The sequence below is a fragment of the Salmo salar genome, chromosome 20 (genome assembly GCF_965601325.2).
Source record: "Salmo salar chromosome 20, fSalSal1, whole genome shotgun sequence".
NCBI lineage: Eukaryota > Metazoa > Chordata > Actinopteri > Salmoniformes > Salmonidae > Salmo > Salmo salar.
The window spans coordinates 66,036,331-66,275,906 of record NC_138310.1 but is presented as its reverse complement, the minus strand read 5'-3'; the positions used below and the strand labels follow the sequence as shown (position 1 = coordinate 66,275,906).

Below are 239,576 nucleotides of genomic sequence, written 5' to 3'. Positions count from 1 at the left end.
GTATTTGACCCCCTCTCAATCAGAAAGATTTCTGGCTACCAGGTGTCTTTTATGCAGGTAACGAGCTGAGATTAGGAGCACACTCTTAAAGGGAGTGCTCCTAACCGCAGCTTCTTACCTGTAAAAAAGACACCTGTCCACAGAAGCAATCAATCAATCAATCAATCAGATTCCAAACTTTCCACCATGGCCAAGACCAAAGAGCTCTCCAAGGATGCAAGGGACAAGATTGTAGACCTACACAAGGCTGGAATGGGCTACAAGACCATCGCCAAGCAGCTTGGTGAGAAGGTGACAACATTTGGTGCGATTATTCGCAAATGGAAGAAACACAAAAGAACTGTCAATATCCCTCGGCCTGGGGCTTCATGCAAGATCTCACCTCGTGGAGTTGCAATGATCATGAGAACAGTGAGGAATCAGCCCAGAACTACACGGGAGGATCTTGTCAATGATCTCAAGGCAGCTGGGACCATAGTCACCAAGAAAACAATTGGTAACACACTACGCCGTGAAGGACTGAAATCCTGCAGCGCCCGCAAGGTCCCCCTGCTCAAGAATACATATACATGCCCGTCTGAAGTTTGCCAATGAACATCTGAATGACTCAGAGGACAACTGGTGAAAGTGTTGTGGTCAGATGAGACCAAAATGGAGCTCTTTGACATCAACTCAACTCGCCGTGTTTGGAGGAGGAGGAATGCTGCCTATGACCCAAGGAACACCATCTCCACCGTCAAACATGGAGGTGGAAACATTATGCTTTGGGGGTGTTTTTCTGCTAAGGGGACAGGACAACTTCACCGCATCAAAGGGACGATGGACGGGGCCATGTACCGTCAAATCTTGGGTGAGAACCTCCTTCCCTCAGCCAGGGCATTGAAAATGGGTCGTGGATGGGTATTCCAGCATAACAATGACCCAAAACACACGGCCAAGGCAACAAAGGAGTGGCTCAAGAAGAAGCACATTAAGGTCCTGGAGTGGCCTAGCCAGTCTCCAGACCTTAATCCCATAGAAAATCTGTGGAGGGAGCTGAAGGTTCGAGTTGCCAAACATCAGCCTCGAAACCTTAATGACTTGGAGAAGATCTGCAAAGATGAGTGGGACAAAATCCCTCCTGAGATGTTTGCAAACCTGGTGGCCAACTACAAGAAACGTCTGACCTCTGTGATTGCCAACAAGGGTTTTGCCACCAAGTACTAAGTCATGTTTTGCAGAGGGGTCAAATACTTATTTCCCTCATTAAAATGCAAATCATTTTATAACATTTTTGACATGCGTTTTTCTGGATTTTTTTGTTGTTATTCTGTCTCTCACTGTTCAAATAAACCTACTATTAAAATTATAGACTGATCATTTCTTTGTAAGTGGGCAAATGTACAAAATCAGCAGGGGATCAAATACTCCCCCCCCCCCCCCCCACTGTACTTAAATATATAAAACAATTATATTAATATACTGTACTTCAAATACGAAATGTACTTTATATCTTAAGTATACTATAAATATACTATCATTACACTTCATCACACTTATTAAAAGTGTCCTTTATATTCATTGTTATTTCAGTCTTTTAGTACACTAAATATGCTATCATCACACTTCAATAGACTTATTAAAAGTGTACTTTAAATGAATTGTTTTTCAGTCTTTAAGTATACTATATGTTCACTATTATTAAACTTAAAGAGTAATTAGAGTAATTATCGAGGTTAGCTATCTTCGTCCTCCTAACGTAGTCAACACTGCTAGCTAGCTAGTCAACACTGCTAGCTAGCCAACCAGCCAACTTCTACCGACTAGCAGCACTGTAGAAACTATTACATTACAACGGAACGACTTGATTAGTGTAGTGTTAGTGTTAGTTAGCCAGCTACATAGTTGTCTTTGCTGTCTTTGTATCTAAGATAATTGTGTAGTTTAGAGTAATTATAGTTTAGATAGTTTAGAGTAATTATCGAGGTTAGCTAGCCAGCCGCGACGCGACGCCAGACTTAGTCAACACACCTAGTCATCATTAACCCACTGCTAGCTAGCCAACCGTTACCGACTAGCAGCGCTGTAGATACTAATACTTTACAACGGAACGATTTGACTAGTGCAGTGTTAGCTAGCTAGCTACATAGTTGTCTTTGTCATAGCTTGATAATTGTGTAGTTTAGTAATTATCGAGGTTATCTAGCCAGCTATTTCCGTCCCCCGCGACGCCAGTTTTCCAAACCCAGCCAACTATTACCGACGAGCAGCATTGTAGAAACTAAATACATTCAAAGGAACGTCTTGATTAGTGTTATGTTAGCTAGCTACAAAGTTGCTTTTGTATCATGACAAGGTGTAGTACTGAAACTATCGAGGTTACCTAGCCAGCTACACATTCAAAGTCAACAACGCAGCCACTGCTAGCTAGCCTACTCCACCAGCCAGCAGTACTGAATAATTTTCGTCATTTTAGTCAATAAGATTTTTGCAACGTAAGCTTAACTTTCTGAACATTCGAGACGTGTAGTCCACTTGTCATTCCAATCTCCTTTGCATTAGCGTAGCCTCTTCTGTAGCTTGTCAACTATGTGTCTGTCTATCCCTGTTCTCTCCCCTCTGCACAGGCCATACAAACGCTCCACACCGCGTGGCCGCTGCCACTCTAACCTGGTGGTCCCAGCGCGCACGACCCACGTGGAGTTCCAGGTCTCCGGCAGACTCTGGAACTGCCGGTCTGCGGCCAACAAGGCTGAGTTCATCTCAGCCTATGCTACCCTCCAGTCCCTAGACTTCCTGGCGCTGACGGAAACATGGATTACCACAGATAACACTGCTACTCCTACTGCTCTCTCCTCATCTGCCCACGTGTTCTCGCATACCCCTAGAGCATCGAGCCAGCGGGGTGGTGGCACTGGAATCCTCATCTCTCCCAAGTGGACATTCTCTCTTTCTCCCCTGACCCATCTGTCTATCTCCTCATTTGAATTCCATGCCGTCACAGTTACCAGCCCTTTCAAGCTTAACATCCTTATCATTTATCGCCCTCCAGGTTCCCTTGGAGAGTTCATCAATGAGCTTGACGCCTTGATAAGTTCCTTTCCTGAGGATGGCTCACCTCTCACAGTTCTGGGTGACTTTAACCTCCCCACGTCTACCTTTGACTCATTCCTCTCTGCCTCCTTCTTTCCACTCCTCTCCTCTTTTGACCTCACCCTCTCACCTTCCCCCCCTACTCACAAGGCAGGCAATACGCTTGACCTCATCTTTACTAGATGCTGTTCTTCCACTAATCTCATTGCAACTCCCTTCCAAGTCTCCGACCACTACCTTGTATCCTTTTCCCTCTCGCTCTCATCCAACACTTCTCACTCTGCCCCTACTCGGATGGTATTGCGCCGTCCCAACCTTCGCTCTCTCTCTCTCCCGCTACTCTCTCCTCTTCCATCCTATCATCTCTTCCCTCTGCTCAAACCTTCTCCAACCTATCTCCTGATTCTGCCTCCTCAACCCTCCTCACCTCCCTCTCTGCATCCATTGATGTTCTCTGTCCCCTATCCTCCAGGCCGGCTCGGTCCTCCCCTCCTGCTCCGTGGCTCGACGACTCACTGCGAGCTCACAGAACAGGGCTCCGGGCAGCCGAGCGGAAATGGAGGAAAACTCGACTCCCTGCGGACCTGGCATCCTTTCACTCCCTCCTCTCTACATTTTCCTCTTCTGTCTCTGCTGCTAAAGCCACTTTCTACCACTCTGAATTCCAAGCATCTGCCTCTAACCCTAGGAAGCTCTTTGCTACCTTCTCCTCCCTCCTGAATCCTCCTCCCCCTCCCCCCCTCCTCCCTCTCTGCGGATGACTTCGTCAACCATTTTGAAAAGAAGGTTGACGACATCCGATCCTCGTTTGCTAAGTCAAACGACACCGCTGGTCCTGCTCACACTGCCCTACCCTGTGGTTTGACCTCTTTCTCCCCTCTCTCTCCAGATGAAATCTTGCGTCCTGTGACGGCCGGCCGCCCAACAACCTGCCCACTTGACCCTATCCCCTCCTCTCTTCTCCAGACCATTTCCGGAGACCTTCTCACCTCGCTCATCAACTCATCCTTGACCGCTGGCTACGTCCCTTCCGTCTTCAAGAGAGCGAGAGTTGCAACCCTTCTGAAAAAACCTACACTCGATCCCTCCGATGTCAACAACTACAGACCAGTATCCCTTCTTTCTTTTCTCTCCAAAACTCTTGAACGTGCCATTCTTGGCCAGCTCTCTTGCTATCTCTCTCAGAATGACCTTCTTGATCCTAATCAGTCAGGTTTCAAGACTGGGCATTCAACTGAGACTGCTCTTCTCTGTGTCACGGAGGCTCTCCGCACTGCTAAAGCTAACTCTCTCTCCTCTGCTCTCATCCTTCTAGACCTATCTGCTGCCTTTGATACTGTGAACCATCAGATCCTCCTCTCCACCCTCTCCGAGCTGGGCATCTCCGGCGCGGCCCACGCTTGGATTGCGTCCTACCTGACAGGTCGCTCCTACCAGGTGGCGTGGCGAGAATCTGTCTCTGCACCACGTGCTCTCACCACTGGTGTCCCCCAGGGCTCTGTTCTAGGCCCTCTCCTATTCTCGCTATACACCAAGTCACTTGGCTCTGTCATATCCTCACATGGTCTCTCCTATCATTGCTATGCAGACGACACACAATTAATCTTCTCCTTTCCCCCTTCTGACAACCAGGTGGCAAATCGCATCTCTGCATGTCTGGCAGACATATCAGTGTGGATGACGGATCACCACCTCAAGCTGAACCTCGGCAAGACGGAGCTGCTCTTCCTCCCGGGGAAGGACTGCCCGTTCCATGATCTCGCCATCACGGTTGACAACTCCCTTGTGTCCTCCTCCCAGAGTGCTAAGAGCCTCGGCGTGACCCTGGACAACACCCTGTCGTTCTCCACTAACATCAAGGCGGTGACCCGATCCTGTAGGTTCATGCTCTACAACATTCGCAGAGTACGACCCTGCCTCACACAGGAAGCGGCGCAGGTCCTAATCCAGGCACTTGTCATCTCCCGTCTGGATTACTGCAACTCGCTGTTGGCTGGGCTCCCTGCCTGTGCCATTAAACCCCTACAACTCATCCAGAACGCCGCAGCCCGTCTGGTGTTCAACCTTCCCAAGTTCTCTCACGTCACCCCGCTCCTCCGCTCTCTCCACTGGCTTCCAGTTGAAGCTCGCATCCGCTACAAGACCATGGTGCTTGCCTACGGAGCTGTGAGGGGAACGGCACCTCCGTACCTTCAGGCTCTGATCAGGCCCTACACCCAAACAAGGGCACTGCGTTCATCCACCTCTGGCCTGCTTGCCTCCCTACCTCTGAGGAAGCACAGTTCCCGCTCAGCCCAGTCAAAACTGTTTGCTGCTCTGGCACCCCAATGGTGGAACAAGCTCCCTCACGACGCCAGGACAGCGGAGTCAATCACTACCTTCCGGAGACACCTGAAACCCCACCTCTTTAAGGAATACCTGGGATAGGATAAAGTAATCCTTCTAACCCCCCCCCCCCCCCCCCCACTTAAAAGATTTAGATGCACTATTGTAAAGTGGTTGTTCCACTGGATATTATAAGGTGAATGTACCAATTTGTAAGTCGCTCTGGATAAGAGCGTCTGCTAAATGACTTAAATGTAAATGATTACAACTGTACTTCAATTTCAAACACTTTAATTGTAATTTAATATATTCATTCAAAATACATTTGGAGTTGTTTTTAAGTTGAAGTGTCGATTTTAAAAAAAATGTAACTGCTTGAGAGTAATCAAGTACACTATAAGTGTAGAGTAACTTGCAAAAGTATTTATACCCCTTGTATTTCTTCACACTGTATTGTGTTACAAAGTGGGATTCAAATTAATTTAATTGTCATATTTTGTCAACAATGAACTGCAAATACTCTGTAATGTCAAAGTGGAAGAAAAAGTTGTAAAAATATATGTTACATGGAATCACTCCGTGTGAAATAAAAGTAGTAGACATCATTCTTGAATGACTAACCCTTCCTCTGTCCCCCATTCATACAACATTTGTAAAGTCCCTCAGTCAAGTATTGAATTGCAAGCACGGATTCAACTACAAAGACCAGGGAACCTCATAAAGAAGTGCAGTGATTGGTAGATGGGTAACAATATAAATCAGACATTGAGCATCTCCTTAAGCATGGTCAAGTTAATAATTACAGTATGCTGTGGATTATGTATTAAACCTCCCAGACACATCAAAGATATGAAACTGCTCAGGGATGTTACCATCAGGCCATTGGTGATTTTAAAACAGTTAGAGTTCAATGGCTGTGATGGGAGAAAACTGAGGATGGATCAACAACATTGTAGTGTCTCTACAATAATGACTTAAATGATAGAGTGAAAAGAAGAAAACAAATATACAGAATACAAATATTCCAAAACATGCACCTTGTATGCAACAAGGCCCTAAAGTAATACTGGGGAAAAAACACAACAAATGAATACACTTTTTGCACTAAATGCAAAGTCTTATGTTTGGGGCAAATCCAACACAACACATTTTATTTAACCCTTATTTTACCAGGTAAGTTAACTGAGAACACATTCTCATTTACAGCAACAACCTGGGGAATGGTTACAGGGGAGAGGAGGGGGGATGAATGAGTCAATTGTAAGCTGGAGATGATTAGGTGACCATGATGGTATGAGAGAGAGATTGGGAATTTAGCCAGGATACCGGGGTTAACACTCCTACTCTTACAATATAAGTGCCATGGCATCTTTAATGACCTCAGAGAGTCAAGACACCCATTTAACATCCCATCCAAAAGACAGCACCCTACACAGGGCAATGTCCCCAATCATTGCCCTGGGGCATTGAGATATGTTTTTAGACCAGAGGAAAGGGTGCCTCATACTGGCCCTCCAACACCAACTGGTCTCCCATCCAGGGACTGACCAGGACAACCCTGCATAGCTTCAGAAGCAAGCCAGCAGTGGGATGCAGGGTGGTAAGCTACTAGCCTACACATCACTGAGTAACTGCCTACCTATTTTCAAGCATGGTGGTGGCTGCATCATGGTATGGGTATGCTATAAGAGCTTTACACACCTGGATTGTGCACTATTAGCCAATTATTCTTTGGTTAGACAGCAATTTTCAAGTCTTGCTATAGATTTTAAAGAGCTTGAAGTCAAAGCTGTTACTTTGCCACTCAGGAACATTCACATTCTTCTTGATAAGTAACTGGGATGGAGCTAAGCACAGGCAAAATCGTAGGGTAAGACTTGCTTCAGTCTGCTTTACATCAGCCACTGATAGAGGAATTCACTTTTCAGCTGGGTAATAACCTACAACACAAGGCCAAATCTACACTGGAATTGCTTACCAAGAAGACAGTGAATGTTCCTGAGTGGCCAAGTAACAGCTTTGTCTTCAATCTCTTTAAAATCTATAGCAAGACTTGAAAATTGCTGTCTAACCAAAGAATACTTGGCTAATAGTGCACAATCCAGGTGTGTAAGCGTGAGTTTGTCATAATTGTTTATCTAGACATAGGATAGGTTGTGTGAAAATATTACTGATGTTTAACGTTAAAAATGGACCAAAAGATTAATGCTAAACAACGTTTGACATGTTTGAACGAACGTAAATAGATTATTTACTAGGTTTTTTTAGCTTTTCGGCGTGATTTTACACCCCCCCCCCCCCCCCCCCCCACCACGTTTTGTGGGAGCATAATGAACGCTAAGTACTTGGTGTTATTTGGACATAAATTATGAACTTTGTCAAAAGAAACCACATTTGTTCTGGACCTGGGATTCCTGGCAGTGCCTTCTGATGGAGATAATCAAAGGTAAGGGGATATTTAAAATGTTATTATCGATATTAGATGATGCTAACTGTATAGCATAGCTTATTGTTCTTAGCATAGCACCCCGTTTATTGCAAAATGTGATTTCCCAGTAAAGTTATTTTGAGATCTGGCCATTCGGTAGCAATTACGAGATGATAATATATTATTCTTTGAATGACAATATTATAATTTACCAATGTTTTCGAATAGTAATTTTGTTATGTTCACCAGAAGCAGTTCAGAGAAGAAAAAAATCTGAATTTCACGCTACTGTAAAATGCTGTTTTTGGATATAAATATGAACTTGATGGAACAAAAAATGCATGTATTGTATAACATAATGTCCTAGGAGTGTCATCTGATGGAGATTGTCAAAGGTTGGTGCATAATTTTAGCTGGTTTCTGCTTTTGGTGACGCCTGACCTTGAATTGAAACTGGATGTTTGTACTTTTGTGGCTATGTACTGTCCTAACATAATCTAACTTTATGCTTTTGCCGTAAAGCCTCTTTGAAAATCGAACAATGTGGTTAGATTAAGGAGATGTTTATCTTTTAAATTGTGTAAAATAGTTGATTGTTTGAGAAATTGAAATTATTAGATTTTTGATGTTTTGAATTTCCAGCCTTGTTAGCAATCCCGTCTCGGGGTTCATTGCTAACCTGTAGCCCCAACAGGTTAACTTAAATCTCCACAAAATATATTTTAAGTATACTTTCAAAAACCCATGTGCATCCTTTTCTGCAGCTGAAGTTGTGATTTGTAATATTATATTGTTCTAATATTTACCTTATTCAAATATTTTGATGTAAGTTTTCAAATTGAATAATATTGTACTTTTAATTACACATTACAATGAAATGTTAATTTATTACTGTACTGTGAACAACTAAAGTGTGAAATGCCACTGGTGCACAGGTATCATATACAGTGCATTTGGAAAGTATTCAGACCTCTTGACTTTTTCCACATTTTGTTACGTTACAGCCTTATTCTAAAATGGATTAAATTGATTTTTTCCCTCATCAATCTACACACATTACCCCATAATGATAAACATTTACATAACTGAAATATCACATTTACATAAGTATTCAGACCCTTTTCTCAGTACTTTGTTGAAGCCCCTTGAAGCGATTGCAGCCTTGAATCTTCTTGGGTATGACACTACAAGCTTGGCACACCTATATTTGGGGAGTTTCTTCCATTCTTCTCAGATCTCAAGCTCTGTCGGGTTGGATGGGGAGCGTCGCTGCACAGCTATTTTCAGGTATCCAGAGATGTTCGATCAGGTTCAAGTCCGGGCTCTGGCTGGGCCACTCAAGGTCCTTCAGAGACTTGTCCCGAAGCCACTCCTGCGTTGTCTTGGCTGTGTGCTTAGGGTCGTTGTCCTGTTGGAAGGTGAACCTTCGACCCAGTCTGAGGTCCTGAGCACTTTGGAAGAGGTTTTCATCAAGGATCTCTCTGTACTTTGCTCCGTTCATCATTCCCTTGATCCTGAGTAGTCTCCCACTCCTTGCCACTGAAAAACATCCCCACAGCACCGTAGCTATGATGTGAGGTTTCCTCTAGACGTAACATTTGGCATTCAGGCCAAAGAGTTCATTCTTGGCTTCATCAGACCAGAGAATCTTTTTCTCAAGTTCTGAGAGTCCTTTAGGGGCTTTGGCAAACTCCAAGCGAGCTGTCATGTGCCTTTTACTGAGGAGTGGCTTCCGTCTGGCCACTCTACCATAAAAGCCTGATTGGTGGAGTGCTGCAGAGATGGTTGTCCTCCTGGAAGGTTCTCCTATCTCCACAGAGGAACTCTGGAGCTCTGTCAGAGTGAAATCAGGTTCTTGGTCACCTCCCTGACCAAGGCCCTTCTCCCTTGATTTCTCAGTTTGGCCAGGCAGCCAGCTCTAGGAAGAGTCTTGGTGGCTCCAAACTTCTTCCGTTTAAGAATGATTGAGGCCACTGTGTTCTTCAATGCTGCGTAAATGTTTTGGTACCCTTCCGCAGATCTGTTCCTCGACACAATCCTGTCTCAGAGCTCTACGGACAATTCCTTCAACTTCATGGCTTGGTTTTTGTTCTGACATGCACTGTCAACTGTGGGACTTTATACAGACAGGTGTGTGCCTTTCCAAATGATGTCCAATCAATTGAATTTACCACAGGTGGACTCCAATCAAGTTGTAGAAACATCTCAAAGATGATCAATGGAAACAGGATGCACCTGAGCTCAATTTCAAGTCTCATAGCAAATGGTCTGACTACTTATGTGGTAATAAGGTAATTCTGTTTTTTATTTTTAATAAATGTACCTACATTTCTCAAAACCTGTTTTTGCTTTGTCATTATGGGGTATTGTGTGTAGACTGATGAGAATATTGTTTTTAATCTATTTTTGAATAAGGCTGTAATGTAACAAAATGTGGAAAAAGGGAAGCGGTCTGAATACTTTCTGAATGCACTGTATGTTACTTGTAAATTGTTGCTCCAGCCACAACTGTTTAATAAATAGTATGGTAACAGTTGCTGAGAAGATGCCTTGGTCATTCAAGGTCACCTTTACATGGCTACTTACAATAGCTAATGTGGTTAATGAGTAGAAGTGTATTTGTAAAAGTATACTTGAAACACATAACTATACTAAATATGTAAAAACAAAAATCTGGAATTCTAATTCAAATACCATTTTAGTACACTTCTAAATTATAAGAAATATACATAAAATGTACTTTTAAGGTGTATTCAAAGTATATTTGTTTTGCTCTTTATCTAATATACAAAGAATATACAGTTGAAGTTGGAAGTTTACATACACCTTAGCCAAATACATTTAAACTCAGTTTTTCACAATTCCTGACATTTAATCCTGGTAAAAATTCCCTGTCTTAAGGTCAGTTAGGATCACCACTTTATTTTAAGAATGTGAAATGTCAGAATAATATTAGAGAGAATTATTTATTTAAGCTTTTATTTCTTTCATCACATTCCCAGTGGGTCAGAAGTTTACATCCACACAATTAGTATTTGGTAGCATTGCCTTTAAATTGTTTAACTTGGGTCAAACATTTTGGGTAGCCTTCCACAAGTTTCCCATAATAAGTTGGGTGAATTTTGGCCCATTCCTCCTGACAGAGATGGTGTAACTGAGTCAGGTTTGTAGGCCTCTTTGCTCGCACATGCTTTTTCAGTTCTGCCCACAAATTTTCTATAGGATTGAGGTCAGGGCTTTGTGATGGCCACTCCAATACCTTGACTTTGTTGCCCTTAAGCTATTTTGCCACAACTTTGTAAGTATGCTTGGGGTCATTGTCCATTTGGAAGATCCATTTGCGACCAAAATTTACTTTCTGAATGATGTCTTGAGATATTGCTTCAATATATCCACATAATTTACCTCCCTCATGATGCCATCTATTTTGTGAAGTGCAGCAGTCCCTCCTGCAGGAAAGCATCCCCACAACATGATGCTGCCAACCCTGTGCTTCACGGTTGGGATGGTGTTATTAGGCTTGCAAGCCTTCCCCTTTTAGCTCCAAACATAACGATGGTCATTATGTCTAAACATTTGTATTTTTGTTTCTTCAAACCAGAGGACATTTCTCCAAAAGTACGATCTTTGGCCCCATGTGCAGTTGCAAACCGTAGTCTGGCTTTTTCGTGGCGGTTCTGGAGCAGTGGCTTCTTCCTTGCTGAGGGGCCTTTCAGGTTATGTCGATATAGGACTCATTTTACTGTGGATATATACTGCTCAAAAAAATAAAGGGAACACTTAAACAACACAATGTAACTCCAAGTCAATCACACTTCTGTGAAATCAAACTGTCCACTTAGGAAGCAACACTGATTGACAATAAATGTCACATGCTGTTGTGCAAATGGAATAGACAACAGGTGGAAATTATAGGCAATTAGCAAGACACCCCCAATAAAGGAGTGGTTCTGCAGGTGGGGAACACAGACCACTTCTCAGTTCCTATGCTTCCTGGCTGATGTTTTGGTCACTTTTGAATGCTGGCGGTGCTTTCACTCTAGTGGTAGCATGAGACGGAGTCTACAACCCACACAAGTGGCTCAGGTAGTCCAGCTCATCCAGGATAGCACATCAATGCGAGCTGTGGCAAGAAGGTTTGCTGTGTTTGTCAGCGTAGTGTCCAGAGCATGGAGGCGCTACCAGGAGACAGGCCAGTACATCAGGAGACGTGGAGGAGGCCGTAGGAGGGCAACAACCCAGCAGCAGGACCGCTACCTCTGCCTTTGTGCAAGGAGGAGCAGGAGGAGCACTGCCAGAGCCCCGCAAAATGACCTCCAGCAGGCCACACATGTGCATGTATCTGCTCAAACAGTCAGAAACAGACTCCATGAGGGTGGTATGAGGGCCCGACATCCACAGGTGGGGGTTGTGCTTACAGGCCAACACCATGCAGGACGTTTGGCATTTGCCAGAGAACACCAAGATTGGCAAATTCGCCACTGGCGCCCTGTGCTCTTCACAGATGAAAGCAGGTTCACACTGAGCACATGTGACAGACGTGACAGAGTCTGGAGACGCCATGGAGAACGTTCTGCTGCCTGCAACATCCTCCAGCATGACCGGTTTGGCGGTGGGTCAGTCATGGTGTGGGGTGGCATTTCTTTGGGGGGCCGCACAGCCCTCCATGTGCTCGCCAGAGGTAGCCTGACTGCCATTAGGTACCAAGATGAGATCCTCAGACCCCTTGTGAGACCATATGCTGGTGCGGTTGACCCTGGGTTCCTCCTAATGCAAGACAATGCTAAACCTCATGTGGCTGGAGTGTGTCAGCAGTTCCTGCAAGAGGAAGGCATTGATGCTATGGACTGGCCCGCCCGTTCCCCAGACCTGAATCCAATTGAGCACATCTGGGACATCATGTCTCGCTCCATCCACCAACGCCACGTTGCACCACAGACTGTCCAGGAGTTGGCGGATGCTTTAGTCCAGGTCTGGGAGAAGATCCCTCAGGAGACCATCCGCCACCTCATCAGGAGCATGCCCAGGCATTGTAGGGAGGTCATACAGGCACGTGGAGGCCACACACACTACTGAGCCTCATTTTGACTTGTTTTAAGGACATTACATCAAAGTTGGATCAGCCTGTAGTGTGGTTTTCCACTTTAATTTTGAGTGTGACTCCAAATCCAGACCTCCATGAGTTGATAAATTGGATTTCCATTGATTATTTTTGTGTGATTTTGTTGTCAGCACATTCAACTATGTAAAGAAAAAAGTATTGAATAAGATTATTTCATTCATTCAGATCTAGGATGTATTATTTTAGTGTTCCCTTTATTTTTTTGAGCAGTGTAGATACTTTTGTACCTGTTTCCCCCAGCATCTTCACAAGGTCCTTTACTGTTGTTCTGGGATTGATTTGCACTGTTTGCACCAAAGCACGTTCATCTCTAGGAGACAGAACGCATCCCATGGTCCCATGGTGTTTATACTTGCGTACTATTGTTTGTACAGATGAACGTGGTCCCTTCAGGCGTTTTGAAATTGCTCCCAAGGATGAACCACACTTGTGGAGGTCTACAATGTTTTTCTGAGATCTTGGCTGATTTCTTTAGATTTTCCCATGATGTCAAGCAAAGAGGTACTGAGTTTGAAGGTTGGCCTTGAAATACATCCACAGGTACACCTCCAATTGACTCTAGCTGATAGCTGGCTAGACTAATTTACCAATCTAAAACATTGTAGCTGATGGGCTAACTGAGTGACTGTCAGACTGACATAAGAGAAAAACTGCTGATGCACAACCAAAATTTTGAAATTGCACCTTGTGTATTCTACTATTCTAACTCTGAAGGGGGGGAGGCGGCTGCTGTGATGGGGGGGGGGGGGGGGGGTGATCCGCGGGCCTACAAAAGGGGGGCTGCGGGTCCAGTTGCCCATCCTATAATTTCACTTTTTTTTTTGCTTACATCAGGGATCATCAAATATATTCAACTGCGGGCCAAATTTTTATTGCGCCAACAAGTGCTCAGCATATATAGGAACTCCTTCAACATTTTTGGAAAAGCATTCCAGGTGAAGCTGGTTGAGAGAATGCCAAGAGCTGGCAAAGCTGTCATCAAGGCAAAGGGTGGCTACTTTGAAGAATATCAAATATAAAATATATTTTGATTTATTTAACACTTGTTTTGGTTACTACGGGATTTCATATGTGTTATTTCATAGTGTTGATGTCTTCACTATTATTCTACAACGTAGAAAATAGTAAAAATAAAGAAAAACCCTTGAATGAGTAGGTGTGCCCAAACTTTTGACTGGTATGTTTTATGTGTGTCATAGGGGTCGTAAGGATAGGACCAAGGCGCAGCGGGTAAAGTGCTCATACTTAATTTAATCGATGAAAACACTTAAACAAAATAAACAAACGACAAAAAACAGTTCCACAAGGCATCCAGGCTATACAGAAAATAACCACCTACCAAAACACAGGAAAAACAGGCTGCCTAAGTATGGCTTCCAATCAGAGACAACGAAAGACACCTGCCTCTGATTGGAAGCCATACCTGGCCACACATAGAAAAAGAAACATAGAAATAGAAAACTACAACCAAAATCCCCTAGAACCAAAAAAAAAAAAAAACACACAAAACAAACACCCCCTGACCATACTACAATTACAAATGACCCCTTTACTGGTCAGGACGTGACATTGTGTTTCGTTAGGCTGAACATGTCTGTCAACAGCCAGTGATTTGCTGAGAGTTCTGTTAATATGAAATCCATTTAGCATACACTTTTATCCAAAGCAACTTACATCAGTGAGTGCATATATTTTTTTCCTATGGGTGGGTGTAGCACCCCGCGGAAATCAAACCCACCACCCTGGCAGTATGCTCTTACCAATTTAGTCACACAGGACCTCCTCAATTGTGATAGATTGTGAATTCATTTCCTAGTGTTCAAATTTTGAGTCATGCTTGAGCTAGATAAGAGTCTGAGACAAAAAAAAAGCTCCATTGTGATAGCTTCTGTGTGGCCTAATGGCATTATTATCTGTGGATCCTACATATAACTAACTCATCACTGGGCAGAAGGATAAATGCTATGTAACAGCCACTAGATGGTGCCTTCTATCAAGTCAAACATCCACATATGGAGCAAGTTCAATAGGCCTCTGTTACTCATCTAACCAGTATCTGGCCAACTGGTAATAAGCATGTGTGTGTTCCTTGTCATCCTCCACATGGTAACTGACTCCGGAGTATTTAGTCAACAGTACATGGGATCATCTCTGCAAATTCTCTCCGTGATGACATTCATGTTTGATTTATAATCTAATCTACAGTACCAGTCAAAGGTTTGGACACAACTATTCATTCAAGGGTTCATCTTTATTTTTACTATTTTCTATGTTGTAGAATAATAGTGAAGACATCACAACTATGAAATAACACATATGGAATCATGGAGTAACCCAAAAAGTGTTAAATCAAAATATATTTTACATGATTCCATTTGTTATTTCATAGTTTTGATGTCTTCACTATTATTCTACAATGGAATGAGTAGGTGTCCAAACTTTTGACTCATGCTGTATATCAGATCACATTAAATTCATAATCCCATCATCTGCCATTGATAAACATTGTGGTATTTTATATTCTTACTGTGTGTATGATGCTGAAGTGGATTCATGTTTGACCTTTTCTATATGAATCTTTAGTCAGCAGATCAGTTCTCATATCTCTAATCCCATCATATACAACTGATCAGGGTTGGGGTCAATTCCATTTCAAATCCAGTCAATAAAAAAATTATTGAAAATGGTTCCTCATTGAAAAGCATTGAATAGAATTAGAATTTTAGTCTACCTTCTGAATTGACTGTAATTGAAGTGAAATTGACCAACGCTGCCAGATATAAAAACATCTGTGGATGTTTGTCTATTTCTGTTCCTATACTAATGGGAAATAAACTATAGATTGAAAAACATTCTATACAGAGACAGACTGTATGTGAAATGGCCTTTCAGTAGTCTAACTGAGCCATGCTGGGAGAGGAGCACTGAGGGATTGTGATTCATAAAAATACCCTAATCCACAACACAAACAAGCATGCACATTTATTTTTTTTTTTTAACAATGCCCCCCCACTGCTTAACCGCTTTGCTCTACATTCTGATGGATTATCCCCAATCTTTGTGGGTCCCTGTGGACATTTGGGAGAGAGAGGAGTATTTTTGGCTCCTGAGTGGTGCAGTTGTCTAAGGCACTGCATCTCAATGAAAGAGGCGTCACTACAGTCCCTGGTTCAAATCCAGGCTGTATCACATCTGGCTGTGATTGGGAGTCCCATAGGGAGGTGCACAATTGGCCCAGCATTGTCCGGGTAGGCCGTCATTGTAAATAAGAATTTGTTCTTAACCGACTTGCCTAGTTAAATAAAAAAATTGCTTATCATACACCGTCTTGCCCAATCCCTAATTACCAACAGTCCCAGAACCCATCATACACACTAAGTAACGGTGTCCAGAAAGAATGTCCCTTTGAAGTCCAGTGACATTCTACTGACTTTAATAAGGCATGGTCTGTTCTTCTCGTGCTATTTTTACCCAATATAAAAGAAACCACCCAATCATCTTCATATATTTCTGCTCCCAGGCGCCTGTGTTCTCAAAAACCCTAAATGTTCTTACATAACAGTATCTCAAGCAGAGGTTTTCAGAACGACTTGAGACAGTATTGAAAGACAACTGCATGGATGTATTATTGATACCAGTGTACCAGTCACTAGAGAGCTCCATGCTGAGCCACAGAACAAAGGAGGTTAATATTGTACAGAGAGGAGCTTTTAGAAACCTGGGAAGAATGTCTCACAGGTGGAACAGCTCACATGCTCCTCTCTCCCAATCTCATCCACAACGCTCCCAGCCAGCCAGTTGATTTAACACACCTCACATATACTGCCCAATGTTCCACACTAAATAAAAACCTCTCCCTCCTCTGGCTACCTTTTAACTGTAGCATATCCCTGCCGGTTACAGTTCACTCTACTGTAGTTGTGGTGGGTTGTCCTCCTCACCACCTTACTATTAACTACTTTCTACTGTCTGGTAGAAAACACAATCTGAAATCTGTCTGGGTTTAGCAGTTAACTATTATATCAAAGTCAGTGCACAGCGGCACAATACAAGGAACCCAGGAAAAAGGGCACATTTTCCTCAAACGTGAATCAATATAGCAGGCATGTACAATAGGACTGATTACCGACACTTGATCGATTCCAGGAAACAGTCTAGGGAAACATGTCTTTAGAGTAACAAATGTTTTATTGGTATTTTTTAACAAATCATTCAACTGATGACAGAACATAACAATTGGTGTTCAACAAGGATATAGGTTCACACATTTTCAGCATCACAACCTAAAAGGACAAGGCTATTTCATCTGGTGTTGATAAGATCGATATGTCTGTTTAGAAGAAGTAGGAGGTTTACGCCACAATGACAGCGAGAGAGAAACTGTAAACACAAACATATGCCCAACTCTCTGATGGTCTTGTTAACAGAGTTTCTGCCTCATATCCTTTCATCACACAAACATCACCAGGGTTTCAGGGTAAACAACAAACAGAAGTACATTCAAAAATCTGTTGTATAATATCTACAGTAATTTTAAGACTTTTTCTATCCTTTTTCTCAAAATACAATATATTATCTTTATCCAAGGTCCTGTTTAAAAAAAGTTGCTAAGATGTCTATATACATCGAGGCACGACATAAAATCACATACAAATTATGAATAATCAAACGATAAAAAACACAAATATGAACCAATATCGAAAAGGCAGGTGGCAAGCCTACATGCTTTCACTTTTGTCTTCAGCTCTTCTTTGATACCATGGCAACAGGCTGGAGTTCAGCAAAACAACCTTTAAAAAAAAACCATGGCGGAGAACTTCACATCACATAATCTGCTTCCAGCTATAGGAGGTTCTGAAAGTAAACAAACATACAACACAAATCAGCGATGTGGCTGGTGCCAAAAACTAATCCTGACACTGTAATTTAGCCAAGGCTTAGCCACACAAATGTGAGTATTCCATTTATGGTTGAGCTCTTATAAATCTACTGACCTCCCATATTTGCCTACATCTATGCCATTGTCAAAACATTAATTTGACATGTCCATAATCTATCCTATGCAACATACTATAGATGAAAACACTAGTGTTGATTTGGCATTAATTTTACCAACATGTTGGATAAACTGGACCAGATTAGTATAGAGATTAAAGCAGCAGAGAGCCAGGTGGGTCTTTGGCCAGTGGGTCTCTTGGCTCTCTGTGCCACACCAATCAACACTGATTAAGATCCAAAATTGTCTTGGATTATCACCAAATCCTTGCCTTACATTTACCCACTATAGTACTAGACTTTAGGAGGACAACAACCAACACTGATAACAACTATAGGACTAACATGTCTCTACTGAGCCAGACCAGGTAGTCCTGCTGTCCTTCACACTAGACTCACCTCGTCCCTCCTCTGGGCAACTCCAGGCCCTCTCTGTCCAGTTGAAGCCCGCGAGGAGGCCCCTCCACCAAGGGAACCGTAGCCGGACATCTGACCCCGGGGCAGAAAGCTGGACGGGTAGTACGGGATTACCCCCTCATCTGCAGATGACAATATGCAATACCGCAATCACTCAAAAGTACAGCTGGAATTATATGGGTCAGATTCTAAGTGCTGGACCAGACTAGACCCCCCACCATCTCTGGCCACCTGGGTAGAGGGGATTGTTGCGCGATGTGTGCTTAAACCGATGCACTATTTTAAGTCCACTGAGGATTTGTATGCATATTAATGTAGACGGAGCATTACTAGACCTCAATCACAATATGAGTCTGTGCTTGCCGCTTTTATATTACTGTACGTGTATTTGCATTAATTAGATGGTTTGATGCATACCTTGTGAGCCCCTCATGGCAGGCCCTCTCTTCTGGGGTGAGGAGTAGTCTCCTCTCCTCTGTAGGGCCGGCGAGTTCTCCGCCGACGACGTCTGGCTACAGCCCAGCACATCAACCAGGAGCTGCATGGGGTCATCTGCTGCAGGGGGTGGGGCTGGCGGAGGGGGCAGGTCTGCACAGACTGATTGACAGCTCATGAAAAAAAAACACTGCCTTCACTCGACCACGCAGGTTGCCTCCTCAAAGCGCTGCTGTCTATCTGTTCACAGTTAAATGTACACTACAGGACTTTGAAGTGGAACTGACAGCATCTTAGCAACATTAAATATTATTAAAATCTATGACATTTAATTATATATTTTTTTTTTATACATTTTCTGACAAGTGAAAACTTAGATATGGTAATGTTCATGTTTTCATAAATTCTTAGAATGTTTGGGAATTACGAATACTAAGGTATTTGTCAAAATTCTACAGCAATATAGAGTGGGAAAGCGGCCGTGCGTTTGGACAATTAATAGACACTGCAGTAAATAAATAAATCTGTCTCGTCCAGGACCAGAGTCTACTTAGACTTGTACACCATAGCCAATCAGAGCTACAGTATAGGCCTTTATGCAAACAAGCCATTTGCACACAGGCCTGCCATCATTCACTTTGAACTGGACTGTGTGTTTACAGGCAGTTGTAACTTAGATCATTAGAACGCATTCGCCAAAAAATACACCGGAATGGATTTCTGCAAATATGTCAATACCACTTGGGAGTCCTCTTACATTTGGGAACTTTGCAGTGCTATTGATTAAACCACCATGAAAAGGTAGGCTCTCCTTCAGTTATGCACATCAACAACAAAAAGATCAACTAATGCTAGCCAGAGAAAGATGAGCTAACATCTAACAAAGGAACATTAGATAAACACTAACTTGTTCAAATAACTAGTCGTCAAAATCGCACTGATAAACGATGGGGAATTGTAGCCTACTATTCCTTTGCCACTTGCATGCCTACAATGCATGCTTATCCCAACCATGAACCAAAGCTAACTGGTTAAAGTTAGCTAGCTTGCTACTTCCTGACACAAATGAGAGAACACCTTACTCTGACCATTTTACTCGCCCTAGCAGAGCTGGTTAGGCTGTTTACATGTTGTTATCTAAAGTGTTCGTGACTAACTATTACTTTCTTTGCCTACATTTACTGACACAAGTCATATTCAGCGGATGTTGCGCATTCATAAATTTATCAGTTATTCTGTGTTCTGGCACATTCAGAAGAGAGTGATCTGAAATTGGAGTAGATAGCTAGAGTGAATTTGCAAACCAAGAGATATGCTAAATGTTAAAGTTCTTGCTAGCCAACCAAATTACACCAGCATCTCTAGCTGTGTAGAGCCACCCAAAAACAATATGAGCAGAAAAAGTCAGTCACTCCTCCAATGACATGACATCCTCCTAGCAGCTAGCTAGCGATTTAACTAACCTTAGGATCTGAGTTTTTAGCTTGCTACATAAATAGATACGCTAGCCTATTAGCCACGTTATGACTGACTAGTGATCATTGCCCTTGCTAGTTTGATTGTATTGTCATATCCAGCCTTAGTTACATTCAACCATTTTTGTCCAAAATATTGAGCCATTGAAACTGAAACAGTGCATCCCAAACAGAGGCAGCAAACAATGTACCAGGCCAACTGTGATTTACAACCTGATAGCAATATTTTTTGGACTACCAAGAAACATATTGGTGAATTATATTAATAATGCATTGACCGGCATCAATCTATTCTGCCAACAATGCCTTAGTGTACATCATGGAATGTTGAGGCAAATATAATTTATTTTTAAAACCTCTTAAGTTGTCTTGTAGCATAAACTGGGAATTAGATATTTAATATTGATATTACGATTGTTTGTTTGTTTCATACCTGGAAAGTAGTTAAAACGCTGTCAGTTCCACTTTGTGTGACCAAAATGTAAATGTGCTGTAAGGATGTGGCTTGAATCCCAAAACAGGCGTGTTACTTATGTGCATGTGCTAGCAACACACCACGAAGTTAGAGCCAGTGAGAGCCATTTCTAAGTTCTTGGAAATAATAAGATGGTGTAACTTGTTATTACAAAAGCTGTGTGTGTTGCCTTGTATAAAAGCTTCTACAAAAGAGAAGATAACATAAATGTAGCTGCCCAATATGTCTTACCTGCTTGGTCATGCAGCTCTTGTCGGTGCTGGCCCTCCCTGAGGGCTTTCTTCTTGCTTCTGGTTCTGTGGCCCTGTGTAGCGTATGAGGAGTCAGCCGGGAAAGGAGGAGATTGTCCTGACAGAAAATAACAGCGATGTCATCATCAAGAAGACATTCAGAGGGAATAAAAGATAGAGCCATCTCATAATAGATCTGATTTTCATGTACAAATACTTTGTCTTAAGTAACATAATAACATTGAAAAATTCAGGATAATTATGCAGTTATGTATTAGCCTGGTAGCAGATCTGTCTGTGCTTTAGCCAACTCCTCTTGTCCTTTCGTTGTCATGCCAAACACGGACTGTATGTATGGCAACAAATGACAAAGAACGTGGCTAAAGCACATACAGTTCTGTGACCAGGCTGGTCATTTTCAAGAGGCTAGCTACACATATTTTTTTTATTTCACCTTTATTTAACCAGGTAAGCTAGTTACCAACAAGTTCTCATTTAAAACTGCGACCTGGCCAAGATAAAGCAAAGCAACAACACAGAGTTACACATGGAATAACAAGTGTACAGTCAATAACACAATAGAAAAAAAGAGTCTATATACAGTGTGTGCAAATGGCACGAGGAGGTATGGCAATAAATAGGCCATAGTAGCAAAGTAATTACAATTTAGCAGATTAACACTGGAGTGATAGATGAGCAGATGATGGTGTGTAAGTAGTGATACTGGTGTGCAAAAGAGCAGCAAAGTAAATAAAAACAATATGGGGATGAGGTAGGTAGACTGGGTGGGCTATTTACAGATGGACTATGTATAGCTGCAGCGATCGGTTAGCTGCTCAGATAGCTGATGTTTAAAGTTAGTTAAGGAAATGTAAGTCTCCAGCTTCAGCTATTTTTGCAATTCGTTCCAGTCACTGGCAGCAGAGAACTGGAAGGAAAGGCGGCCAAAGGAGGTGTTGGCTTTGGGGATGACCAGTGAGATAAACCTGCTGGAGCGCGTGCTACGGGTGGGTGTTGTTATCGTGACCAGTGAGCTGAGATAAGGCTGAGCTTTACCTAGCATAGACTTATAGATGACCTGGAGCCAGTGGGTCTGGCGACGAATATATAGCGAGGGCCAGCCGACTAGAGCATACAGGTTGCAGTGGTGGGTGGTATAAGGGGCTTTGGTAACAAAACGGAGGGCACTGTGATAGACTGCATCCAATTTGCTGAGTAGAGTATTGTAAGCTATTTTTTAGGTGACATTGCCGAAGTCGAGGATCGGTAGGATAGTCAGTTTTACTAGGGTAAGTTTGGCAGCGTGAGTGAAGGAGGCTTTGTTGCGAAATAGAAAGCCGATTCTAGATTTGATTTTGGATTGGAGATGTTTGATATGAGTCTGGAAGGAGAGTTTACAGTCTAGCCAGACACCTAGGTATTTGTAGTTGTCCACGTATTCTAGGTCAGAACCATCCAGAGTAGTGATGCTAGTCGGGCGGGCGGGTGCGGGCCGCGAACGGTTGAAAAGCATGCATTTGGTTTTGCTAGCGTTTAAGAGCAGTTGGAGGCCACAGAAGGAGTGTTGTATGGCATTGAAGCTCGTTTGGAGGAAGGGCCAGATGTATACAGAATGGTGTCGTCTGCGTAGAGGTGGATCAGGGAATCATAATATAAATAATTATCCTATAACAGATTAGCCTATATTAATAATTATCCTAGAACTATGACAGAGGAACAGGTGTGTAAAGACAGGGGGACAGGTGTGTACAACTAACCTCCTCTGCCACTTCTCTCTGAAGTAAAGCTCTCCCCTGTGAAGGGGTCTCCCCATTGGCTGGTGTGGTATGGCCCGCTGACGTCATAGGCGTCTATATTGGCAAACAGGTTGGGGTTGGAATGGGAGACCTGGGAACTGGACTCGTAGTTGACTCGCAGGTCAAAGTGCTGCAGCGGGGGGCTGTCGTTGGGGTTGGGGGGGCGTGTCTCCTCTTGGGGGGAGGGGGGAAGCGTGGCTGTGGACTGTAGGCTGGAGGTGGTGTCCTGGGCCAGCTTCTCTCTTTTGAAGGAGGGAAGGCTGGGTAAAACCTGCCTGGAGCCATCCATCAGGTAAGTCCTTGCTGGCAGCGGGGGACACCTGTCCTCCTCATCGGAGCTACTGGGAGAGGGAGGAAGAGGAAACATGATTAGTACATGGGGGAAAGCGAGAAAAGACCCTTGGTTTAACAACTAAGAGGACCTGACACATTGAGTGAAAAACACTGCCACTATAAATCTAAGGGGTCTATCTTACACAATACTTGTACTTCATCAAGAAAACTCTTCGAGGCACATTAACAGCCATATCCAGAGACCGTAACAGTAGTTGACAGTGTTACATTTGAAAAGAGGAACCAGCAGCAATGGGTTACAAAACAGAAGACTTCAAATGATGTATGTTGCCGTGACAACGTCAGAGCAGATTTAACATAGAACATGTTATAGAAAAAGGAAAGGGCTAATCAACACTGTCAGAGGATGGCTAATGTCATTACAAAAAAAGACAACAGTCAGAACAGCTAGGTCCCTCCAGTTATGGCCACAATCTCATCTGTCACAATCAGTTAGAGGAAACTGTACACTCCCCCTGATGCAGCCACACTAAGAGTCTCTCCTGAGCCTCCAGACAAGAATGTTTATGACTTCAACTTTAACCGTAGTAAACATCACTAGAGTTTATAATCTGGTTTGAACTGGAGGTCAGGTTCTGGCCCTAACGTCATGAACTCTTGCTATGTAGTTCAGGTAAACTAGCAGGTCAAATAGAGTGCAAGACATACATTCAATCTAAACACAGCCCTCATATGAGGGCGTCAGAGAATTGATAAAAAGGACACATCAGGAAAAATCACAATGAGTTATGGAGAAAGTGTGCAATATGTAGCAACTTCAGCACTACTAGTTCTCTTTCCCTGTACTGCCATTTCCCTCCTGAACACCGGGAGGGAAATGCTAACAAGCTATCCCATGGGAGGGTGTCTACAGGGGATATAGCGCTGGGTGTTACCTGTTCCTCCCCTCATCCTGAGCTCTCTTGGTGTAACCACGTCCTTTATTAGCAGGCAGTGGTAGAGACAGAACGTCCTCCCAGTTGAGTGGTGCAGGCTTAAATGGAGGACACACTGACCTCTGCTTCACCAGCTTGGCTACAGTACAGAGAGAAAGCAGACAACCCACACACTTAGTTAAATCAAGCTGAAGAGAACATTGGTATATATATATATATATATATATATATATATATATATATATATATATATATATATATATATATATATATATATATATATATATATACACACATACATACATACACACACTTGAAGTCGGAAGTTTACATACACTTATGTTGGAGTCATTAAAACTCATTTTTCAACCACTCCACAAATTACGTTTTTTTATCCGGCCGTGCAAACACTGCCCCCTAGCTGTTGGGGCTAGGGGGCAGTGTTTGCACGGCCGGATAAAAAAACGTACCCGATTTAATCTGGTTACTACTCTTGCCCAGAAACGAGAATATGCATATAATTAGTAGATTTGGATAGAAAACACTCTAAAGTTTCTAAAACTGTTTGAATGGTGTCTGTGAGTATAACAGAACTCATATGGCAGGCCAAAACCTGAGAAGATTCCATACAGGAAGTGCCCTGTCTGACAATTTGTTCTACTTCTAGGGCATCTCTATCAAAAATACAGCATCTCTGCTGTAACATGACATTTTCTGAGGCTTCCATTGGCTCTCAGAAGGCGCCAGAAAGTGGAATGACGTCTCTGGGTGAAAAAAAAGCAGGAGTTTGTGAGTGGTCAGGCTGAGAACACTGACACTGCAGTGCGCGTCCACGAGAGGACTCCATGATTTTCTCGCCATTTTACGAGAAAAATCGCATAAAAATGTATTTTAAACAGCGTTTGACATGCTTCGAAGTAATGCATCACCCTTCGGATAGGGACCTCAACGCACGAACAAAACGGAGCTATTTCGATATAACTATGGATTATTTCGAACCAAAACAACATTTGTTGTTGAAGTAGAAGTCCTGGGAGTGCATTCTGACGAAGAACAGCAAAGGTAATCCAATTTTTCTTATAGTGAATCTGAGTTTGGTGAGGGCCAAACTTGGTGGGTGTCAAATTAGCTAGCCGCGATATCTACTCAGAATATTGCAAAATGTGCTTTCGCCAAAAAGCTATTTTAAAATCTGACACCGCGATTGCATAAAGGAGTTCTGTATCTATAATTCTTAAAATAATGGTTATGTATTTTGTGAACGTTAATCGTGAGTAATTAAGTAAATTCACCGGAAGTTTGCGGTGGGTATGCTAGTTCTGAACATCACATGCTAATGTAAAAAGATGGTTTTTGATATACATATGAACTTGATTGAACAAAACATGCATGTATTGTATAACATAATGTCCTAGGAGTGTCATCTGATGAAGATCCTCAAAGGTTAGTGCTGCATTTAGCTGTGGTTTTGGTTTTTGTGACATATATGCATGCTTTGAAAATGGCTGTGTGATTATTTTTGGCAGGGTACTCTCCTGACATAATCTAATGTTTTGCTTTCGCTGTAAAGCCTTTTTGAGATCGGACAGTGTGGTTAGATTAACGAGTCTTGTCTTTAAAATGGTGTAAAATAGTCATATGTTTGAGAAATTGAAGTTATAGCATTTATGAGGTATTTGTATTTCGTGCCACGCAATTCCACTGGCTGTTGACTAGGGTGGGACGCTTGCCAGGGAGGTTAACAAACTATAGTTTTGGCAAGTCGGTTAGGACATCTACTTTGTGCATGACACGTAATTTTTTCCAACAATTGTTTACAGACAGATTATTTCACTGTATCACAATTCCAGTGGGTCAGAAGTTTACATACACTAAGTTGACTGTGCCTTTAAACAGTTTGGAAAATTCCAGGTGATGATGTCATGGCTTTAGAAGCTTCTGATTGGCCAATTGACATAATTTGAGTCAATTGGAGGTGTACCTGTGGATGCATTTAAAGGACAACCTTCAAACTCAGTGCCTCTTTGCTTGACACCATGGGAAAAATCAAAAGAAAATCAGCCATGACCTCACGAAAAAAAAAAAGAATTGTAGACCTCCGCAAGTCTGGCTCATCCTTGGGAGCAATTTCCAAATGCCTGAAGGTACAACGTTCATCTGTACAAACAATAGTACGCAAGTATAAACACTGTGGGACCACGCAGCTGTCAAACCGCTGAGGAAGGAGACGCGTAAAACGAGTCCTATATCGACATAACCTGAAAGGCCGCTCAGCAAGGAAGAAGCCACTGCTTCAAAACCGCCATAAAAAAGCCAGACTACAGTTTACAACTGCACATGGGGCCAAAGATCGTACTTTTTGGAGAAATGTCCTCTGGTCTGATGAAACAAAAATAGAACTGTTTGGCCATAATGACCATTGTTATGTTTGGAGGAAAAAGGGGGAGGCTTGCAAGCCAAAGAACACCATCCCAACCGTGAAGCACAGGGGTGGCAGCATCATGTTGTGGGGGTGCTTTGCTGCAGGAGGGACTGCTGCACTTCACAAAATAGATGGCATCATGAGGGAGGTAAATTATGTGGATATATATTGAAGCAAAATCTCAAGACATCATTCAGAAAGTTAATCTTGGTCGCAAATGGATCTTCCAAATGAACAATGACCCCAAGCACACTTCCAAAGTTGTGGCAAAATGGCTTAAGGACAACAAAGTCAAGGTATTGGAGTGGCCATCACAAAGCCCTGACCTCAATCATATAGAAAATTTGTGGGCAGGACTGAAAAAGCGTGATGCGAGCAAGGAGGCCTACAAACCTGACTCAGTTACACTAGCTCTGTCAGGAGGAATGGGCCAAAATTCACCCAACTTATTATGGGAAGCTTGTGGAAGGCTACCCAAAACGTTTGACCCAAGTTAAACAATTTAAAGGCAATGCTACCAAATACTAATTCAGTTTATGTAAACTTCTGAACCACTGGGAATGTGATGAAAGAAATAAAAGCTGAAATAAATCATTCTCTCTACTATAATTCTGACATTTCACATTCTTAAAATAAAGTGGTGATCCTAACTCACCTAAGACAGGTCATTTTACTAGGATTAAATGTGAGGAATTGTGAAAAACTGAGTTTAAATGTATTTGGATAAGGTGTATGTAAACTTCCGACTTCAACTGTATATACACATACAACCGTTCAAAAGTTTGGGGTCACTTAGAAATGTCCTTGTTTTTGAAAGAAAAGCACATTTTTGTCCATTAAAATAACATCAAATTTATCAGAAATACAGTGTTGACATTGTTAATGTTGTAAATGACTATTGTAGCTGGAAAGCCTGCCTAGAAGCCCAGCATCCTGGAGTCGTCTCTTCACTGTTGACGTTGAGACTGGTGTTCTGGGGGTACTATTTAATGAAGCTAGCAGTTGAGGACTTGAGGCGTCGGTTTCTCAAAACTACACTCTAATGTACTTGTCCTCTTGCGCACCCGGGCCTCCCACTCCTCTTTCTATTCTGGTTAGAGCCAGTTTGCGCTGTTCTGGGAAGGGAGTCGTACACAAGACTGTACAAGATCTTCAATTTCTCGGACAGAATAGCCTTCATTTCTTAGAACAAGAAAAGACTAACAAGTTTCAGAAGAAAGTTCTTTGTTTCTGGCAATTTTTTGCCTGTAATCGAACCCACAATTGCTGATGCTCCAGATACTCAACTAGTCTAAAGGCCAGTTTTATTGCTTCTTTAATCAGAACAACAGTTTTCAGCTGTGCTGACATAATTGCAAAAGGGTTTTCTAATGATCAATTAGTCTTTTAAAATGATAAACTTGGATTAGCTAACACAACGTGCCATTGGAACACAGGAGTGATGGTTGCTGATAATGGGCCTCTGTTCGCCTATGTAGATATTCCATTAAAATTCATCCGTTTCCAGCTACAATAGTCATTTACAACATTAACAATGTCTACACTGTATTTCTGATCAATTTGATGTTATTTTTTTTTTTTAAAACAAGAACATTTCTAAGTGACCCCATACTTTTGAATGGTAGTGTACATACACACACTAGTTTTTGGTTACTACATAATTCCATGTGTGTTATTTCATAGTTTTCATTTCATACAATGTAGAATAGTTAATGAGGGTGTTTGTGTGTAGACATCAAATCTATGAAATAACATACACACACACACTTTTTTGGTTACTACATGATTCAATGTGTTATTTCATAGTTTTGATGTCTACACAAACACACACACCCTCATCAACTATGTAACAAAGTTAGCTACAGTACCAATCAAAAGTTTGGACACACCCACTCAAGCGGTTTTCTTTATTTTGACTATTTTCTACATCGTAGAATAATAGTGAAGACATCAAAACTATGAAATAACATCATGTAGTAACCAAAAAAGTCTTAGACAAATCAAAATATATTTTAGAGTCTTCAAAGTAGCCACCAATTGCCTTGATTACAGGTTTGCACACTCTTGGCATTCTCTCAACCAGCTTCATGAGGTAGTCACCTGGAATACATTTCAATTATCAGGTGTGCCTTGTTATACATTTATTTGTGAAATATATATTTCCTTCTTAATGTGTTTAAGCCAATCAGTTGTGTTGTGACAAGGTGGAGGGGGGGGGGGGGGGGGGCAAAGAGAAACGACAGTATGCAAAGACAAACGACAGTTCATCATTACTTTCAGGTCAGTCAATCGGGAAGATTTCCAGTCTCAAAAACCATCAAGTGCTATGATGAAACTGGCTCTCATGAGGACCGCCACAGGAAAGGAAGATCCAGAGTTACCTCTGCTGTGGAGGATAAGTTCATTAGAGTTACCAGCCTCAGAAATTTCAGCCCAAATAAATGCTTCAAAGTTCAAATAACAGACACACCTCAACATCGACTGTTCAGAGGAGACACAGAGTAGGTGAACGGATGATCTCCGCATGTGCGGTTCCCACCGTGAAGCATGGAGGAGGAGGTGTGATGGTGTGGGGGTGCTTTGCTGGTGACACTGTCAGTGATTTATTTAGAATTCAAGGTACACTTAACCAGCATGGCTGCCATAGCATTCTGCAGCGATACGCCATCCTATCTGTTTTGCGCTTAGTGGGACTATCATATGTTTTTCAACAGGACAATGACCTAGAAGGAGAGTGATGGAGTGCTGCATCAGATGACCTGGCCTCAACAATCACCCGACCACAACCCATTTTTTTATTGAACCTTTAACTACGCAAGTCTGTTAAGAACAAATTCTTATTTACATTGACGACCTATACCGGTCAAACCCGGACGACATTGGGCCAATTGTGCGCCGCCCTATGGAAATCCAGTCACGGCCGGTTGTGATAAAGCCTGGAATCGAACCAGGGTGTCTGCAGTGACACCTCTAGCACTGAGATGCAGTGCCTTAGACTGCTGCGTCACTCAGGAGCCCAGTACAATTGAGATGGTTTGGGATGAGTTGGGGCCACAGAGTGAAGAAAAAGCAGCCAACAAGTGCTCAGCATATGTGGGAACTCCTTCAAGACTGTTGGAAAAGCATTCCAGGTGAAGCTGGTTGAGAGAATGCCAAGAGTGTGCAAAGCTGTCATCAAGGCAAGGCATTTGAAGACTTAAATATTTTGATTTGTTTAACACTTGTTTGGTTACTACATGATTCCATATGTATTATTTCATAGTTTCTGATGTCTTCACTATTACTCTACAATGTAGAAACAGTAAAAAGAAAGAAAAACCCTGGAATGAGTAGGTGTGTCCAAACTTTTGACTGGTACTGTATATCCTCACCACTTAACATTCCTTGAGCCCTTAACTACAGTACATGAGAAGTGTAATAGGTGCCTGTACCATTGCTTATCTTGGCGTACTCTACAGACTGTCCAGACTGGATGGTCCACTGGTCCAGGTCTTGCACCAGACTGAAGAGGCCCGAGTTGGAGAGGACGGGGGTACTGGCATAGGAGTCAGGGCCCTGGGTGCAGGGGGTGTTGGAGTATGTGTTGTAGTAGGCTAAACCCTGCAAGTCCTCAGCAGCAGCTGTATTGATGGTGCTGTAGATGGGACTGTCAGTTGACACTGAGCTGTATTTCTCAGACTGGCTCAGGTAATTGGAGATGGCAACTGCAGAGAGAAATAGAAAGTCATTAAAACATTTAAAAAGTCAAAACGCATTTCCTTGAATGAACCACTTGATCTTCCCTCTGCAATTTCCTGGTCAATCACAAAAGCTCAAATAGGTTCCATCATTTGAGCAGTAAAGGCAGCGTATTACTATTCATTTTGCTTCTATTCAAACTACTGCATTTTATCCCATCCCAAGTTGCAAGACGTGACTGTGGGCTCTCACCGTTGTAGTATCTGTCTGTAGAGTCCAGTTTGCCAGAGCAACAGTTGACTGAGTCTTTTCCATTCTGGGCAACGTTCCCCATGTTAGAGCCCAGCATCCCTGGTCTACTGTAGACAGATGGAGAAAACTAAAGGTCAGATATTACTGTAAGTCTGTGCTGTTTGTAATAAAAAAATGAGTCCACTCATGTTTACATTGATTCTCTGAGTAAAACCAAGATCTCTACCTTCCGTTGCTGAGACCAGATCCTTCACTGTGAGCAAATCCAACTGCAGGAAAAAACAACAAAAGCAATGGCTGCAATTAAAATATATCTCTTTATTATGCAGTGGCTTTCATCTAGTGCTGTTTGCCAAACAAATTCAGATAATATGCCGTATACTCAAGGGCACAAAACAGTGTGTTCCACTTGTGATTCAGGCATGCCATTTTTTTGTTGTCATTTCATTAAGGCCATGCTTCTGAGTCTGACCTAGATATGCTTTTTAGTGTATCACAGCAACACTAGGATTCAGAACCCACAGATTACAACAAGTCACAGTTTAAGACACTCAGATACCCAGACTTGGCAACTGTGATGGTGACAGGATTGGAACAGATTAGTATTGTAATGCTAATGGTATTGTTTGTATGCTATGTGAATACAGTGTCGGGTTGAGGATGTTACAGTATACCTGCAGGTGTGTAGGCGAATGAGGTGGTGTAGTGTCCCAGCTCCTTCTTCCTGCGGTGACGACAGTACAGCCAACCACTGAAGCCCATGAGCGCCAGCCACGGAGCCACACCCAACCCAGCGATGAACGCTGGTTGGCAGACCACACCCGTAATCTGCTCTGATAGACTGAGGCTGCTGTCTTTCTGCAGAGGGTCTAAAGGCATGTCCAGTGACAGGGCTGAAAGATAGAGAGTCCAGGTTATCAGTCTGGCAAAGTAATTTCCAATATGGCTTCCTGTATAAATAGACAACTAACTAACCCCATTGGTTTTCTAGCTAAAGGGTTGAAATACAGTATACCAGTTACAAACAATTGAGAAATCTCAAGCCTCGTCTTTAGTCATCTCCCATTACTGACTGAGGACCAAGTTGACAGGCTGTTAATGTTGCATCTAAGGAAGGGTCTATTCTAGTGGTAAAGCTGACTCACTGAGGACCAGGTCTATAGGTGGGCTGTGTTCACCAACTCCCAAGATGGTGACTGCAGCCACCATCACATTGTACTGGAGGTCTGGTAGCAGCCCAGTCAGTAGGATGGACAATACTGCTCCATCCACTGTTCTGTTGATATGGCTCTCTGTCTTCATCTCAGAGTCTCTTCCCAGGCACCAGACCTGACAGACAAACAAGCGTGATACTAAGTGGTGGAGGGACAGAAATGACCTACAACATTTAAAAACACTAGAAGCATCAAGTCGATCATGTTGCCAAGAGGACAACTGAACCAGAAGTGGAGATATTTTGTTGTTGTAAGCCAGCTCGACATGGGGATACGATAGGCTTTAAAACACCTTTCCAGAAAAGTCTGAGATTTTTTGGGGGGGACTGAAAATCTAAATTTAGAGGAGATCCAATCAACAAGATGAGGACAAGTGATTTAAATCTGAGGACTAAATTAGGTAAATTGTGTATTTGTATTCTACAGAAGTGTTGCTGTTAACAGATACTAAGCAGGGAGCAATTTGCAATGTTTAATTAAAACCACTAGCACAGCATGATTTGGCAACATGGATAAAACCGACTGCTTAAAATCAGCACATTGCTGATTCAAACAAATATTACATTTTTGTCTTTCCCACGAACAGCTGTAGTGACTAATTAACTGCCCACTTTTCACTATATTAACATCAAACAGTAGTCTAGAGTAGCACTTTCCTCCAGCCAGGTACAGCTTCAACAGTCACCATGCTGTAATCTCACCTTGTACTCCAGGACTGTACCACTCTGAACGTCAGAGGAGGGAGGCTCCCAGGAGACACGGATGCTGGAGCTGTTGCTGAGTTGGACCACTGATACAGCCTGCGGGGGAGCACTCAACACTGGAAGGATGTGAATATGGAAAACTGTTAGTTAACAAGACCCAGAGGATCAAGAAGAGACTTTGGTCAATAAAATTGATTTTCCTATACGCATGTGCTGTGGTGTTCTAGAGTAGCATATAACAGCATTGATTAGTCATTTTAGAAGAAAAAATAAATACAACTTTACTAAATTCGAAGGAAAATGGTTTCTTACTGCCCTTGCAGCTACAATAAAGAAGTCTGTAGGCATAGTACACTACTTCAGAGAGGGACGCTCCTGCATCCCGCTGTGTGTCTTACCCTCCTTGGGGGTGCGTAGCAGCACCAGGGGGCTGTCCAGTCCCTGCAGCTCGTTGAAGTAGGGAAGGACCTTCACCTCATACTCTGTGTCCGTGCGCAGGTCTGATAGGACAGTGCTAAGCTCAGGCCCCACCTTCACGTCCTGGACCAACCAGACGCTGCCAGTGGAGCGGTACAGCAGCCTGTAGCCCTGCACATACTGAGACTGATGCGCCACCTGACCAATGACAGAACACAGGAGGAGGGAGATAGAGGTGGGTATTGATCTATTCCAAGATATTGTAAAGTATGTAGCACAGTATAAAGTAGCATATTGTTTCTCCAGATTAGAATTATCAGTTTTACTCACAGTCCAGGAGACCTGGGCACTGGTGGGTGATAGGACCACAGGCTTCTGCAGGTAGACAGACACCTCCCCTAGTTCTCTCTGCACCTGTCTGTGGTCCACCCCCTGCTCTGTAGGACTCCCATCTACAACAACACAGAGAGAACTGCACTCAGAAGAGCCTGACATCATACCACATTGCATTGAGAACAGCCTGATGTCATACCACACTGCACTCAAAACAGCCTAACATCACGTAACACTTTACTACGAAACAGTTCAAGTGATTGAGTGATTATGCACATTATATGCTGTTCTGTGCCCATACTGACCCTGTGTCCTGATGGGTTCAGAGATGGGGCTGGGGTCACTCAGACCGTAGGAGTTGACCGCTCGGACGATGAACAGGTAGACAGTGTTTGGGTACAGGCCAATGACCGTGTGCTTCTCCTGTCTCACGTAGTCAGCTACCGTCTGCCACACACTGCCAACGGATTGGCTGGAAAAGAACATTAATCAATTACAGGTTGAATACTGGTAGGATTGTCTGGCCTTGTCCTCATATCAGGATAAGGACTCGGCTAGCCGAACGAGTGGGCTAACATACTCCCTTAAAAGACCTTGAAAAACGACAAAAAAGTGACAATAGTACTGTTTGACAATTTTGAGACGCCATAGCCAGTATACACTTCCTCAAAATAGTCCGAATTAATCTACGATAACGCAAGAAATCTGTCATTCATTTTCAAGGGGTGTAGACTTTGGCTCCAAATTTCAGCTTGCTGAAAGAAAAATTATGTGTTCAAACAGGCGAAAAAAAACCTTACCGAAGTCCAAAACGAACAAACTCTTCCGAATTCTGACCTTCTCCTTAACTAGGTGTCATAGAAGACCTGCGTGGCAATCTGCCCTCTACTGTACTCCAACCCCCTTCAAGCATCCCTCTCCTCCACCCTCTCCACTCTTCTTCCATTAAGCCCTGTTCGCCAGTCCTAGGAGGGTTAGCGGAGGGATAATGGGATATGTTTCCATCCAGCAGCTAGCTCTATTTAAAGACTGTGCTCTGTTAGATGAAGTTTGAGGAAAGCAGCTAACAGCTACCCATGGGAATGACTCCTCTCAAACTGTGCTGTCAGTCTCAGTGCCAATCAACAGGCAGCCTGTTGGCCTGTCTGTGTCTGGCTCTGCCTGTCCTGAGCCTCTGACCTCTCTGCCTGTGATGAGAGCTCTCTGGCTGGTCTGCCCTTCCATAGCCCCAGGTCAGTGCCGTCCAGGACCATGGGGAAAATGCTGCTTTTTTCCCCTTTATGCAACTGATTCTATGATTCTCTGCTCCAGAACGCGTTATGCTTTTATTAAATCTGCCACGGCTCGGTTTCCCTTCATGTCGTTATTTCCTCTCCCTGTAGCACATGTATGAATGGCTTAGTTAAACCAAATGGACATTTTCTGTATGTGAATACAATACACATCAAGAACACAACTGATACAGCAACAGACCTAGAAAGCATTGAAATAGAAATCCTCTATTTATATGGTGCCCTGCAGGGCCATGTATTAAGAGAGGTTGGGCAATGCGGTTAACAAATATATGGCTCTGGTACCCAGTCCTTGCATGTCATACAGTACCTAAAGGCCTCGATGATGTAGGAGGTCACAGCGGCCCCACCCTCGTGGGGGTTGGACTGCCAGGTGAGGGTGACTGTGCCCATGGTCACCTCCGTCACCACAGGCTTCTGGGGCGGGCCTGGCAGCTGGATGGACTCTGACACCCGGGGAACTGATGACCCAGGGGCTCCATCCTCTGGGACACAAACAGGGATCCGGCATGAGATAACATGAGACACAGTGGTGGGGTGTGATAATGGTACCGGGATATAGTATGAGTTTGACTGTTTATTTTTCAAGTCTGTTGATATTCACACACAGTAGTGGTGAATACTGTAGCTAAAGCAGGAAAGTAGGTTTCCATAAGATGTAATGTATCATTTGAAACCAGTGGTGTTTGGTTTTGTGAGACGCTGAGAGAATTGTGTGTGTGTGTGTGTGTTTACCTCTCATGGTGAGTGTCCCACTCCAGCTTGACTCGCCCGTGGCGCTGGACACCACACAAGTGTACATTCCCGAATCCATATCCTAGCAACAGATGTGCATTTTAGCTCCCTTACACGAGGAGAGGGGACCCAAAACATTGGAACCATGGTGCTTTAGATACTGTGTTTGCTAATCCAAGTGGAGCCAATCCCAGTGGATCTCATCTTTTTACTTATTAATAGCTTTTTTGTTCACTGCTTTGCTGCCTGAGACTCACTTTTAGAAGTTTAATGGTAAAAGCTTTTATGACATGCCACTTTGCCACAAAGCAGACATCACTCAGCCACAGCAGCACTAGGAGTCCTGAGTGAACAGTAGTCTACATGGGCTTCATCTCCCCATGTACATGGTCTAGCTCACAGGTGTAAAACACATTCCACAGAGGTCTGAGTGACTTCAGGTTATCGCTCCTTCCTTGTACTTGATTCATGAATTAAGCTCAATTATAAGTAAGGAACTCCTCACCTTGTTGTCTAGAGCTTAATTGAAAGGAAAAACATAAAACCAGCAGACACTAGGCCCTCCATGGAATGAGTTTGACACCCCTGGTCTACCTGCTCTCCTTTTCCACAGTACTGTATACATGGCCACATGCTTCACTGGCCTAATGGTGTTACCAACACTGGGCTGACAGAGTGCCAGTCTACTGTAACCAACATAAATTCATGTTAGATTTCACCTCTGGTTGGTGGACTGGTAGTATGTGGACAGATGAACTGTGTGAGAGTTTAACCACTGCTGAAATATTGAAGACTAGGAGGTGCATCGCTAGGCTAAATATTTTTAGTCCCTCTTTCTCCCTCTAGAACTAGTCCTCTCCCTCCCTCTTGATGCCAAGCTAATGCATATTTTCTGTTCCATTGAGCGCAGTGGCATGGCATATTTCCCCCACCTCATTGATGCATTGGACTTTGTGTTAATGCTCCAAGTTTGCTGAGCACAAATGCTGAGCATGACACAGTGATATAGATATAGATAGATATGAATATATGAGATAGATATATGAATATATGAGAGAGAGAGAGAGAGAGAGAGAGAGAGAGAGAGAGAGAGATGTAATTAAAGGCTTTGAGATCGTTAATCATGCGTGGCCACAGTCAATTATAACAAACGATGCTGCACTCCCCGCTCCGCACGCCCACCTCCAGTGAGGCCACAGCACAAAAGGGCCACTGACTGGTCTTTCATCAGAACACATTTACAAACAAGTCCCTTCATTAACATTACACACTGCATAGGCACGTAATCACACCGGAGAGGTCTGTTTGAAATTCAATTTTACCTAGAATTTTTTTGAAATGCTTAGGTACTTTTAATGGAGGAGAACATAAAAACGTTGGTTGGTTGCCCTCTGGCATTGGGGAAAGTAAAAATGTATAGATGATGGATGGCATTTCTGTCCAGCCGCGCAATACTCATTTATTCATGAGGATCAAAAGACAAATCCGATCCCAGCCATATTTTTATTCCATGACATTGTACAAGTACCTCAACATTAGTGATCTGCAGTGTCCCGTTCTCCATCAGGTTCATGCGGGGGTCGTCCTCCACAATCCTCTTCCCGTCCTTTTCCCACCCGATCCTTAGTGAGGGTCCACCAATCACATGACAGTGAAACTGGGCAACGGACCCCAGAGCCAACGTCTGATTGGCTGGGCCTTGGCGGATTATTGGTGGAACATGGTGTGAAGGACCTATGGGGAAGAGGGAATAACCGACAGGACATTGTCAGTGGGTCCTGTCACACACGCTGTAATGTCCACTATTTGACAGTGGTTATGTAGAGCTGTCAGAGCCTATCTGCCAATCCATACATGCATGTTATAATACCAATGTATTTGTACTGGGCTCTCTCCTCCCAGTACCATATTCCTTCCTCATCCCAAAGTAACCCCCTCAATCCCCCAAACTCACCCCCTTCCACCTCCAGCAGGGCTTTGGTCAGGACACTTCCTGCTACACTGATGGCCTGGCAGATATAATACCCAGAATCCTCTGGGTGCACGTCGGTGATGGACAGCTCTCCACTCATGGACACAGAGTAGCGGCCGGACTGGGAGAAGTGCTGGCCAGGAAACAGCAGAATCTACACACACACAGCGAGAAAGAAACACTTGTATCTTAGATAGTGATGAATCAGAGATGTACTTTATGCATGCATTATACAGAATAGCAGGAGATGACTTGGGACTTTTGTTTTGGTCTGTTGGCTTGATGTGAGGTGACAGACGCTTTACACACAGCCAGAGTGATGAGAGAGGGAGATGGGCATGAATAGGGGGAAGGGACATCCTTCCATCCATCTCCCCATCCATCTAATTGCTGTAAGAGGCCATAGACTGAGTGGAGGACCAGGGTTATAAACCCACAAGATAATCCCAAAAGTACAGCAAATCGCTTCACAAGCAGGGGACTGACCAGGCACCACAACTATCACAGACTGGACCACAATGAAACGTATTCAGAGAGCCTCAGGCCAACTTCCCCTGCATGGCAGACCTGAGGGTTAACTCCTCTACCACAACCATCTAGTCAAATCAAATCTAATTGTATTTGTCACATGAGCTTAATTCAACAGGTGTAGACCTTACCGTGAAACACTTACATCTTTATTGTTCTCCCGCTGTTATCAGAATGTATTTCTATTAAGTTATAATGACAGAAGGCGTTAAACGTAGTGTTTCTGTGCCTATTTTCCAGGGAAGCAGCTCTTCTCCCACCTGATGTAGCTCATCCGAGTCACCCCCCTCCTCTACCATTCCTCCTCCATCGGTCTGCAGGCAACAGCGACTTCCTCGCCAACGCATTCCCCATCACTCTTTCCAACACGTATCAGTCTTTACATTTCACAGACAAATGCAAATGAGCTCCCTCCCTCATTTCACCTCGGCCAACGTCTCTTCAAGAGCCCGGGTAATCATGAAAATAAGTGCGAAAGCGCTGTTAAATCTAACGATTCCCGGGTTTGTTTTCAAGCTGAGAGAAATCAAATGAGTCACCACCTAACAAACATGGTGAGAAAACGATTTATCTGCTGCTGATCAAAATAACGGACTGTTGAGCACAAATAAGGCTAAAACACCACAAAATCCTACGGGTCCCGTGTGGCTCAGTTGGTAGAGCATGGCGCTTGCAATGCCAGGGTTGTGGCTTCGTTTCCCACGGGGGAACAGTACAGGAAAAAGGTTAAAAAAAAAAAATGTATCCACTAAGTCGCTCTGGATAAGAAAGTGTCTGCTAAATGACTAAAATGTACATGTACTTCAAATGTGACAAAAACATCACTACTTTGTTGATCAGTTTAAAAGTGGCATTTATCTACGACTACACATGTTGTAGTGTGTACAGTTGGAATTTTCTTTAATTCTTTTAAACTCTTTACAAGGTATTAGTCTTTCATTTTTTTAGGGGGTAGTCTTTATTGGTCTCTCTCTGTTTGTCAGGAAGTGACACTGTTACCTGGCTTCCTTCTTTCTTCCAGAAGATGGCAGGTGAGGGGTTTCCTCTGGTGCCACAGCGGAAGGTGACACTGCGCCCCTGAGCTGAGATCTGGTCCCGGGGTTTAATGGCGATCTGTGGGGGCACTGGAGAGGAGAAACACTCTTTTAGGAGATTCAGGTTTTAGCATTTAAATTCACCATTTTATCCTGCCTCCCCTGCATAATCAATACCTACTCTGTAATGCCAGAACTGTATTGATTAAACATTTAGCACTACCCTTTTACGCCATGATTTGACTGCTGTCACATTTAACCCTCATGGTTTCCCTTTCTGATTAATCTGCCCTCTCATTTTCACATTATCCAGTGAAAACATTGATGCATATCTTTTATACTGAGATGAGCCATCATCTAATTCCAATCAAACTATTTTGATGGTATTTGTGGGTTTACTTTGGAGTGATATCAGTGGAAATGAGCTGGCAGTCAGGTTGTGTGTTGTGGCCACAGCTTGCTTCTGATCCAACCACATCCTGTCTTCCTATAGACATTGACTGAACAACGACAGCACTGACTTCCCTTCCATAGACTCTGAGCTCTCCTGCTGTTTAATCTCCTCAGCAGGCTTTTTCCCTGTCTTCTCACACACACACACACAAGATCAGGCTAAATCCTCAAGGGAACAGAGTCATCTGTGTCGTGTCTTGATTTTCTCACTGAGGGAGAACACAGCAGATCTTCCCACGTCAGAGATGGAGCACACACACACACACACACACACACACACACACACACACACACAGAAAGTGACTGACTTCACTACACTAACACCAGCCAGCAGGGGGATGTAACAGGGAACCGTGCAGAGAAACTAACAGTCATGTGGTTTATGTTCACTTCAAATAGTCATCAGAGTGGACATGTAACAGAACTGCCTCTACCTTTTGATATTTAGATTTGTTTTTCACAATGTAAAAAAACAAAACATCAAATTAATAGTGGTATTTTCATTGGAATAATTACCCATTTTGAAATCATGGGTTTCTATGGTAACAAACAGAACAGTATGTCAGTGAATGTGTGAACTTTATGTCCTCATATATCAACACACTTCTTTAATAAGAGTAAAAACAGCAGATGTGTGTGTTTGATAGCAATCCTTAATCAGGTACACATTAAGTCACTGTGTCAGAGTACAGGCTTACTTACTGCACTGCCTGAGTGCTGCAACGGGCCAGTAGTAAGTCATGTTACAGGCTCTTTTATACCATTAGGTGCTGATGATACTGCATGCGTTAAATATCGCAACCCTGCCACACTAGCTTTAAAAATAAATTTGAAAAAAAAATCTACAAAATCAGAATGGTGACTTACAGAATGGGCCGACATGGATGGAGCTACAGTGAGAAACATCATGTGGGGGATAAAATTAAACTGGATGAGATTTCATCAGGACTGACAAAAGCAAATGGAGGATAAAGTCAACCCTGCAGCCAACACACACACACCCACCAAACACCGCACGTCTTATTAATAGTGGTCCTGCTCTCTGGCACACCATCTCCCAAACAGCTGTCATAGGGAGTAATCCATACGATTTAGCATAAGCTTCTTTCAGTGGAGTTGAAGAGAAGAGAGCACAGCACAGATGCATGCGGAGTTCTGACAACTCCGCATGACCACTGTCAAATTAAGTGGACATACAGTGCCTTGCAAAGGTATTCACCCCCTTGGCGTTTTTGCTATTTTGTTGCATTACAACCTGTAATTTAAATAGATTTTTTATTTGGATTTCATGTAATGGATATACACAAAAGTCAAAATTGGTGACATGAAAAAAAATTACTTGTTTAAAAAAATTCTACATTTAAAAAATTTAGAAATAAAAAGTGGTGCGTGTATATGTATTCACCCTCTTTGCTATGAAGCCCCTAAATAAGATCTGGTGCAACCAATTACCTTCAGAAGTCACATAATTAGTTAAATAAAGTCCACCTGTGTGCAATCTAAGTGTCACATGAGATATATATATATATATATCTCATGTGACACTTAAATAAAGTCCACCTGTGTGCAATCTAACTAATTATGTGACTTCTGAAGGTTATATATATATATACATACACACACACACACACACCTGTTCTGATAGCCCCCCAGAGTCTGCAACACCATTAAGCAAGGGGCACCACCAAGCAAGGGGCACCACCAAGCAAGCGGCACCATGAAGACCAAGGAGTTCTCCAAACAGATCAGGAACAAAGTTGTGGAGAAGTACAGATCAGGGTTGGGTTATAAAATAAATATATCCGAAACTTTGAACATCCTACAGAGCACCATTAAATCCATTATTAAAAAATAGAAAGAATATGGCACCACAACAAACCTCCCAAGAGAGGGCCGTCCACCAAAACTCACAGACCAGGCAAGGAGGGCATTGATCACAGAGGCAACAGAGACCAAAGATAACCTTGAAGGAGCCGCAAAGCTCCACAGCGGAGATTGGAGTATCTATCCATAGGACCACTTTAAGCCATACACTCCACAGAGCTGGGCTTTACGGAAGAGTGGCCAGAAAAAAACATTGCTTAAAGAAAGAAAATAAATAAACAAACACGTTTGGTGCTCGCCAAAAGGCATGTAGGAGACTCCCCAAACATATGGAAGAAGGTACTCTGGTCAGATGAGACAAATTGAGCTTTTTGGCCAATAAGGAAAATTATATGTCTGGTGCAAACCCAACACCTCTCATCACCCAAGAACACCATCCCCACAGTGAAGCATGGTGGTGGCAGCATCATGCTGTGGGGATGTTTTTCCATCGGCAGGGACTGGGAAACTGGTCAGAAGGAATGATGGGTGGCGCTAAATACTGGGAAATTCTTGAGGGAAACCTGTTTCAGTCTTCCAGAAATTTGAGAATGGGACGGAGGTTCATCTTCCAGCAGGACAATGACCCTAAGCATACTGCTAAAGCAACACTCAAGTGGTTTAAGGGGAAACATTTACATGTTTTGGAATGACCTAGCCAAAGCCCAGATCTCAATCCAATTGAGAATCTGTGGTAAGACTTAAAGATTGTTGTACATCAGCGGAACCCATCCAACTTGAAGGAGCTGGAGCAGTTTTGCCTTGAAGAATGGGCAAAAATCCCAGTGGCTAGATGTGCCAAGCTTATAGAGACTTGCAGGGGGGGGGGGGGGGGGGGGGTGAATAGTTATGCACGCTCAAGTTTGTTTTTTTGTGTCTTATTTCTTGTGTCACAATAAAAATATTTTGCATCTTCAAAGTGGTAGACATCTTGTTTAAATCAAATGATACAAACCACCCAAAAATCTATTTTAATTCCAGGTTGTAAGGCAACAAAATAGGAAAAATGCCAAGGGGGTGAATACTTTCACAAGCCACTGTAAGTGTGTGACTACTGTACTGCATGCATGAGTTTGCCTTCGAGAACGTATATCAGTGTGTGTGTGTGAACATTTGTTTCTTACCATGGACCTGTAGCATGGCTGAAGCCTCCGTCTTGCCCACGCTGTTCTCAGACATACAGGTATAAGTTCCCTCGTCCTCCTCCCTCACCCCAGTCAGACGCAGGCTGTTGTCACTGCGGATCTCAAACCTGGGACAGACACACACAGAGAGTCAAAAGTATTTTCATCAAGTAAACCATTGAGAGAAGGAAAGTCAGACAGAGTTCTGAAATATTTTCATAAACTAAACCTGGGAGAGATTGAAACAGAGTCAAAGTCTTTTCCTAAAGTAAACCAGACAGAAAGACCAGGGCTGTGTCGAAATACCCATACTTGCATTCTAAATCGTAGGCATTTTAGGTATGCGAAAATAGAAAGTTTGATAGTATTTGAAATGTCGAGAATTCGAGTATACTTTAAATGCCAGGATGTTATACTACTTTTGGGTTTTCATCTAGTAGAATTCACTGCACACTTTTGAAGAAGTGCATTGTCATTCCAGATTCACGTGTGTTTGACAAGAGCTGATAATGAGATAAGGGGACGCGCTGTACCCAAATGAACAAATGGTGGGAATCGACGCAATTGTGCATTAGATGAGGCATTTTTAGGATAGGTGAGCCCAGTATGTTGATAATAATAACAATTGCTTACCGTATTTGTTTTTACTAAACAGTACGTTCTAAATAGTATGTACTATGATTAGTTCACAGTATGTAGTTTTAGTAAGTAGTAGGCAAGACAGATTTTGGACATGGCCCAGGTGTGACAACCAATGCCATTGAACTATGTAAAAGTGACCTTGAATGTACCTGACCCTCTGACCCATCAAAATGGAACTGCATGAAGTAATCTGAAACTGTCAATCAAAAACAACTATAAAAAAGATGAAAACCCTATAACTTAATAAATCTGCAGAGAAATATGCACAAGTCAACCGTGTTCGAGTCAAACAGCCAATCAGAATGGGCAGAGTGAGTCACATCCCCACTCCCCGTATTTACAGTATAATCATAATAATATTGAAATACTGTCAAATTGCAGAGTCACAGGAGGAACATTACCAGTCAAGAGTTTGGACACACCTACTCATTCAAGGGTTTTTCTTTATTTTTACTATTTTCTACATTGTAGAATAATAGTGAAGACATCAAAACTATGAAATAACACATGAAATCACATAGTAACCAAAAAAAGTGTTAAACATATAAAAATATATTTTATATTTGAGATTCTTCAAAGCAGCAACCCTTTGCCTTGATGACAGGTTTGCATACTCTTGGCATTCTCAACCAGCTTCATGGTTGAGAGAGTCAAGGAAACCACCAGGTACAACCCTAAATCCGTAAACATGGGCACCCTCATAGACATTATCCTGACCAACTTGCCCTCCAAATACACCTCTGCTGTTTTCAAATCAGGATCTCAGCGATCACTGCCTCATTGCCTGCATCCGCGGTCAAACGACCACCCCTCATAACTGTCAAATGCTCCCTAAAACACTTCTGCGAGCAGGCCTTTCTAATCGACCTGGCCCAGGTATCCTGGAAGGTTATTTACCTCATCACGTCAGTCGAGGATGCCTGATCGTTCTTTAAAAGTAATTTCTCACCATCTTAAATAAGCATGCCCCTTTCAAAAAATGTAGGACTAAGAACAGATATAGCCTTTGGTTCACTCCAGACCCGACTGCCCTTGACCAGCACAAAAACATCCTGTGGCGGACTGCAATAGCATCGAATAGTCCCCGCAATATGCAACTGTTCAGGGAAGTCAGGAACCAATACACACAGTCAGTCAGGAAAGCAAAGGCTAGCTTTTTCAAACAGAAATTTGCATCCTGTAGCTCTAACTCCAAAACGTTTTGGGACACTGTAAGTCCATGGACAACAAGAGCACCTCCTCCCAGCTGCCCACTGCACTGAGGCTAGGCGACACGGTCACCACCGATAAATCCATCTGTAAATCGCCCACCCAATCTACCTACCTCATCCTCATATTGTTTTTATTTACTTTGCTGCTCTTTTGCACACCAGTATCACTACTTACACACCATCATCTGCTCATCTATCACTCCAGTGTTAATCTGCTAAATTGTAATTACTTTGCTACTATGGCCTAATTATTGCCATACCTCCTCATGCCATTTGCACACACTGTATATAGACTTTCTTTTCCCCCCTATTGTGTTATTGACTGTACGCTTGTTTATTCCATGTAACTCCGTGTTGTTGTTTCTGTCGCACTGCATTGCTTTATCTTGGCCAGGTCGCAGTTGTAAATGAGAACATGTTCTCAACTAGCTTACCTGGTTAAATAAAGGTGAAATAAAATAAAAAAGTCACCTGGAATGCATTTCAGTTAATAGGTGTGCCTTGTTAAACATTTATTTGAGAAATGTCTTTCCTTCTTTAATGCGTTTGAGCCAGTCAGTTGTGTTGTGACTAAGTAGGGGTGGTAGTTGGTAAAAGACCAAGTCCATAATATGGCAAGAGAATGGAAAGTTGATCATTACTTTAAGACATGAAGGTCAGTCAATGTGGAAAATTAAGAAATTTGAAACGTTTCTTTAAGCGCAGTCGCAAAAACCATCAAGCGCTATGATGAAACTGGCTCTCATGAGGACCACCACAGGAAAGGAAGACCCAGAGTTACCTCTGCTGCAGAGGATAAGTTCATTAGAGTTACCAGCCTCAGAAATTGCAGCCCAAATAAATGCTACAGAGTTCAAGTTACAGACACATCTCAACATCAACTGTTCAGAGGAGACTGCGTGAATCAGACCTTCATGGTCAAATTGTTTCAAAGAAACCACTACTAAAGGACAAAAACAAGAAGAGACTTGCTTGGGCCAAGAAACACGAGCAAATGGACATTAGACCAGTGGAAATCTGTCCTTTGGTCTGATGAGTAGAAATGTGAGATTTTTGGTTCCAACCGCCGTGTCTTTGTGAGACGCAGAGTAGGTGTTCGGATAATCTCCGCATGTGTGGTTCCCACTGTGAAGCATGGAGGAGGTGTGATGGTGTTTTGCTGGTGACAATGTTGGTGAATTATTTAGAATTCAAGACACACTTAACCAGCATGGCTACCACAACATTCTGCAGCGATATGCCATCCCATCTGGTTTGCGCTTAGTGGGACTCCTATTTCAAAAGGACAATGACCCATCACACCTCCAGGCTGTGTAAAGGCTATTTGACCAAGGAGGAGAGTGATGGAGTGCTGCATCAGATGACCTGGCCTCCACAAATCACCCGACCACAACCCAAATGAGATGGTTTGGAATGAGTTGGACCGCAGAGTGAAGGTAAAGCATCCAACAAGTGCTCAACATATGTGGGAACTTCTTCAAGACTGTTGGAAAATTATTCCAGCTGGTTGAGAGAATGACAAGAGTGTGCAAAGCTGTCATCAAGGCAAACGGTGGCTACTTTGAAGAATCTAAAATATATTTTGGGGTTACTACATGATTCCATATGTGTTATTTCATAGTTTTGATGTCTTCATGATTATTCTACAATGTAGAAAATAGTCAAAATAAAATAAAAACCCTTGAATGAGTAGGCTTGTCCAAACTTTTGACTGTTACTGTACATGTTAACTAATGATTTCTCACTGGCCTCCCATTCATGAATTTGTATTGGCTGAGGGAATGGAAGGCATGAATTAATGAGTAATTACTGTAGCTGTGCTTTCTAGGTCACATACTTTAATCGCATATGCATCCCTGGTGAATGGGCTTCCCTAATTACGTCAGTCTATCTGTACTTCCAGCACTCCATCAATCAATGTATTACCCCCCCCACACACACTTAGAAGAGCATCCCCCTATTTATTTCTGCAACACATTCACTCATCATAAATTGTAAGCAAGCTAGCTACAGTGCCTCCTAAACACATGACTGACATCAAAAAAGAGGGTGGGCTATCAATTGATCATTCAAATTGATGATTGATGTAAATCTGCTAGTTAGCTAGTGAGATTTATTTGACTGATTATGATTTATTTTCAATGCTTGTATAAAATAATAACTAACTACATAATATAATATTCATAATCTTCTAACTCATGATATATTGCTGGCTGACTAGTGGCTTGTGTGGATATTTTAGTATATGGTGGTTAGCTTGCCTGTGTTGCTGCTGCCCTGACACATGTGCAACTCTGACTGAAAAAAAACGGGTGAGTTTGGGTTGGAGGGTTCGTTGATGCAGCGTCTCCTCTCTATGTCTTTCTGCCTCTCTCTGCTGTGTGTATCAGCCAACCAGAGTGAATATTTTTGATGATGTAGGCTAAAGCGGGTGTTAAATTAAATGTTATGCTACTGTGACAGTACTGTTGATATTTAAACTAGGTATCGAGCTACACACACACACTCTAGCAGTGACCGCATCTCTCAAGCCATGCATGTTTGGATACTGGGCGGGCGTGAGCTCCGTACAGGGCAGCAGTGGACGGAGTGGGTTATGGGATTAGCGAACTTGATGACATCACGACTACTTGCAGGCAGTGGTTACAGAACAACAATGAAACAATATTATACAAGAAATCAATTTTGAGGGAAATTATATCACCACCCAAAAGGGCACTTTGGAGACTGGAAGGGCAAAGGGACACGAGCTCTACACAGGTAGAACCCTATCTGTGCACCCCTGGTGAATGGACTTCCCTCATTCTGTACCTTCAGGACTCCATAAATCAATGTATCGCTGAGTGTTTTGTCGCTCTTTAGATGCAATTCAATCAGTTTATTTTTCTATTAGTGAGTAGACCTGTCTGTCAATGTGTCCTCACCTCCCGCGGGGGAGCTCTGCCTGCTCTCGGCGCCAGCGTACTGTGGGAGCGGGGTCTCCATGTACCTCACACAGGAAGTCAATGGTCTCTTCCTCCATCACCACCTGGTTCACCGGCCTCCGCATCAGCACAGGACGCTCTGCAAAGAGAGACCCAGAGTTACACACGAAGACACGTGCACACACACACACACACACACACACACGACTCACCATACACCACCAACTCAGCAGGATCACTGTCCCTCTCTCCCACCACATTGGTGCCCACACACACATACATGCCAGCATCACTCTTCCTGGTGTGGGAGATCATCAGCTTCCCCCCACGCATCTGAAAAACAAGACAGTGATGACAGGTCATCATATCAGGCCATGTATTAGCCTTTGGTCTTTTCAGAGGAGAGGCAGTACTTCCATTTGACATCAGCACTACAAATGCATAGACAGCATCATTAATGATTCCACCATCATCAACATGCATCATTAATGATTCCACCATCATCAACATGCATCATTCATTATATTAATGTCCTTTGAATCAGTTTGGGTTGACTTGGGATTGAACTGCACTGATTCAGTGAGCTTTGGGTTGGAACTTGTGTATGTAAACTCTAATGAGCTTGATGCTGTAACTAGGGGTCCTAGTTCAGGGGTCATATAGGCGAGACTCACAGAGATGCGGTCATCCTTGTTGCTGACGCGGGCGTTGTTCCTCTTCCAGGAGACGGTGGGCTCAGGGTGACCGCGGGGGGGAACACACTCCAGGACCGCTGGCTCACCGGCTGCCACCACCACATCACTGGGGGCCTGGCGGAAGTCATCCCTCAGGACTTGGGAGAGGAGAGCATTGGCATGGTTTAGTCTATCTATTCATATTACCATTATTTTACCAGGTAGGGAAAACAGAAAATAATTGACTCAAACTACAGAATATAGCTGATCGTTATTATCTATTAATAGATTACATGCATGTTATTAAGAATGTTGTCTTTCAAAGGCAAACTACTGTATATGAGATATATACATCAGAATTGGAGCACACATCCGTCTCCAATGCGGTATTCTGTCAATGTCATCACAAGTGCAATGTCAAATATTGCCCTTGAAATCAATTCGAGCATATTTTATATGTAGAGTTTCTGTTTGAAGGTTAGATGAGAGGAAAACGAGCTGATTGGGTGAGAGCAATACAGTACATTGTGTTTTGTGCTTGCACATGACAGTTCAAATCCCTGGCAACTTCCTTGCTGTGCAGTGTTTTGATGTTTCCTATGCCACATCCTATTCTGCAGTCTCTGCTGCCAAAGTGGATGAATAATTCATATCTTAGTCCAACACAGAGTAAACAAATACATAAAAAATGTAACGTGTCAGAGGGAAAAATGGCATCACACATTAATGCAATGCTTCTGTCTCATACGGGAAACTAGGATAATACACATCGCTGCACTAGCTAATTTCCCCCCAACATCGGACACCCCCAAACTTCAGACACTCTAGCGTTTGGAAGATTAAATCACGTCAACCTCAACATTTAAATGGCCTGGAAAATAACTGTACGTTTTGCGACTAAAGACTCCCTTCTAGCTAGCTGACCACCGATTTTCATTGCAGAGAGTGAGTACACACACACACACACAGAATATTGTAAAATTCGACTGCACGACAGACCAATCATTTAATATCCAACTTTTTAACAAAAGTATTCATACTCATATGTTAGTATTAAGCCGTTATATACTTTCTCAAAACATAAGATTAAATCTGTAAAATAAAATTTAAAACAGATACAACTTTGTACAATTACAAGATACGGTGGCCAATAACTGGAGACCGTATGCCGATAATACGGGCCGTCTTTTTTTTGCTAAACCGCTCATCAAAAAGCTAATAGTAGTAGTATTTCCACTGAAATGTCAAACATGCTAATTGCTAACCCGTTAGCTAACATTTTTACGACACCAAATCACAAAACATTGATGGCTTGATCACAAGATAACACGGTTGAAGGTAATATATTTCTTAAACACTGTTGAATGTGCCGATAATATGGGGTGCTACGCTACAAATATGACAGTTTGACACAACGAACGACAAAACTAAAAAAGGGACGTGATCTTTGTCACTGTCACACAGTGAGGTTAGCAGCCTTTTCTCTGCAAATGAAGACAGGATGAGATGCTTGACTTGGCAGCCTCAGGTAACCTGTGCAGCACTACTACTCCAGCCTTAAATTCTCTCTCACACACACATACTACTTCAGAATAATCAATATCTCTTCTTGTACTTTTATAAATATTTCAGGTTGGCATTTTACAAAGTAAAGAATCAGACCAAGACTATCTGCCTGCCTAACTATCCATCTGTTAACACAGTAATGCATCAACACCCAATCAAATTAGTTAGCACTGCAAATATGCTGTGAATTAGTCCAATCTCAAACATCAGTTAATCTCTAAACACAGTGAACTCGTCACCTGTCTACCAACTGTGCATCTCTCCAGCTAAGCCACACTACCCCATCACTTATCCCCTGACGTGTTTGACAGATCCCTCCTCAACACAGCAGCTATTTGTGTCTTTTAACATGGCATTTATATTTCACAACCACAGTGACTGACTGACTACCATCTCGTTTAGTTTATCACAGCCATCTAGAGCGTATAGAGTGTCTCCCTTCTGTCTTAATTTGTAAGGGCTGCAATTATCTTGGGAAACGTGTTGCTATGAATATTCCCATCTCTGAGAAGCTGACAAATGGTGGCTGAGCCTTCGCTGAGCCGGCTGCGTTTCAGATCCGCTGTCAGGATTGAAGTGGTCATCTGTCGATCTCCCCCTCCCTCTCGCCAGCCCATCAATATGAGACAATCTGTCACACACTCTCTGCCTGCCTGAAGTCGCTGCCTGTTCAAAAGCAGCAGTAGCTCTACTTTTGATCATTTGGAGGCATTTCGTCTGTATTATAATGAAGCACATTTAATTCCCCAACTGAAACTAGGCTGTCATTGACGTGACATTTAAACTTTTAGAAAAGTCGACTTCTGTTACCCATTTGTTTCAAAAGTAAAGGCTTGTACAGAACATTAAAAAGCTTGTCAGAATTCTTCATCATACCCAACTAGAGTTTTTTCTGTCGCAGATTGTAATACACCCACCACATCTGAATCTAAGATACACAAGGCCTATCAGCTCATCCAACTAGTAGGAGTTGCTCACCTACAGTCTGGGGTGAGTTAAGTACATAGGCAGGGGGGCAGTTTAAGGGAACATTTAGAGGCACACGGGGCCTGGACATCTGTCCCTTCAGGGGTCTAACGGAACCCTGACCTCCCATCCCACCCACCCCCAAAACAAGGAGACCAACACAGTTAAAGATCCCCCCCCTTAAGACGAGAGATGGATTAACTATAACCTGTCAAAGCACACACCTTTCCCAACAGTCGGTTCAGTAGTCCCCACTCAGCTGGCGGCTTGTTTGAAAAGCTTCAGATAGCTGAAGGCTAATTGAAAGTGGTGTATTATTTTTAGAGCTCCGTCTGTAAAGGGCCGGTGCAGAGACGAGACCGGGAGCACAGAGACCATCACTACCCAGCCATGCCGAGGGAACTGAAGAGAAGACATGGCTATAGAGCCAATGAGTTCATCCCTTAACCACACACACGGAAGTCCCAGAATCTGGGCCATTTGAGTACCTTGAAACACGATTCAGAGATAAGTAGCCTCCAATAATTACCCCTAAACACTGTGCAGTGCAAGCAGCCAAGAGCAACTCTTTGAAGCTGTTCAAGTTAATACGATCCCTCTTGCACCCAGGCTTTAAAGGCTACCATACTAAAAGTCATTTCACAGAATTCACACACTATTATAGTTTTATGAAATAATGATGGCACCACAGGAATCTCCTGATATTCTCAGACAGACAGATGGCCAGGGAACTTCCTGAGGTAAAGTCCAAAACACAGTATTTCTACCAGACCTAATTCACACTGATGGTGAGTAAGTACTAGGACTTCCTGAATCTGAACTATCCCAACCTTACGGTGACAAGAGTGGAGAACGGGGCCCCTAATGTCCTGGGCTGGCCTGAGGATAAATAGTGCCCATATTCACCTCCTACTATTCTTTTAGCTCAGTTTAAACAGTGTCGTTAAATGACTAACCATTATGCTATATTGTTACTACTAGAATAACTGTTAAATTTACATTTTAGTAATTTAGCAGACGCTCTTATCCAGAGTGACTTACAGTAGTGAGTGCATACATTTTTCATACTTTACTGTTACATTCCTATTCTAGGACAGTGCCATTTATTTTCATAACTTTCATGTTTCAGGGATATACAGATTAAGAATATCCCCAGAATATTCACCACTGTATCTTTAAGTGACATTAATCTCAATATTTAGCGTTTAGCAAGAGTGCAGCTTTAGTGCAGTCGAAGTGGCCATCTGTTAATGTTTTGAAGGGGGGAGATGGGAGAGTAGTCATGGCAATAATGGGCTTCATAAAAATAAAGTAATGGTCCGAATTGCCATGTGGCCTTTGTCAGTCAGTTCACTATGGACACCACTAGACCAGCAGACTAAACATCAGTCAGTGATCAGATTCACTGAACAGTCTAAAAGGCAGGATGGGAGGAGTACGGTGACTGGGGAAGAGCGTAGGGAGAAGGTGAGGTTGGAAAGGGCACTCGAAAGGTGGTGTAGGGGACAGGGTTGCGAGGTTGGGCAGAGTTTGGGGGATTTGTCAAACTGGATGGAGGGACAGAGTGCAGAGTCTTGTCCTTGACGCAGAACATGAGAGATATCCGCTAGATGCAAAGTCAGAATAGTCTATACTGTAAAAATTCATGAAAAACAAAAATGTGATTTTTGGTATTAATTTAAGGTTACTTAGGCATTAGGGTTAGAAGTGTGGTTAAGGTTACATTTAAAATATGATTTTATGACTTTGTGGCTATGCCAGCTAGTGACCACTCTGCAGAGCTGCCTCCAGAACAAGATTCATGATGAAAAAAACACTAACCAGCGGACAGAGTGGGGAGCTGTGTACAGCAGCACAAGGCAGCTCCCGCTCAGCCCAGTCCGAGCTCTTCTCTGTCCTGGCACCCTTTCCTACTAACATTGACTTTGCTGATAACATCTTTATTGAGGGAAAATATACTTGCTACGATTGTGATATGTAGTTGTCTCTACTAGTTATCTTAAGATAAACACACTAATTGTAAGTCGCTTTTTCAGCTAATACAGGACTATTATAGGCCCAGTGTACTACAGGACTATTATAGGCCCAGTGCTCTACTTTTGTGAAAAAAAGATTTATTTTGTTATATATAAAAAACGATTCTGATTTTCAGGGCACCCTCAGCACCCCTACTTCCCAAGGCAGGTCCTAGAATAAAGTGACCTGATGGTCAGCCAGTCATTGTTCTTTTGTCTCAGTACAGTAGGAGTAAACCGATTAGAGGTGGTCAAATGCCATCTCTCTGCTACTGCCATGTCATGGCTAATAGAGCCAGCGGGATTGATTTAATCCAGCCATTGTCTGTGTCTACTGAGGTTAAAGAGGGACTCAGGCAGTTCTAGGTCTCCTGAGCCCGTTGCGTTTGAATGCTTGGACGAGCGGTAAACTCATGCCTACAACTTCATCCTTAGGCACTTGTTAAAGCCAACTCAATTATTCAAAATCTTGAATCCTTTATGTAAATGATTACGACAAGAAAAAGAGTAATGTAATGTAAAGTAGTATCCGTGACATCTGTCCAAAGCATCTCGTCTGCATTTCTTCTTCAGGGTTTAAAGAGACCGGTGGCAGAGTCGTAGTGTAGAAGAGGCCAAGAAACAAGCTGCAGCCAAAAATGTAATTCCTTCATAAAAAAAAAACATCAGGAGAAGAGGGACATCTCGACATAAAGCCATTTAAGCAAGTAAAAAATTTTTTTTTTTAATTTAAAAAAATTGTAAACTTTATTTTAATCCAGCTCAGATTTTGCTACAATGGAAAGGCAAATACCTGCAGAAATTTGTGAATTACATTCTTTTTTTTTTTTAAATCACCTGATTAACTGTTTAGTCATATCCCAGTTTATCTATTTGCTTATGGCCTTGCCTACACCTAGCAACTTGTTTTTTAAATTATATGAGCGAAAAAAAGATTACATTTTATTTGGAACGGCAAACCAGACAAAATTAAAACGGGTCTATTTATATAAAGAATATAAATTTGGAGGGCAGAAATAATTTAATATTAAAGCATTAGACCTCTCACTAAAGGCTTCAGTCATACAAAATATATATTTACATCTGAACTGGTTCTCTAGCAGATTAGTAAGAATGTCTCACCCCATGTTCAAGAAGGGCATTTTACCCTTTGTTCAGATTACAACATTTCCCTTTCGGTTATTTGAAAATGAAATACTCTCCAAATTGTCACAATTTTTAAAACAAGACATAGAAAGTTGGTTTGCCATTTTCAGGTTAATCCACCAGAAAAGACAGAACAAATATTACAACAAATATTATGGTTAAACTCAAATAGATTTTTTTTTTTTTAAATAAAAAAATTATACGGTATAATCTTTGTAAATTATATCATAAATAGGGCTGGTGGAATTGTCACACATGCAGCTAACAAAAATGTGGAAATGTCTGATCTACCCAAAATTAAAACCAACTAATTGCAGCATTACTGCACAAATGGAAGAGGCAAGTGGATGGGGAGAAAGTAAGGAACTTGTCTGTTGGCCCTGCATTAAAGACCATAATTGGTTAAAGACAATTCTGATAAATAGTGCCATATTGATAGCAAAATAGTTGGGGAGAGATTTCGATTTGTACCGATTCTATGGCACATGGTTTATGAACTGATACACAAAACGATGCAAATGAGCAATAGAAAACCGATCGCCAAATGTCACCATTCTGAATTGCAACGTTTACCTGGAGCCAACTCCACAAATTGCACTGCTGGGTGATATGAAATTTGTAAGTCGCTCTGGATAAGAGCGTCTGCTAAATGACTTAAATGTAAATGTAAAAGTCATAGTCAATCGAGCAATAATATAATATTTCCCTTAGCAAAAAGGTTTACAATCTGCAGTTTTGTAAAAAAAACTGGATGGTCTTCAGGGATTGATGGGAGGGGTTGAGGGTAGCTGAAGGATGGACAAAAAACAAGCAAAAGATAACTTCATGTGTACAGACTAAGGTTTGTTTCAAATCTAGCATAGTTTTTTTTTACTTCAAGAGTTGTGAATATTACATTTTATGAAATATATTAAATGAAACAAACCAAAAATTCAGTGTGTGTAAACCACCACACTAGGGCAGAAAGCCTGGATATACAGAGCATTCGGAAAGTATTCAGAACCCTTGACTTTTTCCACATAGGTACGTTACAGCCTTATTCTAAAATGGATTAAATAATTCCCCTCAATCTAGACACAATAGTCCATAATGACAAAGCAAAAACAGTTTAGAAAAATTGGCAAATTTATATATAAAAAAAAAAAAAAAAATGGAAATATCACAGACACTTTACTCAGTACTTTGTTGAAGCACCTTTGGCAGTGATTACAGCCTTGAGTCTTCATGGATATGACGCTACAAGCTAGGCAGACCTGTATTTTGGGAGTTTCTCCCATTCTTCTCTTCAGATCCTCTCAAGCTCTTTCAGGTTGGATTGGGAGCGTCGCTGCACAGCTATTTCAGGTATCTCCAGATCCAGAGATGTTCGATCGAGTTCAAGTCCGGGCTCTGGCTGGGACACTGAAGGACATTCAGAGACTTGTTCCGAAGCCACTCCTGCGTTGTCTTGGCTGTGTGCTTAGGGTCATTGTCCTGTTGGAAGGTGAACCTTTGCCGTCTGAGGTCCTGAGCGTTCTGGAGCAGGTTTTCATGAAGGATCTCTGTATACTTGGCTCCGTTTATCTTTCCCTCGACCCTGACGAGTCTCCCAGTCCTTGCTGCTGAAAAACATCCCCTCAGAATGCTGCCACCACCATGCTTCACCGTAGGGATGGTGCCAGGTTTCCTCCAAATGTGATGCTTGGCATTCAGGCCAAAGAAACCAAATCTTGGTTTCATCAGACCAGAGAATCTTGTTTCTAATGGTCAGAGTCCTTTAGGTGCCTTTTTAGCAAACTATGAGAGGGCTTACATGTGTATTTTCTGAGAAGTGGCTTCCGTCTGGCCACTCTACCATAAAGGCCTGATTGGTGGAGTGCTGCAGAGATTGGAGAACCATCCAGAAGGACAACAATCTCCATAGAGGAACCGGAGCTCTGTCAGAGTAACCGTCGAGTTCTTGGTCACCTCCCTGACCAAGGCCCTTCTCCCCCGATTGCTCAGGTTTGGCCAGGCGGCCAGCTCTAGGAAGTGTCTTGGTGGTTCCAAACCTCTTCCATTTAAGAATGATGGAGGCCATTGTGTTGTTGGGGACCTTCAACGCTGCAGACATTTTTTTGGTACCCTTCCCCAGATCTGTGCCTCGACACAATCCTGTCTTGCTTTTTGCTCTGACATACCCTGTCAACTGTGGGACCTTATATAGACAGGGGTGAGCCTTTCCAAATGATGTCCAATCAATTGAATTTACCACAGGTGGACTCCAATCAAATTGTAGAAACATCAAGGATGATCAATGGAAACAGGATGCACCGGAGCTCAATTTCAAGTCTCATAGCAAAGGGTCTGAATATAGTACCAGTCAAAAGTTTGGGAGGGATCTCTACTTTCTACATTGTAGCATAATAGTGAAGACATAACTATTAAATAGCACATAAGGAATCATGTAGTAACCAAAGAAAGGTGATCAAATTATAATATATTTGAGTTTCTTCAAAGTAGACACCCTTTGCCTTGATGACAGCTTTGCACACTCTTGCCATTCTTTCAACCAGCTTCATGAGGTAGTCACCTGGAAGGCATTTCAATTAACAGGTGTGCCTTGTTAAAAGTTGATTTGTGGAATTTATTTTCTTAACCTGTTAGGGCTAGGGGGCAGTATTGACACGGCCGGATAAAAAAACGTACCCGATTTAATCTGGTTACTACTCCTGCCCAGTAACTAGAATATGCATATAATTATTGGCTTTGGATAGAAAACACCCTAAAGTTTCTAAAACTGTTTGAATGGTGTCTGTGAGTATAACAGAACTCATATGGCAGGCCAAAACCAGAGAAGATTCCATGCAGGAAGTGGCCTGTCTGACAAATTGTGTTTCATCTTGGCTCTTTTTATTGAAGACTGAGGAGCTTTGCAATAATGTGACACTTCCTACGGCTCCCATAGGCTCTCAGAGCCCGGGAAAAAGCTGAACGATATCGAGGCAGCCTCTGGCTGAAACACATTATCGCTTTTGGCAAGTGGCCGATCAGAGTACTATGGGCTTAGGTGCGTGCCCGAGTCGACCGAATGCTTTATTTTCTTTCGTCTGTTTACCTAAACGCAGATTCCCGGTCGGAATATTATCGCTTTTTTATGAGAAAAAAATTGCATAAAAATTGATTTTAAACAGCGGTTGACATGCTTCGAAGTACGGTAATGGAATATTTAGAATTTTTTTGTCAGGAATTGCGCCATGCTCGTCACCCTTATTTACCCTTTCGGATAGTGTCTTGAACGCACGAACAAAACGCCGCTGTTTGGATATAACTATGGATTATTTTGAACCAAACCAACATTTGTTATTGAAGTAGAAGTCCTGGGAGTGCATTCTGACGAAGACAGCAAAGGTAATAACATTTTTCTTATAGTAAATCTGACTTTGATGAGTGCTAAACTTGCTGGCTGTCTAAATAGCTAGCCCTGTGATGCCGGGCTATCTACTGAGAATATTGCAAAATGTGCTTTCACCAAAAAGCTATTTTAAAATCAGACATATCGAGTGCATAGAGGAGTTCTGTATCTATAATTCTTAAAATAATTGTTATGCTTTTTGTGAACGTTTATCGTGAGTAATTTAGTAAATTCACCGGCAGTGTTCGGTGGGAATGCTAGTCACATGCGAATGTAAAAAGCTGGTTTTTGATATAAATATGAACTTCATTGAACAAAACATGCATGTATTGTATAACATAATGTCCTAGGGTTGTCATCTGATGAAGATCATCAAAGGTTAGTGCTACATTTAGCTGTGGTTTGGGTTTATGTGACATTATATGCTAGCTTGAAAAATGGGTGTCTGATTATTTCTGGCTGGGTACTCTGCTGACATAATCTAATGTTTTGCTTTCGTTGTAAAGCCTTTTTGAAATCGGACAGTGTGGTTAGATTAATGAGAGTCTTATCTTTAAAATGGTGTAAAATAGTAATATGTTTGAAAAATTGAAGTTTTTGCAATTTTTGGGGAATTTGAATAACGCGCCACGGGATTACACTGGCTGTTGAGTAGCCCATAGAGGTTAATGCGTTTGAGCCATTAAGTTGTGGTGTTTTGACAAGGTAGGGGTGGTACAGTATACAGATGATAGCCCTAATTGGTAAAAGACCAAGTAAATATTATGACAAGAACACCTCAAATAAGCAAAGAGAAATGACAGTCCATTACTTTAAGACATGAAGGTCAGTCAATCTGAAAATTAAGAATTTTGAAAGTTTCTTCAAGTGCAGTCGCAAAAACCATCAAGCGCTATGATGAAACCGGCTCTCATGAGGACCACCACAGGAAAGGAGACCCATAGTTACCTCTGCTGCAGAGGATAAGTTCATTAGAGTTACCAGTCTCAGAAATTGCAGCCCAAATAAATGCGTTAGAGTTCAAGTAACAGACAACATCAACTGTTCTTAGAAGACTGCGTGAATCAGGCATTCATGGCCGAATTGCTGCAAAAAAAACACTACTAAAGGACACCAAAAAGAATAAGAGACTTGCTTGGGCCAAGAAACACGAGCAATGGACATTAGATCGGTGGAAATCTGTCCTCTGTTCTGAGGAGTCCAAATTTAAGATTTTTGGTTCCAACCGCCGTGTCTTTTTCAACAAGACAATGACCCAAAACACACCTCCAGGCTGTGTAAGGGCTATTTGACCAAGGAGAGTGATGGTGTGCTGCATCAGATGACTTGGCCTCCACAAATCACCCGACCTCAACCCAATTGAGATGGTTTGGGAGGAATTGGACTGCAGAGTGAAGGAAAAGCAGCCAACAAGTGCTCAGCATATGTGGGAACTCCTTCAAGACTGTTGGAAAAGCACTCCAGGTTAAGCTGGTTGAGAGAATGCCAAGAGTATGCAAAGCTGTCAAGGCAAAGGGTGGCTACTTTGAAGAATCTAAAATATATTGTGATATGTTTAACATTTTCTTGGTTACTACATGAATCAATATTTGTTATTTCATAGTTTTGATGTCGTCACTATTATTCTACAAAGTAGAAAATAGTAAAAATAAATAAAAACCCTTGAATGAGTAGATGTGTCCAAACTAATGACTGGTACTTTATGTAAAGTATCTGTTTTTTTACTTAATACATTTGCAAAAAAAAATCTAAAAACCTGTTTTCGCTTTGATATTATGCTGTATTGTGTGTAGATTGAGGAAAACAATTAATTTTATCAATTTTAGAATAAGGCTGTAACCTAACTAAATCTGTTAAAAGTCAAGGGGTCTGAATACTTTCCGAATGCACTGTATCAACAGAACACAGACAGACTCCTGTAAATTCTATATGACAGTATGATAGGTATAGTCTTAAGCAGGCGTGTTGACTAATTAGTCTGGCTGGTGGTATTCATGAGATTTGGGTGGACAACAACAGCCTTTAAAAGCCCTGAAAGCCAGCCATCCTATTAGCTCCTCAGTGATTTAAGCCACAGTCTAACAGCTGCAGCAGTACTAATTACTGCTCATAAAGGGGGGCTCTTCTAAAGCTCTTCCTCCCTCCACCTGTTGTTCCTAGTATCCACACTTCTAACACTATCCTCAACCCACCACAACCTGGGGGGGAGGGGGGAAGCCACCACCCTACTGTCTTCACATATGCCCCAGCTACCCAGAGGCAGCAGACCTAGGACAATACAGTCATTGCTGCGGTTAGTTACCGTTAGAGTGCCTGCCTCTATGAGATGCATAGCCTTATTGGTATGACTGTCAACTCTGGCTACATCTCCACTGGCTGAGGAGAATGTCATCTCCACTGGCTGAGGAGAATGTCATCTCCACTGGCTGAGGAGAATGTCATCTCCACTGGCTGAGGAGAATGTCATCTCCACTGGCTGAGGAGAATGTCATCTCCACTGGCTGAGGAGAATGTCATCTCCACTGGCTGAGGAGAATGTCATCTCCACTGGCTGAGGAGAATGTCATCTCCACTGGCTGAGGAGAATGTCATCTCCACTGGCTGAGGAGAATGTCATCTCCACTGGCTGAGGAGAATGTCATCTCCACTGGCTGAGGAGAATGTCATCTCCACTGGCTGAGGAGAATGTCATCTCTGGCTACATCTCCACTGGCTGAGGAGAATGTCATCCCTGGCTACATCTCCACTGGCTGAGGAGAATGTCATCCCTGGCTACATCTCCACTGGCTGAGGAGAATGTCATCCCTGGCTACATCTCCACTGGCTGAGGAGAATGTCATCCCTGGCTACATCTCCACTGGCTGAGGAGAATGTCATCCCTGGCTACATCTCCACTGGCTGAGGAGAATGTCATCCCTGGCTACCTTTCCACTGGCTGAGGAGAATGTCATCCCTGGCTACCTTTCCACTGGCTGAGGAGAATGTCATCCCTGGCTACCTTTCCACTGGCTGAGGAGAATTCATCATAAAAAACATCATACCTGTGATGCTTAAATGTTTTTCTCTGGAAACTGTTTTGCTCTAATATTTGTAGTTTCTCTAATATTTGATGTGCTTCTGTTTATTTGTATTTATTAAATGATCCCCATTAGCTGTTGCCAAGGCAGTAGCTAATCATCCTGGGGTCCAGTGTGGAAATATCATTTAGTATGGAAGATGAACTAAAGCTGGCCCTATTTTTGAACATGAGCTGTGATGGAGGTCAGTGAGCCATGAGCAGTTAGAGAGGCTGAGGAGGCTTGGCTGGCTTTGTGCTCTGGTGAAAGACAAGATGCAGGCAAATTGCTGTTTTGTGTTTTTAACAAGGAGACATTCCCTAATCTGTTACGCTCGTTTTCCTAATCAACACACTCCGCTAATCCATTTCCTAATGCCAGAAAGGGTCTGCGTTCAGCCCAGTGTCACACCACACTGACACAATTACAAGAGAGAAAACAGCATACCACAAAGTCATAATTGGCTTTATCAAATAAAATTAAAAAAACTTTTTTTATTTTTTATTTAAGGTTAGTGTAAGACATAAGAATAGCAGTGTGTTTAATGTTAGAGTTAAAAACAGATTTTAAGAAGAGGAATTGTAGAAATAGGCTGGGTTCATGACTTAATTTGTGGTAATTAGTGACAACCACTTTAGACTGAGGGCCATGATAATAGTGGTGCGGCAGGTAGCCTAGTGGTTAGAGCGTCAGCCAGTAACCAAAAGGTTGCTGGATCGAATCCCCGAGCTGACAAGGTAAAAATCTGTCATTCTGCCCCTGAACAAGGCAGTTAACCTACTGTTCCCTGGTAGGCCATTGTTGTAAATAAGAATTTGTTCTTAACTGACTTGCCTAGTTAAATTTAAAAATAAATAGAAAAGTCTCTTTAATGGTCATCATTTTCAGCAATGCTCAAGATAACAGCTGTCCTCTTCACCTGTTGTGCTTTGAGAGAGAGCGAGCGAGAGAGCAATTAGGATCGGGCTAAAAATACTTTAATCAGTTATTCCTCTTTATGGTTCTGAGGTCCGCTCACCAACCAAGAAATCACAAAATGGAACAAACACCAAATTGAGTCTCTACATGCAGAATTCTGCAAAAATATCCTCCGTGTACAACGTAAAACACCAAATAATGCATGCAAAGCAGAATTAGGCTGATACCCGCTAATTATTAAAATCCAGAAAAGAGCCGCTAAATTCTACAACCACCTAAAAGGAAGCGATTCCCAAACCTTCCATAACAAAGCCATCACCTACAGAGAGATTAACCTGGAGAAGAGTCCCCTAAGCAAGCTGGTCCTGGTGCTGTGTTCACAAACAGACCCCCACGACAGCAACACAATTAGACCCAACCAAATCCTAAGAAAACAAAAAGATCATTCTTTCCAACGTGTCAAGCAATTAACAAAAAAACAGAGCAAACTAGAATGCTATTTGGCCCTATACACAGTGGCAGAATACCTGACCACTTTGACTGACCCAAAACTAAGAAAATCTTTGACTATGTACAGACTCAGTGAGCATAGCCTTTCTATTGAGAAAGGCCACCGTAGGCAGACCTGGCTCTCAAAAGACAGGCTATGTGCACACTGCCCACAAAATGAGGTGGAAACTGAGCTGCACTTCCTAACCTCCTGCCAAATGTATGACCATATTAGAGACACATATTTCCCTCAGATTACACAGAGCCACAAAAAATTCAAAAACAAACCCGATTTTGATAAACTCCCATATCTACTGGGTGAAATACCACAGTGTGCCATCACAGCAGCAAGATTTGAGACCTGGGCAGTGGTGGGCAGTGGTGTCAAGTACTTTAGTAAAAATACTTGAAAGTACTACTTGAGTAGTTTTTTGGGGGTATTTTTGACAACTTTTACTTCACTACATTCCGAAAGGTAATTATGTATGGAGTAAAAAGTAAATTTTCCCTGGCACCCAAAAGTACTTGACCCTTTAAAAAAAATGGTTAGCAGGACAGGAACATGGTCTAATTCACTGACTTATCAAGAGAACATCCCTAGTCATTCCTACTGCCTCTGATCTGGCGGACTCAATAGACACATGCTTCGTTTGTGAATGATGTCTGAGTATTGGAGCGTGCCCCTGGCTATCCGTAAATTAAAAAGAAAACGGTGCCATCTAGTTTGCTTAATATAAGGAATTGATGAAATGATTTATACTTTTACTTTTCGAAAAAGCTAATTACATAACATTTTTTATACTTAAGTATATTTAAAACCAAATACTTTGACTTTTACTCAAGTAGGATTTTACTGGGTGACTCACTTTTACTGGTCATTTTCTATTAAGATATCTTTACTTTTATTCAAGTATGATAATTGGGTACTTTTTCCACCAATGGTCATGGGTGACATATACAGCAAGTAAAATAACAAAGACTTACTGGCTACCTCCAGCGAAGCGTTGCGACTGACAGCCTCTCCTAGGTAGTTACGTGCCACACAGGTGTAGACGCCCTCGTCTGGTTTAGAGCGTCGTCCGTGGACAATACGCAGGAAGAAGAGGGAGCCGCTGGGAAGGAGCATGCGGTGAGACCGAGGGTCATCCCGGTCTGTTTCCACCCGCTCACCGTCCTTGTACCACTCCACAGTGGGGTTAGGCCTCCCCTCTGCCTTGCAGTTAAGGGTGGCAGGCTCCCCCTTGGACACAATCAGGTCAGAGGGGTCCTCCACGATCCAAGGTGGGCTGTCCTCAAAACGTGCCCGGGACCCTGTGAGGTGAAATAAGGTTACTATCCATGTAGCTGTCATTCATACTGTAGCCCAAACATGCCATCTCTGAAAGAAAACATAACACAATGTAATCCCATTGAGAAAAAAGGCAATAGAAAAGCCCTGACAGGCAAACCCAAATCCATCATCTCCACTGACATGGACGTAAGGATGCATGAAGTCTGAGGGAGAGACAGATGGGTTGGACAAGACAGAAATACATCTGTCACTCACCACTGAGATCTGCTACTGATGCACCATGATAGTAAAGCTAACAAGGCTCAGAACTTTAGTACTGAAGATCTCATGTTGTCGTTTCTCCCCAGGGTGGATTTTGACTCTGTAGAGATAAATCACATCTTTCTTTTACCTTATAGGTCTCTGTTATTCTACTATTTAATTAGACACCTTTTCAGACAGCCCCTTGAGCATAGGTATCCTACTTGTATACTGCTCACACCGTAATGACTATATCATACCATATAGCCTTTTAACCACGTCCATTGAGATCCTGCAGAAGACAGGTTTATTCTGATGGGGTATTTTCAAAGGAGGAAGAAGCCGCAGGAGATCTGGCCAAACTTCTGAGATGGTAATAGCCAATCTCAATGTCAATCAGGATTTCAGCAGAGAAGACATGAAGGCCAGTGAGACGCTAACTAAAACAGAGAGAAAGCCAATAGAGAGCGAGAAATAGAAAGATTGAGAAATAGAGAGAGAGTGCTCTCCCATATCCCTCCCTCTTGAGATCCATTACTGTTACCCTCTGCTGTATGGGAGACGAGTACTTCTCCAAGCCAAGGGTTTTAGCTAAGCTTTTAGAGTAGATGCTCTAACAATGTGCACTACAGTTTTGGGTCTGGAATGTGAATCATTAAAATGAAGTAAAGGCCTCCAATGTGCTGTGTATGACCAGATTGATTGTAAAAAAAGTCTATGGTTCTCCTTTGTTTAATTGTTATCTTATGTTTTCCTGTCCATCTGTTTGTTTGCCTGTTGTTTTTAAAACTGCTTCAACCGAATAGACCAGCAATGAAACAGTTAAGATTTTCTGAATCCAAATGTTCACCATGCCATTGAATATCATTAGTTATTTTTACTGCAGTCAGTCTATAATCTCCAGTGAAGTGAACATCTTCCATTACCAGAAGCATATGGTGGGGAGGAGCATACAGCAACATATTGACATACAGTGAGCTCCAAAACTACTGGGACAGTGAATGTTTTGTTGTTGAAATTATAGAATGAGTAGGAGGTCAAAGTGCAGACTGTCAGCTTTAATTTGAGGGTATTCATCCATATTGGGTGAACCGTTTAGAAATTACAACACTTTCTGTACATAGTCCCCCCCATTTTAGGGGACCAAAAGTATTCTGACAAATTTACGTATGTGTGTACCCACATAGTCAAAAGTATTTAGTAACATTTTCATAGCCTGCATTGACTACATCAAGCTTGTGACTACAAATTTGTTGGATCCATTTGCTGTTCGTTTTGGTTGCGTTTCAGATTATTTTGTAGTAGTGCCCAGTAAAAATGAATGGTAAATCATGTATTGTGCCATTTGAGTCACTTTTATTGTCAATAAGAATATAATATGTTTCTAAACACTTCTACATTAATGTGGATGCTACTACCATGATTATGGATAATCCTGAATGAATTGTGAATATCATACCCCCCAAAAATGCTAACCTTCCCAGTTATTGTAATGGTGAGAGGTTAACATGTCTTGGGTGAATGATATTTGTGGGTCTGTAACTTCCTCACTCATCATTATTCAAAATTAATTCAGGACTATCTGTAATCATGATAGCATCCACATTAATGTAGGAGAGATTAGAAAACATTCTATTCTTATTGACAATAAAAGTGACTCAAATGACAAAATCATTTTTTGTATTATTTACAAATCATTTCTATTGGGCAGAAAATTATCTGAAACAAACAAAACAACCAGCAAATGCATCCAACAAGTTTGTAGAGTGACAAGCTTAATAAATCATATATTGAAGCGGGGAACAAAATGGCGCCGTAGAGAGAACACGGTGTTTCAGCGAGCTCACGCGGTATTCGTAAATTTATATTCTTACATTAATCTCCTAGCTTGAAAAAGTGGTAGAATTGGCTAAATAAGTTACCCGACAATGAGTCTTGGCGACTATTTCTCAAAAATCTCCGACAACATGCCCAACAGAGCTACTAAGAAGTCGACCAAAACCGCCATCCCTGTAGAGGTGCAGGAGGAGCTAGCTAACGTTAGCGAATCTAACATCATTGCGGATCCAGGCACAATGGACCTGGTGATTCAAAGGATGACAGATAACATTACTAAAGTGATCGATGTTAAGATAAGAACGGTCCTGGAAGCAATAGCAGGCCATTCAGCTGAACTACAGAGGGTTGTCAAACGTGTTGATGAGGCGGAAGGAAGAATTGCTACTGTGGAAACTTCAACTACATCCATGGACACTAAGATAAAAGCACTTGAGAAGCAGGTGCGCGAAATGGCGGAGCACATTGACGACTTGGATAATCGAGGACGCAGATGCAATATCCGTGTTGTGGGACTCCCGGAAAATTCTGAAGGGACACGTTCAGTAAAATCTTTTGAGGAATGGATCCCTGGCTACCTACAAATCGACACTAAGGCTGGTCGTGTGAAGCTAGACAGAGCACATCGCTCTCAAGCACCGATACCCGGTCCCAATCAGCGCCCACGACCAGTGGTTATAAAGTTCCACAACTTTACCGACAAGCTGCGCGTCATGGATGCGGCTAGAAACATCGGTTCTGACGGTAGTCAACGTAAAGGTCCAAAGGTCTCATTCTTCAATGATTATTCCACAGCGGTTGTACGAAGGTGCAAAGCGTTTGATAAGGTGAAGGCTCGACTCAAGAGAATGAAGATCGACTACGCACTGCTGTACCCGGCCACATTGAAGATTATGGTCAACGGATCGCCTAAAAAAACTCTACACATCTGAAGAGGCTGCTGCGTTTATTGACTCTCTCGGGTAAATAACCTTAAGCTGCACCTCCGCAGCATTGGATAACGTCTTATTTTATTTTGAATCTGATCATGAAACAGTGGTGTAAGTTCTCATGTGCTCCTGTTCAGTAATATTCGTATCGGTATTATTTTTCTTGCTAAAGTAACTGCTGCCGTAGCTCAGACAGATATGTGTGAACCTATATTGGTGCCCAGGCTTGGTTTTAGGTGGAAGAGCCTCAATCTTCTTCTATCGATTTTAATTTCCACATATATAAAGGATGAGGCTATTGAGTGGCAATGCGGACTTAAGAGTCTACATTGGAAAGTTGAAATCCCCTGCATGTTAGCTAGTGGGAAAACCCCCTTTTGGATTTTTACATGTTTAATTTTTGGGTTTTGTATAGTTCGAGTTCAGGGTTCATATCGTTTGTTTACGCTCAGTGAGATAGAGGAGAGTTCAACACATGGAAAAAGGCACCACCCCATTTTTACAGTAGGATTCAATCTGGATATTGAATGGTCAAAGCGCAATGGCAGGTAACAGACTACGTGTATGTACATGGAACATTAGAGGGAGCCATAACCCCATTAAAAGGAAGAAGATACTATCCTTTTTGAAAAAAGAAAATATTGATATTGCCCTGTTACAAGAAACCATTTGAATGATAAGGAGCATCTGAAATTACAACAAGGGGGGTTTGGTCAAGTGTTTTTCTCATCATTTACATCCAGAAGTAGAGGTGTAGCAATTCTTGTGAAAAAGAACCTACCACTTAAGGTCTTGAAGTGTGTGAAAGATAAATTGGGTCGCTTTGTTATAATTAATGGTACTTTACAAGGGCAGAGCATTTCCATAATGAATATTTACTTCCCCCCTGCCCACCCCCCTGACTTCCTCACTAAGGTATTTCTAGACTTTTCAGAATTAAACTCAGACACTGCAGTGGTCGGAGGGGATTTTAAATGTTTGTTGAACCCCCTTATTGATAAGCTTCCCAGTGGTATAGCCTCACTCTCTCCTCAAGCTAAGTCACTTACAGCCATTTGTGATGATCTGGGGTATGCTGATGTTTGGAGAGTTTTTCATCCCTCCAACAGAGAGTTCACTTTTTTCTCTGCACCTCATGGATGTCAGACTAGAATAGATTACTTTTTTATGCCCAGGACGTCGCTGCAGTCTGTTTTATCCGCTAGGATAGGAAGCATAGTCATATCTGATCATGCGGAGGTGATCCTGGACATAAAACTCAACGGGGCATTCAATCAGTCAAGACATTGGAGGTTGAATACAACCATCCTTAAAGACCATACATTCACATCATATTTTATTACAGAGTTTAAAGCATTTTTCTCTATTAACTCTCAATCAACAGATAACCCCTCACTCCTTTGGGAAACCTGTAAGGCGTACGCCAGGGGTCTGATTATGTCATACGCAGCCACTTAGAGGCGGAAAAAGCGTGAAAAGCAAAAAACACTAGAGGGTGAATTGGGAACTAAAGAGAAGGACTACATTAAAACTCCCACTCCTGCCCTATTAAAGGAAATATCAGTCATTAGATCAAAGGTGGACTCCCTCCTAACACAGGACGCTGAAAAGAAAATGAGATTTGTCAAGCAAAAGCTATATGAACATGGCGATAAGCCAGGAAAGTACTTGGCGTACCTAGCTAAAAAGAGAGCTGACTCACAGTCAATTGCGGCTATTACTGATTCTGATGGCAATCATTTATATGAAAATAAATTGATAAATGACTCATTTAAGACATTTTATGCAAATCTTTACGCCTCAGAACTGCCAAATGACGCACCCAAGTTAATGGAGAACTTATTTTCTAAGATTGAGCTCCCTACTATCTCCGAAGAACAGAAGTCTCTCCTTAATGCCCCTATTACTGAGGAAGAGATAATGTCCGCAATTAAGAATCTGCAAAATGGTAAGGCCCCAGGACCGGACGGGTTTTGTAGTGAGTTCTATAAAGAGTTCAATGGCCTAATCCTTGAGCCATTGCGTGATATGTTTAACCACTCATTTTCAAATGACCAGCTCCCCCAAACGCTGCGAGAAGCCAACATATCACTTATTCTCAAAAAGGGAAAATGTCCGGAGTCTTGTTCCTCGTACAGACCAATTTCCCTTCTGAATGTGGATAGAAAATTGCTTTCTAAAATTCTAGCCACAAGATTAGAGGACTCACTGCCACTAATTGTGAAAGGAGACCAAACTGGCTTCATTAAGGGACGTAGGTCATGTAACAATGTCAGACGGCTCCTTAATGTAATTGAAGTCTACCAACAAAGTGCTATGGATGGTCTTGTGCTCTCCCTAGATGCTGAGAAAGCATTTGATCGTGTGGAGTGGTCTTACCTATTCTTTGCTCTAAATAAATTTGGTCTGGGGGACAACTTTATAAAATGGGTGAAAGTTTTATATGATGATCCTCAGGCTGCTGTCCTTAATAATGGACTACGGTCAAATAGCTTCTCTATACACAGAGGTACCAGACAGGGCTGTCCTTTGTCCCCCCTCCTATTTGCACTTGTTATGGAACCACTGGCCGAGGCCATCAGGGTAACGCCTGCTATACAGGGGCTTCTCATTGGTGATGTTCACCATAAAATAAGCTTGTATGCTGATGATGTCCTGATGTTTATTTCTAATCCCGAGACTTCAATCACATCTCTGATTAACATTATTGAGTTATTCAGCGAATTCTCAGGCTACAAGATTAACCTAACTAAATCAGAGGCTATGCCACTTGGTATCCTTCACTCTGTACCTAACACTTCTCCCCCCTTCCCTTTTAAATGGTCTCCCTCAGGTTTTACGTATCTGGGTATATTTGTAACTCCTAAACTCCAACAAATGTACAAAGCCAATTTTGTTCCCTTGTTTGACACAATAAGACAGGATCTGGAGCGCTGGAACTCTCTTCCGATTTCATGGTTGGGTAGAATATCCCTCTTGAAAATGAACATTTTACCTAGGCTACTTTACCCAATCCAAATGATCCCAGTATTACTCTCCAATAAGGTAATAAAGGATGTAAATGGATGGCTAAGTTCCTTTATATGGAGTAAACGCAAGCCAAGACTTAAGATGGCAATATTACAGCTGCCAAATTCTATGGGTGGCTTGGATCTGCCCAATATCAGGCTCTATCAGTGGTGTGCCCACCTATGTTATATTTCAGACTGGATCACAAACGATGACTCCTCTATTTGGTTAGACATTGAGACTTCTCTTTCAAAATACCCTTTACAGGACCTTTTGTTTTTCACAAGTTTCAAGTCTGTAAAAGATCGCTGTAACAACCCCATTACACTTAACACACTCAAAGTATGGAGGTCAGTTCAACGTTTCCTGGGAAGGTCCAAACTAACCTCTGCTCTTACCCCAATTCTTAACAACCCAGATTTTGTCCCAGGATTGCTGGATGCTGGCTTTAACGTTTGGCTTAATAAGGGCATACGCAGACTAAATGACTTATTTGCGGATAAGATTTTATTGTCATTTGAGCAGATGGTCGAGAAATATCAACTCCAAAAGCAGGACTTTTTCCGTTTCCTACAAGTAAGACACTATATTCTGAAGAGCACCACCTTAATTGGTAACCCTGATATGTCTGTCATTGAAAGAATGCTTTTTTCCCCACAAAGGAAAATGTCTAAGTCTGTTTTATGATGCTTTAAGGTCCTTTTCCGCTGTCGACACACAGAGGGTGAAACAAGTGTGGGAGAAAGAACTGTCTGTTACCATTGACGAAGAGATGTGGGAGGACATTTGGAAATATGCAAAAACAATATCTATATGTAATCGTACTAGAGCAATTCAATTAAGAATAATACACAGATTGCATATATCCCCAAATCGCAGACATGCATTTAGCCCCTCTTCCTCCTCTCCTCAGTGTCTCAAATGTAAAACTGATACAGGCACCCTAACACATTGTTTATGGTCATGTCCCAAAATACAAAGATATTGGTCTGGTGTTCTGCAAGAGATTGAAAAGATCCTAGGGGTCGATCTAGAATTGGACCCAGTTTCTCTACTGTTAGGTCTCCCTAGTAGGCATGTAACTTCTGTGGGTAAGAGGAGGCTTTACAACATCCTCACCTTCACAGCGAGGAAAAAACATACTTTTACAGTGGATTAGTGATAAGGTTCCCTCTATTAAAGATTGGCATAAGATACTATTTGAATTGTTGCCGCTGGAATATCTGACATGTACATTGCACTCTAAGACAGATCAGTTCTACAAAGTATGGGAACCTTACCTAAATTACCTAGAACCTGAAGTATCAGCTATTATGCTGCAAGGATTCTCTTAGAATGGTGATCTGTGTATTCCAGAATCACACTGTACGGTCCGTGTGGGGAACTCAACTTCTTGGTTTGAACTGAGCGTTTTATTTTATTTTATTTATTTATTATGTCTTTATTGTTATTTTTTTCTGTTTGTTTGTTTAAAATGTATGTATTGAGAGACGCAATGAGCGGGGAGAGGGAAATGGTGGGTGTGTGTGTACGTGCGTGCATACATGCGGATATGTGTAAGCGAGTGCTGTTTCTTTTTGCCTTGTCTTTGTTGTTGTATCTCTTAATATGGGTGAAAATTGTGAAACTCCAATAAAAATACTGTTACAATAAATCATATATTTTTTTACCTTCATTTAAAAACAGGAAGTCACCATTGAAACCAAGGTCTCTTTCGCAAGGGAGCACTGCACATTCAGTTCATAGACAAAAATCAAAAAACAGCACAACAAAGCAAAAAAAGCCACATTCCTCAGCAAATAGTTGGCCAATCAATGTTTTTTAATTGCCCAAGAAGCATCAGAGCATCCAATTGCAGTGTATTTTGCAGTTGGTTCCAGCAATGAGGTGCATTAAAACTAAAAGCGGATTTACCTAATTCGGTGCCGCTTGTGTAGGCTTTGTAAACAAAAAAGGGAATAATTAAGTGATCTACGGGACAAGCTTTTTTCCAGATGCCCCAAACAATCAGAAAGGGCATTCATCAGAGAAAATGACTTTACCCCAGTCCTCAGCAGTCCAATCCCTGTACCTTTTGCAGAATATCAGTCTGTCCCTGATGATTTTCCTGGAGAGAAGTGGCTTCTTTGCTGCCCTTCTTGACACCAGGCCATCCTTCAAAAGTCTTCGCCTCACTGGTGCATGCAGATGCACTCACACCTGCCTGCTGCCATTTCTGAGCAAGCTCTGTACTGGCGGTGCCCCGATCCCACAACTGAATCAACTTTAGGAGACGGTCCTGGCGCTTGCTGGACTTTCTTGGGTGCCCTGAAGCCTTCTTCACAACAATTGAACCACTCTCCTTGAAGTTCTTGAGGATCTGATAAATGGTTGATTTTGGTGCAATCTTACTGGCAGCAATATCCTTGCCTGTGAAGCCCTTTTTGTGCAAAGCAATGATGACGGCATGTGTTTCCTTGCAGGTAACCATGGTTGACAGAGGAAGAACAATGATTCCATGCACCACCCTCCTTTTGAAGCTTCCAGTCTGTTCTTCGAACTCAATCAGCATGACAGAGTGATCTCCAGCCTTGTCAACACTCACACCTGTGTTAACGAGAGAATCACTGACATGATGTCAGCTGGTCCTTTTGTGGTAGGGCTGAAATGCAGTGGAAATGTTTTTTGGGGATTCAGTTCATTTGCATGGCAAAGAGGGACTTTCCAATTAATTGCAACTCATCTGATCACTCTTCATAACATTCTGGAGTATATGCAAATTGCCATCAAACAACATGAGGCAGCAGACTTTGTGAAAATGAACGTGTCATTCTCAAAACTTTTGGCCATGACTGTATATATTACCTCGACTAACCGGTGCCCCCGCACATTGACTCTGTACCGGTACTCCCTGTATATAGCCTCGCTATTGTTATTTTACTGCTGCTCTTTATTTGTTACTATATTTCTTATTTTCAGGTATTTTTCTTAAAACTGCATTGTTGGTTAAGGGCTTGTGAATAAGCATTATACTGTAAGGTCTACACCTGTTGTATTCAGTGCATGTGACAAATAAAATGTTATTTGATATCAGTAGAGAAGTATATTTTCTGGGCAATTTAAATATTGACTGGCTTTCATCAAGCGGCCCACTCAAGAAAAAGCTTCAAACTGTAACCAGTGCCTGAAGCCTGGTTCAGGTTACCAGTGAACCTACAAGGGTAGTTACAAACAGCACAGGAATGAAATCAACATGTATTAATTACATCTTTACTAATGCTGCAGAAATGTGCTTTTAAGCAGTATCCAAATCCATCGGATATAGTGATCAATGCTGGGCCTAATATAGTGTATAAGAAGTCATACAATAAGGTTTGTAGTGATAATGTTGGTCTGTGGTGTGTAATGAGGCTCAACCAGATTCTGCACTTGACACGTTTATGAAATTGCTTATTCCAGTAACTAATAAGCATGCACCCATTAAGAAAATTACTTGTGAAAACTTAAATCCCAGAGGACTGATGAGGAACTGAAATGGTATGGCTGAGAGGGATGAGGCAAAAAAGATTGATTTGCCAATCTGGGTGCAGAATCGATTGGCAAACGTACTGCAAATTGAGAAATCATGTGACTAAACTGAATAAAAATAAGTTTCTATACTACGAAACACAGAAATGATATAAAGATTGATAGTAAAAGCTCATCTGCATGTGTAACTGCTCATCGACAACGGACACAGTGCTGTTCTCTTTCACGGTTTATTGTGCAGACACACAATGTGTAAACTTCAGAGCAACTGCAAAATCCATCACGGAATCTCCATGAAAGTTGAACAATTATTGCTTTCTATAAAAGTTGTAGATATCAATCATTACATCTATAACAACATGACTACAGAGGAGTGCTCAACTTATGACTGCCATAACACAGCACATGGGCTACATGTGTACCTGCACACAACACATACACAATGGTGGAAAATAAGTATTTGGTCAATAACAAAAGTTTCTCAATACTTTGTTATATGCCCTTTGTTGGCAATGACACAGGTCAAACATTTTCTGTAAGTCTTCACAAGGTTTTCACACACTGTTGCTGGTATTTTGGCCCATTCCTCCATGCAGATCTCCTCTAGAGCACTGATGTTTTGGGGCAGTCGCTGGGCAACACAGACTTTCAACTCCCTCCAAAGATTTTCTATGGGGTTGAAATCTGGAGACTGGCTAGGCCACTCCAGGACCTTGAAATGCTTTTTACGAAGCCACTCCTTCGTTGCCCGGGCGGTGTGTTTGGGATCATTGTCAAGCTGAAAGACCCAGCCATGTTTCATCTTCAATGGCCTTGCTGATGGAAGGAGGTTTTCACTCAAAATCTCACGATACATGGCCCCATTCATTCTTTCCTTTACATGGATCAGTCGTCCTGGTCCCTTTGCAGAAAAACAGCCCCAAAGCATGATGTTTCCACCCCCATGCTTCACAGTAGGTATGGTGTTCTTTGGATGCAACTCAGCATTCTTTGTCCTCCAAACACGACGAGTTGAGTTTTTACCGAAAAGTTATATTTTGGTTTCATCTGACATTCTCCCAATCCTCTTCTGGATCATCCAAATACTCTTTAGCAAACTTCAGACGGGCCTGGACATGTACTGGCTTAAGCAGGGGGACACATCTGGCACTGCAGGATTTGAGTCCCTGGCGGCGTAGTGTGTTACTGATGGTAGGCTTTGTTACTTTGGTCCCAGCTCTCTGCAGGTCATTCACTAGGTCCCCCCGTGTGGTTCTGGGATTTTTGCTCACCGTTCTTATGATCATTTTGACCCCACGGGGTGAGATCTTGCGTGGAGCTCCAGATCGAGGGAGATTATCAGTGGTCTTGTATGTCTTCCATTTCCTAATAATTGCTCCCACAGTTGATTTCTTCAAACCAAGCTGCTTACCTATTGCAGATTCAGTCTTCCCAGCCTGGTGCAGGTCTACAATTTTGTTTCTGGTGTCCTTTGACAGCTCTTTGGTCTTGGCCATAGTGGAGTTTGGAGTGTGACTGTTTGAGGTTGTGGACAGGTGTCTTTTATACTGATAACAAGTTCAAACAGGTGCCATTAATACAGGTAACGAGTGGAGGACAGAGGAGAGCCAGAGGTCTGTGAGAGCCAGAAATCTTGCTTGTTTGTAGGTGACCAAATACTTATTTTCCACCATAATTTGCAAATAAATTCATAAAAAATCCTACGTGATTTTCCGGATTTTTTCCCCCTCATTTTGTCTGTCATAGTTGACGTGTACCGCTCTCATCTTTTTAAGTGGGAGAACTTGCACAATTGGTGGCTGACTAAATATTTTTTCCCCCACTGTACATCTAATTACACAACATATAAAAGGCCCATTTACAAGAAAACCAACATTTGAAGTATCCCAAAAAGATGAAGTGGAAGGAGAGTTGGCCAAACTCTCAAACCAACTACTGGCTGTAGGATGCCTTTCTACACCCCACACTACGCATCTACACTGTGTAGTACTAGACCTCACCAATAAAGTACAATGCTCATGTAAAATAATGGAAACTGAAATCTTCACTGAATGATTGTGTGAGTCACAACTATAGTTTTGCTAAATCTCTGAAGGCTTGGATCAGTGACTTGCAAATATTTGCTTGAATATTAAGATCAGTGTCACTTAGTGACTACACAACATCTTGTGTAGACATAGTGTAGATAAATATGTTGACAGGTTTGACGATTCGACCAACACGGGTCCTGATTTGCCTAACTGCACTAGGATTGTCGTTGTGAGTGTAAGTCACTAGTGACAGTAAACTGAGTCACTAGGCTGTTCAGACTGTCCAATGGCAGCAGAAGAGCGTGTCTGATCACTTGAGCTCTTCTGAATCTGAGTCTTGAGACCAGTGGTTCTGAGGTCACACCTGAAGAAGATTCCTCATCCCTACTAACTGGTAACTGTATTATCCAATCTCGAGTTCTTCCTTCAGAGTCCACAAGCTCCTGACCAGGTAAAGAGTCCTCGCGCTTTCAAAAATGGAATCCATTCTCTCTTCTGCATAGGTCTGCCACCGCTTTCCTCTTCGTGATCTGATTCTCCCTGTGTGACACCTTGTACAGCCACGTCCCGCTTCATTCCAGATAGTGAATCTTGACTCTCTTCTTGAGGAAAGGAACTCCCTTGTCTTGTTTGATACTGAATCCATCATCACATTGTGAGCACCGGAACTTGGAGTCAGGCCAACGGACATGGATGAAGAGAGACCAGAAACTGCACTTTCATCATCTACTGGGAAGAAGTTGACCAACATGATCAGGTTAACCTGCCGGATAAAAAAACGTACCCGATTTAATCTGGTTACTACTCCTGCCCAGTAACTAAAATATGCATATAATTAGTAGATTTGGATAGAAAACACTCTAAAGTTTCTAAAACTGTTTGAATGGTGTCTGTGAGTATAACAGAACTCATATGGCAGTCAAAACCCTGAGACAAATCCTAACAGGAAGTGGAAATCTGATGTGTGGAATCACTTTCAAGCCTTGCCATTGAAACACACAGGGACTTATTAATCATTTAGCACTTCCTAAGGCTTCCACTAGATGTCAACAGTCTTTACAAAGTGGTTTGAGTCTTCAATGGTAGAAACTGACCCAAAGAGAGGCTTGGAATGTTGGTCACAGGGGGAGGGCAATTACTACTATGACGCGGGCGCCCATGGGAACCCTTTAGTTCCGAAACATTTAGTAAGACAATGCAATCGTCCGCCTTGAATATTGTTGAAGCTCTGGTTGAAAAAGGCCCTAAAGATTTATGTTATACAACGTTTGACATGTTTGAACGAACGTAAATATATATTTTTTGCACATTCGTGACGACAAGTCCAGCGCGCCTCGTACATTATGAGTAGCCTTCGGAACGCGCTAACAAGGAGGAACTATTGGGACATAAATTATTAACTTTTTCGAACAAAACTACATTTGTTGTGGACCTGGGATTCCTGGAAGTGCCTTCTGATGAAGATAATCAAAGGTAAGGGAATATTTACAATAGTATATTTGATTTTAGATGGTTCCAAGATGGCGCTAACATGTATCGCCTAGCCTATTTTTCTGAGCATACCACGTCATTTATTGCAAAGTGTGATTTCCCAGTAAAGTTATTTTTAAATCTGGCAATGCGGTTGCATTCACGAGATGTTAAAATGTAATATTGTCATTCAAAGAATTATAGATTAACAATGTTTTCGAATAGTAATTTTGTAAATTGTAGCGCTGATTCACCGGAAGCATTTGAGGGAAAATATTTTCTGAACGTCACGCGCCGATGTAAAAGGCTGTTTTTATATATAAATATGAACTTTATCGAACAAAAAAATGCATGTATTGTGTAACATGATGTCCTAGGAGTGTCATCTGATGAAGATTGTCAAAGGTTAGTGCTGCATTTAGCTGCGTTTTGGGTATTTGTGATGCATGCTAGTTGCTTTGAAAATGGCAGTGTGATTTTTTTTGGCAGGGTACTCTCCTAACATAATCTAATGTTTTGCTTTTGCTGTAAAGCCTTTTTGAAATCGGACAACGTGATTCGATTCAGGAGAGGTGTATCTATAAAATGGTGTAAAATAGTCATATGTTTGAGAAATTGAAGTTATAGCATTTATTAGGTATTTGTATTTCGCACCACGCGATTCCACTGGCTGTTGACTAGGGTGGGACGCAAGCGTTAAGATGAACCACTTTTTGCCTTTCCAGTGGCTGTATTACATATTCTGTATGTGTGAGTGCCTGGATTCTTGTCCGACCACAGTGTAAATTGTCGATTCCCAGCGATCCGCCACTTTCCTCTGTCTTTGTTTGCCAATAGTACTCCATCGCTGACTTCTATGGCAGGCCCCTTGACCTTTCTGTTGTAGATCTCAGTTTGTCCATTTTGTGCTTTTGCAGCATGTTCCTGCGCTATCACCATAGCATCCTTCAGATCATTGGAGAGCGACATACTTGTCGTAATTGGTAACAGCTGTTTCTGAAAAGCACATCTACTGGCAGACAAGGGATCCTTCCATACATCAGGTAGAAGTGGGCGCACCCTGTCATCTCATGGGTGGTGCAATTGTACATGAACGTCAATGTCTGCAGGTGTCTCGGCCAGTCTTGCTTAGTGTTCGGTGCTAGAGCTCGGATCATGTTGCCAAGTGTCCGATTGAAACGTTCCACGCTGCCATTCCCCATCGGGTGATATGGTGTCGTGTGTGACTTCCTCACACCAGAAACTCTGAGTAACTCACTGATCACTGATACCGGTATCACTGATACCGTGAACCATCAGATCCTCCTCTCCACCCTCTCCGAGCTGGGCATCTCCGGCGCGGCCCACGCGTGGATTGCGTCCTACCTGACAGGTCGCTCCTACCAGGTGGCGTGGCGAGAATCTGTCTCCGCACCACATGCTCTCACCACTGGTGTCCCCCAGGGCTCTGTTCTAGGCCCACTCCTATTCTCGATATACACCAAGTCACTTGGCTCTGTCATATCCTCACATGGTCTCTCCTATCATTGCTATGCAGACGACACACAATTAATCTTCTCCTTTCCCCCTTCTGACAACCAGGTGGCAAATCGCATCTCTGCATGTCTGGCAGACATATCAGTGTGGATGACGGATCACCACCTCAAGCTGAACCTCGGCAAGACGGAGCTGCTCTTCCTCCCGGGGAAGGACTGCCCGTTCCATGATCTCGCCATCACGGTTGACAACTCCCTTGTGTCCTCCTCCCAGAGTGCTAAGAGCCTCGGCGTGACCCTGGACAACACCCTGTCGTTCTCCACTAACATCAAGGCGGTGACCCGATCCTGTAGGTTCATGCTCTACAACATTCGCAGAGTACGACCCTGCCTCATACAGGAAGCGGCGCAGGTCCTAATCCAGGCACTTGTCATCTCCCATCTGGATTACTGCAACTCGTTGTTGGCTGGGCTCCCTGCCTGTGCCATTAAACCCCTACAACTCATCCAGAACGCCGCAGCCCGTCTGGTGTTCAACCTTCCCAAGTTCTCTCACGTCACCCCGCTCCTCCGCTCTCTCCACTGGCTTCCAGTCGAAGCTCGCATCCGCTACAAGACCATGGTGCTTGCCTACGGAGCTGTGAGGGGAACGGCACCTCCGTACCTTCAGGCTCTGATCAGGCCCTACACCCAAACAAGGGCACTGCGTTCATCCACCTCTGGCCTGCTCGCCCCCCTACCCCTCAGGAAGCACAGTTCCCGCTCAGCCCAGTCAAAACTGTTCGCTGCTCTGGCACCCCAATGGTGGAACAAGCTCCCTCACGACGCCAGGACAGCGGAGTCAATCACCACCTTCCGGAGACACCTGAAACTCCACCTCTTTAAGGAATACCTGAGATAGGATAAAGTAATCCTTCTGACCCCCCCTTAAAAGATTTAGATGCACTATTGTAAAGTGGTTGTTCCACTGGATATTATAAGGTGAATGCACCAATTTGTAAGTCGCTCTGGATAAGAGCGTCTGCTAAATGACTTAAATGTAAATGATCAACTGACTCTCGAAACTTGCCCCTTGGTCACTATGAATTCTCTCAGGAAATCCATACACACAGAAGTATCGGTCCCACAGGATTCTTGCCACCTGCTTAGCAGATTGGGCTCTGCAGGGAAACGCTTGAGCTATTCTTGTACTAGTGATAACAGATCACTTTACATCAATGGACTTCTTGCTTGAATCTTCAGCAGAACAGAAATGGATACAAACCAGTTGTAGCGGCCTAGTCAAGGTGATACCTTCCAGTGGAGCCCTGTCATCAGGCTCAATGGTCTTGCTGACAATGCAACAGTGGAAACCACGGACATAATCCCTAACATCTCTGTCAAGGTGCAGCCAGAAGAATCTGTCTATCTAAGCTAAGGCTTCTGAACTGACCCTGATGACACCGTGATCGTGAACACCTTTCAGGACTTCTGCTTTGAGAGACTCAGGAACTACGTACTGGAACCGCTTTGTCATTGATATCTGATCTTGTGAGACTCTGTACAGTATGGCATTTACTGACAACAAGCATCTCCCAGCTCGTCAAGTATCTGATGACTAACAGTTTCTCTTGCTCTTTCTCTTCTAGAAGGCCTGCGTTGTCTCCACATTGAATAGCACACGAGAAAGGGTCCTGTCGTTGAGTTGCTCATCACGAATCTCCTTCTCAGAGTAGGCATGTAAAGTGTCTTGACCAGGAGGTATCAGTTGAGGTAAATGATGATGAACCATTTCAACAGCACATGTTCTAGCTCCTGTTTCCCAGTTGTCATGTGACTGGAGTAAGGCTTGACACCTCATCCTCTGCCAAGGACTGAGAACACATAGACAGAAGTGGAAGTTCTGTGAGCTTACGCAGTTGGGGTTGCCTTTGAGATCACTAGACCACCTGAAGGCATCATGGACTGAAGTGTTTGACACTGCTTGAACATCGCTAAGGAGGTTTTCGTAGGGCTCACGAAGCAGCCTGTGGCCAACACCTTTGACAAAGAGCACTCGACTCAGAGCGTCAGCAACCATATTGAGGACCTGGCACGTACTTGATATCAAAATCTTAACAGGCTAACTTGGCCACCCAGCGCTGTTCACAACAGTCCAGCCTCAGCTTGGTCATTAATGTGAGTAAGTGGATTGTTGTCAGTCCAAACAGTAAAGACATGAGCTTTCAACCAGTGACTGAACTTGTTGCAGATCGACCACTTTGCCAGGAACTCTAACCAATGAGCTGGGTAGTTATTCTGAGACAAGGACTTGCTAGCAAATGTAATGGGTCTGGCACAAGTTTCTCCATCTTGCAACTGTGACAGGACAGCACCTATGCCATCCAGGGACGCATCTGTCGACAACATGAACGGACAGGAGACGTCGGTGTGCCAACACCACCGTGTTTACTAGAGATGTCTTAAACATTTTCGAAGGCCTGCTCATGTTTGGGTGTCCAGTCTGCGACGTTCAACTTTCGACGCTGTGAGGAGGGCTTTACTTTGACAACCCTTGGGTTCTCTTTGATCCAGTCAACAATGAGAAGAGAAGTCTGGCTATTGCGCAGAAACCTGGCAAAAAGTGTTGGTTGTAGTTGTTTACCATGCCAAGGAATGACATCCATTTCTATGAAAGAGTCACACCATCAAACTCCATCAGATCAGCACTGCTCATCTTAGAGATGCTGTCGACTTTACTAGGGTCACCATTGTCATAAATTATGTGACCAAGGAACTTCACAGACTTCCTGAGGAAGAAGCACTTCTTTGGGGCCAACTTCATGTTGTGACTATGAAGCCTGCTAAAGACCATCTCCAAGCGTTCCAAGGCCGTCTTCTCGTCTGGGCCAAAGACCAAACAGATCATCCAAGTAACACAGCAAACTGATGAAGTTCTGATCTCTGAAGATACTTATCATGCGCATGAAGCTTCCAGGGCTGTTAGAGACCCTGAGGTAGACGGTTGTATTCAAAAGAGCCCCATAGGTGTTGTGAAGGCAGAATACTTCCTGTCATCTTCATGCAGTGGCATGTTATAGAACCCAGAGGTGAGATCCATTGTGCTATATAGTGTTGCCGCCAAGCGCAGCCAAGCAGTCTGCTTGGTGCGGGAGAGGATGTGCATCCTTCAGGGTCCTCTTGTTCAACCAGCAGAAGTCTGTACAGATACAAAAGGTCTCCATTTTTCTTCCAGACTTGCACCAGGGGAGATGCATACCGTTACGCCCCCCCTCGCTCTCCCTGCCTCCTCCTCTGTGTTTGTGCTTTTATTTGCAGATTGGGGACAGGTGGCGCTGATTGGGTTGTTAAGGTTAAAGTTGCACCTGGGTTTGGGATAAACTAGGAGATAAAAGTTCCTGGTGCCCAGTCCTGGTTGATTATGTTTCTTGTTTAGGTGCACCCTTCAACACATTTTACCTTCATCCATGCATCTCCATTACACCCCTCACATGCCTACTTTCACAGGTTAGTTTTCCTTTGTAGTTTTATACTTTGTTAGTTATATAATAAATATTTTTGTTACTCCTTAACTGCTTGATGTGGAGGCACTCTTCGGAACGGAAGCCGGAACGGGGTTATCAGTCATGCGGATTCTGTGAACAAATCCTTTAGCTTCTCCACAATCAAGATGGTGACGTGAGAAGATATCTTCATAGGGCACTACTAGGTCAGCCATCTGACTTGCACTTCAGACATCACAGGAGCTGAGATCCAAAGCACTCATATCCAGCAGTCTCAGTTTCTCATCCGTGGAAAGTGTCTCTCATGTGGCCCATCACGTCGGCCTCAGACGTGGCTTGAGGACAGCTGACCAGGTGGACTGCACTTTGTTCTGGTTCGCCATCTTGCATGTCCTCCCTTGCTACACATGGGAAGACATCTGCAAGCTTCACATTGCGCTTCAATCACACAGGACGGCCAGACATGTTGACCAGCTTCAGTGGGACCCATCAGTCTCCCACAGAGGTGTAACAATCCTTGACACCATGATCCCCTGTGGTGCTGAGCGAGACGTAGTAGGTTCTGACATCACCAGACTGCTAGGAGACAACGGTGGTTTTCGGTGGCTTACCCCAAACCAGATACTCGTGACCAGGGTCAAGGCAAATGGCTGTTCTTATCTAGTCAGGGATGTCGTCACCTCTCCAGTGCTTCATTCCAGCTAATATGGCGAGAAACATAACTCAGATTCTGTGTCATCTGTGCTGCAAGGGGCCGAGACTGCTTTCCAATAATTGTCACATTGTTTTGATTCACAGAGGATGTGCTTCATCATGTTGACCTTCTACTACCAAGATTGGAATAACCATCTTGCTTCCATAAACCTCCATGTTTAAAAAAGCCTGGGGCATGCATGTCTCGTATGACCAAGAGTAAAACAGAGGAAGCACAGACACTCTCCCATGCAATGAGACTTGAGTGACTAGTATCATTACAGACCCTGTAGGCCTGTTCTCTGGTACGATGTTGAGACCTTGGGTTGTGTGCAGGGGAGATGTGTTCCCGGGAAGCACGGCTTTGTCACTGCACTTTCTCCAGCGTTAGTACTAACATGCCCATCATACGACCCATAATCTTCTCATCTGGCTGCTGCTGTGCGTGTTGAACCAGGGCAGGAACGGCAGAAGTGTGCGGAACTTGATACTGTTGACTGAGTTGGAACAGTGTGACACAGATGACATTGAGCAGGAACAGGAGCAAAGGAGGAGTGTGAGGCATAACATTTTATCATTAGCTCTGTTGTGCGACACTGGGACCGTCATGCAGACCAGTGGCATGACTCTTCAGCTGTGTAATGATGCTTTGTTTCATTAAGGCTCTCTGCTCCCTCTGGTACGCATTGATCCTCACCTGAACATCTCTGGAATTCCACTCAATAATTGCTTTGCAGTTAAACCTGCAGGAGAGCTCAGGATCAGGGCAATGTTTCACAAACATGCAGGCTACTTGTTGACTTGTTTTCCATCCTCCCACCCTGTCTGTGTAAACCCTCATCAGCTAAATCTGCTGCTTTGTTGAGCCTGATCCTGTAGTCTACGGGGTCCTCCCTCAGTTTGGGCTTGGTAGAGTAGAAATCTTCAAGCGGTAGACATGACGTGTCACTAAAATACTGCAGGAGGATATGATAGATTAGATCTGGGTTCTGTTTAACATCCAACAACTCGTCACTCCGCAAGCCTACAGTATCTTCACTACATCCCTAGCCCACCCCCCCAAATAGTCTGTCATATCAACCCACTCTTGAACTGTGTACTTGTCAGAGCTGTCACCTCTGAACACTCTGCACTCTGGGTTCTCTCTCAGACTTGACATGGATGGTCACATGTGGAACTTCATGTCTTACTGAATCAGTTGCTGATGTTTCTCTTCATGGTGTACTGTGGAGCTCACCACTCGCATCTATGGCTCCTGCTGACAACAATCTGGCTACTTTGGAGTCCCCTATCTCCACTACTAACTGGCTTACCATGTCAGTAAGGTGTAGTATGGCATCTGTATCGCTACTGGGCGTGGACGTGTGTGAACCTCCCCTCAAAAACTGACCCATAGGAGAACAACCTGGGCTCTGACCTTGCCCCGCTCTCCTAACACTCAGCTAATGACTGATGTCCCCACTCCCTTACCACGAAACCCACTGGACATCACATTGCTACCTGTATGCTCGCCAAACCAAAACACCCCTCCCCTTAGCAATAGTAGTATAATCGTCAACTATTTAACTATCAGTTGTAAATGTGAGCCAGGACACCACCTTTAGATTAAACAAATGTAGAATAAAAAAAGAAAGATCAACAGAAAAAATAAAAAAAATGGGAAAAACCCTCAACACTGAAATTACAAAAACAGCAGTCCTAAAGGCCCCGAAACCAAAAATCTGACCAGAAGAGCACACTTGATCTTCACTTCCCCAGGTGATCTTCTTCAGGCTGATCTTGAGGTTCCGACGGGTACCGACACCAGTGTAACGGCTCATCGACAAAGGACACAGTGCTGTTCTCTTTCACAGTTTATTCTGCAGACACACACACACACACACACACGTAAACTTCAGAGCAAATCCGTCATGTAATCTCCAAAGTTTAACAACGCTTTTGCTTTATATAATAGTTGTAGATATGCATTTCATGTATCATTATATCTGTAACAACATGACTACAGAGGAGCACTCAACTTATAATATTCATCAGATGGCCATAACACAGCACCGCAGCACATGGGCTACACGTGTACAGTAACATTGTTCCATAACAGTTTGGGAGCACATACCTGCAGACCTACACACAACGAGTAAACTTCAGAGCAACTGCATATGCCTCATGAAATAAAAATACATTTACACTTCGAGGTGACACCTCATTAGCAAGGTAAATAAAGGACGGACGCTAGCTAGCCTTTAGCGTACAGCAACGTGCTAACTTTGTAAATGTCCATAAAATTGTAAATACAGGACAACTCTAACACATGTCAACATCGATAGTGAGAAAAAAAATATCATTTTCAACCTAACATACATAAGATGGAACCTGCGTGATCATGGGCACATATATGCAGTTGCACCAATAATACAACTATATACAACCTGGCTGCTTAATTATGACAAAACTCATACAACTAAGGAAGTCTATTTCAACCCAATTACACATGTTCGTCCTCACCAGGGTCTTGACCTGACTGGAGCTCGGCGTCGTAACTGACTTCAGTGGACAAATGCTCAACGTCGATGGCCACTGGCATGCTAGAGAAGTGTGCTCTTCACGGATGAATCCCGGTTTCAACAGTACCTGGCAGATGGCAGACTGCATGTATGGCGTCGTGTGAGCGAGCACCCCATGGTGGTGGGGTTATGGTATGAGCAGGCATAAGCAATGGACAACAATTGCATTTTATTCTTGGCATTTTTGATGCACAGAGATACCGTGACGAGATCCTGAGGCCCATTGTAGTGCCATTTATCGGCTGCCATCACCTCATGTTTCAGCATGATAAATGCACAGTCCCATGTTGCAAGGATCTGTATACAATTCCTGGAAGCTGAAAATGTCCCCGTTCTTCCATGGTATACATACTCACCAGACACGGCACCCATTGAGCATGTTTGGGATGCTCTGGATCGACGTGTACAGTCGTGGCCAAAAGTTGAGAATGACACAAATATTAATTTAATTTTCAATGTCTGCTGTCTCAGTTTGTATGATGGCAATTTGCATATACTCCAGAATGTTATGAAGAGTGATCAGATGAATTGCAAAGTCCCTCTTTGCCATGCAAATTAACTGAATCCCCAAAAAACATTTCCACTGCATTTCAGACCTACCACAAAAGGACCAGCTGACATCATGTCAGTGATTCTCTCGTTAACACAGGTGTGAGTGTTGACGAGGACAAGGCTGGAGATCACTCTGTCATGCTGATTGAGTTCGAATAACAGACTGGAAGCCTCAAAAGGAGGGTGGTGCTTGGAATCATTGTTCTTCCCATGTCAACCATGGTTACCTGAGATTGCACCTAAATCAACCATTTATTGGATCATCAAGAACTTCAAGGAGAGCGGTTCAATTGTTGTGAAGAAGGCTTCAGGGCGCCCAAGAAAGTCCAGCAAGGGCCAGGACCGTCTCCTAAAGTTGATTCAGTTGTGGGATCAGGGCGCCACCAGTACAGAGCTTGCTCAGGAATGGCAGCAGGCAGGTGTGAGTGCATCTGCACGCACAGTGAGGCAAAGACTTTTGGAGGATGGCCTGGTGTCAAGAAGGGCAGCAAACATCCACTTCTCTCCAGGAAAAACATCAGGGACAGACTGATATTCTGCAAAAGGTACTGGGCTTGGACTGCTGAGGACTAGGGTAAAGTCATTTTCTCTGATGAATCCCCTTTCCATTGTTTGGGGCATCCGGAAAAAAGCTTGTCCGGAGAAGGCAAGGTGAGCGCCAACAGTAAAGCATCCTGAGACCATTCAAGTGTGGGGTTGCTTCTCAGCCAAGGGAGTGGGCTCACTCACAATTTTGCCTAAGAACACAGCCATGAATAAAGAATGGTACCAACACATCCTCCAAGGGCCACTTCTCCCAACCATCCACGAACAGTTCGGTGACGAACTATGCCTTTTCCAGCATGATGGAGCTAAGTAGTTCGGGGAACAAAACATCAATATTTTGGGTCCATGGCCAGGAAACTCCCCAGACCTTAATCCCATTGAGAACTTGTGGTCAATCCTCAAGAGGCGGGTGAACAAACAAAAACCCACAAATTCTGACGAACTCCAAGCATTGCTTATGCAAGAATGGGCTGCCATCAGTCAGGATGTGGCCCAGAAGTTAATTGACAGCATGCCAGGGCAGATTGCAGAGGTCTTGAAAAAGAAGGGTCAACACTGCAAATATTGACTCTTTGCATCAACTTCATGTAATTGTCAATAAAAGCCTGACACTTATGAAATGCTTGTGATTATACTTCAGTATTCCATAGTAACATCTGACAAAAATATCTAAAGACACTGAAGCAGCAAACTTTGTGGAAATTAATATTTGTGTCATTCTCAAAACTTTGGGCCACGACTGTACTACAATGTGTTCCAGATCCCACCAATATACAGAAACTTCACACAGCCATTAAAGAGTGGGACAACATTACACAATCAACAGCCTGATCAACTCTATACCAAGGAGATGTGTCACCCTGCATATGGTGGTCACACTAGATACTGACTTACTTTCTGAAACAACGCCCCTACTTTTTTGTTGTTGTTGAGGCATCTGACAAACAGATGCATATCTGCATTCCCATTCATGTGAAATCCAAAAATGAGGGCCTAATGAATAGACTTCAATTGACTGATGAACTGTAACTCAGTAAAATATTAGAAATTGTTGCATTTATATACATTTTTTTCAGTGTATAATCAGGATGTTTGAATTATGAAGAAAAGGAAAGCTGCACACACGGAATGCAGATGCAATAAATGTATTTCCAATGTTGTTTCGACCAAGTTGTCTTCATCAGGGTATAATGACAAACACTGCAGGTCACCACTTTATATAGGGTTTCAAAGGACACACAGGTTTCTGTTATCATGGACGGCTGTGGCATGATTTCATTGGTCGATTTACAAATACCAATAGTACATATAAAAAAAAACATGAATGGATAACATACGATCATGGATACAATTAGGCTACAAACACAATATTATTTATAATTGAAAGCAAAAACACAATAACCCCAGGAATTGTTTCATATCAAAGTTCAGACTGAAGGGAGCGAGGGCTTTTAAATTAAAAGATCCAGGAGGCTTCACCTCTCCTAGGTAGGTTGATGTGTTCAATGCCAATATAGCGATGGGACAAAATAGGGTAGTTCGCTTCCAAAGTGGTCAGTGACTGGGTACGGTGAGTTTTTGCACCCAATGGTCCTACGATGCTCAGAGCTTTGTACTTTTAGTTCGCGCTTCATTTTGCCAACATTTTTACCAAGGACAAGTTATAAGATAAATAACTGCCTTAGCGGGGGTGTGATAACACTTTTGAATGGGATCCGTTTCCCCTGTTTGGGGGTGTTTGAAGGATCTACATTTGTAAGTGCCATTGCATTGAACACTTGCAGTTTCCATCCAGTAGAGGGGTAAGGAGAAGTTGTGCAGATGTAGAACATTAGAACATTATCCTCACAAATAATCAAAAGATCAAGGTAACTGATTTGACGTGTTTCAGATTCACTATGCAATCTCAGGTGCTGATAACAAGAGTTAAGAAAAGTATGGAACGCCTAGAGCTGTTCTGCATCCCCCCTCCATAGAACAAAAATATCAATGTACTGTTTCCGAATAATAATGTTGGGCAAACAAATGAAATAAAAACAAAGAGGATTTGCAAGACTGTTTCTTCATGTAACCCACATACAAATGAGCATAGTTAGGAGCCATAGGGGATCCCATAGCAGTACCCTTCATCTGGATAAAGAAATCATTTTGAAACATGAAAGTTGTGAGTACTATTTCAGCCAATGTTATAATGCATGCACTGGAGGGTAGTTCATCTGGGTCACATTGTAAGGGTGCTTTGATGCATAAAACCAGTCTATCTTTGATTTGTGACAAGAACATTGTGGGTGGCAGTTGAGTGCACCTTTCAGACACAAAAACACTAGCAGCCAATCATGTTTGTGACAAAGTGAAAAACCTGTAATTGGCCATGTCGGAGGCTTCTATAAAGCGGTACAAATATTCAGCTAATGCTCATGGCCCGTGGCGATTTAAGAATGTAAATCTTGGTGGGGGAAAAAATATATATAAAAAACAAATTGGGGGGGGGGGCATGTCAGCCACTACACAACACTAAACAATACATTAATTGCACTATAAACGGTGACAAACAGTGCCCAAACTGTTAGGGCCTACATAAAACAGCAGAGTCCCAACACCTTACCACTGCTACACCTGGCTATCAGTGGAGCCTTGTTCGGCAGCGAAAGTTAATTCAGCCTCATTTACTGCCTTTAAAAAAAATAAAAAAACAACATAGCTGATATGGTTGACTTGCTTAAACAAAATGTGTTTTTTACAGACAATTGAGATGTACAAACTATGGCACAAGAGGACAACAAGCAGATAAGAGGCAATCTGTAATTTCAATTAAGACATTAATGAGCGAGCTTGGACAGATGTAGTCAATATAACAATTTGTTCAGCACTTTTGACATGTACAGCGACAGAATTCAGATCATGGGCCGTTCTTAGTGTTCTCCCTGTACACAAATTCAGAACCGTAGGATAAATAAAGGGGGCATGAGCAGACAATGAAAGCTCTTACAATATGCAATCATTACATTTCTCTAAAAACAGGTTATAGGCTACATGTGCACCACCAAGTCAGAACAGTAGGCGAAATTATGAGGGGAAAAATAAACAAAATTATTAGGGTGAGGCACATGGGCTACTAACAGCTTACTACACAACATACACTTTGTATTACTTTCTTAGCTACAGTATACATATCTCCCTGGCATATTACATAATTTATGCAGCAGCATACAAGACAATTTTTGGACTTTGTCATCAGTCTGGCATTATGGAGCTTTCAAGACAACTTGGAACTCAGAAAAAGGTTGAATTATAACGACGTCAGTGATCTTCAGGTCATAGTTCTTGTAACACTCGTCCTTGTTAAAAGAAGTGGACCAAAGCGCAGCATGGTAAGTGTTCATGATAATTTATTTCAAGAAACACTCAAACAAGAATAACCAAAAGAAACAAAATGAAAGCGAAAAGTTCTGTCAGGCTCAGAATGCTAAACAGAAAACAACCTCCCACAAACACAGGTGGAAAACAGGCTGCCTAAGTATGATTCCCAATCTGAGACAACGATAGACAGCTGCCTCTGATTGGGAACCACACAGGCCCAAAAACAAAGAAACAGAAAACAGACTTCCCCACCCGAGTCACACCCTGACCTAACCAAACATAGAGAATAATAAGGATCTCTATGGTTAGGGCGTGACAGTTCTAGAAAGAGGCCCGAGTTCCCGATTTACAATTCCGAGTTGGATGAGCTTGGAAAAAGAGACCCTTAAACCCAGAATTGGAACCACACACACCTACTCCACTGAATAGCAGGCTAGTGACTGCTTTGCAATGCTTGCAGTTAGCCACGGATTCCTTCCAAACCACTCATTGTTGAATTAGGGATTTCCAGCTTGTTGTGTAATGTTTGTCCAATGGCCGATGAGCACCGATGTCATCTATAATTTCTCTTCATATGACAAGGATTAAAAATAATTTGCCAGTAGATTGTCGACTTGATTCATGATGACTGCTAGCTAAGATTTTGAAAGTATGTTGACATGATCAGTCCAATCAAAGCTACAATGTGATTTGATGTCATTTTATCTGTGGCCAAGGACCTTGAGCTTTCTTGGATGGACACTTATGTAACCATGGCAGCACACAAGGGGTTAGAATTTTTTTGCTCTACCCTTAGATTTGGTGGTGACGTAGTGTCACCATGAGTGACAGAACACAAATCCAATCAAGGCGCAACTAGAGAACATTACCAATCTCTACACTCCGTATTTTCCGCTGGCTGCACCACCACAGAAAGCACTGAGCTAGGCTGAAACACCTACATTTTGGAGCTGCCTTACTCAAGAACGCAACACACAAAAAAAAGAGACCATGTTTATGTGGGGCTTTATTAACTCAAAGATTTTTTTGCAAACTGATGTGTGACACATATTAAATGCCAAAATAACATGCAACCAAAACAGTCGCCACTGCTCATTTAGCCTAGATAGCGTTCAACCACATGAAATACATAGCATGGTGGGTAAACAGAGTTCAATGTGCATATGGAATTCTTGAAATGCTTTGGTTTGACTTGATTTGCCCCACAATATGATTCTAGGTCAATCCTGTTTCCAAATTAACTAACAAAATAATTAAACACACTAAAGGATGAACAGTTAAGGGAAGGGCATATATCTAAACCCACATAAATGAATAAATTACATAAAACACAGAACTGAGCAAATTCTTAAATATGTGCTGTCACAATGCGCCCATCTGTGTTGATTCAATAAGTGGTTATGTAAGGTTTATGTCATTGCAATATGACACACTGGAGAAATAATGTAGATACATCCATTTCACAATCAGACTAGTCCTTCACTCCACATAGCCCCTGATAGAAGAAGCTTTCAGCGCTATTAGGCTCCAGAGTGGCGCAGCGATTTAAGGCACTGCATCTCAGTGCTAGAGGCGTCACTACAGACCCTGGTTTGATCCCGGTCTGTTTCACAACTGGCCGTGATCGGGAATCCCATAGAGCGGCGCACAATTGGCCCAGCATTGTCCGTGCTAGGGGAGGGTTTGGCCGGGATAGGCCGTCATTGTAAAATAAGAATTTGTTCTTAACTGACTTCCATAGTGAAATACAAATGTATAAAAAAAGCAAAATTCCAAAGCAGGAGCCCAGGTTGTCCATAAGACAATTGTGGGCAACCTTGAAGTGTCTTCCAGAGGGAGGAGCCCATTTAATGAGAGGCTGTTGGCCTCAAACAAGCTGATCACACTCTACCAGCCTCTCAAAGATATGTTCACGCTGTAGCGAAGGTTGTGTACAGAGTATCTGTCTGGTGCACTGTATGGTTACTAAAGGTTCCTGTATCTCTGGTAGGAAGGAAGAGGAAACTTAAAGCAAACAGCTAGCTCTTGTTATGGTCATACGTCATTAGATAGATGTTGTGCAGTTTTCCAGAATGAATCTGACATTCTCTCCTCTTGTTAGGTTAATTAATAAACCACTAACATTTACATCTACAACTCACATACTGTGCAACGGAATCCAGAGAGCTAATCATATTATAGATAATGAGTAACTCATTATGCAAGGATGATGGGTCTAAATAACATCCATAGTCATACACTGTTGATTTACTAAGATAGTAAAAGCTATTCATGGAGAACATGAAACATCCACAGGAGCGCAAGCAACATAGCCCTGTCGGAGTGATTGCGAAAGTAGCCAAGCACTCTGATAGCTTGTCTATTGAAGTGGCTCTAATTGCAACTTCAGACACCCACCCACATGTTGGTTCATGGCTTCTCATACATGTCTGCCTTATTAAGCCAGCAGAGTTAGCAGGAGAAGAGCTTAGGGAAAGATCAAGCCCCATCTTTACAGCCCTGTTGATCCAGGCTATATTTGGCCCATGGCTGCTAGCTATGACATTACTAATTGAGTTTTCATTAATTAATATTTACAAATATTAAGCACGCGTCAGTCTCTTTCTTACCCAAGGGCATAAGTGTACCCCCATCATGCTAATATGGTGTGAAAACAACAAAACCAGAGGGAGAACTACGTCCTGCTTCACTTCAAATCCTGTTGTTGTGCAGGGTAAGAGTAACCCTCTAGGTCTGCGCTGGGAACACAACTCTTAAAACAGAGATGCTACACCCCCAATCCTGTTTCCTATCTTTTTCACAGTATACAAAAATCAGGGGAGACAGTGCTACTACCCATACCCAACAGGTCCACTCTAAGGAACTACTATAGCTGGCACACAAGGATACATTGGGACACCGTCACACAAATTTGTAGGGGCTGCTTACCTTTGGGGCTGGTTGCTATGCACTGAGATTTATTCATGAAGCTTTCACTTCTTATACCATTTACATAATGGAGTGGATCCAAAAGCCCTTGAGAAGAATTTGAGAGTCATAAGGAGAAAAGTTTGGCTACCCTTGGCATGCTGTCAAATGGTCTTTGGATGGCGGACTCATAATAATGCTCTCAGTCCTAAACCTGTAGTCTTCCATTGACTCTTTGTGTGCATGTTGTGTGCTACCGTCTCATATAATATATATCTGAGACAGCGCCTTTGCCTGGCAGCTGCCCTTACAGCCCATGTCTCATCTCAGTGATGTCATCAGCATGTCCCAGAAGCAGGACATTATTCAGTGATATGACTCAAGTCAGGCTGTGTACTGTACAGTAGTTGGCTGTGGGCAGACACTGTTGTTGTGGTTTTATCATCCAGACCAGAGAACATTTTCATTAAGTGCAGCTCTGAAAGGGTTTGGGCGAACCTGCTGCCATGATGTTTCACTAGCTAAGTAACCGGGGGAGGAGGAACTGGACACATATCACTGTAAGCCATTTCATTAACTGTTGCCTTTAGAGGGGTGTTTAGCATTGGATTAGTAAAACACCAAGCACACCAAGTGCTCTGAATTAATTAAACTTCAATTAAATGAAATAGCAGTGATTTGTCATTACAGAGAGTAAGCGATTTAATTCCAACCTGTATCAGATTGACCAGTCAGTGTGAAACACTGGTGAGGCATGTTAAGTGCCGAGACTGCAACCAATATGTTAAGCAGAGGCAGCTAGTTCTGGCAACTCTGTCTCGCTCAACCCCTGAGGCACACAATTCTCCCTCTTTCTGCCTTCGATCAAATGCAATTTGTGGAGGATCCCTATTTTTTTTTTTACTGACTCAAACAGAGGCCTAGGAGGACACATTCAACACACTGTCAAGTTCAAAAACAACTTGGGAAAGTATTGGCATTGATAGACTCCAAAGAGAGATTGGAGACCATGCATTAACAGCCTGACTGAAAGTGGAGACCAAAGTCAACTAAGACCCCTGCTGCTAACATGATGATGCAACACTGTCCTCAATGCACCCCTGTAATACACCAGCGTCTATCTATCATGTGTCTGTAAAGTATATATATTTTTTAATTATTTTTGTTTAACATGACTGTGGTCTCAATTGTACCAGAGTAGTTCATGTTTTTGACATCAATCATCCTGTCTCAAGGACATTAATTTCAAATAGTGTAGTACTTATCCTCTGTAAACATTTCAGCATAGGATTGCCAGTCTCTCAAAGGATCATAAGAAATCTTGAGGTCCTAAAGTAGCCTATGACGTGGATGCTCACAGTGACTGAGGCAGCTGCATTGATGTTCCATGAGTCTGTTGTCCCTGTCAACAGAACACTTAAGACATCTGGTGGAAACATGCATAATAAAGAAACCTCGGGATATGTGAAGCATATCACTCAATATACGTCACACCATATGGTACCAGTGTGCTCTGACAGCGACTCAAAAAGAGTTTGATGGGAGGGGTGTCTGGGGGATAAAATGTAAATTACACACAGGCACACACAAACGCATGAAAGCATGCACACACACGCACGCCTATGACATCACATTTGATAAATAAATAAAAAAGTGAGTTGTTTTTCATGGGTCGTAAAACTTCTGGATTTTAAAACGAAAAAAATATATATAGCGTAACGCAAAAAAGTGGTAACATATTTTAAGCAAAAACTTAACTTGCATTTCATGCCAAAACAAACGATATAAATTATTTTTAAAAAGGGAGCGCAATCTGCCCTGCTGTTTTCGCAACTTTTCCTCATCCATTCTTGCATTTCTTAGGTCTTCGCTTCGAATCACATTTCTATGGTTACAATCTTTTTTTCCCTGTGCTTTTATTTTGGAATCCTGTTCATGTGTTGGTGGGATTTTGAAGAGACGAACTAAATTGGTTACTGTTGGTCAATACATTTGGAGTGACAGTTCAACAACCACATCCACAGTCCGTGAACTCAAAATTCGAACAAACCTACAGTTGTTATTAACGGACTTGCCTAGTTAAATAAAGGTTAAGAACAAATTCGTTTTTACAATGACAGCCTACCAGGGAACAGTTCAATGGCAGAACGACAGATTTTTACCTTGTCAGCTAGTACCCACCCATGCTGGCAGCTACAGCCTGGCGCTAGTTTCCCCTTTCATCTGTGGCTAAAACTTGTAAAAGAAAGGGATAATTAACGTGTAATATTGGTCACAGTGTAATTCACCGTCACATGCCAATTATTAGCTAACGTTACTGCTCACGGTAAGCACGACAAGCCAGTGTGAATGACCAGTGCACCGGTTTTGTAGAGGTGCTTCCCGATGGGAGTTGCTTCCCACTGGGCAGCTGTATGGTCACATGTCGCCGGCAGTAGCTATGACCAATTTGAGTAGGTTGGCAGCCTACATGAGAAATAACTTGGAACATTGGTAGTGACCATCGAGGATACAGTATACTGTTCAATGGGGAGAGTATTGGTGCAACTGGGAACAGCAACAAAAAACGAGGACAAATCTTGACGTCAGGGATCTTCAGGTCGGAGGTCTAGAAAGTTTCCAGAGTTTCCGATCTGGATCACTGTTCAAAACGATTTTTCCCAGCCAGAGCTATTTCTTTTCTCCATCTGAGTTCCCAGTTATTTTGAGTGCGGCATATGCACTGCAAGCCGGCAGTATTGCACCGTGGCACAATGCCATTCGCTTACCGAGCACTACTGGCCCGCAGTACGGCAGGTGATGTTGCTAGGCGGAGGATGGAAAGCGTTGATGATGCGTTCTGTGGGTGTGGTCGTTGAACTCACTCTAAATGAATTGACCAATAGTAACCAGTGTGGTTCTTTTAAACCCCACCCAGACGTAAACATTGGTTGAAAAATGAAAGCGTAGGGGACAAAATATTGTGACCGTAGAAATGTGATTCGAAGAGTAGACTTGCGAAATACAAGCATGGGTGAGGAAAGTTTAACAAAGCGGGGCAGATTGGATGGAAACCTGGTTACTTACTAGCAATATTTTTATGTGAGTAAAGTACATATCGGATAAAAAATTATGACAGGCCTGATGCAAATTTTCCAGAGAAGGCGAGCTCTTTGAGTCGGTAAAATGAATTATGCGAGAAATGTCAGTGGAAACGCTTTTATGCGCAAGTATCGATATAATAACCATCACATCGATGTAAACTTGGAGTCACGCTATGACATGTGTGGTACTCCCACTACAGCTTGTCGGGAAAGCATGCAGTTTATTAAACTACAGATTAAATAAAGTTATGAACTTCACAGGGTGGTGCAAATTATGAGTTTTACGCTCCTTTCCAATAAATATCGAGGGTCTTATGATAACTAATGTAGGCCATACAGTGCAGTTGGCTAAAAGGTTCTGCCTGGTCAATCCGAAATCTGCAGTGACCGTACAGCATTTACTGTGATAAGGCCTCCACAGAAGTCAGAGCATTCATACTTATTGCGTTTTATGGAGCAGAGCTGTTGTCAAGTGTAACAGAATAGCTTCCGTCCATCTCCTCGCCCCTACCTGGGCTCGAACCAGGGACGCTCTGCACACATGGACAACAGCCACCCTCGAAGCATCGCTCCACAGAAGCCGCGGCCCGTGCAGAGGAAGGGGAACAACTTCAAGGGTTCAGAGCGAGTGACATCACCGATTGAAACACTGTTAGCGCGCACCCCGCTACCAAGCTAGCCATTTCACATCGGTTACACTCACCCCCCTTTTGACCTCCTCCTTTTCCGCAGCAACCAGTGATCCGGTCAACAGCAAAAACACCTCATTCCATTATTTGGTGTTATGTTGATGTTAGAAAACGCTATTTCATGCACCGCTCCAGAATCTTCCATAAGTGTTCAATTGGGTTGAGATCTGGTGACACACACTTTAAACCCCCTATGCTCCTTTGAGAACCAGTCACAGATCTCTTGTTCTAGCCATGGTAGCCAAAATAACGGGCAACTGGTTTACTTTTAACATAACCCTAAGCATGTTGGGATGTTAGTTGCTTAATTAACTCAGGAACCACACCTGTGTGGAAGCACATACCTTGTATCCCTAATTTACTCAGTGTTTATTTTATTTTGGCAGTTACCTGTACTTGATGCATCGGCTACGCATACAAGTTGAGAAGATGAAGAGTTCATATTGTGGTTTCTCACTTACCTGATGCGGTACAGATGATTGATACCGTCAATAGCAGGACATGGGTGCTATGTGTCTCCATATTCTTGTAGTTTGTCATTTTTGCGTGGTGACAGGTTGGTCTATGTCCAAACTGATTTTAAACCCTCTGTCACATTCAATATCAGAGGTAAACAATTAGTGCTTACTACGAGCTCAGTTAGATTTTTTCAAGCGTTAAAAATCGCCCCGCCGAACTTTGACAACAGCTCTCCGGGCCCCATGACAATTTCGCCTGAAGAAATGCATTGTAACATCACTTCGCCCCAACACATGCACGCAAAATCATAATGAAATCATCTTGTAGCGAAACGTCCTCAGCAAGTCGTTCTACCATAAAACAAGAAATCGATACGTAAATATATTAATCTTCTATAAAATACAAACAAGACAGCTTCGTCTGAGAAGTTGCGCTCCCGCTCGAATCTCTGTATGTGTGCCCTGTTCCTGGAATAAGAGATGACCAGTTTACGAATGTCAACTGACGCACATGCTGAACTGAGAAACATATCTCCGCTACGAAACCTTCGCCAATATAAGGAGGTATTCTTAAAGAGACAGGAGCAACATCTGTGCAGGCTCTGATCTGCCTGATCCCCCTTCTGCTCTTACGCATGGCTAGATGACAGTGAGATGATTCACAACCTAAAGGTCTGCGTTTCAGCCATGTCAATCTTTACAGTAATTGCAGGTGTCAGTTTCCTTAGACACCAACTCATATGGTCCTAACATTGTATGGCAAAGCAATTATAGGTAATTCAATAAACATAATCCTAGCCTGTCAATTGGCTGAAATGATTAATGTCATGTGTTGCCTATAAGTAGGCTAACACAAATGGATGAAAACTACATCGCAGAGGGCACATGTTGTTATTGACCAACAGAACTGTAATCAAGGGGATAATTATGAGGATTGTTATGGTGGTGACTTTAATCATTTATTGATGATCACTAAGTTATTGTTGCTTCTCCTCCTGTTGGAAGAGAATTCTAATCATAATGATGATGATAAAGGATAATGATATTCTGCTGCTGCTACAGTACCTCTGATGATGATGAAGATAGCCTTCCACTGTGATAAACAGTCCAGAACAACTCAGCCCTTTAACACTGCCTGCCACAGAGCTTCCACAGGCCCCAGATTCCATAGTGATTTATTAAACAGGTGCCGGTTCACACCCACTCCTTCCTCTCATTGATCTGCAATCTGGCTCTTGCAGAGACTCTGATGCATGTAGTCTCTGGGGAGGACACACTGCTCCCCAGGGCAGGCTCCATCTCTCTGCCCCCACCCTACTCCACCCCAGCCCGGCCCAGCCTCTGTGTGCCCCTGGCCCCTGCCTTCTCAATGCATTGTCTATATGTCTCTTACGGAGAGCCCAACATGATGGAGAGTGCTCATGGACAACCAGGCGCCTGCTCTCCCTTTGTCCCCCTGAATGGGGCTGGAAATTGGGCTACAGATGAGAAGTCCAGACGCCTGTCCCGGCAAACGACACAAAGAGAGGCCACAACGGCATTAACCCCCAGCTCCAATGGAAGCGTGGACCTTATCAAAGTCTACAAAAGCTAAACAGAGCAAATGGAAACATCTCATTAGGAGTCCTAGTGGCATCATTGGGTGTCAGTCTAGATTTAAACAACAACTGCTGCCAGTGGACACTGTCTTCAGGTGGTGGAGGTTCTTTTTTTATTTAACCAGGCAAGTTAGTTAAGAACAAATTCTTATTTACAATGACGGCCTACCCCAATTGTGCACCACCCAATGGTACTCCCAATCACAGCCAGATGTGATGCCGCCTGGATTTGAACCAGGGACTGAAGTGATGCCTCTTGCAGTGAGATGCAGTGCCTTAAACAGCTGCACCACTCGGGAGCCCAATGTTATCAATGCACTCATGCCTATTTCTTATGGATTTCATACATGATGCACTCAAAATAAATACATTACCTTTTGTGCCTTTGAGGGAAATGTATTCTGATTAGAAAACACTTATTTTTTCTCATGCATTTAATAAAATAATCTCCCTTTCCTCAACATTACCTGAGAGCTGTTGTGGTTGTTTACATTCAATTCAGAAACGTGCATTTTGGTAGATGACATTTTTATATATTTGGATTCAACTATAAAATAATAAATGTTGTTAATTGTAATAACCAAGAGTCCCTCAGCATGGGGTAGAGTATGTGGATGGTGGGGAAAGTGTGGCAGGGTACAGATGGTGGGACAGGCTAGTCAGTGTGACTCCGGTAAAGAATGTGAGGTTCAGTTGTCCAACCTCTGCCCAAGTCTTGACCTCATGTCTCTCTGATCACCGTCTGGCTCCATACCATAACCTGGAGACCCAATCCAGAGACGAGACTCTACAGACAACTACATTTTCCCTTTTAAACAAACTGTATATTCTGACATGAAATGTACAACTCTAATGACTACTTAAACAACCCTCAACCCTGGCTGAGCCTATCACTTACTTACACTCACTAACCTAACGCCTGGAACTAGATCCCCTACATACTGGTCTTAACATGCAGAAAATAAATATTGTGAGGTTCTCTTCTGTACTGTTCAACCAATCCAGTAAATGTGGAGGAAGAGTTAAGATGGAGTGCCACCTTGTTAACGTCCAAAAGCGGAAGTTGTATCACAGGCTCTCTTTCAACTTCCCCTGAAAACTGGAACATCCGGTTGTTGGGGACTCGGCAGAGGCTATACACTCACTACAACTGTAAATGTGAGCCTCTGATCATGGTTGGTGGTTCACTGTACAGTGTAGAAAACTCATTCAGGGATCCTAGTTTCTCTCTCCCTGCCTATACTGGGCTCAACTCGTCATGTTTCTCCTCTCCCACAGAGAGAGGGTCCTTAGCTGTCAACCTCTGTGGTAACTGATCAGCCAGTGTCATTAGTCACTGCTCCAGACCCTTTTGTCTTCCCCTCCTTGCCTGCCTGGCTGTGCGAGGGACCTTCAGTCAGCCTGGAGGACTCAGTCTGCGTCCCAAATGACACCCTATTCCCTATGTAGTGCATTACTTTTGACCAGGGCCCATAGGTTGGGCCCTGGTCAAAAGTAGTGTGCTATGAAGGTAACATGGTGCTATTTGGGAGACAACCTCAGCCTGGGGTTTATTTATAGACCTGGTGTCACCGCCCTGCAGGGCCAGCGGCAGGCCATTTACATCCAATACAGTAGAGTGCAAAGGTAAGCAACTAATATTACAACTGCATTTGGCGGCCAGCCCAGCTTTTCTCATTTCAGGCCCTTCGATACAGACAACGTGAACGTACATCCTCTTATCATGCCCTCAAACATCAGTTGCAAATTGTAGGAGAGTTGTATTTGTATTGAGCCACCCCAGAGGTAGTGAGGAGGTTTGTATTACTAGTTCTCCTTTCTCATCAGTCTACCTGACCAGGAGTGCTGACTGCTATTGGATCTCCTCCACTATGTGTTAATGAGCCATGGAAAACACTTACTTGCTCTTTCTCTGGCACAAGTGACTGCAAGTCTTTCTCTGCTATATAGTTGTTCCAGCTTTGAGCGTATAATCTCTTGCACAAGGATTGCCTTGTATTAAAGTTGCACTCTCAAACTTTGTAGAATTTCAGCCACCTGTGTACTATGTCATCCATTTTGTGTGATATGTTACAACTTTTACAATTTGTATGATCTATGATTTTTGCAATTCGTGGGAAATGTTAGAATCCAATTTGTGCAATATGATACAAATTTGTTGTGCTTAAGATCAGAGTGCATTTTTAAGCAAGAGTGCAATTGCAGTCTCAAACTGTTCTTGCTTTTACAGCCACAATGCTGCAAGCAAGTCAGCTGAGGCTGTATGAGAAAGAAAATATGTTTTACAGGTTCAGCCATAGTAGTACAGCGAACGTGGAGCAAATTAGGGTACATCAGATTTTTCACCTTGGGTAGAGTGTTACTGGCCTAATGCTCTAACCTCTAGGCTACCTGTCTGGCCTAGAGATCAGAGAGAGATCAGATGCATAGGGTCATAATGGGTTGTAGTCGTCATCATCATCATGTCCTTTAGTGCTCTGCTCAGATAGATGGACATCTGTGTAGCACGTCATACCATACATTGCCATATGGGGCTAGTCAGGCCCAAACAACAGTTGAGAAAGATGTAGATCGGGATAGGGAGCAGGAGGGAGGGAGGGAGAAGCAGGGGGGGTGGAGAGGGAGAGTAGCTGAGGGGAAATAAACCACTAGGATCACTCTCAAAGGATGTTCTCTTATGAAGTATAAAAGGCTCATAGTGCCATCTACTGTCCATTCTGCCCACATGCAGTTCTCTCATGATAAATTCAACACGTTGCCTTGTCATGAAATATGAAAAGGTCCCATATTATATTGAACGACACATTGTTGTACTGTACTTACATTGTACTTATGGTTGGTTGTGGTTGAGGCTAAGGGGTTATGGTTGAACCAGCACTGCATCGCAGGCACTGTCCCATCCGGCTGTGACCGGGAGCCCGATGGGGCGGCGCACAATTGGTCCAGCGTCGTCCGAGTTAGGGGAGGGTTTGGCCGGCAGGGATGTTCTTGTCTCATCGCGCACTAGCGACTCCTGTGGCGGGCCGGGTGCAATGCACGCTGACACTGTCGCCAGGTGTACGGTGTTTCCTCTGACACATTGGTGCGGCTGGCTTCCGGGTTAAGCGGGCGTTGTGTCAAGAAGCGGCTTGGCTGGGTTGTTTCGGAGGACGCCCGGTTCTCGACCTTCGCCTCAACCGAGTCCGTATGGGAGATGCAACGATGGGACAAGACTGTAACTACCAATTGGATACCACGAAATTGGGGATTATTAAAAAAAAAAAAAAAAAATGTAATATAAAAAAAGGTTGAACCAGAATGTGGACATGAAGCTACTTTTAGGGTTGTGGTTGAGGCTAGGGTTATGTGGACATGAAACTAGAGTTACGGTTTGTGTTGTGGTTGAAGCTAAGGGGTTATGAGGAATTGAAGTTAGGGATAGGTTTAGGGATAAGTAACCCCGCTGGTAACTGACTAATCTGAACCGGGATATGTTATTTTTTTCCCATGGATTCATTTTTCCACATGAGCCATCAGCGAGATCAACTCACCTGTAATATTCCAGTCTACCACTAGTAAGCATTATAACACAATGTTTGGGAACCTTTCCACCAAGGCTTATCATCAGCAGAATAATCAAAGTTTTAAAGGCTTGGTATAATGTTTCCTTTGTATGAATAAAAATGAATAAATAGTCATACACAAGTGGCAAAACAAAAACCGTAAACAGTCATAATACCACATGGGACCGGAGCCATGGACCTCAGTGCTGCATGCAACAAATAACTCAGACTTTAGAAGGCTAAATTGATAGGATTATATGAAAATAATATACATATTTTGATCTGAAAAGCATATAAATAGCTCCACAACAGCCGTGATGCTTTGATGCAAGGCCGGGGCATGCTGAGGCCTGCCTGAATAAGATCACATTCCCTGCCCTCCCTCCAGATCTAAGATCACATTCCCCCCAGATCTAATCTGCTGTGTAATGTCATGTCCCACATACACAGAGATTAGGCCCACACAGAAGGCCCATCTCGGTCAACACACAGTGGACACACAACCTCAGTGGCTGCCTGGCAATGTTTTTGATGCTGCTGCTGTCATGGCAACTCCTCTGGCTGCCCTCTATGCATCTGAGATGTGACTCTTTGGCTCTGGGGAATAGGGCTATAATAGATAGCTAGCTAACAGACAGATGTATGCCGCCGGTCCATTTAGAGTGAGAATGTGGGGGCCAATTCTATGTAGCTTATTATACACTGAATAAAAATATAAACGCAACATGTAAAGTGTTGGTCCCATGTTTCATGAGATGAAAAAAAATGTTATACATACATACTACATGCATATATGTATACATGCTTAGATACAAATATACTGTTGTGAAATTTAGAGCACATATCTATATGATTTTATCTATTGTTTCAACTTAATTTATCCTTACCAAGTTCACAAGAAAAAAAGTGACAAACAATAGTTCAAGGACATCTGATTCACAATTGCTTGGACCTCCAAGCACACCCGAAACACTTCTGCATGGTCACATAAACAACTCTCACACAAACAACTATATTGAACAAAAGTATAAACACAACATGTAAAGTGTTGAGCCCATGTTTCATGAGCTGACATAAAGATCCCTGAACCTTTCCATATACACAAAACATGTATCTCTCTCAATTGTTTTGCACATTTGTTTACGTCCCTGTTAGTGAGCATTTCTCCTTTCCAAAGATAATCCATCCACCTGACAGGTGTGGCATATCCAGAAGCTCATTAAACAGCATGATCATTACACAGGTGCACCTGGTGCTGGGGATAATAAAAGGCCACTCTAAAATGTGCAGTTTTGTCACACAACACAACGCCAGAGACGTCTCAAGTTGAGGGAACGTGCCATTGGTATGCTGACTCTAGGAATGTCTAACAGGCTGTTGCCAGAGAATTTAATGTTTATTTCTCTACCATAAGCTGCCCCCAAAGACATTTTAGAGCATTTGGCTGTATGTCCAACCGGCCTTAAGACCAAGTGTAACCACACCAGCCCAGGACCTCCACATCTGGCGTCTTCACCTGCTGGATCATCTGAGACCAGCCACCCAGACAGCTGATGAAACTGTGGGTTTGCACAACCAAAAGAATTCTGCACAAACTGTCAGAAACCGTCTCGGAGGCTCATCTGTGTGCATGTTCTCCTCACCAGGGTCATGACCTGACTGCAGTTCGGCATCGTAACCCAAATTCAGTGGGTAAATGCTCACCGTCGATGGCCACTGGCACGCTGGAGAAGTGTGCTCTTTACGGATGAATCCCGGTTTCAACTCTACCGGGCAGATGGCAGTCAGCCTGTATGGCATTGTGTGGATGAGCGGCTTGCTGATGTCAACGTAGTGAACAGAGTGCACCATGGTGGAGGTGGGGTTATGGTATGGGCAGGTATAAGCTAAGGACAACGAACACAACTGCATTTTATCAAATGGCAATTTGAATGCACAGAGATACCGTGACGAGATCCTGAGGCCCATTGTCTTGCCATTCATCTGCCGCCATCACCTCATGTTTCAGCATGATAATGCACAGTCCCATGTCGAAAGGATCTGTACACAATTCCTGGAAGCTGAAAATATCCCAGTTCCTCCATGGCCTGCATACTCACCAGACATGTCACCCATTGAGCATGTTTGGGATGCTCTGGATCGACGTGTACTACAGCATGTTCCAGTTCCCGCCAATATACAGCAACTTCGCACAGCCATTAAAGAGGAGTGGGACAACATTCCACAATCAACCATCTGATCAACTCTATGCAAAGGAGATGTGTCCTGCTGCATGAGGCAAATGGTGGTCACCAATGTTCCCTCTAAACTGCGCGTGGGCGTGCAGTAGTCCCGAGACTGCCGCGCAGCTCCCCCAGGACTACCATGCAGGAGAAATACTGTATCAGCCCACGAAGAGAAGCACCAGATTGAGCTTACCTCAACTTTCTAGCGTTTTCCCTGTTAATTAACACTAAACGTTTCCCTTTACTGTGGCAATTGTGATCGATTCAATGCAATATTAGCCACTTTCAATGCAACATACCAAAACATTTTGTTGTATGCAGAACTCATCGGAGTAGGATTCTATTGCATTGACCCCATGATTCAGCCTCTACTCTACACAGACCGGTGCCGCAAAACCAATCAGAGCTGCAGTAGGCCTATATGCAAATAGACCATTGCCATATATGGATCTGTGCCATTTACTTTGAACTGGACTGTGTTTACAGCTGTGGCCTTGAGTAGATGTGTTTGTTTTGAGATCAAAGCGAGAGCTTCATGTAGCCACGTGTGCACATTTTGTTCATATCCTTTGCTAGTTAGTGAGTTATTAGCCCAGTTATAGATCATTTGTAGTTTGCAATAGGGGAGGGATTGCTTCCCACAAGAGCACAACACGTGTACATTTCTGGATCTCTTTAAAAAGCGAGACAGGTAAAGAGCTTTTTTAATATCTTAAAGGGGCAGCGTTGCATTTTGAGACAGGCTTGAATAAGCTAAGCAGCCAATAGGCAGAGGGTAGCATAATTTGTCTGATTCTCTGTAATAATGGTATGTGAATAATAATGCATGTTATTTTGTAAAGTAGTTTATTGTATCAAACAACACCATTTTCAATCACCTCCTTGTCTGAAGGAGGATAAAAATATTAATGTCAAGCCCTGCATGTTTTTTCAAAAGTCTCATGGAATGTAGGCCTACATTGAGCACCACACATTTGCTGCTACTGTAGGCTGAATGATAGAACAGCTATTTCCATGTTGAAAGGTTATGGGATGCATTTTCTCCATTGTTTTGATGGTAGGCCACTCTGGTATGATCAAATAGCCACAGTAGCCTACTTGGCCACTTAATATTGTAACTTAAAGTGGGTACAGCCTCAGTGTTCACAATGTTCAAGTTTGCGCTCCTCAGACCTGAAGTTTGCACAGTCCCGAGAAAAATGAAAGAGAACATTGGTGGTCACACCATATACTGACTGGTTTTCTGATCCATGCCCCAACCTTTTTTTAAAAGGTATCTCTGATCAACAGATGCATATCTTTATTCCTAGTCATGTGAAATCTGTAAATTGCCGTTCGTATGTATATGTTTGTTTTTTGAAGAAAGACAAGGAAAACTGAAATATAAATAAATTAAATAACTATTCATTATTATTTGTAGATCAGTCAGTCAGTCACAATTTACCCATGATACATTACGGTTTGATCCTCTCGAACACGGCCATTATCGATCATCTGGTGATTGCTCACAAGCAGGGAGGCTACAGTCGTCAGGAACTGTAGTAGTGTATGTGTACAGGTGGGGGAGATAGTCTAAATTTAGAGCACAGGGGAACATGATAACGTGGATTGATGACAGAGAGACAGTCAGAGGTGTGAACATTTAGTTTTTCCCCTCTGTCCGACCTATTGGAATGAGGGCAGGATGGTGGAAAGGGAGAACAAAGATACATATCAATGCACAGGCTTCTGAATATGTGTATTGGAGACACAGAACCAGCTCATGCCCTCTCCTAATAATCCTGGTGTCCCATTCATAGTTAAGTCATTCACATAGTCCCCTCCAGTCATGGCCTCGAGATCCTTCCTCTTTAGTGATTAAAGCACAGGAGGCTGCTGATGGAGGACGGCTCATAATAATGACCGGAACGGAGCAAATGGAATGGCATCAAATACATGGAAACCATGTGTTTATGTATTTAATACTATTCCACCTATTCTGCTGCAGCCATTACCTTCAGCCCATCCTCCCCAATTAAGGTGCGACCAACCTCCTATGGATTCAAGAATTGTGACCCTACTGTGACTATGGGGTCTGTATATTACAGTATAAAATTACTGTGACTATAATGCTGTACACTAATACATTATGAGGGTGGTTAAATGCATCAGCATTGCCACAGATGAGAGATATGGATAAGATGCAATAAAATAGGCTGAAATTTGAGTATGTTTAAAATCAACAGATTATTTTTTATGTAATCACAGAATCCAGAACCAAATCTCACATGTGCTGGATATGATAGTCTGTCACAAGAGAGACTGGTTTTTGTGCAATTTACCTCTTTGGCATCTGTCTGAATATTTTACCTTTATTTAACTAGGCAAATCAGTTAAGAACAAACTCTTATTTTCAATGACAGCCTAGGAACAGTGGGTTAACTGCCTTGTTCAGGGGCAGAACGACAGATCTTTTTACCTTGTCAGCTCAGAGATTTGATCTTGCAACCTTTCGGTTACTAGTCCAACATTCTAACCACTAGGCTACCTGCCACCCCAATAAATAAAATCCATCTTTCAGTGAGGAGATGCTTTTCAGAGAAAGATGTTGAGACTGAGGGTTCACACAAGGATTGAGAGGATTGGGGGATATCTTCCTCTCAATTTCTAATTTAAATTAAAATACTGCAGGATATCATCTGGTTGTGAAAACGGATGCTCTGCACCTCTTGACCACTAGATGACACTAATCAATCATACATTCATAACAAACTACCCGGTGATAGATTCTCTGATACATTTGAGTTCCACTAGTTCAGAAAATGAGAAAGTGAACTGAGGAACAAAGCACAAAGAGTTTAATTGAGTCATTAATCATGTCAGACCAGACACACTATCAAAGCATGGACCCGACAGTCAAGGACAGAGAGGCCCATATTCCACCTGATATTGAGAGAAGGGGTTCTTCGCACTTGAACGTGTTTAACAAAGAACTTCTTCAGGAAGTCAACTGCAGCTCAAAATGAAAAGATACCAAATAATTAGGGAGTGCATGCCATTGAAATAAGCTATTGCACAGAATGGATGGACAACAAGGAAGTACTTCTTTAAAGGCCCAGTGCAGTCAAAAACATGATTTTCCTGAGTTTTATATATTTTCACTCTATGAGGTTGGAATATATTGTAAACATGATGATAATGCCCTTTTGGTATAAGAGCTGTTTGAAAAGAGTGCCTGAAAGTTCTGCCTGTTTTGGTGGGATGGAGTTTTACCCTTCTATGGACGGTGACAGAGAGTAATTAGAGAGTTCCAAACCTGTGTGCCAATAACAGCTAGTTTTTAGTTTCCCCCTCCCCACTCAGACCACTCCCAGACAGCCCTTGCTAAATTCTTGCTTGAGGAATTGCCCTTTGCTAAGAAGTTGTTTTTGTTTATTTCTGACCAATTTAATTGACAACATTCACAGTTAGGTACTTAATTGTTACCCAGTAATGATCTGATATTGAGATAAAAACGTCTGCATTGGACTTTTAATTATATTCACACAAAATACATTTTTAAGGCAATCCAATGCCACAAATCACAGTTGATCTCACATGGGACATAGTGCACATTTTGTGGTTCCTTAAACAAAGTAACAATGATATAGAGGCTAGGCCTGCTCTATAAAGCTTGCCCCGCAATTTAAAAAATCTGTTTTGGGAATATATGTGGAGTGAAAAACAGTGCAGGCTTGGAATGTTCCCACTGTGCAGTTTGAGATTAGTGCCTCTCTCCATATACCCACCATGAATTATCAATAATTTACAATAGCCATCAGCATCTAGTTTCCTTGGTATGTTAGTGTGAATAAGCTGAGGGTGGACTTCAAATACTAGCTATATCTTTTCAGTAGGCTTTTCAGATATTCTTGGGGTGTGTTCCTATCTGGTGAGAGTAAAACATGAGCATCAGTTACATAGACAGGTCATGTTGAGGTCATGTCAAGCGCTCTCTCATTTACCTATTCCTGTCTACTGGAGAATGATGCTCAGACAGTTACATTTCACCTCCATTCAGACTAGCGAGTGACTGTCTGGTGTAACATAACAACTCATGTTATTAATTGAAGCTCTATTTTATAGCCAGTGAAAATCTTCTTTGTGAGTTATGACCTCAAAAAAATGCAGTCAAATTGGCTGACAATGTTAAAAAGCAGGAAAAGCAGGACCGAAAATATGAGGCAATGAAAAATTCAAGACTCTGCCAGTCAATTATTAACTCTAAGTTCTGGAACACACAGGTCTGATGTGATGAGGTAGTGGGTTGAGGTTAGCAGTGGTGGCGGTCATGGTCGTTGTGTACTTCACTGCAGGTCGAGGTGAGGACAGATCAGTCTAAAAGATGCTGGATTTGATATCATGTAATAAATCCATTACATCCAACAACTAAAACAACACATGGGCCCCACAGACATTAATATTTCACCTGACAACCCATTTATGAGCTGAGGCAGGACCTCAGACTTACACTACAACTTAAAAGCCTAGCTCATGCTCCTGTCTGTCCTCTCACACAACTATCTGTTAATGTTTCCTGGGGGTTTTTACATGCGAAAGAAGTGTGTCCTATATATAAACTTTTAAATGAGACTCGGGTAATGCACTTCAATTGATTTGGCATTGAATGAATTTCAGTATGAACTATATCGCTGAAATGTTTTATCTATGGCATTGACCTGATTATACATTTCAGTACAAATCAGGAATAATCATCTCCATGCTCATTCACAGCGTTATTCCATACACCCTGTCCATTCAGTAGGCCTATACATGCCACTGCCATGCTTATCTTCTTAGCTTGTATCCCCTTAGCACTTGACCTTAAAAGGTCCACTGCAGATGTTTTTATTTCAATATCAAATCATTTCTGGATAACAATTACTGGGATTGTTTTCAATTAAAATGGACAAAAAGAAACCAAAATAAATTGCTCTTTTCTTAGACGCTATCAAGCAAGAATTTTGCTAGGTCTGTCTGGGAGGGGTCTGAGTTGGGAGGGGACAACTGAAAACTAGCTGTTATTGGCAGAGAGCTTTGGAACCATCTTTGTTTTTGGTCTGTTAACTAATTTAGTACTTGGTGATGCCTGGTGATCCTGGCTGAAATTTCAGCAGGTCTTTTCAAATAGCTCTTACACTAAAAGGGCATTATCATCAATTTCACCATGTTATTCCAAACTCAGTGTAGAAATATACATAAAACACAGAAAATCCCTTTTTTTGAATGCACTGGTCCTTTAACAACTTTCTTCACCGTTAATCAAATAAAAAGTATTTATAAAGACCTTTTTACCTCAGCAGATGTCACAAAGTGCTTATACAGAAACCCAGCCTAAAACCCCAAACAGCAAGCAATGCAGATGTAGAAGCACGGTGGCTAAGAAAAACTCCCTAGAAAGGCTGGAGCCTAGAAAGAAACCTAGAGAGGGACCAGGCTCTGAGGGGTGGCCAGTCCTCTTCTGGCTGTGCCGGGTGGAGATTATATGAGTACATAGCCATTAAGGCCAGATTGTTCTTCAAGATGTTAAAAAGTTTATAAATTACCAGCTGGGTCAAATAATAATCACAGTGGTTGTAGCAGGTGCAACAGGTGAGTACTTCAGGAGCAGTGGAGGCTGATGACTTGAGAAATTGAGGAGGATGGGAGACCCATGGTATAGGCGCATAAACACACGGAGATGAGTGTGTTCCAAAAATTGTCAAAGACTAATTATTTTAACCTAAAGCATTTAATAAAGACATTTATAGTACCATATTATGGGGAATGGGAATGAGAGGGCTACTTACACCGCGTTGGAAAGGGATCACAGCAGTGATTGAATGAGGGTATGAGGCATGAGTTGAGGTGTTCAGATGCTTGACCAACACAGGACGGTCAACACACTACACAGTTAGACAAAAGAGCTAAGAATTAGTTAGTCCAAGCAAGGAGTAAAATCATTGATGTGTACTAATGTGATTGTGTATGTGTTTGACTCTACATACAGCAATGATAGAAAATGTATAGGGGTACTCACAGTGCTTGGAGGGGAAACATTCAATGTGCCAGTGGATGAGCGGGCACATGAGACGTGGCTTCAGTTCATGTCAGGAGAAAGTTTACAAAGGTAGTGGAGTGGTCATCACCTCTTAAATCAGGGAACAGGAGGGGACTTAGCTGTAAATACAAATAGCAGATACATTCCATTACAGCTGCGCCATCGTAGGTTTGGACAACGAGTTTCTCTATGAACTTAAACTCAGACATCTCAAAATTCATATAGTCAAACAAACACAGACTGTGCATCTCGCCCACTTGACACATCAAAGTATCCCAAGAAACATTCCTGAATAAAGCCTAGTTACCTGACGATAACTGACAACTGCAAGCAGACTGGTGCCACCATAGGTCCCAGAGCGGTGGTGCAATTTTTACCCCCTGGGGCCTGGAGTTTTTTCACCTAACTAGGAAGACTCTGGACTCTATAAGGTATGACAGTGATTAATCAGTTGTAAAAGGGTTTAATATGGGCTATGATGGGACCAGTTTTTCCTAATCAGGTCACATGATTTTTCTTTACTCCTGAAAAAACTCCTGGCCCTGTCAAACTGCAGCTACCTTATATTTGTTCATATAAATTATTTTTAGACTAGATTAGGAGGGGGATTTCCTCAACCCAGACACATAGACATCAACTGATAGACAATAGAACTCACCAGGCTGAGCTTGCTTTATGCATGTTTGCATCATGCAGGCCTATGCAACTGTAGGCCTTACAAAACATTTACTCACATCGGTCATCACTATTATGTTGATTCGAGTTAATCATTATGGATTAAAAACGTATAGGCAGCCTAGCCAGCCCAATTTTGAATATAAACTAAATTTGATCACATTCACATTTTCTCCTGACACACAAATGGACTATAAATACATAACGTCACCAATTACTTTACCTTGACCAGATTGACAGGGAGCATAGGCTGTATGCAGCTGCTCTTATTAGTAGCCTACAGTTGATCAGACTGAAAAATAGTCTCGTTTTCATCCCATACAGCATGTCAGATTTCTGATGTTTAGGTGTAGTTTAGGCTGCTGCTACATTTATATCATGAGTTTTTGCTTGTGTCTGTCCGGAGTGATTATGTGTCATCATCTTTGCTAAATAAATACCGGAGGAAAGTGAAAGCTTACTTCAGCACTCGCGAAAAAATGCGTTGCGTCAAACTCTCTTTCGAATACACTGACAGCGTCTTTGCGCAAAATAGGGCGCAGCATCATCTGGATATGTATGCAACAAAAGTTCAACATTCACCTTTTGCTACCATTTCTGTCAAGCCGTCTACGCATACAGTTTTACGCACACGTTCGATAAATCCAACGAAAGCACTCCATCCGCCTCTGCAACCGAATGCTGCAAGGGAAACGCATCGTTCCATTGGAAATGAATGTCATTCTGGTGTACCAAAATGCAGTGACACAATCGGTGTGATAGAAGCGTTCATCTTTTAATGGACGATGCGATGGAAGCTGTCAAATCATTCGGAATTGTTTTCGATATCCCAGAAAAGCCAGTCGAACGTTCGATATGTTCAGCAAGTAAATCATCTTAACGTGCAATTACCCCTGCAAGCTCCTTGTAGTTGTCCTTGTCGGCGGAACTTTCCATCTCATCGTGTCCTCTAAAAGCAAATTCTTACATGTCCAAAAACACAGGCAAGGCCAATACAGGCGGCTTGATGAAAGGCTCCCTGTTAATCAGCTATACTTTTGATACTAGGTGATATTGAACGGCCTCACATTTTCATCCTTCTTCATGAAACTAATCTCAGGCAGAGGTCGACCCTCGCTTTTAATTCACACCTTTTCCGTGTACCAGAGAATTAAAGGGGTTCTTCAACAAAAAGTCCACAACATTTTTCTGCAGCATTGGCTATTCTACCATTCTGGCACAGAAAACTGCACACTCCCGCTGGTACGGTTACCAAGGCAAATTTAAATAAATTGCACTAACTGGACACAAAAATAAAGTTCTAAAACCAAGAAAACAATATATAATATACCTCCTCAGTCTCCTGTCATTTGAAATATATCTTTTAAATTGAATAATATCCCCAAAATGCGTAACTATCACTTTTCACTCTTAATCTCTATCCAACAATGTCACCATGATTATCAACAAATAAAACCCCCACAACGCTCTGTGGTACAATCCCAATACAACTCAATAGGTTCATTCTCTTGATCCTAATTCTATGATTGGATGGACAACATGTCAGTTCCTACTGCAAAAGCTTTGATTGGTTGGAGGACGTCCTCCGGAAGTGGTCATAATTACCATGTAGGTCTATGGAAGGGGTGAGGCCTACAAGCCTCCTAGGTTTTTTATTGAAGTCAATGTAGCCAGAGGAGGATGGAAGCTAGCTGTCCTCCAGCTGCACCATGGCGCTATGCCAGACAGTGCTGTTGACGTTACTGCAGGCCTTCATTGCAAAAAAGTTTTATTTAATCAATTATTTGGTGACATATGAATACATTTAATATAGTTTTATCTTTTTTAAATGTATCACTATTTTTATTTTTATGAAATTTCACTGAGGAGGATGGTCCTCCCCTTCCTCCTCTGAGGAGCCTCCACTGCTCAGGAGTAAATGTCAGTTGGCTTTTCATAGCTGAGTATTCAGAGGTCAAGACATCAGGTGTGGTAGAGAGAGTCGAAAACACGTCCAGTGAGAGGGAGCATACTTAAATTCACACAGAACACCAGATAAAACAGACTGCACCCCCCCCCCCCCCCCCCCCCCCCCCCCCCACACACACACACACACACATAGACTCTTGCAGCAGGCTGAGCCAGGGTCGGGCTACATTACAATTAGTACTATAAATTATTCATATTAATCTTGTGTAGAGATGTCACAGAGCAGACAGTATAAAAACCACCTGTTCAAAGTTAAACCATGTCCATAATGATAGGGGCGGGGCTTGTCATGTGCGCAAAGGTGCAGGCGGGTAGTTGGCCGGTTGTAACCGTTCACTTCGAGGACGAGGAGAGGAGACAGCTGTCTACGTTTCAACTCTGGGGAGTGAGGGGACGCCAGCACAAACGTAAGGATTTGTGGAGTGACGGGGGTAAACTCAAGGGAAACAGAGTTGACTTATCGACAAATGGTTACGTCTTTCACCGTGTATGGTGGAAGTGATGAACCAGCGCCAGTGCTCTGCGATGTTTTCTCGCAGGACGGGAAAAGTGAAATAATTAATAAACCATTACCTTTCCTCTTTCCATACTGTCGAAGTTCTGCTTCCTGCGTTCACTTTCGCCAGAAGCCGAGCGGAGGACAGCCCATCGAACAGGAGACGAACTTCAAAAAGACAACTGACGCCTACTCCCAAGTTCGCTGTTCGTCCTGTGGCTCGCACCGGGCACGTGCGTTTAATGTTGGGTGATGGCGATATCAGGGAGAGTCCGAGCGCTCCTGTCATTGTTATGGGTTTTTCAAGGTAAGCTCATTTTGTTCCACAACTAGTCAGTCTATTTACCATTTTGTTTTTTGTATTATGTAAACAAGTTTGACACATTTTCCATTATATCAAACATTATTGTCGTTCCAGCTTTGCGTCAATTATTTACACATAGGCGGTTATGGTCATCAAAGGCTTGTGGTAGAAGTTATTTTTCACATTAAACTACATTTTTGTAATTCTGTGTAGCTTTCAGAAGATGTGACATTGGAAAATTCCTCAGGCGATGTCAAAAACATGTCACAAATTGTTGATAAGATTTGGAACTGAGAGGGATGTGCGGTAGGCTACCACTGTTTTATAAACATGATTGAACCTATGAATACCTAAATCATGTGTGAAGACCTCGCGCTCTAGTCTAGGGTTCTAGCCTGATGAAAAGCATTTCTTGGCTCCAAATCTACATTATTAGATATCAATAGATCTATTAGATTGATTAGAAACGTGGGAACCACTGTCTGTCCCAAAAGCATTTGCATGGTTTGTTACAATAGTGTCGTAATGTAGTTTTGTATTATTTTTTTCTTCTTCAAAAAGTCAAATTACCTCCTGAGATTTGGCCCCTGAAATTAAAAGTTATCTAGTACATGGAATAATAAAATATATCCTTCATGTTTTTTAGGTGGCTATTATTTGTCTTGTTTCAAAGCACCATTGAACCATGTGTTGGTTTCCTCAATAGTTGAGGGGAGAAAGGTGTGGTTTGCTTATAGCCTACCTATCTAACTGGCTACTGGCTAATTAAATGTTTTAACCTGTCAGGACAGTTGCAACTATCAAATAGCACTGTGATTCTGATGGTAAAGATGTAGTTTTGAATCAGGTTTACTCACAGATAGCCTATTCCAGGGATCATCAACTAGATTCAGCCTCAGGCCGATTTCTTTTTCTTGAGCGGATGGTCAGGGGACCGGAACATAATTACAAATAATATGTAGAGCGCAAATGGATCGCAAGAAGCTGAAATAGATATAATATGTGACTAAAACAATCATGCCAAACCTTGCCTATATTTGTATACTATCACATATGTCTCTATTATGCGTGGGAATACTTTGAAACAGATTTACAAAATTCAAATTCAAAGCTGATATGCTGGTGCTTTTAGTCTTTTTAATCCCCCAAAGTAAAATGTAAATGATTTGGGGGGCCGAATAAAATCACCTGCAGGCCGCCAGTTGGGGAACCCTGGCCTATTGTAACCCATGTTGTGTTGAGGAAACCCCCATACTAGATATGTGATTGACTCCCAGCAACAGTGAGATGAGCATTGTGGTTGTCACTAAACTGCCCAGACCACGCTGCTGAAGTCAAATGAGGTTGTAATCCACTGATTTGCCTTGGCGTTTTAACAAGGCAAGGACAAGGTATAGCTTCACTGTCCGGCCTGGGTGGCGGTGTTGGCTGATGAGATTAAAGCGCGAGTGATGACGACTGACTGGCTGAGGGACTGGTATTAAAATGGCAAACATGTAGTTAGAGGGGAAGAATGGAGAAAAGAAGCAGTGGAACTGGCTTAGAGGTCCAGATATGAATTTGAGGGCTCTAGGCCAGGGATTTTCAAACCTCTCCTCGGGGACCCCCAGCTGTTCCATGTATTTTAACTATTCCACAGTTAACACACCTGATTCAACTTGTAATCATCAAGCCCTTGAATAGGTGAATCAGGTGAGCTAGGTCAGGGCTACAACAAAATTGTGAAACATTTGGTGGTCTCAGAGGAGAGGTGCTCTACACTATCAGCTATAACCACTCAACTCTGCCCCTATAACGTTCTGCTGATGTCAGACCCTGATACTGCAGTGTTCCACTAGATAAGGAAGGTGATTACCTCTGTATGTAGCTAGCCTATGAGTGGGTGTATCTCTGTGTGTGTGTGCTTAATGGGAGCTTGTGATGGGACCTATTAAATGCTCACCCAGCTGAAGTTGTTGCTGCCTAACATCAAGTAAGCCTATTGTCAATGGAGAGCTTCCATTTACAAAACAAAATGTAATTTATGTTTTCATTAGCTTTTTGCCTGTTTTAATCACAGTTGCTATGCTCAGATTAATTGGAAACTTTGATTGTTGTAAAGATGTGTAGGGATTAGGAGGACAGACTGATCTCAGTGGAAGGGTATTTCATACCCGAGCTATTTTACATGCTGAGTGACAGGTTGCTGATGCCATGTCACTCTCTGCTCTCTCTGGGGAGGAAGAGCAGTAAAATGAGACTAGGGGTCTATTGGATTGAGGAAGCCTCTTTTGTCAACACACAGACCGGGTTGACTAGTGCAAATGTCACACTTTAACTTAAACTGGCCAATTAGGCCTGACAGAAGTGATATGATAATAACATTGCTATGGACAGTTTTCTTTTTATTGAGACAGCTGATTCAACAAGCATGATTTTTTTTCTCCCTTAGTCACTAATTATTGTTTTTGTGCAAGAGTAAAATATTCTGCCACTTTCTAGAGGGTGTACAATCAAAAACACATGTTTTGACCATTGGGGTAAAAAAATATGTTAATCCTCTAAGAAAACCAACGGTTCAAACTTAATGTCTCTATCATAATCTGTTCAAAATTGATTGGAGTTTTTACCCTTGTAGGATAGCCATGATTAGGGTGACTAAATCTCAATGGAGGCCAGAAGAAAAAAAAGTGGTGAAAATACCATTGTCAGCTCACGTTTGAACTCGTCATCTTTCTTCTCGAATCCAGAGGACATAAAACAATATAGAGGTAAGATGGATATTGATTTTGAGACATCACATCTATTATTTTCATATTATATTATATGCTTTATATGTTAATGGTAAACTCCTGTTATTTTTCAAAGATTTCTCAGAAAAACAAGCTAATCTCTGTGAAATGTCAACGGAGCTTTGCGCGTACGGCAAGCTTTTTATTTTGTAAGCCTTTTACATTTAATTCAGCTTGTATCATGCTAATTTAGCTTTTTGCGACTCGTGGAAAGAACTTTGAAGATGACCACCACAACATGTAAAATCCCCAAAAGTCGCTGCGAGAAGCAGGCTAGGTTACGAAATCTGACTTTTTGCATATAATGTTAATTATATGTTAGAGAAATACCCCACTGACCGATTCAGAACATGATGAATCATATTTGTCTTAATAAAATGCATTTTATAACATAAGGAAGGAACATTTCTGAATCAATGCGTGTTTTCACCCACTCTAGGTAGAGTGGGTAGACACCCTATGTCAAACCATAACAGGAGATAGACTGTACTGTCCTGAAATATGTGCATTTATGTTGGGTACATGTGAGCAATTAATCACTGAGTAATCGTAGTGCTTTATAGTAGGCAAAAATCTTTGGTAGCAAAGATGATTTGACAGTAGTACTGTTTTCCCCCCCAGAAGTTTTACTTGTGTTCAGCAGTGTCTATATGTGAAGCAAAAGCGCATTTTTTTCCATTGTAACAGTGGAGGCGGCTGGAATGGAGGGAGCCAGTGCCTCGGAATTAGCTCCTCTCTCAGCAGAGATCATTAGCGAGGCTAATGCCCAGTTAGATGGGGCAATTATTTATATATACAACGCAGCCAGGACGTGTAGCACCTACGCAGTCAGTATTTCACCTCATTAACTCCTACTACTACTGACAGTGAATGGGCGAACATGTTACACTGAGTTGTTTTAATATTTGAATATTTATGGTAATGTAGACTCCTCCGTGTTTATCTTTCCATGCTGTTAGTTGTTTGAGCTCCCTTCAGAATAGCATACAGTAGCCTTCTTTTATACACTGCCAATCTGTTGATGTGTCTGTCTGAATTAGCAGAAAGACAAAAGTAGCCTACAATGGTTGTTTTTAATGGGTTGAAAATAGGCCTATAAATAGGCCTGTCTTTGTGGCATGAATAATACTCAGTCGAACATACAGTTCTGCGATTTATGTTGTCTGCCGAGTCTACTATGGTACAGTGTAACTCTGTGGGGAAGGAAACAGAGAGGTTCTGATGGTGAAGCTGAGTCTGACAATTGAGTGCAGTGAAGCGAGCTGAGGCTGAGGCACACTGATTGACTGCCGTCAAGGTGGCAGTGTTGGTGCTGCCACAGCTGCAGCCTGACAGGAGCTCTTCATCACCACCACATCTCCATCTATATCCTGTCCTCATGTAACTAATGATGCAGGGGAGGGGAGGGAAGGAAGGTGGGGGAGGGGAGGGCAGGCAGGAGAGGGAAGGTAAGGAAAGGCAGGGGAGTTAGTGCAGGGGAGGGAAGGGAAGGTGGGGGAGGGCAGACATCAGGCAGGGGAGGGCAGGTGGGAGAGGGCAGGCGTCAGGCAGGGGAGGGGGAGGGCAGTTATGGGAGGGAAGTGGGGTAGGAAGGCAGGAGAATGGAAGGCAGGGGAGGGAGGGGATGGCAGGTAGGGAAGGGGGAACGGAAGGCTCAGGATGCCAGGGAGATGAGTTGGAACACAGGCCAGTGAGGCCATGCCACTATCATCCCACTCTGCCAATTACTGACTGAGACAACGTGCTCCTTGCTTTGGCCTCAATAGTGTTTCAGTTCATTTATTCACCTTTAGGTGTTGATTTTTATGTAATTTGGTTTGACTCAATTTCACTTTTCATACATTGCATATCAGTTGGAGTACTTGATGTCCATGGGTTAATAGTATCATTTTGAAATGTTGGATGTTCTGGACATGTGAAAGTATGTAGAGGTAAGATCTGTAGCATGCCACACGCCATAGATCAGAACAAAACCACATTCAGTTGAGATTTATATTGTTCAATTTTTTTGCAATTCATTAAAATCATGTTGAGTCTTGTGGGGGGCTGGGGTGTTCTAGTCTCAGCTTCCTGAATATGTCGTTAAGATAGAGGATGTACAACTGTTATTCCCCTCTATCTCTCATGCACCATCACAAACAGCCCTTTGTTAAAACGGAAACCTCTGGAAAACTCTTTCATTTACATTTTAAAATGTCTTGCCATTGATTTCCAAGGCAGGTTACAAAGGTGTGAAAACCTGCCTTTATTCTGTCGGCTTTGTTGTGCAGGTAGGAGACGGGTTACCGGGTCGAAGAGAAGAGTTTTGTAGTGAGTTGGTGGAAGATTAGTTTGTGTGTAATTGTAGAGCGATGGGATCCGTGGGTGTAATAGCAGAGGATGGGTCTGTGGTATAGAGCTGGTAGAGATTGGTTAGCTCTGTAATGGTGAATGACAGGTTTGCAGAGTAAAGCTAGATGGGTTTGTCAGGGGAAAGGGCAGAAGATGGGTCTGTGGTATAGAGCTGGTAGAGATTGGTTAGCTCTGTAATGGTGAATGACAGGTTTGCAGAGTAAAGCTAGATGGGTTTGTCAGGGGAAAGGGCAGAAGATGGCTGTGCTTGAACCGAGGAGGGAGATTGATGGTTTTGGCTATGGGGACATGAGAGATTAGCATTCGTTGAGGAGTGAGAGAGTAGCATGCGTTATCCTCTCTGCAGGCCTCGGGGCCAGGTGGATGGGGTAGATTAGGTGTGTGACCTGGTCTTAGAAGGTGGCGTCTGGTTTTAGATCTTCCAGGCCTGGTTTTGTGAGGCTAAGGACCTTTTAAGGAGGGTGAGAGAGAGAGTGTGTGTTTTACATTTGGCTACAAATTTCCCTCCTGTGTGCTACCTTTCCCCCCACTAGAATCCCAATACTTTAGTGAAGACAGCTTCTCCATCCTGGAGGGGAGATCAATAATTTCCAGGGACATGTACTAATCTGCGGTGACCTAAATGCCGGAACTGGATAAGGGCACTCCTACAGTACGTACACCTATAGCTCATCTCTTGGCATTAGTACTGTAGACTACTATCACTGACCTCAACCGAGAGTCTCTCAGAGCGTTCAGTCAGCCCACTGACACCTATCAGATCACAGCAAAATAAAAAATCACAGTCTACTTGAACAGAGCAGTACTCAATCATGAGGCATCAAAGCCAAAGGAAGCATTTCAAAGCTGCAGGCTGAGTTTAAATCTAGACTTGGTTTCGTCTATTGTAATCGCTCCTCTTTCACCCCAGCTGCCAAACTAACCCTGATTCAGATGACCATCCTACCCATACTAGATTACGGAGACATAATTTATAGATCGGCAGGTAAGGGTGCTCTCGAGCGGCTAGATGTTCTTTACCATTCGGCCATCAGATTTGCCACCAATACTCCTTATAGGACACATCACTGCACTCTATACTCCTCTGTAAACTGGTAATCTCTGTATACCCGTCGCAAAAACCCTCTAATGCCTCACTCCCCATTATCTGAGATAGCTACTGCAGCCGTTATCCTCCACATACAACACCAGTTGTGCCGTTAAAGGTCCCCAAAGCACCCACATGACTGGGTTGCTCCTCTTTTCAGGTCGCTGCAGCTAGCGACTGGAATAAGCTGCAAAAAACACTCAAACAGGGCAGTTTTATCTCCATCTCTTCAAAGACTCAATCATGGACACTTACTGGCAGTTGTGGCTGCTTTGTGTGATATATTGTTGTCTCTACCTTCTTGCCCTTTGTGCTGTTGTCTGTGCCCAATAATGTTTGTTCCATGTTTTGTTCTGCTGCCATGTTGTTGTCATGTTGTGTTGCTACCATCCTGTGTTGTCATGTGTTGCTGCCATGCTATTTTGTTGTCTTAGGTCTCTCTTTATGTAGTGTTATGGTGTATCTTGCATGATGTGTGTTTTGTCCTATATTTTCATATTATTTTTAATCCCAGCCCCTGTCCCCGCATGAGGCCTTTTGCCTTTTGGTAGGCCGTCATTATAAATAAGAATTTGTTCTTAACTGACTTGCCTAGATAAATAAAGGTTAAATAAAATAAAAACGTGCACTCTGCCCACAAAATGAGGTGGAAACTGAGCTGCACTTCCTTACCTCCTGCCAAATGTGTGACCATATTAGAAACACATATTTCCCTCAGATTAAACAGACCTACAAAGAATTACAAAAACTCTCATATCTATTGGGTGAAATACCACACTGTGCCATCACAGCAGCAATATTTGTGATCTGTTACCACAAGAAAAGGGCAACCAGTGTAGAAAAAACACCATTGAAAATACAACCCATATTTATTTTTTTCCCTTTTGTACTTTAACTATTTGCACATCGTTACAGCACAGTATATAGCCATAGTATGACATTTCCAATTTCTCTATTCCTTTGGAACTTTTGTGAGTGTAATGTTTACTGTTCATATGATATTGTTTATGTCACTTGCTTTGGCAATATGTTTCCCATGCCAATAAAGCCCTTTGAATTATTTTTTTATTTTGCTAGTCATTTAACAAGTCAGTTAAGAACAAATTCTTTATTACAATGACAACCTACACCGACCAAACCTGGACGACACTGGGCCAATTGTGTGCCACCCTATGGGACTCCCAATCACGGCCGGTTATGATACAGCCTGGAATCGAACCAGGGTGCCTGTAGTAACGCCTCTAGCACTGAGATGCAGTGCCTTAGACCACTGCACCACTCGGGAGCCCTCTTGAGAGAATCCAACTACACCTCCACTCCAACATTCCCATCCCCGTGTATGTATACAGGCTACAGATGCATTGCTACTGTGTGCTGTATAACAAAAATAACTCCATAACATACAGGTGAAGTCGGAAGTTTACATACACCTTAGCCAAATACATTTAAACTCAGTTTTTCACAATTCCTGACATTTAATCCTCGTAAATATTCCCTGTCTTAGGTCAGTTAGGATCACCACTTTATTTTAAGAATGTGAAATGTCAGTAGTCGCGAGAATGATTTTTCAGCTTTTATTTCTTTCATCACATTCCCAGTGGGTCAGAAATGTACGTACACTCAATTAGTATTTGGTAGCATTGCCTATAAATTGTTTAACTTGGGTCAAATGTTTCGGGTAGCCTTCCACAAGCTTCCCACAATAAGTTGGGTGAATTTTGGCCCATTCCTCCTGACAGAGCTGGTGTAACTGAGTCAGGTTTGTAGGCCTCCTTGCTCGATCAACGCTTTTTCAGTCCTGCCCACACATTTTCTATAGGATTGAGGTCAGGGCTTTGTGATGGCCACTCCAATACCTTGACTTTGTTGTCCTTAAGTCATTTTGCCCCAACTTTGGAAGTATTCTTGGGGTCATTGTCCATTTAGAAGACCCATTTGCGACCAAGCTTTAACTTCCTGACTGATGTCTTGAGATGTTGCTTCAATATATCCACCTAATTTTCCTACCTCATAATGTAATCTATTGTGAAGTGCACCAGTCCCTCCTGCAGCAAAGCACCCCCACAACATGATGCTGCCACCCCCGTGCTTCACAGTTGGGATGGTGTTCTTCGGCTTGCAAGCCTCCCCCTTTTTCCTCCAAACATAACGAAACAGAACGCATCTCCTTTCTCAGCGGTATGACGGCTGCGTGGATCCATGGTGTTTATACTTGCGTACAATTTTTTGTACAGATTAATGTGGTACCTTCAGGTGTTTGGAAATTGCTCCCAAGGATGAACCAGAATTGTGGAGGTCTTGGCTGATTTCTTTTGATTTTCCCATGATGTCAAACAAAGAGACACTGAGTTTGAAGGTAGGCTTTGAAATACATCCACAGGTACACCGCCAATTGACTCAAATGATATCAATTGGCCTGTCAGAAGCTTCTAAAGCCATGACATCCTTTTCTGGAATTTTCCAAGCTGTTTAAAGGCACAGTCAACTTAGTGTAAGTAAACTTCTGACCCACTGGAATTGTGATACAGTGAATTATAAGTGAAATAATCTGTCTGTAAACAATTGTTGGAAAAATAACTTGTGTCATGCGCAAAGTAAATGTCCTAACCGACTTGCCAAAACTATAGTTTGTTAACCTGTTAGGGCTAGGGGGCAGTATTTACACGGCCGGATAAAAAACGTACCCGATTTAATCTGGTTATTACTACTGCCCAGAAACTAGAATATTCATATAATTATTGGCTTTGGATAGAAAACACCCTAAAGTTTCTAAAACTGTTTGAATGGTGTCTGTGAGTATAACAGAACTCATTTGGCAGGCAAAAACCTGAGAAGATTCCTTACAGGAAGTGGCCTGTCTTACAAGTTCTTGTTCTTCTTGACTCTCTTTATTGAAAACTGAGGATCTTTGCTGTAACGTGACACTTCCTACGGCTCCCATAGGCTCTCAGAACCCGGGAAAAAGCTGAATGATGTAATTCCAGCCCCTGGCTGAAAAACATTAGCGCCTTTGGTAAAGTGGTTTATCAGAGGACAATGAGACTGAGGCGCGTGCACGAGGCGACCCCATGTTTTTATTTTCTCTCTCTTTGTACTAAAACACAGATTCCCGGTCGGAATATTATCGCTTTTTTTACGAGAAAAATGGCATAAAAATTGATTTTAAACAGAGGTTGACATGCTTTGAAGTACGGTAATGGAATATTTAGAATTTTTTTGTCACGACCAAGAAACCCTGATGAGTGCATACATCTTCATACCTTTTTTGGTACTGGTCCCCTGTGTGAATCAAACCCACAACCCTGGTGTTGCAAGCACCATTCTCTACCAACTGAGCCACATGGGACCCTCAGGTAGTCTTTCAATCTCAAACATCAATCTTCATTGTGTGTTACATTTTGCCCTGTTCCTTTGGTAGAATGGCAATCGCATTTAAAATTAATAATTTTTGGTACTACAGGTGTTCAAAATAGAAACACTACTCCTCCTTGCTCCTCCCTTCCAACAGGCAGAAACTCAATTAGGAAGTACCCGTGCTAAGGATTATTCAATGCTGGTCTGACCAATCGGAATCCACGCTTCAAGATTGTTTTGATCACGTGGACTTGGATATGTTACGGGTAGCCTCAGAGAATAATATTGACGTATACGCTGATTCGGTGAGTGAGTTTATAAGGAAGTGTATACGAGATGTATCCACTGTGACTACTAAAACCTTCCCTAACCAGAAACCGTGGATAGATGTCAGCATTCGCGCAAAACTGAAAGAGCGTACCACCGCATTGAACCATGGCAAGGCGACTGGGAATATGGCAGAATATAAACACAGTAGTCATTCCCTCCGCAAGGCAATCAAACAAGCAAAATGTCAGTATAGAGACAAAGTGGAGTCGCAATTCAACGGCTCAGACACAAGACGTATGTGGCAGGGTCTACAGACAATCACAGACTACGAAAGGAAATCCAGCTTCTTACTTCCAAACAAACTAAACACCTTCTTTGCCGCTTTGAGGATAATACAGTGCCACCGACGCTGCCCGCTACCAAGGACTGTGGGCTATCCTTCTCTGTGGCCGACATGAGTAAGACATTTAAACGTGTTAACCCTCGCAAGGTTGCCGGCCCAGACGACATCCCTAGCCGCGTCCTCAGAGCATGCGCAGACCAGCTGGCTGGTGTGTTTACGGACATATTAAATCTCTCCCTATCCCAGTCTGCTGTCCACACATGCTTCAAGATGGCCACCATTGTTCCTGTACCCAAGAAGGCAAAGTTAACTGAACTAAATGACTATTGCCCCATACCACTCACTTCTGCCATCATAAAGTGCTTTGAGAGGCTAGTCAAGGACCATATCCCCTCCACCTTACCTGTCACCCTAGACCCACTTCAATTTGCTTACCGCCCCAATAGGTCTACAGACGATCGCCATAATACTGCACACTGCCCTATCCCATCTGGACAAGAGGAATACCTATGTAAGAATGCTGTTCATTGCTATAGCTCAGCATTTAACACCATAGTAAACTCCAAGCTCATCATTAAGCTTGAGGCCCTGGGTCTCAACTAGAGGTCGACCGATTATGATTTTTCAACGCCGATACCGATTATTGGAGGGCCAAAAAAGCCGATATCGATTAATCGGCCTATATATATATATATATTTAAATGTTTTTTTTATTTGTAATAATGACCATTACAACAATACTGAATGAACACTTATTTTAACTTAATATAATACATCAATAAAATCAATTTAGCCTCAAATAAATAATGAAACATGTTCAATTTGGTTTAAATAATGCAAAAGCAAAGTGTTGGAGAAGAAAGTAAAAGTGCAATATGTGCCATGTAAGAAAGCTAACGTTTAAGTGCCTTGCTCAGAACATGGGAACATATGAAAGCTGGTGGTTCCTTTTAACATGAGTCTTCAATATTCCCAGGTAAGAAGTTTTAGGTTGTAGTTATTATATTATTATAGGACTATTTCTCTCTATACGATTTGTATTTCATATACCTTTTGACTATTGGATGTTCTTATAGGCACTTTAGCATTGCCAGTGTAACAGTATAGCTTCCGTCCCTCTCCTCGCTCCTACCTAGGCTCGAACCAGGAACACATCAACAACAGCCACCCTCAAAGCAGCGTTACCCATGCAGAGCAAGGGGAACAACTACTCCAAGTCTCTGAGCGAATGACGTTTGAAACGCTATTAGCGCGTACCCGGCTAACTAGCTAGCCATTTCACATCGGTTACACCAGCCTAATCTTGGGAGTTGATAGGCTTGAAGTCATAAACAGCGCAATGCTTGAAGCATTGCGAAGAGCTGCTGGCAAAATGCACAAAAGTGCTGTTTGAATGAATGCTTACGAGCCTGCTGGTGCCTACCACCGCTCAGTCAGACTGCTCTATCAAATCATAGACTTAATTATAATATAATAAACACACAGAAATACGAGCCTTAGGTCATTAATATGGTCGAATCCGGAAACTATCATCTCGAAAACAAAACGTTTTTTCTTTCAGTGAAATATGGAACCGTTCCGTATTTTATCTAACGGGTGGCATCCCTAAGTCTAAATATTCCTGTTACATTGCACAACCTTCAATGTTATGTCATAATTACGTAAAATTCTGGCAAATTAGTTCGCAACGAGCCAGGCGGCACAAACTGTTGCATATACCCTGACTCTGCGTGCAATGAACGCTAGAGATGTGACACAATTTCATGTTAGCAGGCAATATTAACTAAATATGCAGGTTTAAAAATATATACTTGTGTATTGATTTTAAAGAAAGGCATTGATGTTTATGGTTAGCTGCATTGGTGCAACGACAGTGCTTTTTTTGCAAATGCGCTTGTTAAATCATCACCCATTTGTCGAAGTAGGCTGTGATTTGATGAGAAATTAACAGGCACCGCATCGATTATATGCAACGCAGGACACGTTAGATAAACTAGTAAAATCATCAACCATGTGTAGTTAACTAGTGATTATGTTAAGATTGATAGTTTTTTATAAGATAAGTTTAATGCTAGCTAGCAACTTACCTTGGCTTCTTGCTGCCCTCACGTAACAGGTAGTCAGCCTGCCATGCAGGCTCCTCGTGGAGTGCAATGTAAGCCAGGTGGTTAGAGCGTTGGACTAGTAACCGGAAGGTTGCAAAAACGAATCCCCCCTGAACAAGGCAGTTTACCCCCGTTCCTAGGCCGTCATTGAAAATAAGAATGTGTTCTTAACTGACTTGCCTAGTTAAATAAAGGTGTAAAAAAAAAAGAATCGGTGGCCAAAAATACCGATTACCGATTGTTATGAAAACTTGAAATCAGCCCTAATTAATTGGCCATTCCGATTAATCGGTCGACCTCTAGTCTCAACCCCCGCCCTGTGCAATTGGGTCCTGGTCTTCATGACGGGCTGCCCCCAGGTGGTGAAGTTAGGTAACAACATCTCTACTTTGTTGATCCTCAACACTGGGGCCCCACAAGGGTGCGTGCTCAGCTCCCTCCTGTACTCCCTGTTCACCCATGACTGCGGGGCCATGCACGCCTCCAACTCAATCATCAAGTTTGCAGACAACACAACAGTAGTAGGCTTGATTACCAACAACGACGAGACGGCCTACAGGGAGGAGGTGAGGGCACTCAGAATGTTGTGTCAGCAAAATAACCTCTCACTCAACTTGCACCCCCTATCCACATCGATGGGACAGCAGTGGAGAAGGTGGAAAGTTTTAAGTTCCTCTGCGGACAAACTGAAATGGTCCAGCCGCACAAACCGTGTGGTGAAGAAGGTGCAACAGCGACTCTTCAACCTCAGGAGGCTGAAGAAATTTGGCTTGTCACCTAAAACCCTCACAAACTTTTACAGATGCACAATTGAGAGCATCCTGTCAGGCTGTATCACCAGCTGGTACGGCAACTGCACCGCCCACAACTGCAAGGCTCTCCAGGGGGTGGTGCGGTCTGCACAAGGCATTACCGCGGGCAAACTACCTGCCCTCCAGGACACCTACAGCACCCAATGTCACAGTAAGGTCAAAAAGATCAAGGACAACAATCACCCGAGCCACTGCCTGTTCACCCCGCTACCATCCAGAAGGCGAGGTCAGTACAGGTGCATCAAAGCTGGAGACCGAGAGACTGAAAAACAGTTTCTATCTCAAGGCCGTCAGACTGTTAAACAGCCATCACTAACACAGCGAGGCAGCTGCCTACATAGACTTGAAATCATTGGCCACTTTAATAAATGGATCACTAGTCACTTTAATAATGCCACTTTAATAATGTTTACATATCTTGCATTACTCATCTCATATGTGTATATACTGTTTTATACTATCTATTGCATCTTGCCTATGCCGCTCTGTCATTGCTCATCAATATATTTATATGTATATATTCTTATTCCATTCTTTTACTTAGATTTGTGTGTATTAGGTAGTTGTTTGGAATTGTTAGATTACATGTTAGGTATTGCTGCACTGTCAGAACAAGAAGCACAAGCATTTCGCTACACTCGCAATAACATCTGCTAAACATGTGTATGTGACCAATAAAATTTGATATGATATGAAAACGTTGTCCTTCTGAACGCGCTTTAAGCCTAGAGGCTCGTTATCTGCATAAACATGAGTCCACCTCCGTGACTGGTAGGTGTTTGATGCCCCCATGTATTCTTTCAAGGGTGCTGTCATACAAACAATTGCACACTCACCGAGCATGTCAGTATTCATTGGAGTTTTCATCCACCACTATAAATGGAGTAATTGTCTAAAAGCAGATAAGGCATTCATAGAATTCCTCATACTGTAGTGGAGATCACTACAATATTCATCAGTGCAGCCATGTGCACTGCTATACTAAGATGTCTGGACCAATTGAAAATGACTGAATTGGTCTCTCAAGCCACAGACAGAGCTGTCTGGAATTCTCTGCAATACTTTACCAGCAATGGAGTCTAAAAATCGTATACAAAGTTGTTACTCTATTTCTGTCTTCCCAACTTTACACCAATTTCTTCTCACTCTTCGAGAAGCCATATTGGAATTTAAAAGGTTAATGAAATTCCTTATTTATGTTTTAATTTCACACCTGGAATACCTATCCACAGCAGAAAATCTTCAAGTAACTTACATCTCAAACCTTCCAAATCCGAGGCAGCCCGCAATCCTAACATTCCCTTTCCGCAATCTACTGAAGCTATTCCAGTGAGCGCTGATCAGATTGTTACTATGATTCTTTGCAAAACATAAATAATTCTCTCTCTGTGTGTCAATTAGGGTCAGCTTGCTTTATACCGTTATATGCTTTATACTTTATACTTGCTTTTCACAGATCACTGCACCTGTACATAGCCCATCTGTAAAGAGCCCATCCAACTACCTCATCCCCATACTGTATTTATTTATTTATTTATCTTGCTCCTTTGCACCCCAGTATCTCTACTTGCACATTCATCTTCTGCACATCTACCATTCCAGTGTTTAATTGCTATATTGTAATTACTTTGCCACCATGGCCTATTTATTGCCTTACCTCCCTTATCCTACCTCATTTACACACACTGTATATAGACTTTTCTACTGTATTATTGACTGTATGTTTGTTTATTCCATGTGTAATTTTGTGTTGTATGTGTCGAACTGCTTAGCTTTATCTTGGCCAGGCCGCAGTTGTAAATGAGAACTTGTTCTCAACTAGCCTACCTGGTTAAATAAAGGTGACATTTTTAAAAAAAAATACCATGTTGTTCTGCAGCCCTCTGTGGGCAAATATCTGTCCAAGACCAGCATGACATGCAAAGTGGCAGGGCAGTGGAGAGGTGAGATGAATGATAACTGAAACACAGGCTACTGCGTGTAGTGGTTGCAGAGAATAGGGGCTTGCTCTCTTACTTCACGGTTCAATGGTTTGGCGTTTAAAGATGTATAACTGTTACAAAAACTATATTCTCCTTTAGGCTATTGTTTACTGCTGCACTGTTAAAAAAGAAAGTGTTATATAAAAAAACCCACAAAAGGTTAAATGTTTTAACAAAAAAAATGTATTAGGGTGGGTAAAAAGTAGCGTGGGTTAAAAAAAAAATGTTTTTTTACTTGTGCACACACGCGACACACACATAAATCATAACCATGAACAGCCACATGATATTTAGCGCCATTGATTGGACTAAATTGTTTTTGGTATCTTAAGTTTGTTTTCATTGTATTAAACTAAGCATATATACAGTAGCCTTGTTGATTTGATTATGTTTAAGTTGAAATGGTGCTTGAATAGCGGTGCTCCTGTTGTCTTTGTGCTGACTTGTGATAACTCTGATTCTAAATCGATAGTTGTTTAGTAAACTGTAAGAACATTAACATTGTATGCAATATTTGCTTTGTGGACTTCACAGGACAGATGTTGCTCTCCGGTTTTGTGATGAAGAAAATGTGTAGTTTAATTTATTCCACCACCATGTGACTGCTGTCTTTTGTTGTCACGGCCTTATTGTATATCACAGTGGCGTATGAACGAATGGGTTATAGTTGCGTTGTTTGCTCTATCACAACATAGTTTGTAATATGGCTTGTTTACTGGCTTAGCTTGGCTTCATTAGTGATTTTACCCCACGCACCGCTACTGGTTTGGGCCAACAATTATTTTTAGTTCAGGTGTAACACTTGGACTGAAAGTTGAGTAAACAACAAACAAAAAAACTCTGTGGAACCAGTTATTTAATAATAGATGTAGTTTTACAGTGTAGGGAGCTTAGGTGTTATTTGTGACAGACTTGTAAAAAGTGTGCTTTAAACAATGTACATTTGTCAAAATATATCGAGTCATCATAATTTACAGCAACATTTGCTAAAGTTGCCCAATTACCGGGAGGGATGGGGGCAACTTTGTGTCGCATGCGATGCTCAAGTACAGAACGGCTGTCCAGTCAATATCCACACAGCTCTGTGAAGTGCAGAGCCAGAGCTCTGACGTCATGTATAAGTAATGTTACTGTACAGCCACTACGTTCCAATTTAGGAGCTTATTACTGCCCAAATCTGCCATTTTAAACCTGTATACGGGTACAAGGGTAAAGGGTTAACCTGTCTAACGATACCCTTTTTATGTCTTAACTCTGAAAATTGATGGAGAGCAGTCCCTACTAAAACGTCAGTATCAATTCTGGAAAATCAATGCCCAGTTCCTGTTGTGTGCAACATTGCGGTACCATGTACCGCTAGCAGCATTTTAGCTACAGACTGTTATGTGCTAGCTGTTTAGTCTGTTTTTATAAATGTGCAATGAGCATAAAAATACGCATTTATATAAGCAATGGCAAATTGTTCTCATTCTGAGAAATAAGCATATTTTTATCCAGGTAGGCCACTTGAAAAAAGTGGACAGCCTAGTATGGTGTTTAAACAATTGGAGACGGACAGGTGTGTTCATAACAATTCAACTGTTCTACCTTGTTAGCTAGCAAATACATCCAAGTTGGCTAGACTTGGAAAATAAAGATAATAGCTAGCTATTCACTAGCACGTGGGCTTGTGCTTGAGAGATTGTTTGAGACCTGTGTTAGTGTTCTATAATGCCTGCTACCAGACGTTGATCATTATTAGTGGATGTGCATTGTGCGTAGTTCTGGTAAATTTGTAACAAAAACTAAAATTTTTATAGACAGACTTGAAAGCCAGATGAGTAGTTATTGCAAAAAAGCGGGTTAAACTATTTTGATAAAATTATAAAATAGTGGAACGTATGGTTGTGGAAGGCTTATATTTACCCTAGGTATAATTTTACAAGCCCTGAATTCATTAGATCATTTTTTGCCTGTTTGATATGCAATGTATTGAGCTTTAATTGTGCAACAAAGCTTATTTAGAGAAAACAACATAAAAAAAATTAAGATATATAGATAGAGATATATATATATATATATATATATATATATATATATATATATATATATATCTATCGTTAATCGCCCATCAGTTTGAAAAAAATGAGATGATTGTTACGCCACATCGTCCTACATTAGAGACAGGAAAACAACATGGTTTGTTTTAGAGACGTGGAGAAAAACAATTCCATTAGGTTTTCAGAACTTATTAGAACAGCCATTTCCTTGAATTTGCTTCAAGGCAGGGATAGACAGGCTAGTTTAATCAAATTAGCAATGGCACAAGGTACACACCGTATGTGTGTGTATAGTTCACATTGTCTTTTGAAGGTAGTCACATGATCTGTTTACATATTCCACTAATACTATTTATTTGGATTGTCTCCCAATTAAATTGTCTGTCCAGACTATAATAGTCCACTATGTATGAACTTGAATGCATTTGAACTTGAAGGTTCCAAGCCAATGTGTTATTTGAATCGGGCCTGCTTTCTCAAAGGTAAACCTTGAATAGCGGGGATTAAATGATGGTAATACACTATAAATACAAATGTGGACACCCCTTCAAATGAGTATATGTGGCTATTTCAGCCGACAAGTGTATAAAATTGAGCACACAACCATGCAATCTCCATAGACAAACATTGGCAGTGGAATGGCCTTACTGAAGAGCTAAGTGACTTTCAACGCAGCACCGTCATAGGATGCCACCTTTCCAACAAGTCAGTTTGTCAAATTTCTGGACTGCTAGAGCTGCCCCAGTCAACTGCAAGTGCTGTTATTGTGAAATAGAAACGTCTAGAAGCAAAAACGTCTCAACCGTGAAATGGTAGGCCACACAAGCTTACAGAATGGGACTGCCTAGTACTGAAGCGTGTAGGTCGTAAAAAATCGTCTGTCCTCTGTTGCAACAGAAACTACCGAGTTCAAAAGTGCCTCTCGAAGCAACGTCGGCACAATAATTGTTCTTCAGGAGCTTCATTAAATGGGTTTCCATGGCCAAACAACCACACACAAGCCTAAGATCACCATGTGCAATGCCAAGCGTCAGCTGGAGTGGTTTAAAGCTTGCCGCCATTGGACTCTGGAGCAGTGGAAACGCGTTCTCTGGAGTGATTAATCACGCTTCACCATCTGGCAGTCCTACTGACAAATCTAGTTTTGGCGTATGCCAGGAGGTCGCTACTTGTCCTAATGCATAGTGCCAACTGTAAAGTTTGGTGGAGGAGGAATAATGGTGCTGTTTTTCATGGTTCGGTCTAGGCCCCTTAGTTCCAGTGAAGGGAAATCTTAATGCTGTTGTAGACGATTCTGTGCTTCCAACTTTGTGGCAACAGTTTGGGGAAGGCCCTTTCCTGTTTCAGCATGACAATGCCCCTGTGCACAAAGCAAGGTCCATACAGAAATGATTTGTCAAGATTGGTGTGGAAGAACTTGACTAGCCTGCAGAGAACCCTGACCTCAACCCCATCAAACACCTTTGGGACAAATTGGAACGCCAGGCCTAATCGCCCAACATAAGTGCCCGACCTCACTAATGCTCTGGTGGCTGAATGGAATCAAGTCCCCGCAGCAATGTTCCAACATCTAGTGGAAAGCCTTCCCAGAAGAGTGGAGGCACTTATAGCAGCAAAGGGGGACCAACTCCATATTAATGCCCATGATTTGGAAATGAGATTTTCCACATACTTTTGGCCATGTAGTTTAGCTTATTAAAAGGGTATCCACCCACCCAGGCCACCAGCAGCCAGCCAGGTCCCGGTGCCTAATGCAACTGTGTTGGGAATCAAAGCACAGCGCAGTGGCCAGATTAAAACATGTTCTCTGTACGGGTGGGATCAGCCTTGTCGCAAACTTCCTGCCTCCTCCTTAAAGCCAGCTTGGGCTGATAATAAGATTAGAGTGTGGAGAGACAGCTTAGCGACCTGTACTAAGATACATCAGCCATCCCTCATCTAATCTCCATGAGTGTCACAGGATTGAGCAGACTGGCTGGGGATGGGTTGGCTCGGAGATGGAGTTGGGGTTAAGAGCAGTAAACATCTCTACTCAGCCTTTACACACAAGCATATGCAAATGTCGGCTTGGGCGGTATACCGTGTACAGTGGTGGCCAAAAGTTTTGAGAATGACACAAACATACATTTTCATAAAGTCTGCTGCCTCAGTTTGTATGATTGTAATTTGCATATACTCCAGAATGTTATGAAGAGTGATCAGATGAATTGCAATTAAAGTCCCTCTTTGCCATGCAAATGAACTGAATCCCCCAAAAACATTTCCACTGCATTTCAGCCCTGCCACAAAAAGACCAGCTGACATCATGTCAGTGAATCTCTCGTTAACACAGGTGTGAGTGTTGACGAGGACAAGGCTGGAGATCACTCTGTCATGCTTATAGTGTTCGAATAACAGACTGGAAGCTTCAAAAGGAGGGTGGTGCTTGGAATCATTGTTCTTCCTCTGTCAACCATGGTTACCTGCAAGGAAACATGTGCCGTCATCATTGCTTTGCACAAAAAGGGCTTCACAGATAAGGATATCGCTGCCAGTAAGATTGCACCTAAATCAACCATTTATCGGATCATCAAGAACTTCAAGGAGAGCGGTTCAATTGTTGTGAAGAAGGCTTCAGGGCGCCCAAGAAAGTCCAGCAAGCGCCTGGACCGTCTCCTAAAGTTGATTCAGTTGTGGGATCGGGGCACCACCAGTACAGAGCTTGCTCAGAAATGGCAGCAGGCAGGTGTGAGTGCATCTGCACGCACAGTGAGGCGAAGACTTTTGGAGGATGGCCTGGCGTCAAGAAGGGCAGCAAAGAAGGGACAGACCGATATTCTGCAAAAGGTACAGGGATTGGACTGCTGAGGACTGGGGTAAAGTCATTTTCTCTGACGAATCCCCTTTCCGATTGTTTGGGGCATCTGGAAAAAAGCTTGTCCGGAGAAGACAAGGTGAGCGCTACCATCAGTCCTGTGTCATGCCAACAGTAAAGCATCCTGAGACCATTCATGTGTGGGGTTGCTTCTCAGCCAAGGGAGTGGGCTCACTCACAATTTTGCCTAAGAACACAGAATGCTACCAACACATCCTCCGAGAGCATCTTCTCCCAACCATCCAGGAACAGTTTGGTGATGAACAATGCCTTTTCCAGCATGATGGTGCACCTTGCCATAAGGCAAAAGTGATAACTAAGTGGCTCGGGGAACAAAATATCGATATTTTGGGTCCATGGCCAGGAAACTCCCCAGACATTAATCCCATTGAGAACTTGTGGTCAATCCTCAAGAGGCGGGTGGACAAACAAAAACCCACAAACTCTAAGCATTGATTATGCGAGAATGGGCTGCCATCAGTCAGGATGTGGCCCAGAGGTTAATTGACAGCATGCTGGGGCAGATTGCAGAGGTCTTGAAAAAGAAGGGTCAACACTGCAAATATTGACTCTTTGCATTAACTTCATGTAATGCCAATAAAAGCCTTTGACACTTATGAAATGCTTGTAATTATACTTCAGTATTCCATAGTAACATCTGACAAAAATATCAAAAAGACACTGAAGAAGCAAACTTTGAAAATGTATATTTGTGTCATTCTCAAAACTTTTGGCCACGACTGTATGTATACCGGGGTAGTCCTTCATTGTAAATAAGAATTTGTTCTTAACTGACTTGCCTAGTTAAATAAAGGTTAAATACATTTGGAAATAACCATGGAATGGTTTTTGAATTCCGACAATACCAGTAATTTTTTGTTTAGAAGTTTTTGAATACATTTTAATATTTGTAGCTACTTTTGAAGTAAATACCTGCAGTCATCGCTGCTCTAATTCACTATATACAGTACCAGTCAAAAGTTGACAGACCTACTCATTCAAGGGTTTTTCTTTATTTTTATTTTTTTTTCTACATTGTAGAATAATACTGAAACAAACTATTAAATAACAGGTATGGAATCATGTAGTAACCAAAGAAATGTTAAACAAAGCTAAATATATTTTTGATTCTTCAAAGTAGCCACCCTTTGGCTTGATGACAGCTTTGCACGTTCTTGGTGTTCTCTCAACCAGCTTCATGAGGTTGCATGAACCAGCTTCACCTGGAATGCATTTCAATGGCTTTAGGACGGGTGATTGTGGAGGCCAGGTCATCTAATGCAGCACTCCATCACTCTCCTTTTTGGTCAAATAGCCCTTACGCAGCCTGGAGGTGTGTTTTTGGCATATCGCTCTAGAATGCTGTGGTTGCCATGCTGATTAAGTGTGCCTTGAATTCTAAATAAATCCCAGACAGTGTCACCAGCAAAGTATCCCCACACCATCACACCTCCTCCTCCATGCTTCACGGTGGGAACCACCCATGCAGAGATCATCCGTTCACCTACTCAACGTCTAACAAAGACACGGCGGTTGGAACCAAAAATCTCAAATTTGGACTCATTTGACCAAAGGACAGATTCCACCGATCTAATGTCCATTGCTCATGTTTCTTGGCCCAAGGAAGTCTCTTCTTATTGGAGACCTTTAGTGGTGGTTTCTTTGCAGCAGTTGGATCACGAATGCCTGATTTACGCAGTCTCCTCTGAACAGTTGATGTTGAGATGTGTCTGTTACTTGAACTCTGAAGCGTTTTTTTGGGCTGCAATTTCTGAGGTTGGTAACTCTAATGAACTTATCCTCTGCAGCAGAGGTACCTCTGGGTCTTCCTTTCCTGTGGCAATCCTCGTGAGAGTCAGTTTCATCATAGCGCTTGATGGTTGTTGCGACTGCACTTGAAGAAACTTTCAAAGTTCTTGACATTTTCTGAATTGACTGATCTTCATGTCTTTAAGTAATGATGGACTGTTGTTTCTCTTTGCTTATTTGAGCTGTTCTTGCCATAATATGGACTTGGTCTTTTACCAAATAACACAACACCACTGATTGGCTCAAATGCATTAACCTCTATGGGACCCCTTCCTGTTCTCATCCCGGTAACGGGATTGCTTGACAAGATAGCATGGCGCGAAATTCAAAACAGCAAAAATCTAATAATTTCAATTTCTCAAACAATCAACTATTTCACACCATTTGAAAGATAAACATCTCCTTAATCCAACCACATTGTCCGATTTCAAAGAGGCTTTACGGCGAAAGCATAAAGTTTGTACTGTCCTAACATAATCTTAGACAAAAAAATTACACAGCCATTTTCAATGCAAGGACAGGCGTCACCAAAAGCAGAAAACCAGCTAAAATGATGCACTAACCTTTGACAATCTTCATCAGATGACACTCCTAGGACATTATGTTAGACAATACATCCATTTTTTTGTTCTATCAAGTTCATATTTATATCCAAAAACAGCATTTTACATTGGCGCGTGATGTTCAGAAAATGTATTTCCCCCAAAACTTCCGGTGGATCAGCACTACAATTTACAAAAATACTCGTCATAAACGTTGATAAAATATTAAACTGTTATTCAAAGAATTATAGATTAACATCTCCTGAATGCAACCGCATTGACAGATTTCAAAATAACTTTACTGGGAAAGAAGACTTTGCAATAATCTGAGTACTGTGCTCAGAAAAATACACTACGCAATACAGATAGCCGCCATTTTGGAGTCATGTAAATGCATAAATAGCATTAGAAATATTCACTTACCTTTAATAATCTTCATCAGAAGGCACTTCCAGGAATCCCAGGTCCACAACAAATGTTGTTTTGTTTGATAAAGTTCATAATTTATGTCCAAATAACTCCATGTTTGCGCGTTCCATAAGCTACTCAAAATGTAGGACGCGCGAGGAAAATGTCACGACGAAAAGTAAAAAAAAATAATACGTTCGTTCAAACATGTCAAACGTTGTATAACATCAATCTTTAGGGCCTTTAGAATGTGAAGATTCAGTAATATTCCAACCGGACTCATGCATTGTCTTGGAAAATGTTTTGGAACAGAGCTACCTCTCGCGTGAATGCGCGCCAATGAACTGACATCCTTCCCTGGGTCACCAACTTCCCAGCCTTCTCATTCGGTCTCTGTTCATCATAGACGCCTCAAACAACTTTCTAAAGACTTGGCATCTAGTGGAAGCCTTAGGAAGTGCAAAATGAATCCTTTGTCACTGTGTTCGATTGGCAGTGACTTGAAAAACCTACAGGCACCAGATTTTTCATTTCCTGGTTGTATTTTTCTCCGGTTTTTGCCTGCCATATGAGTTCTGTTATACTCACAGACACCATTCAACCAGTTTTAGAAACTTCAGTGTTTTCTATCCAAATCTACTAATAATATGCATATTCTAGTTTCTGGGCCAGAGTAGTAACCTGTTTAACCTCTTGGCGTTCCCCTAGGATAGGGGGCGCTAAAGCGATTTTTGAAGAAAATTTGTGCCCATTTTAAACGGCCTCCTACTCAAACTCAGAAGCTAGGATATGCATATAATTAATACTTGTGGATAGAAAACACCCTAAAGTTTCTAAAACTGTTTGAATGGTGTCTGTGAGTATAACAGAACTCATATGGCAGTCAAAACCCCGAGACAGATCGAAACAGGAAGTGGAATTCTGAATTGCGAACTCAACTTCATCACGTTGCCTATTAATCACACCGTGAGCTATGGTTCATTGAGCACTTCCTATTGCTTCCACCAGATGTCCCCAGTCTTCACAAAGTGGTTTGAGACTCCTACTGTGAAAACTGAATGAATGAGACGCAGTGGAACGTGGTCACACGGAGAGGGCCATCACCATTATGACGCCGACGCCCCTGGGTACCCTCCCCTTTCGAAACGTTTTGAAACACAATGCAATCGTCCCCCTCGAATCTTATTGGCTCTCTTGTTGAAAAACGCCCTGAAGATTTATGTTATACAACGTTTGACATGTTTGAACGAACCTAAATGGGGGGAAAATGCATTTTCTCGAAATGGCTGTCCCGTGGCCGACGGAAGTTTTGGAGCAGCCTTCAGACGCGCTAACAAGAACAAGCTCTTGGAACATAAAGGAGTATTTTTTTCGAACGAAAATACATTTGTTGTGGACCTGGGATTCCTGGAAGTGCTTTCTGATGAAGACAACCAAAGGTAAGGGATTATTGACAATAGTATACAAGACTAGATTTGATATGCGATTGTTCCAAGATGGCGCTGACCTGTAACGTTAGCCTATTTTTCAGAGTATCGCATCCCCTTTCATCGCAAAGTATGATTACCCAGTAAAGTTAATTTTAAATCTGGCATTACAGGTGCTTTCAAGAGATATTCATCTATAAATCTTAGAATGACAATATTACATTTTAAAAATGTTTTCGAATAGTAATTTAGTAAATTGTAGCTCTGTTTCATCGGATGCATTTGAGGGAAAATAGTTAGTCAACGTTACGCACCGATGTAAAATGCTGTTTTTATATATAAATATGAACTTTATCGAACAAAAGAATGCATGTATTGTGTAACATGATGTCCTAGGTGTGTCATCTGATGAAGATTGTCAAAGGTTAGTGCTGCATTTAGCTGTTTTTTGGTTATTTGTGATGCATGTGGTTGGTCGGAAAATGGCTATGTGGCTACTTTTACGATACACTCCTCTAACATAATCTAATGTTTTGCTTTTGCTGTAAAGCCTTTTTGAAATCGGACAACGTGGTTCGAATCAGGAGAGGTGTATCTATAAAACAATATAATTTTTTTATTTTTTATTTTTTATTATTACATTTTGTTATGCTAATGGCGATATGATTTTTCGCTGGATGTCGCTGGGCCGCACAGGGGTTAAATTGGGTACGTTTTTCATCCGGCCGTGAAAATACTGCCCCCTAGCCCAGACAGGTTAAGAAGGAAAGAAATTCCACAAGGCACACCTGTTAATTGAAATGCATTCCAGATGAAGCTGGTTCATGCCACCTCATGAAGCTGGTTGAGAGAATGCCAAGAGTGTGCAAAGCTGTCATCAAGGCAAAGGGTGGCTACTATGAAGAATCTCGAATATAAAATACAACTTTTTTGGTTGCTACATGATTCCATATGTGTTATTTCATAGTTTTGATGTCTTCACTATTATTCTACAATGTAGAAAATAGTCCAAATTAAGAAAAAACCTTCAATGACAAGGTGTGTCCAAACTTTTGACTGGTACTGTATATATGTATAACTTTATGAGCTGGATTGCCTGTCTTTGCAATTTGTTTATTTTTGTTTGCACTTGTTGCCACATTTAACTAGAAACTCTCTATTACTTGTGCTTATTTTGTTAGCATTCTGGTAGTAGACGCCCAATGGGGTTCTATGTTTTTGGGGTACCCTTGTGTACTGAACTGGTAATATCTTTAAATCCGACGTGAGAGAAGGAATGTATGAGGATATGAATATCTGGATACTGCCCAACACTATGCAAATGTAGCATACTGTTTAGACACGTGTGTCTAGGTGCACAGCATAGACTTCTTCACAGACACACCTCACACACACTTTCTCCCACACTATTCACACTAACAACCGCAGATTGTATGCATTCACACACTTGACACACACAAAAACTTCCACTAATCTCTGCTAATTATCTCTCACACAACACACACACACACACACACACACACACACACACACACACACACAGTTACTTCCCCCAACACAACAGGTTGCTAACTTATCTGCCCTGTTGAACTGTGGGAGAATTAAAGACTTAACCCCTCTGTCGCCAACTGTCACAGACTGTCGTCACACAGGCTGTCAGTAATGGGATATTGAATGAATTGAATATGCAAGCTTTATCGAGACCAAGTAAGTTAGTGTTTACAGTAAACTATACTGTAACTCCCCTACCTTTGGTTATGGCAGGTGCATGCATGTTCACTCTGACAGCTGCATATACAGTGCATTCGGAAAGTATTCAGACCCCTTGACCTTTTCCACATTTTGTTACGTTACAGCCTTATTGGATTAATGGATTACATTTCTTTTCACCTCCATCTAAACAATACCCCATAATAACAAAGGAAAAACCTTTTTTGAAATCTTTGCAAAGTTATAAAAAAAAAAATCTGAAATATCACATTTACATAAGTATTAAGACACTTTACTCAGTGCTTTGTTGAAGCACCTTTGGCAGCGATTACAGCCTCGGGTCTTCTTGGGTATGACGCTGTAAGATTGGCACACCTGTATTTGGGGAGTTTCTCCCATTCTTCTCTGCAGATCCTCTCAAGCTCTGTCAGGTTGGATGAGGAGCGTCGCTGCACAGCTATTATCATGTCTCTCCAGAGATGTTAGATCAGGTTCAAGTCAGGGCCACTCAAGGACACTCAGAGACTTGTCCCAAAGCCACTCCTGCATTGTCTTGGCTGTGTGCTTAGGGTCGTTGTCCTGTTGGAAGGCGACCCTTTTCCCCAGTCTGAGGTCCTGAGCGCTCTGGAGCAGGTTTTCATCAAGGATCTCTCTGTACATTGCTCCGTTCATCTTTGCCTCGATCCTGACTAGTCTCCCAGTCTCTGCCGCTGAAAAACATCCTCACAGCATGATGCTGCCACCACCATGCTTCACCGTAGGGAGGGTGCCAGGTTTCCTCCAGACATGACGCTTTGCATTCAGGCCAAAGAGTTCAATCTTGGTTTCATCAGACCAGAGAATCTTGTTTCTCATGGTCTGAGAATCCTATAGGTGCCTTTTTGGCAAACTCCAAGCGGGTTGTCATGTGCCTTTTACTGAGGAGTGGCTTGAGAAACATCTCAAGAATGGTAAATGGAAACAGGATACACCTGAGCTCAATTTCAATTATCATAGCAAAGGATCTGAATACTTAGGGAAATAAGGTGTGTGTGTGTGTGTGTGTGTGTGTGTGTGTGTGTGTGTGTGTGTGTGTGTGTGTGTGTGTGTGTGTGTGTGTGTGTGTGTGTGTGTGTGTGTGTGTGTGTGTGTGTGTGTGTGTGTGTGTGTGTGTGTGTGTGTGTGTGTGTGTAATATATATATTTATATTTATTTGTATTAAATTAGCAAACATTTCTAAAAACCTGTTTTCGCTTTGTCATTATTTGGTATTGTGTGTGTGTGTGTGTGTGTGTTTTTCTCCCCCCATTAATTTTAGAATAAGGCTGTAACGTAACAAAATGTGGAAGAAGTCAAAGGGTCTGAATACTTTCCGAATGCACTGTATGTGCATATAGAAAGCCCTTTCTCCCTGTGAGTAGTAAGGGATCGTGAAAATACAGCACACTGTACAGTATCTTTTGTTTTCTGTATGTGTACATATGCACTCAGCTGTAAGATTACCCTCAGATAACCCTGTGTCAAGAGTGATTGTGTTCCATGTGTGTGTGGTCTGTCCATCACACCTGTCCATTTTTATTTGATTTTAAATTAAAAATAGCTTCTACACCCCGTACCATCAGGCTGCTGAATAGCAACCACTAGGCAGCTATCTGCTTCATCTCCTGCCCCCTGGATTTCCATTCACTTCTCTTTTTTACCTTCACTGTTGGAGCTTAAGAATTTCACTGTACCCTGCAATTGCATCTGCGGCCCTGTGCATGTGACTAATAAACTCCTATTTCCTCAGTGGTGACCTATTGACCTGTAAATCTCAGGTGCCCATGTCTCTCCAGCTCTGGAGTTTGATGGACAGATGGCTGAGCGCAATTAACGGTTGCCTGCCCAGTGCACCTGCAGTATATTCAGTGCCAGGTGTAGAGCGAGGGATATATGTTTGAACACTATGTTATGATAATAGCCTCTTATTAATAGTCTATAGAGACTAAATTCTATATCAGATAGATAGATAGACATTGCAGTTGCTTTATTCTTTCCTCGGTTGTTGGTCTTGTCGACAACTTGTAAGCTTGTCTCTAAATCTAAAATAAGATCACAGTAAAATGTTGGTTTCTCATCCCCCAGGATGCTACTTTTCCTGTGTGAATGTTTTTGTACAAAGTAATTGTTTTAAAGGTTGCATACATACTTATATAGAAATGTATAGCTTCTCATTATGCATATGAATACTAACATTGTTTTATGTTTCTTGGGTGGCTGCATCTCATCTCCTGACAGAACTGAGTTTTGTCTCCAATCCTCTGCTGCCTCACCCTCTTATAGCACATGCCTGTTGATCGATTAAACCATTGCTACGTGTGACAAGTTTCCCCCTCTTCTCCAGAAAATTACACATGAAATCATGTTAAAACGTGTTTTTGGAACACTTCGCATGTGATCATGTTTTCAAATGTGTAGTTTCATGTTATCACATGTTGCTTTACATGTTGTCACGTGTTATCACATTAACTTCACATAAGATCACATGAAAACGTGTTTTTGGAACACTTCACGGGAAATTCATTTGGGTTTTCTGTAAGGGAGCGGCTGCTATCTTCAGCAGTTTGTAGAGAAAAACCCCAAAACACAACAATTTCTCACTTTTTGTCGTTGACTACTACAGTGGTGAAATAGAATGTGTGTTGCGCACATTTGAAGAAGTTTAGACTAGTAAAGCTATGATCAAAGGATACACCCGTGAATCAAGAAGTGCTTGACTAGCTTTGTTTTTTCATTCATCGATTCCATTATGCATTTTTCAGTGTGTGCTGCTTCTGTCTTCTCCCATCTATATCATAACTTAATGGGTCATGATTTAGTGATGAGTCTGGCTGATTTCATAGCAGGATATCTAGGCTAATCAGAGAGCTGGGTCTATCCCACCAACTCTCCATCCATGGTTGGTGCAATAAAGGTTAAGGAGTCTAGAGGTCTCCATTCTCCTAATGAGGCTAAAGCTCCCCATTCTCCTAAGGAGGCTACAGGTCTCCATTCTACTACAAAGACACTTGAACCCGTCCTCTGTCGACCCACCACCTGGTAGACACTTGGGGCGCTATTTGAACAAACCTAACACTATGGTCAATCTAAGCACTGGTGGTAGCGCTATAGGTCCGGGGGGGTTCAGAAATATTTGAGCTATTTTCACGGTTATTATGAGCTCGATAGCTGCCGGTAGTTCAGGAAGGCTGGGTTTTGATTAATAAAACAGTTATAGGTGTGACAATGGCTCATCCAATCAAGGCATTCCATGGCTTGATACTGCATGCATTTGTTTCAAGTTCTGTAGGTTATTGACGGTCTTTGCATTGTCATCAACTCCAATTCGGCTGGGGGCATGGAATATTATCATTTTAGGCCATTGTGGATTGATACTACAGTTTATTAAATAGCATAGGCTACAGTAATGAGTGATAGCAACAGTACAAAAAAAATGAAGTGTTTCCTCAATATGTTTGGAGTGTTGACAGTTAACATTGTTGTAATTGGCTTCAACAAGTATAGGCCTTTTACGCATTGCACTTCTCCTCAAATAAAAAATACTAGGCTCCCGTAAATTGTATTGTATGTGTGAGGCACGTTATCAATAAGCAAGATATAGCCTAGGACTACCGTTGATATGGCGTCATAGGACTGAAACATTTGACTGGAGGAACGCGTCTTTGGTAACCAGACAAGAGGCGTTCTTAGGAAATGAGGATGGAAACAAACCGAATGGAGTATGCACTGCAGGTAGGCCTATGTAAATTGTGAATAATGGGAAAGCATGTTGGCAAAAGCCTTTTATGGAGAGGCTCGTTGGCTAATGGCCAGGAGAAGAAAGACACCAGACGCATTGCTGTTGAGACAGCTTTCGTTATAGTAGGGTAAGGGTAGCCTACTATAAGGGCTTGTTTTTTAATCAAGCGAAACGGAAAACAAGCAATTGTTACAGGAAAATAACTTAAATGTTTCTAAATACGAGTGTCACTGGATTATCTAATCTCTGGTTCCACGATGGGCATATAGCCTACATGTAAGGGCCATCGGATTATCTAATCTCTGGTTCCACGATGGGCATATAGCCTACATGTAAGGGCCATCGGATTATCTAATCCTTGGTTCCACGATGGGCATATAGCCTACATGTAAGGGCCATCGGATTATCTAATCTCTGGTTCCACGATGGGCATATAGCCTACATGTAAGGGCCATCGGATTATCTAATCTCTGGTTCCATGATGGGCATATAGCCTACATGTAAAGGCCATCGGATTATCTAATCTCTGGTTCCACGATGGGCATATAGCCTACATGTAAGGGCCATCGGATTATCTAATCTCTGGTTCCACGATGGGCATATAGCCTACATGTAAGGGCCATCGGATTATCTAATCCTTGGTTCCACGATGGGCATATAGCCTACATGTAAGGGCCATCGGATTATCTAATCTCTGGTTCCACGATGGGCATATAGCCTACATGTAAGGGCCATCGGATTATCTAATCTCTGGTTCCATGATGGGCATATAGCCTACATGTAAAGGCCATCGGATTATCTAATCTCTGGTTCCACGATGGGCATATAGCCTACATGTAAGGGCCATCGGATTATCTAATCTCTGGTTCCACGATGGGCATATAGCCTACATGTAAAGGCCATCGGATTATCTAATCTCTGGTTCCACGATGGGCATATAGCCTACATGTAAGGGCCATCGGATTATCTAATCTCTGGTTCCACGATGGGCATATAGCCTACATGTAAGGGCCATCGGATTATCTAATCCTTGGTTCCATGATGGGCATATAGCCTACATGTAAAGGCCATCGGATTATCTAATCTCTGGTTCCACGATGGGCATGTCTGTTCACTGTTTTTCTGCTGTCAACTTGATCTTTTATGAAAGCTTTGGTGATTTAGATTCATTTCGAAGCGGTCTCACGAGTCTTGACTACTTGGCGAATGCATTGGGTATGACAAAAAAACACCTTCATTGAGAGGACGCGAGGCTCTGCTTGGTTTTTAATTCAACGAAATGGGAAAAAGTATTTGTTTCTACATACAAGGTTTACGGCCACAAAAAGCACATCTCTTGTTCCATGTGCATATATGGGTCCCGTGTGGCTCAGTTGGTAGAGCATGGTGTTTGCAACGCCAGGGTTGTGGGTTCGATTCCCACGGGGGACCAGTACGTTAAAAAAAAAAATGTATGAAAACCTATGAAATGTATGCCTTCACTACTGTAAGTCGCTCTGGATAAGAGCGTCTGCTAAATGACTAAAATGTAAAAAAAAATATAGGCACTGTGTGTCACAGCTAGATAGGCTTCCACTGTCCAAATCCATGCCATAACCAACAACGTTACTGCTAAAACCAGCTTTCGGTTGGTATTAAATATCCCCACCAGCACATACTGAAATTGGCACTTGGATGCATGTTTTTAAGGACACACAAGCTCATATAGAACAGATAAATTACCAATCCTGGCAGTAGGGTTTGAAAATAGATGAGCGCCGGCTTTAACAAGTCGAAATTGCAAACGAGCCTGTGTTTGACAATTGAGCTGTCTTAATGCCAGCCGAAAATAGAGCCCTTAGGGTGTCAGCCGGGGGGTTAGGTGAACCATAAAGACCCCCAAAGAGGATTGGGACCAAAAAACCTTCATAATCTTAAGATTTTCACTCTCTTGTCTTTAAACATTACACAGAGACACAAGGTCAGAGAGAGGGAGAGAGCACTTAAGTTTACAATGCACTCTCATTCACGTGCTGCTGCTGCTGCAGGTTGGTTTGCCTCAGTTAAAGACCGTGTGAGACCCAAGAGGCTTTAAAAGCTTGTCTCTGTTCATCTATTGTGACAGGGTGTGTGAACGAAACATTTGAATGCATTTAGGCTGTGACATAATCCATACTGATTACGCTCCTCTCGCCACAACGATACATCCCCCCCTAAATTAGTGTGAAAGGCTATTAGGAATTATTATTATCCGTCTCGTCTGTTTACCTCCTTGATTTAACTGTGATAATGTGCAGTCATGGGCTGTGCACATGTTTATACAACATACTGTGACTTTATCATGCACCTTTTGTAAAATAGTATGCAAACTTGTTATATCAAACATAAAGTACAGGATTAGACCTCGCTTAAATCTTTGATTTAGAATAATCCCCAGTGACTTTTACATGTAAAGTGGTCCCTATGGATTCTTCTAAATGGTGAGCGCTGGTCTTTCCAATGAGATGTATTATCAGTGAGTGACATTCCTTGGTGATGTCCCCCATTAACCCCATTAATTATCCCTCTACATTCCTAGAGATTGACAGACAGAGCAAAGGTCCTCTTAAATCATCTTTGATTTAATATTCTTATCACATATTCCATTGACCTGTAGTTAGGACCTCACCATGTGTTCATTTATTTCAATATTAAACACTATAAATACAAAATGGTGCTTTGAAAACTGCCTAGGAAACTGTTTTAATCGGGAACTGAGATGCAACAGCAGTTATGAGTCTGCAGGGCTCAGGTGGGGCAATGACTGACAAAGTATTTCCAGTGTTTTCCAAGTACTAGGCTAAGCACTGTGTTATGTCTCTCAGTGTTGGCTAAGCTCCACTGTGGGACACATATTTGTGTGTGTGTGTGTACTGGATTTGAGAGCTGGCTTGGCATTGATCATCATGTGTCTGTGTTTAGTTTTCTGTGAGTACTGGCTTGGCACTTACATTGGTGCAGGGCCACCTGAGCCCTGGTCCTAGGGTTTTACTGCCTCCCAGCAGCGTCCCAGCTAAGTATTCTAGGGAGAGAGACTGTTTTTGTAATGTTCCCCTAATGTTTCAGTGTCCAGTTTTCTGTTAGTTAGAATCTTTCTCTGTTAGCAAAAACCTTCAGAGAATTTTCTTTGCATATTTGGGTGTTAAAGTTAGAACATTCCCTTAATGTCAAGCAGAACGTATCTAGAACGTGGTTTTATGGGATGTTGCAATAACATTATGTCCAGTTTTCTTAGGGTTAGGAGAATATTCCATCAACGTCCCAGCAAACATACACAGCAAATGGTTGCCATGTTCTCATAATATTAGATATTAATGTTCTAGACACATTTCATAAGAACATTGCAAGTACATTTATGTAAAAAAAAATAAAAAAAATAATATTCATCAAACATGTTCTCAGAATATACAATATGAATGTTCTGGAAATGTTTCATGGGAAAGTTGCAAGAACATTTCTGTGTATCAGTTGTCAAGATGTTGCCTGATGGTCCCAAAGAGACGTTTTCCCCCCCCAAAAAAATGTCATTACACATCACGCCTTATTACCGTTGCCAAGCACATCAAGGCAAACCACTCATCTATTCACAGCTCTTTTTTATCCTGTTGGCAAGGTTAGAGATACTCACATACTGCTTTTAACACAGTGTTTTCAACTGACATATTTGACACACTTTGAGACACCTGATTACATTGTGCATGTATACAGTAATTATTATTCAGCATGTCCTTACCTGGGATTTGAACTCACAACCTCTTGGTTCCCGCCATTCAGGTCTTCCTGCTACGCCACCATGTCTGTCAGGTATCAGTTAATTTGACTTCTCTCTCTCATCATTTGATTTGATTGACTTCTTTAAACAATTTAAGGGCTTTCTGTATAGTTGTCTAATGTTGGTGGGGCATATAAACCTATTTTGGTGATATTCCTGAATCACTATTATCAATACAAGTTTTTATTGAGTGTACTTTAACAGAGCTGAGATTTACTTCAAGTGCCTTCACCCTATTGCTTACACATCAAGTTGTTTCAGATCAAAGTGCCTAGGGAGGAGGGGATAGGGTTTCTTCTGGACAGGGCCTAAGTATACTGGCCCAAGAAGTGCATGCCCTACAGATACTTTTGTATATATAGTGTATGTGGACACGACTTCAATTTTGTAAATGAGTCTATTTCAGAAACACCCATTGCTGACAGGTGTATAAAATCGAGCACACAGCCATGCAATCTCCATAGTCAAACATTGGCAGTAGAATTGTCTTACTGAAGAGCTCAGTGACTTTCAATGTGACAACGTCATACTGTAGGATGCCACCTTTCCAACAATTCAGTTTGTCAAATTTCTGCCCTGCTAGAGCTGCCCCGGTCAAATGTAAGTACTGTTATTGTGAAGTGGGAACATCTCGGAGCAACAGCGGCTCTGCTGCGACGTGGTAGGCCACACAAGCTCACAGAACAGGACCACTGAAGCGAGTAGCGGGTAAAATCGTCTGTCCTCGGTTGCAACACTCACTACCGAGTTCCAAATTGCCTCTGGAAGCAACGGCAGCACAACAACTGTTCGTCGGGAGCTTAATGAAATGGGTTTCCATGGCCGAGCAGTGATGTTAAGCTCGCCGCTAATGGACTCTGGAGCAGTGGAAACGCTTTCTCTAGAGTGATGAATCACGCTTCACCATCTGGCAGTGTGACGGAAGAATCTGGGATTGGCGGATTCCAGGAGAACGCTACCAGCCCCAATGAATAGTGCGAACTGTGAAGTTTGGTGGAGGATTAATGGTCTGGGGCTGTTTTTCATGGTTAGGGCTACAGTAGGCCCCTTAGATCCAGTGAAGGGAAATCTTAACGCTACAGCATACAATTACATTCTAGGCAATTCTGTGCTTCCAACTTTGTGGCAACAGTTTGGGGAAAGCCCTTTCTTGTTTCAGCATGACAATGCCCCTGTGCACAAAGCGAGGTCCATACAGAGGCCTGACCTCAAACCCCATCGAACACCTTTGGGATGAATTGGAAAACCAACTGCGAGCCAGACCTAATCGCACAACATCAGTGTCTGACCTCACTAATGCTCTTGTGGCTGAATGGAAGCAAGTCCCTGCAGCAATGTCCCAACATCTCGTGGAAAGAATTCCCAGAAGAGTGTAGGCTGTTATAGCAGCAAAGGGGGGACAAACTCCATATTAATGCCCATGATTTTGGAATGAGATGTTCAACGAGCAGGTGTCCATACACTACATTACCAAAAGTATATCTCTCATTGGGACAGTGGTTAGGTGTTTGTTGGTGCTGATGACCTGGGCTCGAAACTTGCTAGGAGAGTCACCCTACTTTCACATTCTTAGCAATATACACTCCTTGGCCAGTTTATTAGGTACACCCATCTAGTACCAGGTCAGACTGGCCTTTGCCTCCAAGACAGCATGAGTTCTTCGGGGCAAGTAATGTCTGATAAATGCAATTTAAAAACAGCAATAGTGACATTAACATACAGTACTGTACCAGTCAAAAGTTTGGACACACCTACTCATTCAAGGAGGTTTTATTTATTTTTACTATTTTCTACATTGTCTTCCTTTCCTGTGGCGGTCCTCATGTAAGCCAGTTTCATCATAGTGCTTGATGGTTTTTGCGACTGCACTTGACAAAACTTCCAAAGTTCTTGAAATTTTCCACTTTGACTGACCCTCATGTCTTCAAGTAATGATGGACTGTCATTTCTCTTTGCTGATTTGAGCTGTTCTTGCCATAATATGGACTTGGTATTTTACTAAATAGGGCTATCTTCTGTATACCACCCCTACCTTGTCACAACACAACTGATTGGCTCAAACGCATTAAGAAGGAAAGAAATTCCACAAATTAACCTCTCTAGGCTAGGCGGGACGAATTCGTCCCACCTACGTAACAGCCACTGCTATCCTGTGGCGCGATTTTCAAAACCTTAAAAATCCTATTACTTCAATTTCTCAAACATATGACTATTTTACAGCCATTTAAAGACAAGACTCTCGTTAATCTAACCACACTGTCCGATTTCAAAAAGGCTTTACAACGAAAGCAAAACATTAGATTATGTCAGCAGAGTACCAAGCCAGAAATAATCAGACACCCATTTTTCAAGCCAGCATATAATGTCACCAAAACCCAGAAGACAGCTAAATGCAGCACTCACCTTTGATGATCTTCATCAGATGACAACCCTAGGACATTATGTTATACAATACATGCATGTTTTGTTCAATCAAGTTCATATTTATATAAAAAACCAGCTTTTTACATTAGCATGTGACGTTCAGAACTAGCATACCCCCCGCAAACTTCCGGGGAATTCGCTAACATTTTACTAAATTACTAAATAAACGTTCACAAAAAGCATAACAATTATTTTAAGAATTATAGATACAGACCTCCTCTATGCACTCGATATGTCCGATTTTAAAATAGCTTTTTGGTGAAAGCACATTTTGCAATATTCTAAGTACATAGCCCAGGCATCACGGGCTCGCTATTTAGACACCCGGCAAGTTTAGCACTCACCATAATCATATTTACTATTATAAAAGTTTCATTACCTTTTGTTGTCTTCGTCAGAATACACACCCAGGACTGCTACTTCAATAACAAATGTTGGTTTGGTCCAAAATAATCCATCGTTATATCCGAATAGCGGCGTTTTGTTCGTGCGTTCAAGACACTATCCGAAATAGTAAAGAAGTGTCACGCGCATGGCGCAATTCGTGACAATAAAATTCTAAGTATTCCATTACCGTACTTCGAAGCATGTCAACCGCTGTTTAAAATCAATTTTTACGACATTTTTCTCGTAGAAAAGCGATAATATTCCGACAGGGAATCTCCTTTTCGGCAAACAGAGGAAAAAATCCCAAAGGCGGGGGCGGTCGGGGTCATGCGCATAAGCCAGTGTCCCTTGATCGGCCACTTGAGAAAGGCGATAATGTGTTTCAGCCTGGGGCTGGAATGACGACATTCTGTTTTTTCCCGGGCTCTGAGCGCCTATGGACGACGTGGGAAGTGTCACGTTAGAGCAGAGATCCTTAGTAAATGATAGAGATGGAAAAGAAGTTCAAGAAATGGTCAGACAGGCCACTTCCTGTAAAGGAATCTCTCAGGTTTTGACCTGCCATTTGAGTTCTGTTATACTCACAGACACCATTCAAACAGTTTTAGAAAATTTAGGGTGTTTTCTATCCATATGTAATAAGTATATGCATATTCTAGTTACTGGGTAGGAGTGGTAACCAGATTAAATCGGGTATGTTTTTTATCCAGCCGTGTCAATACTGCCCCCTAGCCCTAACAGGTTAACTTTTAGCAAGACACACCTGTTAATTGAAATGCATTCCAGGTGACTACCTCATGAAGCTGGTTGAGAGAATGCCAAGAGTGTGCAAAGCTGGCTACTTTGAGGAATCTCACATTTTAAATATATTTGTATTTGTTTAACACTTTTTTGGTTACTACATGATTCCATATGTGTTATTTCATAGTGTTGATGTCTTGTAAATTAGAATTTGTTCTTAATTGACTTGCCTAGTTAAATGAAGGTTAATAAATAATAATTCAATATTATACTACAATGTAGAGAATAGTAAAAATAAAGAAAAACCCTTGAATGGGTAGGTGTGTCAAACTTTTGACTGGTACTGTATATTGCTAAGAACATGAGAGTAGGGTAACTACTCTAGCAGATCTTGAACCCAGGCCACCAGCACCAACGGCAAATGCCCTAACCACTCTACAGGAGGATAGATCTACAGGAGGATAGATCTCCAGGAACACGGTTGGAGACTCATGTGCTAGGGCAGGGCTGCCCAACCCTCTTCCTGGAGATCTACTGTCCTGTGGGTTTTCAGTCCAACCCTAATTTAACACACCTGATTCTACTAGCTGCTCAACAAGACCTTAACTAGCTGAATCAGATACGCAAAATTAGGGTTGGACTGAAAACCTACAGGACAGTAAATCTCCAGGAAGAGGGTTTGGCAGCCCTGCACTAGGGCATGTGGTTATTGGGCCAGTATAGTTGGGCCCTCCTAAACCCTCTACCCTAGGCACTTGTGTGGATCTGAAACAACTTGATAGGTGTGAGCAATAGTGTAAATGCACTTTGAAGTAAATACTCTACCAGCTCTGTTAAAAGTACACAAGAAAATATTTGATTTACCATAGTGATTCAGGAATATCATTAAAACAGGTTAATATGCCCCACCAACATTAGACAACACTACTGAAAGCCCTTCAATTGCTAAAGTAAGTAAATCAAATAATTGATGAGAAGTCAGATTAACTTGATTTACTTATTTTAGGGTTTTCTGTTTTAATGTTACTCTTTTAATTACTATGATGAATAAAATATGTTTTCTTGAGTGTACTTTTAACAGAGATTTACTTTGAAGTGCAAGGTGTAGGAATACAGGTGAAATCAGTGACTGATACTGACACTGGCGTAGCAGGAACATTTGAGTACTGTGAACCAGGAGTTTGAGTTCAAGTCCCAGGTGAGGACATGTTAAATAATAATTTTGAGTATTGTATGATGGGCCCTGTAATTCCTCTCGGATAAGAGCTCAGCGGAAATCTGAAATCAGATCACACAGCTTCTTAATTACAGGCCTGCATTAAGCTGTACCATGCTCCACGGGGCTCCATGGTGTGATAGGCACTTAGGCTGAGAAGTGGCGAGGCAGAGACAGACTCCCCCAGCCAGCACTGTGTCACTCTGTCACTAGTCAGCCTGTCAGCACTGCAGCCCTCTCACAGGGAAACACATGACAGATCATGGAGATTAAAGGGCCACACCGTGCCCTCCCGATTACACCCCCCCCCCCCCCCCACACACACACACACATTAATGACTTATAAATATCTCCTTCAGAGCCCAAGATGGTGGACTGCCTGCTGCTCTGGTGGTGTAACAGTGAAGGCCAGGGCCATTTAGGTCCACAGCCTTCCTTTCATGCCCTGCCACCATTGTGGGCTGTTAGATTATGGACAGCTGGCCTGATGAGGCCCACTGACATGAAGAAGAAGGTGACACAACCCTCCACCTCCCTTCCACACACACACATCAAACTAGTAGTCTTGACTTACAAACTATGGTGTTAAACAGCTGCACATGTTTTTGCTTACATACATTAAAGGATTAAAATGAATGTATTTTCATTGTATACATTGTCCTCTGAATCACAGAGGTGCATGGGGCTGCCACATTGGGCACCCGGGGAGTTGGTGTGGGGGGTTAACTGCCTTGCACAATGGTAGAAGGACAGATTTTCTTTCACCTTGTGGAATCGAACTGGCAACCTTTTGCTTGCTGGTTTAACGCTCTAACTGCTAGACCACTTGCCACCCCCACGAATGCCCACACACGCATACACACACACAACGCATTTTCCCATTGCAAATCATTATTTATTCAGCTCAGCCTTCAATGTCATTGTCACAATGGCGTTAAGCACTTATCAGAGCATGTCTGCCGTATTGCAATGTATCTGTTTACATCAAAACGTTTCATATCCCTGCCATATCCCTGGTGAGGCATCTACACTGATCAAAGCTTCAACATAGCCATTCTTTTCCACCTCTGTGATCAGAATGTGTGTGTGCCTCCCTTTCCTCTCCTGTCTCCGGTCTTTCTCAGCTGGTAGAGTGTGATTAATGTTCTGTATTAGATCTCAAAGCTTCCAAGACTGTATGACAGTCCATTCAGCGCTGCACACACAGAGAGGCATGCAGTCAGTCTGTTTCCAAGCAGAAATATTAATGTAAACAAAGATGAAAAGACGAGGCACTAAGTTAACAGGAGCAGCATTGTGCAAAGGTTACAGAGGCCCAAACACAGAGGTTTGACTGTTGGACAGCCTCAGTCCTGTAGAGTAGAATAGACAAGTTACCCTCCAAAAAGCACCATAGTATAATACCATCAGTCAAAACTGACCTCTGTCTTCAGCCTACAGGATCTCTCTTGATATGTGAAGAATGAAGGATCACTGTCTAGTGTTACTAATTACTGTCTTAATTCAAGCCCTATCCACGATCCACTATGTTCTTCAACTCACTCTCTCTTTTATCAGTGTCATGTTCATGGCTTGTGGTCTATGATAGTGATCAATGGAGATATGAATATTAACCGTTGTAATGGTCAGGATCGGGTCGTTAATGATGTATCCTGACTGGTTGCATCACTGCCTGGTATGGCAACTGCTCGGCCTCCGACCGCAAGGCACTACAGAGGGTAGTGCGCACGGCCCTGTACCTCACTGGGGCCAAGCTTCCTGCCATCCAGGACCTCTATACCAGGCAGTGACAGAGGAAGGCCCTAAAAATTGCCAAAGACTCCAGCCACCCCAGTCATAGACTGTTCTCTCTGCTACCGCACAGCAAGCTGTACCGGAGCGCATGTCTAAGTCCAAAAGGCTTCTTAACAGCTTCTACCCCCAAGCCATAAGACTACTGAACAGCTAATCAAAAGGCTACCCAGACCCCTCTTCTACACTGCTGCTACTCTCTATTATCTATGCATAGTTTCTTTAACTCTACCCACAGTTGAAGTCGGAAGTTTTACATACACCTTAGCCAAATACATTTAAACTAGTTTTTCACCCCAGTCAGGGCTTCGTGATGGCCACTCCAATACCTTGACTTTGTTGTCCACAACTTTGGAAGTATGCTTGGGGTCACTGTCCATTTGGAAGACCCATTTGCGACCAAGCTTTAACTTCCTGACTGATGTCTTGAGATGTTGCTTCAATATATCCACATACCTTTCTTTCATCATGATGCCATCTATTTTGTGAAGTGCCGCAAAGCACCCCCACAACATGATGCTGGTTCATCTTTGGGAGAAATTTCAAAACGCTTGAAGGTACCAATTTTATCTGTACAAACAATAGTACGCAAGTATAAACACCATGGGACCACGCAGCCGTCATACCGCTCAGGAAGGAGACGCGTTCTGTCTCCGAGATTAATGTACTTTGGTGTGAAAAGTGCAAATCAATCCCAGAACAGCAGCAAAGGACCTTGTGAAGATGCTGGAGGAAACGGGTACAAAAGTATCTATATCCACAGTAAAACGAGTCCTATATTGACATAACCTGAAAGGCCGCTCAGCAAGGAAGAAGCCACTGCTCCAAAACCGGCATAAAAAAGCCGGACTACGGTTTGCAACTGCACATGGGGACATGTTTGAGATTGTACTTTTTGAAGAAATGTCCTCTGGTCTGATGAAACAAAAATAGAACTTTGGCTAAAATGACCATCGTTATGTTTGGAGGAGAAAGGGGGAGGCTTGCAAGCCGAAGAACACCATCCCAACTGTGAAGTACAGGGGTGGCAGCATCATGTTGTGGGGGTGCTTTGCTGCAGGAGGGACTAGTACACTTCACAAAATAGATGGCATCATGAGGATGGAAAATTATGTGGCTATATTGAAGCAACATCTCAAGACATCAGTCAGGAAGTTAATCTTGGTTGCAAATGGGTCTTCCAAATGGACAATGACCGCAAGCATACTTCCCAAGTTGTGGCAAAATGGCTTAAGGACAACAAAGTGAAGTTGTTGGAGTGGCCATCACAAAGCCCTGATCTCAATCCTATAGAAACTTTGTGGGCAAAACTGAAAAAGCGTATGCGAGCAAGGAGGCCTACAAACCTGACTCAGTTACACCAGCTCTGTCAGGAGGAATGGGCCAAAATTCACCCAACTTATTGTGGGAAGCTTGTGGAAGGCTACCCAAAACGTTTGACCCAAGTTAAACAATTTAAAGGCATTGCTACCAAACTCTAATTGAGTGTATATCAACTTCTAACCCACTGGGAATGTGATGAAAGAAATTAAAGCTGAAATAAATCATTCTCTCTACTATTATTCTGACATTTCACATTCTTAAAATAAAGTGGTGATCCTAACTGACCTAAAACAGGGAATTTTTACTTGGATTAAATGTCAGGAATTGTGAAAAACTGAGTTTAAATGTATTTGGCTAAGGTGTATGTAAACTTGCGACTTCAACTGTATATTACCTCAATCACCTCGACTAACCGGTGCCCCGCACATTGACTCTGTACCGGTACCCCCTGTATATAGCCTCGCTATTGTTATTTTACTGCTGCTGTTTAATTATTTGTTACTTTTATTTTCAATTTTTTTACTTAACACTTGTTTTTTTCTTAACCAACAATGCTTTAAGAAGTTTTAAGGGCTTGTAAGTAAGCATTTCACTTTAAGGTCTACCTACACCGGTTGTATTCTTCACATATGACAAATAACATTTGCCTTCCCCGTAGCTCAGTTGGTAGAGCATGGTGTTTGCAACGCCAGGGTTGTGGGTTCGATTCCCACGGGGGGCCAAGTACGGAGAAAAAAAAAAAAAAAAAAAATGTATGAAATGAAAATGAAATGTATGCATTCACTACTGTAAGTCGCTCTGGATAAGAGCGTCTGCTAAATGACTAAAATGTAAAAAAAATGTAAAATTTGATTTGATTTGTAACGGTCATGAGCTAATGGTCATCACGGTGATCAAGGGGAAGCTCCTTTCCTTCACGGTGATTTCCATCTCTCTTGTTGGGATTAGACATAATGCATTATTCAAGTCCAATCCATCTTCCTGTATCTCTGTGTGTGTGGGGAATAGTAAGTCTGGCACAGATATTGATATAGGGAGGAAGACTGTGGCCTAGTGCCACAGGCAGTTAGGAGATTTGGAGAGTGGCCCTCTTTCAGTCCTGTTTAGTGTTTAAAAGGGCTGTTCTGCCCTCTACATAGAATAGCCCAATGTGGTTTCATAGCTTCATAGAGTCTCTGAAGCCATATTTCAACATCAATCATGCATCTCACCACATGGGCCAGCAGAAAAATGTGTCCACTTTGGGGTGGCAAAGGTTTTAATAGTCTTATCTTATTCTCCCCATTCCTATGAACACATTGATATATGATACCCACTCCAAAAAAAGTTGCTTTCTATGTTTTTCAGACCTTTATATGTCTTGCTGTATGGGAGTCTATGCAATGCTATGTGAAGAAATGCATCAAAGTCTTGGCAAGTTCAGGAAAACATCAGGGAATAGTTGTGTGTGTGTGTGTGTGTGTGTGTGTGTGTGTGTGTGTGTGTGTATATATATATATATAGAAGATCTGCATTGCTCTATTTGTCGTGACTGCTAACCATGAACTTGGTGGCGCATTCAGTTGACTTCATTTATTTTAAACTATCGCAGCAGGGCAAATGATTAAGGGCTGACCCTAAAGCCTGGTCCTGGTGATGTCCTTGTAATGCTGTATTCCATGACCTTTTCCTCTCCTACAACCTACCTGTATCCAACCTCTCCTTACAGGGACCTGAACAATTTAGATTTTTATCTCTCACTGGCATGAATCTAAAATCAGCTTTGCTGGTGAAATATTTTTTTCTCCCTGAAGTGCTTTTCCTTAAGGTGTTTTTCCATTGATAAATGAATAATGTGATTTAGTGGTATTTGAGAGAGCCGGAGGGAGAGAGCGAGACAGAAGGGTTGTGGGAGTTAGAGCCCATGTGTGCATGCAGAATCAATTTGAACACAATCAAAACTTTAAAGGGATTAAAGCTCCTGTGATGAGATAGCATACTCAAAATGGTTTAAAATAGCTGCAGAGATTACGCTAATGTAATCCAATTTAAAGGAGCCTCCTTCAAATATTTATTATTTAAGAACCATCTGTTTGAAGCCCCGAGGGTCAGACACGTAGAGTATATGCACACAGTCTTCCACAAAGAGGGCTATCTCATTGTCCTACATCACTAACTGCCTCCCACCATCCAGAACGCAACTCACCCCCCATATACCCCCATATACCTCTCACTCAGTGAAGGCTGCTGAGGGTAGAACGGCTCATAATAATGGCTGGAACGGCGCGAATGGAATGGCATCAAACACATGGAAACCATAGCTGTGTTCGAATACTCATACTAACGGTACTAACCATACTATTTGTGACGTAAATTGAGTATGTAGTATGCTTATTGGTCAAAGTATGGATATATTTAGTATGCCAAAAGTTTCCAGATGTCCTACTACATTCTCCAAAATACGAAGTATACACGCAGTGGACACTATTTCCGTACATTTAGGGCCCATAATGCTATTCTTCAGAAAATGGCCGTGGTTTTACAACGTTTTCAGATTTGAAGAAAATGGAGGAAAATATGCTGCCGAAGTCCGACAAGGGCGGATACAAATTCATTGCTTTAACTAATTATGACAAATGTTAAGAAAATGTTGAGCAATGACAATTTGTTAGCTACGCTATCCTTACGAACTACATGGCATTACAGGAGTATGTACCACCGGTATGTTAGCTAGTTACGTAATGTAGTTGGCTACTAATACACCTGGCTATCTACTCCGATTTCAGAGCACTCTCGTTTGAGTGTGCCAGAGCGCAGAATAACTGATGAATTTACGAACGCTCAACACCCGTTGAATATGGCCGGTGTCAGTAAACGTCAGCAAAAAAAATCTTTATTAAATTGTTGCCAGCTGCACAGTTACAGTACAGTCACCAACGCTCTGGATAACATGAAAACAGCCCAACCAGCTCTGCTAGGGCGAGTGAATTGGTAAGAGTAAGGCGTTTTCTCATTTGTGTCTGGAAGTAGTTAGCCTGTTAGCTTGGGTGCTTGACTACCGTTGTGAGGTCAGAACGCTCGGCTCAACCCTACTCCTCGGCCAGAGCGTCCGGTGTGTGCCACGAGAGCGAAATTTACGAACACACTCGAAATCATAAAATGTCTAGCTAGTCATTTGTTATGCTAACAAGCTAGCAAGAGGTTGTATTGCAACAGCATCAACTTCCGGTAGACAGGCGAAGCGCTAGTACGCTCAACTGAAACGATACCGTTCGTTTACAGTATACTAAAATATACTAAAATTATATACTGTGGTATGTAGTACTGCATATACTCATTAAGTATGTAGAATACAGTATGTTAGCATGGTTATTCGAACACAGCTCATGTGTTTGATGCATTTGATACTAGAGGTCGACCGATTTTATGATTTTTCAACGCCGATAACAATTTTAATGGAGGACCAAAAAAAGCCATAAAGATTAATCGGCCGATTTAAAAAAATAAAATAAAAAAAAAAAAAAAAAAAAAAAAAAATATATATATATATATTTTTATTATTATTTTTCTTCCCAAAATTGTATTTTCTTTTTTAATGTATTTAAAAAAATATATATTGTATTATTTTTATATTTATTATTTTTGTAAAAAAATATATATTTTTATTTGTAATAATGACAATTACAACAATACTGAATGAACACTTATTTTAACTTAATATAATACATCAATGAAATCTATTTAGCCTCTAATAAATAATGAAACATGTTCAATTTGGTTTAAATAATGCAAAAACAAAGTGTTGGAGAAGAAAGTAAAAGTGCAATATGTGCCATGTAAGAAAGCTAACGTTTAAGTTCCTTGCTCAGAACATGAGAACATATGAAAGCTGGTGGTTCCTTTTAACATGAGTCTTCAAAATTCCTGGGTAAGAAGTTTTAGGTTGTAGTTATTATAGGACTATTTCTCTCTATACGATTTGTATTTCATATACCTTTGACTAATGGATGTTCTTATAGGCACTTTAGTATTGCCAGTGTAACAGTATAGCTTCCGTCCCTCTCCACGGTCCTACCTGGGCTCGAACCAGGAACACATCGACAACAGCCACCCTCGAAGCAGCGTTACCCATGCAGAGCAAGGGGAACAACTACTCCCAAGTCTCAGAGCGAGTGACGTTTGAAACGCTATTAGCCCGCACCCGCTAACTAGCTAGCCATTTCACATCGGTTACACCAGCCTAATCTTGGGAGTTGATAGGCTTGAAGTCATAAACAGCGCAATGCTTGAAGCACAGCGAAGAGCTGCTGTCAAAACGCACGAAAGTGCTGTTTGAATGAATGCTTACGAGCCTGCTGGTGCCTACCACCGCTCAGACTGCTCTATCAAATCATAGACTTAATTATAATATAATAACACACAGAAATACGAGCCTTTGGTCATTAATATGGTCGAATCCGGAAACTATCATCTCGAAAACAAAAGTTTTTCCTTTCAGTGAAATACGGAACCGTTCCGTATTTTATCTAACGGGTGGCATCCCTAAGTCTAAATATTCCTGTTACATTGCACAACCTTCAATGTTATGTCATAATTACGTAAAATTCTGGCAAATTAATTCGCAACAAGCCAGGCGGCCCAAACTGTTGCATATACCCTGACTCTGCGTGCAATGAAAGCAAGAGAAATGACACACTTTCACCTGGTTAATATTGCATGCTAACCTGAATTTCTTTTAGCTAAATATGCAGGTTTAAAAATATATACTTCTGTGTATTGATTTTAAGAAAGGCATTGATGTTTATGGTTAGGTACAGTCGTGCAACGATTGTACTTTTTTCGCAAATGCGCTTTTGTTAAATCATTCCCCGTTTGGAGAAGTCGGCTGTCTTTGTTAGGAAGAAATAGTCTTCACAGTTTGCAAAGAGCCAGGCGGCCCAAACTGCTGCATATACCCTGACTCTGTTGCAAGAGAAGTGACACATTTTCCCTAGTTAAAAGAAATTCATTTTAGCAGGCAATATTAACTAAATATGCAGGTTTAAAAATATATACTTGTGTATTAATTATAAGAAAGGCATTGATGTTTATGGTTGGAGCAACGTGTACCTACGCGATTATATGCAACGCAGGACAGGCTAGATAAACTAGTAATATCATCAACCATGTGTAGTTAACTAGTGACTTTGATTGATTGATTGTTTTTTATAAGATAAGTTTAATGCTATCTAGCAACTTACCTTGGCTTCTTACTGCATTCGCGTAACAGGCAGGCTCCTCGTGGAGTGCAATGTAAAGAAGGTGGTTACAGCGTTGGACTAGTTAACCGTAAGGTTGCAAGATTGAATCCCCGAGCTGACAAGGTAAAAATCTGTCGTTCTGCCCCTGAACAAGGCAGTTAACCCACCGTTCCTAGGCCGTCATTGAAAATAAGAATGTGTTCTTAACTGACTTGCCTAGTTAAATAAAGGTGTATTTATTTATTTATTTTTAAATTATAAAAATCGGCCAAATCGGCGTCCAAAAATACTGATTTTTGATTGTTATGAAACTTGAAATCGGCCCTAATTATTCGGCCATTCCGATTAATCGGTCGACCTCTATTTGATACCATTCCACTAATTCCGCTCCAGCCATTACCATGAGCCTGTCTTCCCCAATGAAGGTGTCACCAACCTCTTGTGCTGTCACTTTACCTTAATCCTCTTTTTACATAGCCAAACACAGGTTTAGCTTTGTGTACTGTGGACTGCCAGGACACATTTTGTAATAAAGCCTCATATTTTCCCATCATTGAATGCCACTCAGTCTGAAGTGTTACATCGGTCACAGCCCATTTATAAACTGTAGCCAGCTTGCTACTCATTGTGCTGTCAGTCAGTCTCATCTAGTCAGTCCCCTGTGAATCCTTCCCCCTCTCCTGTGAAAGACCTTTAGCCCTTCCTTGAGCGTGGTGCTGCAACTTTCACCAGCAGCTTCAGATTAGTGGTTAATTTGAAGTCTCCATCAGCACAGAAGAGGAGAGGGAGAGGGAGAGAGAGATGGAGGAGGGTAACTTGAACACAACCCTCAGGAGATAAAGACTACGGTGAAAAGAGATTACAGTGAAAGATAAGAGTGGTTCTGTTTAATGACAGTTGGTTTATCTTCGGCACCTAGGCATGAGGGCTGGAGGGTGGGCATGGTTGTGTGTTTCAGCAAAGTACTGGAATCATTTGATTGTTTTACAAGCAATTTGTATTTTTGAAGGAGCATCCAGGCTGTATCACATCCTGCCATGATTGGGAGTCCCACGTCGTCCGGGTTTGGCTGGGGTAGGCCGTCATTGTAAATATTAATTTGTTTTTAACTGACTTGCCTAGTTAAATAAAGGTTAAATAAAATACATATATATATATATATATATATATATATATATATATGTTGTACTGATGGTGTTCAAAATGTAGGGAATATTGGTTTGTTTTTCATTGTGGATTTCAGAAGTTAAGCCTATATCTTTAACATACTTGCTTGGATATAATTTAATTACTATCATGGATTATTATGGATTATTGATAATCTAAAGATGGAGGCGCTAAACCTTTTGCCTGGCTACCCATCCACATCGCTCCGGGCAAACGCCACACCCACTAACGTTTCTCCTCCACGATGAGTCTGAATTTGATCTCCTCCCCGATGACTCCTCGAATGCAAACACATTGAAACCGTTTTGATTGGTCCCTGAAACTGATGGGTTGGGCCAGAGCCTGAACACGTGGGTAGAGCTGCGTTTAGGAAGTAGTCATTGGCTTTGATACTCTGATTTGGTTAGAGACGATCCAATCGCTGATGACTTGTTTTGTACAACACTCCTCACTTAGACGTCAGCAGAAAAGGACTTCTATGATGGCAGTCTAGCGATATATAGAGCAGTGGAATTAAATTCAGTATGAGTTACCAGGCTACTAAGCATTGGCCATTGATATCAAATTACTCCACCACATCCATGTGATTCTAGTCTGTTGCTTAGTTGATGATTCTTATAAAGATTTGCTTCCCCCTCTTGGCTGCTCATGGTAACTGAGACATATTCTCAGCGTTCTCTTGAGTTCAACCATCCTGATGGATCAGGCAACCAGCTTGGCATGACCACGACAGTATTTGCTGAGATATTTTTTCCACAGATTTTAGAACTCTACATTTTACTTTTTTTTTAATATGACTATAGGGCCCACTATACTAATGCCTGTCTGTCATACATTTTTGGGGGGAACAGATGAGTCTAGTTTTATTTCATAGGCAGGACGCATCTTTTCAAAAAATATACCTTAATATTAAACCATGGTAGTTATTAAACATACCAGTTGACAGTGATGCCCCTCCTACATTGTGTTCCACAGTGGCAGCTTTTCAAGAGTTTATCTGTTGATGGATGTAGATTCATGATGATACCCATGTCCACACCTTCCAGTGTGTCTCATCTCTCTGCAGCAAAACACAACCCAGATGGAGAGTGGAGACAGAGCCAGGGATTAGGGAAGATTTTCCTTCATTTAATAAGCAATTGAATGACACAGTTCCGGGGATAAACCTAGTCCAAGAAGAAGCGCAAGAATAGTCACAGGAATATATAGCATTATCCTGCATTAAGGCGGAGTGTATCATTTAAAATAACCATTCCCATTCATCATTCTAATCTACAACACAGTCCAATACTCGTTCGCATTAGGATACACTGTATTATTATCCACCAAAAGTCTGGATTGCTTAGACTTAGCTGCAGATAGTTGTATAGAATTGTTCCCATAGGTATGCAGACTATGATGATAATTCAGGGTCATAATGTATCACTTTAAATACATTTTTCCATAATGACGCAATCCATCCTAATCCAATCACATCTTACATCTATTTTCCCATAGGGTTCCATGTAGAGTCCTCTGTGAAAATGGTTCTACATAGATGGCAAAAGGGTTCTACCTGGATCCAAAAATGGTTCTCCTACACTCTAAAAAGAAAGGATTCCTGCAAGATCTTTTAGGGGTTCTTCAAATTAAAACTGTGGGGGAACCTCTAAGTTCTTCAAAGAACCCCCTTTAATGGTTGCTCGAATAACCTTTTGGGATTCATTTTTTTTGTAGTGCATGGTGATGGAACAGGTTATTATATTAATCAGCCATGTAGGGAGGGTGAATACTATGAATACAAAAATAATCATTATACAGATGATTAACAAAACGTGCACACGACAGTATTCATACCATGGTTTTTGTGGTAAATGTGAATGAAACCGTTGTTCACTTTTGACAACAGTTTTCATACAGATACCTTGTCCATAATGTAGAGACCTCTGGGATCTTCATTGAAGAGGTCAGGAAGGAGGAAGATGGCTGCTGTGACGGTAAAGTTTTAGAGGAACCAGTGGTATAAAGTACTTAAGTAAAAAATACTACTTAAGTAGTTTTTTGAGTTATCTGTACTTTCCTATTAATATTTTTTACACTTTTACTCCACTACATTCCAAATTCAAAAGGCACTTGCACATCTGAGCAAACTTTTTGCAGGTCAGTGATACTATCAAGACCAGTGTGCGGTTTCCTTTTTCACTCCACTACATTCCTAAAGAAGATAATGTACTTTTTACTTCTTACATTTTCCCTGACACCCAAAAGTTAGATTTTGAATGCTTAGCAGGACAGGAAAATTGTCTTAATTCACGCATTTATCGAGAGCGCATCCCTGGTCATCCCTACTGCCTCTGATCTGGCAGACTCACTGAACTCAAATGCTTTGTTTGTAAATTATGTCTTGAGTGTTGAACTGTGCCCCTGGTTATCCGTAAATAATAATAAAAAACTAGAAAATCATGTTTTCTGGTTTGCTTAATATAAGGAATGTGAAATTATTTATACTTTTACTTTTGATACTTAAGTACATTTTAAAACCGAATACTTTTCGACTTTTACTCAAGTAGTATTTTACTGGGTGACTTTCACTTTTTTTTCATTTTCTTTTAAGGTATCTTTACTTTTATTCAATTATGAAAATTGGATACCTTTCCACCACTGAGAGAAACCATTACTAAAAATGTGATGATAGCCTACATGTGATCTGCATAACATTATGCGACAAACCAATACCAATTGTACATACCTTTGTGCACCTCCTCATCAGTATACCTGTAGAAATAAGTGGAAGTTCAGTCATCTGCACCCAATGCAGCTATAGCCGTCAACATATTCTAACCACTTTGTTGATTGACATCCGTTGAATTATGTCAATTTTCTGTTTTAGAAAGAATATTAAAAGGGAGGAAGTGCCAAACAACACAGCCATTTGCACAAATATGAAAGATGGAGGGTATCATCATAAAACAATATCAATTTAGATCATACAAGGGAGAAACCTTACCTTAAATTGAGGAGATCTTAAACATTTTCAGTTCAGTTAACTTTGAGGATCTTAGAAGAACCCTTGTTGAACCCCTAATTTTTTTTGAGTGTATTGGGACAGGCGAAGAACCCTTTTAGGTTCTAGATTGTACCTTTTTGTATCTAAGAGTGTAACACTGCTCTTTTAGAACACACCCATCATTTCTCAGTAAAGATAATGCCCCCATCTCAAGCAGAAAAATGTGTTTTTATCCCTAACAGAAAAACTATCCAGGGTCTATTATTTTGTGGAATAACACAATGGCTGATACAATGACGATGCTATTAAACTCACTTACTTCAGTCAGTCTGACAGCATCAGCTTTGATGACTGTTTTGGCAAGTTGGGACTTTCATTGGCGTAAGAGTGGACGTTGGCATTCTCCATTGGCGCATTTGTTCTTATTTGCCTTGGGAATTTCTGTGTAACAACAGTCTCTAATAAACTTGTAAGTTCAATGCAAGTTCAAGTTCAGTACATGAATCAAGTAGTTTTATTTAGGCCTATCCATTTCTGTTAGTATATGTCTTCAAAACCTGTGCAGGCTAAGAGACTTGTCTGAGATGAGAAAATAAATGTAATTTAATGTAACTAATACTGCAAATATGAGAATGAGAATCCAGTCATGGCAACAGCTAGCAGCAGAGACAGTTGTCAAAGTGACCATGTGTTAGCCTACCTCATCTCTGTATCCAGCTGAGCTATTGAACTTGGGTCACGTGAAGCAAGAGTCAGAGTCAGGTTTGAATTATTGAGCCAGGGATTGTTTAGGGATTAGTCAATAGGTGCTTCACGGCATAAATTAAACAAGGGCCACCATAGCAGTGGGGTCACATGATACCAGGGGAAATAAGTCACTGCAACTATAAGCCCAGTACAAAATGCCAGCACTTATGTCAGACCGATGCCCAGTTGCTCGCTCTCTCGCTCTCGCTCTCTATCCCTCCCTCTCTATCGCTCTCGCCCTCCCTCTCTATCCCTCCCTCTCTATCGCTCTCGCTCTCTATCCCTCCCTCTCTATCGCTCTCGCTCTCTATCCCTCTCTCTCTATCGCTCTCGCTCTCTCTCTCTATCCCTCTCTCTCTCTCTCTCTCTCTGTCACTCTCTCACTCTGTCTCTAATTTGCTCAGCTGAATACACTTTAATTCCAGAAAGAAAGTGACTGGGGTGCAGTCACACTGCAGCTGTTGAGCAGCCCCTAGCCTAGCTTGATGTACGTGTGTGTGCGGACTTGTCCCTCTTGCTGAACGTGTGTGTGTTTGCGTTTATGGGGACTGGGGGTTAAGACCCTCCTCTTATAGGGTTATTGTTTTTGTGGACTAGGGATTTGAGACCCTCGTCACGTCACGCTGAGGGGGTTGTCTGTCCGTGTGTGGAGGGGGGTTATTCTGTGTGTGTGTGTGTGTGTGGGACCTAGCTCCAAGCTGGCGGATCGGGAGGACTCAGATTGCTGGGATCAGATGATCCATCTTCAGCTGACCATCTTAGGGGAATGGCCGGCACCCTGTGAGTGAGCCTGCCCACCACCATACTCTAGTTCAATCTCTCTCCTCTTTTTCTCCTTCTCTTATCTCTCTCATTTCATTCTCATTCCATTCATTCAATTCTCATCATCCAATCTTTCTCATTCCAACTCTCCATGCTCCTCTACTTCTCTCCACTTTTATTTTATCATCTGCTCTTCCTCTACCTCTTTTGAATGCTTTGGTTGTAGGCTGCTGGATGATACTTCAGGTTTTATTGCTCTGCCTTATGTCTTTATGATTATCCTAAGTGTAGTTATGAGTTATTTATTGGCATATAGTCTTGATATTTTCTAGTAGGAGATATGGGCTAGACCTAGTCGTTAAATGTGAACTAGTGAGCAGTTCTCCAACAGTTCAATCAACTAAATGCTTGAGATTATTTTATGCATATCCAGATATTCCAATCATTTCTAATGCTTGACATTAGCGTATGTCTCTTTTAGAAATTTCAATCAACTCAAATTTTTGACTATCTTATGTATTTTTTTGATATCCCAAATGGCTCAAATGTTTACGGTAAGCTTATGAATGCATTTTCTTTTTTTTTAATCTGAAAAGTGTAATTTTGTTTGAGGTACTGTACGCTATATCATCAATATAACTATGTTACAGTTTAAGTTTACAGCAAACAATTCAGGGTTGTCTGACTACACATAGGAACAAACAGAACATTGGTAACATAGTACAACATTCCAAATGTGGGTAAATTATTGATTTGCGAGATCTATGACCTCCATTTTGGTCTGTCAGAACCTCTGTGGAGCAGAGTCCAGCTGAATGTTGCCCAGATTACGTAAAAGCCCCCTCAAACAGCTGTGGGGGATGACAGATTTTTATCCACTATTAATCAAGGCACTGTAATTATTCTGCTTTTGATCTTATTTTTTTATATTTAATGTGCTCTGTCTTCCCCTTCAATTGATCTCATCTGGGCTTTGCAGGTTTACATCTGGCCAGTATTTGTAGTGTTAGGGGGATTACCAGTAGCAGTGTTGAATTATGATAGCTGAATAAAAACAGATTGCAAGAGAGGGCTATGCCGATATCAAGAAGATGTCAAGGAAGACCTAAATGTGATTTTTGCTCCTGACCTCTTACTGTTGTCACGCCCTGACCATAGAGAGCCCTTGGTTCTCTATGGTATAGTAGGTCAGGGCGTGACTAGGGGGTGTTCTAGGTTCATTATTTCTATGTTGGTGTGCTTGGTATGGTTCCCAATCAGAGGCTGCTGTTTAGCGACGTCTCTGATTGGGGATCATATTTAAGCAGCTATTACCCCACTGTGTTTTGTGGGATCTTGTTTTGAGTTAGTGCATGTTACACCTCTGTCAATGTTCGTTGTTTGTTTCTTGTTGTTTGGAAGTTTCGCTTGAATAAATATGTGGAACTTTAATCACGCTGCGCCTTGGTCCGTCACTCCACACAATCGTGACAACTGTAGGTTGACTTTCATGGGCTTCAAGGCTCGGCCATTTATGTGAAGCACCCTGTGACAAGTAGGGCTGGCATAATTACTGTGTAACTAACGGTTATGGATGAAGACCAGAATATGTTTTTATTGTGGAACGAACAGCTGACTAGAGACGGGACAGCCAGGCATTTGTGTGGATGAGTCCATTTCTGCTATAACATGGACTCTACAATGTGATGAAACTTTGTTGCTCCTTGCTGAAAACAAGCATGGTGTTGTAGCAAACGAGTCATCTGTTGTCTAGACGACACCCCCCTCCCTACAACAGTAGCACCAGCAGTCAGGAGCGGAGGAGAGGAGAAAATGTGCGTCTTAATGGTTATTATGGTGACTATGGTTATTTGGCTGACCAATAACCGTCATCCACAATTCTATGACCGTCACAGCCCTAGTGACAAGTGACGTCATACTTGTATATTTAACTGAACTGACAAGATTGGAAGAGTTTTGTTGACTGCAATTCACTGCTTATAACCGTTCAATGTTGGCAGATCTGTGGAAGCAATATGGCTGAAGCTTCACAACTAAATCGCTTATACCTAGGGCTGTGGCACTCATGAAATTTCGTCAGCCGGTTATTGTCAAGCAAATAACTGTCGATCTCACGGTAATTGACCGTTTATTAACATAAACCCATTTAGCATTCATTTCCTGGCTTTCACACACAGCCTATAAGCCACTGATGCAGACCTTTTGGAACGTCTACATTTTAAAAAGTCTAATAAATCCATGTAATATAGCCTACACCTTCACAATAAATCAGTTACTTATTTTAGACAGGTTTAAAGAAGCATGATATGAAGAACATGTAGTCTATTTCAGAAGAACAGAATAGCATACTCTGAGTTGTCCTTATGTTAGGTCCTGATCTGGCTATGACAAATAGCTTTGGGCTACTCTAGTTCATTTAGTAGACAAGATTTGCTTAGAATTCCATGGCATTGTTTTATGTTATTTTATAGTATGAAGAATACAATTGAACAAAGCTGAATAAAATAGAAAGGATATTTTCTCCAAATGATTTGAGGGAGTGCGCACATGCGGCTATTCTGTGTTGAGCGCTTAACAAAGAAATAGGTACTTATATATGCTTAATTTAGAGTTACCAATGTAACTTTAGTTGTTCTACTAACTTTGGGCTATATGTTTTGATTTGTAATACATTGTAAGGCTGCATGATGCGACTAATAGTGATTTGAAAAAGGTCGCTTGAAAGGCATGAGCTCTGCTTAGTTTTTTTTATGTGCTGTACACACTCAGCCTATCATTAGCAATTTGACAAGCACTTGGTAATGCCTCCAATTTCACTACATCATGCCCTTTGTGTGGCTGTAATGCACCCTAAAAACATCCATGCCTTTTGCGGTCAGTGGCCGTAGTGCCCTTGGCCCGGAATGCTGCGTTGTGCCCTTCTCCCTCAGTGCTGCGTGTTCCCGAAGCATCTCTCACTCACATGACTCTCCATTATGTGATCAGGTCTTTCTCACAGGCTACAAGTGAAGACAGACACATTGGGGACGTAACTGCGCGCGTCCTTATCCAATTCCGAGCTACATATTGAAGATATTTACTTTTCGTCAGCCAACAAGATGAGTAGGCCTAACGAACAGCTGAAGCACTAGCCTATGTCAATCGACAATCCCCCATAGTACAAAAGTCAACCTATTCTGTACGAAAAATAAATATTCCAAACATAGTCTGGGACAATTGTGGGATGCGATAGATCCCAAGTAAATACAACCACTAGCATAAAAAAAAACTTTTTTATGCAATGTGGCTGATGCAACAGATCAGAACGCTTAGCTTAAAATGTTAATAAACTATTAGGCTATTTCTTCACATTATAAGCACAGCAATGCGCACATGGCAGTAGGCTATAATTGCGAATGTTCCATTAGCGGAAAACACCATTATCAAAAGTGACTGCAAATGTGATTAATCATGTAATGCTTTTATTATAAAGGTGCATTTTTATGGTGAAAATTATCTTCCCCAAACTAGAAACTCACTCGCTGCTTATGTACAGTGCCTTGCAAAAGTATTCACTATTTTTTTTACTATTTTGTTGCATTACAACCTGTAATAAAAATTTATTTTGATTTTGATTTCATGTAATGGACATACACAAAATAATAAAAATTGGTGAAGTGAAATGAAGAAAAATGTATAGTTTCAAAAAAATAGAAAACTGTCAAGTGGTGGGTGAATATGTATTCACCCCCTTTGCTATGAAGCCCCTAAATAAGATCTGGTGCAACCAATTACCTTCAGAAATCACATAATTAGTTAGATTGCACACAGGTGGACTTTATTTAAGTGTCACATGATCTCAGTATATATACACCTGTTCTGAAAGGCCCCAGAGTCTGTAACACCACTAAGCAAGGGGCACCACCAAGCAAGCGGCACCACGAAGACCAAGGAGTTCTCCAAACAGGTCAGGGACAAAGTTGTGGAGAAGTACAGATCAGGGTTGGGTTATAAAAAATATCAGAAACTTTGAACATCCCACGGAGCACCATTAATTCAATTTTCTTTAAATGGAAAGAATATGGCATCACAACAAACCTGCCAAGAGAGGGCCACCCACCAAAACTCACAGACCAGGCAAGGAGGGCATTAATCAGAGAGGCAACAAAGAGACCAAAGATAACCCTGAAGGAGCTGCAAAACTCCACAGGAGAGAATGGAGTATCTGTCCATAGGACCACTTTAAGCCATACACTCCACAGAGCTGGGCTGTACAGAAGATTGGCCAGAAAAAGCCATTGCTTGTTCGCGAAAAGGCATGTGGGAGACTCCCCAAACATATGGAAGAAGGTACTCTGGCAAAAGGTGGCTCTACAAATTATTGACCAGGGGGAAGGGGGGAATAGTTACTCACGCTCAATGTTAACGTTTTTTTGTCTGATTTCTTGTTTGTTTCACAATAAAAAATATTTAGCATCTTCAAAGTGGTTGGCATGTTGTGTAAATTAAATTATACTAACCCCAAGAAATCTATTTTAATTCCAGGTTGTAAGACAACAAAATAGGAAAAATGCCAAAGGGGATGAATACTTTCGCAAGCCACTGTATGCAAGTTAGGCTCTACACCCCTTGTATTGCGGATTTATGTGCTTAATTTCAAGAAGTTATTTGGCCACTTTAGTTGTGATACAAACCTTATGAAAACACATAGGCTAGGCTACATGAGGTGTGCGACTATGATTTGAAAAGTCGCAAAAAAAGGCATTATTCTGATGCTGGGCATCATTCACAAGTGATAATATATAATTAACAAGTGATAGGCTAGTATTGTCACCCATCAGACTATTCTTGACTTAATCGTGTCTTTACGTATACTAAATAATATACAGTGCATTTGGGAAAGTATTCAGACCCCTTGACTTCTTTCACATTTTGTTACGTTACAGACTTATTCTAAAATGAATTAAATAGTTTTTTGCCCTCATCAATCTACACACAAAATCCCATAATGACAAACCAAAAACAGGTTTTTAGAAATGTTGGCAAATTTATTAGAACCCCCCCCCCCCCCCCCCCCCCCCGAAATAACACATTTACAGTTGAAATCGGAAGTTTACATACACTTAGGTTGGAGTCATTAAAACTCGTTTTTCAACCACTCCACAAATTTATTGTAAACAAACTATAGTTTTGGCAAGTCAGTTCGGACATCAACTTTGCATGACACAAGTAATTCTTCCAACAATTGTTTACAGACAGATTATTTCACTTATAATTCACTATATCACAATTCCATTGGGTCAGAAGTTTACAAACACTAAGTTGACTATGCCTTTAAACAGCTTGGAAAATTCCAGAAAAAGATGTCATGGCTTTAGAAGTCTGATAGGCTAATTGACATAATTTGAGTCAATTGGAGGTATACCTATGGATGTATTTCAAAGCCTACCTTCAGACTCAGTGGCACTTTGCTTGACATCAAGGGAAAATCAAAAGAAATCAGCCAAGACCTCAGAAATTATTTTTTTTAGACCTCCACAAGTCTGGTTCATCCTTGGGAGCAATTTCCAAACGCCTGAAGGTACCACTATCATCTGTACAAACAATAGTACGTAAGTATAAACACCATGGGACCACGCAGCCGTCATAACGTTGAGGAAGGAGATGCGTTCTGTCTCCTAGAGATGAACGTACTTTGGTGTGAAAAGTGCAAATCAATCCCAGAACAACAGCAAAGGACCTTGTGAAGATGCTGGAGGAAACCGGTACAAAAGTATCTATATCCACAGTAAAACGAGTCCTATATCGACATAACCTGAAAGGCCGCTCAGCAAGGAAGAAGCCACTGCTCCAAAACCGGCATAAAAAAGCCAGACTATGGTTTGCAACTGCACATGGGGACAAAGATTGTACTTTTGGAGAAATGTCCTCTGGTCTGATGAAACAAAAATAGAACAGTTTGGTCACAATGACCATCGTTATGTTTGGAGGAAAAAGGGGGAGGCTTGCAAGCCGAAGAACACCCTCCCAACCGTGAAGAACGGGGGTGGCAGCATCATGTTGTGGGGGTGCTTTGCTGCACTTGACAAAATAGATATCATCATGAGGAAAGAAAAGTATGTGGCTATATTGAAGCAACATCTCAAGACATCAGTCAGGAAGTTAAATCTTGGTCGCAAATGGGTCTTCCAAATGGACAGTGACCCCAAGCATACTTCCAAAGTTGTGGACAACAAAGTCAAGGTATTGGAGTGGCCATCACAAAGCCCTGACCTCAATCCTATAGAAAATGTGTGGGCAGAACTGAAAAAGCGTGTGCCAGCAAGGAGGCCTACAAACCTGACTCAGTTACACCAGCTCTGTCAGGATCAATGGGCCAAAATTCACCCAACTTTTTGTGGGAAGCTTGTGGAAGGCTACCCAAAATGTTTGACCCAAGTTAAACAATTGAAAGGCAATGCTACCAAATTCTAATTGAGTGTATGTAAACTTCTGACCTACTGGGAATGTGATGAGAGAAATAAAAGCTGAAATAAATCCTTCTCTCTACTATTATTCTGACATTTCACATTCTTAAAATAAAGTGGTGATCCTAACTGACCAGAAAAAGTTTTTTTTTTACGAGGATTAAATGTCAGGAATTGTGACAAACGGAGTTTACATTTATTTGGCTAAGGTGTGTGTAAACTTCCGACTTCACCTGTATGCCAGGTAGGCTCTACACCCGTTGTAAAGCATATTCATGTGCTTAATTTTAAGAAGTTATTTGGCCACTTTGGTTTTGATACAAACCAAAACATAAAGGCCTATGGCTAGGCTACATGAGGTGCTTGACTATGATTTGAAAAAGTCACAAAAAAAGGCATGCACTGTTTCTTGCCTTACTGCACATAAGCATGTAATAATATATCATTCACAAGTGATAGGCTAATCTTGTCACCCATCAGACTATTCTTGATTTAATCTTGTTTTTACATATACAAATGTCACATTATTTAGTATTTATTTAGAATGGACCATTATCATGCACCTGTTTCAAAACAGGGGCAGTGGGAAAAATGCTAAATGTTTTAGAACACATACTCATTGAAGGGTTTTTCTTTATTTTACTATTTTATACATTGTAGAATAGTAGTGAAGACATCAAAACTATGAAATAACACATATGAAATCATGTAGTAACCAAAAAAGTGTTAAACAAATCAAAATATATTTTATATTTGTGATTCTTCAAATAGTCACCTTTTGCATTGATGACAGCTTTGCACACTCTTGGGATTCTCTCAACCAGCTTCATGAGTTAGTCACCTAGGAGTGCATTTCAATTAAGAGGTGTGCCTTCTTAAAAGTTAATTTGTGGAATTTCTTTCCTTCTTAATGTGTTTGAGCCAATCAGTTGTGTTGTGACAAGGTGGAGGGGTATTTTTACTCTGATTAAATGTCAGGAATTGTGAAAAACTGACTTTAAATGTATTTGGCTAAGGTGAATGTAAATTTATGACTTCAACTGTACATAAGAATTTAGACCCTTTACTCAGTACTTTGTTGAAGCACCTTTGGCAGCTATTACAGCCTTGAGTCTTCTTGGGTCTTGAGTCTTCTTGGGTATGACACTACAAGCTTAGCACACCTGTATTTGGGGTGTTTCTCCCATTCTCTCAAGCTCTGTCAAGTTGGATGGGGAACGTCACTGTACAGCTATCTTCAGGTCTTTCCAGAGATGTTAGATCAGGATCAAGTCCGGGCTCTGGCAGGGCCACTCAAGGACATTCAAAGACTTGTCCCGAAGCCACTCCTGCTTTGTCTTGGCTGTGAGCTTGGGGTCGTTGTCCTGTTGGAAGGCGAACCTTTGCCCCAGTCTGATGTCCTGAGCGCTCTGGAGCAGGTTTTCATCAAGGATCTCTCTGTACTTTGCTCCTTTTATTTTTCCCTCGATCCTGACAAGTTTCCCAGTCTCTGTCACTGAAAAACATCCCCACAGCATGATGCTGCCACCACCATGCTTCACCGTAGGGAGGGTGCCAGGTTTCCTCCAGACATGACGCTTTGCATTCAGGCCAAAGATTTCAATCTTGGTTTCATCAGACCAGAGAATCTTGTTTATCATTGTCTGAGAGTCCTTTAGGTGCCTTTTTGGCAAACTCCAAGTGGGCTGTGATGTGCCTTTTTCTGAGGAGTGGCTTGTCTGGCCATTCTGCCATAAAAGCTTGATTGGTGGACTGCTGCAGAGATGGTTGTCCTCCTGGAAGGTTATCCTATCTCCACAGAGGAACTCTGGAGCTCTGTCAGAGTGAACATCAGGTTCTTTGTCACCTCCCTGACCAAGGCCCTTCTCCCTTGATTGCTCAGTTTGGCCGGGAGGCCAGCTCTCGGGAAAGAGTATTGTTGGTTCCAAACTTCTTCCATTTAAGAATGATGGAGGCCACTGTGTTCTTTAATGCTGCCAACATTTTTTGGTACCCTTCCCCAGATCTGTCCCTTGACACAATCCTGTCTCGGAGCTCTACGGACAATTCCTTCAACCTCATGGCTTGGTTTTTGCTCTGACATGCATTGTCAACTGTGGGACCTTATGTAGACAGCTGTGTGCCTTTCCAAATCATGTCTAATCAATTGAATTTACCACAGGTGGACTCCAATCAAGTTACAGAAACATCTCAAGGATGATCAATGGAAACAGGATGCACCTGAGCTCAATTTCGAGTGTCATAGCAAAGGGTCTGAATACTTATGTAATTAAGGTAGTTATTTATTTATATATATATATATATAATTGAGTGTATGTAAACTTCTGACCTACTGGGAATGTGATGAGAGAAATAAAAACTGAAATAAATCCTTCTCTCTACTATTATTCTGACATTTCACATTCTTATATATACACACATTTGCAAACATTTCTAAAAACCTGTTTTTGCTTTGTCATTAAGGGGTATTGCATGTAGATTAATGTAATTTAATCCATTGTAGAATAAGGCTGTAATTTAACAAAATGTGGAAAAAGTCAAGGGGTCTGAATACTTTTCGAATGCACTGTATGTGTGAAATTTGTTTTGATTTAGAATGGACCTTTATCATGCACCTGTATTGAAAACAGGGGCAGAGGGTAAAAATACATCTATTCAAATTCATCTATGCACTTAAATAGCGAATAGAGGATGCTTATCCGTGGTTAACTTTCATGCCAGACAGGCAGGCTATACTCCTGTTGTAAAGATAAGCAATGTGCTTAATATTAGGAAAGGTGAGTAATAAATATATTAAGTTTAGCCTATAGAAAGCTGAGGGATCCTCCTCTTTTTAGTAGATGCCATCACTCTGTTTTCTCACGCAATTGCATAGCCTATTGAAATGTTGCACAACATGTTTTCATGGGATCTTATGAAGTGTTTGATTAGATTTTCAATTAGATTTTCATTGAGTGATTAGAGGGACAATAGAGTGCTGAGTACCAGGCAGTTAGCAAGTTTGGTAGGCTACTAATCACCATCAGCAGCATCAGAGCTTGGAGAAGCCTAATTGCCATGACTCGTGACCGGCGGTGTGGCGGTAATACGGTCACCGCAACAGCCCTACTTATACCTATCCTTCACATATACCAACACTAAAGGATTAGTGGTAGAGAGTGTATTGGAACCAGCTGTGTGTTGATGCTGTGTCAGGTGAGTTTTAGTGACTGCGTCTGTGTGTTTGCTGTGTCAAGGTGACTCCCAGCAGGTGGAGATGCCCAGGAGAGAGAGAGAGGTGGTGAAGGGTCAGATGGTGGTCCTGCAGGCCTGGTACAGCCCCACATCTGATATTGGCAGGAACAGCGTCATCTGGAACTTCATGGCCAACGACTCCAAGCAGGTATGTAAGGGATCTCCTCTTCCTCAGACATCATGCATGGTTTCCACAGAAACCACTGTTGCTGGATCTTTTCTGATTAACTTTTCCCTGAGGTGTTATGTCCCTCTCGTTGGTGATTTGTTGGTGTGTGGTCTGAAGGAACAGACTAGTGTTGAAGAAACTGTTTATGAACTGTTGAAGAAGCTGGATGATTATTTCAGGGCTGGGAGCAGTTCTGCTCAGGTTTCAGTCAGATTTAGTTTATTCTCTAAAGTACCGGACCAACCTCCCATTCTCAGTAATCCAATCCCCTTCTTGTAATCCCTGATCTGGTCAGGCATTTTAGCTGTTCAGCCATGCGGCAGGTAGCCTAGCGGTTAGAGAGGGTTGCCAGTTCGAATCCCATGTTTGACTGGAAAAATCTGTTGAAATCTGTTGCTTTCACAAAGTGCTTAGTGGGGTGGAGACTTATTCAATTATGATATTGCAGTTATAGAACATTTTCTTAATTTGGAAAATCTGAAAATACACATCTTAGAAATAGTTTTCGCATATAAACTTTATATGCCCGAACTCAGAATCAATTGGTCTTCCCAAAGATAACATGGTCAGTGTGATAGAACATACATTTTGATTGGTCCCATCTAATACAGCTGTAGCAGGCTCGCTCCCACTCCCGCCTCAATTTAAATAACCACACCCCTTTCAAGTCCCACTTTGTGGCACAGTGTTACCAGGCTCTATGTGCCAGAAATTCGAGTCTGGGGATGAGGTTAGTTTACCTCCACCTTTAGAGTTTAGCCTGTTATTTTTTTTATATGTATATTTAACCATTATTTAACTTCTATGGGCTACGTGGGACGCTAGCGTCCCATCTGCGGGACACAGACAGTGAAATATCAGGGCGGCAAATTCAAAACAACAAAATGTCATAATTCAAATTTCTCAAACATACACCTATTTTACACCATTTTAAAAATACACCTCTCCTTAATCCAACCACATTGTCCGATTTCAAAAAGGCTTTACGGCTAAAGCATAAAGTTAGATTATGTTAGGACAGTGACAACACAAGAAAAACCACACAGCTACAGGCCTTCCCTGTAGCTCAGTTGGTAGAGCATGGTGTTTGCAACCTAAGGGTTGTGGGTTCGATTCCCACGGGGGGGCAGTACGAAAAAAAAAAAAATGTATGAAATGTATGCATTCACTACTGTAAGTCGCTCTGGATAAGAGCGTCTGCTAAATGACTAAAATGTAAAAATGTAAATTTTCCAAGCAGGAGAGGGGTCACAAAAACCAGAAATACAGCTAAAATTAAGCACTAACCTTTGACGATCTTCATCAGATGACACTCCTAGGACTCAATGTTACACAATACATGTATGTTTTGTTCGATAAAGTTCATATTTATATCCAAAAACCCCATTTTACATTGGCGCGTGATGTTCAGAAAATATTTTGCCTCCAAAACTGCTGGTGAATCAGCACAACAATTTACAAAAATACTCATCATAAACGTTGATAAAATATTAAACTGTTATTCAAAGAATTATAGATAAACATCTCCTTAATGCAACCGCTGTGACAGATTTAAAAATAGCTTCACGGGGAAAGCACACTTTGCAATAATCTGAGTACGGCACTCAGATAAATACATCAGGCAATACAGATACCCGCCATTTTGGAGTCATCTAAAATCATAAATAGCATTATAAATATTAACTTTGATGATCTTCATCAGACGGCACTTCCAGGAATCCCAGGTCCACAATAAATGTTGTTTTGTTCGATAAAGTCCATCATTTATGTTTGCGCGTTCAGTAAGCTACTCCAAATGTAGGAAGGGCACCGAAAATTTCACGACGAAAAGTCAAAAAAAGTTATATTTACGTTCGTAGAAACATGTCAAACGTTGTATAGCATCAATCTTTAGGGCCTTTTTAACATAAAACTTCAATAATATTCCAACCGGACGATTCCAATGTCTTGAAAAACGTTATGGAACACAGCTACCTGATCACGTGAATGTGAGCCAATGAACTCATGTCATTTTCTGAGTCACCAACTTCCCGGCCTTCTTGTTCGCTCTCTGTTCACTGCAAAAGCCTTAAACAAGGTTCTAAAGACTGTTGACATCTAGTGGAAGCCTTAGGAAGTGCAAAATGAACCCTAAGTCACTGTGTGTTAGATAGGCAATGACTTGAAAAGACTACAAGCATCAGATTTCCCACTTCCTGGTTGGATTTTTCTCAGGTTTTTGCATGCCATATGCGTTCTGTTATACTCATAGACATCATTCAAACAGTTTTAGAAACTTCAGAGTGTTTTCTATCCAAATCTACTAATAACATGCAAATATTTGACTCTGGGCTCGAGTATTAGGCAGTTTACTCTGGGCACGCTTTTAATCCGAAATCGAAAATACTGCCCCCTATACCTTAAAAAGTTAAGTAGGCAAGTCAGTTAAGAACAAATTATTGTTTACAATGACGGCCTACACGTGTAGTTGTGTGAGACTATATTAGGATTATTCTCAACATCAAGCCTGATGGCTCTTTACTTTTATAGATACAGACAAAATATGTGGTAGCAATATGGCACTAACAATGTGGCCGTGTTGCATGTATGTCCTGTATGTTTAGAAAACCTTGTGTGTGTGTGTGTGTGTGTGTGTGTGTTTCTTCGGTGATAATCTCAGTAGTTTCACTGGCCATGGCCTGTGAGCTTATCTCTAACAGAAAATCAGTCTAAAAGTTCTAACTCCACCATCTGCACATACATATCAGGATTATCTTTATGAAGGACGTTGACTTCTGTTATACGGTTAATCTGTGTGGCTGTGTAGACTGTCTATAGATGACACCGTAGATCGTATTTCAGCTCAATATCAGTATTGTATATTTAGAGAACCGGTATTTCTGTAGTTACTTGCATTGGTTTTCATTACAACAAACTCTCTCGTGTTGCAAAAATGCTAGTCTCTCTCCTCGACAAGCAACACAAATGCTGTCTCGAAAAAGGCTAACAATATGTAGGGTTTAGATGCAGTATGCTAACGCTACTAGAAGGCTTCTATGGAATGGAGTACTCATCCGTGTAAAATAATTGCTGACAGTACATTTGATTCCTGAATTGCAATAGGGAACACAATCTACCATTGCGTTCCCTATTGTAAAGTATTTCCCATGTCTGTCTGTCCTGTCTGTCCTGTCTGTATCTCTGTCTGTGCAGGTTATCTCCTACAGTAACGGTGAGCCAGGGATAGGTAGTCCTGAGTTCAGGAAGCGTGTTGGGTTCAGCCTGTCCATGCCCTCGTCCAATCTCTCCATCTACATCAACAACACCCAGGAGTCAGACTCAGGACGATACCTCTGCAATGTCATCATCCCTGGAGCCGCCGGTCTCTCTGGAGAAATGCGCCTTAATGTCAAAGGTACCAACCGGACCGGACACCTAGATTCTGGCACTTTCCAAAAATGTTTTTTGGGCCAGGCCTCAGAGATGGAAACAGAAAAGTGTAAACTGTACAGTTTGTACATATGCACTGGGCTGTCTTTATAATATTTTCCCACAGCTTCAACAGATGGAGAGAGAGTGTTGGCAAACTTCTTGTACCTTTTGCAGTGTGGCCACCATTCATAGAAATACAGTACCCTGTTCAATTGAAATGGATTAATACAATACTTCAGGAGGTCAATAGGGGGTAAATTGTAGTAGACCAAATCATTTCACTTCTGTTGTTTCTAACTATCTGTTCTCTCTCGCTCTCAGTCCCTCCCTCGCCTCCAGTGTGCACGATGACTGGGTCATCTGTGCTGAATGGCAATGTGACACTGAGCTGTAAGTCCAGTTCGGGCAAACCCATCCCTCATTACAAATGGACCAAGAACGCCCCCATGTCAGAGGTCTTCTTTTCCCCCATGCAGAGTGAGTACTCCCTTATCTTTACCAATAATGTTAGCCAATCACATTACCTCTCTGCCTCAGTTACGTTTCATCATAATACTAAGTAGTCCCAATTAGAATGGATTCAATTCTTATTGAGTGTACAAAACACCTTTCTAATATTGAATTGCACTGCCTTTTGCTCTCAGAACAGACTCAATTTGTTGGGGCATGGACTCTACAAGGTGTTGAAAGCATTCCACAGGGATGCTGGCCCATGTTGACTCCAATGGTTCCCACAGTTGTGTCAAGTTGGCTGGATATGCTTTGGGTGGTGGACCATTACACACGGGAAACTTTTGAATGTGAAAAACCCAGCAACGTTGCAGATCTTGACACACTCGAACCGGTGCGCCTGACACCTACTACCATATCCTTCTCAATGGCACTTCAATCTTTTGTCTTGCCCATTCACCCTCTGAATGGCACACACACAATCCATGTCTCAATTGTCTCAATCAATGTCTCAAGTGACATCAATAAGGGATCATAGTTTTCACCTGGTCAGTCTATGTCATGTAAAGAGAAGGTGTTCCTAATGTTTTGTACACTCAGTGTATGTACTGTATGAGCTAAGGATCACAAAGGATAGTTCACCTCCATCCATCACCAATGTATAGCACTAAACCATGTGATGCAGAGTAGCCACAACTAACCAGCACTGAAAACACCTGCCACTACTGTGGATGGGTGCAATATCATTTTAGCCAATGCAAACTGTCAAATTGTCCTCTTCACAGCAGCTCCATATGGGTTATTGTAGTAAGGAAACCTAGTCAGTTGTACATCTGAATGCATTCAACTGAAATGTGTCTTCTGCATTTAACCCAACCCCTCTGAATCAGAGCAGTGCGGGGGATGCCATAATCGACATCCACGTCTTCGGTGCCCGGGGGAACAGTGGGTTAACTGCCTTGCTCAGGGGCAGAATGACAGATTTTTACCTTGTAGGCTCGGGGATTTTATCCAGCAACCTTTCGTTACTGGCCCAACGCTCTAACCACTAGGCTACCTGCCGACCTGCCTGTCACTAAGATTGTCAAAATGAGAACTAAAGTAGATTAAATTGATACGCTCTTTAAGTAATACCTAGCTTCTCTAATATCCATTAACATTGACATAAGATGGAGATAATTCCAAATGAATAACAAATATATAGTTCAGAGATTCAGATTGATCTGACAGCATTTATAGAGGCAGCCTATAATTCTGATATTTTTCCACTAATTGGTCTTTTGACCAATCAGATCAGCTCCTTTGCCAATAGAATCAGAATTGGGCGGCCTGTGTAAACACAGCCATAGTAGCATATTGTAAGAGATCGCTTGTTAACTGTGTGAGTCGGGCTAAATGTTGAGGACTAATGTGTGGTGTGTTGGCGCCTGGCGGTGGGATTGCAGATTCTCTTTTTTTTCTTCCCGGTGAGTTATTTTTTTCTTTGAAATGCCATAACGTGCATCACTTAATCCTCTTTATAGACTGGGAAACGTGCACTACATACACAATGCATGCTCATGTCAGACTTGCAGAGGGAGAAAAATATAAAATGGAGGTTTATTTCTGATACGATACTGCACATATGCCTGTTATATTATATTATTTTGTGAAGAGTTGTAGAAATACAGTGGAAACAATTATTGTGAAAGCACCAGCTGTTTCTGAGCAATAATGAGGCTTACACTGATTGACCCAAGTATTGGAATAGCTCCTCCTCTGATCTCTGATCTCCTCGCTTCTTCTATAGAGCGCCCATCTAATACACTATCTGTATCACTGCCTGATTGATGCAATATCCAGTTCTATGGGTTTGAATGCACCACCAAACACACACAGACAAATCTGCATAATCTCTAGGAGTTGAAAACACTCTGATCCTCTGTATTTTTCTCTTTGACCTGGCATATGCTTTCTGTGACATTGAGCTTCCACCCCTGTGCTCTACTGGCTTTCTAAAGGGCACTACTTTCGACTGAGCGTAAGGGCTTGGTATTATCAAACGCAAGTGTCAATTTTGATCGTTTTGGTGCAGCAGTAGGCTAATTCTTTTTGACAAATTTGGCAACTTTCAGTTGTTTTATGGTAATAACTTTGTCAGTGGTGTCACATTGTCTTGCCTAAATTGCCCGTATGCCCATGGAACAAGAGATGTGATTTATGACACCATGTGACCAGATTCTACCTAGAAGCATTGAAGCAAATAATCTGCTTGTTTAATTTCATTTGATTTAAAACCAAGCTTATATAAACTATTCTCTTTCGTAATGTTATATCAACGTAACTGCAAATGTAACCATGCTTATAGAACAATTGACATGTCCATGCATGGCTCGCACATGATGCAATGCAATTTACCCTACTGTAGCCTATATAAGGCCTTTTCCGCTTACGAAAGTGCTGTGTAAGATAATTCCATATTGAACCCAATTACTTACTTATAATGTAGACTGCATCCATTTGTAACATATTTAGCAAATAAACTAGATACATTTCTGTTATTACTATTAGGACCTATTAGGTCACTGTTGGTTTTGAAAAAACTATACTCCACAAATCACAATGGACTAGGACGAACATTCATGCCCTCCCACTGAATTGGAATTAATGACAACACAAAATGTCAAAGTCTGTGCATGCCTTGAAACCACCACATTTTATACCATAGAGCATGTTAAAATTAGCTATGGAGTGGTCAAGCCCATGCCACACCTACAACTTATTAATGAATCAAAAGCCATCCCTTTTACATCACTTCCAGGTATTGCGTTCTGCCTTGAAAATGGCAACAATATTTCTGACACACCGTGTGAGCTATTTTGGTTTGTTAAAATAGCAAGCTTCCCTCAATCAATCAGCATGTCTCTTGCTTCATTCTAAGATGCTGGGTTTCTATTGTTTTCCCAGTCTCTCCTTCTCTCCTACCTCTGTCTTATCACTCTTTTCTTGCAAACTTTTGCAACTATCAACTCCTTACAACTCCCTTGTAAGGGCTAGGGGTTGATGTCTCTCTTCCCTACTTAATCGCTCTCTGTTCCAACCCTTCTTCTCTCAGTCACTGTCTCTGTTACTCTTCTCTCCTGCATGACCACAGAATGGAGAGCCTGCCCCTCGCCCTTGCTTGTTCTAGGGTTCATGGGTAAGGGTTTCACAAATACACCCCCAACCCACCACAACCCCTCTAGGATGCAGAAGCCTGTAGAGCCCCACAGCCTATATAATATTAGAGCTCGCCAGCTTGTAGTCCTAAAAAAACGGGAGTTACCTCTGGTTTATTCAGCCATTCCTATAGGGGAAATTAATTGGGAAAGAATGGGGTATTGGGATAATTGGTGAAATAAGGTCTGAAGTTAACACAGGCTTATATGTTTTGATCTATGCGATAATATCAGTCAGTTAACATGACATTTACAAATTATGAAGCCTTTATGTACATTAAGTTTGTGTTTTGATTACAACATTCACAAATGTGGCGTTAGCTGACAAAGATTATCTCATAGAACAAACCATATAAGATATCCTAAGCCTGTGTTTACCACAAACCTTATTTTCGTCGTTTATCCAAAAACCCTCAAAAAGGAAACATTCATCCGCCCATAGGCTTTGGCCAATGAGCCATAACTGAGTTTGTGCCTATGAAAAGATGCCCATACTATTGCTCTCTATAATCTTGCTGGTGTCACCCCAACCCCCCATCCCCATGTAAAAAAAAAACTGCCCCCCCACTGGACAGACACAGCTGTAAAGTTGAACCTTTAGAAGAATTTAATATGTTATTCATCCAAAAGCATGTCTGTGTTAATCCTCACCAATGACTTTGCCTTGTATACATCTGCATTGCCCTTATGAGCTCAGTCGATTTGAGATTACATGTCTTTGACCAGGCTGGTTAGACTTGCGTGATAGAACATTTTTCCTTTGGTATGGATCAACTGATACCACCCTTTGGTCCTTAGCCATCTGGCCTGGCCTGAAGATGAAACTACTTCATAACATAGCAACCACTGAACTGTAGGTTAACCTGTTCATAACATGCTCAAATAATGCAATGTAAAAGTATGAAAATCCACAGTAATTAATATGCTAATATAAAATCAATGGTAAATGACTGTAAAGGCAACAATAAAGTCAAGTAGTGAAGGTAGGCTACATATTAAGGGCATAGATAAAGTGAAAGCCTCGACTTTCTCACAATGGCTGTCATTGGTCCATTGTATCGAATGATATACATTCAATGATTCAATCAAACTATGATTGCAAGGTGCACTCTGCTGCATTTGCTGAGATCATTGAGTTTGGATTGAATCCAGAATAAGTGTTTCCTTTTTGTCTTGTACATAGACTAAGATTGTGTATTAACATTCGGAATATGTATGAAACATGAGAAGGTGCACAATTAACAGTTGGCACAAATACTGTCAGTTTGTGTGTTCTTGCATTCTTAGATCTTGCCTGTAGAAATGCTGGTGATAGTCACTTGCTACTGTAGTTAGTACTGTAGTCAGTATTACTGTAGTTATTTCCTAGTTTGATTTCAGTGTATTTTGATCAGTACAATACATTCTTGGTATATAGAGATTGGTGATATCAGATCACCTACAGGTCTGTCTTTGGATCTTGATTGCAGTGCAATTTTGAGAATCTGCCAAGTTTAAGAATGAGCTGATCTGTCGTTAATCTGTAGCAATTCTGTCTGGTTCCTCTCGTCAGAGTTACTAATGGCAGGTGCTTATTGAACACACCTACAGGCACGTCCATCTGGGCACACAAATCACTGTCAGGCCATGTACTTAGTATAGTTGTATTGAATCCACATTGACGCAAATGATATCTCCCCAAGAGGCCTTGTTTACTCTGAAATGAAAGTATGTATTTGTATTGTATTTATTATGGATAAATGGGTAAGGGTTGGCAGCAGCTACTCTTCCTGGGGTCCAGCAAAATGAAGGCAGTTTTGAAGTTAGTAGTACCACCGTTGCGTTGTGTAGTCTGTGTGCTTTGCATGCGTAATGATTTTCCCCCACCCTCCCAGAGAGAACAGCAGATGGTGCATGCTGAGTTTATCAAACAAGAATCCTAGCCAGCAGTTCACTCCTAGACTTTGGGACAGGGACAAACAGCTGTTTGTCACAATGACAATTTAGGACAGAGGACATTGTATGCAATAGTTTATTTATAGAATTTTCTAGTCTGGTTATTAGTAAAGGTACTGGTATCCTATGGTGAACTTTAGCTTCTCTACTTGAGCGGCGCTGGTTGAGTTACTGGGTTGCTTTGATACGCCATTTATGGTATGCATCAGGACATATGATGAAGATATATCCATTTGTTTTCCCTCTTGATTCTTTATATTGGTATATATGGGTGGAGGCTCCAGCTGCTCAAGTCATAGACTGTTTTCTCTGCTACGGCACAGCAAGTGGTACCGATGCACCAAGTCTGGAACCAACAGGACACTGAACAGCTTCAACCCCCAAGCCATAAGACTGCTAAATAGTTAACCAAATAGCATTGACCCCCCTTTGCACTAACTATTTTGACTCATCACATATTCTGCTGCTACTGCTTATTATCTATCCTGTTGCCTAGTAACTTTACTCCTACCTAAATTTACATATCTACCTCAATTTCCTCATACTCCTGCACATCGACTCAGTACTGGTACCCCATGTATATACAGTGTATTCACCCCCTTGGCATTTTTCCTATTTTGTTGTCTTACAACCTGTAATTAAAATAGATTTTTTGGGGGGAGGTTAGTATCATTTTATTTACACAACATGCCTACCACTTTGAAGATACAAAATATTAGTTATTGTAAAAAAAATAAGACAACTGAAAACTTGAGCGTGCATAACTATTCACCCCCCCCCCCCCCCCCCAAAAATACTTTGTAGAGCCACCTTTTGCAGCAATTACAGCTGCAAGTCTCTTGGGGTATGTCTCTATAAGCTTGGCACATCTATCCACTGGGATTTTTTTCCCATTCTTCAAGGCAAAACTGCTCCAGCTCCTTCAAGTTGGATGGGTTCCGCTGGTGTACAACAGTCTTTAAGTCATACCACAGATTCTCAATTGGATTGAGGTCTGGGCTTTGACTAGGCCATTCCAATACATTTAACATGTTTCCCCTTATACCACTCAATTGTTGCTTTAGCAGTATGCTTAGGGTCATTGTCCTGCTGGAAGGTGAACCTCCGTCCCAGTCTCAAATCTCTGGAAGACTGAAACATGTTTTCCTCAAGGATTTCCCTGTATTTAGCGCCATCCATCATTTCTTCAATTCTGACCAGTTTCCCAGTCCCTGCCGATGAAAAACACCAGGGTGATGAGAGGTCTTGGGTTTGCACCAGACATAGCGTTTTCCTTGATGGCCAAAAAGCTCAATTTTAGTCTCATCTGACCAGAGCACATTCTTCCATATGTTTAGGGAGTCTCCCACATGCAATTTTGGCGAACACCAAACGTGTTGGCTTATTTTTTTCTTTAAGCAATGGCTTTTTTCTGGCCACTCTTCCGTAAAGCCCATCTCTGTAGAGTGTACGGCTTAAAGTGGTCCTATGGACAGATACTCCAATCTCCGCTGTGGAGCTTTGCAGCTCCTTCAGGTTCTCTTTGTTGCCTCTCTGATTAATGCCCTCCTTGCCTGGTCCATACGTTTTGGTGGGCGGCCCTCTCTTGGCAGGTTTGTTGTGGTGCCATATTCTTTCCATTTAAAATTTTTTTGAATTAATGGTGCGCTGTGGGATGTTCAAAATGTCTGATATTTTTTATAACCCAACCCTGATCTGTACTTCTCCACAACTTTTTCCCTGAACTGTTTGGAGAGCTCCTTAGTCTTCATGGTGCCGTTTGCTTGGTGGTGCCCCTTGCTTAGTGTTGTTGGAGACTCTGGGGCCTTTCAGAACAGGTGTGTATATATACTGAGATCATGTGACACTTAGATTGCACACAAGTGGACTTTATATAAATAAATATGTGACTTCTGAAGGTATTGGTTGCACCAGATCTTATTTAGGAGCTTCATAGCAAAGGGGGTGAATACATAATCACCCACCACTTTTCCGTAGCTTATTTTTTTTTTTTTGCTTTTTTTTTAACAAGTTATTTTTTTTAATTCACCTATTTGGACTATTTTGTGTATGTTCATTACATGAAATTGCAGGTTGAAATGCAACAAAATAGGAAAAAAGCCAAGGGGGATGAATACTTTTGCAAGGTGCTGTAGTTATTGTTGTGTATTTATTCCTTGTGTTATTATCTTTCTATTATTTTTCTCTCTGCATTGTTGGAAAGGGCTCGTAAGTAAGCATTTCACTGTTAGTCTTCACCTGTTTTTTATGACGCATGTGGCAAATACAATTTGATTTGATTTGGAAACACATCTGATGAAAATATTCTCTTGTGACGTTTCCAATCGGATTTTGAGAGGATTTGCTTGATAAGACCTGCCCCACATATGTTTATTATTCTCTAGTATCCCCAGTGTTACATATTTACAATAGAGCATCCCCATGCCAGCTATGACAAGTGGACCACAGCAACTAGGATTATGTAAACTGATGAAGTCCAACTTTGAAAAGCCACAGGTTCTGATTCATTATTGTGGAGATTCTTTGTCTGGTTAACCATTTGCTAGTGAGGTCTCTCCATATAACCACATTATTTATCCCCGGGACAGAAAATAGTGATATCATCAAAGAGGATCTGTACTGGTATAAAGAACAGCCCATCCCACTGGGCACATACTGGTTGACTCAACATTGTTTCCATGTCATTTCAGTGAAATTACGTTGATCCAATGTGGAATAGACATTGAATTGACATCTGTGCCCAGTGGGATGCGACTCCCTAGGACCAGGATACCCCTCAATACTTATAGCTTTGGAACCAAGAGAGTATTGTACTTGGTAGAGTGTGTGGTCTAATTATGTTTGTATACATACTGTAGCTACCCTTGTGTTACCTAGTGTAACTGTCTACATTACTGTAGATGGAGTGTGTTTGAAAGGTGTATAACGTTCTGTGCACGGTACATCATCAACATATTCATGTACTGTAGAGGCAAGAGTGTGTAACACTGTCTTTTTCTTTCAGATGAGAGGCAAGGTACCCTCAGGTTGAGTAACCTCACTAAGAGCATGTCAGGGAAATATGTGTGCCGAGCTAGCAACACTGCCGGTTCTGACACTTGCTCTATCAACCTGGAGGTCTTCACCTGTACGTATAGCAAAGTAACACACACGTTCTCATATTAGTACATACAGACTGCTAATGTTTCCTGTTTGAAGCCTCTCTGTGTGTCCTCTTCCACAGCCTCTAATTCTGGAGCGATTGCTGCTGCTACTCTGGGGTCCATCGTGGGACTGGTAGCCATCATACTCTTCCTCATCTTCATGCTGAGGAGGAGAGGCCACGAAGAGGAGGAGATAGCCAATGATATCAAGTGAGATTTTTTTCTGTGTGTTATCGGAAAATCAGGTGCAGTTGATAAACACCACAGGATGTACAACTACTAGGACTCTACCATGGACAATGCAGGTGTTCTAATTCCATTTCTGTAGGTTGATGGTTGGAGGATGTGTGTAGCATGTGATATGATCTTGGTTGGTGTTTTCTCATTGGCTGTCTGTCTGTCTATCCATCACAGGGAGGATGCCCAGGCACCCAAGCGTGTTTCCTGGGCAAAGAGTGGCACAGGCTCAGACATCATCTCCAAAAATGGCACGCTGTCATCCATAGCCACGGGCCCCCATCCGGGAGACCCCCAACAGCTCAAAAACTTCCCCTACCCCACTGCCCCGGCCTCTGACACAGGCTCTGTGCTCAACGCCTACCGCCTTCGGCCTAGAGAGCTCAACCCCCTGCAGGGCCTCCCAGGGTACATCAGTGGCACACTTCCACCCAGGCACACCAGACCCCTCTGTGTTGCTAACAACATTGATGCCACCTATCCACAAGAGCACAGTCGACCCCCCAGTTCTAACCACATCAGTGGGACTCCACCCCCTGGCCACACCCGGCTCCTCAGCACTAGTATCATTGTTGACACTCCTCCCCATGGGTTCAGTCAACCACCAAGTTTTAACCATGTTGGTGTCACCTCTCCACATGGGTACAGTAGACCCAATAGTTCTAACAACATTGGTGCCCCCTCCCCCCAGGGGCACAGTCGACCCCCAAGTTCTAACAATATCGGTGCCCCCTCTCCACATGGGCACAGCAGACCTCCAAGCTTGAACCGCATCAGTGGCAGCTCTCCACACAGGCACAGCCAACCCCCCAGTTCCAACCACAGCCGACCCCCCAGCATCAGTAGCATGCCTCACTATGGACACAGCAGATCCTCCAGTTCTAACGGTGCCCCACCTCATTCCCCACCTGGATCCCATTCCCCACCTGGCCACATGGTCACAGACCCCGACAAGACTGAGGGGGCCCAGCCCCAGGTACCACGCCCTCTCACCTCACCCATCAGCTCCACCACCCTGGCCCGTATGGGTGCTGTGCCTGTCATGGTGCCCGCTCAGAGCCAGGCTGGATCACTGGTATAGCCCACTGGAGGGTCTCCCGTTTTACTACTGAGCACAAAAAACTGACGCAAATGGATAAAGATTGCATAGAGTAGAGAAAGATTTGCTTGGAATTAAAAACACTTTTTTATTGTGATCGTTCAAAATGATGTTCAGAGTAGAAAGAAGAGCTCATGCTGAAGAAGACACTTGTAGAATCCCCTGCATTCAAGTCTGCACAAGTTCAAAGACTTCATTGATTTGTTTTTATTCTTTTAGCTGTTTTCAAATCTTTTTTGCTAAATAAATGTTTTTGCTTTTATTTTCCATGCTCAGATTCTTTAAGGTTAAAACAAGGCCTATTCTATATTCTTTAAGGCCTTTTATAAACTGGGTGGTTCGAGCCCTGAATGCTGATTGGCTGGCAGACGTGGTATATCAGACCGTATATCTTTTTACTGCTCTAATTACATTGGTAACCCATTTATAATAGGAATAAGACACCTTGGGGATTTGTGGTATATGGCCAATATAAGGGCTAAATCCAGGCACTCCACTTTGCATCTTGCATAAGAACAGCCCTTAGCCTTGGGATATTGGCCATATACCACACCCCCCCGGGGCTTATTGCTTAATTATTCTCTAAAACACCTTTTTTTAGCAAGTTGTTTGTGAAGAGGTTGTTGAATCGGTATGCAGTGCATTTGGAAAGTATTCAGACCCCTTGACTTTTTCCACATTTTGTTATGTTACAGCCTTATTCTAAAGTGGATTATATGAAAATGTATCCTCATCAATCTACACACAAAACCCCATAATGACAAAGCAAACAGATTTAGAAATTTTTGCAAATGTATATAAAAAAAACATAAATACCTTATTTAAATAAGTATTCAGACCCTTTGCTATGAGACCCTAAATTGAGCTCAGGTTCCATCGTGTTTCCATTGATCATCCTTAAGATGTTTCTACAACTTGATTGGAGTCCACCTGTGGTAAATTCAATGGATTGGACATGATTTGGAAAGGCACACACCTGTCTTTATAAGGTTTCACAGTTGACAGTGCATGTCAGAGCAAAAACCAAGCCATGAGGTCGAAGGAATTGTCCTTAGAGCTCCGAGACAGGATTGTGTTGAGACAGATCTGAGACAGGGTAGGTACAAAAACATTTCTGCAGCATTGAAGGTCCCCAAGAACACAGTGGCCTCCATCGTTCTTAAATGGAAGAAGTTTGGAACCACCAAGACTCTTCCTAGAGCTGGCCGCCTGACCAAACTGAGCAAGCAGGGGGAGAAGGGCCTTGGTCAGGGAGGTGTCCAACAACCCGATGGTCACCCTGACAAAGCTCCAGAGTTCCTCTGTGGAGATGGTTGTCCTTCTGGAAGGCTCTCCCATCTCTGCATCACTCCACCAATCAGGCCTTTATGGTAGAGTGGCCAGACGGAAGCCACTCTTCAGTAAAAGGCACAACAGCCCACTTGGAGTTTGCCAAAAGGTACCTAAAGACTCTCAGACCATTAGAAACAAGATTCTCTGATGAAACCGATTTGAAATATTTGGCCTGAATGCCAAGCGTCACGTCTGGAGGAAATCTGGCACCATCCCAACGGTGTAAGATGGTCATTGCAGCATCATGCTGTGGGGATGTTTTTCAGTGGCAGGGACTGGGAGACTAGTCAGGATCGAGGGAAAGATGAACAGAGCAAAGTACATAGATCCTTGATGAAAACCTCCAGAGCGCTCAGGACCTCAGACTGAGGGGATTGTTCACCTTTCAACAGGACAACGACCCTAAGCACACAGCCAAGACAACGCAGGAGTGGCTTCGGGACCGTCTCTGAAAGTCCTTGAGTGGCCCAGCCAGAGCCCGGACTTGAACCCGATCAAACATCTCGGGAGAGACCTGAAAATAGCTGTGCAGCGATGCTCCCCATCTAATCTGACAGAGCTTGAGAGGATCTGCATACAAGAATGGGAGAAACTCCCCAAATACAATTGTGCCAAGCTTGTAGCATCATAACCAAGAAGACTCTAGGCTGTAATCGCTGCCAAAGGTGCTTCAACAAAGTACGGAGTAAAGGGTCTGAATACTTATGTAAATGTGATTTTTCCATAATTTATTTAATACATTTGCAAACATTTCTAAAAATCTGTTTTTGTTTTGTCATTATGGGGTATTGTGTGTAGATTGATATGGGGGGAAAAAACAATTTAATCAATTTTAGAATAAGGCTGTAACATAACAAAATGTGGAAAAAGTCACGAGGTCTGAATGCTTTCCAAATGCACTGTATTTGACTTATATACATTGTGTAAAATTGTTTGTTATATGCCAGTTATGACATGGACATTGATAAGGGAGGTGTTGTCTGGAGAGAACATGCTCATGAACCCACATCATGTTGACACTTGAAAGCACATCACTGCCCATAGAGATGGGTTAAACATTTAACTTCACACACGCAAATACCTGATATACAGTAAAGCACACTCCCTTAGTCCTCCTTGACACAGTCTTCTCAGGCCAACTGTTCATGTTGAGTTGTTACAACTCCAGTAAAACCTGCCATACATGCTCTATACAGGTATTTTATAGAATTTCAATACTGGAAATGTTTAAAGACAAAGCGTTGACCCATACTTGTACATGTATCTAATAAGAATATTGTGGTTTTATCACATTCATGTATACTGAGAGAATATATTAATCTTAATTAGGTAGTTGGAATGTATAATTCTTTGATAATGCTAGGCTATAATGTTTGTTCAATGGCTGAGATCTGGGTTTTAAATATTTTTCCCTTAACTCCAAAAGGTTCAGTGCAGTCACAAATGTGATTTCCCTGTGTTCTGAGGTTGGAATAATACTGTGAAATTGTGAAAATGATCATGGCCGTTCAGTATAAGAGCTATTTTTTTTTTTAGCATCGAACAAGAATTTCCATCACGGTAAGGTACATAATTGTTACCCAGAGATAATTTGATATTGAGAAAACGGCTGCATTGGACCTTTAAAACTTTAAATAAACATGGTTTTCATCGTAATGTAGTAACATAGCTGAGAAAATGCACAACATTTAAACTTTTATCTAGTGCTGTCTGACAGCTTTATTTTGAGTGTAAATGACTGACAATCCAGTCACATTTGAGCACCAAATATTATATTACACACACCATACATGAAACTTTGCAGTCATCCAACCCGCCTAGATACATTTGTTTTAGGATTAAACTGGAATTGTGTCATGAGAACTAAACTTGCTCATGTTTCAAATGTTGCCATCATAACAAAGTTTCCTCCAAATGTTGCCATGTTACACATGAAAGGCCACTTTGCAGGAGAGGCCATGATGTCAAACTAACCATCTGATATAGATGCATTGTTTTTATTGCAAGACAACTAAAAAGCTTCACCCCAATACTAACCAAAATATTACATTTTTAACGTAATATATTCACTTCCAAACTGTATCTCTCAATGAGCAACTTATTTAAAATACCTAAATGAATGTTTACATAACATTTAATTCCATGCAAACAGGACAGGAGGACCTAATGACAGCTTTAGTCTACAGTAATCTCAAAAACAAAACTGCTATAGTATTTTCCCCCTTTAAAAGAGGGTGAGTTCAAGACACTTGAGGGATCCAGTCAAACACCACATGGCTGCCACCACCATCCCTTCAGGACAGCAGAAAGTCAAGTTTTGGATGGCCCATGGCATTACATTTATCCAGACTCTGACAGTAAACTTCTGGCAATTATCATCCGCATCACTTCATTTGTTCCTGAAAGAGAAAGGAAATATAAAAGGGTAAAACGTCAGTGCAACAACAGTGCCTAAGTTTATAAAGAGGTGTGCATTACCATTCAAATACTGATAACCATCTGTTATAGAGCAGAATTTCAGAAGGACAGCTTTGTCACGGTAAGCAAGGTGTATACATACCCTCCAGTATCTGGTGTACTCTGATGTCCCGGACAAACTGCTGAACAGCGTAGTCTTTGAGGTAACCGTATCCACCATGCATCTGGAGTGCCTGGTTACAGATCTGTTGAGGGCAGAGATACCGATGTGAGAGAGATGTCCAGCTACATCTGATAGACTACATCATTACCAGTGTGCAAAAGGAGACCGCTTAGTGTAAAACGTCCATTAAATGTTGAGTCTCCAACAAGCATTGGTCTCTTAATGGCCGGGCATCGTTTCACATTTTAGCAAATAAACACTGGCCTATAATAAGCTCTGAGTCCCAAAAAAGTGTAATTAATCGTGCACTGTCTGCATTTTACGGGTCTGCTGAAGTGGAATTTCACTGCATCTCTTCCTTGCGTTGAATGACTGATCCCCGCATGTCAAAACAAGTCTGCTGCAGTTTAAGCAAATACATGCCCAGGCTAATGGAAGTTTTACAGTAAATACTAAAATAACAGTATTTTCATAATTCTTTGGGGTCTATCCATAAGAACCATTTTAAGAGATAATATTGACTCACGTTGAAGCACTCGTCAGTGACAAAGAGTTTGGCCATGGAGCAGAGGGACACAGCGTCAGATCTGCTCTCCTGCAATGCCAGGGCAGCCTCGCGCAGCAACAGACGTGACGCCACTAGCTTGGTTGCCATCTCTGCCAACTTAAACTGCAGGAACTACAGAAGGAACCCAGAATCAAATATCCTATTGGATTACTACAGGTCTTTCCCAATTCAAAGCCGTAGACTTGATGGTATGCTTACCTGGTTGTTAGAGAGAGTCTCTCCAAACTGCTTGCGTACTAACAGGTGATCTCTTGCCAGCTGTACACATGCATGGGCCGCCCCAAGAGAACACGAGGCTGCAGGCAGATAAACCCAATGTAAGTTAATGTAGCTGACACCTGAGCATTGGTTGTGTTTTCAAAGCCGACTTGAGAAAAATATATAGATGGCCATCAAATACAAACCATTGAAACAAAAGGTAAATCTGGTGCCATCTCACCAATGTTGATCCTGCCTCCGTTCAGGCCTCTCATAGCAATGTTGAAGCCCTGTCCCTCCTGACCCAGCCGATTGGTCACTGGGACGTGGCAGTCCTCTAAGATCACTGCTCTGGTTGGCTGAGAGTTCCATCCCACCTGGAGAGAGGGAATAGAGGCCTCAGTTGGAGAATCACTGCATCCCTCAGGGCTTCAACATGACTATGACTCAACTATGCCCACTGGTGGACATGGCTTCACTTAGACATGAGGACATGAACTACAGACCATGTAAGTTTGTAGGTTCCTGCTTTACAGTTTATAAGACATAAGGATTGTATTCAAAATGACCAATTTAAGACAATATCAACATCAATCAAATGCCAGCTACCTTCTTCTCCTTCTTGCCAAAGCTGAGTCCTGGAGTGTCTTTCTCCACCACCACACAGGAGATCCCCTTGGGACCTTTCCCTCCCGTCCGGCACATTACTATGTACACGTCTGTGTCTCCTCCTCCACTGATGAAGGCCTGCAGTAGGACACATACACAGTGAGATAGGAGCTTCCACTTTATATCACAATTTATTCTATCAGCTATTGTATGGAGAGGAAATAAAAAAAACAGTACCTTGGAACCATTGAGGATATAATGGTCTCCTTCCAACTTTGCAGTAGTGAGTAACGAAGCAGCATCACTGCCACTGCCTGAAACGTGAAATGAGATTCAATAAGACAAAAAGATTCAGAAATAAAACCGCTTCATAACCACATTATACAGGTTCATGGTGTCAATGCATGACACACTATCACATACTAGAAAAATTAAGACAAAATACCAACCTGGCTCAGTGAGACAATAAGAGGCAAACTTGTCCATCGTACAAAGCTCAGGGCAGAACTTCTCCCTCTGCTCAGTGTTGCCGAAGGTGTCAATCATCCAGTTACACATGCTGCACAGAAATAAGCATCCATTAATGAACACCCCATACTAGAGGTTGGCCGATTAATTTGGGCCGATTTCAAGTTTTCATAACAAATCGGTAATCGGCCTTTTTGGACTCCGATTACATTGCATTCCACGAGGAAACTGCGTGGCAAGCTGACCACCTGTTACGCAAGTGCAGCAAGGAGCTAAGGTAAGTTGCTAGCTAGCATTAAACTTATCTTATAAAAACAATCAATCTTCACAAAATCACTAGTTAACCTAGTAATATCATCAACCATGTGTAGTTAACTAGCTTGTCCTGCGTTGCATATAATCAATGCGGTGCCTGTTAATTTATCATCGAATCACAGCCTACTTCCCCAAATGGGGGATGAATTAAGCGCATTCGCGAAAAAAGCACAATCGTTGCACGAATGTACCTAACCATAAACATCAATGCCTTTCTTAAAGTCAATAAACAGAAGTATATTTTTTAAACCTGCATATTTAGTTAAAAGAAATTCATGTTAGCAGGCAATATTAACGAGAGAAATTGTGTCACTTCTCTTGCGTTCATTGCACGCAGAGCCAGGGTATATGCAACAGTTTGGGTCGCCTGGCTCATTGAGAACTAATTTGCCAAAATGTTACATAATTATGACATAACATTGAAGGTTGTACAATGTAACAGCAATATTTAGACTTAGGGATGCCGCCCGTTCGATAAAATACGGAACGGTTCCGTATTTCACTGAAAGAATAAACGTTTTGTTTTTGAAATTATAGTTTCCGGATTTGACCATATTAATGACCAACGGCTTGTATTTGTGTTTACTATATTATAATTAAGTCTATGATTTGATAGAGCTGTCTGACTGAGCGTTTGCCAGCAGCTCTTAGGCAATGCTTGCTTCACAGCGCTGTTTATGACTTCAAGCCTATCAACTCCTGAGATTAGGCTGGCAATACTAAAGTGCCTATTAGAACATCCAATAGTCAAAGGTATATGAAAAACTAATGGTATAGAGAGAAATAGTCGACGTGTCATAATTCCTATAATAACTACAACCTAAAACCTAACTGGGAATATTAAAGAACTGGGAATATCGAACCACCAGCTTTCATATGTTTTCATGTTCTGGGCAAGGAACTTAAACGTTAGCTTTTTTACATGGCACATATTGCACTTTTACTTTCTTCTCCAACACTGTATTTTTGCATTATTTAAACCAAATTGAGCATGTTTCATTATTTATGTATTATATTAAGTTAAAATAAGTGTTCATTGTTCATTCAGTAATCAGCGTCGGCTTTTTTTGGTCCTCCAATAAATCGGTATCGGCGTTGAAAAATCATAATCGGTCGACCTCTACCCCATACATACACCAAAAATCCCCTATAGGCAATTGACTAGATATTAATTTAAAGCAGGGGTCTCTTGAGCAGACCCTTTAGAGAGGTTGAATGTTGTGGTGATTGCTGGCATTGGCCAGGCCTTACTTATGAATGCTGATGTAGGCTGTGGTGCTGACACAGCCTGTCGATAATGCCTCAAAGATGACCGAGGTGTCCAGGCGAGACAGGCCAGATCCCCCCACCTCCGGCTGGACATAGATCCCCCCAAACCCCAGCTGAGCAGCCTTTCGCATGGTCTCCACCGGGAAGATTTCCTGAACAATAAAAAAAATATGCTTTTACGTTCAAACAAATGCCCTCTTACACAAAAAAGGGGATGAGTGATTGCAGAGGAGGCTGGTGGGAGGAGCTGTAGGAGGGCAGGCTCATTGGAATGGCATTGATGCAAAGGAGTCAAACATGTAGTTTCCATATGTTTGATACCGTTCCATTTCTTCCATTGATATGGATGGGTTGAAAGGAGTCCGATTTTAAAGTGGCTCAAAAATCTAGCTAAACAAGCTGCACTGCACAGTGGTTAGTACCTTTTCATCCCACTCGGCCATGTGTGGAGACATTTCATGGGCTGCGAAGTCAAAGGCCATCTTCTGAAACTCCTTCTGTTCATCGCTGAGGCCATGAGCAGCTGCAAGGAGGGAGTTAAGAATAGTGTCACGCAGGGCACATACTGAATAAAGCCTAGCGGTATAAGACAATGATAGTACTGTAGAGTAAGGAAAAATGACCAGAATCCTTTTAAACATACTATTTCTCTTCATGTGAAAAAGTTCAAACAACCATTGAACATGACACACGCCCTTTCTTCACATCCGTCCAACTCAACGTAGGTCAGGCCAGAACAGTGTTGCCATGTTAGCGGTGTTCCGGCCAAATTGGCTTACTTTGAAAACGATGTCGCAGGTGAAAATGTATTGTTAGCAAGTTGCAGGTTTTTGGGCTATTTCTAAGTTGCACTGCAGCCACCATGGTATTTCTTTTAAAAATATATACAGTACCAGTAAAAAGTTTGGACACACCTACTCATTCAAGGGTTTTTCTTTATTTTTAATATTTTCTACATTGTAGAATAATAGTGATGACATAAAAACTATGAAATAACACATATGGAATCATGTAGTAACCAAAAACGTGTTAAACAAATCAAAATATATTTTATATTTGACATTCTTCAAAGTAGCCAACCTTTGCCTTGATGACAGCTTTGCACACTCTTGGCATTCTCTCAACCAGCTTCATGAGGTAGTCACCTGGAATGCATTTCAATTAACAGGTGTGCCTTGTGGAATTTCTTTCCTTCTTAATGCATTTGAGTCAATCCGTTGCGTTGTAGGGGTGGTATACAGAAGATAGCCCTATTTGGTAAAAGACCAAGTCCATATTATGGCAAGAGCAGCTGAATAAAGCAAAGAGAAACGACAGTCCATCATTACTTTAAGCGATGAAGGTAAGTCAATCCAGAAAATTTCAAGAACTTCAAGTGCACTCGCAAAACCCATCAAGTGCTATGATGAAACTGGCTCTCATGAGGACTGCCACAGGAAAGGAAGACCCCGAGTTACCTCTGCTGCAGAAGATACGTTACCTCTGCTGCAGAGGATACGTTCATTAGAGTTACCAGCCTCAGAAATTGCAGCCCAAATAAATGCTTCAGAGTTCAACTAACAGACACATCTCAACATCAACTGTTCAGAGGAGACTGGGTGAATCAGGCCTTCATGGTCGAATTGCTGCAAAGAAACTACTACTAAAGGACACCAATAAGAAGAAACACGAGCAATGGACATTCGACTGGTGGAAATCTGTCATTTGGTCTGACGAGTCCACATTTCAGATTTTTGGTTCCAACTGCCATGTCTTGTGAGATGCAGAGAACATCCGTTCGCCTACTGTGCATGTGTGGTTCCCACCGTGAAGCATGGAGGAGGTGGTGTGATGGTGCTTTGCTGGTGACACTGTCTGTGATATATTTAGAATGGGCCTCAATGAAACTGACATTAAATGTGGAGAATTATAAATGTGCCTCCGTTGGCCATAAAGTAGCCTATTAATATATATGCAACTGTCGGCTACCATTTGATACAAGAAATATGTCGAAATGACAATATCACTGGGGGCATTGCAAATTAATGTGCCACTTGTGTAGCCTACATGGAGCTGGCAAACCAATTATCAATGGACATGTTTAGTTAATTAAATTGGAAGTTATCAAAGCTCTATCGCAACTGCCGATCAGTTGTTAGAACACATTAGATTGATGTTAACAGTAGTCTGATTAGGCTACAGGTGAAAAAGAAATCAAAAAAATATACATGGGCTGTTTTTGACAAGCACATATAATTCATATTTAATTCAGTGATTGAAATCATGACCCCATCCTCAGTAGCCTATTAAAGCAGGCTAATGGAAAACAAGCACTTCTTACCTTGAAATCGCCTCGCTATACATGTTGAATAAATGTTTCTGTTTGAAGTAAGCAAGCTGATGAATCATTCAGTTTACCTCTTGCCTACATCTTGTCTAGGCTACTGTAAACTATCTGAAATTAGATGTAGGCCCATCAGGGATTATGGGCTAAATTGACATTTTTTCCATTTTGTTGCCTTACAACCTGGAATTAAAATTGATGTTTGGGTGGTTTGTATCATTTGATTTACACAACATGCCTACCACTTTGAAGATAAAAAATATTTTGTATTGTGAAATAAGACAAAAAAAAATGAAAACTTGAGAGTGCATAACTATTCACCCTCCCCCAAAGCCAATACTTTGTAGAGGCACCTTTTGCAGCAATTACAGCTGCAAGTCTCTTGGGGTATGTCTCTATAAGCTTGGCACATTTAGCCACTGGGATTTTTGCCCATTCTTCAAGGCAAAACTGCTCCAGCTCCTTCAAGTTGGATGGGTTCTGCTGGTGTACAGCAATCTTTAAGTCATACCACAGATTCTCAATTGGATTGAGGTCTGGGCTTTGACTAGGCCATTCCAATACATTTAAATGTTTCCCCTTAAACCACTCAATTGTTGCTTTAGCAGCTTAGGGTTATTGTCCTGCTGGAAGGTGAACCTCCGTCTCAGTCTCAAATCTCTGGAAGACTGAAACAGGTTTCCCTCAAGGATTTCCTTGTATTTAGCGCCATCCATCATTTCTTCCAATTCTGACCAGTTTCCCAGTCCCTGCCGATGAAAAACATCCCCACAGCATGATGCTGCCACATTCATGCTTCAGTGTAGGGATGTTGTTCTCGGGGTGATGAGAGGTGTTGGGTTTGCACCAGACATAGCATTTTCCTTGATCGCCAAAAAGCTCAATTTAGGTCTCATCTGACCAGAGTACATTCTTCCATATGTTTAGGGAGTCTCCCACATGCCTTTTGGCGAACACCAAACGTGTTTGCTTATTTTTTTTCTTTAAGCAATGTCATTTTTTTCTCTTCCGTAAAGCCCAGCTCTGTGGAGTGTATGGCTTAAAGTGGTCCTATGGACAGATACTCCAATCTCCGCTGTGGAGCTTTGCAGCTCCTTCAGGGTTATCGTTGGTCTCTTTGTTGCCTCTCTGAATAATGCCCTCCTTGCCCGGTCTGTGAGTTTTGGTGGGTGGCCCTCTCTTGGTAGGTTTATTGTGGTGCCATATTCTTTCCATTTTTTAATAATGGATTTAATGGTGCTCTGTGGAATGTTCAAAGTTTCAGATTTTTTTTTTTTATAACCCAACTCTGATCTGTACTTCTCCACAACTTTGTCCCTGACCTGTTTGGAGAGCTCATTGGTCTTCATGGTGCCGCTTACTTGGTGGTGCCACTTGCTTAGTGGTGTTACAGACTCTGGTGCCTTTCTATACTGAGATCATGTGACAGATCATGTGACACTTAAATAAAGTCCACCTGTGTACAATCTAATTATGTGACTTCTGAAGGTAATTTGTTGCACCAGATCGTATTTAGGGGTTTCATAGCAAAGGGGGTGAATACATATACACGCACCACTTTTCAGTTTTTTATTGTTTTGAATTTTTTGAAACAAGTTATTTTTTTCATTTCACTTCACCAATTTGGACTATTTTGTCCACCTCAATGCAGACGACACCATTCACATCTGGCCCTTCTTTGGACACTGTGCTAACAAACCTCCAAACAAGCTTCAATGCCTTATAACACTCCTTCCGAGGCCTCCAACTGCTTTTAAATGCAAGTAAAACTAAGTGCATGCTCTTCAACCGATTGCTGCCCGCACACTCCCGCCTGACTAGCTTCACTACTCTGGACGGTTCTGACTTAGAATATGTGGACAACTACAAATACCTAGGTGTCTGGTTAGACTGTAAACTCTCGTTCCAGAATCATATTAAAACATCTCCAATCAAAATTAAATCTAGAATCGTCTTCCTATTTCGCAACAAAGCCTCCTTCACTCATGTTGCCAAACATATCCTCGTAAAACTGACTATCCTACCGATCCTTGACTTTGGCGATGTCATTTACAAAATAGCCTCCAACACTATCACAGTGCCATCCGTTTTGTCACCAAAGCCCCATATACTACCCACCACTGTGACCTGTATGCTCACGTTGGCTGGCCCTCACTACATATTCGTCGCCAAACCCACTGGCTCCAGGTCCTCTATAGGTCTATGCTAGGTAAAGCCCCGCCTTATCTCAGCTCACTGGTCACCATAGCAACACCCACCCGTAGCACGCGCTCCAGCAGGTATATTTCACTGGTCACCCCCAAAGCCAACACTTGCTTTGGCCGCCTTTCCTTCCAGTTCTCTGCTGCCAATGACTAGAACGAATTTCAAAATTCAATGAAGCTGTAGACTTATATCTCCCTCTCTAACTTTAAGCATCAGCTGTCAGAGCAGCTTACCGATCACTGTCCCTGTACACAGCCAATCTGTAAATAGTGCACCCAACTACCTCATCCTCATATTGTTACTTATCCTCTTGCACCCCAGTATCTCTACTTGCACATCATTATCTGCACATCACTCCAGCGTCAATGCTAAATTTTAATTATTTTGCCTCCGTGGCCTATTTATTGCCTTACCTCCCTACTCTTCTACATTGGCACACACTGTATATAGATTTACCTATTGTGTTATTGACTGTACGTTTGTTTATGTGTAACTCTGTATTGTTGTTTTTGTCGCACTGCTTTGCTTTATCTTGCCCAGGTCGCAGTTGTAAATGAGAACTTGTTCTCAACTGGCCTACCTGGTTAAATAATTTTTTAAAAATGTTTAAAGTCGGGGGCATAGTACACACACCCCTGCCTCAGAGAGGTGAAAAGGAGCCATGGCTGACCAATACGTATCAAGTGGCTGTCCTCAAGCAGGCCTGCCTGTACACCAGCATGCAATCTCAAAATTCAGACTGTTAAAATATATCAACACGAAAACTATTTGAAAATCTTGTTTGACGAGGAGTTGCTACAGCAATGATTACTTTATGTCAGTTATGAACAGAAAACAGGGCCTTATACCAGACACATTTAAAGTGAAGAAACGAAGAGTTCGCAATGAGAAGCAGTTTGGTGCTGTCAACAATGGAGAAGAGGGACCACTGGACCTCAAAGCCGACTTGCATGACCTTATAACATTCTCACGCAAACACTTCAATGACGCCCTTCCACAAGTTGTCCTAAAACACCAACTATACACAATGGTTGGACCCAAGTGGACATGCAGCTGAGTGACTTGAGGGAACAGGGGAGGTGTTGATGTTCCGCTGGGCTTTGACGCTGAGGTCTTTGGGTTGGTGTTCGCTGCAGACTACAAGGCTAAAGTCCTGGGGAGATGGACACTGGGCACATTGGAGAAGTTCCTGGAGAAAGTGCTGACCTTCTACAACAACCTGAGCTTCAACAAACACAAAATGCTCAAGGAGTGCTGGCAGCTCTCTATCCCCAACTGGCAAATTCACCAAGTACCTAATACAGGGTCGTAAAGCTGTGCTGGGCATGGTTAAGAAGTCCAAATATAACTTAGTCTGAAGCCTGGAGGAGAGACAGACCAACTCAGATTAAATTCCGATCAAGTACCACATCCATGACATCATTGGTGCAGAGTTAGTAGAATGTATACCCACAACTTCAGGAACATTGTTAAGGTGTGTGGACTAATGAACGCAACTGACTGAATGGATATAACGACCTGTTTCACGGAAGAAACCCCCAGAGCAACTGAGCATGATGAGTGGCCATGTTACACCAAATTAACCTGTGGTTAATCATTTGTTATTGCCTTGTTTTTATGGAAGTTTTTTTCTGCCAATTGTACAAAGTGAAACCTTGTAGGTCGATGAAATGCCAATGGTGTAAAATACAATATTGTCCGGTTTCATTAAATAAAATGTAAAAAAAAATATAAAATACAAAAATACTGTATCAACACGACTACTTTGGCTGCAAAATGACGATTGAGTATAACTTGACGACCAGAGGTTACATTGCTACTTAGGTAATATAACGTTAGTTTTTACTGTCTGTCGTTACTAACTGTGGTCAATTTAACTAACTAGTACTTAAGTAGGAATGCATTGCTGGAAAATGCACACTAGGCAATGAAAAACAAAACACTAACGTTATCTGCAGTCAGTTACCTACTAACGTTACAGTACTCAGCTAACGTTAGCTAGTTTAGAGAGCTATTCAGCTCATCCCAACTACCTAACGCGTCAGATGGTTAGTAGTGCAAGTCTGCATTAGTCTACCAACGATTTTGAAACCCAAAATGCTTACGGTCAATACACGAAGCTATTCCTCGTCTCTGTGTGCTGTTAAATATTAATCGCCGACTTCTGCCGATGCATGAACTCAGTCTGACAACTCTAGATAACGTTCCCATGGCCGCCATGTTGGTTATTGGTTATATCACGCTGCTGCTGTAGGGAAATGTAGTTCCATTACACAAGATACGTGTAGTTCTTATATTGGGTCGCTTGCTTAGTTTTCTTCTAAACTTTTTCAGGAAAGGGCACATTTTTCTCGTAATTTGATTAACCATCGAAATATACCCCAAGGTCAATTGCTTGCCTAAACCAGATACATTAAGGGGGACTAAACAGATAAACAAACTAAAGCGAATTGTTTCTACATCATATGATTTTGACGTAAGCCACTAGCGCGGGAGTTCTTCGTCATTCAGAGTCCTTCCTTTTGCAGTGTTCTGAGTTTTATGTTTTCCGACCACTTCGATTTGCATCTTTATAACGTACCAGTAAGTAACAATGCAATCCTTCGCATAATTAACTGATTAACTGAAACACGTTCTTTTTTGTTGTTGCTGTAAATCAAATGTCACCTACTGTCACGCACCAATGGTTAGATATCATTAGAATGGGACTTGAAGATTCTAGTTCTTCCAAGCCAACCACTATTGCTTCATCTCTCAGGCATGGCACCTAAAATGAGAACCCGTGGAACCACAAGATCACTACAATCCAGTAAGTAAAAGCGTTCACGTTTCTGTGCACTGAATGACATGCCACTGCAAGGTTTTTCAACATCCCTGACACTGTTTCACACTCACTTTACTACCACAAAGATTTGATTTTAGAATGGCTATTAATAAGTGAATGTATTACCCAGGCAACGATGAAGAGACAAAAACTAATGCCCACAGTGAGGACTCCCCATTGGAGGTTGGTCAGGCACTCAGGGGGAAGAGGAAAGCTTCAGGTTCAGGAAACACTGGAAAACAGGAGAGTTCAAAGGCAAGAAAATCTCCTGAAAGACCACAGTATTGTCACTGGCTGATGAAGTCAGAGCCAGAGAGCCGCTTGGAAAATGGCATAGATGTCAAGGTATTCTATTCTGCTTAATAATAGGATGGTGTCATCTGTGTCAAGACCTGTTGTTGCTCAATAGTGATGTCTTGTTCAGGATAAATGATATCTAGGCTATTCCATGTCACAGTTGTTACCAACTCAGAGGCTTTGTGGTTAATGTGTCCACCCTTAGATTGGAAGGTTGGGGGTTCAAAAAATGGGACCCGACGCATCTGCTTAACTTTCAGCATAAATGGAATGGATTGGGAGTTATTCCCTGTGACAAACTACCATCCTGTTCTGGGTGTATACTTATACATCAAGCTACCTAACGATATACAGAAACAAGAGATGGGCTCCTGCCCTGTGGGTCGTTATGGCTTACTTACTTACTATGTCACAGTTTGGGATCGAGGATCTGAAGACTCTTCCCAACCAAACTGGGTGTTGGGATGGTGTTCGGAACTACCAAGCCCGTAACTTCATGCGAGACATGAAAGAGGGGCAGCATGCATTCTTCTACCACAGCAACTGCAAGGAGCCTGGAATAGCTGGAGTTATGAAGGTGAGCCTCTACCTGTTCTGTTGATAATATACACTGTTTCAGGTATGGTCGTAATGGACACCTGCTTTCTCTTTTCCAGATTGTAAAGGAGTCCTATGTGGACCACACTCAGTTTGACAAGAAAGATGTCCATTACGACGCCACCAGCAAGGCAGACAACCCCAAATGGAGTATGGTATGAATGGTTTCATGTTTACATTTGTTTGTGTTCCAGATGGCTTGAGATCAAGATACATCACTGATATGCAACAGGCTTTTTATCGCAATTCAATTTAAACTGTACTAGTGCTCTGCTGGCTTGTTTCATGTTTGACTGCCAGGTTGATGTCCAGTTTGAGAGGATGTTGAAGCGCTTCATTCCGCTGTCTGAGTTGAAGAAGATCCACCTGCAGCACAAGGCCAAAGGCGGGTCCCTGAATGGCATGGCTCTCTTCACCAGGGCCAGGCTGTCTGTCCAGCCCCTCACCAGAGGTACGTGGAGATCAGTGACACTGAGTAATATGGTTGTCAAATTGCCACCTCATCATGGTTTACAAAGCTTTTGTGTAACTAAAATCATACCTTTTTTTTTTTTTTTTTAATTCTCAGAGGAATTTGAATTTGTCCTGAGTTTGGAGGACAATAACCCACTGTGAAGATTTTGACAAAATTACCTGGAGAGAAGTTTTCCTGTCTTGTGTATGATGATGATGATGATGCTGCTGCTGCTGCTAATATGTTTACTGTAGGTGAGGTCTATTGAACCATTATGCTTGTGTATTAAATGGAAATTGTCTCAAGGTTTCTGTGTTTGTCAAGAGACAGCCTGGAGTTTATTTCTAATATTAAAGAGGCTTATACTAGTAAGACAGTTCATGTGCTTGCCTTCACTGTCTAAAAGGGATCATTTCAGTCTAAACATGCAGAATTTTCATTTCCAAGAGTAAAGGCAATCAATCATTCCATCAGTCAAATATTTATCAGGTCCAGACATTCAATTATTTCTATACCAAAACATGTCTGTGGATAACAAGGCATTTGGCAAATGTATTTCAGTTTTGTGGAAAGGGGCTATAGATGAGTAATTTGCAGAGCATAAATAATACAGGAAAACCTAAGGCTAAAAGATGTGTTAAACATATTGAGGCAACAGAATTTCATTTGCTAGATTGATACACTTAGGCACAACATTTCAAGTCTCTAACATGGAAGATACAGAAGACTCCTTACTATCAGACCTCAAATACAAGCACTGGTAAAGCATGTGAATGAAATGGTCATGTGGCACAGTATGAATGCTAATCACTGTATGACGGTTTAACGGCATAAGAGGGTGAGATTCAATGGCTCTTATTTGAAGGATTTACAAATTAATAGGCAAGTAATTTATCTAGCCCACTCAATCAACAAAGAAATTAGACAACACTTACAATGCAATAGAAACCTCCCAATGATCTCACTGTGGAATCATTACACAAGAACTGAGAGCATGTGTATGTGGAGGAGCAATGGATACAAATAATCTGTGCAAAGTTAGAATTTCAGATTTCATTATGACAGACCACAAAATGTCAGGAATTCATTTGACTGGGTATGGAATGTTTTCAAAATGCATCGCTGTTACTCAGGACTTCAACTCCCTATGACAATACAGTTTTGTATACAGAGTTAGAATCCATTCATATATAAAGCTAAAGCTAGAAATATACTTTGACGAAGAAAGTTGATCATTTGAAGAAGACAGTATAATATTACATTTTAGGGTACCACGCACAGGGGAGATCTAAACAAGTGGCCGGCTTTGCTTTCACTGGATATGTGTGTTGATGAGGGAGTTGACCTGCAGCGGAATTTTAGGCCCCTGTAATGCCTCATGCAGGCTTCTTTTTCATTGTTCAGGTGTTTACCTCCAGTCTTCCCTTAATCCTTCCTTTATCCCTTTATTCAGCAGCCCTAATAAACAGGGCTACTTTATCAGTGATCATGTGAGCTTTTCCTTCTGTACTTTTCCTTCTGTGAGGAGAATGAGTGGAGGCAGCTTTAGCCGCTGTCCTCCCTCGCCGCCTTTTCCAGAGCACTCTCTGAACTGGCTGAGCCCTCGAACCGCTGGGCTCCGATGGTGGCCTGGCTCGACATACTCTTCCTCACCACATCCCCTTTCCTCCACAGTGTGATTTCCTGGAGGAGAAGGAAGTGGTCTTGAGCTCATTGTCTTAATCACTAAAGCATTTCCATAGGGACACATTTAATGCTAGATAGGAATGCAATATATAAATTGCAGCACAGTGGATACACTATGTTGAACCTGACACCTGATAAATTCCCTCTAAGGGCACATCATTTTATCTGGGATCACTGCTAACAATTACTCATCAGAAGCCCCTGTTCCATACCTGCTGTTTGAAGTAGCGTCTCTCCTCCTCATCAATCAGCACCAGGTTAAGGTAGTAACGCACAGAGAACTTCTTATTAATGTCTCGCATGGTGGGGGTCATCTCATAGCCAGCCAGAAACAACCGGATTGGAATTGACTCTCCTTAAACATAATAAAAACACTCAGTCAGACCTGATGGGTAGTTGAGCATTGCCATTTTCAAAAACATACAATCCACTTCACTATATCCTTTACCTCGGACAGGAGCCCCATCCATGATCTCATATTTGGCGATGGTGTCATTTTCATGGTATACACTAGGACCGGTACCAGTTGTCTCCCGTTTGATGATGTCAATCTCCATGTGCTTTATCTTAATCCGCACCAGCAGGAAGTAGATCTTACCCACAATTACGTCTTTCAGGTGGTACCTGTAGAAGACAGGAGAGATCGTCACAGGGCTGCTATAACACAAAAAGACAATACATAGTCAAAGGAAAGGTTCTAAACTACAATGGTTTCTGCATGTTCCTGTGACTAGAAGTGGTTGCATTTTGTTATTTAGTAAATTGAGTAAAAAAAAAAAAAAATTGGTGACTGAGGGTGTTGAAAAAATTTATCTATATCACCCTTACTTGGATTTGTTGTACTCAAACTCAATGTGGAGACAGTCTTCAATCCCAACTTCCATTTTTATTGATGAGTTGAGCTCTGGGTACGTGCTGAGTGTGTGCACCACGATATCCATCTCTTTACTGATGTCATTCAGTCTCCTGCTCACCGTGGCACGCAGAAAATACCTGCAAGTACAACCAACAGACATTGAGCAAATATGCTGTAATCTCAACAGATGTTATCCAACAACATATCCTCATTGCATCCTGAGCCTATAAAAGAAAATAGTCGTTATCATAACCAGTCATTATGATTTGTGTGTGTAATGCAATACATTTGAGCATGTGAAGCACACAAGCATTACTCTTGATGAGGAAGTAGTGCTAGGCACATGACTGACAGGTCAAAGGTGAACTTGGGTTAAAGAGTGAGCCATAAAGTAATAGTTATTTTGGCAGAGAATGTTCAGGCTGCATGTTTCCTTACCGCAGCTTCACATTCTGGCCTGTGTAGGTCTCATAGGGCTTCTCAACATGGGTGAACTCAAAGTCGAAGGTCTGTGACTGAGTAAGCTCCCCAGGCCTTGCCAGATCTTTCACCAGGGAGACAAACTCATGATGGTTTCCTCTGTCGTAGTACAGCTCTTTGAAGGAAGGACAGGTATACACATCACAATAGAATCACTCCCTCATGGAAGAATGCATCTAGGCGTATTGGCACATATGACACTACTGTTGTTGATCAAAAAGTCCAACAGAAAAGGGGCCATTGCATTTATTATGATTCATTTGGAATAGATGTCTCGACATTAAACTAAGATGTATACTCACCAATCTGGCCTACAAATTCGATTTTGATCCCTTGATGTTCCAGTCTTTTCCCAGGGTTCTTCAGTGTAACGTTGATCTTTCCAGACACAGTCTCCCCATCATAAAATAGGAAATATTTGTCCTTCTTCCCATCTTCAGTCTTATGTTCAGCCTTCTTTCTCGTCTCAGCATCAGTCAGAACTACATCAATTTCTGCACTTTGGCCAAAACTGAAGAAACTCATGCTTGTGTTCTTTTCTGTGCCGTTTTATGAACAAGGTTAAGATTTATCAGATCTGAACATGAACAGATCTTTAAAGACCAATTTAGGTGACACTGTCAGTGCCCTATTTCTTACTAAAGTAAATTCAGCAGTTCATTCGAAATGACGGAAAGGGCAAAAACACCAACTTGTTTGTTACCAGAAATTATCACAGAACGTAGTATTTCTGAGAGGTCTCGAAAAATTGGCAAATGTAAGCGTTATTTTACCTTTATATCTCTTCTCAAATTCAATTCAATTACACATACAGCACCATATCGTCCTATCCCTATCGATTAAATAAATAGCCTAAATGCTACAAAGTATGGTGATATCTACAAACACTGAAGAATGTTGCGTTTCCCTCGAACTCAAGATGTATCCGTCATTCATCGAAACCGATTAACAATGTGGTGAGTCTTGATTGTTTCCTTCAGAATGTTATTCGCACTGAATTGTTAAATTGTATCTTTCCTGAAATAGCACAATGTTGCAAGCGATCGATCATTTCCTATGTTTTTGCACTTCCGGGGTTGTCTGGTTGACTGCATTATTTTTCAAAATAAAGGTTCAACTCTTCTGTAGTCAATTGCAAATAAAAAGCCCCAACAATACAGTTACTTATGTTATGTCTTTATTGACAAAATGAAGTAAGCATATAACAGTATCCATTTCTTGCACTACAACGAATGAACAATTAACATTTTACAACAGTTCCTGAGTAGTGTTATTTTACAAACAAAGAATACCAATGAAAAAAGAACTATATCAATAATGTTTCAAAAAGTAATTTTTAACAATTTCAATTTGAAACATTGTTTAATACTTATGATGTATTGTTACTGATAAAAATGTATGTGTAGACATTTTTTTCTAACAAAGTTGTATTGCCTGTACATCCATTAATATTGTATATTGTGTCCATAAAGAAAATACAGTTAATTGTGAGTCAAAACTGGACAATATGTCCAATATTCATAAAGTAGGTAATTAGTAAGCACAGAAGGTCACTTATAAACAGAAACGGCACTCTGAAAAAAAATCATAATTACTTGATATACTCATAATAATACATCTTAAATTGCAGTGTTATACTGGGATTATACTGTATAACTGTAATATGTTTCTTTGTTATTCTGAATGCAGAGAATAAAGTTAGTTGGCTTTATTAAGCACAACAGACTGTTTCATTGTGCCCGTTGACTTTGCATGTAACAGATTATCAGTTTTTTATACATGCCCCACTCACTGACTGTACACTACCATTCAAAAGTTTGGGGTCACTTGGAAATGTCCTTGTTTTTGAAAGAAAAGCAATTTTTTGGTCCATTAGAATAACATCAAATTGATAATAAATACAGTGTAGACATTGATAATGTTGTAAATGACTATTGTAGCTGGAAATGGCAGGTTTGTTTATGGAATATCTACATAGGTGTACAGAGGCCCATTATTAGGAACCATCACTCCTGTGTTCCAATGGCAAGCTGTGTTAGCTAATCCAAGTTTATCATTTTAAAAGGCTAATTGAACATTAGAAAATTGCAAAATGGTTATGTTAGCACAGTTGAAAACTGTTGTTCCGATTAAAGCAATAAAACTGGCCTTCTTTAGACTAGTTGAGTATCTGGAGCATCAGCATTTGTGGATTCGATTACAGCCTCAAAATGGCCAGAAACAAATAACTTTTTTACCTCTGTCCAGTGTCTGTGTTCTTTTGCCCATCTTAATCTTTTATTTTATTGGCCAGTCTGAGATATGGCTTTTTCTTTGCAACTCTGCCTAGAAGGCCAGCATCCCGGAGTCTCCTCTTCACAGTTGACGTTGAGACTGGTGTTTTGCAGGTACTATTTAATGAAGCTGCCAGTTGAGGACTTGTGAGGCGTCTGTTTCTCAAACTAGACAATGTACTTGTCCTCTTGCTCAGTTGTGCACCGGGGCCGCCCACTCCTCTTTCCATTCTGGTTAGAGCCAATTTGCATTGTTCTGTGAAGGGACTAGTACACAGCGTTGTACGAGATCTTCAGGTCCTTGACAATTTCTCAAATGGAATAGCCTTTATTTCTCAGAACACGAATAGACTGATGAGTTTCAGAAGAAAGGTCTTTGTTTCTAGCCATTTTGAGCCTGTAATCGAACTCACAATTGCTGATGCTCCAGATACTCAACTAGTCTAAAGGCCAGTTTTATTGCTTCTTTAATCAGAACAACAGTTTTCAGCTGTGCTAACATGTTTGCTAAATAGTTTTCTAATGATCAATTAGCCTTTTAAAATGATAAACTTGGATTAGCTAACACAACGTGCCATTGGAACACAGAAGTGATGGTTGCTGATAATGGGCCTCTGTATGCCTATGTAGATATTCCATAAAAAAATCTGCTGTTTCCAGCTACAATAGTCATTTACAACCTTAACAATGTCTACACTGTATTTCTGATCAATTTGATGTTATTTTAATGGACCAAAAATGTGCTTTTCTTTCAAAAACAAGAACATTTCTAAGTGACCGCAAACTTTTAAATGGTAGTATATATATTCACAAATATATTGACACAACCTTCCTTCATAATAACATAAACCAGTCCATCTTGCATTCAGAGGCTATGCAAGGCTGTTTTTGTATAACAGGTTTGGTATATATGGTAGAAATGTTTGGAAGTCAAAAATCATTGTCCAAAAACAGTATGGGGGAATGTTCCAGCATCAGTTTAGATGAACATGTTGGTGGAAGTTCAAATGTCAAAGCTTTAAAATCGTACTGTAGTTGTAGTTACAGTAACGACTGAGGACAAAACATATTTGTGCTACAAAAAAAATAAACAGTGTACTAACAGGGACATGACGTTGCAATTGCCTATCAGAGATTTTGAAATAATGATTGATCTTTTTCAAGATGATAACTTTGGCAAGCTTGTAGGTTAATTGTTGATGCGCACCAACAAATAATGTGCAATGTTACAGCTCAAATTTCTCCCACAAAGCCCTATTATGGGATTTGATGCACTTTTGACTTCAGTGTGTCTCCTCTTCAGTGTGTCTCCTTTTCAGTGTGTCTCCTCTTCAGTGTGTCTCCTCTTCAGTGTGTTTCCTCTTCAGTGTGTCTCCTCTTCAGTGTGTCTCCTCTTCAGTGTGTCTCCTCTTCAGTGTGTCTCCTTTTCAGTGTGTCTCCTCTTCAGTGTGTCTCCTTTTCAGTGTGTCTCCTCTTCAGTGTGTCTCCTTTTCAGTGTGTCTCCTCTTCAGTGTGTCTCCTTTTCAGTGTGTCTCCTCTTCAGTGTGTCTCCTTTTCAGTGTGTCTCCTCTTCAGTGTGTCTCCTCTTCAGTGTGTCTCCTCTTCAGTGTGTCTCCTCTTCAGTGTGTCTCCTTTTCAGTGTGTCTCCTCTTCAGTGTTTCTCCTCTTCAGTGTGTCTCCTCTTCAGTGTGTCTCCTCTTCAGTGTGTCTCCTCTTCAGTGTGTCTCCTCTTCAGTGTGTCTCCTCTTCAGTGTTTCCCCTCTTCAGTGTTTCCCCTCTTCAGTGTTTCCCCTCTTCAGTGTGTCTCCTCTTCAGTGTTTCCCCTCTTCAGTGTGTCTCCTCTTCAGTGTTTCCCCTCTTGACAGTCTTCTATCTCAGATTTCAAATAATAAATGATGATTTGTGCCGGAAGTGACCCTGATGGAAATGGGAATATCAATTATCAAAAAAATACATCCACCTGTAGTTGATATTTATTTTTGTTTGCCATTTTGAATAATACATTGTGATTACATTTTAGCTCAATAATAATATAGAATATGTAAAACAGAATTAAGTGAATTCTATTCACCTCATCTGCTTCGGCATAGTCAATACCATCATCTGCTGCTGGCGGTTTGTAGCTAAAACACACACAAAAATCCTTCATGTCCACACAAAGACTTACTAAGCAATTCACAGCACATAGCATGTCACTATTAAACTGGTCCAGCTTTAAAAGCCCTGTACAGTACATTCAACCTATATCGTACTTGGGTTATTATCTATATTACTATTATTATCACTGCATTGTTGGAATGAGCTCTCAAGGTAAGAATTTCACTGTACTCTTTTACACCTGTTGTATCCTGCGCATGTGGCAAATAAACGTTGAAACTTGAAACTACACAGCCCTACTCACTTGGTTCCTGTGTGATCCTTCCCGGAGGAGAAGCAGCCATGTTTGTGTGCATGATAAACCCCCACCATCACAATAGTGAATCCGGCCAATGCCGCTAACACCTTCAGAAAAATCCCCACTATGTCGACATCATCTGAAAATACAAGCAGGGCATTTTGAGATGCGATCTGGGTGACATGAACCCAAATTTAAACAACTTAAGGCAGGGATCATCAACTAGATTCAGCCGTGGGACAATTTGTTTTCTTGAGCGGATGGTCAGGGTGCCAGAACATAATTACAAATAATTTGTAGACTGCAAGAAGCCAAATCAGATATAATATTTCTAATATAATATAATAAAGTTTGGGAACCCTGACTTAAAGGAATGACCTTGGAATGCATGAACATGTCAACCACTATGATTCATGTGCACTAGAGTAGATGCATGTGACTCACTAGCAGGTTTGGTAACGCACAATGGTATGTTCAGTGTGGCAGCAGTATGACACACTGACATATTTAAACACAATACATAGTCGCGGTAAGAATGTCAGTTGGGTATTTAGTACAGCATGGCCTACTCACAGACTTCCATCAGCTGTGCGGGACACTGTGCATGTCCAGCTTCATTCTTTGCCTGGCAGTAATACTCCCCCGCATCCTCCTTCCTCATCCTGCGGAATTTCTGCAGGGAAAAATGCCAATATCAACCCCAATAGATCATACAGCTTTTCTCTTGTACTAACATCATCCAACAATTGGATCTACTGTCTCATTAAACTTGATATTCATATAGCTAGTGTCCATTCGAACTCCCAGTCCAATTGATTCCTTACCAGACCACCCGTGTCAGCGTTAATGGAGTACGTGGAGTTGATAAACTTGGGGCTGCTTTTTGGGTCCTGGGGAAGCTCCTCGTTGTTGCGGAACCATCGGTACTGTGAGGCAGGGAAGCCCTCGTTCTCTAGGCAGCGCAGCTCAGAGGACGTGCCAACAGTCACCGCCACAGGCACACTGCACCTGGGCACCACAGGCTTTACTGCATAGACAGAAGAAGAAGGGGAAAAATAATATTTCTTTGTCCAATTGTACACAAAGGTCCAACTGGAATTCGACTTCCGCTTTATCCCAACTGCTCCCTAAGACACACACATACACATAGGCTAAGAACAGAGGCCATACTACAGCACTCATGGAACAGTTTATTTACAGAGAGAGGGAGCACATAACACAGTCTATACTTAAGCCATAAGGCACGAGGGGGTGTGGTATATGACCAATATACCACGGCTAAAGGCTGTTCATATGCCAGACGCAAAGCGGAGTGCCTGGATACACCCCTTCACTGTGTTATATTGGCCATATACTACAAACCCCTAAGGTGCCTTATTGCTATTATAAACTGGTTACCAACATAATTAGAGCAGTAAAAATACATGTTTTGTCATACCAGTGGTAAACGGTCTGATATACCACGGATGTCAGCCAATCAGCATTCAGGGCTCGAATCACCCAGTTTATAATAAAAAATAGACACCAACACTGAAAAAACACAGCAAACTACTACAGGCTTAAAACTTTACACAGGAATATGAAAATACGTCCTCACCCCTGACAGCAAGACTGATTAGAATTTCATCAAAGTGTTTGTGGTCATCAATGGCAGCGACCTCACAGCGGTACTCTGCAGTGTCTGCACGGCTGGTGTTGAGGATCAGTAGGTTGGCTGGCTGGATCAGCTGGGCTCTGTGCTCCAAGTCCCCTAATAGAGAGGCAAAAACACACTCCAACCTCTCATTCACTTACAGGGAATAACAGTTCTGAGGCCAATTTGGTATTGGTAATTTGGTATTGGTAAAAATAATCATCTTACCCGAAATTTGATTTTGAAAGTACACATAACTAGGGACACCGTTTTTGATTTTCTTCCATTCGATTCTGGGGTTGTTTGTGGAGATGGACTCTATCAAGCAGGTCAACTCAATAGCTGGGAAGAAAACAGTGATACTACAATGTCAAAACACTGGCAGACAACAGAAGAGCCTGAAAAATTATTCTGAGAGAATGAGTCAGTGTTTCAGTGATTTACGTTCAAATTCATTTGCCCACACAGTCTTGTCTGTGGTTCGGAGGATTACTCCACGTGATGGAATGTAGCCTGTAAAATACAAAAAATAAGTGAGAAAAAAAAGAAGCTCATTGACAAACTTCAGAATTTTCATCCCAGGACAACGCCGTTTAAACAGATAGGCCTAAAGGATTAGCGGGTCAAGAGGTGTAGACCTATAGCTACAGAGAGGGTGAAAAAGAGCCTTAGGGTCAGAATTAACCATATCTCCGGAAGCATTTCTCATGTTTATATAAGAGGCAAGTGGAGCACATCTCGACGGGAGCACAAGTCTCAATATTAGTCAGTGATGTTTCCTTACTTCTAATTCTACAAAACACTCTCAAATAAAAAAAATGGGGAGATATACTTAGGGAGGCATAAGAGTTACTAAAGGAACACACAGTGAGTAATGGAAACAGTCCCTTCTATGTCGGCGTCAGCGATGTTAAGGACTCCAGGCGGTGAAAACAGACTGTAATGTATTGGAGCACAATTCATCCGAGTGTATGAAGTACTTCCAAGGTATAATCCAGACAGATAAAAGCACTCTGCGGTAGGGCTGTTACGGTGACCGTATTACCGCCACGAGTCATGATGGCAGTAAAATTCCATGGGACCGTTTAGTCACTGTAATTAGGCTTTTCCAAGCTCTGATGCTGCTGATGGTCATTAGTAGCCTACCAAACTTGCTAACTGCCTGGTACTCAGCACTCTATTGTCCCTCTAATCACTCTGACATCAATGTAAATGAAAATCTAATCAAACACTTCATGAGAGACCATGAGCTCATGTTGTGCAACATTTCTATAGGCTAGGCCTACTATATTTATTTCTAAACTTTCCTAATATTAAGCACATTGCTTATCTTTACAACAGGAGAACAGCCTACCTGGCTGGCATGAAAATGAACCACAGGAAAAGCGTCCTCCATTCGCTATTTAAGTGCATAGATGTACAGTCGTGGCCAAAAGTTTTGAGAATGACACAAATATTAATTTTCACAAAGTCTGCTGCCTCAGTTTGTATGATGACAATTTGTATATACTCCAGAATGTTATGAAGAGTGATCAGATGAATTGCAATTAATTGCAAAGTCCCTCTTTGCCATGCAAATGAACTGAATCCCCCAAAACATTTCCACTGCATTTCAGCCCTGCCAAAAAAGGACCAGCTGACTTCATGTCAGTGATTCTCTCGTTAACACAGCTGTGAGTGTTGACGAGGACAAGGCTGGAGATCACTCTGTCATGCTGATTGAGTTTGAATAACAGACTGGAAGCTTCAAAAGGAGGGTGGTGCTTGGAATCATTGTTCTTCCTCTGTCAACCATGGTTACCTGCAAGGAAACACGTGCCGTCATCATTGCTTTGCACAAAAAGGGCAAGGATATTGCTGCCAGTAAGATTGCACCTAAATCAACCATTTATCGGATCATCAAGAACTTCAAGGAGAGCGGTTCAATTGTTGTGAAGAAGGCTTCAGGGCACCCAAGAAAGTCCAGCAAGCGCCAGGACCGTCTCTTAAAGTTGATTCAGCTGCAGGAACGGGGCACCACCAGTACAGCGCTTGCTCAGGAATGGCAGCAGGCAGGTGTGAGTGCATCTGCACGCACAGTGAGGCAAAGACTTTTGGAGGATGGCCTGGTGTCAAGAAGGGCAGCAAAGAAGCCACTTCTCTCCAGGAAAAACATCAGGAACAGACTGATATTCTGCAAAAGGTACAGGGATTGGACTGCTGAGGACTGGGGTAAAGTCATTTTCTCTGATGAATCCCATTTCCGATTGTTTGGGGCATCTGGAAAAACTTTTGAAGTATGCTTGGGGTCATTGTCCATTTGGAAGACTCATTTGCGACCAAGCTTTAACTTCCTGACTGATGTCTTGAGATGTTGCTCAATATATCCACATAATTTTCCTACCTCATGATGCCATCTATTTTGTGAAGTGCATCAGTCCCTCCTGCAGCAAAGCACCCCCACAACATGATGCTGCCACCCCCGTGCTTCACAGTTGGGATGGTGTTCTTCGGCTTGCAAGCATCCCCCTTTTTCCTCCACACATAACAATGGTCATTATGGCCAAACAGTTCTATTTTTGTTTCATCAGACTAGAGGACATTTCTCCAAAAAGTACGATCTTTGTCCCTATGTGCAAACCGTAGTCTGGCTTTTTATGGCGGTTTTGGAGCAGTGGCTTCTTCCTTGCTGAGCGGCCTTTCAGGTTATGTCGATACAGGACTCCTTTTACTGTGGATATAGATACGTTTGTACCCGTTTCCTCCAGCATCTTCACAAGGTCCTTTGCTGTTGTTCTGGGATTGATTTGCACTTTTCGCACCAAAGTACGTTCATCTCTTGGAGGCAGAACGAGTCTCGGATGCGGTATGACGGCTGCGTGGTCCCATGGTGTTTATACTTGCGTAATATTGTTTGTATAGATGAATGTGGTACCTTCAGGCGTTTGGAAATTGCTCCCAAGGATGAACCAGACTTGTGGAGGTCTACAATTTTTCTACAATTTCTTTCTGAGGTCTTGGCTGATTTCTTTTGATTTTCCCATGATGTCAAGCAAAGAGGCACTGAGTTTGAAGGTAGGCCTTGAAATACATCCACAGGTACACCTCCAATTGACTCAAATGATGTCAATTGGCTTATCAGAAGCTTCTAAAGCCATGACATCATCTTCTGGAATATTCCAAGCTGTTTAAAGGCACAGTCAACTTAGTGAATGTAAACTTCTGACCCACTGGAATTGTGATGCAGTGAATAATAAGTGAAATAATCTGTATGTAAACAATTGTTTGAAAAATTACTTGTGTCATGCACAAAGTAGATGTCCTAACCGACTTGTCAAAACTATAGTTTGTTAAAAGAAATTTGTGGAGTGGTTGAAAAACGAGCTTTAATGACTCCAACCTAAGTGTATGTAAACTTCCCACTTCAACTGTATATACGCAGAGCGTGAGTTTCGAGTTTGAGAAAGATCATTTTCACCATAAAAATACATCTTTATAATAAAAGCAATACATGCATAATCGCATTTGCGGTCACTTCTGATCATGGTGTTTTCCCACTAATTGATTGCATTTTGGAACATTCGCGCTTGTATCCTACTGCTGTGTGCGCATTGCTGTGCTTCTAATGTGAAGAAATTGCCTAATAGTTTATCAACATTTTAAGCTAAACGTTCTGATCTGTTGCATCTGCCTCATTGCTTAAAAAAAATTTTTTTTGATGCTAGTAGTTTTATTAATTTGGGATATATCGCATCCCACAACTGTCCCAGACTATGTTAGGAAAATATTTATTTCTCGCACAGAATAGGTCAACTTTTGTACTATGGGGGATTGTAGATTGACATAGGCTACTGCTTTTACTGTTTGTTAGGCCTACTCATCTTGTTGGCTGACAAAAAGTAAATGTGGACGGGCATTGGCTAATAAGTATTTAGCTATCTGAAAGAGCCATGTAAGTGAGAGGTGCTTCCGAGCACGCAGCCGGGAAAAGGGAATTATAATTATTATATTCAGTCCAAGGGCACAACGGTCACTGGCCACAAAATACATGCATTTTTTTAGGGGGCATTAAGGCCACACAAAGGTGATGCCGCCGGGAAATTTGAAGCATTATCAAGTGATTGTCAAATTGTGAATGAGAGACTGATGAAGTTTGTGGAGCCTGCGCAAAAAACAAACCAGACTCATGCCTTTCATGCAACTTTTTTCAAATCATCATTAGAGTCGCATCATGCAGCCTTAGAATGTATTAAAAATCTAAACATATAGCCCAACATTTGTATCACAACTAAAGTAGCATAAATAACTCTAAATGAAGCATATAGGAGGACCTGTTTCTTTGTTAACCGCACAACACAGAATAGCCACATGTGCACACTCCCTCAAATCATTTAGAGAAAATATCCTTTCTATTTTATTCAGCTATGTTCAATTGTATTCTTCATACTATAAAATGATACCATGGAATTCTAAGCAAATCTTGTCTGCTAAATTAACTAGTGTAGCCCACAGCCAGATCAGGACAACTCAGCATATCTTATTCTGGTCCTACTGAAATAGACTACATTTTCTTCATATTATGTTTCTTTAGACCTGTCTAAAATAAATAATTGATTTATTGTGATGGTGTAGGCTATATTATATGGATTTATTAGACTTTTAAAATGTAGATGTTCCAAAGGTCTGCATCAATAGCTTGTACGCTATGCCGTGGAAGCCAGGATATGCTAAATGTGTTTATGTTAATTAATGGTTAATTACCGTGAGACAGGCAGTTATTTGCTTGACAATCACCGGCTGACAAAATTTCATGACCGCAACAGCCCTACTCTACGGCTGATTTAAAATGTCTCTGCTTAACAATTCATGATGCACATGAAAGCCAAGTCAGCCAGCACTGAGAGTGGAGAAAACATGGGTCCTGCCAAAGTGGAGCACACAGTCATATTAGCACAGCTGTGGATGCTGATGAGATCCGACTCTTAGGTCTCAGCTTCCGTCTCTGCGGCTGACTTTCCCACCCCTGTACATCATGAGCTATTTTTACCCCAAACAGTTACTGGCCATCCTGAGAGACACGAGGAGAGCTTGTCCAGCTAATCTTCCCCTGGTAAACAGAGCAAGGACAGCCTATCCCTGTAAAACCACTCATTAACCTTCAATTCCTTTACAATAACTCTCCTCCTTTTTTGCTGCCTACAGACAGACAGACACTTATTGTCTCATTGTATATTTTAGGTGTCCAAGCTTTACTGTATCCCCGCCTGCATGAGGCTTTGTTGTCCCAGACAGTTTTTAGAGCATGGGAGAGAATCTGTGGTTAATTAAGAAGACAATGGCTGATTTGCTATTGTGGCCTGGAATAAAAGCATTCCATAGCCGAAAGCCCAACTTTACACTGTGTAGCCTACATCAAGAAAGAGATCTATGTGTTTATATGAAGAATTTAATCAGAACTGGAATGTTGTCAGACAGTAAAATAGATAGAAATGTGGCATATGTTGTTGGTGAATATTAGAGACCATCTCTCTCTCTCTCTCTCTCTCTCTCTCTCTCTCTCTCTCCCTCTCTCTCTCTAATCCCTTTGTTGTTTTAATACATACAGTATAGAGACAGGAGGCTATACCCTGAGTGAAATGTGCTCTATGTTAAGTAGCCGTTCTACAGTTCTCTATGCACTTCTAGCTAAATATGAAAACCTAAAAAAACAAAAAAAACAAGCTGTTGATCCAGTCCATCTAAAAAAAGCAATTTTCCAGACATTCCAGCACAGCCACTGTAAAAGCAGCCAAATAACTTACCAAGATTGAAACTGGCCACATGCAGTAGACTAGTATGTGAATAAAACTGTAATGATCAGTCAATACCACACCGAGACTGACTTGGCTATAACGTTATCTTTCTGACCTGTAGTTGCAGCAGTAATGTTGACAGAAGACAATGTATTCAAAACATACATAGTCCTAGTGAAGTCTTCCTGAAAGCACTGTCAGAGTGCTACTTGATCAAATCAAATGTTATTTGTCACATGCTTCGTAGGCAACAAGTGTAGACTAACATTGAAATGCTTACAACAATGCAGTGTTAAAGACATGATCATTTAAAAAAAATTGAAATAGTGACAGTGAATACCAAATAAAAATAATGAGTAAAAATAACATAGCTATATATAGGGAGTAGAAACTAACATGGCTATATACAGGCAGTACCAGTACTCAGTCCATGTGCAGGGGTACGAGGTCATTGAGGTAGCTATGTACTGTACATATAGGTAGGGCTAAAGTGATGACTAGCAGCAGCGTATGTGGTGAATTAAAGTGTTTGTGTGTGTGTGTGTGTGTGTGTGTGTGTGTGTGTGTGTGTGTGTGTGTGTGTGTGTGTGTGTGTGTGTGGCGTCATTATGCATGTGTGTGCATGTTATGTGTGTGTGTTGTGGTGTCAGTGTAAGTATGTGTGAGTGTGTGGGTAGAGTCCAGTGTGTGTGCATAAAGTCGGTGCATGAGAGTTAGTGCTAAAAAGGGTCAATGCAAGTAGTCCGGGTAGCCATTTGATTAGCTATTTAGCAGTCTTGTTTATAAGTCTTATGGCTTGGGGCAACAAGCTGTTCAGGGTCCTGTTGGTTCCAGACTTGGTACATTGGTACAGCTTGCCGTGCGGTAGCAGAGAGACTTTAACAGAATAAAATAACTCACACAATGAACTGTAGGCCTACCTGGCAGCCTGGATGAAAATAGCGGTTGACATCATCATACTTTGAGTGACAGTTGAAGAGAGCCCAACGTTAGAAGATACAAAAGCAGTGTGTGTGCAACCTGTTCTCTCTTTATTTAAATATGAATGGAAAAACTGCTGAGGACTGTGTGAGCGTTTCAATGCCATTATAACGCATGTATAAATAAATGAATTACCATCTAATAATTGTGTAGCTCATCCTCAGCATGTTTACTGACCTGGCCAAGCTATGCTAGAAAGCCCGTCTAGTCAGCGCGATCATTTCCATAACAAAGCATTGCTGTGATTTAATAAATTGTAATGCACAACACGTACCGTTAAACTACACCTTATCTTAGTGGAAATGAAAATAACTTACCGAGAATCGAGAAAAGGATGAACAAAGCCGTCAGTCGTTGTAACGCCATCTTGAAACCTTGGTAATGGATCGGTAATTCTGGCACACATAAAGCCAGCTAGCTAGCTATCACACTAGGTGCCCCTGGTCAAAACGGGTGAACAGGCTGGTGGATATTGCCGTTGACGAGTTTCCATAGCTACAAAGGCATCAGGGCGGAAGACGGATAAGTCCTGAGACCGGAAATACATTTACATATATTTTATAATGATGGTATCCAACAATGCAATTTCATTAATGTGCCAAACAAGATGAATTATCCGTAATTCTCTCTCTGACATATCACAGCTTTGACCCAGAGAACTAATCAATGCAAATGAATTTTATGTGAACATGACAGGTTAAGGTGAGAGAGACAGTACACACTCTTTTCACGCCATTTCGCCCGGTGGGCGGTGCTGTACGTCACAGTGGGCGTGGGTATCAAAGTGCTTGGACTGTCCGATGCGCGTTCTAATTCAACCGAGAATCCGCCTAGGAACTCAATCATAAATTACATTCTGTCAGTCACTGAGATTAATTACTTGCGTTTCTGGCTTCATTAAAAACTGTTCATTTTGGATGACCTTGGTTTTATGAGAGCCTATGCATGTTACCATATTATCCTGGAGGTATACATACACACCCAGTCTCATCACTTTGCGTGAATGATATAGGCCATCTCCAACTTTAAATAATGCAAAATTCGAAAACACATTCCAGGTGACTACCTGATTTATTTCAATTAAAAGGTGTGCCTTCTTAGAAGTTGATTTGTGGAATTTCTTTCCTTTTTAATGCGTTTGAGCCAATCAGTTGTGTTGTGACAAGGTAGGGGAGTATACAGAACATAGCCCTATTTGGTAAAATACGAAATCCATACTATGTCAAGAACAGCTCAAATAAGCAAAGAGTAACAGTCCATCATTACTTTAAGACATGAAGGTCAGTCAATACAGAAAAGTTCAAGAAATTGCAGCCCAAATAAATGCTTCACAGAGTTCAAGTAACAGACACATCTCAACATCAACTGTTCAGAGGAGACTGTGTGAATCAGGCCTTCATGGTAGAATTGCTGCAAAGAAACCACTACTAAAGGACACCAATAATAGGAAGAGACTTGCTTGCCAAGCAACACGAGCAATGGACATTAGACCGGTGGAAATTTGTCCTTTGGCCTGGAGTCCAAATTTGAGATTTTTGGTACCAACCACAATGTCTTTGTAAGACGCGGTGTGGGTGAACGGATGATCTCCGCATGTGTATTTCCCACCATGAAGCATGGAGGAGGAGGTGTTATTGTGTGGTGTTGCTTTGCTGGTGACACTGTCTGTGGTTTATTTAGAATTCAAGGCACACTTAACCAGCATGGCTACCACAGCGTTCTGCAGCAATAAGCCATCCCATATGGTTTGGGCTTAGTGGGACTATCATTTGTTTTTCAACAGGACAATGACCCAAAATCAAATCAAATCAAATGTATTTATAAAGCCCTTCTTACATCAGCTGATATCTCAAAGTGCTGAACAGAAACCCAGCCTAAAACCCCAAACAGCAAGCAATGCAGGTGTAGAACTACTACTATTATTATTATATTACTATTATTTGACCATGCTGGTCATTTATGAACATTTGAACATCTTGGCCATGTTCTGTTATAATCTCCACCCGGCACAGCCAGAAGAGGACTGGCCACCCCTCATAGCCTGGTTCCTCTCTAGGTTTCTTCCTCGGTTTTGGCCTTTCTAGGGAGTTTTTCCTAGCCACCGTGCTTCTACACCTGCATTGCTTGCTGTTTGGGGTTTTAGGCTGGGTTTCTGTACAGCACTTTGATATATCAGCTGATGTAAGAAGGGCTATATAAATACATTTGATTTGATTTGATTTAGAAGCACCTCCAAGCTGTGTAAGGGCTATTTGACCAAGAAGGAGAGTGATGGAGTGCTGCATCAGATGACCTGGCCTCCACAATCCCCCGACCTCAACCAAATTGAGATGGTTTAGGATGAGTCGGACCGCGAAGGAAAAGCAGCCAACAAGTGCTCAGTATATGTGGGAACTACTTCAAGACTGTTGGAAAAGCATTCCAGGAGAAGCTGGTTGAGAGAACGCTAAGAGTGTGCAAAGCTGTCATCAAGGCAAAGGGTGGCTATTTGAAGAATCTCAAATATAAAATATATTTAGATTTGTTTAACACTTTTTTGGTTACTACATGATTCCATATGTGTTATTTCATGGTTTTGATATTTTCATTATTATTCTACAATGTAGAAAATAGTAAAAATAAAGAAATAAAGAAAAACCCCTGAATGGGTAGGTGTTCTAAAACCTTTGACCGGTAGTGTATGTATTAATTTGTGGATGTCCATCATCCATTTTGTATGATATGTTACGTTTTAAAATCATATGAAATGTTATGAATTGCAATTCGTACAATATATTACGAATTTGTAATACCTATGCCAGAGGAGTCTGGTGGGAGGAGCTATAGGAGGACAGGCTCATTGTAATGGCTGGAATGGAATAAATGGAACAATATCAAACACATCAAACATGTGGAAACCAGATGTTTGACTCTCTTCCATTTATTCTTTTCCAGCCATTAAAATAAGCCAGTCCTTCTATAGCTCCTCCTACCAGCCTCCACTTTTGTTGCTAACGTTAGCTAGGTGGCTAACGCTAACTAGGTGGTTAACATTAGCTAGGCTGGGGGTTAGGGTTAAAGTTAGGGTTAGGTGAAGGGTTAGCTAACATGCTAAGTAGTTGCAAAGTAGCTAAAAAGTAGTAAGTAGTTGCTAATTAGCTAAAATTGTCCGTGATGAGATTTGAACACACAACCCTTGGGTTGCTGGACGTTCGCGTTATATGCCTACCCATACACCCTGACCAACCACCCTCTTTAAGTAACCTTCTGTCTTATGTAACCATATCAAACGTAACATATTATACTAATTTGAGTTTCTCGGATTTACATTTACTATGTTACGTCTAGTCTATGAGACCAGGTTGTAAAATAAGATACATTTTGCTTTGAAGAACCACATTTATTGTTGCCATAATCTGGTCACATGTTTTCATTCTCTCATAAATACACCAGGTGGCAGTGTGTGACCAAACATCACTGATTGTCATTCAATCATTATATCATGTGTCACTACAAACACACCCCACATACAGCCCAATTCCTCTGTAGTCCCAATCAACACCCAGTAAATCATCTGCCCTGGTGCGAATTGGCTTTAGGTCAGATAATATTATTAAGGGTTAATAAGTGATTATTACAGTGTTATTGTAGACCTATGGTTTATAGTGGGGATTAGTTTTATGATTTATATGACTTTACTCATAGGCTATATGCAAATCCATCAGATGATAGGCTTTGCTGACTTCCCCATTATTCTCAACAATCAATCTATGTCATTCATATTAGTGAAGGACTACCATGGGCTTCAGTCAGGATAATTGCATCAATCTATATTCCCAAATTGACTTTGGAATAAATGTGTCTTGATCTTATTTGATATGTAGGCCTATACTGGCATTTAGAAATGACACAGATATAGCCATGAACCCATTGCCCCATCTTGTAGAATGGTCATGTGCTGAGGTGATCATGCTGCTCTAGTCCACCTTAGAGCTGTTGCTAATATGGGTTGCTAGGCAATCGTCCACAGCGGGATTCCGCCTTATGGATCAGGACCTTTGTGGCGTCTCCTTGGGAATCTGAAGGTTTTACGGCCTGGCAGGAGTTCAGAATGAATTGACGAAAGAAATATCCTAACTATGAACAGTTTGTTTTTCTCAGAGAATACTGGGGGCCTGGGGCCATTCCTATTAACATGCCCCGCACTCAGATTTAAATGTCTTAGTGAAAGAAAGAATATCCCTCTGATTGCGTGGATGAGATAATGACTGTCCTTGAGATCTATAGCAGGTTGTGGGACTCCATTTCAGGATCTCAGCTGTTCAGTCACGTTTAGTCACATCAAACTCAAATTAGTACGACAAGTCCTGATGTTATATAATTTAGTTTCATTAAAAGTTTCTGTTTGATAAGTTATTTATGTAGGGAACTTAACAAGACTAGGCCTATTCTCCAGTGTTTTGTATGCTTGCGTTTCTCTTGTATCAATGAAGGCACAGTGGACATCATGCCTGAGCACAGGGGATAATTCATTGGAGACCATGGCCTGCACACTATTTGTTTCTTCTTCTTGCAGGAGTTTCATTAAGTATGCATTATGGAAGACTTCAAGAGGCAATCATGCGCTCTATTTCCTCTATTTTCTCCACATTAGCAAGAAAGTACATGGCTGTGGACGACATAGAATGCTGAATGTCTGGAATAAAACATATTTACTATGTTATAGAAACACAACATTTTCCTTACAACAGGCTGTAAAATAGGATGGCAAGGGAGAAAGAATTTATTACAGATCAGAAAATCAGCCCCAGTGGGGTCCTCAAGTTCCTCATAGAGGCTAATGAATTTATTATTATGCCCGTTTGCCAATTTTTGATGAACGTAATTCTTAACATACAACTATTTTAGATACAGTATGTACCTTGCAAAGGGAATTCAAGAGTGGCTTCTTTAAACAAAAAGAATACCGCTTTTTTTTAAAGAGCTTATAGCATTGTTGCTTTTCCCATTCCTGGCCTGCCCTATATCTGTCAGGTGACTGAGTGGCCTGTCATGGTTGTTGTCTTTGTTAAATCAGAGGTCTATTCCAGATGAACAGCCCATGGATCAATGATCCCTCTGCACAGTCCATCTTTCTTGACATTACAGTACATAGATCTCCCATTTATCACCTGGATTCCATTTCCTTAGTTTGAAATACGATCACTGGAATGAAACTGCCATTTTGGCAAGGTTGACAGGACAAGGTGATGAGAAGATAAGACAGTAAAGCATCCTCATGATACTCTATAGCAGTGTTTCTCAACCCTGGTCTTCCAGTACCCCCAAAAGTACACATTTGTATTGTAGCCCTGGACAAGCACAACTGATTCAGCTAGTCAACTAATCACCGAGCCCTCAATGAGCTGAATGAGGTGTGTTTGTCCAGGGCTACAACAACAATGTCCACTGTTGGGGGTACTGGAGGACCATGGAAAACGCTGCTCTATAGGACTCTGGTTGAAATGTTTGACTATAGAATTCTTCCTTTGTCCAGACATAATCTCTACAACACTACCATACTGCAGCAACCCTCAAAATGATATACTTCCCAGCTATAGAATGTATTTATGCATGCTGAAAAATATCTCATTAAAGTCAACATTGTTGAATATATATATATATATATATATATATATATATATATATATTATATATATATATATATATATTAGAACTGGAAGACTGAGTTCAATCATAAGGAGGACAAATTCTTGCATTTATTCAAATATCAGTGAAACTGAATCCAGGTGAGAGACTATGCAATTTGACTGCATATGAAAACATGACTCATTTAATTACTGATGAAATGTAATTTCAAATGACAAAAGTCCTCACCTTTTCATATATCCTTTGTGGAAGCAGGGTTGACTGGGAGTCTAGTGAGGACTTACGCAGGCTAGAGAAAGGAGTAGACAGGGAACCAAGGCAACACACAGATATACAACTGTCCGTCTCTCACCTCTTGGACTTCTAGAGCCGAGGTACAGTACCGCTGTCAGACAGATGGAGTGATTTGTGGCCTCTGAGTGAACTGGTAACTGTAGGGGGGACGCACTCCCTCTGGTTCTTAACTCTTGTTCAGCAGCCAATGTCTTGTGGACTCAATGAATACTTAATAGAACACATTTCTATTGCATACAGGACCGGTCTTTACGGTAGCTTTTTGTATGTAGTCAGGAATCAAGCTTGTGTGCGCTATGAAGCTTGATGGACAGCTACAGTATACCACTAGAGAGCAGTGTGCCCTGCAAAGATGTATTGAAATGAATAGATGACAACCATATCAAATCTCAGGATCAAGCTCATTTGATCATGGCAATATTTCAGCTCCATTTCATAACTTTGACCCCATTAAATGAATGTATAATACCCCTGAGTCAGACGGTGGTGTGGCATAAAGGAGCCTTCAGGAACGACCCTTAATTCCAAGGAGAACGTCCATTTCCCCTCCAGCCAATCTCCATACAGTATTTAATTCCAGGTGAATATGTGAGACCTTTTTATAGCTCAGTAATTATGTGACCTGGATCGCCTGAACCTTCTCTTATTTATGAGGCTCATATGTCTTCTCCTACATGAAAAGGCTTTTGTTTTGTATTTTGCTAGCAAAGGTAATATTTTTTTTTTCTTTGTGTTTTCTTTTATGACATCCTGCATATGAGGGATATTTCAGCTTGAATAGTACATGTATAGACAGACTATTGTAGTTCCCAGGGGAAATGGTGGCTCAAAATGAATTGTTAGGGACGTTTTCAAAGGAAAGGCTGACCTTGCAGTATCCTCATTTAAAGGCTTTGAAATTCCTTTCAATTACTTTAAACCAGGCTTCCAGACTCTCATACGTAATCACTTAAAACTTAATTTACTGTGACAGTCTCCTCCTCTCTATATCTATATGAATATAATTTGATGTAATCATTTAACTAAATACTGTATTTATTTATGCTCGATCTCAAGTAGTGCTGCCCTTTGAGTATTGATATCTCCGGTAACATAGTAGCTGAAAAGGACATTCATTCCACTGTTCCGTACGCTAATGGTCAGCATCCTGGGAAAGTCTGTGCTTGAAATTTTAAGAAAGTCATCATGGCAGATGCAAAATGGCTCTTAACATTTGCATCTTATCCATCTCTTTCCTCCTACATTAGATCCTTTTGGTTCAAGAGTTAACATAACACTTACACATGAAGATACAAGTATTTTCTAGTAGGCACATTGAAATGGCAGCTTGAAAGCATGAACCATTGTTGTTGCAGCCATTTACTGTACTGTAATGTATAGATAGAGGAAGCTAATCAATATGCTTTGCTGTGGTTATTTTTAAACTGAATTACATTACAAAACTCTGCCATCTGTTGAATCACCTCAGTAGTGCTTCACTTCCCTTCTCAGGTTATGGTGGGAGGGTGGGTGGTATTAATGACAAATTCCACAATTTATGAATGGAATGTTAACCTGCCTGACTTTCTTTTTGCCATTCCATCTGTCACCGCCTAAAACAAACATCTTGTGAAGCTGATTTCCTCATTTCCTATTTATGTAATCAGTTACACCCAATTATAAATTGTGTGGTTTGAGCCCTGAATGCTGATTGGCTGAAAGCCGTGGTATATCAGACCATATACCACGGGTATGACAATTACAGTGATAACCAGTTTATAATACCAATAAGGCACCTTGTGGGTTTGTGGTATATTGCTAATATACCAAGGTGTAGGGCTGTATCCAGGCACTCCGCGTTGCGTTGAGCGTAAGAACAGCCCTTAGTGTAATGGTTTTCTTTAGAGAAGTAGAGGAGTCAGGCGCAGGACACAGGGATAAATGTAAACAAACGTGTTTACTAAAAATATCAATAAATCTTCTCATAGGAAAATACATTGTTTGGAGAAACACCTCCAACTACACAAAACAGGAAACAATCACCGACAAGACAAACAGGAAATGCAGAGGTTAAATAATGAACATAATTAGGGAAATCAAAAACAGGTGTACACAATAAAGACAAAACCAAACGAACAGTGAAACATCGATCGGTGGCAACTAGTAAGCCGGTGACGTCGACCGCCGAACGCCGTCCGAACAAGGAGAGGGGCCGACTTCGGCGGGAGTCGTGACAGTACCCCCCTCCTGACGCGCGGCTCCAGCAGCGCGCCGACACCGGCCTCGGGGACGACCCGGAGGACGGGGAGCAGGGCGATCCGGACGGAAGCGGTGAAAATCCTGGATTAACGACGGGTCCAGGATGTCTTCCGCCGGTAGCCAGCTTCGCTCCTCCGGGCCGTACCCCTCCCACTCCACGAGGTACTGAAGGCCCGTATACGCCGGGGCCCCCTCGATGTCCAGAGGGGGCGGAGGAACCTCCCGTACCTCAGACTGCTGGAGCGGACCAGTCACCACCGGCCTGAGGAGAGACACATGGAATGAGGGGTTAATATGATAATCAGGGGGGAGTTGTAACCTATAACAAACCTCGTTCAATCTCCTCAGGACTTTAAATGGCACCACAAACCGCGGACCCAGCTTCCGGCAGGGCAGGTGAAGGGGCAGGTTTCGGGTCGAGAGCCAGACCCGATCCCCCGGTGCATAAAACGGGGCCTCACTGCGGTGGCTGTCGGCACTCGCCTTTTGCCGCCTGATGGCTCGTTGAAGACGTACATGGGCAGCGTTCCATGTCTCCTCCGAGTGCCGAAACCATTCATCCACCGTAGGAGCCTCGATCTGGCTCTGATGCCATGGTGCCAGGACCGGCTGATACCCTAGCACACACTGAAAAGGGGTAAGGTTAGTGGAAGAGTGGCGTAGGGAATTTTGGGCCATCTCTGCCCAGGGGATAAACGATGCCCACTCTCCCGGCCGGTCCTGGCAATAGGACCGTAGAAACCTACCCACCTCTTGGTTGACTCTTTCCACCTGCCCGTTACTTTCGGGGTGGAACCCTGAGGTAAGGCTGACAGACCCCCAGGCGTTCCATAAACGCCCTCCAGACTCTAGACGTAAATTGGGGACCCCGATCAGACACTATATCCTCAGGCACCCCGTAGTGCCGGAATACATGGGTGAATAGGGCCTCCGCAGTCTGTAGAGCCGTAGGGAGACCGGGCAAAGGAAGGAGACGGCAGGACTTAGAAAACCGATCCACAACGACCAGGATCGTGGTGTTACCCCGTGACGGGGGAAGATCTGTCACGAAATCCACCGATAGGTGTGACCACGGTCGTTGCGGAACGGGAAGGGGTTGTAATTTCCCTCTGGGCAGATGTCTAGGTGCCTTGCACTGTGCGCATACCGAACAGGAGGAGACATAAACCCTCACGTCCTTGGCTAACGTGGGCCACCAGTACATCCCCGTAAGACAGCGCACCGTCCGACCGATACCAGGATGACCAGAGGAGGGTGATGTGTGGGCCCAACAGATCAAACGATCGCGAACATCAAACGGCACGTACACGCGCCCAACGGGACACTGGGAGGGAGTGGGTTCTGCACGTGACGCCCATTCGATGTCCGCGTCCACCTCCCATACCACCGGTGCCACCAGGCATGAGGCTGGAATTATGGGAGTGGGCTCTGTGGACCGCTCCTCTGTATCATACAGCCGGGACAGTGCGTCTGCCTTGACGTTCTGGGAACCTGGTTTGTAGGAAAGAGTGAAAGAAAAGCGTGTGAAAAACATAGCCCACCTAGCCTGGCGAGGGTTCAGTCTCCTCGCTGCCCGAATATACTCCAGATTTCAGTGGTCAGTCCAAATGAGGAAAGGGTGTCTAGCTCCCTCAAGCCAATGTCTCCACACTTTCAGAGCCCCGACAACAGCTAACAACTCCATATCCCCCACATCATAGTTTCGCTCCGCCGGGCTGAGCTTCTTCGAATAGAAAGCACAGGGGCGGAGTTTTGGTGGTTTACCCGAGCGCTGAGATAGCACAGCCCCTATTCCAGCCTCGGATGCTTCAACCTCAACTATGAACGCTAAGGAGGGATCAGGATGCGCCAGCACTGGAGCCGTGGTAAACAGAGCCTTCAGGTTACCAAAAGCTCTGTCCGCCTCAGCCGACCACCGCAATCGCACCGGTCCCCCCTTCAGTAAGGAGGTAATGGGAGCCGCCACCTGGCCAAAACCCCAGATAAACCTCCGGTAGTAGTTGGCAAACCCTAAAAACCGCTGCACCTCCTTTACCGTGGTTGGAGTCGGCCAATTACGCACGGCTGAAATGTGGTCAGTCTCCATCTCCACCCCTGACGCGGACAAACGGTACCCAAGGAAGGAGACGGACTGTTGAAAGAACAGACATTTCTCCGCCTTGACGTAAAGGTCATGCTCCAACAGTCGACCAAGCACCGTACGTACAAGGGACACATGCTCAGCGCGGGTGGTGGAGTATATTAGAATACCATCTATATACACCACTACACCCCACCTGTGCAGGTCCCTGAAGATCTCATCCACAAATGATTGGAAGACGGATGGAGCATTCATTAACCCATACGGCATGACGAGGTACTCATAGTGCCCAGAAGTAGTGCTAAATGCCATCTTCCACCCATCCCCTCCCCTGATACGCACCAGGTTGTACGCGCTCCTGAGGTCCAATTTTGTGAAGAAGCGCGCCCCGAGCAATGACTCTGTCATACTGGCGATCAGAGGCAGCGGGTAACTGTATTATATTAAGTGGTTTGAAGCAAGGCACTTGAACTAATTATCTAAAAGTATAATGATGCATTATAATGATGCACTGGCGATCAGAGGCAGCGGGTAACTGTATTATATTAAGTGGTTTGAAGCAAGGCACTTGAACTAACTAAAAAAAAAAAAAAAAGAGGGTGAGGGGAAGGGGACTAAGTCCAGAGAGCTGTGGATCTTGTTGAACCAGTAATCTGGTTCAAACCTCGATAGTCAATGCACGGGCGTAAACCTCCATCTTTCTTCTTCACAAAAAAGAAACTCGAGGAGACAGGTGAAATGGAGGGCCGAATGTATCCCTGTCCCAGAGATTCAGCGACATATGTTTCCATAGCCACCGTCTCCTCCTGTGACAGAGGATACACGTGACTCCTGGGAAGTGCAGCGCCCTCCAGGAGCTTTATCGCACAATCCCCCGGTCGATGGGGTGGTAATTGAGTCGCCTTCCTTTTACAGAAGGCGATTGCCAAATCGGCATATTCGGGAGGAATGTGCATGGTGGAAACCTGGTTTGGACTTTCCACCGTAGTGGCACCTAAGGAAACACCTAAACACCTCCCTGAACACTGACAGGACCATCCCTTGAGAACCCTCTGTTGCCACGAAATAATAGGATCATGAGAAGCCAACCAGGGAAGACCCAACACAACGGGAAACGCAGGAGCATCAATCAGAAAGAGACTAATACTCTCTTCATGACTCCCCTGCGTTACCATAGCAATGGGAGCTGTGACCTCCCTAATCAGCCCCGACCCCAACGGACGACTATCTAGGGCATGTACAGGGAAGGGAACATCAACGGGAACAATAGGAAACCCTAATCTATTGGCCAAGGAGCGATCAATAAAGTTCCCAGCTGCGCCTGAATCTACTAGCGCCTTATGCTGGGAATGCGGGGAAAACCCCGGAAATCCTATAGATAACCACATGTGAGCAACAGGGGGGTCTGGGTGAGTGGTGTGCCTACTCACCTGAGATGTACCTCCAGTGTTCCGCCTACCACCTCGACTACCTGGAAAACCTCCCCAGCACCGACCAGCAGTGTGCCCACTGCGGTCACCTCTGGTGCATGGAATGGTTCCCCTTCCGGTCTCCCTAGTACCAGCCCCGCCCAACTCCATCGGTGTTGGGTCTAAGGGACTGGAGGATGGAACAAACGGACCCCAATCCGGACGTCCGCGGGAGGCCAGCAGGTTATCCAGCTGGATTGATAAGTCCACCAGCTGGTCCAGGTGGAGGGTGGTGTCCCTGCAGGCTAGCTCCCTACGAACGTCCTCTTGCAAACCACACCTGTAGTGATCGATCAGGGCCCACTCATTCCATCCCACACCAGCCGCCAGAGTTCTAAAATCTAGTGCAAACTCCTGAGCGCTCCTCATCTCCTGCTTTAAATGTAATAAGCGCTCTCCCGCCGCTCTTCCTTCTGGTGGATGATCAAATACTGCCCGAAAGCGGCGGGAGAAGTCCTCGTAGTCATCCCGAGTCGGGCCTTCCACCTCCCAGATGGCGTTGGCCCACTCCAGGGCTTTACCAGTCAGACAGGAGATGAGGGCGCTCACTCTCTCGCGTCCTGAGGGCGGTGGCTGGACAGCCGCCAGGTAGAGCTCCAGCTGGAGTAGGAACCCCTGACACCCGGCAGCTGTTCCGTCATACGCTCCCGGGAGCGAGAGCCGAGTCCCACCGGATATAGACGACGGTTGGGTATGATCCAGAGGTGCGCCTGGCGGTGGTGTGGCTGGGTCGACGGGACATCCTTTTCTCTCCACTCTCTCCATGGTCTGCAGCACGCAATCCATGGCAGTCATGAGACTCTGGATCATACTCGCCTGCTGCTGAACGCGCTCCTCTATATGAATAGGAGGGCTGGCTGCTCCTGCTGACTCCATTGTGTGGTCGGTGATTCTGTAATGGTTTTCTTTAGAGAAGTAGAGGAGTCAGGCGCAGGACACAGGGATAAATGTAAACAAACGTGTTTACTAAAAATATCAATAAATCTTCTCATAGGAAAATACATCGTTTGGAGAAACACCTCCAACTACACAAAACAGGAAACAATCACCGACAAGACAAACAGGAAATGCAGAGGTTAAATAATGAACATAATTAGGGAAATCAAAAACAGGTGTACACAATAAAGACAAAACCAAACGAACAGTGAAACATCGATCGGTGGTAACTAGTAAGCCGGTGACGTCGACCGCCGAACGCCGCCCGGACAAGGAGAGGGGCCGACTTCGGCGGGAGTCGTGACACTTAGCCGTATATTGGCCATATACCAAACCCCCCCGGGGCTTATTGCTTAATTATAACTCCAGTAGCATGGTGATAAGACAGAGTTAGAATACCACAATGAACCTCCCACAATGAACCTCCTTATCCCCACACAAAAAGCAACCACAATTGTGTTGCACACGAGTCAAAGACGTGCAGATAGATATTATCATGTCCAAATGTTGTGATGAGAGTTATCCCACTGGGTAAACACTGGTTTAATCAACTTTGTTTCCACGTCCTTTCAATGAAATTATGTTGAACCCATGTGGAATAGACGTTGAATTGACATCTGTGCCCAGTGGGATCTCTGTCAGGTATAGAGGCTCCATTTAGATCAGTGTGTTCACAGCACTGAGGCTCACATAAGACAGGCTGCTATCACATCCTCTCCTACCCTCAGCAGCTCTGTTTAAGCAGACGGTGACCAAATAGACCTGCTCTTTGTGCAGCTGCTGGTGTGAGACAAGACATTTAGAGACTGTGTTAGCTCAGTGACTGTGGCCGATATTAGAGAGGGGGAGCAGAGCTGCTCAGGATAGGATGGTAGCATTGCCAAGATCCAAGCACCCAACCTAGTTAGAGTTCAGATATGAATACTGTAGTGGATTTGAGCACAACTCAGGTTTAATGCAGGATATACATTACAGAAAGGATATTTTGAGAGTATTGCTTTTGAAATGAGAAGGCATTCTCGATTCTGATTGATATAGATTTTTGTTCCTCCATATGACTTATTCCCTAATTTTCCAAACCTAAGTAAATAGTCGCCACCGTAGAGATGTTCTATTTCATTATGTGGTCACTAGTATAAAGGACATGCGGAAGCATACCTACCTATGAACAGCCCTATTGATGGACGCATGATAGGAATCAGCATTACACCTGCATGAGACCTGGAAACCATGGCAACCATATGTGCTACTTCAAGCTGCTAAATTGGGTTCAACGAGGTGGGTTAAAAACGTGCGTAACGTCAACCTTGATGACTAAATACAGTACTGTAGGTGTACACAGATGGTGTGAAAATCTACAATCCAACCAAGAGAAGAGCACTTTAATCATACTGTACATCATTAAAGGCAGTGTGTTACAGCATCCACAGCACCGCATGGACTTAACATTTCTGGGAAGGGGGTTCCGCTAGTGGAACACCTGGCCTACAGCCAGTGAAATTGCAGGGCGCCAAATTCAAACAACAGAAATCTCATAATTAAAATTCCTCAAACATACAAGTATTATACACCATTTTAAAGCTAAACTTCTCGTTAATCCAACCACAGTGTCTGATTTCAAAAAGGCTTTACGGTGAAAGCACACCATGCGATTATATTAGGTCAGCGCCTAGCCACAAAAAAACATTTTCCAAAGAAGGAGAGGTGTCACAAAACTCAGAAATAGCATTAAAATTAATCACTTACCTTTGATGATCTTCATCTGATGGCACTCCCAGGTCTCCATGTTAGACAATAAATGTTTGTTTTGTTCGATAAAGTTAATCTTTATGTCCAAATACCTCCTTTTTGTTAGCGCGTTTAGTCCAGTAATCCAAATGCACAAGCGCGGGCACAAAGTCTAGACGAAAAGTCAAAAAAGTTCCATTTGAGTTCGTAGAAACATGTCAAACGATGTTTCTAATCAATCCTTAGGGTGTTTTTATCATAAATATTCAATAATGTTTCAACCGGACAACAGTGTTTTCATTAGAAAGGAAAGGGAACGGAGCCCTTGCTCACGGCCACGTGCGTGACTAAACTAAAGGCTTTCACCTGGGCCATCTGCTTAGAGTGCTCTTATTCGCTCCCCTTTCACAATAGAAGCCTGAAACAACTTCTAAAGACTGTTGACATCTAGTGGAAGCCTTAGGAAGTGCAATCTGACCCCACAGACACTGGATATTTGATAGGCATTCACTTGAAAACTACAAACCTCAGAATTCCCACTTCCTGGTTGGATTTTTCTCAGGTTTTCACCTGCCATATGAGTTCTGCTATACTCACAGACATTATTTTAACAGTTTTGGAAACTTTAGAGTGTTTTCTATCTAAATTTTTCTATCTACATTTTTTTTTCTATCTAATTATATGCATATTCTAGCTTCTGGGCCTGAGTAACAGGCAGTTTACTTTGGGCATGCTTTTCATCCAAACTTCCCAATGCTGCCCCCTATCCCTAAAGAGCTCTACTCCAGCAGGATTTTATTGAGATAATAATTTGGATGCTTGCTGAGGAGACATTAGATTGTGTCTTGAACTAAATTACATAGGCAGCACTGTTGTACTGTGTTTAACTGGATGTGTCGATACAGATGCCAGCTGCTGCAGTGAGAGACTTTCACACAGTGACAGTGAAGCAGGGAATGAGACATTATGAGGAAGCTTCTACCACTACACAGGGAAAGAAAAAAAGGGAATTAACACTCGCACTTGTCTTTTGCTACTAGCACTGACTTTTCTGATAACTACTTTGAGGAAAAATGTGCTTACTACGACTGTGATATGTGGTTGTCTCACCTAGCTATCTTAAGATGATTGCACTAACTTGCAAGTCATTCTGGATAAGAGCGTCTGCTAAATGATGCTAAATGATAAAATGTAAATGTAAGATGGCCACTTCTGTGCTCCCATCCCCCATTCAATGCATTGATTAGCAGACTCCAAAGAGGACTTCTTAAATAGGTCATTGTAATGAATATCATTCAATTACCTTCATATCCATTTGAAAATGGGGAAGAGGAAAGGTTCAATTTGTGGCTTAGTGCTCTTATTTTGGACTGCTGTACCATGTTGGGCCAGCCAGTCAAATAAATCCACCCCCCCTTCACCAGCTTGTCATTCAGGTCTGCTTCCTGTGGAACAATTCTATACCTCTACATTTGTAGGACTCTGAAAATAACAGAAGACATTAATGTTTTTAAATTAAGTTGATTGAAAATGCAACAATGATATCTATGAAATATTATGGTGTGTGAATATAAAAATATATATTTTCATTATTTGAAACAAATCCTCATAGGAGGCAGTCAAGCATTAGTCACTGGTTAGCAGACCATGAGATTGAAAATATATGAACTGATGGAACAATGGGGAGTAGTACTTGCATCTTTTCAGGGATTCTTTGGCTTTTCATGTTTTAGACACAGATTATTCTTCTTGACACACACACACACACACACACACACACACACACACACACACACACACACACACACACACACACACACACACACACACACACACACACACACACACACACACACACACACACACACACACACACACACACACACACACACACACCCACAGATAGAGAGAAAGAGATGTGAGAGGGAGAGTCAGATGGGGAGAGAGAGCTAGAAAGAGGGACAGAGAAAGAGGGAGAGGGAAGAGAGATGCATCAATTTCCCCCTACTTATCTAAGATTTGGAGGTGCAGCACTTGTTTCAAGCCAAGCAGGCAGGCAGAATAGCACATGTGAATAATATACAAATGATTCTCATTCAAATGTCCCATTATAGCTGATGGAGACAGACTTGGCAGGGTAATGATAAGAAGATTGTTTAGCTATTTATTTCTGCCTGCCGTTCCTGAGTCATCCGTCTCAGCAGAGGATCTGGTCATGAGGAAGGCCCTGTAGGTTTGTCTGCTCTCTCTCTCTCTCTCTCTCTCTCTCTCTCTCTCTCTCTCTCTCTCTCTCTCTCTCTCTCTCTCTCTTTCTCTCTCTCTCTCTCTCTCTCTCTCTCTCTCTCTCTCTCTCTCTGAATTTTGAGAATTCAGCTGTATTTCTGTTAGTGAGGCATTTTTAGTCCCTCCATCAACACCACCACCACCATAGCTGACTGACATGATGACATCACAGTCTCCATCAGCTCCTCAGCTCTGATTGACACTCTCTAGAACAGTCATTCTTATTGACAAGTAGGAATGTACAATGCTGATGAGACCAACTTGCTTTAGGATGTAGTGTATTATTTAACTCTGAAATTGGTTTACAAACATCCCTGAGCAAATGATGATTAGCACTGAGGTGGCTATTATAGTCAGTGTTCCTAGAATCACAGCATCAGCTATTACATTGAACAAATATGACCTCCTCTATGCTGCTAGTGTAGGTGAATTCACCTACAGTACTGTATCAGCCAATGCAGGCCGGCCGGTGCATCATCATATCTGTGTTTCCTCTGGGTTCTACACTCTAATCAGATGAGTCACAGTCACATCTGTGTTGGTCTGTAATTACATTTAGAGATAACCTTGGCGCACTACACCCACACCTTCCTTTTGCAAGTTAATTTGGTGTTAGTGGGAGAAAGAGGGAGAAGAGAAGATGCTTAGAGGGGATAAGAAGGATGTGTGGAGAGAGGGAAAGAGAGAGGAAAAAATGATGAAGTAAGAGGGGGATCAAAATCATTGAGTTCCTAAGGTTCACTGGTTTAGGTGATTATTATAGACCTACATTACTCCTCCATGCAGTCTCCATCACTCTCCTCCAGCCTCTAGATATCCCTTCCTATTGAATGTGTCCCGTTAGAGTATTGTCCCCCAGAGGGAGAACAGACCAGAGTGCTGGGAATCACCCATTCAGACTAAAGTGGTGACAGCTGACAGCGTCCTGCAGAGACTCGGTCAATATCCCAAATTGCACCCTATTCCCTACATAGTGCACCACCAGGGCCCTGAATCAAATCCATTTAAAAAAAATGTAAATGGCATGTTATAGAGGAGTCCAGACACTTTTTCGGCAATTTCACAATACTTTTCAGTGTGTGAGCATGCGTGTTTGGAGCGAGAAAGCACACGCAACCTTCACATGGAAAAGTATCGCTGAAGTCCAACAAAATTGAATATTAATTGCGGATAAAGTTCCTGAATGACACAATTTCATGTGTACAAGATCAAAAGAACTGCATCACTATACTGAGAATGTTGCCATTTCAAAAATGTTTTTGTAGCCTTTGTTATCTGTGTCTTGGCACTGCAGAATGAGCCTGAGGAAGTCTATCACTGGTGGGGTAAGTTTCTCAAAACCAAGTGAAATCGCCCAAAAAGTGTATGGACTCTTCTATAACATACTATTTACATTTACAAAAATAGAGATTTGAGAAAAAAAAGCTAATTTGTACTTTAAGATCTTGTGGAGGTAGAGAGGACAGAGGCAGCTACATTTGGGAGAGAGTTGACAATGTTCTACGTGGTAGACATTGGGCTTGTCTGAAATTGTTTGATTTCTTACACTATATGTCCAAATAAAATAAAATGTTATTTGTCACATACGCCGAATACAACTGGTGTAGACTTAACCGTGAAATGCTTACTTATGAGCCCTTTCCCAACAATGCAGATCAAAAATGAGTTCAAAAATAATAATTTAAAAAAAAAAATATTGTCTATGGAAATAACAGTAATGAGGCTATATACAACGAGTACTAGTACCGAGTCAATGTGCAGGGGTACGAGTTAGTTGAGGTAATTGAGGTAAAATGTAAATATAGGTAGGGACAAAAGTGACTAGGCAATCACAATAGATAATAAACAGAGTAGCAGCAGCGTATGTGAAGAGTGTGAAGAGAGTGTGAAAGTGTGAGTGTGTGTGGCATCAATATACGTGTGTGTGTGTGTGTGTGTGTGTGTGTGTGTGTGTGTGTGTGTGTGTGTGTGTGTGTGTGTGTGTGTGTGTGTGTGTGTGTGTGTGTGTGTGTGTGTGTGTGTGTGTGTGTGTGTGTGTGTGTGTGTGTGTGCGCGCATGTGTGTATGTTGGAGTGTCAGTGTAGTATGTGTGAGTGTCTGGGTAGAGTCCAGTGTGTGTGCATAGAGCCGGTGCAAGAGAGTCAGTGCAAATAAAAAGGGGGTCAATGCAAATAGTCAGGGTAGCCATTTCATTAACTGTTCAGCAGTCTTATGGCTCGAGGGTAGAAGCTGTTCAGGAGCCTTTTGGTTGCAGACTTGGTGCTCCGGTACCACTTGCCTTGTGGTGGCGGAGAGAACAGTCTATGACTTGGGTGGCTGGAGTCTGACCATTTGTATGGCCTTCCTCTGGTATCGCCTGATATAGTTGAAAATTGCGCCCTTGGCTTTGACGCAGGAGGGCAGCCATGTATGTGCTCTATTCATTTGAGAATTAGAATTGGTATTCATTTGAGTATTCCAATGCTTTATATTGTGTGGGGATTAGGGGGTAACTTGCTTAAATATGTAGCAACCAACTACTGTCCTGTAGCTGATGTACAGCTGCCAATTTAAGCTTGTGTGCTTGCTACACATTGGTAATTGCAGTGGTGAGATGTCATTTACCAGTTTAAAACTGATTAAAACACAGTAAATCTATGGAAAGCCTACTGTATGCCGATGGCTCAATAGCGTACACATTTGCGTACACATTTGTGTTAAGATCATACCATTTGTTGTCCTACAATCCACCAACTTTAACATAGGTGTCAATAGAGGTTTATCAAAAGCCTAACATAGGCTAGTGTGGTTAGTGGCATACATTTTAGACTGTGGGTTTGCCATACTAGTAGCCATTCAGAGATTACATGTTCTGGCTTTCTGCATCTAGACTTCATCTGTCATAGTGAAAGTGCCAACCCACAATGGCACCAATGCATGCTAATCCTCCCCCAGCCACACGTGATTCCTACAAGGGCAGCTTGAGTTGGGAATTAAACAACACCTCCCAATTGCTTACAGTCACATTTCCCATACATCTGTTGACCTGAGTGGGGATGTGCATGGCAGGAGAGTTGTCCAAAATGCAGGGATGAGTTTGTATAGGCCCTACTCATGGGGCCAAGGGAGGGACACCTGTCTGTTAATCCAATCTATGCCCAATAAGGCAAAAAGATCTGAGCTCATAATATCTGGTTGTTGTATCAAACTTGAGGTAATCTCCTTTACAGTAACATGAAATACTTTTGTGAATGGGTACTCTGCTCCTAGTAATCCTATGTTTTCTTGGTCTGGTATCCATCTGTTTGAACTTGAACCAGCCAACTCCTCTGATGTGTGTTCACTG

General features: G+C 42.0%; 6 protein-coding genes and 1 pseudogene across 9 annotated transcripts; 3 read left to right on the top strand and 4 right to left on the bottom strand.

Moving 5' to 3' along the window:
- Positions 1-17,116: 17,116 nt before the first annotated feature.
- Positions 17,117-95,672, bottom strand: LOC106581145 (roundabout homolog 2). Of its 2 annotated transcripts, none has more exons than XM_014162986.3 (26): positions 95,122-95,672; positions 61,985-62,311; positions 47,472-47,629; positions 47,010-47,130; positions 46,798-46,936; positions 42,021-42,148; positions 38,546-38,670; positions 37,001-37,172; positions 36,575-36,780; positions 35,047-35,128; positions 34,622-34,796; positions 33,325-33,491; positions 33,017-33,138; positions 32,668-32,884; positions 32,267-32,385; positions 31,497-31,680; positions 31,026-31,244; positions 30,578-30,620; positions 30,352-30,458; positions 29,853-30,125; positions 24,000-24,138; positions 22,732-23,108; positions 20,976-21,092; positions 18,777-18,956; positions 18,342-18,481; positions 17,117-17,801 (listed from the first exon to the last, which is right to left on the bottom strand). In XM_014162986.3, exons 1-26 carry the CDS (start codon positions 95,198-95,200, stop codon positions 17,790-17,792), a joined length of 4,128 nt encoding a protein of 1,375 aa, XP_014018461.3. In that variant the 5' UTR covers positions 95,201-95,672; the 3' UTR covers positions 17,117-17,789. The 2 variants fall into 2 exon arrangements, with proteins under 2 accessions (XP_014018461.3, XP_014018460.3); XM_014162985.3 differs by having other exon boundaries at positions 22,732-23,111; positions 95,122-95,671.
- A 15,829-nt stretch (positions 95,673-111,501) lies between these two features.
- On the top strand, positions 111,502-190,140 carry esamb (endothelial cell adhesion molecule b). Of its 2 annotated transcripts, none has more exons than XM_045703808.2 (7): positions 111,502-111,987; positions 173,842-173,987; positions 177,201-177,402; positions 177,741-177,896; positions 186,006-186,128; positions 186,225-186,354; positions 186,559-190,140. In XM_045703808.2, the coding sequence occupies exons 1-7, from the start codon at positions 111,933-111,935 to the stop codon at positions 187,460-187,462; spliced, it is 1,716 nt and encodes a 571-aa protein (XP_045559764.1). In that variant the 5' UTR covers positions 111,502-111,932; the 3' UTR covers positions 187,463-190,140. The 2 variants fall into 2 exon arrangements, with proteins under 2 accessions (XP_045559764.1, XP_045559765.1); XM_045703809.2 differs by lacking the exon at positions 111,502-111,987 and adding an exon at positions 163,765-164,177.
- A 359-nt stretch (positions 190,141-190,499) lies between these two features.
- Positions 190,500-201,591, bottom strand: acad8 (acyl-CoA dehydrogenase family, member 8). Its single transcript, XM_014162994.3, has 11 exons — positions 201,454-201,591; positions 195,243-195,343; positions 194,803-194,972; positions 193,218-193,327; positions 193,006-193,082; positions 192,769-192,906; positions 192,401-192,536; positions 192,160-192,257; positions 191,920-192,072; positions 191,373-191,475; positions 190,500-191,211 (listed from the first exon to the last, which is right to left on the bottom strand). The coding sequence occupies exons 1-11, from the start codon at positions 201,566-201,568 to the stop codon at positions 191,153-191,155; spliced, it is 1,260 nt and encodes a 419-aa protein (XP_014018469.3). The 5' UTR covers positions 201,569-201,591; the 3' UTR covers positions 190,500-191,152.
- On the top strand, positions 200,172-201,142 carry LOC123729283 (winged helix repair factor 1 pseudogene; annotated as a pseudogene).
- A 266-nt stretch (positions 201,592-201,857) lies between the features above and the next one.
- Positions 201,858-203,890, top strand: thyn1 (thymocyte nuclear protein 1). Its single transcript, NM_001141660.1, is given in 7 exon segments — positions 201,858-201,931; positions 202,107-202,157; positions 202,303-202,517; positions 202,885-203,046; positions 203,126-203,221; positions 203,367-203,517; positions 203,635-203,890. Coding segments are annotated over 6 exon segments (720 nt in total). The 5' UTR covers positions 201,858-201,931; positions 202,107-202,108; the 3' UTR covers positions 203,682-203,890.
- Positions 203,891-203,989: 99 nt separating this feature from the next.
- Positions 203,990-207,607, bottom strand: v26bb (Vacuolar protein sorting-associated protein 26B-B). Its single transcript, NM_001139973.1, has 6 exons — positions 206,845-207,607; positions 206,501-206,657; positions 206,035-206,199; positions 205,655-205,830; positions 205,419-205,561; positions 203,990-205,203 (listed from the first exon to the last, which is right to left on the bottom strand). The coding sequence occupies exons 1-6, from the start codon at positions 207,065-207,067 to the stop codon at positions 205,066-205,068; spliced, it is 1,002 nt and encodes a 333-aa protein (NP_001133445.1). The 5' UTR covers positions 207,068-207,607; the 3' UTR covers positions 203,990-205,065.
- A 95-nt stretch (positions 207,608-207,702) lies between these two features.
- Positions 207,703-220,294, bottom strand: jam3a (junctional adhesion molecule 3a). 2 transcript variants are annotated; one of them, XM_014162995.3, is made up of 9 exons: positions 219,913-220,291; positions 213,288-213,356; positions 213,072-213,185; positions 212,808-212,960; positions 212,035-212,237; positions 211,784-211,883; positions 211,217-211,349; positions 210,887-210,938; positions 207,703-210,732 (listed from the first exon to the last, which is right to left on the bottom strand). In XM_014162995.3, the coding sequence occupies exons 1-9, from the start codon at positions 219,959-219,961 to the stop codon at positions 210,697-210,699; spliced, it is 909 nt and encodes a 302-aa protein (XP_014018470.1). In that variant the 5' UTR covers positions 219,962-220,291; the 3' UTR covers positions 207,703-210,696. The 2 variants fall into 2 exon arrangements, with proteins under 2 accessions (XP_014018470.1, XP_014018471.1); XM_014162996.3 differs by lacking the exon at positions 213,288-213,356 and having other exon boundaries at positions 219,913-220,294.
- Between the last annotated feature and the right edge of the window lie 19,282 nt (positions 220,295-239,576).

What these genes read in the sequence shown, in the direction of transcription:
- v26bb (NM_001139973.1), bottom strand. Translation starts at nt 207,067, where the DNA reads ATGAGTTTCTTCAGTTTTGGCCAAAGTGCAGAAATTGATGTAGTTCTG. An exon ending in CGAATTTGTAGGCCAGATTG is followed by an intron (nt 206,658 to 206,844) that starts GTGAGTATACAT and finishes CTTCCTTCAAAG; the next exon opens with AGCTGTACTACGACAGAGGA. An exon ending in TTTGAGTACAACAAATCCAA is followed by an intron (nt 205,831 to 206,034) that starts GTAAGGGTGATA and finishes TGTCTTCTACAG; the next exon opens with GTACCACCTGAAAGACGTAA.
- jam3a (XM_014162995.3), bottom strand. Translation starts at nt 219,961, where the DNA reads ATGGCGTTACAACGACTGACGGCTTTGTTCATCCTTTTCTCGATTCTC. An exon ending in GTGGGCAAATGAATTTGAAC is followed by an intron (nt 213,186 to 213,287) that starts GTAAATCACTGA and finishes TTTTCTTCCCAG; the next exon opens with CTATTGAGTTGACCTGCTTG. An exon ending in CGCACAGCTGATGGAAGTCT is followed by an intron (nt 211,350 to 211,783) that starts GTGAGTAGGCCA and finishes TTGTATTTTCAG; the next exon opens with ATGATGTCGACATAGTGGGG.
- LOC106581145 (XM_014162985.3), bottom strand. Translation starts at nt 95,200, where the DNA reads ATGACAAACTACAAGAATATGGAGACACATAGCACCCATGTCCTGCTA. An exon ending in AATCATCTGTACCGCATCAG is followed by an intron (nt 62,312 to 95,121) that starts GTAAGTGAGAAA and finishes TTCACCTCACAG; the next exon opens with GGTCCCGGGCACGTTTTGAG. An exon ending in ACAAGGATGACCGCATCTCT is followed by an intron (nt 47,131 to 47,471) that starts GTGAGTCTCGCC and finishes CTTGTTTTTCAG; the next exon opens with ATGCGTGGGGGGAAGCTGAT.
- acad8 (XM_014162994.3), bottom strand. Translation starts at nt 201,568, where the DNA reads ATGGCGGCCATGGGAACGTTATCTAGAGTTGTCAGACTGAGTTCATGC. An exon ending in CGGAGGCAGGATCAACATTG is followed by an intron (nt 192,258 to 192,400) that starts GTGAGATGGCAC and finishes ATCTGCCTGCAG; the next exon opens with CCTCGTGTTCTCTTGGGGCG. An exon ending in TCACTGACGAGTGCTTCAAC is followed by an intron (nt 191,476 to 191,919) that starts GTGAGTCAATAT and finishes TGCCCTCAACAG; the next exon opens with ATCTGTAACCAGGCACTCCA.
- esamb (XM_045703808.2), top strand. Translation starts at nt 111,933, where the DNA reads ATGGCGATATCAGGGAGAGTCCGAGCGCTCCTGTCATTGTTATGGGTT. An exon ending in CTTCTTTTCCCCCATGCAGA is followed by an intron (nt 177,897 to 186,005) that starts GTGAGTACTCCC and finishes TTTTTCTTTCAG; the next exon opens with ATGAGAGGCAAGGTACCCTC. An exon ending in GAGATAGCCAATGATATCAA is followed by an intron (nt 186,355 to 186,558) that starts GTGAGATTTTTT and finishes TATCCATCACAG; the next exon opens with GGAGGATGCCCAGGCACCCA.